This window comes from Drosophila montana, unplaced genomic scaffold (genome assembly GCF_035044405.1).
Source record: "Drosophila montana isolate Dmon_TW-CO22-7 unplaced genomic scaffold, ASM3504440v1 contig_402_1, whole genome shotgun sequence".
NCBI lineage: Eukaryota > Metazoa > Arthropoda > Insecta > Diptera > Drosophilidae > Drosophila > Drosophila montana.
In genome coordinates this window covers 3,877,780-4,140,000 of record NW_026998739.1, presented here as the reverse complement: position 1 = coordinate 4,140,000, position 262,221 = coordinate 3,877,780, and the positions used below count along the sequence as shown (strand labels likewise).

General features: G+C 39.3%; 25 protein-coding genes and 4 long non-coding RNA genes across 38 annotated transcripts in view; 9 read left to right on the top strand and 20 right to left on the bottom strand.

Moving 5' to 3' along the window:
- Window positions 1–3,771, bottom strand: part of LOC135439344 (uncharacterized) — a 71,450-nt gene extending 67,679 nt beyond the window's left edge. For both annotated transcript variants that reach the window (XR_010438040.1, XR_010438039.1), the window contains exon 1: window positions 3,692–3,771. This is a non-coding gene — a long non-coding RNA (uncharacterized LOC135439344). The remainder of the gene's footprint in view (window positions 1–3,691) is intronic.
- A 6,293-nt stretch (window positions 3,772–10,064) lies between these two features.
- Window positions 10,065–11,682, bottom strand: LOC135438947 (UDP-glycosyltransferase UGT5-like). Its single transcript, XM_064697507.1, has 2 exons — window positions 11,038–11,682; window positions 10,065–10,980 (listed from the first exon to the last, which is right to left on the bottom strand). Exons 1-2 carry the CDS (start codon window positions 11,637–11,639, stop codon window positions 10,065–10,067), a joined length of 1,518 nt encoding a protein of 505 aa, XP_064553577.1. The 5' UTR covers window positions 11,640–11,682.
- A 743-nt stretch (window positions 11,683–12,425) lies between these two features.
- LOC135438944 (UDP-glycosyltransferase UGT5-like) lies at window positions 12,426–14,100 on the bottom strand. Its single transcript, XM_064697505.1, has 2 exons — window positions 13,415–14,100; window positions 12,426–13,353 (listed from the first exon to the last, which is right to left on the bottom strand). Exons 1-2 carry the CDS (start codon window positions 14,098–14,100, stop codon window positions 12,426–12,428), a joined length of 1,614 nt encoding a protein of 537 aa, XP_064553575.1.
- An 875-nt stretch (window positions 14,101–14,975) lies between these two features.
- LOC135438943 (UDP-glucosyltransferase 2-like) lies at window positions 14,976–16,647 on the bottom strand. Its single transcript, XM_064697504.1, has 2 exons — window positions 15,961–16,647; window positions 14,976–15,903 (listed from the first exon to the last, which is right to left on the bottom strand). Exons 1-2 carry the CDS (start codon window positions 16,644–16,646, stop codon window positions 14,976–14,978), a joined length of 1,614 nt encoding a protein of 537 aa, XP_064553574.1. The 5' UTR covers window position 16,647.
- A 675-nt stretch (window positions 16,648–17,322) lies between these two features.
- LOC135439329 (UDP-glycosyltransferase UGT5-like) lies at window positions 17,323–19,006 on the top strand. The gene is made up of 2 exons (XM_064698046.1): window positions 17,323–18,031; window positions 18,091–19,006. The coding sequence occupies exons 1-2, from the start codon at window positions 17,337–17,339 to the stop codon at window positions 18,998–19,000; spliced, it is 1,605 nt and encodes a 534-aa protein (XP_064554116.1). The 5' UTR covers window positions 17,323–17,336; the 3' UTR covers window positions 19,001–19,006.
- A 37,184-nt stretch (window positions 19,007–56,190) lies between these two features.
- Window positions 56,191–56,676, bottom strand: LOC135438942 (uncharacterized). Its single transcript, XM_064697503.1, has one exon. The coding sequence runs from the start codon at window positions 56,674–56,676 to the stop codon at window positions 56,191–56,193; it is 486 nt and encodes a 161-aa protein (XP_064553573.1).
- A 10,855-nt stretch (window positions 56,677–67,531) lies between these two features.
- Ddr (discoidin domain-containing receptor 2) lies at window positions 67,532–208,521 on the top strand. Of its 2 annotated transcripts, XM_064698043.1 has the most exons (17): window positions 67,532–67,647; window positions 105,596–106,022; window positions 115,544–115,649; window positions 135,697–135,928; window positions 136,311–136,458; window positions 137,330–137,509; window positions 138,000–138,133; window positions 142,438–142,645; window positions 148,687–148,842; window positions 150,039–150,271; window positions 150,650–150,797; window positions 155,069–155,546; window positions 159,089–159,337; window positions 159,757–159,849; window positions 205,837–205,999; window positions 207,753–207,902; window positions 207,990–208,521. In XM_064698043.1, the coding sequence occupies exons 2-17, from the start codon at window positions 105,689–105,691 to the stop codon at window positions 208,152–208,154; spliced, it is 3,177 nt and encodes a 1,058-aa protein (XP_064554113.1). In that variant the 5' UTR covers window positions 67,532–67,647; window positions 105,596–105,688; the 3' UTR covers window positions 208,155–208,521. The 2 variants fall into 2 exon arrangements, with proteins under 2 accessions (XP_064554113.1, XP_064554114.1); XM_064698044.1 differs by lacking the exons at window positions 67,532–67,647; window positions 105,596–106,022; window positions 115,544–115,649; ... (2 more) ...; window positions 137,330–137,509; window positions 138,000–138,133 and adding an exon at window positions 142,118–142,301 and having other exon boundaries at window positions 207,990–208,519.
- On the bottom strand, window positions 70,495–71,438 carry LOC135439335 (arylalkylamine N-acetyltransferase-like 2). Its single transcript, XM_064698054.1, has one exon. The coding sequence runs from the start codon at window positions 71,302–71,304 to the stop codon at window positions 70,657–70,659; it is 648 nt and encodes a 215-aa protein (XP_064554124.1). The 5' UTR covers window positions 71,305–71,438; the 3' UTR covers window positions 70,495–70,656.
- Window positions 71,556–72,318, bottom strand: LOC135439330 (arylalkylamine N-acetyltransferase-like 2). The gene has a single exon (XM_064698047.1). The coding sequence runs from the start codon at window positions 72,283–72,285 to the stop codon at window positions 71,587–71,589; it is 699 nt and encodes a 232-aa protein (XP_064554117.1). The 5' UTR covers window positions 72,286–72,318; the 3' UTR covers window positions 71,556–71,586.
- On the bottom strand, window positions 72,632–73,382 carry LOC135439334 (arylalkylamine N-acetyltransferase-like 2). Its single transcript, XM_064698053.1, has one exon. The coding sequence runs from the start codon at window positions 73,338–73,340 to the stop codon at window positions 72,687–72,689; it is 654 nt and encodes a 217-aa protein (XP_064554123.1). The 5' UTR covers window positions 73,341–73,382; the 3' UTR covers window positions 72,632–72,686.
- LOC135439331 (arylalkylamine N-acetyltransferase-like 2) lies at window positions 74,884–75,702 on the bottom strand. The gene has a single exon (XM_064698049.1). It carries the CDS (start codon window positions 75,661–75,663, stop codon window positions 74,989–74,991), a length of 675 nt encoding a protein of 224 aa, XP_064554119.1. The 5' UTR covers window positions 75,664–75,702; the 3' UTR covers window positions 74,884–74,988.
- LOC135439333 (arylalkylamine N-acetyltransferase-like 2) lies at window positions 77,899–78,630 on the bottom strand. Its single transcript, XM_064698052.1, has one exon. It carries the CDS (start codon window positions 78,615–78,617, stop codon window positions 77,952–77,954), a length of 666 nt encoding a protein of 221 aa, XP_064554122.1. The 5' UTR covers window positions 78,618–78,630; the 3' UTR covers window positions 77,899–77,951.
- Window positions 79,830–80,688, bottom strand: LOC135439332 (arylalkylamine N-acetyltransferase-like 2). Of its 2 annotated transcripts, none has more exons than XM_064698050.1 (2): window positions 80,255–80,589; window positions 79,830–80,167 (listed from the first exon to the last, which is right to left on the bottom strand). In XM_064698050.1, exons 1-2 carry the CDS (start codon window positions 80,550–80,552, stop codon window positions 79,887–79,889), a joined length of 579 nt encoding a protein of 192 aa, XP_064554120.1. In that variant the 5' UTR covers window positions 80,553–80,589; the 3' UTR covers window positions 79,830–79,886. The 2 variants fall into 2 exon arrangements, with proteins under 2 accessions (XP_064554120.1, XP_064554121.1); XM_064698051.1 differs by having other exon boundaries at window positions 80,014–80,167; window positions 80,226–80,688.
- Window positions 83,763–213,975, bottom strand: LOC135439343 (uncharacterized). 3 transcript variants are annotated; one of them, XR_010438037.1, is made up of 6 exons: window positions 213,880–213,975; window positions 208,480–208,577; window positions 178,918–180,641; window positions 146,802–146,896; window positions 95,043–95,921; window positions 83,763–83,777 (listed from the first exon to the last, which is right to left on the bottom strand). It is a non-coding gene; the product is annotated as an uncharacterized LOC135439343 (long non-coding RNA). The 3 variants fall into 3 exon arrangements; XR_010438036.1 differs by lacking the exon at window positions 213,880–213,975 and adding an exon at window positions 211,756–211,892; XR_010438038.1 differs by lacking the exons at window positions 208,480–208,577; window positions 213,880–213,975 and adding an exon at window positions 195,438–195,596.
- LOC135438918 (uncharacterized) lies at window positions 90,854–92,123 on the bottom strand. Its single transcript, XM_064697478.1, has 2 exons — window positions 92,021–92,123; window positions 90,854–91,562 (listed from the first exon to the last, which is right to left on the bottom strand). The coding sequence occupies exons 1-2, from the start codon at window positions 92,121–92,123 to the stop codon at window positions 90,916–90,918; spliced, it is 750 nt and encodes a 249-aa protein (XP_064553548.1). The 3' UTR covers window positions 90,854–90,915.
- Window positions 156,434–156,859, bottom strand: LOC135439341 (uncharacterized). The gene is made up of 2 exons (XR_010438034.1): window positions 156,756–156,859; window positions 156,434–156,687 (listed from the first exon to the last, which is right to left on the bottom strand). It is a non-coding gene; the product is annotated as an uncharacterized LOC135439341 (long non-coding RNA).
- On the top strand, window positions 170,933–171,586 carry LOC135439336 (uncharacterized). Its single transcript, XM_064698055.1, has one exon. It carries the CDS (start codon window positions 170,979–170,981, stop codon window positions 171,546–171,548), a length of 570 nt encoding a protein of 189 aa, XP_064554125.1. The 5' UTR covers window positions 170,933–170,978; the 3' UTR covers window positions 171,549–171,586.
- LOC135439339 (uncharacterized) lies at window positions 175,250–175,620 on the bottom strand. The gene has a single exon (XM_064698059.1). It carries the CDS (start codon window positions 175,569–175,571, stop codon window positions 175,311–175,313), a length of 261 nt encoding a protein of 86 aa, XP_064554129.1. The 5' UTR covers window positions 175,572–175,620; the 3' UTR covers window positions 175,250–175,310.
- LOC135439338 (uncharacterized) lies at window positions 175,679–176,944 on the top strand. Its single transcript, XM_064698058.1, has 2 exons — window positions 175,679–176,006; window positions 176,732–176,944. The coding sequence occupies exons 1-2, from the start codon at window positions 175,762–175,764 to the stop codon at window positions 176,784–176,786; spliced, it is 300 nt and encodes a 99-aa protein (XP_064554128.1). The 5' UTR covers window positions 175,679–175,761; the 3' UTR covers window positions 176,787–176,944.
- Window positions 179,290–180,619, top strand: Grl43a (Gustatory receptor-like 43a). The gene is made up of 2 exons (XM_064698060.1): window positions 179,290–180,369; window positions 180,426–180,619. Exons 1-2 carry the CDS (start codon window positions 179,290–179,292, stop codon window positions 180,606–180,608), a joined length of 1,263 nt encoding a protein of 420 aa, XP_064554130.1. The 3' UTR covers window positions 180,609–180,619.
- On the bottom strand, window positions 192,088–192,734 carry LOC135439337 (uncharacterized). The gene has a single exon (XM_064698057.1). The coding sequence runs from the start codon at window positions 192,707–192,709 to the stop codon at window positions 192,140–192,142; it is 570 nt and encodes a 189-aa protein (XP_064554127.1). The 5' UTR covers window positions 192,710–192,734; the 3' UTR covers window positions 192,088–192,139.
- LOC135439342 (uncharacterized) lies at window positions 212,368–213,137 on the top strand. The gene is made up of 2 exons (XR_010438035.1): window positions 212,368–212,445; window positions 212,507–213,137. It is a non-coding gene; the product is annotated as an uncharacterized LOC135439342 (long non-coding RNA).
- Window positions 213,330–222,300, top strand: PDZ-GEF (PDZ domain-containing guanine nucleotide exchange factor). Of its 4 annotated transcripts, XM_064698038.1 has the most exons (9): window positions 213,345–213,453; window positions 213,512–213,693; window positions 214,978–215,107; window positions 215,197–215,445; window positions 215,531–219,281; window positions 219,665–219,814; window positions 220,198–220,713; window positions 221,279–221,393; window positions 221,458–222,300. In XM_064698038.1, the coding sequence occupies exons 3-8, from the start codon at window positions 215,078–215,080 to the stop codon at window positions 221,344–221,346; spliced, it is 4,764 nt and encodes a 1,587-aa protein (XP_064554108.1). In that variant the 5' UTR covers window positions 213,345–213,453; window positions 213,512–213,693; window positions 214,978–215,077; the 3' UTR covers window positions 221,347–221,393; window positions 221,458–222,300. The 4 variants fall into 4 exon arrangements, with proteins under 4 accessions (XP_064554109.1, XP_064554111.1, XP_064554112.1 ...); XM_064698039.1 differs by lacking the exon at window positions 213,512–213,693 and having other exon boundaries at window positions 213,330–213,453; XM_064698041.1 differs by having other exon boundaries at window positions 213,339–213,538.
- Window positions 222,301–223,334: 1,034 nt separating this feature from the next.
- Pez lies at window positions 223,335–229,077 on the bottom strand. Its single transcript, XM_064698037.1, has 7 exons — window positions 228,689–229,077; window positions 225,758–227,771; window positions 224,805–225,699; window positions 224,517–224,735; window positions 224,282–224,458; window positions 223,897–224,220; window positions 223,335–223,841 (listed from the first exon to the last, which is right to left on the bottom strand). Exons 1-7 carry the CDS (start codon window positions 228,771–228,773, stop codon window positions 223,713–223,715), a joined length of 3,843 nt encoding a protein of 1,280 aa, XP_064554107.1. The 5' UTR covers window positions 228,774–229,077; the 3' UTR covers window positions 223,335–223,712.
- Window positions 229,078–229,867: 790 nt separating this feature from the next.
- Window positions 229,868–238,290, top strand: LOC135439323 (NADPH--cytochrome P450 reductase). Of its 2 annotated transcripts, XM_064698034.1 has the most exons (6): window positions 229,868–230,023; window positions 234,707–234,911; window positions 234,982–235,324; window positions 236,362–236,486; window positions 236,551–237,804; window positions 237,870–238,290. In XM_064698034.1, exons 2-6 carry the CDS (start codon window positions 234,721–234,723, stop codon window positions 238,012–238,014), a joined length of 2,058 nt encoding a protein of 685 aa, XP_064554104.1. In that variant the 5' UTR covers window positions 229,868–230,023; window positions 234,707–234,720; the 3' UTR covers window positions 238,015–238,290. The 2 variants fall into 2 exon arrangements, with proteins under 2 accessions (XP_064554104.1, XP_064554105.1); XM_064698035.1 differs by lacking the exons at window positions 229,868–230,023; window positions 234,707–234,911; window positions 234,982–235,324 and adding an exon at window positions 236,064–236,294.
- Window positions 238,291–238,794: 504 nt separating this feature from the next.
- On the bottom strand, window positions 238,795–240,994 carry LOC135439324 (uncharacterized). Its single transcript, XM_064698036.1, has 3 exons — window positions 240,588–240,994; window positions 240,362–240,530; window positions 238,795–239,625 (listed from the first exon to the last, which is right to left on the bottom strand). Exons 1-3 carry the CDS (start codon window positions 240,965–240,967, stop codon window positions 238,906–238,908), a joined length of 1,269 nt encoding a protein of 422 aa, XP_064554106.1. The 5' UTR covers window positions 240,968–240,994; the 3' UTR covers window positions 238,795–238,905.
- A 1,335-nt stretch (window positions 240,995–242,329) lies between these two features.
- On the bottom strand, window positions 242,330–243,852 carry LOC135438999 (uncharacterized). The gene is made up of 3 exons (XM_064697573.1): window positions 243,463–243,852; window positions 242,887–243,361; window positions 242,330–242,827 (listed from the first exon to the last, which is right to left on the bottom strand). The coding sequence occupies exons 1-3, from the start codon at window positions 243,825–243,827 to the stop codon at window positions 242,414–242,416; spliced, it is 1,254 nt and encodes a 417-aa protein (XP_064553643.1). The 5' UTR covers window positions 243,828–243,852; the 3' UTR covers window positions 242,330–242,413.
- A 955-nt stretch (window positions 243,853–244,807) lies between these two features.
- LOC135439252 (uncharacterized) lies at window positions 244,808–246,478 on the bottom strand. Its single transcript, XM_064697942.1, has 3 exons — window positions 246,026–246,478; window positions 245,803–245,971; window positions 244,808–245,740 (listed from the first exon to the last, which is right to left on the bottom strand). The coding sequence occupies exons 1-3, from the start codon at window positions 246,397–246,399 to the stop codon at window positions 245,009–245,011; spliced, it is 1,275 nt and encodes a 424-aa protein (XP_064554012.1). The 5' UTR covers window positions 246,400–246,478; the 3' UTR covers window positions 244,808–245,008.
- Window positions 246,479–255,269: 8,791 nt separating this feature from the next.
- LOC135438941 (uncharacterized) lies at window positions 255,270–255,839 on the top strand. Its single transcript, XM_064697502.1, has one exon. It carries the CDS (start codon window positions 255,270–255,272, stop codon window positions 255,837–255,839), a length of 570 nt encoding a protein of 189 aa, XP_064553572.1.
- The last annotated feature ends 6,382 nt before the right edge of the window (window positions 255,840–262,221 follow it).

Genomic DNA, 262,221 nt, shown 5'->3' with positions numbered 1-262,221 from the left:
AATGGATTGAATCACATTTTGGTAAAGAGTCAGTGGGCGAGATGAAACCGTAGACTCCATTGAGTCTAAAGTATGCAGTTGCATCAGCGACGGGAAAAACAACAAATGACAACAAATGTAAAGCAAACAAAGGAGGGGAGTTGTCCAGGCAAACATTTCACAAGTGGATCGCCCCCCATGAAAACGCGACAAAGACCAAAGATTTAAAAGTCATATACAAAAGGCCGAAGACTAAATACCCTTCCAGATATATGACATAAATATTTCTGATGTGTTTCTAATGTGGATATGACACGATCTTATACAAAAAATTAGATCAGAGACATACGTGAAATTCTATTATATTCTATATGAACTCAGCTTTTGATACTGACCAATATATAAACATATATATATAGTTTCTTCACATGTTTGTTGACCAATTGATAATACCCTCTGAAAGGGTGTACAAAAAAAACGACCTTGTAAAATGTGAATGTCACTTTAGTCCAACTCTGGGATGTCGTTCTGCTTCGCCTTAACCACTTCCGTTTTGTTGTCCAAAAAACCGTGAGCATTGTTGTTGTTTCTACCGCCATGCTAATCCTGTAACTGAGCCCTCGAGGGTGCCCCTGTGGCCCCGGCACGCCTCAGTGACTTTCGCTGTCGCCAGCGCAGCCTCGGCGCCCTTGGCTGGGATTAATTCCACACATTAGCCGGAAATTGTATATATGCAGTATATGTATATGCCCGTGCCCTGCCTTGCCTGGCCAGTTGGTTATTCCGTGAATATGTTTTTTACTTATAAAGTGTGCCTAATGCCAGGAGCTAAGCCTGGAAATCTTCTCGAGCTAAGCTGACATGACCAATGGCGGCCACTTGTTAATTTCTCATACTAATTTTCGGTGGCAGCTCTTTGCGCTTGCTTTGCTTTGGTCTCATCATTTTTTAAGGGGTTTCCAGTTGCCCCTTTCATTAATCACACTGATCGCTTTTCGAGCACGCACTATTCGCCATCATTTTTTAGGATTTGGCGCGCATGTGGAATTTCCACACGCAGCTTCTCAAGGGAAATGCGACGCAGTTTCTCTCTCAGTTTTAGCCGAGTAATTGAAATTTGTGTGAGTGATAAATTCAGTTGTGGTGCGCCATGTTAAGCACATGATTAGCGCATTTTCCTCGCACAACCGACAGTTTTCCACACACACACACACACACACACATACACGCATACACACAGTTTTTTGGCCAGCCCGCTGTGCCGATACCCGCGGGAAATGGAGGTGTGGCACATTCGTGCCTGGCTTGCCAACAATGGCTTTTAATTATTTATTGCCTAATGACCTAATGACTTTTCTTTTGCCCAGCCTGAGAAGACCAAAACTCACTGTGATTGGCATATTGCTAGTCGACAGCAACAACTGAGGCCAGAGATAACCAAACTGAGCCAAAGTCACGAACAGCCAAATGAAAAATTTTTTTCTCATGGCTGGGAACTTATGGCTTTAGTCAAAATGATCGTTTTTCGAAAATTCTAATGCATTTGATTGTCAACCTGTCTCAACAAGAATCCCCCCATTGACTATGTGCCGAATTTGGACACAGGAAATAAATAGATATGCAAAAGCTTTAATCTTACTCAACTTATGCTTTATTGCTATGAATCGTTACTATCCGTCAGAGATTTCGTTACGGGTTTCCGTGCTCAGCAAGAACTGAAGGGGGAGACACTTAATATATTAGCTTTTCAAATATGTATTTCAAAGGTTCGACTTAACTCATTCTACAAACAATAAACACTTCAGTTTACAGTCCAGAGTACTTCTTATTATGGTTGACTTTATGGTTTCTATTTATTGTGCCAGAGTTCTATAGAGTTTTATATGTCAGACTCAGTAACTTTAAGCAGCTCTTAAATATCAGCTATAAAAAGAGTAGTATAAAAATAATATATTGCAAAACAAATAATTATTAGTTTAATACACTGATGGGAATCAAAAATTTGTAACATTACATTAAGCTTTAATTGCTACTTTATTTCTTTCTTTACTAGTAAAAGTTAGTTTCTTATTACTTATTTATACTCTTCTTAACTTTCTTGGTGATTTAATATTATAATTTGAAACGAATTCTGAATCCAGGCATTTAAATTCGTATTGCGTCTGGTCAGTTTAATGCACTTTACCTTTTTCGCAAACAATCTAATTGCCCTATAATCCCATTAGCACCTTTATTAGCTGTCCAGACTGTAATTCAGCTGGTAGCCCCAGAAGTCAATATTGCCACTCCTTCTGCCCAGCGCCCACAATCAACTCAATTTGCAAATTGTGGCCTGGCATGTGCCACACTTGAAAGTATTTTAAAACCATTTATTTCAAATGACCCACACGATGAAGACGACGACGAGGAGTTGGGCCGACAATTTTAAAACTCCGAACACGTAAAGGTAACCAAGGAACTTGGCCACGATTGCAACCTGGCCCGGGCCGTTGTTGGTGCCATAAAAAATTCATTTGACTTAAAAACTTTCCGAGAGACAAAAAACCAAAGCAAGCTGAGGCAAAAACTGAGCAGCAGTCGGCAGTCGAAATTGATATTAAGTCAGGTGGCGCGTGTCCATTACACGCATTGCGGCCAGAAAGCGAAAGCCTCATAGAATTCAGGTAGAATATAGATATATAGACAGACTGGGAGTAGAGAGAGAGAGAAAGGGAGTCCAAACTGACAGTTTTGAGGCACGCACATCCCGTGCATGGCATAAACAAAACAATGCCCGCTCCTCAAACAAGAACTCAGCTCTCAACGCAGAGCAAATTTGCTTAGCCAGCGCGGAAATTGTGGCCTACTGGTGCTCTATTGTCTTATTGAACTCCGCCAAGAGTAGTAGGAAACGGAAGCGCGGCCCAGCCGCAGGCAGAAGCGCAACCCCCGCACTTCTTGCCAAGCCCCTCAGCCATGGTCAGCGGTCGGCGTTTTGTCAAGAGGCGCACGTGAACTATTAAAATCACTTAAGTGCAATTCATGTCACGTTCGCGGGGAGTCAGCCCAAAACTTACAAGCGATTGATATATGCGATGTCAGTCCTTGTATATGTGTGTTAAATTATCTGTGAGTGTATGTGTGTGTGTGTGAGATAAATGAACTGACAGAATGGCTGGCCAATTCTTGATCAACTTAAGGCCATTTACATAAATCCATTTCCCATTCTCTCTTGTCAACTTTTATGACGGCCAAGGTCATTTTTAATTCAATTTTTGGATTTGGGTGCACAGAAAATACGATTGAATAATAAACCAAGAGATTCCGGGCTCGAGTAGCACCCTACTGAATGAATGTAATATTTCTAGCCAAATGTTAACAAATGTTTAACAATAGGCTATATTTTAATAATAATACTAATATATTGTGAATGAGTTTCTTACTTATTTTAAAAAACGAGCTGAAGAACTATCTCTTTATCAGGTTGACTGAAGTGCATTAGCCCCTAAAAGTCATCTGTCTATTCGTTCCTTTCGCCAATCTATAATATTCCACTCCGTCTGTTTATATAAATATCAAGTATTTCCTTTCGCTCGTTTATTTATGTTTATCTCGCAACGTTCTAAGCTTGCGGCCAATAGTTTGACAGATCGAACGAAACTTTGTACATCTCATTTATCTTCTTTTTTTTTCCCCAAAGTTGAGAGTTGAAGTAAAATGAATCAGTACTCACATGTTAATAGTTCCGGCATAAAAGACATTTTTGATTCCACTAGATCACATTGTTTAAACAGCATTAACTGAGTTTTTCACTGTAATAAAAATACAAACAATTTTTAATAATTTAATGAATAAAAATATAGATGGTTTATATATACTATATTATACAAATTTCCAGCTTGCTTAAATTGTTTGCATCGTTTATATGGGATTTAAATTCGTGTCGGAGTTTTGATTAATTTACTAACCAAAAGCCACTCAATGCTTATATGTATTTGCGTTTTGTGGCTAAGCTTCCAGATTATTTGAATATTTAAATACATTTTGACGCTTGACGAGATTCCCATTCGCATTTTTAATGAAAAATGTGCAGGGATGCGTGTGCAGGGAATAAACAGCAAACAGTTGTATAACATATGGCAATGTTTTGTTGGCCAAAATAGATTTGATCTAAGCTGATTATTTGCATTGGCCAGCCAGGGTAAAGCATTTGACCCAATTCTGTCAAATAAGCAAACAAAATATTACTGTGAATTGGTTTTTGGACACAGTTGCATATGTTGATTAATTTTACGACTATTTGCGTACACCCCCAAAACAATTAATACGAAACCGCAGAGATCTTCTGTGTTTTTGCTCCATGCGACGTGTTGTCAATTAAATGCTGGAAAATTAAATGCCACAAGCCGCAGGTCTAATGAAAGCTGCAAAGAGGGGCACAAACGTTGTCCCACCATTTACAAGGCAGCCACTTGACAGGCTAAGCAACAACAACAAAAACAAAGACACAATTGCACTTCTTACCCTCTCCACATTTCCCTTACGCCTTATATATAGGGGTATCTCAGCTGCACTGATTAATTACAGGCAAATAAATTTTCCACCTCTCGCTGCTTCGCTCGTCCACACGCTTTTCATGTCATGTGTGGAAATGATAAAAATACTTAGCACTGTGTTAGCATATTTTTTTTAATACCCTGTATCCATAACTGAAGCATAAAGGGTATACAAATATTTTGATAAGATTTGTAGCACATGTAAAAGCGGACAATTCATAAAAGTAGGCACAGAAGGATTTTTATATATTCCCAAGAATGACAAATTCTTGGGAAGATCTTGGCATATACATTCTGTTTGAACCCAGAATTTCATGATAATGTGTGTGGAATGCTAATTACAGGAGTTGCTTATAATTGGGAGTGTGTTAGGGTTTTCGCATCCATTTATATAGTATCTTAAAGTCAGACACTCTCAACTATCTGAGTCTGATTGTGTTTTTTTTGGTTGTATTTGAAATTTATTTCTGCTTCTTTGCTTTTTTGGATTATTAATTACGCTGACACTTTGGGTCTGCGCTAATGAGCACCAAAATAGAATTTTTCCATAATTTGGCTTCTGTCTATAAGAATATCTTGGATTCGTATTTATGTTTCGTGGACAAGCGAGCCAAGCACCTCCCGTTTGCTCTGCTCCGCCCGCCCCCAACTGCACAATTTATGCAAATGATGCTCGTTGGGCAAACATAACCTCATTTTGCCTGGCCCAACTCCAATATAGAACGCTAGATGTCGCTGTTGTTTCTGCTGATGGTGCTTTTGCTGCTGCTGTTGCTGTAGATGCTGTTGGCCATTCGCCTGGCACTTACCTCTACAGTACACGTCCATGAAAAATGATTATAAGTGGGTCACAGGATATGCAAATGTTTCTTTTTCACGCTCAGCTTACGACAATGCCAGAATGGAGCGAACTGGAGCACAGCTGCTGTGCCGTCCGCCAGAGGGCGTTGCCATGGGCGGCAGGTGTTGGGCCACTCTTGAGTTATATATGTGGCCCGTCGACTGTACAACTACGTACTTGGCAGGACATTTTGCAAATGCAACTGAAAGTTTGCCAAGAAAATGGTGAAAGTTTTTTGCGCTTTCGTATTTTATATCCGCCAGCGACGCCAGTTGCAAGTTGGCAGTTGCAACTTTAATTTCCATAGAGGAGCCCAGCGGGCGCTGACACGCAACATGAACACCAATGTGAGCAAATGTGAGTGAACAGTTCAGCAATTGGCCAAGGACAACGAGAAAAAATAAAACAAGAAAAAGAGCAACAACAACGCCTAAAGTTACATTTGATTTAATTTTCTTTGTCAGTTTCAAGAACTTGCCGAAATCAAACGCACAACGCATGAAAACTAATCAAAATTGCGCTTGTCCTGGGACCAGAACTTCCCTTCCCACTTCCCCTCCACACATTGACCCCGTGTCTCAGCCAGGATGCTGCCGGCCATTTGCGCTTTTCTCGTTTGCTTCCTGACACATGCACATGTCCTGCGAACTGTCCCAGAGTGAAAGTTTATTTAGCTTTTTACCATGCCTTCGCAAGTCAAATGTTTAAAATGTGTCACTAGTTTTGTCATTTGCTTATTTATTTCTGTTATGTTTTTATATGCATTCAGTTTTTACTGAAAATGCAGAAATAAATATAATACAGATATCAGAAATGTGTGTGCATTTTGCTAAGGGACGAGGTCCAGAGCATTCTCACAACTGGACAAGCTTTGTGCTGCCTTTTGGACATTGAAATTGAAATAAAACTGCAGACAAATCCTTGGCTTGTGCATGAAATGCAAAATGAAAAGTTAACAATTGACAAAGAAATATGCATTTTTTACCCACAAATCAAATTAAATCCATAAAGAAGGCAAATATTAAAAGTATTTAAATAATCCATATTTTATGATTCTAGCAAAGCAAACTTGAGGAACATTTACTGATTAATAGAAAAAGAAAGGCATGATTTTACCATCTATAAGAGTATTTAATAAATTAATGTTTGGCAAATCAAATAAATGCAAACAAACATTTACAAAATACTTTACTTTATAAAAACAAAAATATTAGTCTTATTTTAAACATTTAAGAGCTTAAGCCAGATCCCGAGAACAAAAACTTAAAAGCTACGCAGCTCAACCACAGAGCACTGATGACCGAAAACCAAGACGTGCCCCAGTCCCGAGTTTTCCCGCAGCTCCAACACGGATTTTTGTTTGTTTTGTAGCGCTTCTTTAAGCTGCAAACATTTTGCTTAGTTTGGCAAAAACACGCAGCGACCATTTTTCATATTTTCATTTATAAATTTATTATAAAGCCAAAAGCAGCAGCAGCAGCAGTAGCAGCAGCAACAGCAGTGAGAGCAACAGCTACTCTTGGCTGTTGGATGGGCTTAATAGCAACAATTTTCCCCCCTGCCTCCGAAGAGACCAATGGCAGCCAATGCTGCCGCTTGCCACAACCCAACCCACTCTGGCAGTGCTCTGAGCTGCGGTTTAGAGCAACGGCTACTTTGGCATTTATTTTAAATTATAGTTCGCAGTAATAACTAATGCTCAGAGAGCAGTTGCTGTTGTTGGTTATTGCTGCTGCCAGTTGCTGTTTGTTGTTGTCGACTGCCATGTACAGAAATTATAGACATTTTGGTCTGGGGCTTGTGTGTAGTTTTTGGCCGTTTAATGACAGTATTTGCGAGCTATGCCAAAGTTCTATGGCAGCTTGACATGAGATTCTGGTCGGGTTCTGGGGGGAGGGCAGTTTCAATTAAATTTACTGCAAAATGAATGTGGGATTAAACACAGTTTGACAAGTCATCTGCATAATTATGAAAATTCCCCAGGAAACCAGTTGACATTTTTCAGCCACTAATTGAAAATTCCTCAAGTCAAGTTAAAGCTGTCAAGCAGCTGGCAAGTTTCTCGCCAATTTCCATGAACAACAATGCCAATCGAATGTGTTGTGAGAACGAATTTTCACCATCATCGGCAATCGGCCCCATTGGGGCCCACAGCATTTGTGCCCTAATGGCCAAACACGCCCACCCTCCAATAACCTCCAACCCGCCCACACGTCAGTAAATATGAATGAGTTCCAGTTAATGAAATATTGAAATATGAATAGACAAGCTCGCCTTCGTACACTCCAAAGCAATCATATGTCCATCAGGCAAAACTTTGCACAGTGCCTGCCAAAGCCAAAAGGAAACTTAATCAAGGAAAATGATTGGAAAGGACTCTCACATACCCTATACCCAATGCTGAAATGGGTACATAAAGCTAACAAGATTCAGTTGAATTTTTGCATTCATTTGGTTTGGAAATTACCTGGCTTATACGGGTTGTACATTTATATAAGTTGTCTAAAATATACCCTTCATATCTGCACAGATAGGCTATTTAGAAAAAAAATATAATGTAATCGAGAGGTAGGGGGAAATATAAAACCTTTACCGCGAAGGCACCCTCTCATCAGAAAAAAAAATAACCCGAAACAAACAAAAATTACAACGCTTAATTATGAAAAGTGTTTTTTTCCTTCAGTTCGTCGAGGAAAATGAGTAAAAATGTAGAAAGCACACGAAACGAGTTAATGAGCGAAATTATAATGAAGTTTTTCCTCACTGCGCTGTTCGACAAGCGCGAACCACCCTTATTGGACCTGGATGTGGGTCAGAGCTGGTTTGGGAGCTGCTTCTAATGGGGCTAATCAAATATTTGACATTTGTTTTGGGTGGAGCTGATGTTGAGCTGTTGTTGTCTAGTGTAAAACTCATTACAATCGCAGCTCGCAACGCAGCTCTCAATGTTAAGCAGGGCAGTCAGCCGTGCCGTATGCAGCGGAATATTTCATTAAATCGCTTAACATTGCAACAGTGCAACCCAAGCAACCAGCCTACAACCAACGACCAACATCAACAGCCACATTAACACTGACGGCAACAACAGCAGCAGAAAAAAAGACAAATGAAGAGTATGATGTGATATGAGTACAATAAGTAGGATTGGGCCAGCAGGAAAATTAAACTGCCTCTGCATAATTTTAACTAATAAATGGAAAAAATTATCATATAAATTTTTAACAAATATTTAAAGTTTTTTTTTATATCTGTTATCCGAGAATTTAGATAATTAAAAGACATTTACTTTAACTAACTTCGAATTTTGCAAGATTTACATTCGGTGTACTCTTTTAAATCTTAAAATAAATAATGAATTATTAATAAAATTGTGTAAAGAGTTTGTCTTTTTTTTCCACAAAAATTGATATTTGCGGATATCTGTTAAATTTTCAAGTGGTCTGCAAAATTTCTTAATAAATATTCCTAAAATACATGACAAACTAAGGCTTGAACTAAAATCTGGGTTCATGAAATTGGAAACTCGACTCACGAACCGAACTTAAGGCTAGCAAATGCAATTGTCATCATTTAATAGATGAATACACAAATATATCAAAGAGGCTTTAATTTCCATTGACTATCTAGTCAGTTTGCAGCACACTTTGATTTTTAAATAGATTTTTAATCTTTATTATATATTAAATAGCTCACGGGAAGAATAGCTTATGATATGCAAGCTGATAGTCGCGTACATCCTGCAGCTGCTTGTGTATTGACTTAGATTACGGGTACAACAACCTTCATGAATGTTCTTAATAGTCCGAATTGTAGATGCCAAGGGGTATTAAAGTGTGAACGCTTGCACACAAACGAGCAGAGGAAAATGAAAAAGACAAAAACGGAAGCGGAAATGTTTAATGCGGGTTTGGCAGCGCTGAGAACGATGCGTTGACGCGTCCTCGCTGACCGGCTGGTTGACCAGCGCCAAGCAGAGGCCGAGACCGAGACTGAGCCGGGTCCTGTCCATGTGAGTTACACGCTAACGAAAGCCGATAAATATTTATTTGCATGTGTGTGCGTGTGTGTGTAAATGTGCGCTTGTGTGTATGTTAATTAAGAATTTGCAGCAGGCTGGCAGACGATTAAATGTGTACGAAAATGTGCCGCCCAGCCCCCTGACCCTCCCGCCACCTGGAGTCCAGTACAATCGATGTGCTGGACACGCAGAGGATGACCATTAGTTCCGCTGGCCGGGGCAAGGGTTGGTAGCGATAATCGAATGAATTAATGGAACACGCAAATGAAATAAAAATCAGCAGTGCCAGCGATTCATTTGGATAAATCTCTTTACCCGGCAGCGAATACAAATAGCAGTGCACACTGGTTTTTTCGGTGCCAAAGCTCTATATCAGATCTATAGCTTAAATCAAGATAAAGAAAATGTTATCTGAAAAATATGTATAAATAAAAATCATGGCTATCAATGTTTTTTAACTCGTAGGAAAAAAGTAAAGTTCCATAAAAAAATAACTGACCCCATATACTTTATAGGTAAAAATATAGCACTGTCTTACAAAACGTCACAATTGCTGAAAGCTGTTCGAATCAAAACCGAAAACCTTGATTAAATTAAAAATATTAAAATATTGAATACAATTAAAATATTAGGCAATATTAACAATTAACTAGAGTCATAAAATTAAAACATTTTTATTATTAAAATAGTTTTATATATTCTTTAAGATTTTCACCTTCCTAATGTGTGCATTGCTTGCAAGTTTTCTGTACACAAACTTTACGATAAATTGGCAACTGAATATGATAAAAATCAAAATACTTGTCAAAAATGCATAAACATCTAAATTATTGGCTGCTATGAAGCCCATGTGAACCAGGGGACCTTGCAAATGAGGTGCTCCATGATGTCTCAGAACATACTCGGTCCAATAGAGCACGCTCTGACTCGCAGTCAATGGGCGATCGCGGAATAGCTTCGAAAAAGCTTTTACTTTTTGCGTATATTCGGGATTCTCGAGAACTTCTATAATTTTGTCATGAAAGGGTTGCTCCTCCAGGGTTAATAAGCTCATGCTTAGCCCAAACCCATCCTTTACCATTTTATCAGCATTGGCAGGCTGATCGCCAAACACAGGAAGCGAGAGCATGGGCTTTCCATGAAACTGAGACTCGTTGATGCCGCCTCTTCCTGCATGATTTATAAAGAGCCTGATCTTGGGATGTGCTAGAATATCATCCTGTGGTACCCATTCTGAGTATAGTATATTTTCTGATTTTCCAGGAATCTTATTTAGATCTTCCCATTTCCAAATAACTTTTTGCTTTAATTTGGACAGCACATTGAACATTTTTTTGACGGTGCTGGGCTTTAGGTGAGAACCCCTTACATTGGAGCCCAGGCACAAGAGAATGGCGCCGTCTTTAGCATCACTTAGAACATTTGCAAATTTTAAGGGCAACGGATCTGGCTTATCCTTAATTTGAATGCCTCCCACCTCTATGACTGCTGGAACGCTGGATCTGATAGGACCCTCGCTAAAGGAGTGAGAATTAAAGAGTACAAGCGAAACATTCTTGTTGAGGTCTGCATACGCCGGCATGCTGGGATCGTTGCCATAGAGTTCTCTGCGAAAATGGATGCTTTTTAACATATCATATTCCGAAATTGGATGTCCCGCTTACTTGTAGGCTTTTGCGTTATCGAGCTCAATGACATACGTGAATAATCGTAGTACATAGCTTACAATGAGGTTGTCCAATCGTTCCGAAAAAGTAGACGATCCTTTGGCTTGGACACTTCCTAGCATGCTCTCAAATATCTCCCATTGATACATTGAGGTAGCTATTACAACAGGCACTTTCAGCTTCTGAGCTATGCCTATCTGGAAATCGTTCAGAAAGTAACCGATCATAACCAGATCGAACTGATTATCCGTGTTCTCGTAGAGATCGATAACACGTCGATCTTTCATTACATTTCGGTTTTTCTCAAATGCAAATGACACTTGATCCCGCAAGCGAAATAAAGCTGAAATCATTTTGGAATTGTCTCTTTCAACCATGCTGGCTATGCTGGCATCCTGTGATAGCTGCTCCTCTTTGGTGAGTGGTATGTATATCAGATTTATGTTTTTGTGAGTAACGTGGGGATTCAGAGTTGTGATCACCGTCACATTGTGTCCATTCTCGGCCAGCACCTTGGCCATTGAAATTTCCACAATTAAATGCGAGGGAAAAGCGCAGCTGAAAACTGCGAGAATATTTGCACCGCGAGCACTGCTCATAAAAAGAACTCCGAGCAACGAGAAGAATAGAATCTGAGGCGACATGTTGACGGTTTGAGTGTTAAGCTAAGACTGATCAGTGATGGCTACTGGCTACTGATAATTTTCTATCTAATTTTCCCCCACCTTCAGGCCTTTGTAAGTTTTTCTAATGTAACGAGCTGCTATTTGTCTGCAATCAGTCGCTTTCAACTGAGGCAACAGTCCAAGAGATGAGTCCACATTCAAATCTAAACACGCTTTATCAGTAGGCGGTAATCTACGAAGTCCGTAAATGGACACAGTGTAAATAAATATGTTACAGAGTGTAAACCATAAATTTTGTAAGAACTTAAACTACATTTGAAAAAAACAATGATAAGAAAACAGTTGATTTTCAATAATATAATTCCGCATGTAAAATATCAGAGAGAAACATAATTAAATAGGATAATCTCTTATTTAAGTGTATTGAATGTTTATATTTGTTATTGGGGGATATTTTAATATGTGCCACCAAAATTAGGCATTTCAAATGAAGATTTAAATTAATTGCAGTCTGTTCCATAAATTGCAAATTATCAAAATACTTAGATTAAATTATCAAAGTCAATATAAACTTGCTAGAAAACAAAGAAATATACTTTCAAATAAGCCCGTTTCTGATAACCTTGAGACATATACATATATACATAACTGATAGGCGTTCATTTACCTAGCCAATCAGCTACATTAAAGAAAGTCAAATTGTTCACTTATTAAGTATTTTTTTAAAAGAAAGAATTATATATGGCAATCTTAGTTAATTTATTTAGTCTTTAGTTTCATGGCCTTTCCAACAATTTCTTTTCTGGTGGCCAATGCGTTAAGTTTTCTGTATACACTCTTTAATACTACTTTACTAATAATAAGAAAAACAATTAATAAACTTAATAGCAATGCATAAACATCCAAGTTATTGGCTGCTATGAAGCCCATGTGAACCAGGGGACTTTGCAGATGAGGTGCTCCATGATGTCTCAGAACATACTCGGTCCAATAGAGCACGCTCTGACGCGCAGTCAATGGGCGATCGCGGAATAGCTTCGAAAAAGCTTTTACTTTTTGCGTATATTCGGGATTCTCGAGAACTTCTATAATTTTGTCATGAAAAGGTTGCTCCTCCAGGGTTAACAAGCTCATGCTTTGGCCAAACCCATCCTTCACCATTTTTTCAGCATTGGCAGGCTGATCGCCAAACACAGGAAGCGAGAGCATGGGCTTTCCATGAAACTGAGACTCGGTAATGCCGCCTCTTCCTGCGTGATTTATAAAGAGCCTGATTTTGGGGTGCGCTAGAATATCATCCTGTGGTAACCATTTTGAGTATAGTATATTATCTGATTTGCCAGGAGTCTTATCCAGATTTTCCCATTTCCAAATGACTCTCTGTTTTAGTTTGGACAGCACATTGAACATCCTGGTGACTGTATCGGTCTGCAAAAAGGTTCCCTTTACATGTGAGCCCAGGCTTAGAAGGATAACACCATGTGTAGCATTCTCTATAAAATCTCCAATTTCTCTGGGCAAAGGCTCGGGCTTTTCCTTGATTTGTATTCCCCCTACATCTATGGCTCCCGGAAAACTGGGCCTAATGGGACCCTCACTAAGGGCATGAGAATTGAAGAATATAAGCGATACATTTTTGTTCAGATCCTCATATTTTGGCATGGTCGGATCGCTACCATAGAGCTCGCTGAAAAAATTATAAGGCTGTGAGCATTTCCTTAAAAAATTTCTCGTTAAGATCGACTTACTTGTAAGCTTCTGCATTATCTTTTTCCGTAAGGTACATATTCATCTTAAAGGCACTGAGTGACAGGTAATTGATTAATCTTTGTGCAAAAGTCATTATTCGACCCTTTTCGACGGAAATAAACATTGTTGGAACATAGGCTTGTTCGCCGATATCACCTAAGAAAACATCGAATATTCTTGATTGGAATAACGAGGTCGCTATCACAACAGGCACTTTGAGTTTCTGAGCTATGCCTAACTGGAAGCTGTTAAGGTAGTAACCGAGCATAACCAGATCAAACTTGTTATCCTTGTTCTTGTAGAGATCCTGCACACGGGGATCTTTCATCACATTACGGTTTTTGTTAAATAAAAACGACGCTTCTTTTCGCATGCGAAACGCAGTTACAAGCATGTTGGAATTGTCTCTCTCAATCATGCCGGCCAGGAGAGAGTCCCGTGCTTGCTGCTCCTCCTTGCTGAGTGGTATGTATATGAGGTTTATGTTTTTGTGAGTAACATGCGGCCTTAGAGTTGTGATCACCGTGACATTGTGTCCATTCTCGGCCAGTACCTTGGCCATTGACATTTCCACAATTAAATGCGAGGGAGCTGCACAGCTGAATACTGCGAGAATGTTTGCACTCCGAGAAACATTGATAAGAAGGGCAACGAGGAACAACCAGAATAAAGTCTTAGGAGACATGTTCGCGGTTTGAATATTCGGCATAAACTAATCTCTAAGCAGAACGGGCAATGCCTTTTATAATGGAAGCAGGCAGACAATTTGACAAATATGAAACATTCTTGAGTTAAAATTGACACTAAGATAAACTAGAGAGCAGGTAAAAGGCACACCGAAGATGAAATACCCTTGAAGACATATGTTTTTTGAGCTTGCGGATATGTGAAGAGAATTGTAAATCCCATAATGCCCATAAATTTAATGACGACTGATTCATCTAAAAGGCTATTTTAATGAAGTTTACTGATATTGGTTAGGAGCATAGTGAAACTAATTAATGCCAGCACTTGGTCCAGTCATCTATAACATATGATATAAGGATGTCAGTATTTTTTCGGACATAAGCAAAGTATCATCTTGATATCTATAATACAGAGAATTGATTGCATAGAAACAGATAGACAAAGAAACAGACATTTAGAAAGACACATGCTAAACAAAATATTATAAACATTATGTTGTCGGGGATATTCCCTTCTTTGCTCACTCATATCATGAGAAAATAAGAATATACCCAACGAGTATAAATAATTATAATTTCTTACTCATGTTAATTGCTTTGTTAATGATTTATATCTCAGTTAAGTGCAAAATGTCAATTTATTTAGATAACCAAATGGCTTCAGTTGCTTGTTAGCCAATATATATACTTTCAAATCAACCCGATTATGATAACCGTAAGTGCTTTATAGCTGATATGAGTTCATTCTACCCAGCCGATAATCTCCTTAAACAATAATCAAATCACGCGATTGTTCTCTTAACTGTTAACATCAATGTCAAATGACGAATGAAAAACGAAAATATAAGATTGAAAACATAACTTATTTATTGATTTACTTAGTCTTCAACTTCTTGGCCTTCCCAACATTTTTTTCTTTTTTTGTATTTCCTGTTAGCTTTCTGTAAAGACTTTTTATAACTACTTTGCTTATTAATAAAATAATAATTAGGAAACTAAATAACAGCGCATAAACATCCAAATTATTGGCTGCTATGAAGCTCATGTGAACTAGGGGACTTTGCAAATGAGGTGCTCCATGATGTCTCAGAACATACTCGGTCCAATAGAGCACGCTCTGACGCGCAGTCATTGGGCGATCGCGGAATAGCTTCGAAAACGCTTTCACCTTTTGGGTATATTCGGGATTCTCGAGAACTTCTATAATTTTGTCATGAAAAGGTTGCTCCTCCAGGGTTAATAAGCTCATGCTTAGACCAAACCCATCCTTCACCATTTTTTCAGCATTGGCAGGCTGATCGCCGAACACAGGAAGCGAGAGCATGGGCTTTCCATGAAACTGAGACTCGGTTATGCCGCCTCTTCCTGCATGATTTATAAAGAGCCTGATCTTTGGATGTGCTAGAATATCATCCTGTGGTAACCATTTTGAGTATAGTATATTATCTGATTTGCCAGGAGTCTTTTCCAGATTTTCCCATTTCCAAATGACTCTCTGTTTTAGTTTGGATAAAACATTGAACATGTTTTGGACTATGTCGGCCTTTAAAAAGGCTCCCTTTACATTGGAGCCCAGGCTCAGAAGGATAGCACCGTCTGTAGCATTCCGTAAAAAATTGTCAATTTCTTTGGGCAAGGGATCGGGCTTTTCCTTGATTTGTATTCCTCCTACTTCTATGGCACCTGGAAAACTAGGCCTAATGGGACCTTCACTGAGGGCATGAGAATTGAAGAATATTAGCGATACATTTTTGTTCAGATCCTCATATTTTGGCATGGCCGGATCGTTTCCATAGAGCTCGCTGGAAAAAAATGATCCCTTAGACACTCCCTTTAGAAATTTTGTTGAAGTCACTTACTTGTATGCCTCTAGATTATCTTTTTCCGTAAGATACATATAAGACTTAAAGGCACCGAGTGTAATTAAATTGGACAAGCGTTGTGCAAAAGTCATTGCGCGCCCTTTTTCGACGGAAACAGATACTGTTGGAACATAGGCTTGTGCTTGGATATTGCCTAACATGACGTCGAATATTTCCGATTGGAACATCGAGGTCGCTATTACAACAGGCACCTTTAGCTTTTGAGCTATGCCTAACTGAAAGCTGTTCAAGAAGTAACCGAGCATAACCAGATCGAACTTGTTATCTTTGTTCTCGTAAAGATCCTGGATACGGGGATCTTTCATTACATCGCGATTTTTATTAAATATTAACGACAATTCCTTCCGCATGCGAAAGATAGCCGTTATCATGTTGGAATTGTCTCTTTCAACCATGTTGGCCAGGCCAGAGTTCTGTAACTGCTGCTCCTCCTTGGTGAGTGGTATGTATATCAGGTTTATGTTTTTGTGAGAAACATGCGGCTTTATAGTTGTGATCACCGTCACATTGTGTCCATTCTCGGCCAGTACCTTGGCCATTGACATTTCCACAATTAAATGCGAGGGAACGGGGCAGCTGAATACCGCGAGAATATTTGCACTCTGAGAACCATTGATAAGAAGAGCACCAAGGAATGTCAATAACAATGTCTGGGGAGACATGTTGGCGGCTTGAATATTCGGCGAATACTGATTTTTAAAAAACTAAGGGATATGCCTTATATTATCACAGCTGATATGAATTATTTTTGATGGTCACAATGAAAATTTTAATTTTGAATACTGTTGAGTTAACAATGATATTCAAAATTGAGTGCCACGCTGATAATGCCAGCTACTATTTGCCGGTAGCAACTATTTTAAAACGACAGTCTGTTCGATAACTATGCGTAACTGATTAACAGAGTCTACGTATCGCTTATTATCTGTAGTTGTACTGATATATGTTTGCAAGCATTTTCCTAAAAACACAGCGGATTGATAGGGCTGCAAATGATATATATATGTATTTATATACTTATATAATGCTTAGATTAAATTAATACGTTAAGGTTGGGCAGTACAAAGCTGATTAAATGGCCAATACGCGTCTAAACATACGCCCCCCGTACAACCCTATACAATCAACGTTGAAAGATCAAACAGGCATAGGGTATTCAATAAAAGCACTGGATCATGACCTTACTCACTGCAAAAGCTGTTGCAGCTCATAATTTCACCACAAGATAATGCTGTTACGTTTGATCGTGCTATCAGGCAGGTTCGCGATAAGTGCGCCTTATCGATGCTGATTTAAAGAGCTGCGTTGGCCACATTGCCAAACAGTGTTTGTTCAACGATCGTTCCGGCAGCATGGCTTGTGCTACTAATCGCATTCTGCTACTCGCAATAGTTGGCGCTGTTTTTATCAGCGGCAGCCAAAGCGCCAATATACTGGGCGTTTTTACGAGTCTGAGTCCATCGCATTTGATTGTGCAAATGTCCATGGTCAAGGTGCTGGCGGAGAACGGGCACAATGTGACGGTGGTAACAATTCTGAAGCCGCCCGTTACCCACAAAGATATCAACGTGGTGCAGGTGCCGCTCTCCGACGAGGATCAACGTATGATGAGCGCAACTATCGGCAAAATGGTAGCCAGCGATAACAGCAACATGATCGTTTCTATGTTCCGGATTATGGGCCAAATGAAGTTAATGTTTGAAAAGATGAGAGATGCCATGTTGGACCAGCGAGTGAAGAACTTATACGAGAACAAAGACAACAAGTTCGATTTGGCTGTGATTGGCTACTTCATGAACAACTATCAGCTTGGCATTGCACATAAGCTGAAGGTGCCAGTGATATTAGCGGCCACTATGCCACCAAATCAATTGTTTAATAATATGCTGGGGAATCCTCAGTTGATCTCACATGTGCCGGCAATGCCTGGGGTTAATGTAAAAGGTCAGCCAATGACCTTTTTACAGCGATTAAAAAACTATATAACCACCTGCGCTATGGGAATTTTTATGTGGATTTTGGAAGACCATGATGCCAAAGATTACAAGTAAACAAGATTCCCAACCACACGAGCGACAAATATTTAAAATAATCATATATTTCCAGAAAGGTCTATGGCGATGATCCAAACATGCCCCCCTATGAAGATCTGACTAAGAACGTTTCGCTCGCATTCTTTAGTTCGCATGCCCCCAGCGAGGGTCCCATCAGACCCAATGTGCCGGCAATAGTAGAGGTTGGCGGCATTCAAATTAAAGATACACCAGACGAATTGCCAAAAAAAATTGCCGATTTCCTGAGCGATGCTAAAGATGGCGCCATTCTCCTCTGTCTTGGCTCCAATGTAAAGGGCGCTCACTTGAAACCCGACACAGTCCAGAACATGTTCAATGTTCTGTCCAAACTCAAGCTGAAGGTCATTTGGAAATGGGAAGATCTGGATAAGACACCTGGCAAATCAGATAATATACTCTATTCCAAGTGGCTGCCACAAGATGATATCCTAGCTCATCCCAAGATTAAGCTCTTTATAACTCACGCAGGTAAAGGCGGCATCACAGAGGCCCAGTATCATGGAAAGCCCATGCTGGCCCTGCCTGTGTTCGGCGATCAGCCTAACAATGCTGAAAAGATGGTCAAAGATGGGTTTGGACTCAGTTTGAGTCTAGCAACACTGGAGGAGCAGCCTTTCCATGAGAGTATTATGGAGGTCTTGAATAACCCTCAGTACTCACAGAAAGTACAGACCTTCTCTTCCCTTTATCGCGATCGACCAATCTCAGCCCATAAGAGTGTGCTCTATTGGACTGAGTATGTTCTGCGCTATAATGGTGCACCCCATTTGCAGAGTCCTCTGGTACACATGAATTACATATCAGCCAATAATTTGGATGTTTATGCGCTGTTAATAACTATCTTATTGGTATTTCTTTTCATAAGTAAAGTCATTTTTACTAAGTTATATAGAAAACTGTTCGGTAAGGCGCAGAAAACTAAAAAAATAAAAAAATCTTAAGCTTAAGACACCAAAAAATATATTTCTTATTTTATTTTAATTGCATCATGTATTTGGGCATTCAAATTTAAATATTTCAGCCTGTCTACACAAATGAAACACTGATAAAGCTGATAAATCGTTTTAAATACTCTAGATAATGTGTTATAGATAACACTAGTAGTTATCTGACCGAATAAAGCACTTGACTGATTGAGAACGTATATTTGAACATACCATGCTATAATTTTATAATGTTCAATTCTGAAATGAGTAGCAGCTTTTACGCTTGGGGGGAATATCATATTTAGAATATAAGCCCGTTCATAATCATATTCATAGCAAACTTTCGCTGTACTAGTCATATGATATATAGTATAAAGGTAATGGACCTTAAATACTTTCATATTTTCTGGCCAACTAGTGGAAACCAAAAGTCATTTTTCACTGCATCCTTTACTACCGAAGGGAAGGGGCTTACTGCTAAAATACTTGGCAACTTTATTACACAAATTCACAAAATACTTTTGCACGTCGCAATGTTGTTGTCTGGGCTTATATTTCCCATACACTTGAACAGTATAATTTGCAAAAAACTAGAAATTCTTCAAACTATCCAACGTGCGCACTGAAAACAAAATAACATTTTGCAATAAGCAAATTTCAATTGAAATAGCAAACGGAAAAGGCATGCTGAAAACCCTCAATTCCAAACGCCCCTCCTAACCGTGCGCCCAGCCCAACGTGGTCGATGGAACGTAGACGGTTTCGGTTTCTTTTTGTACAGAAATAAAAAAAAAAGAACAAACAGCAACGAACAAGTAAATTGAAAAGCATCCCAGAAATCTGTGCAATTGTTGCGTGTAGATGTGTTTGCACTTTTCTGCATGAAAATGCCAATTGTGGAGCAGAGCGCCGCCAATGAGGCGAGATACGAGAGCAAAGACTTTGGGTAAGCAGGGTGAGGATCCTCCAATAACATTTGCAGACAATACTATTGTGAAACGCGTGAATTATTTTGTAATTAATGCTGAAATTGTTTATTGGACTCCTCTTCGTTTAGCCACTCGTCCAATCACTTTTTTATTAACTGCCAGGTGAGAAGGCAAAAATTTCATTAGGTTCTTATCAAATATTTCGAGTGCACACATGCAAAAATATGTTTTAAAATATGAAAATACCATGTGCACTGGTTTTTCCATTTACCAACGAAATACTTTTAAAATGTTTATAAATGAAAATACGATTTACAGTTAGTTGGGCATTTTCATAGCTAGCAGCAAGTGGCTAACAAAAGTGGAAAAAGTATAGAAAAAGAACATTTTCAGCTTTGTTGGATGAAACCCCGCAAACAATTTCATATGATGGAATGTTATTTCCCTGAGAAAAATGAACGAAAACAATTAATTGAAAGAAGAGCTTATAGAAAGAAATAGTCGAATATTATTAATACCCTAACTGGGTATAATAAATGTTATAGTAAAACAATCTATTTAAACATTGGTCCTTTCCATATGGATAAAGAAAATGTTGGCTTAAAGAAAAAAAAAGATTAAAATGAATTTTATGATATATAAAGAATAATTTAAGTTTTTATCTTTGAATTGTATATCTTTTCACAAAATTATAAAACTCTATTAAAACCGTTTACAAACTTGATCAAGTTTATCAATATTTATTAATTATGCTAGATTTTTTAGAAAAACAGCAACTTCCCCCTTCACTCGAGTGTTTGCCTTCTGATATACTCTCTGATATTGATCAACCCTGCATTTATCCATTCGGAAATTCGTTTCTCATGCATATGTTTTCTAAATATTTATCTATCTTTAATTTACTTAATTGCATAATGCGCCGCTTCAGGATCACCTCATGCATATGAATTTCATTCAACTAATTTGTTTTGCAATCCTGTTTCTAACCCCCGAAAAAAACTAGTTTTTACCATTCCTGGCTGTTTACCCAAAAACTGTTCCCATTAATGTGTCGCTGTTGGCAGTTTGTTTAATTAAATGTGGAACAACACAATGCTGAGCAATGCTCACGATCCCGAGTTCCTTTGACAAACATTAAAAAGAAGAACGCATTTCCATTGAAAACCTTTTCAAGTGCTTAACATATCCAACAATACTAAAAAAACAAGAATCTCTGTCGAGTGGAATAGCAAAAACAAAAATGTATATAATACAAAAACTTGCCGCGTCATGGGCATTGTCAAATGAAAACATTTTACGCAGTAGTCGGCGCATAATTCATAAAGCCGCAGGGGATACGACGATCCCCGTACCACATACCACATACCACGCACCGTTCCCATTCTCTGCCCCTGCCCCAGGCAGTAGTTGTTCATGATGCGTGTGATATGCGTAACCTACCCTACAGCCCTAACCTCAAGTGGCAGTGGCAACTGATATGTCTCAATCAGGACACACAGGACAGGAGTACTCTCAACCCCGACCCCAGCCTGCCCGACAGCCTACTCTTGCTTCTTTCTCTGGCAATTTGCACTCCGCACGTGTCCCATGCAATTGCAATTACTTTCGGTTCAGCATTTTAACGATGGGAAAGTGCATTTTCGGTTTCCCGGCTTGAAACTTTTTCGCGCACTTTGCCCAAATTCAATTTCGATTATATATATTGCCCAGGAAGGTTGCGTGGGAAAATCGTTTGCTGCGGTTTGTCTGTCAAAAATTTATTTTCGATATTTTTTTTTTTTTCGTTAAAGATCATTTGGGCTTTTGTTATTGTGGGCGTGGCCGTGGCTCTGAATTTCACAATTTTAAATTACTTTCATGTGTTCTGTGGTGAATTATGGCAAAGAGACATGGGCGACGCGTGCTGCAGCTGCAGCGGCCAGCACTGGATTTCCCAATTTTTGCATTGTTTGGCAACGCTCTCCCGTTCTCCTACCCGCCAGCCCGCTAGTATTGCATTTCATTTGTTTTGCTTTTTGGGTTCCGTGTGCGGGGGCAAGGCGGGGGCAGAGCGATTGTAGGTAATTCAAATTTGTTGCTGCGTAAATTGAATTGCTGCGAAAGCGCATAAACATTCCAATCAATTTGTTGGCCAAATGAATTATGCAATGGAAATTTCATGAATTCCAGGTTTGGGCATGGGCCAAATTCATTTTATTGGTTGTGGTCATTGCCAGATCGCAACCAGTAACTATTTATTAGCAGAATAAATTTTTACCAGCATGCGCCTATTGCTGAGAATGTCAATTCTAGATGAACACACACAAAATGTTGAAGACATCAAATTATATTTATTAGGGGTCAGAAATCAAACTTATTTTTAAAGTAGATGAGGAGGCAAACAGGATGTTAAAACTATGTGTTATTATAATAATATCCAAACATTTGCAAAACCAAGGCTCGAGGCTTTCAATTGAAAAATATTTATTTAAATATTCGCATGCTAAAAATATTAAATAAATTTCGAGCACGTCGACAAGTTTGTAACCTGATTTGGTTAAACATTCGGGCGAGTGGACATTTAACACATATTAAAAAAAAAAGAATTTATTTGATTTAAGTGATTTCTGTGTAAGCTCACTTCGCTAAGCTTTGTTTGGACAAGAGTCGTATAATTAAACATTACTGCAATATTTGTTTATGCTATTTTGCCAACACTTTGCTGAATGGTTGTTTAAAATGCCTTTCCTCTTAGAGCGATTTAAAAACGCCTCTTTACAATAGTTGGCCGCAGAGAGGCCGAAAGCATAATAAAAACTGCACAAATCGGCGGGGCAAAAAGTGTTGGCCAAATAAAATCAATAATCCTTAAAAATACAATACTTTACGCATAAATAGCTTCCGTTTTTTAATATGCTGCCCGTCGAAACTCAGCAACAGCTACAATAAAACGTTTCGCTAGTGAAAATAAAAATAAAACAAAAAAAATAGATGTGACTGAAAAACGCGGGATTTACGAAAGGCGTTTTTTGTCGCGCGCATTGTCGGTTGAATGCGACAACCAATTTGTAATCAAAGTAATTTTAATGCAAATTTTATATGTTGCTGCACGTAGTTGCAGCTGGAGCCAATGTGGGCGTAGACATGCCCGGCCGGGCGCTGTCTGTAATACAAAAGCCGTAAACAAATACAAAAGTGACCCAACAACGTGAAAGGGTCGCGAAAAACCCGGTGCTTAAACCCGGCAACAGCCCCGACTCTGCGATACGCCACGGTTTGTTTATTTAAATGATTTTATGACTTTTCCAAAAACCAAATGGTGACAACTTGTGGCGCTAAAAGTTGAAAGTTTTGTGGCCAAACAAAATGAACATAAAAACCGGACCGTAAAAATGTATCCAACGAGAAGAAAAAAAACGGACACCAAATGGACTTAAAGCCGAAGTAGAAATTCACTAACTGCAAATGGAAATAGAACTATGTAACTATAGCGAAGCTCGAAATATTCCAGCCCAACTTATCCTATCGAAAGAAACCGATCATAGAGCAATATATATATAGTTTATACTATCAAAGGTGACTTCTGCTGCCGAAGCCAATCCAATTTATGGCCACTTTTTTCTCACGCGACAAGCTTAATGGCAATATGCATGTACCCGCTGTAGATTTTATAATAAACCAAAAAAAAAAAATTGGATACAAACGGCACCTGTGTTCAGGTGGTCTTGTGCAATGTTAGAAGCAGCTACAAAGGCGCCGTGGAAACTATAAAATGGACATTGGGAACAGAAAAAAAACCCAACCTGGTCCATAATTTGAGCCGACAAATTTTCAATGCTTTGGGTCGCATAAATTTTCCCATTGAGAGAACCCATCTTCGAAAAGGTCGCATTAGGCATCATTAGCCGGGAAAGAATTGCGGTTGCGGTAAGGTGCGGCCACTGACTCGGTAGTCGGTTGCCTCCGATAGGGGCCCACACACATGACACGGTCGGGCCGCAAGAGGATTTGGGTAGGGGAAACCGGCCAAAAGTCACTAAGAGAAACGAAAAGGAAAAAGTAAAAAGGACAAGCAGCGGTCTCAGGTAGCCTAGCGCTGTTTTTCTTGAGAAATTGCTTTGAAGTAATTATGTAATTGACTTTCGGTTAAGGACGAGCTGCTGCCGCGGGGCGCCATCATCAGCAGCAGGCCGAGGTAGGCCAATGGCAACAGGCAGCCGTGCATCCCGACGCCTGTCATTTTTCAAGCCATTGTCCTTTCTTATTCCTTGCGGCCGAACCTATTTACTACGCTGTGCTGCCCGTCAATTGTCAGCTTCCGTTTTCATTTGTTATTTGTGGCCTAGGCATTTTCGCTGGCTTTTCTTTTTATATGTGTGTTGCTCTGTTTTTTGTTTCTTATTTTCCATTTCGAGTACGTGGCATATGTCGCAGATTATGTCATTTTGGCGGCATTTTGATGGACAGCCGCCAAGGAGCCTAGCAAAGATCCTGGCTTCTCTCTTGCCAAGTGTCGGTTATCATCAATTTTGATGTGGGCCCCATTAGTAATTATTTAATGGTCCATTGCCTTGTCTTGCTAATAATGCTGCTAAGGCAGATGCTTTCAATGTGACTCCAAAGGCAAGGCACATAGAGAATTTCATGTCATTTGTCGCTAGCAAGGTGTCAAGACCGCAGTCACACAAATGGTTTCAGAAGTAATTATTGATAAAGGTTAGATACTGGAGTGTACATGAATTTTTGAAATGTAAAGGATTAAGTTCTTTGCAATAACAGATCACGTTCAGTTCTACAGATATCTTGGACTGCTGAGGACTCAAACGAAAGTACGACAACTCTTTTGTAATATTACTAAGATATTTGGACATATTAAGTATTTTGCGGATTTTTCAATCTATTGAAATTATCACTGAGTAAAAAACAGAATAAATACAATTGTCATACAAAAACAAGCTTATAGAATGGCATTCAAGAATTTACTGAGATTTTCAATTAAAAAAGTAAGTTTACGTAATACATATGTATGCCATTTATTTTTTTAGCAATGCTCTACTAAGTATATACCATATCGATTGAAAATATATTTTGTTAATAAATATACACGAAATTTTCATGTGGGTCAATTGCTTGTTCAATTTTTTTAGGTAGAAAATATTGCATTTAAAATTCATTGATTAAATGAATTTTATATTTTCAACTTAAAAACTCAACATTGTAAAATATTAAAAAATAAATAAAATGGCCCGCACCAAAAATGGACAAAAAATTCGTATTTTTTAAACAATTATTCGTATAATAGTTCAACATTTAATTTCAATAGGAAGTGACTTTGAAAAGTCGCCTACTTCGAACCTGCCTCGTCTCTGCTTTCCGTCCGGCAATCTAATCTCACGCCCTTGTCCCATTCAGAGAGACAAGTCCACAGCTTTAACATTTGAAAACTGTGCCCTCAGCTCGTTTGTAAGTCGATACTTTTTGCCTGACAGCAGCAACTGAATGAAATCGATTTAAAACTCATTTCGGTTGCATTTGCCAGTTGCCTCGATGTGGCATTTAAATTTAAATCAAAAGCGACAAATGTCAAAATGACAACAACAACAACAACGAAAAGGTGTGTATGTGTGTGTGTTGTTGTTGCTGTTCTTGTTGCTGCTTGAACTGTTATTTAATTATGCGCTAAGCTGTCAAGTGACATGGGTGCACTGCAGCTCCCCTGCCCCACTGCCAGCGCGACCCATGTAACTACAACTCTTGTTACATTCAAATGAGCTGGGCCAAGCAACTCTTCCAGCCCCGCCGAACTGTCGATTTACCCGAAAATCCGCTTGACATTGATGGCAGCCAAATTGACATAGAAATTTGTATGTTGCATTCCTGGGGTTAAGTACTTTGCTAGTTTTTTTTTTTTTTTTGTTTTCTATCGATTATTTTTGACAGTTTCTAATTGCTTGCCAAGCGATTTCCGCCGGCTGTCAAAATATTCCATGCAAAGTTGATGACCTGCAGTCCAACAGGAAAGTGGGGTGTGTGTGTTGTAGGCGAAAGTGGGATGGCCAAGACTGCACTTTTCCAGTGAGCTGATTTGCAATTAGGCCAGCCGAAATGAAATCAATGAAATCATTGCCTGGCCTCAGGCACTGTAGCTTAATTGAAAACGGCACAGGAGCAACTTTAAATGAACCAAGCATCCAAAAAACAAGAGTGAAATAAATAGGAGAAACATTTTTAGGCAGGGCATAACAAACTATGGATACTCTTTAAATATCAGCAAGATCGCAATTGCAACAAAAATGTGGAATAACTAATTCTCTCTTAATATGAATATACAATGGAAAGAAGTTTTCAATTGCATAACGATTTTCCTTAGCTCAGGAAATATTTAAATACTGTTATTTGTTTTAAAAATAAGTTAATAATCTTAACATGTATAATTTAATAATAGTATAATTTTTATATAAATAGCTATACTGAACTTAAATAAAAATTTTATTTTAATATGTGAATAACTTTTAATTTTATCTGCAAGCGTCAAGAGAAACTTGAATTACCCTCGAGAGTGCGACTAGTCGAAGAAGGAGTTTTCGGCAGACGCGAAAATGCAAAATTTTGCTTCATTTGTTTGGCAAGTTGAAGAAGTCGAAAGTTTCTAGTTTTGTATTTAAATTTTTTGTGCATTGTTTAAGAGCTCGAAGCTCTTGCCAAATTTGGGTTAAGTGAAAGTGCAATTTCAGCAAACAGAGCACCGAGTTTTTGGGGGTTGGCGGGTTTGGTTGCAGAGTGGTATAGAGTCTGGTGAATTGGCTTCAACGCCATTAAAATGCCAAGTTAACATGCCCACAACTAAAATGCCTAATGAGCCAATAAATTTGGTTAAAAACCCCAAAGAGCTCGGACATACACATGCAGCATGCACTGGGCCATAAAACAGTTCCAAGTAGCTACAACTCTTTGGCTGCTCTTTCAAGAGATTCTCATTTTTATGGCATGGCCCTAACAAATTCTGTTTTGGTTTTTAATTAAGGCGCAGCAGCAGCAAAACTTTTGGTATCGGTCCACACAGCAACGGCATTCACAGTCAGTTCCATTGATCTTTTGTTTGTGCTACGAGTTTTTTACGATGGCATCTGCCTAGATTTGTGCCTGCTGTTGATATATGATGATATAGGGCTTGGTCGCTAACATTTTAAGCATATCGCTGCCCCTCCGGCATCGGATGTTGATGCTACGGGGCGCTCAAAATCGTGTTTGTACATACTCAAGTTGTAAAAGTTAGTGGGGCGCTTAAATAATTCGATTTTTTATGAAGGTTCGAAAGTTTTAAAATGTGCCCATAATATTTATAAAGTTGAATTGTTATTGTACTTGAACATTCATCAATTTATAACTTTATACAGCACATAAATATTTCAAATTAATGACAGTATTGATTGCATAACTTGTTTTAATTTAATTTTAATTTTAATTGATTTCCTTAACATTTCCTATAAAAATTTTTATTTGTATAGCTATTGATGTTAGGAATAACATCTTATTTATTGGGCTTCCGTAAAAATCGGAATCTAAATAAAGTTTTCTTGAAAGTGTCAAGTCACCAAATTAAAATATTCTCGATAATTGTTAATTTTATAAACATTTCAAATTTTTGTGCGATATTTAACACAGTTGTATAGAGCTGATTTTCACACAATTCCTTCGAAAATATCCCAGCTATTTTGTAGGGATGGATAATAAAATCTGTAGCAAGCTTTTAGCCAACTGGCACATAAATAACTAATGGCTGACGAAAAACTTTTGCATGTTGGCCCCGGCTTGCCACAAAGCGAGCAGCAAAAGCCGCAAAAACAGTGCCCAGGTATCGAAAAGTAACAAGAAAACAGCTTTGTTTTTCACCCACGCCCAAGCTCAATTACACAACAGCGGGCAAGAGCAGAGCCCCAGCTGAAAGAGCTCCACGTAGCTTCAAGCACCCCAAAAGCCAATGCCATTGCCAGCAGTTGGACAAGTTGCTGTTTCTTTGATACTCAATAGCTAGGCAGCAGTTGTTGCTTTGTTGCAAATCATGCACAACAACAACAACTGGCAATCCGTGCAGGAGCCATGTGGACATTTTGGACACGCTCGTTTGGGTGATTTGCAGCTTAAGTCATGCACCGCCCGCCATGCAGAGGTGCCTCCTGTTCCCGCTTTTCCAGTTCAGTTATTTCCATTGCTGCACCAACTCCAACTCCAACTCCATCTTGGGGGCGCCACATGCAAAAATCAAATGTCAGGCATAACAAGTCACGTGATGGATGCGTTTCTCGTGTAGCTGGCGCCGCCGGGCGGCAATGCCAAATGAATGCATGCAACAACCAGAACAACAACAACAACGGCAACAACAATGTGAAGCCCTGGGGAATGTACACCTGCCCCCCAAAGAGTGTGCAATGAAATTGGCAGAAAGACTCGAAGAAAAGCTGTCAAAAAACCATTCTGGCACACTCTCTCTCTCTCTCTCTCTCGCTGTCTTTTTCTCCGTCCCTCTCGGTCTCTGTCATTGGCGTAATTGATTTTGGCGATAATTGATTTGATTTGGCAACGAGAGAAAACGCTGATTTTTCAGTGTGCGCTCATAAACGTGCCACATCAGCATCCAAGTGGGGACAATGCCATGCACCCATACTTGCAGCCAGCAACTTGCAGCATGCAACCAGAGCCCTCAATGGCATCGTTGTCGCTTTATGGTCGCCGGAGTTAACGGACTCAACCCCCCTATAGCTGAGGAGTTATGGCAGCGAGTGAAAATGAAAAGTCAGCCAGCAAATTGGGTCAGCGTCATGAAACTTGACACACAAAAGGGAAAAGGATGCATGCATAGCTCTGAATCTCAGAAATGCCAGCAATGGGGTGCTACAACGGGTGGCAGGAGGCAGGCAACTTTTACAGCTTGCCAATTTTTGCCATGTTGCCAAGTTGCAAGTTGCATCAATGACAGCAAATGCAGAATCTACCAGTTCTCTCTCACTCTCACTATCCCGAGCACACACTCGCTCTCTATCACTCTGTCTCTCTCTATCCCTTCATCTCCTTTTGTGCTCTGCTCTGTAATTGTTTTAAATTAATTTCTCAAATGCGAAACTTTTAATTGTTATCGAAACGAGAATTCAATGCGCATTGCTGCAGATAGAGCAAAGGCAAGGGTAAGAGACAGCTGGGGCGGGGCGGCAATAGGAGAAAATGGCCCGTCAGCTAATTGAAAACTTGAACTTTCCAAATGAATGGAACGATTGTAGTAAAAAGTCATAATTAGAAATCATTGCATAAGCTTGCAACCAAATTGTAATTGAAAAGAATTAAATACTATATTTTTGACGAAGGGATTAATATTTTGAAAAAGGATAATTTAAATAAAAGTATATTTTATCTAAGCATGTATTCTCATATAATGAATATTATATTCATTCTTTTATATTATCCAGAAAACTTGCGATTATTTTGTACACGAACTAAGCTAGCAATTGCCTTTTTCATTATCTTGTGCCCGGCTTTCATTTCCACTCGACTTGCCGAGGGCCCCGGCAATTCCGCACTTAAATCTTTCAACACTGTTGCATCTCTCTGTCAACTCCAGTTCCTCATTGCTAAGGCGATTCTCTGCTATGCAAACTTCAAAACTTCTGTCATGACCATAAGATTCGTTTCGATTACAAATCGCTAGACGTGACTGGCATTTCGACTTGGACTAGGAGCTCTGTACCAGCTGCCAGGGGACGGACGCGCTTCATTCGCTGCCACGGGCAGAAGAGCACAAAAACAAAAAAAAAAAACTGTGCTCGCATTTGAGATTTGCATTTCAATTTCAATTTCGCCGCGGCGACATTTTTAAATCGCGTGACCCGAGGTGCTTTAAGAGATTTCCAGGCTACTTTCACGTTCTGCAAATGATTTTCAATTATGTGCGAGGCAGTTTTCTCTGCTACCTCTCAATATTTGTCTAAATTTTGTAAATTCAATTAATTTGAGTAATATTTTCAAAAGTTAAATTTAAGTCGTAGTATAGAAGGTTGCACAAAAGTAAGGGAAATATTTGATTGATGCTACTTAGTTTAGATATTCATATAACAATTATGCCCGTTTAGCTAAGGCGAAAAACTCAGAAAATTGCATTTGATCTTACTCGCTTTGCTGTTTTTCGTTACCGACGCTTACAATTCCCAACAAGTTAAAGCTTCGGATAAGCTGAAGTAAGCAGCAATGTCTGCTGTGAATAGAATCGGAGGTACTTGAAATAGCTATAGCTGCTCAATTTAAGATTTGCTTGTCAACATTTTATCTTGTAGTTGTTTTTTTTATCCCCCAGTTGGACACCTTTTAATTGCCAACAATTGTTCTAAGCTGTCCACTTTTCGACAGTTCGTTAAGTGTTCCCCACTCTTGTGTTTCTTCGTTAAGTCCACCTTTCAGCTTATTAACTTCCACTGCGCTTCCCGTTTGCACTCAATTAAAATTGGCATAGAATTGTGAGCTTTACATTTCACGTGCTTCTTCTTGAAAACTTGACAGCCTTTGCAGCTATTGCTTTTTGCTTCTTATTCTCTAGTTTATTCTTCTTCTTCGTTTGCTTCTTGTGCTTTTATTCCGACTCCCTTCGCCTCTTCAGCCCACATTTGTTATACAATTTGTGCTTTATTCATCGCTCGCGGCTTGAGCCTAAAAATGGCTTCCTCTTTTAGAGGCCCAACAGAAGAACTTTTAGCTAATTTCATGGAATTGTTTGGGCCGCATGGCGTGAGGGGGTGTTCACGGTGTGGCGGGAGATTTGAATTGGGACTCGGGGACTAGGCACAAAACAGGACAGGCAGCAGCTGCAACTGCAACTTTTACACATTCTATGCAATTTTGCGTGGCTCACATTTCAACCTCCAGCTACAGCTTCAGCTACAGCTACAGCACCACAATCCACAAAAACCCACCCATCCACCCTCTACTCCTTCCCCTCCAGGGGACACCACTATCCGCTTTGCATTCATATTTAAAGCGCAGAGTGAGGACCGTTGCCCATTCAGCGCCGCTTTTGAAAACGTAAAATTTCTAATTTTATTTGCCCAGGCACTGTACAAAAGCATCCTGGCGTGCGCTTATTATCCTGTGCGTGCGCCGCGCTGCGCCCCCTGTGCCTACCCCATCTCCACCAGATCTGCCCAGCTGGGCATTGTTCGGCCCTGGACATGGGCCCGCTGCTGGGCATTGCTTTTAATGCCTATTAAGCCTAGCAATTAGTGAAGTATTGGTTTTTGAATGGGTGTGTGGGCAGAAGGATAGGTACTGGCCGGCATATAGTTTGATTTATAGTCGAGAGTTATTGGGAAAAATTGGTGGGATCGGCTCTTTAAAATGTTGCACACACTTGCCACATAATCGTAAAAAGAACGAAACTTACAACAGAACTGGTAAAAAGAGTCCAAAAGAAATTAACTATTGAAATATTCGAAATATTCAAAATAACACAATATTAATGTGTTTAATCTATATTAAGAATTATTTTTCAAAAATTTAAAACATTTGTAGCTTACCCTTTCATTTATTTTTCCTATTCAATCACGATTTTTATTAAATCAAGTACCCAACGCGTGGATGGCGGATAAAAATGCTGATTCTGTAATTAACAAAAAATATGAAGACAAAATAAATATGTCAAATATCATCGAGGTAAAATGCTTAATTATTATAAACACATTTTAATATTTAAAAAATTGCGAGAGTTTACAAAAAGAGTCTAAGCTTGTCTCATAAAAACATTCCAAAAAAAAAACAAAATATGCTAAAGTAATAAATTGCATAGAAAAGTAGAAATATAATTAGAAAATAGAGGTATAACTTTAAGATTTAATGTAAAAAAACAATCAAAACAAAAGCTAGTAAAGCATTTCTACAGATGATATAGCATTATAGCATATGAGGGATGATATTACAAACGTATTTTTTGTATACCAACTAGAAATAAAATACATTAAAAATAATAATAATAATATATTAATGATAACAATTTATTATTTTTCATTTTTTGATTTAGTCCCTTAAAAATTGTCGGCGTCCTTGGCTAGAGTAAAAAAAGTATCTGAGAGTTTCCATCTATACACAGTGAAAGTACAGCTGGGTCAAAAGGGCGAACGAACTGCCGCTGTGCTGTATCCATTGTTGTTGAAATTTAGGTGTTTCGCATGCAACAGAGGATCCACAAGAGGAGCGCCAAGCCACAGTGCTGTACACTCCCCACCAGTGCAGTCGGGCAAAGGTTTGAATCGTGGCATTTTTCGGGGCAGGGGCGTGGCGCTGCATCAAAGCGACCACAGCGAGGCAGGGAGGCAGGAACAGAGGCACGAAGCCACGCACGCTGCTTATTAAGTTTGTTTATTTTTTGATTAAGCGAATTTACGGGCCACACTGAAGCCCGGAACAAGTCGGAGCGAGAGCAGAAGCCGTAGCCACGTGCTCGCAGCTACGAAAACTGGATGTAAAGTATTTTTGAAAATAAATGGAAAAAAAATCATAACGGAGACCTGCACGCTTGAAAAATGATTTTTGGCAATTAGCAAGGCAGGCGGCCAAGCGGCGGGCGCATGAAAAAAAAATAATATTTTTTCTGCTTCCCATTTTGTAGGACACGCGCGTGGTTTATTATCCTGGGCTGGCTGCAACCTGAGGGATTCGTGTATACGGCGAATATATAATTCTGCGTTGCATATTTTCCACCCAGCTTTTCATATTTTTGCCGCGTGCTGGTGCGTGCGTCCACGCCCAGCACACCAGCAACGCCCACTTACCACCCGAGCTGCATAATAATGTTATTAAATTAAATATTTGCTTTAGGGTATAAAATTTCATAATTTAATTAATTTTTTACAACAGCTCAACGGCGACGTCTTGAAAAAATATTGAATTTTACGCTTGTTGTTTGATAAATGATTACCATGGCTGCGATTTGAGGGTTGGGCCGAAGGTCTTCCTCTTAGCAGGGGGAGGTGAGCAGCAGTTCTTATTGTTGTTTTTGTTGTGCTACCTTACGGGCTGTTCGGCCAGCCAACTACGCCAAGGAAAGCCAAAAAAAAAGTAAAGGAGCTGGTGGTGGAAATTAGAGCACAGCTGGGATTGACTTGCTGCCCGAGAAGCGTGTCACAGCAAATGCTAATGATGCACCGGCTAAAGGTCTCTAGCTTTATGACAACCCTTTAACCTCATGTTGCTCAAGCGAAATTGACTTTCGTTCTGAGTGTGGTTTCTTATAGGTGGGGATGTTCGAGTCTAAGCCTATGAGTTAAAGAAATTTTCTGAAATCTCCTCGAGATTTCAAAAGTACTTCAATATGAATCAGTACAGTTGACACGAGTTAAGCTTACTTTTAAATGCTTTACGCGAGCTGTGTGTTGGCAAAAGAGTTACCACAAGGCATTTATCGAATTAATGTGCCAGCATTACTCAAAACATAAATTCAATGCATGTTGTGATGCTTAAGAATTTGAATAATGGCAAATTGAATTAAGAAATCGCCTTGTTAAAAATATATTTAAGTTCTTAAACTTTAAAAATATTTTATTTGCCTCCTAAATATCAGAGAGAACTCTAATGAGCAAAAATTCCAAAATATATATATCATATATATATATCATTTTAAATTAATAAAAATATTTTTAAGACCTTTTGACCCTTTGACATCTTTAAATTAATAAAAATATTTGAAAGACATTTAATATTGACAGTCAAGCCCCTTGATAACTAACCCTTTGATATCTTCATGGAATCGTTAATGTATAATGTATGTATGTTGTATTTTTGATGACTTCGAATGATAGGCAATTTCAACTTTGGCTACAGGCTAACTTCCAGTCCAGCAGTGTCCTTCGCCAATTGACTTTTAACTGTCACATTGATTTCTTCATAATCGCAATAATTATGCCTTACACTTGGCAACCTCGAGGAGTGGTTCCTTGTGCTCCATAAAGGCACTAATTATAATTCAATCAGGCCCAGCTCATGCACCACAGCGCAGAGTTAAGAATATATCAGTCACTTAAATATTTATGTTTAAAACACCAACTGCAGGCAGTTCCCACAATCAAAGTGCAATTAACCGCTTGAGGGCTTTGCCGCCAAATGCATAGATTGGCAATTCCACACCGTTGCCCCCCATGAACCCGCTTAGGGGCGTGGCAATCAAAGTTGCGACTCAAAGAATCGACAAAACTTGACAGCAAAATTGGCATATGCGTTGAAAAATTTCCGGCTCGCAGGGTATGCGAGGCCAGACAGCTGGGCAGGCAAAGAGAGACCAACAGGCAGGCAGGCAATGCAGACAAGGATAACTAATAAAGGGGCAGATCTTGTGTGTGTGTCTGTGTGTTTTTGTAATCCTGCCAAAGTTGACACATTTTGGAACGTCAAACGGAAATTGGCTGCAGTCGCAGTCGGCGTTGGTTTCTTTATAGGATTTGCATGGTTTACATTGGCCCGGCATATTTACCGTTGGCATGAGCAGCACATGAGCAGCCAAAAGGTGCGTCGGCTTGCATCCAGCTCTGCCTACCTGCCTGCCTGCCTGTGTGACCGCCTGCCGATGTCCTAATTGGCTTGACTGCAGGATGGCTGCTAATTGCAAATGATTTGCATTTAGCTGTTAAATCAGCTACGCTTCGGTTTTTCGGTAGATGCAAACGACGAGGTGTATCTAAACAGATTTAAGCTATAAGCTGAGCCGTCAAGAATAGGTATTACTGAAGCCCTTAGATCTGAGCAGAACAGCAAAAGCGGATCAGCGGAGTGTGATCTTCAACGGATTACAGAAGGCGATTGAGCGTAGAGCTACAGCAAATGTAAAGAATGCAATCATTGTTATTGCTTGACAAGATGATGTCAGCAGTTGACAGCCTTTCATGCTGTTTGGGATTCTGTCACAGATTCTCAAAATACTTGAAATGGAGTTTCATGTGAGCTGCTGATAAACATATCTTACATGCCTAACAAGTTAATCATATCGACGGAAAGAGAAATACAGATGGGTAATTCTTATCTTTATCTGATCGGCCTGACTCCCTGAAGAGAAGCTTAATTTTGAAATGAAGTAACCTTTTGTGCTGACAGTGGATATTGAATAGAAAAGAAAATTACCGTAGAGTAAGGTAGAATATGTGTGGAAAATGGTTCTCTGACAGTTTTTATGTTATCATCCGATAAAGAGATACACAATGGAGGTACTACAGTTAAATGTGCAGCTATTGTTGTGGCAGGCGAAGAATTTGTGGAAATTATTCAGCCTTAAGAAGGAGCAGACGGGTAATATTTAATGTTCTTTATAGGATCGGGTGTTTTTATATAATTATATGTATTCCTTTTTTATTTTTGTCTCATTTGAAGTATTCCATATCATATTTTTACTACTTTTATTAATTATATCATTCAGTATTTATTTATATTATGTAAAGGTGCCAAATAAATAATGTGGATATTTTAATAAAAAGCTCCAATATCTTAAATAAACACTTATTAATCAGTTGATTGTTTTATATTCAAACTCTGATCTAAAATTCCGCAGATTAGAGGCTAACCCATTGAACTGCCGTTTCTGTTTAGCCATTGTATTGCCCCATCGGCTATTTTATCAACACTTCAATCAACGGACTTTAACAATTCAACACACAAATTAAGACACTAAAAAGCGATTTATAAACAACAACAACAACAACGACAAGAGAACAGCAAGTCAATGTCTGGCCCATTCCCTAGCCTGTTTAAATAATTTATTGGCGGTCTGTTTCCATTGTGCATGGGGCTGGCAAAGTGTTAAGTTCATAAATCAATTTAAAGAGTCTGATTATGCTTGGGAAAAATATGGTAAGTATAGCAACTAAGCTTCTTATACACAATACACATCTATATATACAAAAATAGGCAACTATTTATTAATGCATCTAGTTAAATATTTATGTAGCATTAAGAAAATTTACAACGCGCTGCAGCCCGAACAAAGGCAAATAAATCAATGTAATTTCTTGTTTTAATTGTGCGACAGGTTAAGTAGAGGGGGTTGGTTGTTTAAGCCGTGGAGGGGTCAAGGCATAGAACTGGCAACACGAAAAATGCATTAAGAAGCACCGCTCCGCATGTCCAATGTCGATGTTGCTAGATGTCATGCCATTTTACTCGTAATGCATATTTTAGTTGATGGCAGACAATTTTACAGCGCTTTATGTCAGCTGGCAGTTAACAAAGCAAACCAAATATGCAGGTAAATGAAATGTGGAAACAAAATACTCGTAATACTATATAGTCGTATATCCGTACGACTACCATCGTGGTTCCACAAAAAAATAATGAAAAAATATGTCAAAACAATGGCCAATGGTTGTCGTGCCTGTTTTTTGTACGAGTATGTGACAATGTGTGCGCTTCGGGGCATTTTTAAAAAAAATTTTCCTCGACACGAACTTTGTGGAACTTTAAGAGTGTTATGAAGTTGGTTGAGAACTGGGACTAAAACTGTCCAGAGACTCGAAAAATTAAAAATTTTTCAATTGTTTAGTTTGTAGTAATTTTAAATATTAAAAATAGTAGTAGAAATTACCCGGCTGCGCCCGTTACAAATAAATAATGGTAAAATTGCAAATGATGCCCAAAGGAAAATTCTGTTTAAATGTATTAACAAAGCCCAGCATTTCTGATCAAAATTAAAATATAATATAAATATAAATAAATCGAAACAAATCGATCCCAAAACTTCCTTTTTACCATTGAACCTTTCATTGGGATTTGAACTGGCGACAACAAGCTCTTTAGTTTGCCGCCTTGCAGCCACAATTTTACTTTACAATTAATATATATTTTAATTCATGTTTCCTAGTTTAGTAGAGCATTCAGCTATCGACTTGGCAAACTGAAAAATTTCATTCATTTTCATTTTCAGTGGCAGTTAGGATTCAGTTATTTTACCATCTTTTTTTCCGGTTCTCTATGCTCGAAAATTTATGACACACGCCAGCAATTTCTGTGCAACAAGAGCTAAAAAAATTTGTTGCTATCGTGTGGCAGCAGCAACAAGAACAACAACAACAACAACAACACGCGTAACTGCAACGTAGGAGAGTTCCTCCCTATATCGATATGTGGGCTTGCGGGGTGACGACTAGACACCGAGCATTATTAAAAGGTAAATATTGCCCAAGGAAAACAATAAAAAAAAACATCAAGAGAAGAAAACCCAAAAATCCAAAAATGTTCGACAACTGAACAATTTTTATGCGCTTTTTCATAGTTTTTCGCAGACGACGAATTTTGGATTTTTGTGAGATTTACGAGACAGTTGAGGGGCAGCACATAAATTCCAGTGAACCGTAGCACACACTCGCACACACACTTGCACACACACACTGATGTACACCCGATTGCATGCTGTTGTGGCATTCTCAAGTGCATTTAATTAGAGCGTCGTCGTCTTTCCTATGCCTTTGCTAGAGAGAGCTGAGTATGTTATTTTTTTTGTTCATGTTCTTTGTTTGGCATATTTTCTATGTCTCCAATTAAAATGAATGCGTTCATTGATCCGCCTTCGGGTTGGGGTGGGCGACGGGGTCGGAACCGAGTGCGGGTCCAAATGTTTGGGGCCGCTTTTGCTGCTGCTTCTGCTGTTGCTGCTGCTGTTGCTTATCGGGCGCTATAAATCTTGATACGCTGTCATGTTCTGTCTAATTAGCAATATGTCAATAAACTTAATTTAATTTTTCTTCTGTTCGCCTCGCTTCTGTGTGGCATGCGAGTGCCTGGGGGCGTGGCATTGCTGCCATTTGAGTGGGGGCATACTTTAAATCTTGCTCGTCGCTTTTGTTGTTGCTGCGGTTGCATTTATTGAATATTTGCAGTCAGCTCTGGCATTCACGTGGAATGCAATCTGTTCTTTTTCTGGTCAGCTTGGTCGAGTTGTTTGTTTTCGACTATTGTTTTATTTGATTTCATTTAAATTGTCGCTTTTATTTTTCGGTAAAATCAGCTCATTTCGATTTATTGTTTTGCATTGGATTTGGAATTGGAAGCCGAGGAGAGTGCAATAGATGCAAATGCATGTGGGCATGAGGGTACTTGTGTTTGTGTGACTCTATATGACATTTAAATGGAATGTACATGATCATGCGAGAAATGGAAATTTGATCAAGTGATTGTAAATTGGAAAATTAACATTTGTCATTTTAAGTAGCAGAAACAGTATCGATTACATAGGAAAATAACAACATTATTATTGCTTATAATGCACAGATCATAAAAGAAAATGCAGTATAAGTAGTTCGAAATATAAGATTTAAGAGCTTAAGTGGGCTGAAGTCAAGAGAATTTAACATAACCTACAACAAACAAATATTTATAGTTTTTTTTTGTGGTCGGCAAAGATAATTTCTTTTTTCAATATATATAATTTTACCCGTATTATTATAAGATTTTTTTATAATATTAATTTAAAATATTTATAAATATATTATAAACTAGCGGGTATAACCCGGCCTTGCCCGTGGCACGTATGTTATAAAATCAATGTTCTCAAAGAAATTAGAAATGATTTTGAAACAGATCGGACGGTAAACAAATAACTTTCATACAAACGTTTTCCGCCAATTTAGCACTGTTGCGAGTGGAATTTCCCAAATCGCTGAAACACGTATTCATTACATTCATATGTAGAGCTTTGAAAATAAGTTTGAAGCAAATCGGACACAATTTAAAACTTCGTACAAAAAATCTTTGAATCGCATTCCACCCGAAAAAGTTTGGATTCTGCAAAGAGTGTGAAACACGTCTCAAATGATTTTTCTTATAGATCTTTGGAAACGAATTTGAGGCGCGAAACGTCACCCACCAAATTTTTGACCTCCATTTCCACCAAGGAGGAACGGATTTTTCGAAAAGTGTGAAACACCCCTTAAATGAATTTGAACAAAGATCTTTGAAAATAAGTTTGGGGCCGATCGGATGGTAAACAAAAAACTTGCATACAACCGTTTTCCGCCAATTTACCACTGTTGCGGGTGGAATTTCCCGAAACCCCGTCTTAACGTGCACCTACATCACATAAGGTAGCTACAGTGAAAATTTCAGCTTCCTAGCTCTTACGGTTTGGGCTGTGCGTTGATCACCAATCAGTCAGTCAGTCAGTCAGTCAGTCAGTCAGGACAAATAGTTATATATATAGAGATAGATAAATACATTGATATATTTATATTAAAATATAAAACTTCTGCATAGACCACCGGAAGTATTCCAAAGTCGATAGCTAATAATTAAAACTTTGTTAACATATTGTCTGCATAATGCTAGGAAGAATATAATATAGCTCTCTACGTAAGAACTCGATAGTATAAACATAAAAAAAGCTTTATCATTTTGATCATATTAATTCAATATCGAATATGCCTTTCCAGAGAGAAGCTCGAATGTCAGCAACTCTAGTATTACAGACTATCTAAATCCATAGATTTTCATAAAATTTCCACAGAGCAAATTTAATTGAAATGCACATGAAACTAAGTAACAACTGCACATTATCCTGCTCACACTCTGATGCGCGGCTGAAATGGAAATCCGACAAACCTCCGAATGCCATCAAAATGCATCATCAAATTGCGGCAGTTTGCACCTTTTATATAATTTCCTTTAATCAATTATGTGTAACGGCAGCTACAACAATAAATGCAACAACAACATGAGAATCGACGGCAACTGAATGCAATAATAATGGCAAATTCAACAAATTTACGGCTCAAAATGCGCGTCGACTGTCAACATGTTGAAAATAAATTACAAAACATTATTAGCATAGCCAGCGGGGATGATCGATGGGCGGTGTCAGAGGGTGGGCGTGGCCACAGCCATGTCCAAATCAAATAAATTACCAAAAACAAGTTCTATGCGCCGAATTTGCGATAATCTATGCTGTGAGATGCCCTAGAAAAAAACATTTGATGGGGGATGGATTCAAATATTTAAATTGGAGATTGATAAACTTTATAAAAACATCAAAATAGCTAATAAATGTATTTCCTTCAAAGGCACAATTGCACAATTGATCAAATAATAAAAATATATCCCCCACTTTTATGCGTTAAAGGTAAAACAATAATATACCCAATGAATATCAATAATATAGGGTATAAAATTGGTCACACAAATTGCAATGTACAGACAGAACCGTAGTCGAGGAACAAATGTCATGTAATAAAATTTATTGTTTGGTTTGGGGTTTTTGGCGATATTGGCAGTTGCGAGATGGATCAATGTTTGACCTGGAGACAGCTTCCGTTTTCAAGCACATACACATACAAGCACATGTGTATACGCACATATATGAACACATATACACGGACTTACTTCTATTTAATTAAAGTCGATGTGAACGCATTAAAAGTGCCATGTTTAATCATTGTTTGATAATTTGTCAAGCCTCAGAGAATTGGTCGACCGTAAATGAAAATGAAAATTAATTGATAAACGCTGATAAATACGTTTAATTTGCAACCAAAAATCACATTAATTGCATTACACACAGCAAGCACACACACACACAGACATACTGAAGCGCAGATCAAAAGGCAAAAAACTCCACAGCTAATGGTCAACCAGAGCCGCATCAGGTCATGCGGAGAGGAGAGAGAGAGAGAGAGGGCGGGGAGGGCCTGGAGTAGGAGTGGCAGGACCAGCAGAACCAGCAAAACCATCAGACAACAGCGACAGCAACCACCAGTCACCACCAGCAGCACGACGAGTTCTCAGTTCCCCACACACACTCTCACATACACAGGTATCCTTCATATTGTGCACAATTAGTGACACAGCGAGACCCAAGTGGACAATTCCTGGCTACAGGGGACACACACTACAGATAACGCTGACTGCCAGGTACGAGTATTTGCCTCAGGTTATTGTTGCGCGTGTGTGTGAGAGTGTGCGTGTGTGTGGACTAACCCCTCATTGAATATCTCACATCACAGCCAGCACTCACATCATTTGGCTCTGCCATGTTCCATGTTGTTGTCAACAATATGCGAAATTAAAGCCAGCGACTCTCCCGGCGACGCCCGTCTCATTGTCCTGTCCGCGTGTATCCTCTGCACGTAGTTTGACGGTTTCGTCGATTGGCACACATCTGCGCAAATCAAATTAATGTTCACGCATGATTTGGATCTGTACGAAGGATCTTCTAGTGGGTGGCCGGTGCTTAGTTACGCCTCCAGCAGAGTGCAGAAAAATTAATTAAGCAGCTTGTTATGAGACGAACAACAAGGCTTAAGTAGGTAGAAGACAAATGAAACTGATGGATAACACAATACTGGAGTATAATCGTGGTTGCAAAGTGAAACGAGCTGTTAAATATATAAAATATTGAGCAGCGAATCGAAAACCTACAGCAGATTAACAAGAATCAGGTCCTGATGTGTCGAAAACTCTGCTGCATTGGCAGATGCATGACTCTTATATATTTAATTCGATCTGTGATTTCAAAGGGGTCAAATGCAATTCTTCTGTATGTCTTTTACATTAGTAGATTAGGTCTCTAAATAATGCGAAAACTAAACGAAATTATTTATTTCAATAATTCTATCCGATTCAAGGAAATATTATTTGGAAACAGCCAGAAAATCTGCATAAAAGCAATCTTGCTTAATTATTAAACTAAATAATATTAAAATAGTTAAAATCAATTTATATTATTCATAATATTTGCCAACATTTATCCATGTCTCTTCTACTTATATATTTTCCAAAAATAAAAATTTCGCAAAAATAACTTGGCTCTGGATCTCTAAGACAATAGTAGGGACAAAAGCCGCTTAAAGAGATTACACATGATGAATATTCTTCATATCGTCATAAATTAAGCTAAATAAGAAAACTATAATAATAATATATATTATATATTGATTGAGCTCATACTAAGCCAAACCTCTTTTTATATTCTAAACTCTTCCATAACATAACATTTGCTGCGCTTCTCTTAAATATTCTACCCCTTCGTTTAAATTGCTTGTGAGTCAAATATATGCGGAAATTATATATTTGAGCAAGTCGCAATAGTCAAAAAACCAAGAATAGCTCACATTTTCACTCGATACCAGTTAATTGCTCTTCTTTTTTTTTGATCGACCACACGCAACCTTCATAGATTGTGATAGATTCCCATAGTGTTAATCACTTTCTAATATCTTCACGAGATCAAATAGAGAGCAGCTGCTCAAATATTTCGATGTAAACAAGGCAATGTCAATATGGCCACTGTTTATAATGTCTTAGCTAATCGCTCACTAACAATATTTGGCAAAAACAGTTCGCAAACAGCTGCGTAAACCTGCCAAATCTCTCGCAGCTGAGCTGCTATATAAATTCATCAAATTGATTAAAGTTTATCATTCGATTGTTGCAATTACTTGAATTAAATTGGATTAAGATGAGCAGCAGGTTGATAATTCTGTGCTGTGCCCTTCTGGCAATACTTATGGCTTACCTGCCAATGGGCGAGGCAATCACCTGTGCCGAGAAGCCCGACAATGCAGATTGCGTTGACTGTACCGCTGAAATTAATTTAGATGATGCCGAATGCCTTGCCGATTACGAATACTACGTCGACGATGACGTTGATGATGTGGATACTATAACCCGACATCCACCCAGAAAGGGTCATCCAGGCAGAGGAGGCAGACGACCTGGCTGGAGGAGAGGCGGCAGGCGCGGTGGCAAACCGAAAACCATCTTGGGAAGCATCCTGCAGAAGAAAATGCGCATTATAAAGGGAATTCAGCAAGGCTAAATGAACTTCTTATTTTAAGGAATTTGAGTGTGTGCCATTAAAGAAAACCTAGTTAAAAAAAATTCGTATAATTTATCTTTAAATAATCTGGACTAGAAAAGTTAAGGGTTATTAAAAACTGTGTGCTTCTTGGGCCATTAACTATTTCGTAGACTCCAAAGATCAAGCAGAATTTTCTTATACATCAGAATTAGCAAATCTGAGAGATCAATGGGGAAATGTAAAGAACATACAAAATATTTTAAGCTGGTATATGATTTAGTAATCAAAACGTAAATAAATCTAAAGCAAGAGATAATGCTGAAAATTAATTAAGTTATTCAGCTGCTTAACTCAAAAGCTTTAGCTTTTAAAATAGTTAAGGTTTATAAATGGAAAATATCCCCCATTCTTAAAGCCTATCCATCCGTTGTATTGACAGTAATTATATATAAAAGAGATACGCTTCAATTGGGTATTGTAGGTAAAACCTTGGTACCCCTTCGACAACTCTGTTGAGCACACAAATGTTTTTGGAAATGTGTTCAATAATTTATGAAATTTAATTTGTGATTTCACTAATATGCTATCTGACAAATGGACAAACCCATCTGCAATTAGTGCAGTTGACAGCAAATGATTTCCCATTTATGTATACCTCGTATACACTGCAATCGTTGCCTGCCAGCAGCTGGTTTTGCCGGCAACCCTTTTTGCCTACTGTTTGATCGTCTCTCTGGCTGCGCCTTTTCCCCGGCGCACACATCTGCGCTTAATGCACTTTTGTCTAGCCGCGTGCGGTAGCCGTTTTCTAGCCAGAAAACCCAAACAAAGCGACGGAGAGCTGCACGGAGAATATAGCCTCGTAGTTATTGAGTCAGTTATCAATGGCGCCAACTGCTGCCCAGCCAGCCAGCCTGTTACCAACTGGCAAGCTTACTAATTTTAAGCACCAATCTCGCTGCACTTGCGCCCCAATCCAATGCCAATGCCATTGCCAAGCATTTTGCCAGTTTCTATTGCGTGTCGCGTCTGCCAAAGTCAGTTGTTGTTGCTGTTGTTCTTATTGCTGCTGGCTTTTCAGAGTCATTGCCAATATGTCGAGCTGCTGCTGCTGTTGCTGCTGCTGCTGCCAGTAAACTGCTGATAATTAATATTTTATGCACACGTCTGCGTTGATTTCTATCTTTATTGTTGTTTGTCTGCCACCGTCTCGTCCTGCTCCTGCTGCTGCTGCTGAATCCTGACTTTGGCTTTGTCGCTTCTTTTTTTTTGCTGCCGCCATTGTTTGCCCAATGGCAACGCCTTTCAATGGCTTTTCATTTGGAAAATGTCTGCACGATGTGCGGCTGCGGTTCATTACACTTTCTGTTTAGCCAGCAAAGGAATTGGCCCCACGCTCTGTGTGGGTTATTAAAAGTCTATTAAAAATTCACGTTCAATGCCTTCTCTTTTTTTTTTTTTTTTTTGCTCTATCGATGGCCCCCATATTTGCCATAAATTAAGTGGAAAATGTAGCCACACTTATTATTCTGCATTGTGTTTACGTTTAACGCTTTATGGTCTACTACGGATTTCGCATTATTTTACTTTTTTGTTTTTATCACACTCGGCAATTTGTTTGTCTTTGGGCTTTGCGAGGGTAAAATGTTTGCCAGCTTTTCAAGTTGCCACCGTTCGGGGCATGCCTTATCTGAACTCTGTGGGACTATTCAAGCCGGAAATACTTATGTGCCGCAGCCAGAAAGTACGTATCTTTGTGTAGTTTCAGTTTTCAATTTTCAATTTTCGATTTTTCAATTTTAATTTTATGTCACTCCATTTAAGCAGTCGCTCACCTCAACGGCTGACATTAGGCAGGTGTTTGGCCCATGGCTGAGATCTATGCTCCGGCACTCGGGTTCCAGCTATGTCATTTCCTTGTTGTACGACTGACTGAGGTGCGAGTATCTTGTATTGCAATGCACTTTTAATTTTCTTGACTTTTCCTTGTCAATGTACAGCCCGGGCGCTCCGGGAGGAGGTGGGTGAGATAAGTGTCATGTGTGTATTGGGTGTCTCTGTGAGTGCTGGCTGCCAGATTGATTGACAGCTCTGTGTTTGTGCACTGGGCAAGCAAAAATAATTTGAATACTGAACGGAAACGGGGCCACAGTTTTAAGCAGACAAGATTATCGACACACACACACACACACACTCACACACACATAGTTCAATAATTCCTTGTGACCAGTTCTTTTTTCAGCTTGCGAGTTTGTTCCAGTGTAGATTATAAGACCATTCAGCTTGATTGCAATTCATAATACCCAAATGTTTGCATGAGTGTAGTAGAAATATAAAAACCTTTCCATTTTGTATTTTCTGTTCGATAAAGTCTATTTGTATACTGATTATCCTATATTTATATATCTTTAGTATGTGTTTCAGGAGCGGGGGAGAAACAGACCACTTAAAACTAGCAATCGCGTATTTTATAGCCTGAATGCATTTACATTCTTCTGTATTCAACGTAACCTAATCAACATTCCTTTACATCAAAAGTGCATATTGCTCAGTACATATATCTTCTTTAACTATCTATTATTCCTAATTCGAATTGTAAACATATTCAAATATTATTATTATTCGTAGTCCTACTTTAATAATAATATACCTGTCTAAAAGAGTTCTGGCTCTCGAATATGTTTTACTTTTATGCCAAATATTTTACTTGTCAAATCATCTAGTACCCCAAAAGAATTTGTTAGTTTGAGTGATCAAGTCAAAATATATCTTTCAAAATTTAAGATCCCTGTTGGAATGCTGCACTCAGATTCTTTTGCCACACAGCTGCTCTATTAGGTCGTCATGCATCATTTGTAGTTGTTGCTATGTGGTTATTCCCTTTGGGGAAATCAAACATTATTCTTTGGATACATTTTCTTTTGCAGCCTCAGCTCCTTCCCCAGCGTCTGCCTCTCCTTAGCAAATGTCGTTTAATTGCGCTCGACTGTAAGCACGCATAGAGAGAGAGAGTGGAAAGGGAGACATAGCATGCGTGGAGTCAATTTTCCTAGGAAAAACCCAGAAGGCAATTGTTTAAATAGTTTACTTGGATACGCCTTATGTCTCCGTCTAGTTACTTATTGATAGCATCGAGTTGCTTGGACTTGGAACGCGGCTCGAATTCAAATAGCTGCATTAAATTTTAATTATATTTTTCTTTTTTCTGCTTTAGGGAGCTGACAAAACAAAGCCAAAGTTTCATATTTCATGGGCCAGAACACGCTGTTGTCCCTACGGAAAAACTGTTTGTGGAGTTTTTAATTGTTTTACTGCATTTCACATTAGTTGACAAATTGAACAATGAGTCGACAATTGGGCTGGAAAGGGTACAGTGGGTATAGTGGGAAGGCAGGGCGCGGCTGCGTGTGAAAATGATTGTTAATTGACGTTTTATTGATTCTTTGATCAATTTGTGTGCGCGAGGTTCGGGAACCGAGCCACATGTCGAGGGTTCGCCTGACAGTTCTGTGGAAAAACCACTCGAAGGCGACGCTACTGTCGGCTAATGTGAAATATGGCACCCAAAGTAACAAACAGAGCCAAGCGGCACTTGAGATCATGAATTTTTAATGGTACAGCGCCCGAGGTCCTGCCAGACAAGCAAGTCCTGGCACTCAGCCAAGCGGGCCCAGCGATAATAATGACAATGATTAGTGTTAAATGCGCCGCGTGCGCCATTTTCTAAACAAAAAAAAAAGAACAGAAAAGAAAAATATGTTTTCTTAATAGTTTTCAAGGCCCCACGGCGGGTCGTTTCACAAATGTCCTGGCGCCTATGTGCTCTCTTTGTTTTTGTCAACGCTGCATAATTAGACGCCCGCCCCCCGCCCACTCACTGTGTGTGTGTGTGTGAGTGTGTGATGGTGTGTGTGTAATGTGCTGTCGACATTCTGGGTTATTTATTTCGGGCCACGCACTGCGGTAAATTGTGGTGCTCTCGCCGCGACATCGCTGATAGGCACAGCCAAAGGACAAAGAAAGTTGGACACACTCTGAAGGATGGCGTGTGCTTCGCTGGCAATGGTAATGCTAATGGTAATGGGCCTGGGTCCGCTTATCAACTGTGTTTGTTTGGCACAACATGTGCCTTCAAGTTCATAAAATATGACACTAATGTCTACTGAGGTCCGTGAATATGTCATATGTAGATCGACAGATAACGGAATTACTCTTTCATTATTGTTTTTTTGTTGTTTCTTTGGGTCGAGCGATTAGTTTTAAGTGTTTTCTGTGGTGCGTATAATGTGTTCTCAAGTCTATCTATCTAGATTTCCCTATAAGATAGCATCTCTTGTTTGGCAAACAGTAGATCTTTGGCTCAGGAGATAAGGATAAACGGATTATTCTTTGACGCGCTGAAAATTTAACATGTGCTCTAAAAACTATTCGACACAACGGGGCTCAACAAACGAAAACTGAAAGATTTAACTAACTATATTAAACTATATTATGCAAGTCCGTTGACATCAAACATTTAATATAACATATAAAGGTGCTTTAATCGGCAATGCTCAACTAAGAGATACCATGAAACCAGCGCTGAGTTGCTCTTACAAATATTCAAGCTTCTCTCTATATATACACACAACAAACACATACAACATGCACGCTGCTTGTTAATAAAAACATATACAACAACATAAATAAATAAGAAGTGCACTCACGCTCTTGCCTCCTCTCTCTCGCTGTCACTCTCTTCCGCTCTTAGGCCAAAAAATCGCGCCATTTTTGCTACGTGAAAAAGCTCAGCAGCAAAAATTTGCTTGCACAAATGTTATCAATTGTTTAGGATATTTAGCTATACGCACGGAGTACGGCATTTTATTTACGGCTGTTTTAAATACACACACGGCACAAACTAATTACTTTTAACGCAAGTTAAAATAAATAATACTTTAAATACGATGTAATTCACACGCGCGGAGTTCATGTTCGATCAAAAAGGCAGACGCGCACAAACTAAATTGCCATATTTAGCGCAGCCTACGCTCTGTCGCATTACCCTTTCCCCGTCTGTCCACAACCGCAAAGCTCGCTCCTCTCGCTTTCGGCTGCATAAGAATTAACATAACGGAATTAAAAGCATCACTGCCCACGGCTCAATGGCAGTGTGCATTTAAATTACCTCTCTCGCTCTTACTATCTACTATGCTTGCGCTCTGAAAGTAGGAGCTCAAATATGTAACGGGATCAAAAGCAGCTGCGTCAACGTCGACAACCATTGAGTAATAAATATATGTATATATTAATGACGATGACGTATCGAGAAAAAGAGTTTTCTGCCTGAAACAAAGAATTGGCCACTTTATAAAAGCTCTCTGCCGGCATTGCGATTAGGTGTTGTTGCAATCAATGCATGCAGCACACGTGTATTTCCTTAAAATTTGGTCTTAAGAAAAATGAATATTTCACTTTTTGCACGCCTGCCCATATTCTCCCCCAAATTGAAAAACTAATCATGTTTAAATATAGATAGTTGTGCTCTGGTATATACAAACTTTTGAGTGCCATATTAATGGACAAAAGTGTGTGTGTTTTGTATAAATGAATCTATAAAGATCTGCATAGGCGTTCTGGAATTCATATTGGGCTATATATCCACAGTGCGAAGGTACGTAAATATTACATTGACTAAGGAGTACAGGGAATTTTGTAGCAGAGCACACTCTTACTTTCCTCCCCCTTACTTTCCTCCCTCTATTGTCAAGGCAATGTTATCTCTACTGTGTTTTACTTCACATTTAAAGAATTTTCTTAACCACAACTTTTTATGGGTTCTTCTGCTTTTGACTTTCTATCGCAAAGCAATCGCCTTTCGCTGCTTCAGCTGAACTTTGTTCCATTTACCCTCGACTGTTTATCAATTGACAGGCAAGGTCTGCCGTGCAGACCTCCATTCTGTGCAACTCCCGGCTGATATGTCCACTTCATTAAGTTGGCCACACAGCCAGGGCCACTTCAAAGCTCCAGTCCGAGCGAAAGCAAAACCCGTCCGTAACGACGGGCACTTTCCTGCTGACCAGGAGCTAGATTTCACTTTATTTCGAGAGGCCCGCACCTTGAGAACAAAAGGCCGCTTTGTGGATGGACCAGATGAACAACAACGGGCGCAAACCAATCAGCGGAACCCTTGACAAAGCACACAGCTCAACATACGCGAGGGGCGCGAGGTCAAAGGGTTGGGGGTTAACATACATACACGCAGTATTCACGATAATATTCCATCATAGCAACATTTTTCGGACAGTTAAGAAACCCGTTTTTATATTCTTTTCTTTTCCTTCGGCTACTCGATTTTTCCTACATCCCGTCGTTGGCAGCCCTCAAACGGATTGTCCGCTGCCGTCAGCCCCTGCTCCTTCTCCATCTCCTTCTCCATTGCCATTGCCATTGCTATTGCCACATTCAGTTCCAGTTCCATTTTCATTTTCCCTTCTCGATCGGCCTCAAGTGCAATTTTCAATCATGCAATTTTTTGCCCTGCATTTGCTGGCAATTGCAGCTGAGGCTCCGTTTTCCTCATTCTGCCCCGTGCCATATGTGCGTGCGTGTCTGTGTGTCTGTGTGTGTGTGTGTCATGTGCTTGTGCTGTCTGTGAGTGTGTGTTGCGCCCTTCGTCCTGGCCCTAGTGTGTGTGTGTGTGTCAGCCGCTGTCATTCATTCATGCGGCCGTCTGAAGGCTTTTCATTAAAAATCGTTTAATCCACGCTATCATTTTCCCGCTGCCTTTGCTTTCTCTTTTTTATCGCCCTCGTCCTGCTGCCTGACCCCGTGCCGTTTGCCAATTGCTCATTGGTGCAAACGTCATTTGATTGTCGTCATTGTTGCATTGACAACGACGCAGGCGACGTCAACAGCAGCAGCAGGAGCAGCAGCAGCAGCGGCAGTGGCAAAGTGAGGAGCTGCTGCAATAGCAGCCCGTCAGCCGGATGTTGGCTCTTCAATTTGTTTTTCATGTTTCATATCCTGTCACGCCCCCCTCACCGACTGCCTGCCCGCCGACCGCCTGACATGTGCTCTGCGGTTGTGTGCACGGCGCACTTGAAAGTTTTTTTTTACGCTCGGTAATTATTGGATTTGCCACGGTCCGCCTAATTATGGCGCAGCACGTGGGAGCCACAAAATGTGAGCAACAGCGAGAGCTAGAGAACAGGAGAGGGGGAGGGAGAGAGAGAGAGAGGGAGGGCGGCGAGAAAGCAGGCGGGAGAAAGTGTGCAAACCTTGTCCTTGCATTAGCGCATTGTTGAACCGTGAAAATAATGGCCTCGACCCGCCACTCCGCATTGCAGTTCAGCTGATACGAAAGCAGACGACGACACGCGGCCACTTGCGCAAGTTTTTTTTAATTTTTGGTTCTCAGAAGAAGTGAATCGGGGGAGCAGATCGAGGGGGAGCTAGGTAGGTGAAGAGCGGGCGTAAAGTTTGCTCTGAAATTGTGTGAGATCTCAAAGTGTCGATTAGTACTTGAGAGTATGATGGGAAAATTAAGAAACTGAACCAGCAAGAAGGTTCAAAGGCGAATTTGATAGATTTAGAAGAATTTAAGAGGATGAGCTGGTGTAAAGTTTGCTTAGAAAATGTGTGAGAACTCGTAGGGTGTCGATTAGTTCTTTAGAGTATGCTGAAGAATATTAAGAAACTGAACTGAATAAAGGTGAATTTGATAGATTTAAAGGAATATAAGAGGAAGAGGGGAAGAGATGGTGTAAAGTTTGTTCTGACTTTGTGAGAGTTCCAAGAGAATATGGTGGGAAAATAATGACTGAACCTGCGAATAGGTTCAGTGGTAAATTTAATAGATTTTTTAAGAATTTAAGAATGAGAGGAAGAGAGAGCGAGAGAGATAGAGAGAGAGAGAGAGAGAGAGAGAGAGAGAGAACGATCTTAGAGAGTGTTGATTATTACTTAAGAGTATGCTGGGAAAACTGAGAAACTGAACCCGCAAGAAGTTTCAAAGGCGAATTGAAATGAAATTTTAAGACAAATTTGGGAATATGTCATGATATTATCAGGAGATCATTTTGAAAGTAACTGAAAGTAAACTAGCTAACACCAGATAATTGTTGGGTTATTTTATATATATTTATACGATAACACAGAATTGCCAGAACTTGATTTAAGTAAATTAGAAATTGCAAGCCCATTAATAAGTAGGGAAGAGCCGTTGGGCAGTAAAGAATTCAGCAATAGTACTGAAAAGATCTTTGTCAGTCTTGGAATCAATAAAATATCCTAAATGAGACTGTAGAAGACTATCTATACCTCACGTGTTTGTGATGGGCGCAATCGCCAAACACACAAAACAAATAATGTAAAACTTTTGTTTTTTCGAATAGTTAGTTTTGTCATAAAGTATTATTAATATCTCAATGCTTTTACTCCCATTGCCAATTTCTATGATGTGTCTGCTATTTCGAAACCTACTCATTACCAAAGTGGTTTCATGGTGTTAACTCATTTAACCCACCAACAGGCCATGTTGCGATTGACATAATTTTGTGGCAAGCAAATGTTGCTCGTACTTTTCACCAGTATCATCAAAATTAACCCAAAAACAAGTGGACCAAGCAAAATGACAACAATGACAAAAAAACGATGCTTCATCATAGATGATATTAGCTTTTCTCAGTCCCTCTCTCTATGACTCTTTCCTTCTCTCCCCCGCTCTCACGAATATCAGAAACACCCGAACAATTAAAGTCATTACCCGGCTATCATGTTTATAGTTCGGCTCGCAGCCGCCGTCGAGCGAAACTCTAAGCTACGGCAAGGTCTCATGTGTCCGTTGTGTGTGTGTGTGTGTGTGTTTGTGTGTCGCCCAACTGTAAGCTGCCACAAAAACTTTGGAAAGCCCCAGCCGCGCTCCAAAGTGCCAGCCCGCCCGCAAATGCCGACCCCACCCCAAACGTTTAGCATACAATTAGCCCAAAAGGCAACGCACTGGAAGCCAGGCAAAAACTTCAGTGAAAATTATTAAAATTTCTCATGCTGGGTCGTTGCCCGAAAAGGGTTGACCATATGGAAATTAGCATATGATACCCATTTTGTGGGCCGGCCCTGCCGCTCTGCTCGTGCCCAAACCCAAGCTCAGGCTGCACACTTTAAGCTTAAAGTCGCTGCGAATTCGTGTCTAGTCATGTGGCACGAACTTTAGTGTGTATAAAACAAAAAAAAAAACAGGAAAATAGAAAAAGTCGACGAGTTATGATTTTCCATTTTCCACATTGAGTATTTTTCTATATATTCCTCTTTTTTTTTGTCTATTTTTCCGGCTGCTGTTCTTGCTTTTTTCTCAGCGTAAATTTTCCACCTTTTACACATTTTACTTCCATTTGATTAGATCGGCTTTTTAGGGCGACACGTGCGTCGCATGCAGGAGGCAACAGCGGCAACAACGCCTCGCATCCTGTTTTGTTTTCATGACTCCGCCTCTTGAATTGCGTTCGAAATACACTTTCAATTGAGGGCACCACAACATTGTTGTCGCATTTGTAATATGACGTTGTAGGAAAGTAGTATTCATAATGTTGTAGGATTACAACGGATCGCAACGGCTAAACTTAAACAAAATATCAATAATATATAAATTATTAATAACGAAGCTGCTTTGATAATATAAAAACTAAAAATGGCAGCCATACACTAGCTTAGGATTCGCAACAGGATCCTCAGAAGAAATCGAGAATATTTTGGACATATTTTATTTGATTATTGACTTTCATATTTATAGCATAAAACCCTGTGAACCCAAAAGACAAAAATATGCACTATTAGTTGAGTTTTTTGTTATAACTTTTTAGATACATTTTAAATATTATTTTATATCCTTTTTTTGTATTCGTATGATATGAATTAAGATTATTTTTCTTCGTAATTTAAGTTTTAATTTTCATATTTCTAGCATAACACCTTCTGATCTATAACAAGAGAAGAATGTATCATAAGTTGAGTTATTTGAATACCTAGTGTTTTATATAAATTTAAGTATTATTTAAATTTTTTTTTTTTAAATTAAATTTTTTTTTTTTTGTTTATTTATTATTTATTTTAAATTAATTTTAACTTTTTGCGTAATTTAATTTTTGATATTCATATTTCTAGCAGAGACCTGAACTTTATAGAGAGATAAATATATCATTAGTTGAGTTATTGAATATATTAATAGCTTTTTTTATAAATACTTTATATAATATTTTTGTACTTTTCCAGCTTGTATTGTGTTTATATTTCCATTCAAATTTGGTATTTTGCTATCCAAGTGTTTTGAAGCTATTTATAACTATTTTTGTACCAATTTAAAATATAATTATTAACTTTTCAGACTTTTTTATGTATTTATATTTTCATACATATATATTTTACTTTGTCATCCAAGTAAGCGTATCACAATGTCGGCTTGCCGCATGTAAAGTTTCATTGTGTTTTTTTTGAAATTCACTTTTTTATAGAAATTTGCACGCTCATCGTTTGAGAGTTTTAAGGCTTATCAGGCCAGGCAGCAACTTAGTCATAATCAACATCAAACAGGCTCTCAGTGTTGGCATCATGAGCAGCAGCTATTATTATCCGGTGTCCGCACTTTCAGCCCTGCCAGGACACTTCTGATCAATGTGCTTAAAATCGACGTGATGTTTGGCTCATCTCCTGCCGCTGTGCGAAAAGGATGTCATCAGCAGTTGCGAGTGCGTTGCAGCTGCGGCTTGTTGTGTGTTGATTAAAATTTGTTTGTCATTTCGATAAGGTACGACTTTTTAGTGTCGAGTTCCCGGCCCCGTGCCCTTCTCCCTGCCCGGCTCCCTGGCAGTTCAATAACCCAGCCCGGCCGCTGTGCTCTATCTGTATCCAGAGAGCCTGAATCTCAAATGAGGGGCTGAAAGTGCTCATCGTTTCAGTTTTTATGTCATGTTTAAATGTTTTTCTTTTCTTTTCTTTTCTTTTTTTTTAATTCTTTTCCTCTGCTTTGGCAAAATCTCTTGTACTAAACCACGGAGCTTTAATTTGGCATTTGCTTTTTATGCCTTGTTTCTACTTATTGACACCTTTGAAGGCAGCACAAAAATCAAAAAAATAAAAAGCCAGAGGGCGAAACACATCATTAGACAACACTTTGTGGGTGATTTTCAAAATTTGAGGGCTGCGTGAAAAATATTCGAATTGGGGTGCATTTAATTTTCAGCTTTTACAAATGGGGAGCTGCTATCCAGAAACCATTTATTTTGATTATAATGGGCAGCTGCTCTGCGAAGATTTTCGCTGAGTTACTTCAATTTAAATAAAGTTAATAAAAATATATGAAAGAACTTTGATTTAATCATGTTAAAATATTTAATATATATCGTATAATATATATTAATTCAGAGTGACAAAAATTAGCTTTTGAATAACACACTGCGGCTCAGACTTTAAAGCTTGAACTTAAATTAAGAAACATTTACAGACTAAATGTGAGTAAAAGGCATGCAAATCAAGCACATATCATTTACATAAGCCAGCTGCAAATTTTTCTTTCAATATTTGTAAGATTGACTTTTGAACGTCTCGCTTGACACACTTGAGTTTCTGTTAACCTGGCAAACATTACCGTCTTTTGTGTGTTGCCCCTCCATCAACGACATCAGCTTTTGGCAGGAATTCATTACAACTTGCTGTTGCTCGACTTTCGATATGCTTTATAATGTGTTCTGATTTTCTCTTATTATTTTCTTTATATTTTCCCGTCAAATATATATTTATTTTTATTTATATATATTTTTTTTAAGCTCATATTTATATTTTTGTTTTGTATGCTGCATATTTGTGAGTCTCGTCAAACGTTTAGCATATTCTCTTTGTGCTTTTACTGATTTTGCTTTAGCTTCTGCTGCGCATTTAATGGTGTGCCGTGTCCTGTCTTCTTGCTGGTGGTTGTTGCTTACATTGTTGTTGTTATTGTTGTTGTTGTTGTTGTGCTCATTTTAACTACAAACAGCACAGACAATCACAGTCGCAGGATAATACCAACAGCAAGACAACAGCAACAACAACAATGCTGCCAGCTTTGCTCCATTAACAAAAACAACAACAGGCAGCAGAAGCCTCGCATAATTCCATGTAGACTTTGGGCTAAAATGGTCTCAGGCATGACGCTACGCAGGGCCGGAGGGAGGGAGGGGAGCAGCCCCCTGCCCCACTCAGGTCTGGTTTATAATGCGCGCCGCTTCACTACGCTTATTATTTGTAGCATACTTATTGGGTGGGTGGCTTTTTAAATATGCATAAAGAAAAGCATAGCACACATCTCGGCGCTGTCTGCGGCCTGCGCGCGTGTGGTGCGGCAAGCTCTGGCTGGCTGGCTGGGTGGGTGGTTGGGTGGTTGGCAGGTTGCTTTGGGTGGCAGCACACATATTTGTCTGGGGCTTTGCATTATGCGCTGCGATGTCGTCTCCTCCGGTAGCTGCTGTTCTCTTTTGCGTGCTGTTTTCTTTTTGCCGCTTTCACCTGGCGGCGTCTTTTCTCTTGCCGCCGCTTTATTTAGCTTATTAAAATTTCACTTCATTTTTGCTTTTTATTTTATTTTTTTATTTATTTTTTTTTTTTATTTAGCTACGTGAAATTTATATGCCATGCAGCAGCGCCATACACTCGTAATTATGTCAATTTTTTCGACTTTGAACTGTGATTGCATTTTTCGACTTGACTCTCGGCAGATATTTGATGACTGATTGGGCCATTTAGCCAATTGGTCGTTGCGTGTGAATGGAGCACACTCGAAGGTATATTTCAATTATTTATCATTCTGGCTTGATTTTTTCATTTGAAATGAATGCCTGTGCTTTACATATATGCCTGATGTATTAACATAATTATACTTCCTTTGATTCTAGGGCTGCGAGTAAAACTTATAGCTTGGGGCAGAATTCACTACATTTTGCCTAATATCGTAATTTGTATCCTAAGTTAAGTTGTCTTATTATAGCTATAAATATTATATTATTCGCATTAAATCATATTTATGGTGTGATATTTATTAGTTATATTATAGTTAAATTAAAAAAATATATATAATTGATAAGATAATTAATATTATTTAATACTTAAAATACTATTAAGTCTATTCCATATCTAACTGAATGAAAATCACGATGAAATGTCACACATACATATTAAAGTGAGAGCTAGAAGTGTGTATGTGTGTTTGTGTATAAGGGAGATTAGAAGATATGGCCAGATATTGAGAGATTTTAAAGAACAATCTGATTGAAAGGGTTTCAAGATTTTGATTGGTCACATGCGAATCGCATAGAAGAGCGATCGCCATCGAATAAAATATTATAATTTCAAAATTCCTGATTCTGTAAAATGCAAACATTAAGAGGAGATCTTTATCAAAATAAATGTTGTTAATGTCACAACTAGAAAAAACACCACATTATTTCAATGATCCAGTTTATTTATTAATTATTATCGTGCTGATCTTTCTACCAACGACCGCCACGACCTCTGCCATCACGACCTCTGCCGCCACGCCTACCACCGCGCCTGCCTCCGTCCCTGTCACCACCCCAGCCGCCGCCCCAGCCACCGCGCCTGCCACCTCGGCCGCCACGGTGATGTCCACGATGATGTCCATGATGATGATGGCCTCTCTTTGTTGTTGCATCCGTGCTGTCTGCAACAGTGGTGCTGTCTGCCACAGTGGTGCTGTCTGCCACAGTGGTGCTGTCTGCCACAGTGGTGCTGTCTGCAACAGTGGTCGTAGCTGCCACAGTGGTCATGGCTGCCACAGTGGTGGTGTCTGCCACTGTGGTTAGGCATTCAGCATTATTTACATTGGCAGCTAGAGTGCAGTCAATGCAATTAGTATTGGTAGGGTCCGCTGCGCAGGTGACTGCTTCGCCCAATGGAAGATAGGCAACAAGAATTGCCAAAAGAGCGCAGCTCAGAATGATTGTCTGGTTCGTCATCTTCGCTGAAGTGTCTTCAATTCGTGAATGATACAATTCAGGCCAATTTCGGGCAAATTTATAGCAGCTCGAATTCTGGCAACGCCCCCAAAAATTAGTCTTGTTAAGTCTACACAGATGCTATCGATTTTTATTTGTCAAATACATGTTTATATTATGTATTAGCGATTTTGGCAGACGTCATAGAATTTACTTTGAATAACTGAAAGCTGTGACTTAGTGAATTTTATTATTTAATCAGTTGCCAGCACGAGGCATATGACGTTTTCTTATTTACTTTTACTCGGATTGATACAATCAAAAATTAATTCAAGTCCCACTGATAAAACAAATTAAATATATTAGGGAATGCCCTTTGCTATTTAAGCAGCTGCTTGATGAAAGTTTCAAATTCAATTAAATAAATGTTTTTGAATTTAACAAAACTTTTGGCCAATATGCGGATTAAAATAAAAGTAAATAATAGAAGATTTTTAATATAATATACCATCTAACTATATTATTATTTAAACAGCTGTTCTATGGACAACAACATTTTAAAAAGCCGAAAGGCTTGGCTAAGACTAAGCAGCATATAAAAAAATCACAAATACCATTAGAACCATAAGAAATACCATTTAAAATACTCCAGTCTGAATAGAGTTGATTGAAACCGAACTTTGCACGTGAGTCAACTTTTATTTTCGACAGACACAACATAATCCCATAATTTCTAGACACTTGCTCATTAAGAGTGCTCAAAAGACATGGAACTGCAAAGAGCTTACGGGCGAGCCGGGCAGATATCAATGAGCGGCAATCGAAGCGCCATCAAAGCCATAAAACGAACACAAACCAAAAAAAAAAAAAGAGGAAGATCGAAAGACATTGACTAATAACTTATTTATGAACCGAGTTTATTGTTATGACTATGACCCAGGCACAGAAACAGCCCCCGACCAACAAGAACAACAACAACAATAAATAAACACGCTAAACTTTTCAATATTGATAAACTTTTTCTGCACTTTTATGCACACGGCCAAAAAGAATATGAAAAAAAAGACAGTAAAAGAAAAAAAAAACAAAATGAAGTAGAAAAACAAACGGCAGCCGCTTCCGCTGGCCGCCATAGCACCGGAAATAGCTGCATGCAGACGCACACACATACACACACACACACACTGGCACACATGTAGAGACAAATGCCATTTACAATTTTTGTACATAAAGCCGCTTAAGCAGCACTCTGTGTGCCCCGCAGCTCCCCACCCGCTGCCCCGCCCAACGACATGTAATTTGTTTTTATGTCTGCCCATATACGTGAGATAACGCGAGGAGCTCAGTCTTTTTGCTTCCTCTTACTCTATACTTTTTTTTTGTATTCTTTTCTTCGTGCACACAACTTCGATTAACATTGGCAACACTCAAAGGGAGACTGTGCGGGTCGGAAGAGGGGGGGGGGGGGTCGCGGTGGGTTAGTGTCCAACCCAAACAACAAGTGGCAGACGACGCGACGCGACGCGGCGAACTGGGAATGGCCCTGGCCGTGAATTCCATATATAATTTTCGACGTGGCCTCCTGTCGCCTCCGTTTGGCATGGCGCAAAGTGAAAAATATCCTTGCCGCGTTGTGTTGCATTTGAAATTGTTCGCTAAAAAGCATCGGAACGTATTGAATTTTACACCCCGTACAGCGGGCGGGGCATGGGTAAAAGTTTTGAAAAACTGCCGAGCCGCAGTTGAGAGAGAGAGAGAGTTGAATTTTGGGTTTGGGTTTAAGTTTGGCCCTTGTTTGGGTTGAGTTGAGAGTTTGGATTGGGTTAAGTTGGGTTCAGCTTGGGGCTGCCAGTGGGCGGGGCTGACGAGTCGAGAGCAGCGAAGTTAGCGCATTTTGACATTAATGGAAGGTTCTACTCTCTTTTTTTTCTTGTATTTTGCAGCAGAGTCGGAAATACAATATATATTAATATTGGCAGACGTGTTTAGTTTTAAATGGCAGACTTCCAGCAACTTTTTTTTTGCAGGGGATTTAAGCGTCTGGCTGAGTACGCGTACAGACAGCGTAGCGTATTTATAACTTAGCTCTAGGAATGTGTCAAATTGTTTGCATAGCTGCAAAGAACTCGTTTTAATAAAGAGCGTCTATTTTATAAGCGTGCTGACTTCATGTATAACTAAAACAAACAGCATATTCATATATTTACACATATCTATTATTAACCCCGAAAGCTATTCGAATTGTCCATGCTTTAACTAGACTGCAAATTTAAGCTGCTGTTTGATAATATTTAAATTAAATTATTTAATATATAGCAAAAGATTGTCTCTTAAGTTAATCTAAATATTTAACTTAAATTCTTATTTTATGTATATTTTATTTTAATTGTAGGATATATTGAAATTGAATCAAAGACTTATTTTATTGCTTTAATATGATCAAAAGACTAATTTCCATATATTTTATATTTACAAATTTGGGTCAGTGGCTCATTCAAAGCATTCGCTTTATTGTTTATTCATTATGTAGACCTAGTCGAAGTTGCCGTTTTCTGGAATCATTGAACTCTTAAGTAGAGCCAAGTAATGTTCATTAATTAGAGGGGTTGTTGCTGAAAGAAAGAAACTTTTGGTAGCCACCCCGTGAAAAACTTGAAACCATTTAAAGAAACTTGAGTTTGCTTCACTTTCACTCAACGGGAATTTGTTTTATTTGATTTGATGGTCACATTGCGTGACAGTAATTACTAAATAAATGCAAACATCTGCAGCAGATCACACCGAACCAGAGACGCCCAGAGACGACACGACACGCCAAGGCAACGAAAGGGATGTATCTCAGGCTCAGTCAGGTTGAGGGTGGGGTTTGGGATTCACAATGGATTTTGGGATGTGCGTGCTGCATATATGTTGCTAGGGTGTTTGTGTATCTTTCTAGTTGCTGTTATTGTTGGTAATTCGAGTAGTTCTATGATGCATGCAGCTCTTGATGGATTGGCTTAGACTTGCAACCAGAAGGGGGCTGGCGGGAAGTGTGGCAGCGAAGTTGTGCAGGCAACAGACTCGTTTCGTTGTTTTTGCTGTATTCTATTACATGTGTAAGTTGCGCTTAAGTTTTCCAAGTGCCTTGTGACAAATTTGACAACAGCTGAGACCAATTGCTCAAAGTTCCGCACACACACACACACATGCGCACACTCACTCACACCTTGCCGCAGCCATGCATCGTTTCATCTATCAATCAAGCTATGGCAAAGGCAATCATAAAACTGCCATTAAGCCAGGCACAGCCGAAACTCTATCATAAATCTTGAACGTAATCTTTAAAAAACAGTTACGAGACTTCATATCAGCCCCCGTTCAGCCCCCCCCCCCCCCCCCCCCACCCCTTCAGGCCAGCTTACCGCACTGCCGCTGCATGTTTATGCCATTAACATATTGTTTACTTTACCCAAAAACCAAACACATTTTCCATTATCTGCATGTGCAGCAGCAGCTGCAGCCCCACTTTTCCCGTCCTCTTCTCATTGGTTTTGCAATTTATCAAATGTTTTTCGCTGGCGGAAACGGAAACCGCCGGAAGCTGCATAAAGCTACGTGTCATAATGGAGCGCATGCCGAGGCGGGGTCGGGGTATGCAACTAATGGCCGCTAATAACGCACCATAAAATATTAATAACAATGGACAAAAAAAAGAAGAAGAAAACTGACGGACATTACTTCCGCTTGACCAATGTCCAGGCAGGCTGGCAGGCTGGCTGCCAGGCTCCAAAATGAAGTGCCTTTCACTCACACACACACACACACACACACACACACACACACGCAAAGAAATCAACGCACAGCTGCCTGCCCCCAGCTCCACATCCATCAGATGCCACTCGGAGGCAAAGTTTGCACTTGAAACGCATTGAACTTGAGTGTGTTTGTGTGTGTGGAGTGTGGGGAGTGTGAGGTGTGTCTGAAGTGTGTGTGTTGGACATTTTGATTAGCTTTATGCCTGGACATATGCCGGAAATGGCAATATAGGCAACAAGAGCAAAAAGTAAAGCAAATTCAGAGCACTTGACTTTCAGATATCCTTTGGCATTCGATGTGTAGTAAGAACCGGAGCCAAAAAAAAGCTTTTGTTCCTGGTAAAACTTGATATTAAAGCATAATTATATATCAATTATTTTTTTTTTCATTTTTTAATACTTCCCCGAAAATAATTGCACATCAGCTTTTATTTTAATATTTAATACAAAAATGATGCAATTAGTATCGTTTTCCTGCAAACTAGATTTATCTCTGAACGCGAAGCTTGGTAAATCATTAATTATATTATTTATAATTAATGGAAACAAATGTGGTTTTCGTATAAATTTAAAAAAAGACTTTGGCCTGCGCTCGCATTTCTTTTTGCAATTGATTGAAACTTAAACTTATTTGAATATATTATTAAAAATATTTTACAACCATTTCAGTTATTTTTTTTTTTTTTGTAAAGAAATGTTTCGAACATAATATTTTAAATATGTGAATTATTTCTGTTTTAACTTTTTTATATCAATTTGTTTTTTTTTTATTGTTTGCTTTTGTTGTATATATGGGTTGGTTGAATACCTTAGTGATGGGAATGTTTTTAATTTACTGCACCAAAGTTTTTCTTATTTTGTATAGTAATATAGTAAGCGCTTTAAGTTCTTTTTACACAACGTTCTTCCTTCTTTTTTCAATCAACAATTAATTCTATATCGATAACTTATCATTGTGCTGGTCGATAAAACATTGAACCAGGTCTGGATGAACTTACAATATGAGTTACTATTAAATATATATATTTAATTATATTTTTAAATAAAATATTTAAGATACTCCCATAAGAAACTCCTCTTGACTGGACAAAACCGACCACACTGTCGCTGTCCGTTCAAGAGAGTTATTACTTATGCATACAACATGATTTTAGGTCTTAGCCATGGCTAACCTATACCTGGAAATGACTATACGAAGGCTTAAGTAACTCGCGCAGTCTTTAACCAATTGATACCCTGCTTTTCCAGGGTATTCGAGTGAGCATTTATGCAATGGGCAAGTTAACGACCCAAATTGAAATCACACTATTCGATTTATGAAAGGCATTCGATATGCAGCTGGTGCAGAGCAGGCGACAGGTGCCAGGCGCTGTACCTGGCGAGACGACTTACTGACCCAAACCCCCAACCTCACAGGTCTCGCGTCACAATTTGGCAAAAGAAAAAACAACAATAAATATCGCACACACTCGAACACACACATGCACACTCACAGCGAGAGAGACACGTTGCGCAGCAAATTGCTTAGCATACTTTACGGCTTCAATTGGCAATTGGCAGCCTTTGAATTTCGTTTCCCGGCACCATTTTTGCTCGACATGCCACTGGCAAGACGCTTGACATGCCGGGAAACGGGCACAGGGAGGCGGGAGGTGGTCGGGTGTGGCTGTCGAGTGAAGTGGTTACCCGAGCCATGAGCCCTGCGCCTGGCGCCTACCTGGCAGCTGACAACTTGGCAAAGCGTTTTTGTTGCTGCTGGTGGGATTTCCACCTGCTTTTTATTTTTGGGCGCAACTGGCATGTTGCGGCTGGTCGGATTTTAAGGTGCACAGCTTAGCGAGAGGCGCCTCTAAAGTTTTGTTTAAGAAGTTAAGATATAGTCGAGAAAAGTTAATGAAAAGCAGATAAGAAAATAAAGGCAAGACGCAGAGGATATATGTGAACAACATATAATTATTGAAAATCTAATTTAAAGTAATAGGAATAGCAATTACCCGGATTTGCTAGGCTCATATTAATACTGTTTGTGTATTATGCGCCAATTTCAGCAGATGCAAATTTATGTCTGCGATCTAAACCTCTTAAGCAATAGACAGGAACACATTAAAGCAAAAGGCTTTATATTCAAAAAGTGCATTTATTATATTTCTCAATTAAGACTTTGACATTTACTTGTCATCAGCTGAAAAGAGCTACACGATAAAGCGTTAAGAAAGATCCACAATTATGATATGAGCATAACTCTTAAAACAGCTGAAGTATCTCAAAGATCTTATCTGGAAAAGTGCACCGTCAACAGTTGTTTTAATTTTAAAATTAATTGCTTGAATTTGCCTATTCATTGCGGTCAGGTACTAGAAAAGGCGAGAAAGAACTGGGTTATCTTACCTCAAGCATCTGCAACTATAAGAAAACTATTTCTTTAAGTGTATCTAAATTTTAACCGTGAGCTATCAACGCTTTGATCGACCCTCGACATATGCTGACTGTCTTCAGGCTGTGTGGCAGCTGCCGTTTAACTTCCGCCTACAAGCCTCTCACACACACATACACGCACACACACAGAGACAAACATTGGAACTGCGTCAGTTTTGATTGAAAGATTGACGGCAATTTTTGCATAGTTTGACGATAAGTTTACCAGTTCGATTTGACCCCACCAGAAGCGGCAGCTGCAAATGTGGCTCATGTGCAGCGTGTTGAGAACTTTAAGAGTTGTTGAGCGCGTCTGTGGGACAAACACACAAACACACACACACACACACACACAGACACAGATGCACACTCAATCGAGCCTGAAAACAGCTTATGACAGGTTGCCTTATTATAACTGTCAGGGTTGTCAGGTTATTAGAAACCTTTTATGCCCGCACTCCGCCGAGAGCGTAGGTGCCCAATATCTTCATTAGGCTGCCGCGCGGGCCGTAAGCCATGAAATGTGCGCTTGTTCTCCTGCATGACTTTAAGCGCTTTTCTATTTGTTTTTCTTTCACTTTTTTTTTCGTTTATTCTTTCTCTATTTTGTGTTTTTTAAGGCCTCTGACAGGGCGACAGCTCAGGTGTAAAATAGTTTGCCACGTCAGTTGGCAGCGGCGTATTTTGTTTTTGGTTTTTTTGTCTATTTTCTATTTTCTATTTTCTTTGAGTTTTTTAGTTTCCCCGTTTGCCTTTGCTTTTGTTTTGTTTTGTTTTTTTTTGCCGCACTCCTATTGATTTTCCAACACTTTTCGCCTGGCGCATTTCTTCATAAATGTCAGAAAACCACTTTGATGTCTTGACTTTAAGGCTGCCTACACCCACACACACACACACCCGCACACACACATGCACATAGATGGACAGATATGAGCTCTTAGGAATTGTATTCCCTTTTTCCATATTCCGTTTTTGTTCTGGTCACATGTGCCACTTTGATGTGGTTCTGGTTGCGGCAGATTGTGTCGAGTCACGGCTTTTAATCCCCAGGCCAGGGTTCTTTCATTTTTTTGGATTCATTGTAGGTGTTGCCGACTGTATCTTGGGATTTGGGCATTTTTACAAATCACTTCGTCTAATTGTTTTGGGCAGCAAAAACAAAATGCAGCAATCAGACATTGCAAGAATCCCTGAACCGAAGGTCAGCCACGGCTGTCATGCCAAGGTCTTTTGCCCCCGCAACTTTTGCAATGCGTTTGCTATTTTCAACTCCGTCCAATTCAATGGCAGCTCATCAGACGGTCCACAGACAGTTGCCAAAATGAAAAAAAAAAAGTTAAAACAAATTATCTGCTAAGACACTGAGCAAAGAACTAATTTCAAATTCAAAACTCGTGTTATTTTTACAACAAGACTTAAAAGTTTGAGCCGACGAATATTTGCTGCGAATGAGGTACTTGTAGAAAGATATCGATGGGAATGTTGAGAGAATTTTGACTTTACAAAATATTTTAACTTTAATTGTTAATAAATACACAAGTTCTTACGACAAAATTCGCAAAACAAATTAAAGAAGTGTATACAAATTATATAAAAATAATATATTATAAATTTACTTTCAGCATTTGCAGCCTATTATTTAATCTAATTGTAATAAGGGTGATTAAAATTTATAGAATATCATTAGAAAAACTTTTACTCATTATATAAAAATAATATATTATAAATTTACTTTCAGCATTTACAGCCTATTATTTAATCTAATTGTAATAAGGGTGATTAAAATTTATAGAATAACATTAGAAAAACTTTTACTCATTTATTCAAGGGCATTTGACATATGATAATATTATGTTATCACACAGAGATCGTGCTCGCAAATCATCCAAAGTTTTCCCATTGAACAGTTGAACAAACATAATTGGAGCAGCGATAAGCGAGGCGAAGCGCAGAAGAAGTTCAAGCTGCGGCAATTGCCAAGAATAGCAACTGTCAGCACTCACACGCCCCCCCGTTGATGATGCCTCCCCTCTGCCAGCAACGTATCCAATATGATTTCATTATATTTAAACTTTTCATTGATAATATTTCGTTCTCGTTGTTATGTCAACAAATTGATATGCACTTTCTTGAGCTTATTTTTTATGATTTTGTTTTTTGTTTTTGTTTTTGTTTTTGAGTTTTTGTTTGCATTGAAAACAATTGGAAATATTTTGTGTTTGTCTTGGAATTTCGAGCTGGTAAGCTGTTGGCGCTGCAACTTTTGACAGCTTTTGATTGAATGTTTGGCAACGTCGTCGTCGCCCCGAAGGGGATTACCCGAATGTGTGCTACGTTCACTTATCTATTGTCAAACGGGTAGGGCACTCAGACACCCAGCTGGCCCTAATTGCTCGCATAGGTCTGCGACATAGACAGAGCGAGAGCGAGAGCGAGAGCCAGCGGAGCAGGTGTAAAGAGTTACTCAATATTCAGTGAGGAGGTGTTTGTTTCAGTGCATAAATTATTTGTGTGTGCTTGAAGATTTCTTAGAATACTGCGTAGAACTGCGATTTCAACAGCTGACGGCATTTTCGGGGAGTACTTTAACAAAAGAGAAACTAGACTGTGAAGAAAACTAGTTTTTCTACATTAAGATACAATTGATTGAAAGCAAAAACTAAATTTTTGGCCAGTTGATCTATTCTTTCTATAGAAAACAATAGATACAATTTCAAATATATGTACTAAATATTTAAATCCTTTAATAATGTATTGTTGCTATTCAATATTTGTTATTATATATAATCAGTATAAAATAAAATAAATAAATAATATTTATTCTAGTTTTTCTATTATATTTTTAATTTAATGTAATAACTAATAAATATAAAACAAAGGTATTTGGCCTCAACTCATATATACTACTATATAATATTTATTGTGTTTATTCTCTATTCTTTCTATAAAAAAAAAACAGTTTCAAACATTTGTATTATATAATATTTTTCATTTAATATAATCAGTATAAAATATAAAAGAAAAGTATTTGGCTTCAACTTATAAACAAAACGAACAAATATTTAATTAAATAAATATATAAAAGTTAATAAGCAACCTCACTATTAGCTGCAACAATAGATAAAATACTGATAAAAGTTATTAAAAGATATAAACAAAATGAATACTTAAAAAAACTTAATGGTTTAAAAAAAAGTCAAAAAAATATAAAAAAAAGAGGCGTAGACTTTGAAATGGTTTGATTTTAATAATATAAATTCAGAAATAAATTTATTTATATTTAATAACAATTGCCCAAAAATGCGAAAATATGTTTTAATTTAATGCTAAGCCCGGAAGCAGAACAGACGACCTCCGTCCACAACCACAAACGAAGAAGTCTCATCAACAGGCAGCTGGCCATATGTTATGAGCACACGCTCTTATCAAATGCTCTCTTAACGCGAACCAGTTGCCAGTCATGTGCCATGTGCCACAACGTTCCGTCTTATACGCAACGTTTTGGCATTTGAAACAGAGCAGCATAACAAGAGCGCAAAGAGCGCAGCGTGTGCGAGCTACTTTAAGAGAGCACAAACGCACTATAAGCTCTTCGCTGGGGGCACACTCAATTTGAAGTAAATACAATGTAACGTTAAGTTGTTTGTTTTTTGTGTGGGGGCGGGCAAATGTAATCAATAATATTAAATATTTAATATGCCAGGTAAGAAAATTGTGTAAAATGTGTGCAGAAAAATATGTGATGGGCTGTAGATGCTTAAAATATTTAAATGGATTTTATGATAATAAATTAATAATTTTAAAAAATGCATTTTGCATAATTATAACAAAAGGCAGAATTACCTGTGCAGCTGGCACTGGCACCTGCACTGCTCTGCCCCAGTTGGCATCCAACTAGGGAATGCGTTCCACATGCAACAACTTTGTTGCGCTCTTCGGCGGCTCTCTACAGCCTTCGTTGAGTTGCGCGCTGGTCCAAGCGGCACACACAGGTGCACGCGCTAGCGACTGCCTCGCTCTTTTTTTGGCTCGCACCTACACACACACACATAGACACACACGCACCCACACACAAATGTGAGTGTTACATGACATGCTCTTCTTTGGCTCCTCACACGCTCTCTTTCCTGCTCTTTCGCGGGCGCTCTGCTTTGGCAGCAGGAAACGTCGCAAGGAAATGGCAAAATGTTCAACGTCCATTCCCATTCGCATGTGTGCGAGCAACTGTTACTATATGGGTGTGCGTGTGCGTGTGTGTGTGCCTGTGGATAACATTGCGGCGCTCGTTGGGGCAGCGCCAGTTGTCGGCTAACGGTAGTCGTTGCGAAACTTTTGCTGGAGTAACGTGTCGCGCAATTGAAATTGGCGGCGTTTTCATCGTCCAGCGCCAGCGTCGTCTCCAATTCACGTACTCGCGAGTTTTTAAACGTGTTCGGTTGAGTGTCAGCGTGTGCGTCTGTGTGTGTGTGTGTGTGTGTGTGTGTGGGGGCTGCCAATTAGTGTGTTACATTTGTGCAACAGTCTCGTGTGCGTGTGCGCGTGTGCGTGCGTTCGTGTCCGTGTGTGTGTGCCCCATGCTGCACGTGTGTGCGTGGGGCGCCGCCGTCGCGAGAGCAACAAAAATGTATTAAAAAGTTTATGAAAAATACAAATGTTGAAGAGCTTAACTACTCCTAAAAAAAACATATATATATATATACATATAGTATACAGACTTTATACCGATATCTGCACATACATATATATTTAAATGAAGCCCCAATCGAGGAACCTTTCCTAGGTAAGCTTAACCCGAAAATACAAACTTGTAACGCGCTTTTAATTCACTTTGCCTGCCAGCCACATCCAACGTCTTCCTCTTATTTTGGGGGAGTCCCCAAGTTTTTGGAATTTTTTCGTATGTATTTTCTTCTTCTTTTTGTTTATTTATCCGCTCTGGCAGCCCCGAAAACTTTATCTAAATTCAATTTCGACCGGGCCGCTGAAATTGCCACCCAGAGAAATGAACCCGCAACCCACAACGCACGTTTATAGTCATTTAACTGAATTAGATAAGTTAAACGATGTCTAATGTCAATTTGATTATGTGAGAATAAAACTCGTGGGTGAGAGCGACTGTTCCCTTTTCAATTGAATTGATGTAAAGTGTAGCAAAAATTCGGATTAAATCTAAAATTAAATTGCGACAAATTTGAACTTAGCTCGGAGTCAGTTATTTAAGAGTTTCTGGTATAGTTTAAGACATTCTTAAAAAGCCAACTTTTAATCGATGTTTTAGTTTGCCTTCGCTCGTTCTCTTCTTACTATATCTATTGTGAGTAAAAGTCCTTTCCCTTCAAACTTAAACCGATTGCGAATTTTAAGCATTTCCGCGATTTGAGAGAAATAAATATCAAAGCTTTTTGGTAATCAGATGAACTATGTTTGGGGAATGGATACGTTTATTTTTGATTCCGAGATTTATGTTATTTTTGTTATTAGTGCTGGAAAACGGTCCATGATTTCCAATAATAATTTATACATTTTGATTTAAATGCTTCGATAAGTTCAGACTGGCTAAGATAGTTCGCAGACACTTTCATATAAGTAGATCTTTAAGTTTTGTGTTCATTGAGTTCAAAAATTAAGTTTAGAAGTTGAAAGTATTTTAAGCTATCGATAATATTAAATGGGTGTATATTATAGTTTTGTATAATTTATACTTATAGAGCACTTATATTTATATTTTAGAGAAGAGTTAATTTTCTATATTGCACTTTAATATATGAAATATAAATAAAAATTTGAATTGGACGATATTTGATATTTAATATATATTTATACTTTATGTAAGAGTATAGTTTCTATATTTTATCTAAGTATAATATCTAAAATAAAAAACTTTAAATATTACTATTAATATTTGAATTTGTATAATAAGCGTTACATATAATTTATACCAATATTATGCTAAAAATATTTATAGCGGTTGTTTATAAAATAAGAAAAAAGTGGACATACAATAAGAAAAATTAATTAGCACTAGCACGCTGACAATCAAAGGGAAGATCATTCAATTTGAGCTTTTAAAGTTATGGGCTGTAGCTAATCCGAATACCTCAAAACCTAATGAGCTCTATTCAGTAGCCATGGCTGAGTCTAGCCTTCGGATCATGCTAATTGATGGTTTAAAAACTTTGACAAATATGAGAAGACAAAATCGAATGAATAGCAAATTGAAAGAAAAAAAACTAGCTAGCTGTAAAATTTACAGTCCACAACTGTTGACCCAAGCAAATTAGCGTGAAAATTTCTACGAAAACGAAAAAGAAGTTGGCTATGAATATTAAAGGCCAAGTTGTGGCAAATACCAGATATACATAGTTAAGCGGGTTGCGTGGGAAAAAAAACAAGAGGAAAAAATGTGGCAAGGTCAGCAGCAGACGGCGACGGCGACGGCGACACGCCCAAAACTCACGTGAAGCGAAGCAAATGCAGTTGGTTTTAATTAAAAAGAGCAAAAGTGACTTTCGAAATGGCCAAGAGATAAAACTGCAATAACTATAAAGAGCAGTTTAAAATGGAATTGACGATCGACGGTTGGCCCGGGAGGTTGGCCCGAAATGGGCTGGCTCTAGGGTTGGGGACGCACACGCGTCAATTTGTTAAGCGGGTCACGTACTAGACAACCCCATTGGCCAACCCAAGTGCCACACAGGCCTCTTCCGTTCGCCGTCTGTCTGTGTGTGTCTGTGTATGTGTGTGTGTGAGTGTGCTGTCATCAACACGAAAATAAAAATCGAGAATTAAACTCGCTGAAAATGGCAACAGCTCTTGTTGCCCCAATCCCGTTGCCCCGCCTCTCCGCAAATCGATTTCAATAAAGTTGAATTTTTTATGTCGCTCGCCTGCTTTATGGACGAAGACTTTAAAGGCCGTGTCCACGCGTAAATGACGCAACAAATTAAATGTCAATAATTTAAAATAATTACCGAAAAAGTAAATAAGAGAAAAATGCTTAGCAACAAATCCCAAGGCCAAATGATTTTAAACCCAATTTTTATGGCTTTTTAATCTAATTAAATTGCCATAAAAAGCGAGTCTCACAACAAAAACTGCTGTGAGAATTAAATAAATAAAAGTAAACCTATGCACTTTAAAGTCGGCCATAAACAATTTGATAGGACAACAAAACGCACATACAGACTACAAAGTTGTCAACGGTCAAGACGAAGGGGTTGGCGGAGGGTAGGGGAGCTGTTACTGCGACTGCGACTGCGACTGCACTTTGTTATTGTCAAATGGGTTAATGAGTGCGTGCGTCTGACGTGAAAGGGTTGCCCTGAGAGCCGGGGCCCGGAATCGGGGGTGCGGCTAAACGGGATCGCAGCACTAATGACCTGCATTTTGCATGCGAGCAGCGAGCCGTTTAAATGGGAGTGCATATGTGATATCATCAAAGGGTTGCAGCGCATGTGGGTTGAGAAAGCAGCCAGCAAAATAAACGCATCTAATGCACATGCATAAAGGCTTGGGCATGCTCCATTTATGATATACAAATTCAACAGAAATCTCGGAGGTCAGAGTTCAATTAAACAAATCTGCAATTATTCCAATAAAAATCATCCATATAAAACAGAATATATAATTCTTTTTGCAATCTCATACAAATTGTTGTCTTTAATGTGAATCTGAAGATAGTTTCGCCTATCACTTCAAGTTATTTCCCCAACCAGAATTTATAGTTTCTTAAAGTAGTTTACATACTTAAGTTTATATGGTGGCCAGTAAATTTTTAAGAGCTCTTCGCCTACAATTTTATTGCCATTACACGCGCCTCGGTGTGTGGCGCTGGCGGTTGTATCACCACATTTCCGTGCTCATCCTTGTAATTCGCATATGCCTCGGACAGCACACATTCCATTCCTAGGGCGGCCATCACACGTGCCGAGTAGAGACTAGTGCAGGTGGCCACCAGCAGGGGCAGTCCCTTGGCGCGACCCACTTCCATCAGCGCGGTAACCAGACGGCGTCCCAGTCCTTGACGACGCACTGAGCCATCCACTGCCAGGATGCTCAGATAAAGGGTATCTAATGCGCCGTAATGCTCAAACAAGCGCGCTCTTCGCTCAATGTCGGACAGAAAGTAATGAGTATGTTCAATTAGACTCTTCGGCTTCTGCTCATTGACTTCAAGCCAATTCTGCTCCAGATCGCCGGGCTGCAATACACCAGCAAAAGCCACGCTCACAAAGCGATCACCCTCTAGGGCGACTAGGGAAGTGCCCTGCCGTATGAGCGACAGGCGATACTCCCTTCGCTTCGGATCGTCAAAGATCACCTGGTGATCTCCGGGCGTTTGCATGAGCGGCTCATGCCCGTAGAAATGGTCACGCAAAAAGAGTGTTGCCTCTTCAATATCATCCTCTCTCATGGCGCGCAGCTCGATAGTCATCATGTTGCAAACTGGTCAGTAACTAACTGAAGAAACATGCTGAACAGCAGTTGAGCTTTTCGAGTGGGCTTATCGCCAAAAAGCTGACGATGCGATAATGTCACATATATATATACTACATATATGTATTCACGAATTGACAAACTCAGGCGATAAAGAAATTTAACTGATAAGGTTACAAATAGTATTTACATCAGTCACGTTTTCAAAAATTTGTGAAATAAAATTAAAAATAAATAGTCTCAAAGAAAAGCTAAAATTAAAATTTAATTATATTTGCTATTACTAGAAAAATGTCTTATAAAGACCCGGATTATATGAGGGCATTTCCTGCAACTTAATGGCCATGACGCTCGCCTCTGTGTGTGGCGCGGGCGGCTGAATCACCACGTTGCCATCCTCATCCTTGAAGTCCGCATAGAGTTCCGAGTGCACGCACTCCATGCCCAGCGAGGCCATCAGACGCGTCGAGTAGGCACCAGTGCAGGTGGCCACCATCAGTGGAATTCCCCTGGTGCGGCCCAGCTCCATTAGGGTAACAACCAGACGGCGTGCGAGTCCCTGACGACGCATCGTCGAGTCCACGGCCAGAGTTTTCAGATATAGAGCATCCGTAACGTCGTAGTGCTCAAAGAACTGAGCGTGTTTCTTGATGTTGCACAGAAAATAATGTATGTGTTCGATTAGCAGCTTGGGCTTGCGCTCGTTGACCTCGCTCCAGTTCAGCTCCAGGTCGCTGGGATGCATTATACCGGCAAATGCCACGCCCACAATGCGACCGCCCTTGCTCTGGTCAACTGCAACCAACGAGGTGCCCTGCTGTATGAGCGAGAGGCGATACTTCCGCTTCTGGGGATCGTCGTAGATCAACGGATGTTCGCCGGGCGTCTGCATTAGGGGCTCATGGCCGTAAAAATGATCACGTATGAAGAGGCTGGCCTCATCGATATCTTCCAATTTCATTTCCCGCACGATCGTCGTCATGTCGCTAGCTCCGGGGACTAACTCAATGCAGTTGTAGGGTGACTTTACGGTTTTATGCGTATTTCGTAGGTGGCCCATTCAAGTGGGCTTATCGCGAAAATTCAATTAGTTGAACTTGAACTTAAGTTCACAAACTCTCAGACCTGAGCATTATCATGTGATTGCATCACGGCTTTGACAAGATAACGCACTGAACTGATAAGACAACACGATAGAAAATACTTCATGAGAGTACTAGACTAGAATTTACCCTGTAACTATGTGCTAAATGTATCTCAAGACTAAAATATAGGTTTTTTAATTTGTAAAGAATAATTTATAGGCTGCGATTGAAACTCATATGGAATATTGTATGATGTTTATTAATATCATATAGTTTGAGTATTTTTTCATTAGAATTCCTACAATTTTAATGCCATAACGCTCGCCTTTGTATGTGGTGCTTGCGGCTTGAACACCACATTACCATCATCATCTTTATAGTCGCAGTAGAGTTCGGAGTGTACACACTCCATGCCCAGAGAGGCCATGAGTTGCGTCGAGTAGAGGCCGGTGCAGGTTGCCACCAGCAGGGAATACCCCTTGGCTCGGCCCACTTCTATTAATGCAGTTACCAGGCGACGGCCCACGCCCTGACGACGGACTGCAGAATCCACGGCCAGAACTTTCAAATAGAGCACATCCGAAACTCCGTATTGCTTGAAAAACTGAGCGTTTCTCTTAATGTTGATCAGATAGTATTTCACATGTTCCATGAATTGCGTACGTTTCTTCCCATTCAATTCGTTCCAATTCTGTTCCAATTCTTTCCCATTCAGTACTCCAGTATATGCCACGCCCACAATTCGATCATCTTTACTCTGATCAACGGCAACCAACGAAGTGCCCTGTTGTATACACGATTCCTTATACGCTCTTTTATTAACATCAAGAATTAGATGTTGTTTTTCGGCATATGTCTCCAAGAGCGGTTCACCAGTGTAGAAATGTTCGTGTAGAAACCGGCTGGCCTCCTCAATATCAGCCGCTTTCATTTCCCGCACGATCGTCGACATCTCGCAAGTCTCAGAGCTTTACTGAAGGCAGCCGGAGAGCTTTGGATGGTTTTGTATCTTATCAAGTGTGAGCACTGCGGAACGGATGAGCTTCAAATAACTTGAACTTCAGCAACCCAAGAGCCAATTGCATGGAATGGCATTTGTATCCGGGTTGTGTGACTAACTGATTGACTGACTGACTGACTGACTAACTGACTGAGTGACTGACTGACTGACTGATTGAGTGACTGACTGACTGACTGACTGACTGATTGACTGACTGACTGACTGATTGAGTGACTGACTGACTGATTGACTGACTGACTGACTGACTGACTGACTGACTGACTGATTGATTGACTGACTGACTGACTGACTGACTAACTGACTAACTGACTAACTGACTAACTGACTGATTGATTGACTGACTAACTGACTGATTGATTGACTGACTGACTGACTGACTAACTGACTGACTGACTGACTGACTGACTGACTGACTGACTGACTGACTGACTGACTAACTGACTGCTTGATTGATTGCTTTACAAGGCACAGGCCTAAGCTGTCAAAGTATCGGCTTCTCTATCGATAGTATGGATGTTTTTGAGTAAAGAATTTTTCATAGATTAAGGCAGACACAGTTTTAATTTTGTATATCAGCAGCTTCTAGGTAGCTGAATTTTTCACAGTTTTTTTCCCATTTCAAACAACATATTGGCGATGTCTTCCAAGTAAACCCGCGTAATACTTGCCAGTATTTCTATACAATTCCACACATGGAATCATCTTTATTGTGCAAAGCTTTTTTGTTCTATATTATACAAGTTTATCAATTTCTTTTCATTTAGTAGTCCATTGCATTATGTTTTGAGCTCAGTTACACGACAAGCGTCAAGCGACGTTGTCATCGCTGCGTTTTCACTTTTTTACACTCTGCCTTAATTGTGTTTGTAATCCAATACAATGTGTTGGGCCATTAGGTATCTTAAAGATACAAATACGCTGACATTGACTTTGCTTCTATGGGGAACAATTACGACTTGGTCATAAAATGAGCTTGCACATTTGAAGCGGACGGTTTGAAAGCAACTGGGCTTAGTTCATCCAGAAAGTGTAATTAAAGTGTTAGTCATAAGATATTAAATTACCAGAAATTGCGTGGTTGAAAATTAAATGATAAAAAAGTCGGAATTGTGTAAAATATATATATTTAAAATATTTTGAATTAAACGTCTTTTGCTTATCTTCCGCCCGTGGCGGTGAGTTGTATGGATTCATTTTTAGGCTGAGAGTGGAAGTTTTAGACAACTGGACAAAAATTAAACTTTTGCTTATGCACCTCATTCACCTTCATTCAGTGCATCACAATAGAAATATCCTTGATTATTGAATTATTTTGATTAATTTGTACTATATATTAATTGGCTTGTGCTCTGCAATTAAACAGTCAACAAATTAAACACAGTGTTAATCTTGTTTTTACGTTTTCTGCCATTGAGTTCTCAGAAAAGCTGGCCTATCTTCTATCGAAAAATAGTCAAAGCAACAAATTGCCATGTTATTGAATAGATACAGCAACTGGTGGAAAAATTTATTTACAACTAGATAACAAATATTTTTTGCCTAATTTATTATCACTAAATGGTGCAAATATACTAGCTGCTTAGAGTTTGATGACCATAACACGTAAATGTGTGTGAGGTGCAGCTGGTTTGAACACAACTTGGCCACTGGCGTCCTTGTAATCTGCATAGGCTATCGAATATACGCACTCCATGCCCAAGGCTTCCTTCTGACGTGCCGAGTAGTAGCTGGAGCAGTAGGCTACCATGATGGGAAAGCCTTTGCTGCGACCAACTTCCATCAGAGCGGCAGCCAGACGTGAGCCCAGCCCCTTGCCACGCATTGAGGCATCCACATTGGTTATGTGGGAGTAGAGGATTTTGGAAACTCCGTAACGCTCGAAGAGATTGATTTCGATTTCGATTTTGGACAAGAAGACGGCAATGCGTCCCCAGGTATTTGGCTCCATAGCAGCGGCCTCCTTGCGATGCTTCTCCAAATCGCTGGGAAACTGAGCACCCGCCAGGACCAAGCCCACAATGCGTCCGCCATTGTTTTCATCCACAGCCAACAGGCAGGTGCCCTGCTCTATCATGGATATATGATACTCATCGTTCTCCTTCTCATAGCATTTCTGCACATCCTCTCCAGAAGACGCACAGAGCGGCTCTCCATTATAGAAATTACCCCCCATAAATATCTTCACTGGCTGGTAGTCCGCCACCGTCATGATGCGGATGAGGATGCCATCCTTTGAGTCCAGTTCCGTTGGCATGTTGTTTTTTCCGTATTCACTGTAGAACTGCAACACTTTCGGCCCAGCGTATCTATTTATATTAGATTTCTTATCGTTTAACTGTAGTATGCATGATAGGGTGCAAAAATAAAGTATACTATATAGTATGGCAATCGCCTTGTTTACGCTCTCTCTTTCGCACTTATCAGCCCCAAACAATATCGACACTTGAATTGACGTACACTTTAATATAACTCGAGTATCAACAAGTAAGAGGTTCAAGTCGGGAGCTCCCGACTAGGGGATACCCTGCTTAAATAGATATATTTAAAAAAATTAAAAATTAAACTAAAGATAAATTAAAAAAAAAAGTTTCCTTGGCAGGCTTCGAACTCGCAACTGTCCGCATTACTTGCTGCAGCCTCTACTCAACATCCACACCAATCATTGAGTCTTAATGAATAACAAGGAATTAAAATAGCAGCACAGAAAACAATGCAATCGCAATTGCAATGCTGTTTATAGAATTCAAGAAAGACGCGCATGAATGTGTGTGTACATGCATACAGAAATTTTTGGAATTTGCGCTTGCTGCCGCTGATACAAGGAATGCCAAATACGTTTTCTTTAATAATTTCTGTGTTTCTTAACCGATCTTGATGACATTTTCAACAGTACGTCTTTTTATGTTCTAGAATGTTTGTGTATTCTCAAAAAGTCAAATGTATTTAAATTGTGGCTTAAATTGGTGGGCAGCTTAAATTGGTTTATTTACTTGATTTATAGCTATGAGGTAGTCGCGGGGAGGTGGTGATAGCTATAAAATTAAAGAAACTTAATATATATATATTTTTCTAGAAGCTATTATTTAAAGGTTCCTTGCGTTCATACATACGGACGGACGGACGGACAGACGGACAGACGGACAGACAGACGGACATGGCTAGATCGACCCGGCTGTTGATGCTGACCAAGGATATATATACTTTATGGGGTCGAAGATGCAGCCTTCTGCCTGTTACATACATTTGCACAAATACATTATACCCTTTTTACCCATTTTCAATGGGTTCAGGGTATAAAATGTGTACAGCTCATCAATGGATTTCTAATTAATTTCAGTTGGAAACACTTTGAAACTATTTTCCTACATTTTATTTTTATTATTTCATTTATATTGACAACCAATTGTTGATGTCTTACAAGGTTTACGCGTCATCCTATTTAAATAAAATTTTACTTTATTTGAGCCTAATTATAACTGTTGTGATTATTATATGATTGTCTTATCTTGCGTATATGGCTTTACACCCGCATTTTATTATTGTTAGCTTTTTTATATGTTAGTCAGCTGGTTCGTTAACTCCTATATGATTCAATTTTATAATGTAATACTTTGTATGATCCGCAATGAAATAAAAAGGAAAGTACGAGATACCCCTTGCTAGGAAAGCTAGTAAGTACTTATGAATGAATTATTATTTATGGAAATAAAGTTTACCAAAAACGAACTAGTTTTTTTTAAAGATTCTTCGAATGGAATTAAAACTTTCCATAGCACCTACATAATATTGTATTAGAATCAGCAGATTACGGCATGATTTTTTTTTATGAACAGTTTATGATGTAGGAAATGTCCTCCTCCTAACAAAAAATTCATGATTTATTGTCGGAGTATTTTGGCAATTTTATGAGAGGTATGCAAAACAAGGCCATATAAGTGCTAATTATATCTAAGGGTATGATAACTATCTAATCATAACATAAAATAGTCTTAGCTAAAGAGACAAGTGCCGAAAAATAAAGAGTCTACTCATTGTTTCTGATCTCTTAAGCACTCACATAGTTCATAGAAAATTCTGTCTGGCTAGAAGCCACTTCTCTCTTTAAACGAATGTCTGCGTATCAGACCCCATGTGGATATATGCTCTTGATCATGCCCGTGTATTTGTATAAAAAAGCTGAAGACAACAAATCTGAAAATATGTCAAACTACACCATTCGCAATCTGAGCTAATAACATCTTCCGATATCTTTTTCTATATTCCTAATATCGATAAATATCGATTACGATAACACGGTTTTTTTTTCTATAATATACAAAACTTTTTGTATATGTTCACATATATAAGATAACGATTCATATTCTCTCCATAATTTAAAAAAAAAACGCCATGGCATAAACACACTTTTCTATGCAATTCTTAACCCCGAATATTTTTTAGGGATCGGACTGTAAGCACCAAATTAAATAGAAATAACTGGACAGATACATTTGCAAGTAAATATCAAATATTGCTTCATTTACATAATAACAACAGCACAATTTATAGTTTGATGACCATAAGACGTAAATGTGTGTGGGGTGCAACTGGTTTGAACACAACTTGGCCACTAGCGTCCTTGTAATCGGCATAGGCTATCGAGTATACGCATTCCATGCCCAAGGCTGCCATCTGGCGGGCCGAGTAGAAGCTAGTGCAGTGTGCTGCAATGAGGGAAAATCCCTTGCTGCGACCAACTTCCATCAGAGCGGCAGCCAAACGTGAGCCCAGCCCTTTGCCACGCATTGAGGCAACCACATGGGTTATATAGGAGTAGAGCAGCTCGGAAATTCCATAACGTTTGAAGAGATTGACTTCGGTATCGATTTTGGACAGAAACACAAGTATATCGTCCCATGTATTTGGCTCACTGGCAGCGGCCCTCTTACGCTCCTTTTCCTCATCGTCAGGGGTCCGAGCATGTGCCAGTACGTAGCCCACAATGCGTCCGCCGTTGTTCTCATCTACAGCCAACAAGCAGGTGCCCTGCTTAATTTTAGAAAGGTAAAACTCATCGTGGTATTCTTTGACCCATTCTTCTTCGTAAAGCTCACCGAGCGGCTCTCCTTTAAAGAAATTGCCCCTCATGAGGGTCTTCAGTGGCTGGTAGTCGGCCACCGTCATGATGCGGATGAGGATGCCATCCTTTGAGTCCAGTTCCGTTGGCATGTTGGGCTTTTGGTGATCACTTTAGAAATGCAAAAGCTTTCGGCCACCAGTGTTATTTATGTGATGTATGATCCGTCTGTTTTCTTATCATTATATATAGTATGCCTGATAGTGTGTATATGCTTATAGAGCAGATGGTGATGGTTTGATAGCTAGTTTTGATCGCAACGGCTGATAAGCTGCATGTCAAACCATATCATATAATAAAACATAAAGCTCTTGAAAACTCAACTCATGCTCTGCAAATTTAGCCTGGTAGGAAACAAGTAGAAACTGGTAGAAACAAGTGCCCGTGCCCTCTTTGAGCGCGTCAATCTCGGAAACTAAAGAAGCTGAAGACAACAAATCTGAAAATATGTCAAACTACACCATTCGCAGTCTGAGCTAATAACATCTTCCGATATCTTTTTCTGTTTTCTTTATATCGAAAAACATAGATTACGAAACATGATTTTTTAGGTTTTTTTCTATAATATACATAACTTTTTTTATATGTTCTCATATATAAGATAACGTTCATATGCTCTCCATAATTAAAAAAGAGAAAGAAGGGCTATCTTCGGCACGCCGAAGATTTAATACCCATGCAGACCCAACCTTTCCATAATGCTCATTGTGCTTTGCCCGTATCTAAGAAGAACAGGGAAAATAGTTAATGCCGATTATTGTTTAGATATCTTGAAAAACAAAGAAGTTTTCCATACAACAACTTAATTTTCGACCGATCGTTCCTATGGCAGCTATATGATATATTGGTCTGATAGGATTTTGCATATATATGAGGAGCATAGTAAAACTAATACATGCCGAGTTTGGTCAAGACATTTAAATAAACATAAAGATTTCATACAAGAACTTGCTTTTCGACCAATCGTTCCTATGGCAGCTATATGATATAGTGGTCCGATCCAGCTGGTTTTGACATATGTGCTGCGTGCAACAGAAAGAGGGACTTCTCATAAAAATAGCTTTAAGACTTAGAGACTAGTTCGCATAGAAACAGACAGACGGACATGGTTATAACGACTCGGCTGTTGATACTGATCAAGAATATATATGCGTAACACATTTCACAACAAAAATTATAATACCCTCTGAAAGGGTATAAAAAGGACCATGGCATAAACACACTTTTCTATGCAATTCCAAGCCCCGAATATTTTTTAGGGAGCCGACTATAATCACCAAATTGAATAGAAACAGCTAGGCAAATGCATTTGCAATTAAATATCAAATATTGCTTCATTTACATAATACCAATAACACAATTTAGAGTTTGATGACCATAACACGTAAATGTGTGTGGGGTGCAGCTGGTTTGAACACAACTTGGCCACTGGCGTCCTTGTAATCGGCATAGGCTATCGAGTATACGCATTCCATGCCCAAGGCTTTTTTCAGGCGGGCCGAGTAGAAGCTTGTGCAGTGTGCTGCCATCAGGGGAAAGTCCTTACTGCGGCCAACTTCCATCAGAGCGGCAGCCAGACGTGAGCCCAGCCCTTTGCCACGCATTGAGGCATCCACATGGGTTATGTGGGAGAGGAGCGGTTCTGTAATTCCATAACGCGTAAAAAGATTAACTTCGATATTGATTTTGGATAGAAATACAAGCATATCCCCCCAAGTATTTGGCTCACTGGCAGCGGCCTTCTTGCGATACTTTTCCACATCGTCAGGAGTCTGAGCATGTGCCAGTACGTAGCCCACAATGCGTCCGCCGTTGTTCTCATCTACAGCCAACAAGCAGGTGCCCTGCTTAATTTTAGAAAGGTAAAACTCATCGTGGTATTCTTTGACCCATTCTTCTTCGTAAAGCTCACCGAGCGGCTCTCCTTTAAAGAAATTGCCCCTCATGAGGGTCTTCAGTGGCTGGTAGTCGGCCACCGTCATGATGCGGATGAGGATGCCATCCTTTGAGTCCAGTTCCGTTGGCATGTTGGGCTTTTGGTGATCACTATAGAAATGCAAAAGCTTTCGGCCACCAGCGTTATTTATGTGATGTATGATCCGTCTGTTTTCTTATCATTATATATAGTATGCCTGATAGTGTGTATATGCTTATAGATCAGATGGTGATGGTTTGATAGCTTGTTTTGATGTCAACAAAGCTCTTGAAAGCTCAACTCATTTTTGCCTGGTAGGAAACAAATATATTCACGAATTTAATGTCTGTGCGGTGTTCATTCTCTTTTTCTGCACTCTGTACTCTCCCTCTCTTACAATGCAAACAAAAACCAAAAATTAGAAACGCTTTAAGCAGCCACAATAACAGAGAAACAGATAGCCAAAAAACAGAGAACTGTTAGGTGGGTGTGAGGCTGTCTGTTGGTCAGCTGGAATGCCAGCCAAATCCCAAACTGGGCAAAAACCAACATAATTTACATGTCTGCTGGATAAGTTCGACAGTGAGAAACGGAGCTGAGAGTTAAAGAGGGGGCGGCCAGACTGGACCTGGACCAGTCTGCACAGTGTCTGTACAACCTAAACAGTCTGTTGGCCATGTTATGCCAGACTAGTTACAGTTGTTGTTGCTTTTTGTTTTTGTTGCTGTTGCTGTTGCAGCTGTTGTTGCATGCTGCGTCGTCGTCGTAGTCAGGTGCTTAAAGTCGAGGCTCTTCAATTTGCCGGTAGCAAGTTTATCACAAAGTTAATCAGAAATTTTGAGTTTTGCATGCAGCTGATTAAAATAAATTGATGAGCGGTTTTAAATTAATTTTGATTAGTTGTTGCGTAGCAATTTTTGCCATTGTTCAAAATATGATATGCTAAAGCCGCGGCCATGAATACCTTTAGACGCCTCCGCATGCCACGCCCAGTTGCGGCGCACTGTTGCATACTTTTGGGTGGCATGAACGAGGCAAAAATTTCTGTTCAAATATTTGCCGAAGTGCATTTTTGATTTATGCTCGTGCAACGTGACCCAAATTTTTGCAGGTTTCACAACTAATTAAAAGTGAAAAGTTGACAACATTCTCCAGTTAAAATTTCTATATATTATATTTTTAACTACCCTCCACCCTCCGCACACACTAGTTGTTTTTATAGTCCTATGATTTATGGCGCACATTTGCTGAAAAAGTTGCGACCGCAGCAGAAATTAATGAAAATTCAATCAAAGTTCGCACCACGCAACAGAAGCAGCGGCCAACGGGCGGGGGTCACGAGCGGGTGTACAATAAAACTTGCAACATATGCCCTGCTGCGGCACAGCGACCTCGAAAGCCCGCCACTTGTGTTATTGTCTTGCTGACCCTAATGAAGATTAATTTAAAACAAGTGTGGCCTGGTGCTATGCCCTGCCTTTAGCTGCTGCTTCTTGTTATTTATTAAAAAAGTAAAGAATAAGAGAAATGAAAATTGAAAAAATAGCTCTGCTCTTGATGACGCACTAACGAAGACAAGGGCGACAAACGATCCCCTAATGTGACCGACTGACTAGCCCACTGATGAAGATGACAACAATGCCTTCGTGTTTGCTGTGGGCACACACAGCTTCAAAGAAGCAATTTAATCAAATCATCCTCAATGACTTAGATTTCTGGCGAGATATTAAAATGACAATGGAACCGATAGAATGCCACAGATATGACCCCAGGCCAGGGCTGCAAAACCAGGCAAAATAGACGTGGGCTTGGATTCAACTATCTTCTAGGCCCATAGTAAAATAAAATAAATATATATTGGAATTTGCGGGAGAGAGAGACAACAAACATACATAAATAAAGAGTTTCCAGACATCAACTTTATAAGTTAAATAAAAATAAAAATATATAAAAATATGGAAATAATTTAAATTATTTTTAGAATTCAATGTAACAAGTTGGCTTTAAATTTGTTATGCCCCAAAAGTGCATGCGTATTAAAAGACCATTTCCAGCTAATGAGAACCTGCCCTCAACTTTGAACTTTACTCAGTGGAACTAAATATACAATTTAGATTTAGGGAATGCCACGAACAACTGCTACTTGTGCCACTTGATTTCGATGATATCGTGTAGGTAATTAATTTATTAAACCATTTTCGAATGCGACGCTGGACGCATGCACCGCGGGGGTCGAGTACGATGCTCGCTTTCGAAATCTTTGGCTGCCTCCATTGTTTATCAGCGCATTGTAGATCTCAGCCAGGGGGTCCCGCTAATTTGTGCTAGGTTAATTAGTAAAGAAAACTCGCATCGAACAAGCCTATTGAAATCGGACAGAGACCCAAGCTGTTGCCAGTGTTCGGAGTGGGGGGGTGGACCCTCTAGCTCTGCTACGCTGCCTACACAATGTGTAACGCATTATTATAATTCCAGCTGCCTACCGACTAACTAAATTCAATTCAATTCAATTCGTTTATCTGATTTCCTTTCAAGTGGTCAGTAGCTGTGCCGACTCGCTCTTTTAAATTTTTTACTTCTCTTGCTTTTTGTATGAATATTTATATATACAAAAAAAGAAAAGAAAAATGTTGTGAGTCTGTGTGGGGCATTATTTATGTTTATTTTTTGTTTTCCTTGTTTTTTTCAATCAACATTTTTCCAGTTTGTTTATTTACTTTGCATTTTTTTAAGATTATTTTAAAATGTATCAAAGTGGCAAATTAATGTGATATGAGAAATGCTTTGCAAAATGTTATAAATAACATCAATATGGGCATTTACTATCTTAATTAATTCAATTAATCTAAATACTAAATGAAAAATTATAAACTATTTCCCATAAAAGCAGCCGAGTTACCCTAGAGCTGAATGTGGAAAATAACTCTTGTTTGTTTTCTTTTGTCAAATATATTTAAAAAGCAACTTTTAAATATACCCTAAGTTTTTTTCGCTGGAACTGTTTTCTAGGGAACTTGGTTAGTCGTCATTCGAGTAAAAATCGTAACATTTCCATAAATAGAATTTAAAGTACTTCAAATAAATTTGACTTACCCCAATTGTCTTTCACAGGGTTAATATTTTTTACTATTACTTTCCTTATGTTGAAATATGTCCGTGTCATTATATTATATTATGCATATTATAGAAGTCACCAATTCCTAAAAAATTCCAAAAAGAATCCACAAAACGAAAAAATTATAAGCCTGAAGAAAGCTTGGATTGTTAATTATTATTTTGTTATATATAATACATAATATAATATTCATATTTATGTATAATACATATTAATCATTAACTAATAAAATAATCATTAAAATGTAATAATAGTAAAAATCGATACTTAAAATAATATAATATACAAATTTATGTAAAAAAGAGGAATCGATTTTGAACAAAACTGGGCATATTAAAAGTAAAATAATTTAATTATTTAAAAAAGTTTGTTTTTTTTTATATAAAACATTTTTTTTATTTCTTTTCTTTTTTTTTCTGGCCAACGTAGTTGTATATTCTCAATTTACAATACTTATGTTTATCAACTTAATTTTTATAATTACGGTGTTCGAACTTTATTCATTCATAAATCGAAAATCCAACACATGTAAAAACAACAATCTGCATGTTGTTCCTTTTAAAACCGTTTTTTATGTTCTTCAAGAAGAAACCCAGACAAGAGGCACAATAATAAAACTGCGCAGTATCCACAGTTTATGGAGAGCTGCATATAAATTTGTAAATCGATTTTGAAAACTAACAAAACAAACTTGCCAAAATAAAGAAGTGGACAGTCGAAGGCAAACCCAAAAGATATTAATAAACAAAAATGATTTATGTGTCTGCAGTGGACGTCATGGATGGCAGAGGCCGAGCCAGACCGGCAATGGGACTATGGGAACTATCTGCTGTGCTCTGTGGTCAGTAACAAAACTGTAGCAGTTGTTGCCCAGCCGCCAGATGCCAGTTGCGAGTTGCCAGTTGTTATCTCTGGCCGTTAATCTAATCAATTGAGGCGAGCTTCAAGAACAACAACTGAACAGCCAGCACCCTCATAAACAGTGCTGAGCGGCGCCTGCGCAACAGGTATAATGCCAAAGAACGACTGTCAGGTATTTCAGCACTTGCTCGAAACTGCGGGCATGGGTCTGGGGTCTGGGCACTGGGATCTCAGTCTGTGGATTGGCAAACGTTGAGGCAACGTTTCGGGCGTGTGCATGACAAATGTTCTTTGATTTATTGACAGTTTTAAGTGGACGCAGCCAATGTGCGCCTTAACATTGTCAACATGGCTAGTTGGTCACGTTCCTGGGTCGGTACTTCATAGACCCGAGACCCATGCACAGGCACAGGCACACCACCTGCTGTGCGAATGCTGCAAACGTTTAAAAATAGCACACAAAATGCGCCATGGCACATCAAAGTGTAAAATGCGCCAAACATTATTCGATTTTTTTCCAGTTGTTTTTTATCTATATACATATATATATTTTTTGTTTCTTCTGATTTTCTTTTCTTTTTTTTTTTTGCCTGTAATCGGAGCAGCCTACAAAGCGCGGGTACCACCCAAATACATTGCTTCCGCAGTTGAGCCCCGATTCCATATATACATATATACATTTTTTTTTTGTTCGTCCCGCCCCGATTTCTGTTGCAGGTGTCGCCTGCATGCACACTTGACATAATGTTGTTGCCAGTTGGCGGCACATTTCATTTTGAGTTTGGAATTTATTGTGCGCCCTCGGTGATTTCTATATAATTTTATTGCCATTGTGTGGGCGAGCATTCGGTTATAGTTTCTTCGGTTTTTGGTTGAAAACTGTTTTTTTCCCCTCTTGTTTATGGTAATGTCATTGCAAACTGAAAGAGTTGCCGTTCGCGTATAAGCTTTATACTTATTATAGAACAAGTAAGTTTGTCTATTTATATTAATATCTGTTAGTATTGAAATTAGCTATACATGTATTACTATGTATTACTATTAATTGGATGAATTAATCGATCGAGATATTAATTAGTAAAATAATATCTGTCACCTATGTAAAAAGAAAAAAGTAAGGATATATTTGGCACGCCGAAAATTAAATTCCCTTGTAGACATTTCCCTTATGCAGATATGTGAGCATTGTGCAGCTCAAAAATGCTGAGTTTGTTGAAATATCTTTGAAAACAGAATATTTTGTCTTATAAGAACCTACTGATACACCGATCTTTCCTATATCAGCTATATGATATAGTGGTCCAATGCTGATAAGATTTAGTTTGGTCAAGTTATCTTAAATTCAAACAAGGTAAAAATGATTTTCTTATCGGAGACAACGTTTTGACTAATCGTTGTTAAGGCAGCTATATGATAAACAAAAAATTGTTTCATACAAAAACCTACTTTTAGACCGATTGTTCCTATGACAGCTATATGATATGACGGAGCTATGCAAAGTTCCAAGACGATTGATTTAAAACTGAGAGACTTGTTCGTATAGAAACAGACAGACGGACGTGGCTAGATCAAATCGTCTGTTGATGCTAACATAGAATATATATACTTTATGGGTTCGCAGATCTCTACTTCTATGCGTTAAACATTTCATGATAAAATTATAATACCCTTTATAATAATAAAACTAGGGTATAAAAACAAGTTATTTTAAAATATGCAATTTAAATTATAATAATACATTCTACTAAAATACAATCTGTAGAAGGTCAATTTCCATATAAAAAACTAGATTTAAAATCTAAACACCCACAAAATAATATAATTAAAACCTCTTCCACTCTTTACTACTTCCACCTATATAAGTTTATCATGTCTTCTATCAATCTATAAGCTCCAATATATTGTAAAAGAACTATAGAATGGCTTAAATCAGTTCCCATTGGTCTTTTTAATGGCAAAGTAAACCCCATAAAGTAAAAAAACACCATTCATATCTCAAACTGTAGCATTCAGCACTCAATCAACAATCTATCTGGCGCATCAATCAGGCAAATAGTGGAACGAAGCGAAATCACGGGCAAAAACGATAGAACAACAATAAAGCGAAAGCACTAAACAGAATCAACATAACCTCAATTTGCTTATAGTGGCATTAACTTGGCAAGCTAAATACAATATAATATGGCGACGTGCGGGCTTGGTCAGAAAGAGAGAGAGAGCGAGAGAATGCAAGGGGAAGAAGGGGAGCGAGACAGTAAGAAACTAATCAAGCTGAACTACAACAAGGACGTGGCACAACAACAAAACTTTGGACATAATAAATAGGAAAATAGAAAATTATGATGGAAAATTATGACTTAAGTTGGCGACGTCGTCGACGACGCTAACGTGAACGAAAGTCATTTGTAAAACAGACGACAACAACAACATTGCGGAAGCAACTGCTGGGTGCGGAGGGGGGGAGGGCGGCTTGCCCAAGTGTTTGCTATGGTCAGTTGTGGTCATTATGGCTGCAAAGTTTTTGGCGGGTCTCATATTAATAATAAATATTTATTCAACATTTTCCGAGTTCCCTCTGACAAGCACGCAGCCATTGAAAATGTGCGAAATTTAACTGGCACGCAACTTGTTCATATATCATCTGTTAGACAGTCGGGATGATCATCAAGATTGCGTAGACAATTAGAAAGATAGTACCGTAACGATCGGCTCCGTTTTAGTTTAACAGTTTGATTACTGAATGTATTCTTTGCCAAAAAGTGATAATATATTACATTTTCTTTACTTTAGTCGAAACATTTAGTACATAAAACAAGTTTACATAAAACAAATATGTTAATGTCTTATAAAAATGTTATTAAAAATGTCTATGTTAACTCTGAGGTAAGCGCCTAGAACTATTGAAGTTAAAATACAATAAATAATAATATTAAAAAATAAAACAAATACTTTTTACACTTGCAAGAGATTAAGTTTTCTTTAATCTTTTTATATATTTACTCATAATTTATATAGGAAAAATTATTTTCGCATTGTTAAATTCGATTCATTTTAAAAAAATTTGTATCGTCCTACTCCATGTTGTGAAAATGAGAAACTTTAAATGTGTAAATATATAAATACATGTTTTAATCATTGAAAGTTTTTTTATTAGTACAAAACTTTCAAAGTAATTATTAACACAAATGCAAAATGTGTAAGCATAATATAAACAGACAATTTATATTTTTAACTATTGTAAATATATGAATATATTTAACAGAAGCTAGGCATATGTAAGGCTTCACAAACTTTCAAAGCGATAATACGGAATGCTTATCATACTTTCTTTTTTTGTTTTTTTAACCAGTTAGATCTCATTCCCCCTTTGCTTTGTTAACTTTAAGCCTTCCCTGATCAGGGCAAAAAATAAAAATAAAACGAAACAAAAAATAGACAAAGTACAAGTCCCTATGTTATGCATATCCTGAACGAGAAGCTGGGCAGCTGCCCCTCGAACCAAAATCCGTACCCGTTGCCACCTCGCAATGGCAGAAATGGGATTTTCAAACATATCGCATATACAAAATGCAAACATGTCTGGCAAACACAAATCCCATAAATGTTTTGTGTGGTGCTGAGGTGCTCGGCTGGGTGGGTCTTTGGGGTAGTGATAAAAACTTGCAAAAAATATTTTCATATGTGAAAATGTGTAAAATGTAAAAGTTTCCAAAGTTTGGAGAGCGCGCGCGCAGTTTGCCTTTTTTGTTATTTCCTATTTCCACATTGTGTTTATATTTTGTGTGTGATTTTTTTTTCGCCGTTTTCTGTTTGCACTGTCTGAATGTCCCTACGTCCGTCTGTCTGTCTATCTTTCTATCTGTCGCTGTGTGAGCATCAGGTGCTGTGGCAAAAGAAATTACAACAAATCCATTTGTGAAATTGCAAACCGAGACAAACCACGACCACGACGACGACGACGACGGCCATGACGGCGGCGATGAGGACTGAGATGATGATGACGCCTCCACCAGCACCGGCAACGCTTATCCGGTTGCCTTTGATGCTCCACTATTTTCGTTGTTGTTTTTCTTTTTTTTGGTGTATATGTGCTAGCTGGTCTTTTGCCTGGCACTGACAGCACTTCGAGCAGCACTTTAAGAGCCGTAGACGACGTCGGTGCTAACCAATTACATGGCTGGCCAGTGCGCCAGGGCTCCTCCTGTCATTATGCACTCAAAAATCAAGATGGAAGGCACTCGCTGCCTGTCATTTGCCTGGGCAAACATTCATCTTACTAAAGTTGGCCAGTCGACTGGCCCAACCGAATGCCCCCAAAAAAGCCCAACCAAACCCAACCCAACAGTGCCACCGCCTCCTGCTTTCTTTCTGGCCTTGCCCAGCCAAGCACAGCGACGAGACATTCATCAATTTGTTAAGCGAAGCCGAGCAAAAAAGCGAAATTGAAACGAACATTTTTCGTGCTGCCGCTGCAGCTTGCATATAAATTTGCAAAAATAAGTGCAGCTTTGGAGCAGCGCCCGGCTTCCAGCAACTGGCAGCTATCTGCTCCTAGCAGCGCTAGCACCTAACCCTCACCCGCACCCGCACCCGCCAGGACAGCAAACTACACACGTCAAATTTCAAACAAGTTCGGCCGCCGCAGGACATGCAACAAACGACAGCAGGCAGCACCGAGCGACCGTGTCCGTGCTCGTATCCGTGTGCAGGGGCTGTAGGAAAAAAATAAAAAGGCTGCCAAAGGAGTTGCTAGACAGCTAGAATAGCTGGTTTCGAGCTTCTGGCTCCTGGCTGGCAGCAGGTGGGCTGCCATTTTTTGTGCTCCACTTTGTTTTTGTAAGCGCTCTGCTCGTATCTAAAGTTGCGATGCGAAGCGGCGCACCAGTGAAATGGGCAACTACTGAGCTGAGCTGCAGGAATTCGAGCCTTGCATTGCTTCGGAGCTTCTGCGTCCAATACTGCCTTTAGCAACTGCGACAGCCACAACTCGTGATTGTCTGGCTAAAAGTTTATGCCGTCTGCAAAATATGCCTCAGCTTTAATGCCCTTTTAACAAAGTCTACAAAGTTTTGTGCTTAACAGACGAACTACTGGGTAATATAATGTCTAATCTAATGTGAGCTTTATGCAAACAAAAAATAAGGTGAAAAAATAATAGTGAACACATTTTGGATTACTTGTGTATTACAATCTGGAAATCTCTTTTTCACATACAAAATAGTTATAGTACGGAAAAATATTCTCATTGACACATATTTACATATTCAAAGATATAGTTGACATTTATAAGATAGTCTGTATTTATATATATTCCGAAAATGGACTTAAGAATGTCCGCTTTGCCGCTATCGTTGCTTGAAGCTTATAATTCGCAACAAGTTAAAGCTTTGACAATGAGACACGACGTTTGTAAGAACATAGTCGAAAGCTATTGCTACGACAAGCTGAATATAGAAGCAGCTTCTATTTATATTATAGTTTTTGGAAATTACGCCTTGTTTAAATTATTAATTATTTAAGAAAAAGTCTACATTGGCATCGAAGCGAACAGCTTAATATTAGTTATTCAAGTTTAAAAATTTTAATTGAAGTCTAATAAAATTTTTATTTTCTTTGTATTTGAAAATATGGCTAGTTCGGTTCCCGGCCCGCACGGCTTGCCGCTCTTTTTGCCCATTTAACAAGTATAATCTTATATTGATACGTAGCCTTTTCATATATATATGAAATATGTTTTATTTAAACCGAAAAAAAAAAACCAATTGGCCTCTCAGACGTAACTTCATTGACTTTATTGTATTTATGATGGACTTATGCTGGCCGTTGGATATAGAAAAAAGACAAATACAAACTTGTGTTTTATGCACAACAATTTATAAAGCTAGCTTCGTCCTTTTTTTTGGCTCTGAAAGTTTTGAGCCTGAAACAATAAATGCAGCAGCTACGACTCGAAACGCACAACTTTTTGTTTCTCCAAGCCGCACCAGTGCGAAATGAGCCCAATGCTGTCCTATACCATTTCTTAGCTACCTGCTGTGGTTACCGTGTGGCTATATTTTGAATCAGAGGAAAATAAAGAGAGAGAAAGGTAGCTGCACACGTTAGTTTGGGGAATTGCAAATAAATATTTCAACTGCAGTTGCAGATTATTTTTGTGCTGCGACTGCTTGGAAACTAGAATGCGAATTCTCTCCAAATGTTGGCCAAAAAAAAAATAGAGAAAAATATATGTATGCATGGGGTACGTGGAACGGAGCAAACAAAGCCAAACTGCTGAGACAAGGAGAAACAGCGCTGGCAACGAGAAACAACTCAGCTTAGATTTCTCCGGGGAGCTATGATAAAGTGCACACCACGGCAAACGGCATAATGAAGACAAATAGAGGAGAGAGGAGTTGGGTTTTTGCTTTTTGGCTTGGATTTTGCCTTTTATAATTTCAATTTATTTGCCTTCGATTCTCAACTGCGGAAAACAAAAATCACTCGCCGCTTACTGGTCTCACTTTCGATTCTGATTGTAGTTCCTCAGGTAAATGCCGGCAGCAGCCTCCTGGAAGTGCCTGCGTCGCTTGTTCTGCAGCAGAAGCGAGAGCAAGTGCTTGGTGCTTAGGCCACGAGCTGCCTGCCGCTCCAGCAGCGCCAGCTCATCCTCGGCCAGATCCTCGTCACGCTCCTCAGCGCCATATTGGGCCAGTGGCGCTTGGGCAGCGGCCATTGCAGCTGCTGCTGCTGCTGTCTCCGACTCATTCTCCGCTGCATTGATCACATCCGTATCATCCTCCTGGACATTAAGACCCTGTAGTAGATCAATAATAGGAACGGCATTGCGACGCAAGCCACCATTTCTGCCGGTAGTAGTGCCCGCAGCTGGTGACGTAAGATTCTGCACATTATTCGGGTTGATGATGATAATCGAGGGTCCTCCACCTCCACCGAAATAGTCGTTGAGTCCAGGAATCTGGAAGGGTGGACGCTGTGGTGTCGGTGGGTACGGGTATGGATAGTAGTCGGGATAGTAGGGACGACGATGATTATGCCTGTCGGATTCATCCGAATTGGGTTGCTGCACAATGACGATCGGTTGTTGCGGTTTGTTTTCAGAGCGTCTGTTCCAAAGCAGTAGACGTGGCTGAATCGCAGAAAGTGCTGTTCAAGAAAGGAAAAGGATGAAGAAAGGCAATGGAAAGAAAAATTAATTTGTATAAAACACAACTGGAAGTACAACCAAAAAAAAATTCTTTTATCTAACCAATTAAAGTTGGAAATTGAAAGAAAATGTTGATCAACTTTTACGAACCATCTACCTAACGATATCATTTGAAACTGAATCCACAAACTTTTTAATCTTTAATTCTATTGTTTCTCAATATCTTTCTTTATTCTCTGGATTGATGATTATGTTTCTGGCTAGTAAATGGCGCTGAATAGTGCCCTATGTATTTAGGGGGCCAGGGTTCCAGTCTAAAGAGTCTCAATTGTACTCAAACGATCAGGTATTCAGGATCGACTTTTAGAAGTATATCCATACACGAATCCAATGTTGCTTTAATAATCCAGCTCTGTTTTCTGTTTAATCCCAGCCAGAGTTTGCTCCTTTAACTCACCAGCATTATGTCCAGAGGCTTCTCCGGAGCTGATGTGACTGGCAGCGTCGATGGCCATGCAGGCAGCTAGGAGCAAGAGACTTGAAAGAGAATGCTTAAACATCTTGGTAGCTTCAGTGGGTGATGATGACTGTGCTCCTAAAGACGATCACAAGGGGCTTATATAGCACCTGCGTGTGTAACTGTAACACGTAGAACCTCACACACACTGCCTGCTTTCTAAGTGTTTTCCCGTTTTAGTGCCATTTCGCTGTAATCGTTTCGCCCAGGCGTCAAGTGCTAATTCGATGGATGATCTATTGAGCCGAATGCTTGTTAATATTATCGCCTCGTAAATCAATTTCAAAGCAATGTCTGCTGCTGCTTTGTCTGTTTATTGCAATCGTAAAATGTTTCGGAACTGGACTGTCTCACAATACTTTTATTCTTTTAGCGCAACTCTTTGACCGAGCTTATGTTTATGTTTTGCATTTGGCCGCTTTCATGATCGATTTAGCATTAAGTTGATAGTGCGTGTGTGTGTGTGTATATGTGTGTCTGCCTCGGGCCAACAGCGGGCGCTAATTTGTTTAGTTTACGAGTAGATCAGATATTTATGGCCTGCAATTGTAGGCCGCCTGGATAATTTGCAGGCCGGCAAAAGGCCATTGGCCTTTAACGTCGCGCTGTGTACATTGAACTTGGGAAATTCTGTCTCGCATCTGAAGTTTTCGAAAGGTGCGTAAGATTGGCCCGCATGTGATTCTATTTAGACGCAAGAATGTTTCACCAAAGTTGAGGCTGCGGCCATTCCATGACACATGCCAAACATTAATTTGAAAGTGGCAGTTGAAATGGTGCTTTATATTTCGAAGTAGGGCGATTTTGTTTAACGATAGTTGAAGATGATTTTATTACCACTAAAAACATTTAGACTAGTGCAAATTGTTATAAATGTTGGGGCATATTATAAAAGAAAAGGCTTTTGATCAATTTTTATGTGCAAGTTCTACATACCTACACTTTTCTCTGAATTGCCATTGTCTATTCAAAAAGAAGAAATGGTTTTCGTTTATCCAATGTTTCACAAATTCCAAAATCATCGTCGCCAAATAGTTAATGGTTTGATATATATTTTGGCTATACTCTTACAGATATGTTACAAAGTCTTTTTATTTTGTTTAACAACCCAAACATTAGTTTGCAATCTCCTGCTGTGCGTCCCATATCAATTTTCTTGTACGTTGTCCCCATAATAAATCCATTTCCTTTCTTACGGCTGAGTAAATACTAACTTGGCAATGTAAAAGCTTCACCAACTAAAAAGTAAATGGCAAACAGCAAATAATATCAAACAATATCCGTTGCCATATACGACTAATAAAAGTGAAAGCCGACGTCATCCTTTGCAATCAGGGACCAGAGGCAACAATAAATCCTAGATACACATAAAAAAATAAAAAAAATACCGCCACACATGAGGTAAATATTATTTAAAAAACCAAAACACGTAGGCAACACAAAGTACAAATCGCACTCAATCAAAATCACCTCGAGACCACACCAAAGACACCAGCGAAAGCTTAAAAGATGAAATCCTCTGAAAGTTGGAAGGACTGGTACAAGGAGATCTCTCTCCCCCTCACTTCCTCTCTCTCTCTCTCCATATATAGCTCTGCCTTGGCCAGACTGCCAGCAGCAAAAAAAGTATAGCAACAATTGAAGCAAAGACAAATTCAACACAGAAAACTGTCATGTACGAGGATTTAACAGATTTAAATTCTATTTGGCAAACGCTGCAAGGACTGGGCGAGAGCACATCCTTTTGTTGGGTGGCCCGCACAGGGCACGCTCCGAGTGCTGTCGTTTAATATTGACCAAAGGCTTTCTCGCTCTCTCTGTCTGTCTCTCTCTCTCTCTCTCTCTTTTTTGCTACTGTTTTGGCAGTTTTGTGTGGGCTAATATGCTAGCCACGCCATGTGGCAGTGTTGTAGCTTTGTTGGGCTGCAGTTGCTTCATGCCAGGCCAGGCCAGCCACTTAGCCCACATTAAGAGGCGCCTCGTTGTAGCAGGCCATGTGCAAATATTTATCGATTGGCATGACAATCCAATTCGTTATGCTTAAAACTACGGGCGCCATGTGTCCAACTGCCTCACGAGGTGCCAATTCATACACACACACGCACACACATGTACACAGAGAAGGAGACGGGCTGAAGGAAGTGGCACAGAGCTTCCCTTTTTGGGATATTAAATGAAAAATCAGCACATCCAGCACCTGCCCAACCTGGCTTCGTCTCGTGCCTGGCCTATTTTGCATGTGTGCCAGCATTTTTACGCAAATTGGCAGTTAAGACAGATTGGCCCGACGACTGGACACAAGTGGGTGTGTGTGCTCAAAAACCTCATCTCAATTGGGGCTTTGCATTTGTTTTGGCAGCAACAGCAGCAGCAGCAGCAGCAACTTGGCTAACAAGTGTTTTTTGTGGTAGGCTTTGGCACTAACTGTGCTTTCAGTCTGGCTCTTAATTAAAGTTGTTGTGGCTACCGTCCAGAGCCGAACGTGTTAATCTGCTGAAAACTGCAGGCGGTCACTGGAGCTCTGAAGACACCACATTGGCAAGGACAAGATAAAAGTATATAAGGACTGATTTATAACACACAACAGCCCAAATAGCTGGCTTAAATGGAGGTTAAGCAATATTTCCAAATAGTCGAGTTCAATATGGGCGCTTTTTCGACCCACAACCAAAAAATAAAACCTCGATAAGGGAGGACTGACAAAATGGTCTGAGTCAATTGAGTAGCGTAGACGGCAAACTGAGTTGTTAGGAGTTCGAATCCCCGAGAAGACAAAAGACAGAATTTGCAAAGATCAACTCTGAATTTTATGTATTTTATAACACTTTAAACTTTGCCAATACTGGAATCAATTGTTTATGGTCAAAGTAACTGTTGAAATCTAAATACAAATTATCAAAATATTTTGGCGAGGATCTAAGTTATAATCAAACAATGTATTTAAAAAGCTGCATACACTCACCTTAAAATATGTAGGGCACATAGTGCATCCACAGTGGATATGATTGAATGAATAAATGTTAAACGTTTGCAGAAATGGATATGAGCATGCCATTGATAAAAGGCCTCCAAGTATGTGCTTTAAAATGATTTCTCCTCTTGCCAATGATACATTTGCGTCTCTGCAACTGCTGCTTGAGTGACATTTGCTGCCTCGATATGGCCAAGTCGCCTTGGAAAAGGGCATTTCCAGCCATTTCCGGCGCGTTGCGTGTGTGCGTCTGTGTTTTGTGTCGCGTTGCCATTAGGCATCCGCCGCTGGACAGCAGCAGAACAACGCCGGAGCCTCCAAGCAGCAGCAGCAGCAGGAGCAGCCGGAGAAGCTCTCAGCTGCCACTCAGCACAAATTTTCGGCAGCATGCTTTTCCGGTTTGCGAACGCAGCAGCGCGGCCGGCGATTCTTGCGCGCCGTTCAGCTTCCTGCTCCTCCAGGCCCAGCCCCCTCAGGATCACTCTAGTTCAATAAGGATTTCCGTTTCAATTCGTGCGCTGCGCCATTGTTGCTCTCAACTTCGCAGTCGCCATCGCAGTCGCCGTCGCCGTCGCAGTCGCTGCTTTTGCTGGCGTTGTCCATTTTCGTTTATCGAATTTTTCACTTTGACGACCTTTTGGGCAGAGGCTCGAGTTTTTACACTTTTAGCAACAATTTCCTTGGCCCGTTCGCCCGCTCGCCCTTGCCTTTTATTATTTATTTATTTTTGTGCTGATTTCATGCGTTTGCCTTGCGACTTTTCGGCTGCTTTTTGTGCTTGATTTGCTTTCCAATTTTCAATGTGTCACTTTATGAGCGGGACCATTAATCAAAAAACAAGAAAAAAGAAAACCCAAAGAAGAGGCGAACCTGAAAAGAGCGTCAAGAAATTATTGCTTAAATAAGCGTGTTTTCTTTTTATTATTTTTATATAGAAAAGGCAGACCTTGTGAATTGAAGCGACCACAAAAATGTTCTGAGTTGGCAATTCTGAAAAAGTTTTTCACCCCTGCCACGTTAGCGCGTTTCTTATTGATTTTGTTTTTCATGCGTCATTTGGCTGGCGTTTTGCATGCAGCACCCAAATTGCGACGCCTCAGTGGACTGAGACAGTCTTGAGTGCATAATTTATAGAGTTTAGCGCAATGAGCGCCACATTTAAAAAACAACAAATCAATTACAAGGAAGGCTGAGAACGCGCCGCTGTCAAAGACTGACTCAACATCTGCGGATGTGGGAGGGTATCTGTGACAAAGACATCAGGGAAGTTCAAGAAAAACCTTTAGTATGCGAAGTACGTTTTGTGGAAATGGTTTACATTAATTTGCATTATTTAAATTATCCATCTACTTAGAATTGCATTTATAACAGCAGCTATTACTCTTATATATGCCTCATTTCTGATAAGTAAGTTTACTTTATGATTCGTTTTTAGTTAAATAAGTTAAATATCAAACAATTTTTTTTAAGAAATTTATTTATATTTTTAATGCCGTAAGCAGCACGTTGCGCACTCATAAAAACTTGACTTTATATTATAAATAGAAAATACATCAATATTGATTGCTAATCAATTTTAGTCTTGTTACTACCTGTATATAAATAAAATAAAATAATATTATGAAACCTAATTTAAGTTTATATACTATACTATACTAAACTATAATCGTATTAGGCCCCTAAAATATATCAAATAATCTCTACATTTAATTAATCCCCCACTAAGCTTTTTAATGTACATATCTATCAAGAACTTCCCACGAACAATAAATCACATTTAGCAATCTAATTGTGCTATAACATGTTTATCTATAAAACCAAACTACCCACTCTGAATAAAACTCAGTTCAGCTGCCACTTTGTTAGTCGGGATCTTCAAAGACAAACGCATCTGGCAAGTGGCGAAAAAAAAATTAAAGAAATTTTAAAACAGCTCTTGTACAACATGTCGTATGCGGAATGGGGTGGAGCAAAGGCAAAAGCAAGACGAAGACCAAAGCCCAAAGCCCAAAGACAAAGACATTCCCGCTGTTGTCGCATTTCTTTTGCAAGTGTCAAGTGTCAACGGCAAAATGATTAGGTAGGCGTTTCCAACAACAACAGCAACTGGTACTCTTGGCTGGATTTGTGGGCGTGTTTCTTGTGTCTCTTGTGCGACTCTGCCCCGAAAAGCTATTAAACCACGGCCTGGCAGCAGCGACTGCCAGTCAGGATAGGCAAGCCAATGGCCCCCATTCTCCACGCTTCCTTCTTTTGGCACTGTCAACGCCAGCTGCGACTCGACTTCAAATTTCCCAGTTCGCAGTTCCCCAGGTCGCAACTCAAACTCCAACTGGGGCACCGACTACGGATACAGCTGCAAGTTGCAAGTTGCAAGCTGCAAGCTGCAACTTCCATTTAGTATTTTAGTTTATAGTGCAGTTTTGATTTCAAAATATTATGACGACTGTTAAAGTTATAACTTTACGGCGAACTCATTCAACTTGAAATTGAAATAATTTTTAGCACTCGCTTTGCTCTGTCTGGCATTCTGCTTTTTATACTTTTTATGTCTTCATCATTCATATTTATGCATTTTTATTTTAATTTCGCCTGGCACTTGGCTCTTCTAACTAGTCGCGACTCCACCCACTCCCACAAAGGTGCCATCGCCTCGCCCGCAGACAGGCGGCATCTTTTTCTAGCCCCATGTGCGTGGGGGGCGTGTGTGTTGTGCCTCCCGGCACACTCCCACCACAGTCACAGCCTGGAGCCATTTTGACAGCTCTTTGGTGAGTGGCTGCCAGTCTTCTGCCAGTCGTCCGGTGAATCGTTCACATTTATGACTGTTAGGGCCAAAGGTTTTTGTGTTTTATGAGCTGAAATTGTTGTGCAAAAAGCAAACGACATGGCACCAGAATCGTAATGCCAGCCCAGGTTGTTAAAAGTAAGCACAGCGAGCTCACAAATGGGTACGGAAAAAATGTTACATAAATATGTAAGCTTTATATAAGAAAAAACTGAAACGATAACTTCAGCTGCCCACGTTGTGAAAAATGTAACTAACAGTTATGATTTATTTTTAATAATTCAGATTCAATGCTCATAAAAAAGTAATCCGTATATGCAATATGAATATGTAGTGAGGCTCTCAAGATATTATGGAAGCAACAGATAAATATATATTGCAATCGTGCTTCAATATGTTTTATATTTCCCCAAAGCTTATACAAAAAGAGAAAGCAGGGAAAACTAGCATTTTTTCGGCCGTGCAGCCAGAATAAATGTATCTATAAAACTCTACTTCAAATGAAATCAATTCGCATATCTTTCGATATTTTAACTTTACCAACTTGCATTAGCCCTTTATCAATCTGCTGAGCGTTAACAGCTCACCATTCAAATGAACACTCCCTTGGACACATTTCGGACACTTTTTTGCAGGCATGGTCGCCGCATATTTCACGCCTAATCATCAACTGCAATTTCCACGGCCCCCACAACCTACGCAAAAAAAAAAGGCAAACACTTCACACTCGCTGGCACAGGGCGATTATTATACCCCAGGCCCAGCGTTGTTGAGGATGTGTACGATGAGGCTTCAGAGTTTGCCATTTACATGGCCATAAAATATAAGCCAGGCAGGGCGGCAAACGGAAAACTTTCGCTGGCAAAGCGAAAATTCCCAGAGCCATAATTTTTAACACAAAACGTCTCTGACGCCGCATAATTGCAGCGTAATTTTTGCGCAATTAATTTCAATGTCTGGCCACGGAGCCCTCTCTAAGCCATAACCTTAGCCAAGAAGTTAGCCAACGCGAACTGCAACAACAACAACAACAGCAAACTGCAACTGGCCAACAGACGCTTGCTTGGGGGAGTGAGCTATGTCCGGCAGACCCAAGCTAAGCCAATGGCGTTGAATTGTTTGCCATATTCGCATGTGACGATTTTTCTTTTTCTCTATGCATTTTTTTTTCTCCCCAAAACGACCTCTGCGACCCAGTCGCCTTGTGCGACTTTTGTATGCAATTAACAAAAAACACAATGCAAAAATTTGTGGGTACAACACTTTGCACTTTCCGTTGTACTCGAAGTCGTCCTAGTCGTCGTCGTCGTCATCGTCGTCTACAGCCTTGTCTGCTGCCTTTGACCATGAGATGCTCTTTTCAAAACATTTACAGTGGGGTATAATTCTTGGGTCAAACACATTTGCAACTCAAGTAGCTGACAGTACTCAGGAATTTAGTCCAGTATAATATAATTATTTGTCAATAACTATTAATTGCAAATTAAAGTATCGCTATTATTTACCTTTAAAAATGATATATATTATTCTCACAGTTTAATTTGTTCTATTCAATTATTGGAAGAAATTCATCTTGGGCCAGGGATCGACTTTATACATAAGAAACATGTATTCACATTGCACATTTCTAAAAATGATTATTGCAATATTTTTTTTGTTAATTGGGTTGAATTTTATCCCAAGGATAACCTAATGCTATAATATAATACTAATAATCTCATACTAAGCCAAGATTAATATAACTTTTCCTCCAACAAATTCTATTATTCAATATTCTTTTATTTTTTATAGAGCACTCAACTGTCGATGCATTTTTGCTACTTGTATTTCTAGTAGCTAGCTTTTAATTTTCATGTGGCAAAAAACTGCGTCCATTATACAAAAATATTTTTGCCAGTTCTTTGGTCGTCGTCACTTTGCAGCATTCCAATGATAAAGTGTTTTTTGTGTCGCTGCCGCCGTCGCCTGGCACGGAAAATATATATTAAAGAAAATGTTAAAAATTGCTAAAATGGTTTTTCTATTGTTCTGTGGCCGTTGCCTGCATTTTTTCAGACGCGCTGCAGTAAAAAATGCCAGGCAAAAAATTGTTTATTACATTTTTAGCTCTGCACAGAGGCGCACGGTAGAAAATTTATGCCCGACATTGAATGGTATGCAAGCCAGGGACCCAGGGGAGCTGCCCGGTGCTGCCGGGCCCGACCAAGGGCAGCTTTTGGCCCTGAAGCTGCGCTTTGGCTAAATTATGGCATATTTATTCGCTGGCAGGATGGCAGGATGGCATTGAACTTTGCTTGGATGTCATTTCAGCTGGTTAGGAACTGCGTGTCTTAAACCCATTGAGAATGTGACTTGCACAAAGTGTTTGCCATTGAGACAGCAACTAGGAAAGTGTTAAAAGCAAACTAAACAAGATTTAAAAGCTTAAACTTAGTATACATAACGACAAAAGGTGAGCTGCTTTTACAAAAACTTGTTAAACGTAGAAAACAAGGCAATTAAACCACTTGTCATGGGATGAAATACAAAAATAAAATAAAATAAATATTAAAAGGAATATGGTTAAGAATTGACAATTGCTTTACTTATGATGTGATCAGATGTCATCAGAATAAAAATGTGCCTCAAATAGGACTTGGATAATACTCAGACTCACTCGCATGCTACATTTAATATTAAATAAAATTTATTTTTAGCTACTTATAGCCGCAAAGTTCTAGTCTTGAAACTATTTAATAACTTTTTTTTGGTTCAATAATTTTTTTAATTAGGAAGTTATTTTTATTATGTTGTGGCCGCTTAAATAATACTATCACAATCTTGTCTAGAATTTACACCCATTTGTTTGCTCTCGTTTAGCACTTCTCTCCTCCTACTCCGGACGACGACTACTTAGTCTCGCTTGAGTTCCCACATAAAATATCCATAACATTAACCACAATTACGATGAAATTGTATACCCAAGGAAAATTGCAGCAAGCGAAAAATAAAATGCTTTTGTTGTAATTTTTTTTTTCTTTGCCGCCCACAAAGCCCAAATTAAAAAATGGTTAAAAAATATTTTTCTATTAATTTTCCAAGCTGTCCTTTTTTGCGCTGACGCTGGCGTTGGCGTCGTCAACATGTGTTGCATGTGGCAATTAAATGCCAGGCAACACACAACAGCAAAAAGAAAGCAAAAGCAGCAGCAACAGATACAAGCAAAGAGAAAGAACTGCTTTCTTTGGCAACCCGAAGATCAAATACCCTTTTAGACAAGTACTGCAATGAGAAAAGAAAAGCTCAGAATTTGTAGAGCTTGGTTTAGATATCTGGCAAATCAGCAAAGTTTTCTATGCATACACTTAAGTAACAGCCGATTGTTTCTATAGAGTTAAGGAATACAATATCATCGTCGCCAACTTTGTGAAGATATTTTGAAAAGCAAAAAAGTTTTTTGTACAGGAACTAAATCCGACCGTATGCGATACATGTACCATCTACAACATAAAATCAAATCGGCTGCTGATCAAGAATATATACTGCGTGGGGTCGCAGACATCACCTGCTATGTGTTACATATTTTATGAGAAAATAATAATACCCTGTTCTAGGGCAAAGAAACAACTTGAATTGCATCGTGGGGCTGCTGGTGCTGCCTGTTGGGCGCGTAATAATTTTTGGCGCAGAGTCTCGCGTCTTGGAGTGCAAATAAAATGCCGCTTTTTAGTGACTCAGTTGGCGGCAGTCGGCCGGCAGTTTGGAGAGTGCGAAAATAATATGGGCAGGCCGCAGGCAACGGTACTTCAGCGAGCAGCTGGCAAAGCCGGTGCGGGGAGCTAGACTGAAAGCAGTGTGGAGAAGTGCCGTGGAGCTTGGGGTTGTGGGACTCGGAGCCCAGGCATAGAAAACTAAATGAATGACATGCCAGGGCGTCTGCAATGTCTGTCTGCGAGAGTGCAGAGTGTAGCCGGGGCAAGGCAACGGTGCGGACTGGGAACGGGGCAACTTGCGGTCGAACGCCTGCCAGGGACCGTCTGCGGCGCTGGCTTCAATTAATTTTCGACTTGGTTATTGTTTGCGGGTGTTAATGGTGCACGTTATCAGCGGTGCAGCCGGGGGAGAAGCTGCAACTAAAGCCCTGGCCGGGTGGTGCAGTTAAGCTGCAGCTGCTTCGGGCAGTGGGCTATGTGGCGGCTGCTACTGTTGACGCTCCGCCGGCGACGGTTATTGTTAAATGTTTTGCTAGCATTTGTTGCCTGAATTATAATCTCTATGTATAAAGCTGTGAGTCCTGACTAACTGACTGATTGGCGATCAACGCGCAGCCCAAGTCGTAGCAGTTAGTGTTAGTGCATGTTAAAACAAGGTTATTGGACATTCCACCAGTGAGTGTGAAAAATTCATGGAAAGCGGATTAGTCAAAACTTTTTTGTTAAACATCCGATCGGCTTTAAATTCAATTTCAAGGATTGCTAAGGAATAGACGTGGCTGGAAGATTCATGTCTAAAATTGTAAAACACTAGCTAGCTAATAATAGAAATTTAATTAACTATGCATGAAGGAAATCAAGTGCATTTTCCTTTCCATCATTGCGCTGCATATTATTCAAATTTATGTCTGTCATAAACTTAGCACAAGGCAACTGGCTTAGATCTAAATGCTATAAAACTAAATTATTGCTATAATAAAATAATTTTAAAAGATCATATCTCATCTGAATCTTTCACACATTTTGCATATCTTGAAGAGGACACACCCCAGCCCCTCGCCCATCATCGCTAACCGAGTGCACTTTGCCAGTCATATGGCTACCAAGCTACGCGCTTCGACCTCTGTCAACTGCATGCTCTGACCCAATGTCCGCCTCCGATGCCTTCCCTGAACCTGCCCCATAGATCGCATCACGTTGAAAAGCGACGCCGCTTTTCACGCATCTGTTTTTTTTTTGTTGTTGCGCTTTCGTCACATAAAAAAATTTGCATTTGACTGCGGCTACCGAAGAAACGGTGCCAGTGCCAGTGCCAGTGCCAGTGCCAGCCCACAGACAGATAACCAACAACCCAATAGCGGTTCCCCAGCTGGCCCCCCTCACCTTTTCTACAAGTCAACAAAGTGGAGCCTTGGCGAAGCGACCAGCTGCTGTTTCATTGCAATTGCAACTACTGCGAACATGGAGCGCATTAAAAGGCCGACCCGTGGCCATAAAAACTATGCGACTCTCTGTGTTCAAGTGGCGGCTGGCAAATTTTATGCCTTTTATTTGGGACTATGCCGCCAACAACAACAACAACAACAACAACAACAACAACAACAGCAGCAGCAACAACAACGACACCAAGAGCGACAATAACAACAACGAGTGCGACAACAACAAGGCACATTTGCAACTTTGCTGCCACTTCCACTGTCAAGTTGGCGTAAAATTTTTCATTTCGCATATGAAAGGAAGTGTGGGCGCCAGTTTGGGGCCCCCAACATCACCCTGCTATGGGCTCCACTCTCGCAGCCACAGATACCATAACAGATACCCAGGCCACAGCCGCAAAACGGCCTCAACGTTTGTCGTTTAGTTTTCTTCTTTATTTGAATTTTTTTCTTAGCTTTGGTTTTCTTTTTGCATTTTATTAATTGCTTGAGTGAATTCGCGTCGGCATTTGCCGCTTGCCTGCAAAAAATTTCCTTTGTGTTTTCTCGCTTTTGATCTTTTTCGAGACACTTAAGCATAGACTTTGAATATGGCGAACATGGAAACTATCATGATAGAAATTAAAAAGTGCTTTTAATAGAGATTGCCCCGATATGAATGGTACTGAAATAATATGAGAGTGTGAATACTTTTACTCTACACTACTTTATAGTGAAGCCTAACGAGAAATGAGTCCTTATGAAGCATTTTCAATTGTAGTCCTAATTAAATAATTTACCATCCACTTATTATTATTTACATTTTAATAAAAATATAATTTTTCCAGCAAAGTAAAGTTACTTTATAACGAGTCCAAAAGGTTAAAGGAAAGCATTTTTATAAAATTAATTAATGAACAAATATATCAATTGCAAAATGTAATTTTAACTGTATTAAATATGCATTAAGCAGAAAAGTTTACGGAATTATATTTATTATTGGTTAACTGAAAAGTTACACTACACTCATGCAGCGTGTATAATAATTAATGTACGTCAAATTAAGTATGTAGTTTAGTTTAATTAATTACATACTAATAAAAGAAAGAAATTAAAATTGTCGAAATGCTAATAATTTCTATAAGCATAAGGCGAACAACTCCAAATGCAGGGTAAGAAGACCTCTTCAAATGGTTTCTTCATGTAATGAATCTAGGCGTTCTTCTTTTTTAAAGAATTAAATTCGACTCTCATGTTACGACCGTGGTCAAAAAGGCCAGAATTGTTTGGGGTTTCATCAAGCGATGATCAAAGGAGTTTGACGACCCATTTCATATCTCTGCTACGACCTATTCTAGAGTATGCCTCATGTATCTGGTCGCCACAATTTTCTATTCACCAATTGAATCTGTACCGAAACAATTCTTGTTGTTTGGCCTTCGTGGTTTCAGCTGGGATCCTTGTGTGCAGTTATCGTAATACTCCAGTAGACATCTGATGATTAATCTTCCTTCTTTAATTAATCGTAGAAATATGCTTGGTGTTATATTTATTCAACAGTTAATTACGGATAAAATTGACTCTTCTGGGTTGACTAGCCAACTAAGCTTCTCTGCGCCTACTAGACAAATACGTTTTTTCAACTTTTGTTCAACTAACTATGCCTTGCAATAACCGTTCCGAGTCCTCTGTGATGATTACAACAATCATTATAAAGTATTCTGCTCTGAGTGTTCTCTTCCTAGAGTCATCTACTTTAAACTATTAAGCAAGTAGATAGTAGATAGTCTTAGCCCATAGTCTTAGTGGGGTGGGATGCAGCCCATTGCATCGGGATTCGAACGAATGTTTTGAATATTTCAGAGATTGGCAGTAAATATAACTTTCCAAACCTATATCTAAGTACCTTAAGCCTCTCGCCCAATTAGTCCAACTTTGATTTAGGTTTTATATTTAATATGAATTGGCCTTTGATTTCTACAACTTTCACTGTTTTCTCCTGATGTCAACAGTTACAGTGCCTGCAATAAATTTGACTATCGCGTGTAGACTTTTGCCAACTTTAATTTTGGCTGCTTAAAACTTGGCACGGTCCTTCGTTGTTGCAGTCTTTGTTGTTGTTGTTGTTGTTTTTGTCGCATTTCCGGCTGCCTAAAGGGCAAACATCAGACTGATGCCATCGCATGTCCCCTTGCACGGGTCCCAGCATTTTCGTTGAGTTTTTCGCGCTGTTTATATTTTTGTATTTTGACACGTTTTGGCATATCGCTGAGCTGGGAGACAGAGTAGGGGCTTTAGGTCTGACATTTTACATAAATTTTGCTTGCTCAGAGCTCAGAAAATCGTGCCGAGGAACTGCGCAACGTTGGCAGCGACTGTTGCCAGCAACTGCCACATGACTTGCTGTCATGTGACAAAAACGCGACAGTTTGCAAGGTCACGTCACATTAATTTGCTGACAATGATGTATTTAGAGGGCGCAGTGGATGGTATAGAAACAGTGAGCCAGCTATTGGGCTGGCCTGCCTGTCTGTCTGACATTCTTAAAGGCACGCCAATTAAGTTGCAGCATTTAAAAAATGTCTCGACAATTATGCTACATTTTTAACAATTTTTCAACATTTTCTCTTGCATTTTCTGTAATTGCAGCGTGAAATGCGCGAAGCTTGGATAAAATCTCGGAACGTGTGAAATTCAACAAAAAATATATATATATAAAACAAGAACCAAACAAACGTCAAAATGCCTGCGATAAAATTACTGAAATTGAATTCGGCTCCTTCGGAGCGCGAACCGAAGCAACAACATTTGTCTATTGATTGGCCCGGCGAAATTGGAAGGGCCGCACTCCGTGGACGTCAGCTCGAGTACAACAGCTGCTGGCATTTTGCAACAAATTATTTAAAAAGTTATTGCCACATTCAGCGTCATGGTGTTAATAACAATAAAACTTTATGCTGGCTGACATTGACTTTGATTTTATTGAGCGGACCCAGTGCCACGGGCATTGCTGCAGAGGCAGCAACTGTGGGCAGCCCAGCTGGCTCAGCTGTGGGCGTGGCAGCATTGGAAATTGGTAAGTAAATGAGGTGCATTACAATGCCAAATTACCTGGCCAGAATGTCAATATGTCTTTGAAGTTCGATTTTTAAAAATTAATTCTTACTCCACCTCTAGAAAAAGGAGAGAAAATAAATTCAGTTTCCTTTTAGGAGAGACAGAGAGAGAGAGAGAGAGAGAGAAAATTTAAATTTTAATATGAGAAAAATTAATTAATTTTCTTTTAGAGGAAGAGAATAAGAGAATAAGGCATCGATTTTAATAAAATTTAAATATGTTAATATTAATATTTTATTCAGATTTTCGATTTGTATTAAATTTTAATATTAAAATATTTAAATTTTTTAAATTTAAATTCGTTTTATACAAGTACCAAATTATGTTTATTGTCCGCTTATGCAACTAATTATTAACTTCCTCAAGTTATGAATATCAAGAGAAATATAAAACATTACCCAAGATATATAATGTTCAAGCCACATAAAAATCCCAAATAATATAATCAAGTGGTCAAATAAATATTTTGACAGCTATAAAAATATAATATAAGTTAACTCCCAAGTTTTGACAGATACCCTCAAAAAATTATAGCAAAGTATTCACGAAAAATTCCCCTACTTCTGCTTTTCAACACATTACATATTGTATGTTAATATCATCATATCCTCTGCAAGGGCTCAACAGAAGAAACATTTTTATGAATGGCTATTATAAATGCAATAAATTCACAGTTGCACATTTCATGTTTTTGTTTTTTTAACTCAAGTATCATCATATCATACACAAAAAAAATATTTTTAAAAATTCATCTCTGACTCATTTTGTATTTTATATATGAAATCTAAAACGATTATTTCGTATTTGTTTATTAAATATTCATCACATATGCGCATTTTGTATATAGTATATGCAGCACGAAACTTCCACATTGATACACAATTTAACCGTTTTGACCAATTCCGATCCCCAGACCCCATTGACGCTTTTTCATGCCAGCTACCTTCTCTCACATGGCCGCTGAGCACAAATACCGTCTGTTCAGTTCCCATGACATAAAATTTATGCATTTTTATTTCGATAACACGCGCTCGCACACACAAAAAAACATTTTTTTTGTAAGGAAAAAAAACTTGTTCAAAATATAAAAAGGCACAAAAAGGTACAAAGAAATATTATGGAAAATATTTCGTGTATATGTAACAAAGCCAATTGGAAATGAATTTGTTGCCATACTTAGTTGGATGGACCAAAACTCAACAACACATTATATACATACATATAGAAAAAATATGAGATATGTTTATGCATACGAGGTACAAATTGTATTATGTATATTTTGTAACGCATGAATACACTAGGATGAAGTAGAGCTTGAGCTACGCCTCCCGGCAGAGTAGAAGAACCTAAATACCAAGTACAAACATCACCCCTATAGATCAGGCGACCCTCGTTCGGCTTCATTGCATGCAAAGCAATAGCTCGCCCGGACACACGACCATTTACCATTGCACTAAATACTATTAGTTGAGGTGGGGCAACTTAAGCCACAGTCCACAAATTTGCATTTGCATTCAGCAATCAACATAGAAATCAATCAACCGCAAAGGTATTGGGGGAGCACAGGACCGAAACAAGACAGAATCCAAACATCCTGACGCTCAAGTGTTTCCCAATAACCCAAACCGTAACTAATAACTGTTAAGCAGGAGCGGGAATAGAAGCGGGAGTGGGAGCGAAAGCGGCTGCAGGACCCGCTCAACCACAACCAATTACAGAAATTTACGCAAAGCGCCAGGATGCGCCGACGACGACGTCGTCATTAATAAACATGAGCCCGGTCCTAGGTCTAGGCCAGGCTCAAGGCGGTGCAAAAATGATGGGTAGCCGTTCGGCTAGGGCATAGGCACACGGTACCCGTATACAAATATATACATATATATATATATATATATGTGTGCCCACACATATTTAGCTAGGTGCTGAGTCGCTTCGACCAAATCGAAGCCGCAGCGGTGCTTTTGATAGATGACTCTGCCCGGACTGCCTGCCAACCTGCCTGCCTGCCTGCCTGCCTGCGTCTTGGTCTTAAACTTGGACGCTGCTCATTACCATTGCTGATTGGCTCCGTCGTGGCGGTGGCTCCCAATGCTCACGTGTGTGGTCGCGTCCATCACGGCCAGCTGGCGAAGCTCTGGCTTTGTTTCTGCACTCACACCACCCCACCCCCCTCGCACACAGCTGACTGTTATTGCTGCTGCTGTGCCATTCGTCTGCTGAGCATAACAAATTATCTTGTTGTGGGCCTCTGGCTCGTTAGCGAGCAACTTGTTTGCCAAAGCCAAAGATATAACCAATTAAGGATCATCGAAGTTAATATACACTCGGAAACTTGTATATAAATATCATATCATTTCAGAATTGGGTTAAACCACTAAACAATAGTTTAATCAAATGTGTTCACAGTTTGGGATGCTGTTTGCTGTTATAAATAATTGTAGTTTAATTTAACCTAATTTTCTTGAAATATTTTGTATATTATATATTTTTTTTAAACTCAGTCCCTGCTAGCTAAATATCACTTTTACACTTTACCAATTTCCTTCCTATATTAATCTTGAAATATTTCATATTTATTCCCATTGAGAATTTCGTACTTTAATCCGTTTTGGATACTCTTGTGCTAAATTTCAATAAAATATTAGTTCATTTGCTATTCAATCAATTTTAAGAGACAGAAAACACGCATAATAAAAAATTCGATTTCACATTAGATTTTCACGGCTCTTCTCACATATGTTCCTTTATAAATTTAAATAATATTAATAAAAATAATATTGACTTAGCATTTATCTAAATCTAAGACATATTTAATAATATTAGTACTATTATAAAACTATTCTCACAAAGCTAATATACCCCAAGCGAAGTGTATAACCGGGCCAGGTCAGTAGCAGGAAATGAATGAATCTGAATGAAAATCATGTTGTCGGTCGGTTGGTTATTCGGTCGGCTCTTCGGTTTACTTTGGTCTGTTTTGCTCGATTACGAATCGGTCGGTTGTTTGTGCAGCCAGTATTTATTTAAATGCGTAAATATCTGCATGTCTGACATATTTCATTTGACCGTAGGCGCGTTGAAATGTTGCTCGAATTGCTGCGCGGCGAGCAAATAAAAAATGACCGCAGCATTTAAACAGCATCTATATATACATATATATATATATATTATTTAAATTGATAACGTTGCCGTTGTCTTTTGAAATGCTTGTAGAGATTGGCATTGAAATCGTATGCCCCGTCGAAAAATGGTGCACGCACAAGATGTTGCACTCAATATCGATTGCCGCACCAAAGATTTATGTATGACAGTTAACAATACGAGGTCAAATTGTATATTGTCTTGAAGTCGCCAGGATCGTGCATACCTAAGATTCTTTAACAAGCAACTATTGGAGTTTGTTTTAAATATTTCTCTGTATACATTATCAGTAACATTTTAAGTATATACTAAAAATAACAGGGATATGCACAAGTTGACGGAACATTAAACTCTTGTGTAATATATTTATTTATTATTTAAAAACAGATTAATTTTAGATCTGACTGTTTATGTGTATTAAATACATTCTATATAATGTAAACAATTGCATCAAACGCTCAAATCTGACTAACATAATTATTTGATCAATTTCGCTTGCAAATCTTTATGAACACGTTAATATAAATGTTGTTTTAGCCACTTGCCAAAATCTTTTAAGTGTCTGTCACTTCAATGTCTCAGTTCAATCATTACCCACACACATGCTTTCAGGCCACATTTCCCATTAATATGGCTAACAATTTGGTGCACTGAAAACGCACCCAACTAACAGACAATTTGGCTGCTTAAAGCGCTCGAAAGCAATTTTCGAATTAATTGCTTGGCCAGCCCCGTAGCCCATTTACACAATATACAATATACAATATACACCCAGGCACTTTTACTTTCTAGCCTCAAATGGGCGACTTATAATAGCGCCAGCACACTATGAAAATCCCACACACGCCGTTGCAGCGGAATCTCTCAAAAACCACTTTCCGCGACTTGCAGAAAGAAAAAAACCTGATATGGATTGGCTTTAGATGTTGTCAGTTGTCGGTTGTCGGTTGTCGCTTGGCATCTCTGGCAGCAATACGATACGATACGACGGCCTAAAACAGTGGCCAAACGCGATAAACTAAACGCCAAGCGGCAAATGCTGAAATCCATGTAATTTGGCCCACTGGCCGCCAGCTTGCAGGCAGCACATAAAATATGTATGCATCTAAAATGCAGCCACCGACCAACAGCCAGCGCGACGGTGGCAATCAAAACTAAATGCAACACAAAGCCGCAACGGCAAAGAGCGCGGCGGGGGGCACTGGCGTTGCCGATGGTGACTTGTGGCTGCCACACTAGCTGCGTCTAACTTGTGGGGCACTGAGCGGAAATTATAGAGAAAATATGGACCAGTAAATAAAGAGCATACTCTAATGTGGAGTTCAGCTAAAATTCTAGTTACATGTAAGATATAAACAAATCATTCTTATTTGCGAGCTACTTCTGTACATGTTTAATCTTGCAGCTTTAAACTAAGCAATTTCTTTCTGAATTGCAGTGTTGAAAATCTTGGTAGCTTAAAAGCTTTTTCTTGATTTAAATAATACGCAATAATAAAATAATGCCCGAAGATAATAAAACAAACTAAGAATATAGAAATAATTTCTTCTATAACTACAAACTCTGTTTTAAAATTAAACTAAAGCTTAGCTAAGACTTTCAACTAACGCCATTGTAGCCCTAACACTTAAGCAAACGCTCAAAATTACGTAGACTGCATTTTTCGTTTGCCAAGCAAATAAGCCACTTCTCACTTAAGTTTAGTGCAGATTTTAAGTTAGTTAGTTGCTTGGCTACTGTGTGCAGCTGAATCCCTTGGGTGTTTTTAACGCTTTATATACTAAATAACATGACAGCCTTTTGAGATACATTTCATTTTACGTATTTAGATGCAGCGATAACACACATTTTGACAGCTCTGGCGTTCACGGCCTGCAGGCCTATGGCCATAGCTAATGTTGCTTCCAGGTTGCAGACCTGCAGCTGCATGCCGATAGCTGATGGCAGAGCGGCGATAAGAACCGAACCGAACTGAACCGAGCTGACATGCATGTCTGTGTGCGGAAAAAAATTAAATAACAATTAATAGCCTTAGCACCCACCAAACACAGACCCAGTCCCAATAGCAATCTCTCTTCCATTACTGGGCACTCGGCTGGCCACAAGAGGGAACAGATTTTGCATGGTCAGTCGATAAATTAAAAGGCTGTGCAAACGCGCGCTGATAACTTGGCGACGATTAGGAGACAAGGCACAGCGACATGGAACATGTTTTGCTTATGGTATAATTTTTCTTCTTGTTTCTCTTTTTTTACTTTGGGATTTATGTGCGCTGCGATAGAGCGTAAAAGTGAATGTTCGAAATGTGGTGACATGCATTTAAGATACTTTGCTTATAAATTATGTTAATTTATAGCCATATCTAGCCTGCGCCGTACAAAATGTTTTACATATATGTATGTGTCGGTATCTGTATCTGTATCTGTATCTATCGCCGATAGTTGCTGTTGTTTAATGTTGCGTGTTAGATGTTTGTCACGTCCACTTCCATTTCCACAGCTCGTTTTCGGTGTTGTGCTGTATTTTGGCTACCTACAATTAATCAGCACATTGCATCCGAGCCGGACCTTTTGTTTTGTGGCTTCAAACAACCGTTGCATCCGTTAGATACTATTGCTTATTGAAACCCAATTAAAATGCGTGCGTAAATTGCTTTACACGAATCTCTCGCTCACTTTCAGCCCTAACGAACCATAGCCAAAAGTTCTCTACTGCCACGGCCTGGGATTGTTGTGGGGTTCGCTGCTCATAAAGCACGCCTTGTTGCTTTTGTTGTTTATGAGCGCCGACAACAGATACGCGTCATTGAACGCGCTTCTCGCGCGGTGTCGGCGCTGTTTGCTCCCACTTTTCCACTGATGCCAGGCGCCCCAAACTTTTTGGCGCTTTTGAGACCCTCGACAGCTCAAACAAAAAGATATAGTACGTACAATTTTGCACAGTCGACAAATAAATACCCTGCTATATATTTGACCAAATAAAGCTTTTTTAAAGCGACATAAACTTAAAACAAATTGGTTTTTATGTTAAATAAAATGTTTTCATGTTAAAAAAAAAATATATATAGTAAAAATCCAAATATAATGTGCGACAACATGATGGAAAATCTTTCCAATAAAATAAACTTATACAGAACTTTAAAAATATAATATTAAATATTAAAATACAATTTTTTACTTTTACACATTACTTCAGAAGTTAAATATATTTACATATATGAAAATGATGAATACAAAAATAAATTTATTACGAAAAATAAATTATATAAAAGTTATAAATGTCAAATGGTTTTAAGTGACCTTTTAAGCAAAGTACTTCGTTCAGGTTTTATTTAATAATAGTTTTAATGAAATGAAAAATTATTTATTAAAATTAAAATTGTCAAGGGAAAATATAGATATTGAAGTTCTAATCGAATATATTAGTTTCTATGTCAATAAGGCATTCTCATATGTTGCCAAAGCACAAATATATTTCGCTTAATTGGGGAAATACTAATTGAGCTGAAATGCAAAAGCCAAACCCCATAGGAACAATGCTAATAAAGTCTTCGAGAATATGTATGTGTTTATATCTCGCACTCTGTGGCTACTATTAATATTCCCTTTCTCACTCTAGTCTATCCGAAATGTTTGCTTACAATCTGCCATGGATTATGGATGCCGAAAACCGATTTCATGAACCAACCAATCTTACAGACCTCTTGCCCGCATAACCGCTGGCACCATGCTTTGACTTGCATTGAACTGTAAAATTTGTGCAATTTTCAATTTCATAAAGTTGCGCGGTGTTTGTTTGTGTTGTTTTACGCTCGGGCTCAAAGAACTTTGAATTATGATTATCGCAAAAAACACACAAACACAAGCACACACACACACACGAACCGGGAGCATGCGGATGCCAGCTTGGACGCACTGCAGCGGACATACCCGGCCACGCACTCAAGTGCAGTTAATTAAATTTTGTGCAATTTATTTTGCGCAAAACTTTACCAGCAAAACAACAAGTTTAACAACAGCAACAACCACTGTTGTTTGCGCCGTGCGTTGTTTACTTTTCACTTTGTAGTTTTGCATTTTGCCGTCAGAGTTTTGCGAAATAGTTTTCCACATGCCACGAGAGGGGCAAGCGAGCAGCGCATCTACTCGTTGAATTCAATAGATCTAGCCCCCGAACCACCCAATGGGGCTCATTCATTGTTTATGCAGTAAATAAAACGTTTCTCCATTTCTAGCCCATTGCCATTGATTTGGCATAGTTTCCACAGCTTTGTAATCATCACTTCTGGGATGGGTGGAGCAGGGGGAAGGGAGTTACTTCTGTCATAATTGATTACCCACACATTATATAGAAAAGCTAGAGAACTGCGCGACCATCGATCAGACAACGGGAAACATTTCTCCCAACATAGTTTTTCTTCAACTTATTTTTCAATAATTAAAAATAATTTATGAGCAGCAATATGTCAGGGCGTAATGTAAATATTACCAACTGTAAGTTGTGGCCTCGCCTCTGGTAGGCGGTTCTTAGGGGGTCTTCTTCTTGAATGATTGCAACAATTTACGGGCACTGGCAAAGTTTTGCTGTCTGTGGATAATTAAGCAATTGCGTTTTGGCTAAATGAGTTTTTAGTGCAGTGCGTCGATGATGGGCTGGGTAAAAGCCAGAACATGCCCAAGAACTAGCGGGCCCATAAGTTCTTTCCCAGTAGATAAACACGGGGGAGTAGTTCGATAGGTTTTTGAGAAGATAATTACAGAAGTAGGAATAGCGATGGGATTAGAAAGCAAAATAGGGAAAATATTAAATACCAGTGTTAATGGGAGGACGACTAAAGATATGAAGCAGGAAAAAACCATAGTCCTTATTAATAACGAACTGTCTATACTTTAAGATATATTTGATAACAAAATTATTAATATTTATTATGTGTTTTAGAATAGAAACAGAAACATGCATATTTTTAGAAAGAGCCCATAAACTGGTCTATTTTAAACGAATTTTTACTAGTTGCTAGTCCTATTTATATTTGTGTAAAGAAAAGGTTAATCAGCATAAGAAAAGTAACTCCGATAGCTTCCCACAGTCCTAAAATTATTAGTTTTGATAATTCAAAACTAAAACAAATTTTAAGGAAATATACGATTAAATTAAAAAAAAAAACGAACGCTGTGACTCTTAAATCTCTGGATTTATTAGGCTTGAAGTACCTTATAAGGACCTAAGATCTTTTGCACCAGGCTTTATAAACAATGATAAACTTTACTAACCACCCAACTATTGAAAGCGGTTGAAAATTGCCAGCACCCAGTGAAAGAGCAAGACCTAGACCAAAATGGGACGAAGGCACGACCAAAAGTTAAAAGCGCTGCTAACAGTGTTGCAAGTAAAATGAAACTACGACGACAAGATGTAAAAGTATCTATAACTGCAGATGGTGCGATAGGGCTGTCAAGTGGGTATGCTCACTGGGTGCTCGCTGAGTGCTCGGACGCGGAGAATGTGCGCCGCCGCTGACCTTTGTCTAGTTTCCTGCTTTGGCTCAGCTGGCTTTGACTTATGGTGCTTAAGCGTTGACTGATTGCATCTAATTATTCACTGAATGATAATATTGTTGATATTTTTGTCTGCCTGGCTGGAGCTGCCAAGAACAACAGTTGATGATGCTGATGACGGCGTCTCAACGACCTATTCATGACCCTTTCGCGGTCTCCTGGGGGCCGCTGGCCGCTTGAGTGGAATTTCATTTGAAGCGTCAGCTGCTGCTGCTGCTGCTGCTGCTGCTGCTTCTGCTGCTGCTGCTGCTTCTGCTGCTGCTGCTCTATTCGACAAGTGGAGCCTGAATGATAATTGCGCTTTTCATGCAGTCTCACAGATTGATGGTAAATGGAAATTGAGTCTGCCGATTGTATCTTCTTTTCTCTCTGGCCATCTTGGCTCGTTATTTGATTTGCTTTGTTTCTCGTTTAATTAATTTATGCGTTTCGCCTGACAGGTGAGAAATTCTGTTGCATAGCATTTTTGATTTGTTTTAATATCATTTCTGAATCAAGCTTTTCCCTTTGGCCCCAACATTTATGCTTATTATGTATAATATTTACACATATTTCATTTTAATTGGGTGCCATTTTTCAAGTGCCAGTTGCCTGAATTTGTGGGCGTGTTGGTGTGGAAATTTTAGCCTCGCTCGTTATGCAATGCGCTGCAGGCCAAAGCGCATCACATTATTAATTAACATAAGCAATATGGGCGAGCGAGAGAGAGAGAGTACGCTAAATTAATGGAGCTACCTTTGCTGATACCGAAACGAACTGATATCCAAATTATAATAATTTTCAGGCACCTGCAAACAGGCTTTGGGCATGGAATCTGGCGCCATTGCGGACTTTCAAATTACGGCTAGTTCGGCTCATGATATGGGAAATGTGGGCCCACAACATGCCAGGTACGTCCAATTAAAATTAAATTAAAAACAAATAAGATCCAAAGTTTAGCGTTCATGATATCAGAAAAAGAATTTAAAACAAAAAAAAAATAAACTAAATATAAATATGTCACATAACTTTTATCCGACAAACCAGTAAAAATTAAGCATCAACAAAGCCTAACTTGATGTTCGTTAGGCAAATGAAAATCGCAGAGAAGGGCGGTAAATGGAAATCGCAAGGAAGGGAAGGAAGAAGAGAAAATGGTAAGAAGAGGAAGGCAATTATTAAAAGAGTAATTGTGGTATAGGGATACATAACTGACAAAAAATTATTTAAATATTTCATCAAAATATTTGTAAATATTGCTTAAGCCCATGAAGCTCGCAAGAAGAAATGTGATATTTAAGAGAAGTCAGTAAGATAATATTTAACCTGATATTATATTTGTTGTGTAAGTAGAATTATGCTAATATGGAATGAAAATTCATGAAAAACAGTAAATAAAACGTATACAGGTCTAGTAACAAGTAACAAGTACCTTTTTATGCTCAGAAGCGCTTAAGTTAAAAAGGAAATGACTCGAATTGTAGGCTATACAGATTATATTTCTTAAACTATAGGCCACATATGTTGTAACTGATATGAATACATATACATATGCCTACAAGAAAAGGCAAAAAGGATTTTAATTACGTCAGACGACTTCATGACTTTGTATTAACCTTATCCCTGCCCTTAGGTAATACATTATTTAAGCCATCAACAGCCACAGCAACAAAACACACATGCCATTTATGTTAACTCAAAATGATAAACAAGGAACATGCATTAAAATCTGTCACATAAAAACGGTTACATTGATGATCGAAGGGCGGGGCCGAAGGCGGCTCGGTATTTCTGTATCCTGTGTACATGGAAATTATTATGAATTATTTTATGGCGTGTTTAAATGCCTTTATGTCATTTCTGCCAAAAACAAGGCAAACACACAAATGACATAAATTAAAATACGCACACAGAAACACAACAAACACACACACACACACAAACACACACTCACACACCCGCGAAGATACTTATGTAAATTATGGAAAATAATGATACAACTTATGACCGCTTTATATTTTGCTGACATTTATTTGCCTGTTGTGAAGTCGGCCAAAAGCATTTTCTGATTTATCTTCTGGGCACACATGACAAATTCGCGACGCACTTAAATAAAAATGAAATACTTTGGTAATTATTTAGAATGGCCAGAGCTGACCCCAAGCTCTGAGATCATGAATATATAATGCATAATACTGTTGCCCGTAATAAACTCCACCCACACATACATTTCAGAATAAACATTTTTATGACACACTAAAATCATTTACACAATGTGCCACAAAAACAAACAACTTTGGATGGACACCACAGAATAAAAACCCAAACAAGCCCACAAAATGTCAAGCTTAATAACTTGCGAAAGTTTCTCTCAGCCGGAAAGAAAACAAGCTATAAAATAGAATTTAGATACGAAGTTTCGGTTCCCATTGCTTAATGAATGTCCTTTAAGAGAAAATGAATAATAGAAATCGTTTTAGGAAATGCATATATCAATTGCATAGGCAGTTATATTTTTGTACAGCGATAAATTGAAGTGGTTGAGTAGTTCCTTTGGAACAATAAGGAGATCCGAGCCTAACTGCAGCATTAAAGTAGGAAAACTTTTGGAAAATTAGAAGAGCTCAAAGTTAAAGCCTTTCAAATTACGGGTAATTTCATCTAATTTCTTTTGAATGACAGCACAAAAAGAATCCAAAAATCATTTTTATAACTGATGCTCCATACTACCAAGTACATATGACCTCAAAGGTCAGTCAGTTATAAGGGGAAATAACTGTCCAAATGACCTGCAGAGACGACAAACAAAGATGTAAGCAAAATTGCGACATAACCAAAACAAAAGTAACAACAAAATGTTTGAGTGAAGTAACAAAAATATTGATTATAATGTCAATGTCGCCTAGGAGAAAGAGGGGCGTGGGGAAGGCTGGTAGCACTTGGGCGGGGGGAACTGTAAAAGTGGAACAGCAGGCAAATCGAGCCGAGGCAAAGCGCATAAAAATAAAAGAAAAGCAATAAAATTATGCAAAGTCAACAGAAAAACGACCAGCGACAGGCGACAGGCGACGACGATGCCAACAACATTAAGATTGTGGCAGAGGCAGAAGAAGAGAATGCGGCTCGGTGCCCTGGTACGTGTTGACTGCGAGGTTTCCCCAGCTGTACCCATGCCAAAAAGAACGAGAGAGACAGAGGGTCTACGGTGCGCTAACAAATGTTTGGTACTAAAAATGTCACACATGGCGTTTTGCATGTGGCGCCCGCCCTATGTGAGGGCAAAGGGAGTGCGAAGTACGACGGGGAAACGTAGCTGACTCGGGAATGTGCGTGCTCAGGCCTAATGATGCCCGCTGTTGGTTCGGTGGGGCCAGCGGGTAGCTGAACGGGCAGTTTTACGTTAAACATGCGCCAAAGTCATATGAATTTTATTACAAATGCAAAGGTTGCCACGCAGTCAGGCACTGAGAAGCGCCGAGAGAGGCGCAAGAAAACACTCAACGTGTATGATAAATGAAGGCGCGCTGCTTATTGAAGGGTTAAAGCAACAATTTTCAGTACCTTAAAAGCCAAGTCTTAAGATTTACGGGCCGCATTTGGGCCACTTGCCAAGGATACACAACAAGGCAACTTATTAGCGTAGCCTAGTTTCCAACCATAAGGAACCGAAAAATAAAACAAAAGGCGGGCGCACATTGCAAATGATTCCACAGAAGCATTCTTTATGAGCCTTACGTGACCAGAAACTCTTTGCCCATTTTAGCTGTACCTTTTCCTTCGGCGGATTTGCAGTTGCTTTGAGCTAATAAACTTCATAGCTGCATAGTTTTTCACTTTCGAGCAGTAAAGAAATTGACTTGATTTGTGTGGTAGCGCCGGAAAATTTGGTGTGAGTTTTTCGGCTGGGAAATGACAATGTGAGCGCCGCGTGTCAGCAACATGAAAAGTCCATATTCATGCGTGAATTTTGATGGATGTCGCCTAATGAAAATATGCGACGCTTTTGCTGTCATACCAATAGCCCCTCTTTCTCTACATCTCTCTCTCTCTCTCTCCGTATAACAAATATACTATTTCTCTCTGTTTCACGCTCTGCAGAGCTTGAGGGCGTATGTGTTTGGCATAAATTTTTGACAGTTGAGTTATTTTCGACAGCCTGCCGTGGGACTATATCTCTCTCTTTTACTCGCTCGACCTCTATGTCTTTCTCTATGCGGTTGGCTCACGTTTTGGTCGCCTGAATGTAGGCTACACATAAATTTGTTTCGTTGCTTTTGATGTTTTGGCCTTTGAGGCAGTTGCCTTGATAATTGAAGCAATTTAAGAAATGGTCTAATGGAGCTTCAATACACTCATGTCGCTGAAATATGGATGGAAGGTTGGCATGCCAGAAAACTGTGTCAAATATTGAGAATGGCATAGAGAGGCACAAGCTTAAGTTAACGGAAGAACCGTAAAGTAACAATTAGGCTAAAGACGTAAATTACAATTTTCATATCTATTATACTAAAAGAGAAAATATATAATAAATTATTAATATTTAAAATGGTTTTAGAAGTAAATGGGAAAAAACTAAGAAGTTATTGAAATTTATGCGAATAAACTCTGATTCCATCCATATTATAAGTGAAGTACTGACCTAATAAAATAAAATGTTTGGGGATAGTATATATACAAAATTATGCACTTATTTTTATAGCTTCAATAGATTTCATGCACTTTCTCATAGCATTATCGTTCCTTGAACTCAAAACTAGGAAAAATACTTCCCGCTTCCCCTTTGTTGATTATTTTCAGGCAGCATTCAAGCGGCACTGATTAATAAAGTTAAATGACTTATAAGTCCATTAAGCAAACTTCTTCATTCTTGCGTAAAGCAAAAATGCCAAAGAAATTAGCGAACCAAGGCAGAAAAAAACCCGAAAAACTTTTCACGTCTGCAGCTGATGGAAATACTTACACATAACATAACAAACGAGAAAACCAGAACGGGAAACAATTGCAAACATTTTACCAATACACAGCCAAAAGGGCAGCTAAACAATCGAGCTGGCAAAAAGAAAGAAAAAAAAAAAAGAATGAAGTGAACTACGTAAAATCTTATGGCAGCTTAGCATGCAATAAGCAGAAATCAATTGACCCATTTGGTTTATGTACTGGAAACAAAGGGCGGGCGACCCAACTCTGAATGCCGTCACATGGTAAATGCAAAGGCGAGAACGTTGGCTGCCTGATTCGTATTGTTTTCACATTATATTGACAGCATCGAATCAAAATCAACGCATTTTCTATTGTCGCTGCTGTCGTCGATTGCTGACTGTGAGAATTGAAAGCTGCATTTCATATGCCCCAACGCACAAAACCACAAGGAACAACTTTTCTGCACAAAACTTACAACGTTTTGCAATCAATGGAACTCCGATTGCGGTTAGAGTGCGTTCGCTGGGGGTGGGGCAGGGTTAAGGGTCGAAGCCCCCAAACGTTATGGGGTAATGTCAAAGTCAATGTGAATGCGACCAAATGTCAATGTCGGCTCAAGATAATAGCTGCAACAGTCTCTCTCTCTCTTTCGCTCTATCTCTATCTCCACTCTGTCTCTCTCGCAGTCAAATCAAACTGTCTCAGGGCGGTCCACGATGCGTATGGGAAATGCTGGCTGGCAACTTTTTTTTTTTCATTTTCTAGTTAAAATGTCTAGTTGATAACGTGCCAAATTCATTTCTTGCAACTAGCTGAGCATTGTGTGCAACTTTAAGGTCAACGTTAACATTGGGCAGACAGCGACCGTCGGTTAATTTTTGTCCGTTCAACAGAAGTGTCCTCATAATAAACGAAGTATGGTAGTGGCCGAATTTATAATAGTTTGAACAAAAAACCAAGAGGGGTGTTCACCTTATCCATTAGGAGAGTGTTTACTGTATTTAGCAGTAATCTCGAATTGTCATATTTTCCATCTGAACTTTAAACTGTTAACACATTTGTCATGCTAAGCAAAAATGCATTCAGACAACACAACTTTCGCACAGAGATAAGACTAAGCTGCTCTTAGCTACCTAATCGAATCGTGTACAGATAAGCCACATATACATATATAAACTATTCTTGTTCACGCATGAACACGTTTTCACCGAGGCGCTTAAGATTGTAAAGTGACCTGCTGGTGATAATGCATCGACAGCAGATCTAAAATTATATTCTCTGCTAGTATATAAGGACTAGGATTTGTAAAAATAAATCAGTATCTATCAAGAACTTAGTCTGAACAGAAGTTCAATTCTAGCGGTTCTCAAAGACACATTTTGCAATAATAGAGCGATCGAGCAATCGATCGTTGCAGATTTTGAATCGAAATGCCGCCGAGTTATATGTCGAATCGTTCTGCGGTCAACAACAATCAACGAACTTTGTTTGCAATTAGCATCATTCTATTTGGATTACGAATTGAAATAGGCATAAGAAGAGGAATATATTTTAAATTTAATTTGCCGCAGTAAATAAATATTAAATTGAAAACCCTAGTAAAATGATGTCGAAACTGGAATCTGGATTGTACCTTAAATATACAAAAATGATTTGTATCGCATTGGACACAAAAATAAGTAAAATAATTTAAGTAAAATACATAAAAATAATGATTATAATAAATTTTTTTTTACTCATCTAATAAAATTCCTAACGAAGTTTTTTTCTTTTAAAGAGCATATGATTAAATCATCAGGGTATCTGAAAAAGCCAGACAAAGAAGCTGACGATTAGCTTAACTTACGATTGATAATGTACATATATACATATATTGAAGGAAAAAGAATCTTTTAAATTAAAAAAAAAGTTTAAATATAAGTTTGGAATTAGCCGACACAGTACATGTATTTAGATTATCAGCCTAAAAAAGAAACCCTGAGTAATTATTATAAAACAATATAATAACAATAATAATAAAATATAATAACATTTTACACCCATATTTAATAGTAATTAATATGAAGAACATTTCAAGGTATGAAGTCAAAAAACCCAGCAAAGTTATGCGAAATGTGAATTTCATATTTGAAGGTATGCAAATAATGTTGAGCACAATGAAACTATTTAATATCTGACAGCGTCTGTCAATGATTTCAACTGCTTCCCCAGCTCTGTTTTGTTGTAGTTGCCTGTCAGTCATTTGTAAATTTGAAATAATATAGTTTTGAAATTCTAGTGTTGCATTTAGACATCTGCTTCGCTCTGAGCTGTTGGTGGTTAATATTACGAATGAAGATACGAATATGGAATGTGCAGCAGGGGCCATTGTTAGTTTTGTGCTTGTATTGTATTGCCCGTAATCTATGATATCTTGGCCACAAATTGGAAACAGCTTACAGTTCGCATTTCACGTTACGAACATTTCGCCTTGGTGGGGTGGAGCAAACCCCGCTTCATCCCTTAATTGCCGCATTAGATGCTGCATTTGCTTGTGTTAGAAGTCAGACTCGTTGCCACGCCACATTATGCTGCAATAACAACAAGCAACCTGTGCTTTTGCTTTGGGCCCAACCACGTTAGACTCGAATTCGCAGGCTCCATTGTTGCTCACACTTTTTGGGCTTGTCTGCGGCTGTCGCACACTTAATCGTTGCCTGTCTCTCTGTCTGTGGCATTGATTTTCATAAATATACTTTTTCTCTCTGTATCACGCTCTGGAAAGCTTAAGAGCGTATGAGTTTGGAGTTATTTTCGACAGCCTGCCGTGGGACTATATCTCTCTCTTTTACTCGCTCCACACATCTATTTCATTCTCTATGCGGTTGCCTCACGTTTTGGCCTGCATAGCTCCTGCCTGGCGTTATGGAATACAAGTATACTAAAAATTCCGTCTTGCGAAAATCTAGGCGTTACAAGCAAGTAGGCTCCGCAAGCTGTTTGGTGCTCCTGGTTCAAGCGAACTTTCCGATTTGGAAAGAGACCTAGGAGTGCACAAAGTCAGGGATGTTATAAATATACAGGCTGCGAACTATATTATGCGGCTTAGAAATCATCCAAATCGTCTGGCTAGGTGCCATTCGTTGCCACAACAAAATATTGTATGAGACCTTATATCTGTGGAAAGTGTACTCAAAATCACCCAACAGCTCAATGCAAAGAATCTTTGGTTGATAAGCTCTTCTGTGTGCAATGTGTTCAAGGCTAAAACGCAACAACGAAAGCCTAAAGTAAGCACCACTGTAGGATTGAAGAGTAATATCAGTAGCAAAAAAGACCGCCAGCAATATATTCCTCCAGCAGTAGTACGTGGAAATATTTATCGGTTACAATATTTGAATTAAGAGAATACAAATAGGAACTCTGCCACCAAATACCTACAAGCCTCCCGAAAATAAATGGTCTGCACAATGGTCCCCCCCAATGTCAATGTCGGCTCATGTCGGCTCTTTCTCTCTCGCTCTATCTCTATCCCAATCCCCCTCTCTCTCTGTCTCTTGCAGTCAAATGGTACTGTCTCAGGGCGATCCACGCTGTGTATGATCTGTTATTGAATGTTATTAATAACAAAGATTACAAAATAACATAAAAGTATAACAAATAAATATAATAGAAAAATATTTAAGTTGTATTATCATGAAAAATAATACATATCTACAACTGAAAATGTCACCTGAATGTAAATCTGTGACTTTTCTAATGTCCAGATAATGTTATTAGTCTGAAGACAGATATACAGTGAAAACTCTCTTGGGCAGACAGCCACCGTCGACTGATTTTTTTTTCCGCTCAAGAGGGGTTTCCCCTAATAAACGAAGTATGGTAGTGGCCAAAATTTATAATAGTTGAAAAAACATTCGCCCAAAAGGCACCACCTTATAGAGTTTTTACTGTATTTAGTAGTAATCTCGAACTGAAATACTTTTGGAAATGTAAACACTTGTCATTCTAAGCAACGACGGACTCGCATAGGCAAACTTTTACACAGAGATAAGACTCAGCTGCTGTTAACCTAACAGAATCGTGTACAGAAAAGCCATATATATATAAACGAGTCCAGCGGTATATAAAGACACAATTTGCTATAACAGAGATCAAGCAATCGATCATTGTACATTTTGAATCGAAATGTCGCCGAGAAATAGTTCGCGTCGTTCTGACGTCAAAAAATATCCACAATATATTTTTGGATTTTACTTCAATCTATTTGGCATACGAGTGGAAATAGGTCTAAAAGAAAATTTAGCTATTTTATTAAATGTGGAATAGTATTCTGATATTAAATTGAAAACCTAGTAAAATGATGTGGAAACTGAATGAAAAATGACTTCGATTAAACCTTCAATATACAGAAATGATGTCGCATTGGAAAAATCAACATATTTGTCATATTTAAAATGAAGTAAAATACTTTAAGTAAAACAGATAAAAAAATAATAATGGTAATAATAATATGTTAATCGACTGATACCTCAACTTTGCCAGCGACGAATTCTATAAAATCAAAAAAAAAATTTAAAATTAAGCTTGGATTCAGCCAACACAGTACACGTATTTAGTTTATCAGCCAAAATGAAAATCCTAACTATTGTAAATAAAAGTAAAAACACTCTGCACGTAAAATTGTACACCTATATTTAATTGCACTTATTATAATGAACTATATTTCAAGTTATGAAATAAAAAAAACCCCTGCAAAGTTATAGCGAAATGTGATTTTTGTATTTGAAGGCATGCAAATAATTTTGAGCACAATAAAACTATTTCCTAAATGACAGCGTCTGGTACTAGTTTCAACTGCTTCCCCAGCTCTGGTTTGTTGTAGTTGCCTGTCAGTCATTTGTAAATTTGAAATAATATAGGCTTTGAAATTCTAGTGTTGCATTTAGACATCTGCTTCGCTCTGAGCTGTTGGTGGTTAATTACGAATGAAGATACGAATATGGAATCTGCAGCAGGGGCCATTGTTAGTTTTGTGCTTGTATTGTATTGCCCGTAATCTATGATATGTTGGCCACAAATTGGAAACAGCTTACAGTTCGCATTTCACGTTACGAACATTTCGCCTTGGTGGGGTGGAGCAAACCCCGCTTCATCCCTTAATTGCCGCATTAGATGCTGCATTTGCTTGTGTTAGAAGTCAGACTCGTTGCCACGCCACATTATGCTACAACAACAACAACAAGCAACCTGTGCTTTGGCTTTGGGCCCAACCACGTTAGACTCGAATTCGCAGGCTCCATTGTTGCTCACACTTTTTGGGCTTGTCTGCGGCTTTCGCTCACTTAATCGTTGCCTGTCTCCCTGTCTGTGGCATTGATTTTCGCTTTTAGCGTAGTCTACTTTTAGGCGCACGCGGCCGGAATCCAGAGCCAGGGCAAAGGCACGGCCACAGGCACTGATTACGGCAGCCAGCTGCCAGTTGTTGTTGTTGTTGGCCACTGAAGCAATTGTTGTTAACGCGTTTTCCATTTTATTGCATTAATGTTTGATTTGGTTTTGCTTGAACCAATGCCCTCACAACCCCACCATTGCCAGCGCTCCACGCACTTCTTAATGTGAGTCCGATTGAATTGATTGCTGTGTATAGCAGCATGTATCCGTATCTTATGCTGTGTGTGGGTCTGTGTGTGTGGGTGTATCTGTATCTCTATGTTGTTCTTGCTGCTAGTTCTTTTGCCACTTGTCCGCACTGAATTTCGATTTCGACTTGGCTTCGTTTCGCTCCAGCTGTCAGCAGTATCAAACTTGTGCCCCTCACTCCATTCGCCGCTTCACGCACTTCACATGCTGCGTAATGTGTTAATGTGCTTTTTATGTTACAAATGAGTCAATTTTTATGATTTAATGTTACCCAACGGCTCGTCCAATTCCAATTTTGACAACGGTTTGGCATTTTTCTTACATTGATTACCCCCGAAAGCGGCAAAAGCATAAATTTGCTTTGCTTATTGAATTATTTATAACATTTTATTGAATTCCTTCATTGCCACGCATTATTTCTCGCAACTTTGGCATTGATTTGGGTTACAGGCCTCCAAAAATTTATAGTCCCTGCTGCAATTTCAAAATAAATAAAATAAAAAAAAATAAAAACATTTTCTTTCTGCCTCACTTAATTGAGGCAAACAACTTGGTGCAAAAATTTTCTTCGCTTCGAGCAAGTTAACTTAAGCCGTATTCAAGGCAACCGACAGTGCTAAGCAAAATTCCTGCCGTCATGGGGGAAAACATGTTTTATTAATTTCATTTATTAAAAAAATACACACACCGTAGGTTATCTTCATTAGATTTTGTCAAGCTACGCGCCGTTGTGCTGCTTGGAATGCCGGCGTTCATACACTTGGGCAAACAAATACTTTCAGCTTGGGCGTGTACCGGAAAATTCCAGGGAAATTACAACGTCAAGTAAAAGCAGCAAAGGTGTGAGCTGTGAAGCTGTTATACCCGGAAATATTGTAGCTAAAGAGCTGAAGCAAAGGTTTAAATGCAGAGAAAATTTATTATATCTAAGAAAGTGTCTGAAAATAAAAATATGAGAGTTGCCAGAACAGAGGAAATAGTTGAGCAGTTATGTAGTTAAACAAAAAATATAATTAAAAAAAAAACAATAACCTAATTATTAAGCCAATCAACTCAATGAACAGATTACTAACAAGTTTGTTAAACTATTTTTTATTGTAATTAACAACGGTTGCTAAGGATTGAATAGACCTAATTGACCTGGTATTCAATTTTTAAGTATAGAGCCCACCGACATTGTGATTAAAATAGTTTTTAATAATTAATATATAATAGTATAGTATTTGGGGTAGACTTCAGCTTCTGCCACGCACACCCTTTCTTTCACAATGCTCCATCAAAGTTTGCACAACAAATAGCTATGCGAAACAACTAAACAGCTCGGCCCCGGCCCTAGCCACATCCTCCCTCCAACCGTCAACAGGTCAACACAATTGAGACGCTTTCAGGCAGCAAATTGTGCGGCGCGCATGCGTAACAAGAAGCGGCAGCAACATTGCTGGGAGCATTGGCAATGCCAGTTAAATTTAAATACGCCGAGCAAATACCGTGGAAATGTTTGCTGCGGTAATTGAAAGATAAACAGTCGAGGCAACGCCGACAACAAGTTGACAACTGGCCAGAAGACTAGAAGACTGCGCATGTGCAGCCGACAACAATGCGACCGAGTCGACCCGGGACAACTCAATCGAGTGTGAGGGCTGGGCACAGTCGGAGATCTCAGGCTTGGCCTCGGCGCTATTTGCCTACGCATAACTATGGAGTTGACTATTTGCTTAAAACGTTTTAACTGCGACAACTGCGACTGCAACTGCAACTTTGGCGCAGAGTGAAGATACAAAAAGACATTTACAGCTTCTTGTCTATTGTTGTTTGATCAAGAATGACATTGGGACCGGGGCCAAGAGACCCCAGCTAACTATATGCATATTTGGGCAGCTGTTGCCGTATTCAGTAGATTAAATACGGTAAGCAAGTAGAATGCAAGATTAGAAAAGCCATGCGAATAGGCAACAGTTGGTAGAAACTCTTTTCTAAATATGTCGTAAAATGTTTGGGGTTATATTAATAAAGGCATGGGGATTGGGCGAGGCGGGCCGGAAGCCGGCAAGCCGGGTTATCAAGGTTAAGTCAAGCTCTTTAACTATGTAAAGTAGATTTTCTTTATTTAATATATATAAACTAAGAATGTCATGAGGGTATTTCTAAGTTCAAAAGATATCTGTTATATAACTGTAATTAGTTAAATTGCAGAAATTTCGGCTTATTCGATATTATAAGGAAAAATTCCCTAAACTTCGACTTTTTCCAAAAACCCTCAGTTAAAGATTTGGCACTGCATTCCTTTTAAAATTGTAGTTGAGAACAATGGAAAATGCATCAAGATCGTATTGTAGTTAGTTGGTTAAAATGCTTTCATCACTTGCGCAGTCACCATTTTGAATATATGACAAGCCATTAAGACAAAAGTCAGTCGCGACCCAGTGAAGGCGTGACCTCAAAGGCGGCGTGCAACCGCATTCTATTCGGAGCGGAACTGCGGAGGGCACGTCCTATAAAAGATGACTTTGTCACAGTTATTGCGGCCTGGCAATAATGACTTGAGAAAGCTGCAACAACAAACATGACAGGCCGCAGCCAAAGAAACTGCAGGCGCAAAGAAAGAAAAACAGCTGCCAAAAGCAAAGTAAATGGAAAATGGAAAATGACATGCGGCGGGGACAAGTTTTACTTGGGTTCGTTTTCCAACAGGCCGCAAAAATATAAAAGCATACAATTCAAATGCCGGCAACACTTTACTAAAAGCCAAGCAGACAACAGCAAGGCGAGAGGTTGAAGGCAGCTGCTGGTAAAGAAAAAAAAAAATGGGAAAAACTGCAAAAGAGTTTTGCATTTTGTGTGCCATTGTGTCAAGTGGAAATTGCACGGAGGCGAAGACGACGACGACGATGGCGAAAACCTAGAAAAATGGCAAACACGCCGGAGCGATGACAACGGAAAAGATGACAATAAAAATGGCGGCTAAGGCTTAGGCGAAACAACAACAACAACAACAAAAGAACAACAGCAGCAGCAACGTCAACGGCTTAAAGTTCAATGGAAAATATGAAAAGCAAAATGGCGACAGCAGCTTCTAAAATGTCAGAGACGTGCAAGGAGGAGGTGGCAGCCATTAGCGTTTTATGGCACAGCCCAAGAAATCGATAAAAAAGACGCACATGTGTTTGTTATGCTTGATGTTGTTGCTGTTGTTGTTGCTGTTGTTGTTCCTGTTGTTGTTCCTGTTGTCCGTTCGCTTCGTGTGCAATTTGCGCTGTACAAGGGTTAACGCCTGACTCTGCCTTAGTCTCAGCCAGAGTTTGCCTTTTTGTTTTTAGTGTAATCATAAAAGCATAACACAAAAGCCATTATGCTATAGGCCCAGACCAGGCAAAGGCCAGAAAATATGACTGAAGCAGACTCTAATGTGGGCTATATACGTGACATGTAAATATGGAGAAAGCTCGGGGAGAGTGAGAGAAATGACATGAGACCGAGAAAATGTTACCTATGGCACATGCAGTTTTTAAAGTCTTACGAACTAAACCATGAAACAGGAATTGCAGCTTTAGCTTATATTGTGATGTGTGCAAAAGGGATATAAGGATATCAAGAAATCTTTAAAAGAACAACAAAAAATATTCGACAACTGCCAAACAGCTATGTATTCTACATTGCTTAAGGTATTTATTCTATGTGGATTCATGTAATTAGGGTCTAAGAAGGAGAAAGAACCCTTACCCTTCTTTTATATTCGAGCAAAATTTTATGTATATTTGTAAAAAAATTATGTGTAAAGCCGTATTAACTATTCTATAACTTTCTCGAAAAATATAGAAGACAGTTATTTGCGACCTATTAAGACTGTGCCATGCCTGGTTTAAATTGTCCCGTGCGTGTTTAAAAAAGTAAGTTAAAGTTTCGTGAAATGCCATGCCGTGAAAACACAGCTCGCGCCCATCTCCAATCAGAACCTCAATGTCAATCTATTTGGGTGCTATAATAATATCAAGGTACCATGCTTAGGTACGTGGCAACAACCAATTAAAGACATCTGACGCTCATTTTGGGGCTAAAAATTAATTTGTTAAAGGATTGCGCTGAAGAATTTCTAGCTTAAGTCTTGCCACCAAAGCGGGCGTCAAACTTTTCAAGCTTAGCAAAATATTTTGGTAAAAAGTGTCAAAAAAAAAAAAAAATAACATAAAATTTAATTAAAAACTCAGCGAATTGGCGTTGCTGCTGTTGTCGCTGTCAGGCGCTAGGAGGCGCTGCTGTGCACTGAGCCGAGCTGAGCGGTAGAAACAAAAGCGGCAGCTATTGTTTTGCTACAGGATGGAGAGGGGCGAAAAGGGTGGCCTTTACAAACGAGGACGGCGACGTCTTTATGACAATCGTAAAAAATAATTTTTAGTAGCTTACAAGCCGTTGGCAGGAGGCAGTTGGAGATGGCAAGGCAGAAGTAAAAGCCCGCTGCCTTGGCATTTTAATTGCATCAAGTGTCATTAAAAACGTTGAAAGAAAAATTGGAAATTAAATGAAAAATAAATATGTGTGGGAGCGGGGAGAAGCGAGCACAAGCGAAGCAAGAGTTGGATATGGGGCAACCCTTAAGCAGCTCACACACACACACACACACACACACACACACACACACACACACACACACACTCGCGCGCGCACACACTCACATCTGAAATTGAAAACGCAAATATTTGGTCGTCACCTGTGTTTTTCTTACACTTCTCACAATTTGCACAGCTGCATTGAGATTGTTAAGGAAGCAACAGAAAGAGAAAGAGAGGGAGGGAGGGAGAGCGCAACCCTTCTGGTTTTGCTACTTATTAGACAAGCCCCAAAGCATGTTGGGGACACTCCAACATATGTGGCTGTACATTCCGAGTAGTAAGCCGCTTAAGTTTTGTCTCGGACCCCCACAAGGCAAAAGTTAAGTTGCCCAACCAAACGAACTTCATTCAGTGTAAATCAGCTTAACTTTTTGCGTCATAAACTGTAGCATATTTTGTGAAACCCATCTTATGTGTGTGCCGCAATCCTTAAAGACTGGCCATCCGCCCTCCCAAAAAAAAGAGAAACAGAAATCTAGACAACCTCATTAAAAATAGGAAAACAGCTAGCAAACAAGCTGAAAACGAACTTGATAAAGACTCTGTTTCATATACATATACCGACAAAAAAGGATACGCAAATTCAAAGCCAAAGGATATAGAAAAAAAAGAGAAAAAAAACACACACACACACATATATACATCAGCCTAGAGGCAAAATCTTGTCGGTAAAAGGGTCGCCCTAGTCTGTGAGAGTTTGCATTGTGCTTAGCACAACAAACCAATTGGGCATTTAAGCTACAGGATACTTCCTCTATATGCAAATTCGATTTTGCATAGACCAAAGCGCACAATAAATATGCGCCAAAGGACGAGAAATGTATTGTACAAGAGCATTTAAATAAATAATGGACCCAAATGTTTGCTGCATTGTAATGAAGTCCATGGACAAATTAACAGAGTGGATTCCGATATTCGCATGAAAACATAGACACAATTTGCATATAAGACGAAGGTTTTCAAAAACAACTTTTTAAAGTGACAAAAGGAAAGCCCCGAAAATGTTTCAAAAAGGGAGACCTGATGAAAATATTAAATGAAAAATTGGTTGCGTGTGTATAAATATACTATAATAGCGTTATGGCAGACATATATGTACATATTCAATTTATAAATTTAAAAAAGTGATTTGTGTAAGAGTCTATATCCATTTTTAATATGCTAAAATAATACAAAATAATATTTAAATCTCATTTACCAAATGGTTGTCCAATACTTTTTGCTGTTTTGACTTTTCGTTGCCAACTTTTTATGATATTGCTTCTAATTTCGTGTTGTATAATATTTTATTGCATTATGTGAATTGAAAAGTTTGACTAACTTTTGCAAATATTACCAACATATACTAACAATTTAAGAGCAGCTGGTTTCTGTGCCGCCACCCACGGCCAATGCACCGCTGTTACGTGCCATATGAGGCATCGAGCCACATATTCGTGCATATATTTTCATAATTATCTAAATAAATGTGTGTAAGGCCACAACATGCAAGTGAAAGCGACATGAATTTATATTAAAAACGAGCAGAACTTTACCATAGTTCCCGGCACCTAGTAGCCCATAAATGTATCTGTGAGATACGTACGTATGTGTGTGTATCTGTTGGTTGACTCTAATTTCAGCCACGTTTACAGCCATTCCAGCCATGGCTTGGGCGCATAAAGTAACACAAGACCTAGTTAGAGTTCCCAGCCAACTAAATGTGCCCCCTCTCTGTGTGTATGTGTGTGAGCGTGTGCATGTGTGTGTGTGTGTGTGAGTGCAAATGCAACATAACGTGCACTTAGTTGTGTTGGTTTTGTGGTTGGGGGGCACCTTGTAGCTATGTTGTGTGCTGCAGTTATGCGATAGCTGCATCCTTTTATGGCATATTTTAGTAGCTTTGCCCAAATAAAAGTGGCGCTAGGTGCCATTTCCTGCTGCTGACCATAACGCGCCAAACTATGCATAGGATAGCATATACACACACACACACAGACACACACAGAGGAAAAACGCCGCAAAGAATGCAACAATTTGCTGTAAAGCGAAACCTCAGCTCCTCAGCTAGGAGCGCTTCGTAGGAAAAGCAAGTGAAAATATTTCTATGCCAACATAAAATTTTCGCACGGCATATTTCGGACTCGTTTTTGCCTTGCATACTTTTATGCGCCGTCCTGCCCTAGGGAAAGGAAATAAGTAAAATAAAAAGGAAGAAAAGTTTCGGGTGTTGTATGCCCCGGCAGTACAAGTATCCAAGTATATCTGCCTCGTTAGTCGTAAATGAGGAGGCGTCGCATCGCTTAAAACGAAGCTAATGAAAGCCTTTAGCCTGAATGCGATGCAAAATGATGCTGCCTCAAGACGAGTGTAAAGCATACTTATTGGGGCTGCATAACAAGCACAGCACATCTTTTGGGGCTGCATTGTGTAAGTGGAGCACGCTTTTAGGCAGCATTCAACCATTTCAGCCGAAGAAGACATGCCCCGGCTCTCCCGGTGCTCACACTTCTCGCCATGCCCATTATTTGCCCAATTTGAATGCGCATCGAGAAAACATTTGCAGCCTTGTCATGCAAATGATGCTAAAGTGCCATCCCAGGTGACCCATATGTTAACGATAATAAACAGCCCCAGCCGTGAGAGGTTGATGCGAAAGAGTGGAGACTGAAGAGCTAGGCTTAACGACTAAGAAATACCCTATAACATTTGCGTAAAATCAACAAGATATATTTCAAAAATCGAAAATCATATATTTAAAAATGATAGACAATTACAAATTTAATTAGATTACAATTTTTGCATAAATATATTTCCATAAACTTATACGCGGTTATATATTCTGTGTCAAATTGAATGCCAATTTTAAGATACCCTCTGCCAAGCACATAGAGTTTGCTAGCAAACAAAATGTAAAAGTCAACGGCAAATGTCAAGCCCACACAGTCGCAGAGCGCAGGCCACACAATTCATTGGATTTATGACAACAAAATTGATATTAATGTAGAAAAGTCGGTGCACACTTGCAAATAGGTAAACCACCGAACAGCGCCGGAGGGGTGGTGGCTGTGCCAAGGGGGGCAATATGGAAGCTTGGCTAGCAGTCAACTTGGTGGCTTTCGCTGCCTATTTTGCATATGAGATCCTTTCCCTTGGCCCTCAGCCTGCTGTCTCGTGTTGTAAACCGCGATTAACGTAAATAGCGGAAAAAATGGCGCACAGTAGCAGCAAAAAAAATATGGCACAGATAGACAGAGACACACACATGGGTGTAAAAAACTGGCAGCGAATGTTACCGTAGCAGCAAAAAAAAAAACAGATTGTGCCACAACAGCAAAGCCCGAGCCAGAGCCGGAGCCAGAGCCAGAAGATAATGTAGGTCATGGCGGGATATGGGCGAGCTGACTCCAGTGGAGATACCCTCTCTGCCAAGTACCCCTCAGCTTCCACCTCACCCCCCACCAGGCTGGTAACGCTATGCGTTAGGATAAAGTGTTCATATGTTTGTATGGCGCTTGCCATGCGGAAAATTTGTAGCAATTTCCACAGAACGTGGCAACTGCTGATGCGGCCGCTGTTGATGTTGATGTTGATGTTGCTGTTACCGCTGCCTCTACTGCAACAGCAGGAGCAGTAGTTAATTAGCAGTTGATGTGCTATTTTTTATTAGATTGCCGATTAGCTGCTGATGGGCTGCGGTAGTAACAATAAAGTGGAAGGCAAATTGAACTATGGGAAAGATAAGTAGATATAGGCTTACTTTGGAAATAACAATGTCCACTCACATATAGTTCATCTATTTACTATATAATTTTACTTACAATTAAATCTAAATAAGAATATACAAAGTCCACAGTTGTATTTTTTAATAGAAAGCAACATTAATGCAGATTCGTACAGATGTTTGCGTCTGATTAAAGTAAACTTAAGGCTATAAGTTGTCCAAAAAGCTCTGACATAATATCAATAACAGCTTCAAAGTTTGTATAAATATTGAACAAATAATCCTGAAGGAGATTTGCCACATTCAGTTAATCGTAAGCAATGTGTTTTGCATAAACGTTTCTTTTAGAGAACTTTCACTTCAGTTTTAAAACAACTTAAAGTGGGGCAAAAATAAAACAAGCAACATGTTGGACAAACAAATATTCATGAAACAATCCCATAAACATTTTCCCTTGCTGGATATCTCTTTGTTTATTTCTTTATGCTGTTCTGTCTATAGAAAACTGTGCAAATTGTTTAAATGACTTTGCATGAGTCAATAACTTGCATGATTTACTGCACTTTGGCCTCCCTTCGCAGCGCGCTCTCTATTCTAATACAAAGCCAACTACTAACTAGATAAAATATGAATATGAACAAATAGCGTATGTCAGACATACACATATACACACAATCTATGTGTGTGTGTGTTTGTAAAGAAATTGTCGCAATGCAGTTGCAGTTTTTGAGTTTGGCGAAAAAGTTGGCGTTTGAGTTTCGAGTCGAGTTGAGTTGAGTTGAGTTCTCCGTTTTCCCAGGGCCAAAAGTTGTTGCGCAGCAGCGCGGCGTGTGGTTAACTTTTTTTTTCGACTGCCTTACGCCAGTTTGAAAATTGAAAGTGAAAACTGCCAAACTGCCGCAGCTGTTGTGGAAATAATTCATAAATTGAGCGCGAATGTTGCGGCAAAATTGCAAAAATAAAATAAATAAAGTTGCAAAGTCATTCAGAGCGAATGTTGATTAGGTATGCAAATTGACGCCTTGACACATAAAAAATGACATTGAACTAATATTGGCACATTAAGCAAACTGCTTAAAAGGAGGATATATTTATGAACTGAAAAGTATAAAAAGAATTAAACAACAAAATGTTATGATAATTTATAAAGACTTCGTATTTTCCCTTATATTCGTTTTTCACTTGTAGAAGTGATTTGTACAAAACCGATGACATTCAAATTATAGAATTTTGAGTCAGATCGATCTAGTAAATCTTAAATCTCTGTCTTTAAATATTATTCCTGACCAACGGATATGGCTCTTATTCGTTTGACTCTTAACCAAGTCGCGCTTTACCAGCTTTTATTCATATAATTTTTAACTTGTAAATAAATTCTTTTAAGCTGCACTTTCAAGTGGGCGCAACACAAAAGCTTTGCACACAATTGCCAATCAGTGTGTTTTTCACAAAAGGATCATACTTATTGGTGTCCACGCACATTTAACGACATTTAATTACAAGCAGCACATGCACACTCGACATGCAGCTCAATTACACGTGCATTCGGCAAAAAAGCCAATTTTAAATTTAATTAAATAATTAACGCCAATGCAAATGGCTGTAAAAAACATATGCCAAAAAAAAAAGAAAAAAAAAAACAGAATCCCGTTAACAGCAAACATGGAAAAAGTATCAGAAACGCCCGACAATAAACATGCATTCTGCGTTGCAAGCCAAGTGGGCGTGGTCATGCGTTGAGTCAATCAATGCAAATTCAAATTAATTATTGATCAATATGGTTTATAATCAACGAAAAAAAAAAGTTAACATTGAGCACAGCAAAAGTGAGGACACTTGTATAAATTACAATAAATATTTAGTCATTAAAATTAACAAGTGACATTCCTGCCAAATGAAAAAGCTATATTAAATAGAAACAAATGGACGTGAAGGTTTAATTTGCAGTTGTCATTTATATAATATAATAAAATAAATCTGCAGTCAACGAGTCAAGTTATTTAAATAAAAATATAAAAATATATTATTATATTCGCCATCATGACAAAATTCTCATTTAATATATCAGAAATGTAAATATTTGATGATAAATTTTCTTTTTTACAGACTCAAGGTGGATAACAATGGAGGTGCCTGGTGTCCCAAGCATATGGTCTCACGTGGCCTCACAGAATATCTGCAAATTGATCTGCTGCAGGTGCATTTGGTCAGCGCCATACGCACACAGGGTCGCTTTGGCAAAGGTCAGGGCCAGGAATATACAGAGGCCTATGTGCTCGAATATTGGAGGCCGGGCTTTGAGAAATGGCTGCGTTGGAAGAATACCCAGGGCAAAGAGGTGAGTGCCAAGCCTCTATGTCTATCTCTCTCTCTGCATTCACACATTAATCACGAACGGGCCGGGCCGGCGATAAGCATCGCAATAACCGCAAGCCACGAACAGATACATAATGTATCTACATCTTTAGGCTGTGAAATTTACGTGCGAATTATCGCGAGGTGAGCAAGAATTGCGTAGGTGTCCCTCGATTGTGCTGGCCCAGGCTGTGCCCGAAACGGTTCCATCGATTTATTGTGTGCAGGCTAAGAAAATCAATTTGAACGCTTTTGTTTTTGTTTTGCTTTTTTTTGTTTCGGCCAAAGAGCTCGAATTCCCCCACCTACACGCGGCACACAGCTGGCGCATTAATAACGTTTTTGGTTTTGGTTACATCTTGCAGATACTTCCTGGCAATATAAACACCTACAGCGAGGTGGAGAACGTGCTGCAGCCCAGCATCTTTGCGTCCAAGGTGCGCATCTATCCCTACAGTCAATACGATCGCACCGTTTGCCTGCGCGCCGAGATCGTTGGCTGTGCCTGGCAAGGTAAGTGGTCCATAGCCATAGCCATGAATTATAGCAAACATTGCGTGCCCCCCCCCCTCCCCCCCCCCCTCGCCTACCACACACACCAAGCATTACGGTCGCACTTGTTCATGCCCTGCGGCCGACAAACAGCTAAAGTATCTTTTACCAGCAGTTAAGTTATCTTAAGACAAATCGAAGCTGTCATACCCTAGCATATATATATATATATATATTTTAAAGATCTCGTGATAATAAATGGATTCTTATTGAAGCTATTTGCTTATATCTGATAAAGACAAGATAAACAGACTTTTGCAAACTATTCAATCTTTTAATCTTTAATTTAAGTTCAATGAAAAAGCTTGTGATAATCGGGAAATTGTTTACAGGTTTTTTTAACTGTTATTTATCAATTCTTATACATGTTCATTATAATCGAACAAATCGTATAACAAAATCGTAGGACCCCAACCATCGTCGGTGTATGAAAAAGTATCTGTAAGCATGCAATCAAGCGTGCGACCGGTTTTGATGACTTTGTTTTGCATTTGCGAGCGACCCCAAGCTAAAAGTTAGTTAGTTTCTTTTATTGTTTTATTAAAGGTCTCGCTTGGGGCTCAGTAGTGGGCCCATTGCATGCCGCATATTTAATTTACAGTTTTTAAGCGAATTTATTGCTTTTTTAGTCGAATTTTTATGTAATTTAAACATGTGCGAGTGCTTGTACATAAAATAGGATTATAATTATGAGTAGCTGCTGCACATGACCCAAAGACTCAAAATATGACGCTGCAAATCGCCTTAAATTGCCGTTTTGATACACATATAAGCCACAATCCGTTGCCTTGCACTAACAACTCGCATCTGTGAACTATCTTGACTCTTGCAGAGGGCATTGTCGCCTACAGCATTCCGAAGGGTGTGCAGCGCGGCATGGAAATCGATCTATCCGATAAAACCTACGATGGGCACGAGGAGGGCGATCGTTTTGTGAATGGACTGGGCCAGCTGGTAGATGGACAGCGCGGCAAGGATAACTTTCGCATGGATATCAACGGCTTTGGTAAAGGTAAAATAATACTGTACTGATTTCTTAACGTCAAAGACGTTTAAGACGCGGGCGTGCATGGTCTCTTTATGGTAGTCCATTTGCTTGTCACATAAAATACTTCAGTCTAGACTATTTTAGTCTTTGCTCTGCCTTACATGTTTTAGCTGCACATAAATGTCTCTTAATATTGCGTTAAACTGGCCCAAGAGTCATTTGATATCATATGTAATGGAGATTACAGTGCACTTGAGCTTTAAGTTGTTTAATGTGGTATGTGGTCCAGTGACAGAGAGAGGTGTGCCAAGCAGTGGACAAATTCGCAGTAAAATTATATCAAATATATTCAAAACAGACAATATTTGCGTGTGAGAGTTAATATGAGTATTCCAGTAGATAATGAAAACTTTAAGTTGTTAATAAATAGAAAATATTATAAATGGAGAAACTCAATTCATAGCCCATAAATATATCTTTCAATAAGCCGTGAACTAATTTTCTTCCCATTTAGGTTATGAATGGGTTGGCTGGCGTAATGATACTCTATCCGGTCGTCCCGTGGAAATCACCTTTGAATTTGAAACTGTACGCAATTTCAGTGCTGTGATTATCCACACGAACAACATGTTCTCCAAGGATGTGCAGGTAAGTAAAAACTACCATTATATACACATACATTACACTGCTACAGCCCACACTTGGTAAAAGATACCCCATAACTGTCAACTGCAACTGCATTTCATCACATTTTCATTGTTAATGCCTGAAGTGCATATAAGACAACACGATACTGTCATTTGCGGACAGATAAATTGGCTCTTTAAAAATAAAATACAACAACAGCAACGCCAAATTATATAAACAACAACAGTGTGCTGCGCCTTTTGTTTGGAAATCGTAAAAAATCAACAGCCGTTGCGAGGTCCACGGTCCGCAACCGCTCCATGGCCCCACTCACAGTTCCCGGGCCAGACAAACTGGCGGCGGCAAACTGAGCAAATAAATGCTAAACAGTTCTGACAACAAACACAGTGCGGTAATAAAATAAAATTGTCAGAGACAGGGGCAGCTATAGGTAGAGGTAGAGAGCGAGTGCGAGAGAGAAGGAGAAAAAAATACGAATGATTTTTATAAACAAACCAAACACGAAATCGAACCTAAACAAACCCCAATTGATATAAACGGAACGCACCGCCCACCCTGCTACCCCACCGAACCCAAAACCGACTCAGGTGGCACTTGAAATCGGGTAGAGAGGTACTCGTACTATATACATATATGGCAAGGCATTATAGAGTCAATTTCCTTACTTACTCGTTGTCTTTATCGAAAGTAAACAATGCGAGTGAGTGCCCAGCCACATACGAATACGAATCATTTAATGATTGGGCGCAGTTTTGTTTTGCTTACCCCCTTCCCCAGCATATCGAAAGGAACATAGGAGCATGGGGGCTCTGATAGCAGGCTACAACATAATCTGGCCCATAAAAAACAGAACACAACAGAACAGAATTTTTTTTTTTTCTGTTGTTCAAGTCCATTGACCCAAATTATGGTGGCAATGTGTTAAATGCTAGATTGAGATAGCTATGCGCTCTTGTTGACTGATAAGAGAACTACAAAATTGTTGAAAGGTGCAGCTGGGCTGCGGCTGCTGGCCAGAAAAACCCGCTGCACTATCTTTAATTAAAGCCTACCTGAGTATAACTGCATATGAGTATGATTGCATTTGATCAGACCCTCTCTCATAAATTTCTTGTAGATTTCTTCGTCTGACAGTTTTGAGTATCGTACGACAGTTTAATAATTTTGATATGCGCCCTGTTTGATCTTATCGTTGTTATATTTCGAGTAACATAAACCACACATTTCCACTGCCGTTCCATATGCTTGTCAAATTTGTGTCAAATTAATCTTGACTTTTCTTTTTGGAAGCGTGCGGGCGATAGAGGTGAGCTGGGGCAGACAGATAACTGTGGGTCCACTCTGCTATATTGTTATAATTATGCAGTTTTATTTGTACCTTTAATTATTGATAAAAAGTACATGTTTATGTTACATGCATACAGCTAAGGTACAATAAATGCCAGAGTGTGTAGATTTGTGTCAGAGCATATGATTTTTGTTACAATTTTCCAGGGCTTAACGTCATAAATAAATCTGGGTCACAAAAGGTGAAATACTACACCTTATAGTCGTACAAGAGAAAACATATTTAAAATCATTTTGCTTTTTTAATTTTCGAATCATACAAATTTTTTGATCATTTTCTCTCCCATTTAATGGATTTTTTTTGCGCAAACTCTTAAACATGCATATACATTGCAGACAATAATGTTTTTTCCACGTATCGAAATTAAATTCAATAAAATATTATCAAAATTATTAAAAATATAGCATAAATTAAACGAGATTGGCAAAGTTCAGATGAAAATATATAAAATTAATCGCTTGTATGTCAGATATTTAATATAGTCATCAAATGTAAGTCAAATAGTTCGATTCCTTTATGAATATAATTATTATACATATTGTTATATATGTATTATTAAATTATAGCATATAGTTGAAAACTGTTTAGTTAACTTTATTAGCTATCCATATAGCCTGGTATTTTAAAATAATAATAATTAATATAATAATATTATAATAAATTTTGTTAAAATCTACTTTTTATTAAAGAAAGTCTTTACTATTAGTTGATTAAACCCCTTGCAATATGTAAACCATTTAAGACCAGCGGCAAGGCTTTCATATTTTACAGAACAACTTTTATGATTTACCTCCACAATAAACCAAACTTTTTACTACATTCTAACTATAAAATCGCATAGGTATAAAATCTTGAGTATTCTTACAAGCAAGGCATAACTTGTATTAATCAAGAATTCTGTATGTTTCTATCCATTTGGATAACTACTTATCTACATTTAATTATGATTTCTTGAATGGTTCTGATGACTCTCAACTTCACTGCTTATGCCCAAATTTATGATGCTTTTTAAATATACGAGTAATTTCCACATGCTTTTCGATTTAAGAAGGAAACCAGCTCAATCAGAAGTTGGAGATGCCACTCTAGATAGCTGGTCTGAAGATTTCTGTGTTTCTACACAAATCTGCTGACGTAATTAACCACAAAGTATGCAGCCAATTGGCAGCAGATTCAAGCGGCACATAAAATTTCAATTACCACAAATTTTCTTGGGGCTTTGATTTGTTGCCGCCATTTGTACGTGAAGTGAAGAACTGGGGGGCGAGGCTGGAGGCTGAAATCACAGTCAGCACCAGAGTCGAGTCTCTGGGGTGGCAGCAGCCTACCTGGTCAATGCGGTCGACTCGTTGGCCGACTTGGCCATTGACCATTCGCTTTATGGTTGCCCATAATTTACACAGAATCAACGACGACGTCCTCGTCTTTGGCTCAGTCGCTATAATTCTCATTTTTATGATTTTTCATTACCATTTGCTTGGCCAGCGCCATTCGGAATGCCCCATAAGTCATAAAATTACTTAGAGCGGCTTTGGGGGCCAGCAGCTCTGGACCCGAACTCGGACCCGGACCCGGACCCGGACACGCTGCCATGGGACACTTTGCGGTCGTGCAATAAATACTCAAAATGCCATTTGTGATGCATTGATAAGCCCAAAATTATGCTAATTGCGTTTTAATTATGACACGCGTGTGGCTGCTGCACCTTTCACCGCACCTGCGCCTCAACTGACAACCCACTCTAGCGCTCCGCACTCAACACTCAGCACCCAGCTCCAGTCCAAGTCCAAGTCGAACTCCGAGTCATTACATGTCAGATGTTCGATAAGCCTCTTGAGCTCTTGTGTTGTCGGTTAGCGTCTGCTTGTTTGACTTTGTCTTTAGCATTTCTAATGAGCGGCAACGTTACCCCAACCACCTCTTCCTCTCTCCTTCTCTCTATCAACTCCTTGTGTACTCTTTAAAATGCGTGCCCAGATTTATAGCCCCGATTAAGTCATTGTCGTGGGGGTCAACATCTACGTGTGGTCCTATTAATTAGTCTTGGGAGGGCAGGCTTAGACTCATCAGATTGTTTGTCTCTATAAGTGGCTGACTTCCGTTAGCTGCTGCTGCGTTTGTGGAGGGCAGGGCTGGGAAAGTTTGTTGAAAAGCACTTTGACAGGTGGGCTTTGGAAAAGGATCTGACGTTTAGCTAGTGTATGAGGAAAATAACTTTCTTCACTTCGGATTATGAGTGGCATGTAGCTGATGCGCATATGGGACAAAAATAACAGAGAAAATTAAGAAAACTTCTTATTCTTTGGCGGTTTTCTAATACATTATATGTAATTGTTGTCAACCATATTTATCCCACACAACTATTCATAAGAGTTAGAAAAAAAAAACAACGATTGTAAGAGCATTTCCCATAAAAAAATAAAGTTTATAAGCTTTACAAATAATTATTAGCCACCAAGCCCATGATTTCTATTGTTATTCAATGCATTCAGCGTAGAAACAAAGTCCAAGCAACACCTCTTAACGTCAACGACAACTCATTAGCCATGCTCAGCCCAATTGGCAATGGGAAAGACAACACTTACACATCCGGCTGGCCCCAAAAACAAAGTAACCAACCAAAAGTATATGTTGTATTTATATATACACGATTTTTTTCTCAGTTGTGTTTTTTTTTACGAGGCACTTCCGTGGCGCGTCCATAACTGAACCTTGGACTGTCGCTTGACCAAAACTGTCGGCGGGGGCTAACAAATATGAGAATACAATTCGCGGGCAAAGAAAATGAAGAACAAGCGCGTCGTAAAAAATAAAATGAATGTGATTACTTTAATTATTATGCCAGTCACACACACACACACACACACACACATGGACACATTCAGGTGTCCAACTGTTACTCATCTTTGTTTACTCCCTCTCAATCTCACTTTTTCTCTCTTTCTCGCACTTGCAGGTGTTTGTGCACGCCAAAGTTTTCTTCAGCATTGGCGGACGCCAGTTTGTTGGGGAGCCGGTTCAGTTCTCCTACATGCCCGACCAAGTGCTGGATCATGCACGCGACGTGACAATCAAATTACATCATCGCCTGGGGCGTTATCTGCAGTTGCATTTGTATTTCGCCGCCCGCTGGATGATGCTCAGCGAGATTACGTTTATATCAGGTGAGAGAGAGAGAGAGAATGCGAGCCCAAGTCTCCCAACTGCCAACGCAACATGCCCGCTGGGCCAAAAACTGTTGCAGCAAAAATTATTTTATTAAAAAATGTAACACGAGCACGCGAAAACGTAAAAGTTGCAAGAAATAAAAAGAAGGAACAGCGTTCTTTGGCACGCCGAAGATTAAATACCCTTTTGGGCATATAGTTTGGTGAAAATATCTTCAAAAACAGAAGAGTTGTCTATATCAAAACTTATTTTTCAACCAATTTTTCCTACAAAGCAGTCCGATGTAGGACAGAATAGGCCAGGAATTCTCACAAACTATAAGCATGGCATATATTCACATTGTTCAAAATGTCATAAGAAAAAACCAAAGCTCTTACAATAAGTTTGTTTTTGTCCGATTGTTCGAAGTGCAGCTATATATTATAATTTAGCAGACAGACACGCATTTACGAACATGATTATATAGACTAGCTTTCCTACTGATCAAGTATATAAATTCTTTATGGGCTCGTAGCTGCCTCTTTCAGTGCGTTACAAATTGCATGACAAAGTGATCAAACCCGCTTTATTTATAGGGCATAAAAAGGGTTAACTAGGTTGCCACCTTCCTTGCTGGCCACATGGTGCGCCACTTGCAATAAATGCGAATGCATTCGTTGTCAACGCCAGCGAACGGCGAAGGGGCAAGGTGGCAGACAAGGTGGAGGGAGGGTAGTTGATGTGCCTCTGTTGTTTGTAGTTTAAATTAATTTTTTATGCTCGTTCTCGTTGACTTGTTAGTGGATTTAAAGCGTTGATAACGCGACAGGTTGAACCAAGTAATTTAGTTAGTTATTATCGAGTTTACGAGCACAATACAAGTGGCCAGTTAGAGAAGGCTGTTAAGTCAGCTAGTTGGCATTATTATCAGTTGGTGCATACATTTGTATTTCTTTAAGTTGGTGAATACGAAATCTTTGCATTTCGCTTTGGTTGTCCACGAAATAAATTGTATTAGATAAGTTATAATAGTTGTCAAAGAAAACTATTATGTATAAAAACTTAAATATGTGAGAAGGCAAAACGTATATTTCAATTGGGTCTTACATAAAAATGTTGTCAGATTTTTTACTGGCATTCAATTTGGTACCAAATTTAATATCAATAGGTCGATGCCTGGTAACTTATTTACATATTTTTTTGGTCTCTCATATAAAATAATTTATTCAATCAGTCAGAAAAAATCAAATTTACAGCTGTTAAAACATGGTCTATCAAAAGCTAGCCCCAAAGCAATGACTGATATTGATTAGTCGAGACCTATGGCGTAACTTCAAGTAATTTTTCATTCCACAATTTGATTTACAGCACTTTTATGGCTTAAACAGTGCAAACAGCAAAACATTTGAAGTCTCTGTTTAGCTGGCCAACTGTTTAATTTTCACTTACTGCACACCTGGCTGAAAATATGAGGCAGACAGGCTGTGGTTGGGGAATGATGGGAAAACTCTCTTAAATACTCACACGGCTTGTTTAGAGCAATTGCTGCAACATACAACGAATAAACCAAGCAGTAAACATAATTTACCCAGGCAAACTAGAAAACTCAGGGCGCCCAACGGTAGCGGCTCTTCAAACATAAACTGCAACTGCAACTGCAATGGCAACAACAAGAACAACAACAACAACGACAACAACTTTGAGCAATTGAAAATTCCACTGACACTAAAAATTCGTTGCGCATTTCATTAAAACCCCTGGCAAACGACTCGAACTGGAGCGGCTCGACTCTGCACTCGACTCCGATCCGCTCCGCTCTACTCCCCTCCACTCTGCTCGACTCGACTCGAATCCGACGCGACTCTGTGTCGATGGTGCAAAATATATTACCAACTGAGAGGCAGGCTATGAACCAATTTTTACTTAACTCACATCGCTACTAAGCCAGCTGGGAGCTTTGTACAAGTGTGTGTGTGTGTGTGTGTGTGCTGTGTGCAATTGTGCATAGAGTGATACAAAGCAGGCTGACTGAGGGAGAAAGAGTGGACAGGCGGGAGGGGAAACGTAACTGGGTACCGAGTCAGCCATTGTAACAAGCATAGGAAACGGAAGCCCACATATACTGCGACAAAAGCAAAGACAGAGACAGGCAAGCGAGGCAGAAAGAGAGACAGCAAGAGAGAGAGAGAGAGAGGGAGAGAGGGAGAGGGCTTCAGCTTAGAGGGCAGAAACAGCAGCCCTGGCATATGCTCGACTACAAGCAGAAGCAAAGCACAAGGATATTGTGAAAATTAAATGAGTTGCATTACTTTTGTGCATTTGAAATTTGCAACTCAATGAGCACACGGAGCACAGAGCCATGGGTACTACCCAAGGAGAGGAGCGGCTGGTTGGCAATGGCAGCGGGGCAACATCGTGCCTTCCTGCCTCTAGCTTCCTCTTTTTACACGTTGCATAATAAAGAGCTGCACTGCTTTTCGAATGTTCTATGCCGCATAAGGTATGCTAACTATACTGCCGAGTTGGCAATATATAGATAAAGCTACACAGAGTATGGACTCGATTCGATTAATTACAAACATTCTTGCTGTTCATATTGAAGATCAATAATATAGAAAATTAAAACCCCAAATCGATATAAATATCTGAAATTTAATTGCCTTTTGGTTAACGCAGCTTTATTTGTAAAATGTATGCGTTTTTTAAAAGAAAATCCATGAAGTTTGTTTACTAAATCATAAGACGAATACAAACTACTTTTGAATATCGATATCGAGAAAGTTTTAAAATTAAAACACTTTCATAAGCAACTATTACAGTTGTGTAATTCTTGTCTTAAATGCATTCATTTTTATTTTCCATTTAATGAATATTATGTAATATTCTTTTCTGCCCATATTGATTGACTAAAATTTTCTACTTTATTAAATATTTATTTACGTTACGTTTTATGTCCGAGCTTATAAGCACAATCATACCTTATGATTAACCTACTGTAAAGGGAATTTAATCATCGACTTTTGCCTCATTTGTGATTCTCTTTTGTTGGCTTTGCCATTGGCACTGGCTGTGTCTTGGTTCCTCTTGCTTATAGATTTGTTTTCCATTTTTTTGTTTTCCCATTTGTAGATTTCTTTTTGAAACCTTTTTATTTTTTATTTTTTGAAATGGAGCGTATTTAAGCTTTGCAAGTGCTTTGCCTTATAAATCAATAACATTGCAATATATTTAGCATGTTGGCGCCCCCGCGTACTCCAGATTGCACGACGACCCCTTTTGTTTGTTGTTTTTGTGTTTGTGTTTTGCTTGGATTTTTATTTTGATGCATTCTGTTCAGTCAGTCAGTCAGTCAGATATTCATTCACTCAGGCAGACAGGCAGACAGACATTTAGTCGGTGATTCAGTCAAGCAATCGCTGCATACAAATTCATTTCAATAACTTCGCTGTTGCTGCGCTTTAAATCCTTCTGCAATTTCCCTCGCTTAATCCTTTCTAATTGAAAATCGTTTTGAATTCGAGATCTGAGAGTGCTTTTTGAGTGTGTTTGTGGGTGTGCGGGTGTGTGAGGGTGCGATGGTGTGTGTGTGTGTGGGTGTGTGGGTTTGTGGGTATGTGTGTGTGTGGGTGTGTGCGTGTCATATAGCACTGAATGGTAATGCGAATAACTGCGTGTAGTAGTTGGTGCTAGATGAATTGCATCAGCATCTGATGCAGTTGATTTGCTGCATTGTAGGTAGCCTGCCTTCTTCTGACTGGCCTTGAGCGCATTCGAGCGAATTGCAACAATGTGAATCATTTTCATGCACTTGGAATTTCGGCTCGTAATTTGCTTAATGGTTGAGTTGAAGTGCCAAAGCCAAAGTGCATTGATATTGAAAGCATTAAATTGCCGAGTGCATAATGCAATCAATGCGTACGGCAGGAAGAAAAGGAAGGAAACTGAGACAGCCAAACAATGCGATGTTAATGGAGGTCACGTGCACATTCCAACTGATTATAATATATTCCTTGTACGGCCAAATGAATATACATACATATATAGCTAAGTATATGAAAAGTCACTGAGAATTTATGCAGGCGGAAATTAAACATAAATCTGCATCAGAATTTCGTTTGTTGTTCGAACAGGACAGCATCTTATATATACGAAATGTATTGAAAGTGAACTCACCATATTTGTTAAGCTACTTATTATTTGTTGAGCACTTTGTAGATTTGTTGCCAAAAATTGTTTAAAAATGTTAATAGTTTTCATCTCAAATATATCTGAAAGTAAGATATACAATTTATGAATGACAGGCAATTATGTATCTAAAATTAAATTGAATTTTACAATTAGTCTTAAAGAGAGCTGCTTCTACGAAATATTAATTAATAGATATGTATATTAAATGTTCTACAAGTCCGCAAAGACTTTTTCTTGTCTTTCAAAATATCCTTGTTTATATATAAGATTAAAAAATAATAATTTCTTGTTAGCGTAGGATAATGTTTATCGGACACCTCTATGTAATTTAATATAAATAGGCTAGCCGCGCGATGAGAAAGCGGCAACTACAGAGCACCTGTTCGTTCTATTTCCTAGATTTCCTTTGCTAGGAACCTATTTCCTTTTGGATCTATCAAGTTTCATCCAAGCTTGGGCATCACTACCATGTGTGCCATTCCTCCTTCTATTTTTTGGGCTCACAATGGGCCATTTACGATCCAAATAAGTCAAGGGTCTAGCGTATTAAGTATATGAACTACTTGCATATTGCACAGAAAATGATTTCTTCCTGTTTTTAATTTATTTTCTATATATTTTATATAATACATGCTCAAGCGTCCAGACCCAGCTTTAAAATAACTTCCGCAAAGCTAATCCGTGGCCGTTTTATCGATCTGTGTTTTTATCAAATCTCTGACTCTCCGCATGCACCTCTTGATATTTCAAGTGGAGATATTAACATTTTCTATCTGGCAGCGCTAACGAATTAACATATTTTGGGTTCGTTAAGGTTCACAGAACATATGACACGGCTTTTGGGAGTCTGTCGGCCCCCACACAATTCCCAATGCTACTTTTGCTGCGGCGGACGAACTTTGATGCCACAAGCATTGCCCAAACCAACAACCAACAGAATGGCAAAATTTTTGTTGCCGTCGCTATTTGCATGGCAAATTCAAACACACGAAAGTAAACAAAAAACTTTTGTAGCAACAAAAAACTTGACGCCAAAGAAAATAGACGACACGCGGCGGCGGCAACAACAACAATTCCAAAATAACAAATACAACAACAACAATAACAATAACAGTAACAACAATAGCAGGCAAACAAGTTCAAAATCAATGCCAAGAGCTGTAAAAATTTGCATTTCCCTCAACGCTATTTCAGCCATTTTTCGAAATTTCCTGCAAAATGCTCGTCTTTTTGTTTTTAAATATCGAGCGGAGTTCAACAAACGCCCGCGGCGGAAATGCATTTGGAAATTGTGCTCCGTACCAGGATAACCATACTGGCTAACAAAACAAAGTCAGCACCAGTCCGCTGGGTAAACAGCAAAGGGCAGAGTGTGGGCGCGGTCGGTGCTAGCTGTGTTGTTATTGACGACTGTCTGGGTTGGATGATGGCGTTTTCGTTGCTTCTGTTTATTGTCTGGCTGCGCGAAAGGTCAACAGCAAATACTGCACACGCTTCAACGCCTGTTCCGCTAGTGTTTTGGGCGTGACCGGCACCTAAAAGTATGCAACACTAATTGGCACTCAACGAGACGCTCTACTCAGCGTCAGCGTTGACACCAGACTGTGTAACAGCTCATTTATCATAATAATCGCGATTCTGCCTTATTCCCTCTCGCTAATTGCTCACTGAGACCCATTAGCTCGGCTAGCTTATCAAGACGGGCAGCTGTCAGGCAACAGTTTGCCACCCACAGCTCACAGCTCGTTTGCTGCAATCTTTATGCAGCCTATTTCCTATTTCGTTGGCGAATCTCTCAACGCATTCTAACCCACATTTTAGAGCTCCTCTCACTCTTCTCTCTCTCTCTCTCTGTTTGTCTTGTTTGCAGTGCCCGTAGTGGGCAATTTCACAGATGAGGAGCTGCTCAATGTACCGCCTACAAATGGCGCCGGTGTGCCAAATACATCCGAATATCCGCTGCAACGCGATGAGGTGGGTCGAGCTGTCAGCAGCGGTGGCGAGAGGAGTCAACATACCACCCAAGGTAAGTGCAATGCGAATAGAGATCAACTGATTATACCAAAATTTACGAAATATGCCAGTGACTGGTTTACTAACTAGTTGCTGACGTAAATTATTTTCAAAATCACTTTTAAACCGAATTAGATTTGAATATTTTAAGTTTTTCTTTGATTATTAGTTAAAGTTTAAAATTTAAAATGCTGCCCGCAGCAGAAACATTCAATTATTTTTTTGATCAATGCGTCCACATAAATTATATGTATTGTTTAATTGTATTGTTATTGTCTTAATATAATTTTTAGCGCTGTTATAGATTTAATAAAATATTACCAAAGTCCTTTGGTAACTAACTATCAAATTAAAAATGAATTTATCAGGAAAGTAAGAATATATTCGGTTCGCCGACGATTAAATTCCCTTGTAGACATTCCACGTTTGCAGATATGGAATAGTGCAGGAAAATGCTATATTTGTTGAAATATCTTTGAAAACAGCAGGTCCTACTATTCCACCGATCTTACCTATAGCATATAGTGGTCCGATGTTGATAAGATTTTGTTTATATATCAGGATCATAATGAAACTAATAAATTCAGAGCTTGGTCAAGTTATCTTAATATAAAAAAAGGTTTCCATATCAGAACCAACTTTTCGAAAGAACGTTTCTATTTCATATTGCAAATATTACTATAAGAATAGACCAGAGTGTTAAGTCTGTTTAAATAAAAGTTGATCAGCCCAGTAAAAAGTATTTGAATTAACAGTATTATTGTTCATTTTTCTGTCTGTGGTGTATATTGTTCAATTAAAGCACCACAAACTAGCCAGCATCGACAGTTTTTGAAATACAAAATATACCGCTTAATAATGTTGTACATCGACCCAAAAGTGCTGGAGTGAGATCCTTAATTACTCGGTCTCAGCATTTACAATGAGTTAACAAACAAAAGAGTGTTGGGGGCAATTGAAAGCCCGACAATAAGCTACACCACGCCTCAAATATTTTTATGGATGTTTTCCACAAATAATCTTTATCCCAACCGACACAAGAAAATGCACAAAAACAGCAAAAAACTTTTTCATTAAATACGTATTTTGCAAAGCGTTGCACTTTTTTTTTCTCATTAACTTTTAGTTGCTCAGCAGAGTTGTAACTGCCAGCTTGTTGTTTCATATCACATCATGCAGCTCTCTTTTGCTCTTCGCTTTTGCTTGCAGTTATCTCGCCGAAGCCCATTGACCATCAGGAGCCGGAAACAAGTTTCGTTGGCGTCATAATCACAGTGCTGGCAACAATTATACTCTTCCTTGTCGTTATTATCCTCTTGATAATAGCTCGCAATAAGCGCGGACGCGGACGTGGCAATGTTTTGGATGCATTTCAGCATAACTTCAATCCGGACACACTCGGCGGCGTCGATAAGCGACTCAATGGCAACGGCGTCTTAAAGGTGGGTAAAATGGATATCTGTACGAATACCAAGCGGCGTTTAGTTTGGCCACTAACCGGCTGACATGAAAAGTGCATAAGCTGTTGTCGCCCTGTGGGCAGTCACCACCCAAAATGCATGTCAAACATCACGAACCAAAAAAAAAAAAAAAGCGGGGGGAAGAGCAACACAAAAAAAATTAAAAATTGCTGCTGCAAACGCACAAAGGTTTTACGGGTGAGCCCGGGCTCCATATGCAGAAATCATGATTAAAAGCTGTACTGTAGTGGCTGCCAAAGCTCAACAAAAAGAGCTAGGCGTCAATTTTTTTACACTGTCCTATATGTACTAGGTTTTAATTTTTTATTTTCTTTGTTTTCTTTCACCTTTCGCCCTCAGGTGGTCACAACAATGGATGACAATGAGTCGTCCATTGACAAGAACAGTCTGTACCATGAGCCCTTCAATGTGAACATGTACACAAGCGCGGCCAGTGCCTGCTCCATGAATGACCTGCAGCGTCAGCATGTAACTCCGGACTATACAGGTGAGTTCACGCAAAGGGGCAAGAGGTCCCGGCTTCCAGTTGCACCACGATGGGCTGTTGCTGCTGCTGCTGGTGCCATGGGCCATAAACAGCGCTCACAGCATGGCTCAAGCTTTATCTTCCGCTCCCGCTCCTGGTTCTACTCCTGCTGCTGCTGGTGTCGCAGCTGATGAGTTTGATGTTTTGCGTCCTGCCTGTGACAGGACATGCAAATGTTGCTGCAATGTTGCAAGCAACAACAAAAAAGCAACAAACAAAAAAATGAAGAGAAATGCGAGTACGAAGCAATGCTTAATTTAGCGCACAACATGAAAGTCCAGTGTGATGGACTCTGCCAGCGGTGCTGAAGTAGCAGCCGGAACAAGAGCAGCAACAATCAAAAAAGAGAGAAAAAAAGTACGCGCGTTGTTCGCGCCGCAGGACATAATTTTGAATTGCTTAGTCGCCAGACCGACAAAACTGATCCCCCAAAAAATAGGGTATGCAACGGGGCATATGAACTTGGTAACACTTTGGGAGAGCATTCAGTGATTGGATTGTCTTTCGATTGTCTCATCAGATAATATTTTTGATGAATAAATATTATGAAACTATTTAAAAGTGTAGGCTTACTAACTTGTCTTGATTTAAATACTTTAATTCTTGTAACTAAAACTATTTTTTACACAACTATTTTCATATTAATAATATTCACTTTTAATTTTTTATGAACTTTAATTATTTAAACATTTTAATTAAATTATTTTTATAATAAGTCTAATTTAAGAGGAGGGTTTTCATGAAAAGCATTCGCAAATGTTTGTTTGAAATTTATATCACAACAAATACTTAAAATTATTAAGGGAATTTCGAAATATATCAAAAATTGATCGATTTTTTTATTTTTATTTTAACTTTGAGGAATATCACAAAATACCTCAAACCTTTCAAGAATCAACTCATGGAAAGTTACTGAAAATAGAAACGCACTTGAGGCAAAACTTAATTCCAACTAATATCTTAGTCAAAAGACATACGCATGCATTAAATGTAAACGGGCTTTTGACTTCCTAATCGGCTTACGACCATTCTTTATGCCTTCTTCCGGCACATAGTCAATAATAAAACAGAGGACTCCTTTCAATGCACCTTCAGCTAGCTAGTTAAATCCTTAACAGAACTAATCCAAGCGAATGTCTTGTGCAGAGTAACTAAATGTCATCGTGTCCGGCATAGGTTACTTTTCATGTATTCGTCGAGTAACATGTGCACTGTTTAATTGCCAAACATGGAACGTGGAGCTTTCGGTTTGGGGTTAGAAGAAGTTGAGCTACATAATTTGTAATGAATTCTAATGTCTTGTGTCCGTCGCCTAAAGGCATGCTACACATTTTTGCGGCCCTTGCGTTTATCTCGGAGAGACACGAAGCATGGCACATAAAATCGACAACATGCTGGACAGGACACAGGCACATTGTTTGCACACATTCCTGGCCCATCACTAGCATCATCATTATCATCATCATAGCCATTGTCATCATCATCAGCAACGTTTATGGCACGCCTTTCATGCGCTAGAGTCATTTGCCAAAAAGTTTTGTGATGTTGCCTTTGGGTGCATTTTATAACTGGGCACCAAATATTTGTCATTGTCCCCCATACGCCCCACTTAATGCTCTATTCCGTTAGTATCTTTGTCTGTCTGTTGCCATAATAATTTAATTTAGCTCAAATAAATTATAACTTTAGCCATGTTAGAGCTTCTCCCATTTACGCTTTAACTTCAGCCCAATTCCCAACCTATTCCCATTTCCAGCACTCGTCACAGTCTCGCGCGTACCGCACGCTTCAAATTGAGTCCTTCAAACTTCGTTGGAAAACTTCTGCCAGCAACAACTACTCGCACACTACTCCACGCACACAAGCACACACACACTCCAATTAAAGTCCATTTTTGAAGTCAACTGCCAATTTGCACTCGCAAAGCTCCCCCACATCAAAATCACGGCGAAAAACTTCACATAATAACATTGCATGCAAATAAACATGGCAATAAGCGTGAGCCCAAGCACGAAATTCGTTTAAAAGCGGGTCGCAATTTGCACAGCTCTACAGAAGACAATCGAATACTTAACTTAAAGACCTATAAATGGAATATAGAATAGGCTGGAGAAAATAAAGTTTTTTTTAATATTTGTTCACTTTAATAATTAAAACTAAGAATATTCTTTAGTTGAATTTAGTGATGTAATGTGAGTGATGTAAAGCGATGTAAAGTTCAAGAAATATCGGCGTAAGATTTTATATATATAAAATTTTAAATTCAATTAAAAGTTTTAAATTATATATACATGACATGACATTTTAGGACGCCCAACATATTAAATAACAAAATAAGGAACTAGTTTTAAGTTTAATTCTGCTCAAAGTAGGCTGTACAAAGCTTTTTTCCAACATGAGACATCAATTTTAAATTGTTTATGGACTAAACTATTTATTTAGTGTAAATTCGACAATGCTCCAATTGACGTAGAGTATTAGAGATTTCTGCAATATCAAGTAAGGCCACAAAACTTCAGTGCAACTTTAAGACTGAGGCACTGATTGCTTAAGAACATAGATATAAACACACGCATATACACACACACAAACACACATGCACAGTGCACATTCCGGCAGCTTGCATACGAATTTTGCACAGTCGTCGAAAAGTTTTGTCATTAACGTTGGTTGGCTGTCTCTTAGTCTGTCTCTATATTTCTCTTGCTCTAGCTGTCTCTTTCTCACTGTTATTTTATGTTTTCCCACTACGAATGCAAAAATGACAGGCAACAGTAAGGCCGAAAAACAGACTGACAATGAGCCGCACACAAACTAAATAATGTTATTACAACAACAATAAAATTAAAACTTGTCTCGGATAGAGGATAGTTGATAAGAGTGTGCGCAAGCGAGACAGCACAACGCCAAGTTGCAATTAATTTCATTTAGTTTTTTGCCACACGCCATTTTGTCTTGCCCCCGGGCTGCCTCTCTCCCTCTCTCTCTCCCTCGCACTCACTCACTTTTTCTTTTCTATGTGCAATGAGAGTTGACTAAATGGGAAAAGTTTGAAGTTGAAGGCACAAAAGTCCTGGACAAGACAAATGAAAACGAGAGACAAAAGCGCCCAGTTGCCAGAAGGAGATGGCATTACATTTAGCTGGGGATTGCCAGAAAGGCAGACAAAATACTCTGCGCAGAGTTGCATTCGGTCTGCCCTCTAGTTTCAATTTATGAGTGGCCCAGGTTACGCCTGCTGTCTTCATATGCTTCAAGCAGCAGACAACTGGCAAGCTGCAAAATAAATGTCCTTTTACAACACTCAACTTTAGGTCATGTGTTTGGCAGAACTGTTTTACCTAAAATTAACTATGTTTTTATAAAATCAACTAGTAAAGGGAAATGAAAACTCCTTTAAGAAACAGAAATTTTTTTAAAATAATTCTAGATTCTTTATAATTATAATTTCAAAAAGTAGCTTTATTAAGAAAAGTCTTTTCTGTTTAGATTACAAATGGAGCTAATTTGTTTTCACAGATTCCTAGCTGATTCGGTTGTGGATAGTGCGTAGATTAGTCAAGTAATCTGTACGACAGGGGAACAGTTATATAAAAATATAAATTATATGTACTTGGGGCAACATATAATATAACAACTATATTGCAGACATACATATTAAGTAGTAAATATTATCCATAAATTTAAATTTAATAATTTTATTTTTAAAGATATTCAACAATATAAAATATCAAATCTCTGTATTATGTGCTTCAATTAATCATTCGCCGTTGCCCGGCTCAATCTATAAAAGTTTAGATTAAGCCGAGTTATTAGCCCTTAATTTTCTTCAGTTCTACGAGTTCTTTGTTCTTCAATTTCAATTTAGTTAACAATCTTTTATTTTCTAACAATTTTCCCTTTTTATTGCCCCGCTAGATTTAAGCTAAATGAATTTAAAAGCGACTTGCAACTTGCGTCGCACATTCATTTACGACTTGTGTAGTAGAGTGTAAATTTCACTAGAATTTCTGTAAAATGTTGTGGCATCTTTTGTATAATTCGTTGGCCCGACAAAACTTTTGCCTGGCACGTAAAATGGCGCTTAAAAGTTTATTGTTTTCGGTGAGGTGCAGTTGTACAGCCCTGTTTTATGGTCAAAAATTAACACTCTCTGAACTCTAAACCATCCTTTGCTGACTCTTTCTAACTCTTTCTCTCTCTCTCTCTCTCTTTCTGTCTCCTCTGCACAGATGTGCCGGACATTGTGTGCCAGGACTATGCGGTGCCTCACATGCAGCAGCTGCTGCCCAATGCCGCTGGCACCGGCACCGCCCGCAGCTCACTGAACGCATCCATCGTTGCGGCTCCAGTTGTTTCGGCGGCAGCTGCAGCAGCTGTGGCAGTGGCAGTACCACCCGTGCCACCGCCACCAGAGAAATATTACGCAGCTACACCAATTTGCAGCAAGCCAGTGACGGGGCCGCCGGGCTCTCAGAGCAGCGGCTCGTTGAGTATGAGCTCCTCAAATACGGCAGCGACCACGCCCACGCCAACAGGCGGCAAACCACATCATTACAATTTGGATATGAGCGCTAATTTCGCCGACATCAACGAGGAGCAGGCCAATTGCCAAGTGCAGGAGTTTCCGCGCCAGTCGCTGGTCATCGTCGAGAAGCTCGGCTCTGGCGTATTTGGTGAACTGCATTTGTGCGAAACAAATGTGTTGAAGTAAGTACTGCAACCAACACGGCCCAACCCTAGCTTACCCTGTCCTACCTTATCCTAACCCACCCAACTCCGCCGCACCATACACTTAACCAAGTTGTTGTGTCTGCTGCAAGCGGCCGAAAAACATTCGGAAAATGTAACTAAAATTCACAGCACAACAGAAAATGAGCTGCATTAGGCTTACAGGCTATTTTCCGACTACACTTCACAATGGGGGCTGCTGTTCCGAGTATCCCACTTCAACACATTTTGTGAAATTTCTCAAACACGGTAGCTTTATGTACACTAGCAGATTAGGATTGTAACTATGAGCCCAAAGAACATTTTTGAGTGGAAGGGAGAGCGAGTGCGTCTGCAGTTCTCAAATTCAAATGGATACACATACAGAAAGCTTCGATAGCATCCACAAAGAGCACAAATAAGTCCCATAATGATTTTAATAGAAATATATTTTTCGATAATTAAAACGTTAAGCTGGCGTTCCTAATAAACTCTATTGAAATATCATTTAATTAGCAAACCTAATTGATTTCAAATGCTTTAAATTAATTCCGCAATATAAATCAAAACAACTGCATTCAAGCGTAACCCAGAGGTAATGAATATTAATTATAATAAACTTAAGCAAAATGTGCATGGATAACAAACACAGCGCTTGGATAATACCTTTAGTGAGGGTATAAAGCATTCGTGGAGTTTTATCAAATAAATAAAGTTAACACGTAATGAACTAATAGGAATCATAAACTATCATGACACTGTGTAAGGTTTCTGTCAAATGTTTTACATAACGCCAAATTGCTTCCCTACGAAAAAGAAATGATTGCCCTATTTATAAAAAAAAGGGTATATTTACCACTGAACCTGTCGCTAACGATGTCAGATAGTTAGAAAGCATAATCAAAAATTCTTTAATCAAATGGTTTGATGAAAAAGGATAAAGCAAAGCGAAATCAAGGCTGTGAGATAGTTCGATCTGCAGTTCCCACATTCAAATTGAAATTTAACCCAATGAATAGCAGTCTCTCATTGCTAAGCCACACTTTGCACTTGCTTTTTATTATGATATATGTACATCTGAATTGTAAATTAAAATATACACAATTATTCCCCTTTCTCCCAATTGCATCCAAAATTACCACTGCGAAGAAAAGAGCGATGCAAAGTTAGAATAAATCAAATATATATACATATGAACAGGCATTTTACCATGGAGGTCTCTTTTTTCTGAACACTTCAAATACGAAAATTGCACAAATAAGCCCGATAATGAACTTCATTTTAATAGAATAGTTGTACTTAATAAGTTTAACTAGTGTTTCTTATATACTGTCTATTAAAATTAGCAAAACAAATTGATTTAAAAGGGTTCAAATTACTTTCGCAATATAACGCAAAATATCTACAAGCGTATCCCAGCGGTGATAAATATTAATTACATTAAACACGCTTGCAAACATACATACACATATATGGTTACAGAAACACGGCGCCTAGAAAATACCTTTAGTAAGGGTCCATAAGAACAACAAAAATGCCGTATATAGCAAAAATACTCCGCACAAAATGTACAGAAATTATAACCAATCATGACATTTTTGAAGAGCCTTGTGAAACTTTTCCATCAAATGCAACATATATTTTGACATATCGCCAAATTGCTTCCTTACGAAAAAAAAAATGATTGCCCAATTTATATAAAGGACATAGATACCAGTGAACCTGTCGCTAACGTTGTCAGATAGTTAGAAAGCAAAATCAAAACTTCGTATAACAATAGTTGACAATAAGAAAAACCGCAATACTTTAATAACACACACACTCACACTCACGCACACATATCACATAGATAGAGGACATCAAATGGTTAGATGAAAAGGCATAAAGCAAAGCGAAACCGATATGAGGCTGCGAGATGGACCGACTCCATCTGCTGCAGGTAGTAGTTGCAGGTAGCAGATTGCAGGTTGCAGGCTTGCGGGATATAATGCCACGTCTGCGGTAACAACAACAACAACAACAACAACAACAACAATAGCAGCAACAGCAGCTCATGCTGGCCACAAAAAAGCTTATCAGAAATTCCATTATGAAAAGTTTAACCAAAAAAGGCAACAACAACAACAGCAATAGCAATGTCAACAAGAGCACTGGCTCTGCAGTAACAGGACCAAAAATATCAGACGTAGTCGAGACGATTCGGGCGGCGAATACGTCCATTGTATATGGTTTGTTGGCAGCGGGCGACGACGACGGGGATTGTGGATGCTGCGTTCCCTTTGATTTCATTTTTGCCATTTAATTGAAGCTTTTTATTGCACATTATACATATATAAGCATATAGGGCGTGGCCATGCATTGGCTACAACATTCTCTATATGCTGCAGTGAAATGTTTTCATTTTCGCAGACAGCACGGCGTATGCGTAACGCGTGTGTGAGTGTGTGAGTTTGATTTTCCACTTGCATGTCTATTATAATTTTCATCTGTGGTCTAGGACAATAAAGTCCATCTGTTGTCTGATAACTGTCTATCCAGCTGTCTATTAATATTTTATCAGACGGCCACGCCCCACATGAGAGGCCAGCAGGCAGGCAGGCAGGCAGGCAGGCGGACGACCTCATTCGATGCCGGCCACTTGAAGTTTTAGCACAGAACAGACGCTCCGGGCAATTCAGTTGCGAACGTGTGCGTGTGTGTGTTAATTATTTTGCATACAGCTGCCGAGAACCTGCAGCCAGGGGTCATCTTTACTGCTGCTGTTGCTTTTTCTGCCACTGCAGTGCAATATTACGTATACGTAATACGTTTTGTGGCTTTCTAACCGCAAAACTATTAAAGCAAGCAGGCAAATCAAATTGTTACGAAACGTAGCAAAATTGCCAGGACGACCATTGACAGCAATCGACGCAGCAGCAGCAGCAGCGCCAGGACATGAAACAGGACATTGTTGAGCTGCTCTAATTGATTTTTGCGCTAGAGCTCAATTGTCATGGGCATACGTATTTCAATTGATATAGACTGTGGCATTGTGATGGAAAAGTGGGGCGCAACAGCGGAACCTGTGACTGAATAGCCCGAGCAGCAGTTGAGCTTTTTGCGGTTTACATATAAGTTACCTACGAAAAGGGAACAGTTATTAATAGTTCAAGTATCGCATATACATCTATATTGACCGGCTTGGTCCACTAAGCTTCACATACTATGGATATTTTATATAATTTTATGAATACATTCGCATTCATAGTAATTCAGAACTATTTTACATTAAAGATTTGATACGAATCGAAAACTTATACAGGCATTCGGAAGTTCTAAGAAAAAAAGCCCAAATAAATCGATCCTTGGAAAAAAAGATCTATGTTGTTATGAACTTTAGTGGAATTGTAGACAAATATAATAAACTGCTTTTAAGATCTGTATTAGAATTTCACGAATATAAACAACCTACTTTCAAAATTACTTTCTCTCTTAAATCTAAACGCGGTTACTTAACTTTAATCCGACAACTCATATTATCTTTTTTCATATATCACTAACAGCGCCACCCTTGTCGCAGTTGCCACACTTCGTCCTGGTGCAAGCGATCATCTGAGAAAGGAATTTCGCAGCAAGGCTAAGCAGTTGGCGCGTCTCAGCGATGCGAATGTGGCTCGCTTGGTGGGCGCCTGCCTGCGGGACGAGCCCATATGTATTGTGCAGGACTATTCGAATTGTCTGGGTGACTTGAATCAATTTCTGCAGGAGCATGTGGCTGAAACAAGCGGACTGATGGCCAACAAGAGTCTGAGGTAGGTGATGAAAAAGAGGCAGAGAGAGAGAGAGAGAGAGAGAGAGAGAGATATACTTGTGCTTTGGCGCTTAACTGAATAACACTCTAATGTGCTGTCTCTTTTGGTTTTTGGCTGCGTTTTTGCGTGCGTTTTTATCATGTTTCCGTTACCGACGCCATTTGCCGACGCTACACTTCCGGTCTCGTGTTCAATGATTACGCCGATCCACCACCGAACAACCACCAACAACATGCGCAAACGGATGTAAAAACTTCGTTAACTTTGCTGCTGCTGCCGCTGCTATCGTCATCGTTGTCGTTGTCGTCCTTACCACACGCGAAAACTTTTCAAATTCTCATTTGACGTTGGCATCCTCCTCCGCCCGGCATCCGTTTCGTGCCCCACCATGCCCCACCCAACCATGCAACGCCTTGTAGCTATGGCTGCTTAGTCTACATTGCCACACAAATTGCATCGGGCATGAAGCATTTGGAGCAAATGAATTTCGTACATCGGGATCTGGCAACAAGGTAAGTACTTGAGATAAGAACACCTTACACCACTGTTAGCTGCCCCTCGGTTTGAATTTTTGTCGCATCATTGCAGCAAATTGAACTTAAAGTTAACATGTTGAAAGTTATTCTTTTTTTTTTGTCCATTTTGTGGTGCGTGCTTAAAAAACTTTTTCAACTTGCGCTTGCGAGGCAAGAGAATATAAGAAAAGGTATTTTACAAATTGCATGCTTTTTAATTTCAACGTGAAATAATGAAATGGTCGACAACAAATACTGTTTGAGTATTTTTGAAATATTTTAAAAATGTAAAAGCTCGTGAAAACTAAAAAGACGAAGAGGTAAAGTTAAATTAAAATTGTTGCTAATAACTATTTGAAAAAAGTCATATATATGTGTGTATATTTTTGGGCACAATCCTGAAAGATTCTTCTTTGGAAATGGAACTTCCACCTAATAGAATTAAGGTATTAAAGCACTCTCGTTACGTTATGTACCTTTATTATTATCAAAATTGTCTTAGAATATGAGAAGCTCTGAAAACTGAGAACAAATTGTGTTTTGAGGCGCACTTTGCATTGCCAATTTCAGCTGCGTTCTCAGGTTACTTTAATGAAATTATGTGTCGCCCCGCACAAATGAAATCAACTAATATTATCACATTATTACCAACCAGAAATTTGCTGGCAAGTAGTGGAAAGTGAATAAAAGCTATAAATAAGATGGTAATTCAATATATCGAAGAGCTACCGAACGCTGCTGTCTACACATTTGCGCATAAAATGTAATCAATTAAAATTAATTTGCTAATGAAAATGTCAACAAGGAGAGCAGCAGCAGCAGCAATAGCAATCAACACGACAGCAACAATAACAGGAGCTACAACAATGGCCATGGCAACACTTGACGACATTCTCGTCGTTTATGGGCGAATTTTTTGCTTTTAGCTTATATAAATGAATGATAGACACTGTTGTTATAGCAGCCAACCGCTCGACCCCACATCCAGGGCTGACGTCGTTGTCGTTGTCATTGTCGTTGTCGTCATAACAAATCAATAGACTTGTGGAGCATGTAACATGCTATGGCATGGCCATATTTCTTCAATGTCTTTGAAATCCAATAAGAGTTTTTTGCTATTTTTGGGCACGCAATTGTCAAACACAATCTTCTGTCACGCCCAGCCCGCACCGTCACACAAATAATGACTTCCATTGCATAACAATGCAATCCAATAATAATCATAAAAAACAAGAAAGAAAAAGCGAATATTGTCGATATAGGTAAGCAACATATCATTTGACAGCAATTGGCCATGGCGGCTAACGTGTGCCATGAGTTATCTATTTTCTGCTTTTTTTTTTACGTTTGGCCATGTTCAAAAATTTGTTTTTGAGCAACCCGAATGAATGGCTGGCAATAAATTTTTAGACATGACAATGCGACGTTTGCGCAATAAGACCGCAAATATTGTGCATGCAAGTCTCCTCGGAATATTTATGCTGGTCCTGTAGTAGCAGCAGTGCATATTAAGCATACGCCACGTAACATCAGTTTATAGCCCAATTGTTTTAGTACACTCTACCATGCAGCTACAGGAATATCTCTTTTCCATTTTTAAATTGCCTAACCAAATCCCAGACATGTTAACTGACCCGTTGTCTAGCAATTTGAGTTTCTTACAGCTTCAATTAGTATGACAAAGCCAAAGAGCTTAGTCCTGTCAGCAAGGACATCAACTAAAGCACTTGTGAGCAGCACACAATGTTCTTGGTTTTGGTTAGCTTAACATATTTGCCATAAAAATTAACTAAGATTTCAGCCTGAATTCACTTAAATAAGATTTCTGCTACATTTGCTCAGCCAAACAAAAGGCCCAAGCCCAAATATAAACACACACACACACACACCCGCATGCACAGTGTATTTTTAGCATTGTTTGATTTGCCATTTTACCTAGCGCATTGACAACGAGACAGGGACAGCTACTCAGAAAGCAGCAGCAAATATTAGCTCCAAAAACCACACAAAAATGGCAAGTGATGAAAAAAAAAAAAGCTGCAGTATGATATTTGCACTGCGAAACAAGAGACTAAGGACTAGAAAAAATAGATACGAGTATTATAGACTATAGACAAGGCAGCTAAATCAACATGAATTGAGAGAAAGAAAGCCATAGCACAATTAATTGTTGTTAACTTTCAATATGAAAAAAAAAATATAGCAAATTTAATAAATCATTAAATTAAGAATGAACTCTAGCCCGCAGTCTGTAGAAATTCGAAAGCTAACAGCATAAAATAATTGGCATGCATTTAGATAAATGTTCCATATTTATACTTATATTGAGGAAAGGAAAGATAAACCTATATTCATATTAAAAATGTTAATATTCAATCAAATAATTTTCCATATTGAAAACCTGTAGATATATATTATTAGATCTTAATAACATTTATATTCAAATTTAGATTAGATTACTTGTTATTGGAGCAAAAATATTTGCTTCAGATTTAAATTCTTGTTCAGAGCATCTGTTAAAATGCTAAAATACTTCTCAACAGCCACCCACAACAAACTGTCTCATGCCGCTGTGTCTCCTATATTAGTTAAAATTTCACAACAATTTCAGCCGCCTGCCCGCACAACTGTAAAGTAGTTCTGGCCACAAGCCAAATTTGCACAAATTTTCCATCACCCCCCTACCCTCCCTCCCACCCACCACACTCAATGTGCACGCTTTGGGCTGTGGAGAAGTTGTCACAGTTGGCACTGGGAGGCATACAAATTGTTGGCCAATGTTGAGGACTCTCAGACTCGTGCCACGGCCACTATTAAAATTTTATACTTAACTAATGTGCTGTTGGTTGGGATTTTACTTCTGGTCGGATGCCAATGGCAAACAGCTGACGTTCAGAAAATTCTCAGCAGTGCCACAAAAGAGAAAATTCAGTAAATAAGTGTACACAGTGGCATGCAGCATACAGGCGAACATGTGTTTAGTCAACAGGATGCGGAATTGTCTTGGGGTCGGTGTTTGTGCAGTTACAACCATTTCTGTTTTTTTTTTTTTGACCACGCCCACGTAGGAAACGGGTTTATTGCTGTTGTAAATATTGTAAAATGTTTTGCGAGCACCACCAAAAAGAAAACAAACTAAATGCAACAAAAATGTAATTCATTTCACCCACACCAGCTAAGCCTGCAGTTTAGTTGATGTCGGCAAAATGCTAAAATCCTCTCAGCTTCTGCGGTTGGTTTTGTCTGGCAACTGGACCAGCGAGTGGCCATGTATCATTGATTTCAGAGTTTTTGTTCAAATGTTGCTGAGTTAGTTCGCCGAGCTCTGTGTTTTATAATTTAAGTGCTTGTTCTTAACCACAATTTCAGTTCGTTGTCTTTCAAATGTCTGCAGTCAGACTTTTCAATCAGTATGTGGTGTAGCAGAAAAGCCGGCGGAGATATTGCGGTTTCAAAGAAATACTGTGCTTACATTAAAAATGGCATTATTTTATACCTTAATGGAAATTTAAGAATATAGACAAAAATATAGCATAAAATTGAAATATTTGGGTCAACGAAATAATCTATTTGAACTATATTTATCAATGCAATGGCAAATATTTTATGAATTAATTTAATAATTAATTTTTAACTCAGCTTAAACAAACAAAACATAAACAAATTGATTTCGTTTTAAGGCATCAAGTTCTGTAAAGTAACTTGGCAAAATGTTTATTTCATCCTAAAGTGAACTTTATTTTCAACTAGTTGAGTTTATCTTTTAGAAAATGTTGAATGCATGAGGAAAAGTTTAACATATTTTTGTTTATTTTAATCTTAAATATATTTAAATTCCTTAAAACCATTTCCGAGTGTCTTACTTTGATTTATATTAAAATATGCTTGTTAGCTTAATCAATCTATTGCATTCTTCTTACTTAGTTTTACATCGATTAGGCTCTTTTGTCCATTATCTTTTACACAAGTTCTTTGAGTCTTTTCCACCAATACATCACTTTACAATCATTTCCAATCAATTACACAATTAACCTTCGAGTATCTGTAAGTAATGTTGCTTTGCTATAGGCAGTGAAAAGGGCTTGTATACTCGTAAACTATAAATGATTTAAATGGGACGACGTTGTCGTTATGGCAACACTTTTATCAACATTTCCTGCCAGCAAGGCGAGAGAAAACCCATGTGAAGGAAGTTGAGAACCACAGGATATGAAAATAAAACAAGCAGCTGCTGCTGCTGCTGCTGCTACTGCAGCAAGCAACAGAATCCTTGGCCAAAAAGTGCAATGCATTTCGGCCTTTAAATAGTTTTGCCTACTTTCGAGCTGCAAAGCAGCCGGCAGCAGCAACAGCAGTTGCACCAGCACCAGCAAAAACAATGTGCCCTCTTTTGCTCGCTCTCTTGCTCCGCTGAAAGTTTACACTGTGCAAATATGCAGAACACACCAGCACACACGCACACAAACACACAGACACACTTATAGAGGCACCCATCCATTTCCTTTCACCCTACTCGACTGGTGCATATTGTATAACGACGCATTTTTTCCGCTTTTGCCGCTGCTACAAAACTCTTATCAGCGCCATTTCCCTTTTGGCCAAGAGTGGGCGTCATGTGGGCTGGGCGTGCACCCAGAAATTGTTTCAAAATAGTTTGCAAGTGGTAAAGAAGATGATGAAAAAAATCCCCTTACAAATACACACACACACACACACATACACACACTTGAATGAAAGCCCCAAAGATATGAAATTTTGCGCCGAGTGTTGACTGAAGGGCGCACAAGTGGGCGTGCCCCGTCTGTGTTGTCATTTATTGCCATTGCTGTGCGTAGTTTTCATGTAATTTTCAAGTATTTTTTCAACACCAAAAAACTGTGCAACTAGCAAAACTTCTTGCCATACCCTGTACAAATTCAAAAAGTGAGCTAGCTATGTGAATCAAGACTATTTGATCGATTTTGATTTATATTTTTAATTGTATTATTTTATTAGAATTTGCAGACAATTTGTAATTGAAGGATGTCGAAGGGTAAAGCTTTTTCAATCTTTCAATCAGTTTTTACTAAGCTACAGAATTTTTTGCTAACAACCCAATAATCTACTCCAAAAAATATATAAAAATTAACATTATCATTAAAATTTAATTTTATTTAATTTTATATATATCATTATTTAACGACTTAGGCAGCCACCTAAGATTCCGTTAAGAGATATCTTTTAGTTTGCCATTTCTCATGGTACATGCCGCAATGCACCAAACTTTTGTCATTCGCCCACACAGCACATAAGTGTGTGGGTGTGTGTGTGTGTCTGTCGTGTGCATGTGTATATATTGTAAGTATATATGTGTGTGTGTGTGTGTGCATAACCCATCGTTGTTCGCTGTGTCTGGCCCCATAGCGCACATCAGCTAAGTAAATAACATTTTTCGCACTCTTAGTCACGTTCCTAATCATTTTTATTTGGTAACTGTTCGGAAAATGTTTGCACACCAGCAGCAGCAGCAGCAGCAGTAGCAGTAGCAGTAACAGTAGCAGTCTACAGTAAGTATACTCTCTCACACACACACACACATACATAGACAGAGGCACACTAGTTGGTACACACACATATAGAATATTTGTTGAAATGAGCTTTGGCACTAATATCGTTTATTAGCTTGGCACTTGAGTGTTTAAATGCTGAAAAATTGTTCGTGATAGTCCTTGGCAGGACAACGACGGACGTGCAGCATGGGTTGAGGAGGCCAACAGACACGCCGAATGTCCTCGCCATCGTTGAGTTTAATTTGAAATTAGTTGAACAGTTGTCGGTTTTGCGTTTTGTGCCAACCAAGCATTTTGTGTGTGTGTCCAAATACTTGGCAGCCATTGAGAGAGGGTATATGCGATTACAGGGAGGCACGTTAGATTGCTGAGAATGTTGTAATAGGTCGCGGGCTCAATTGTTGTAATGGAAAGGCCACCCAAATAATCGTGTGGCTAACCAGTGATAGCACAAAATGTAAGCAAGGTCAGTTTTAGGAAAGAGATGGCACCAGAAAAAGAACTGCACATTAAGTTTGTACTTGACTGGATACTAAATGATAATAATTGCAAATCGCTGATGGATTTGAACCGGCGACCCTTTGCTGGTAAGCCCTTAAGGGTCGATATAACGAAGCGCAGTCTTTTCAGATAGATTTATTTCGATTGAAATGATATTGTATTGTATGTGCTCAAATATGTTATCTTCCAACATTTACACATAAGCACCTTGTTATACTCAATTTCTCCATGAATAAATATGCGATAAGTTTGAAAAAAAAAAAAGAATTAAACCGTGTACAAACTAGATATAAAAATAACTCATATCATAGAGTGCAACCACAAAAACCGCCATTTCCATTACGTTATGTGGAAATCAAGTGCTCACTTGTGTAGTTGCATCGATTGTTGAACTTGACAACTTTTGCATTAAAAGCTAAAACCTGGCAGCTATCCAAAACTAAACCCGCTAAGAGCTGCACCTGCATGTGGTCACACAGCACACACACACACTTACACATTTATATGCAGAATGTATATGTGGGCGTGGCTGACTGTGGCATTGCGATTGCTGGCGCTGCTGCTGCTGTTGCTGCTGCTGTTTGCATATTGTTATTAATTTTCATTTTGAATGGCATGTTGACAGTCACTTTGACACTGACAGCTTTGCTAAAAAGTATCAGCCAAGTGCCAGAGAGATGGAGAGAGGCAGCAGCAGGAATATATGTTGATCCTGCTGAGAGCTAAAAGCTGCTACGACCACTCGGCGTCAAAAGGTTTATAATTTCAAAACAGCCAACTCTGATGTGGCACGTCAACAATGTGCAGCAGGTGTAAATCTCGCACGCACAGAGATACACACCAACACACACACACACACAGAGTATCTGTCTCTGTGTGTGTTTGTATTTGCAAGTTTGCTAAGCCAAGTTTAACTTTTGGCCAGAATAGAGCAGCAACTGCCGCTTGCTGTTGCACAACTGATAAGCGAATAGTAGAACGGGCTCCAACCACAATTTCAAGTCTGCATCTTTGAATCTGTCAGTTAATGATATTTTTTTATTTAAAACTCTTTGCTGAGGGGGGCCTGCTGGCGAGGGCGCCATTCAGTTTTCTGTTTGGCTTAGCTCAAGTGACGTTTTTCCTTGGCTCGTTGCAGCCCCTTGAGCTTTCGCTTTTTGCTTTCTTAATTACACCACTCGAAAAATGGCTCGAAAGTGCAGCAGTGCCCAACAAAATTGCAGACACGCAAATAACCGCAGCCCCCGAGGTGCTTCGCAATGCTAAAATAACAGTAGAAACAGAAGTGGTAAGCCGAAGGAGCCTAACTTACAGGGAAATGCTGTATAGAAGAAATAGAAAACAAGCACTTATATAAAGAAAAACTTCTAAGTTTTTCAATGAATATAAAAATATATATGAAAATATTCAAGAACTTTATAGGACCTTAAGCATATGGAATTTAATTTGTTGTATACGTTACATACTTGTAGCTACATTCAAGCTACCCAATAAGCATGTATAGGCAACAGCACAGCGCTAGCCTTGGAATTTCGAATGCAGCCTTTCTGCACTCGTGTTGCATGACATAAAACCTTGGATAACTCAGCGTATGCGCAATATTTGGTTTTTACGTATACCATATTTATGTTCCACTTACTTTGCGTGTCGTGTTTAAATAGGGGCGTACTGTGGTCGCTCGGAAATTTGAGCTTACAGAATTTAGATGAAATATTCAAATCGACATTTTCAATGAATTTTTTGCTTTTTTTTTGAGAATTCAATATTGTTAGTATTTCTCTGCTCTTATTTAAATTAAAATATTCAATTACATTTTATTTCAATTTATTGTACCAAAATCTTCAATGCATATAACTAAAATCTAAACCAGATGAAATGCAACTGAATATTATAAATATAATATTATAACTACTAACTTTTCGTGGATATTCCTCATAAACAACCAGCATGTTCTTTCATTTCTGTAGCAACACATTCCACATTTTGTTGAGAAAAAAAAAACCAAAAACAACGAGTTTGTGTGTGTGCTATAAATATAATTCATTGACCATGTTGTGTTTGTTGTTGTCGCTGGTGTCCTTTTTGGGGCAAGGAACTCGGGTGCCATGTCCGTTATTGTTGTTTTTGTTGTTGTTGGCCCGCATTTCGACACCTTTTTCGCACATAAATTTTAATAACACATTCCAGAAACGCAGTGCATGTAAATTGCACCCACACGATACGCTCACATAACCATGTGTATGTATATATGTATGTGTGTTGCTGTGAGTGTGTAAGTATATATTTTGTATGTGCAAAACACACAAAACAATTCCCAAATGTCGCGACACGTAACGCTGAAAAACGCTGCTGCCGCTGCTGCTGCAATTGGCAAACAAGTCAAGGTGGTAAATAGCAAATGGAACACAGAAAAGTTGGTAGGGTATTCGTAGAATCAGGTAGGTTTGAAGGCAGCTGGTAGGAGGTGTATCCAACTGGGACGACCTACATGTCGCTCATTTTGTGTCAACTGCGCAACGTAAATTGCCAAAAGGGCAGCCAAGAACAACAAGGGCAACAACATGATGCAACAACAAAGTCGGGCCCGTTGACAAGTTAAAAAGTTGTGCGGGCATACAAAAAAAAAAAAAAAGCTGAAACAGCAACAGCAGCAGCAGCAGTAGCAACAGCAACAGTCAATAAACTATAAAATATGTAATGTTTGAATATTTTTTCAACGAAAATATTTTATGCATGCAGGTGAATTGATTCAACGAGCTGCCAACGAACCAGCCAAACAGTCAAGCGCTGGCATTCAGTCAGCCAACCAAATGGCAACCAACAGCGTTGCACCCAAAGGAAATTAGCTTGACAGGAAATTCCACACAACATTGCTGCGACGAGGCCGCGAAACCACCAAAGACCACCCAACATACCCAACATACCCAAGCAGCACCATGTGCCCAATGCATCGCCCAAAACTCTGGCTGCCACAATGCACGTTGACATTTTCGCTCATGCCGATTTTCATATTACATTTGGTTGAGCTTAAATGACAAATGTGGTTGGTAAGCCGACGTCTGGGGCCTGCCTCCCACCGCCCGTGGGGACCACCCCTATGCATCCTTGGTCTGCCTCTGGGCTGCTCCTACTGTGCAGATCGTTGCCGGCTTGCACTGAAGTTGAGGCATTTTCGGTTTGCGGTATTATTGCCAAATGACAGCCCAACTGACTGACTGAATGACTGCCTGAATGACTCTATATTTGAGTTCCTGGGTGTGAGTCGTTGTGTGTGTGTGTGCGTGTGTGATTGAGTGTATGCGCCTCTGTCTGGTCGCGTTGGCTTTGTGATTCTGATGGATTGTGTTGGTAGTGGCAGCAATGCGGCGACAACGGCTCTCATGTTGTTGAATGACTCGACTTTTTTGCTCATATGTAGATAAAAGGAAATGTATAAAACAGCAACAAGGGGGAAAAACCGTCGAATGCTCTTGGTTGCTAAGAAACAAATTAAGTTAAGTTAAGTCGAAAAGTTTACAAATAAGAACAATCAACACGAAAATACAAATCAGAAGGTCTTTAAATATCAAAGAGCAGAATATGTATACATCACTTTAAGCTGAGGATCAACAACTCATGACGCTGCGTGGCTTAGTATCTGCTTTGCTTATTTAACTATTCGATGGATCCATCTCACAATCAAGCGAATATTTATTATATTTATGTCACACACTTACTTAGAATATGGCCTGAAGAAATTGTGTATTGTGTCAACGACAGCGCAGTTAAGATCACTCTCAAGAAGTAGTCAAAGGCGAATTCACGATCACAGGTGTTATTGAAAATGATCCCATTAAGAAATGGGCCCAGTTTTGGATGATGTTAAATTCGTTTTCCAAACCCAACCCATTGTGGAGCACCTTAAGTGTGTAATCGTGTGTATAGGCCTTACGTACATATTCAATATTTAAAATAACGATTTGTTGCTGAAGAGTTGTTAGAGTAAACACACAACAGGTACAGTTCACTGTGATAAATCATGCCAAAAAAGAAGAGCTCGTTAACCAGATGCGTGTTCAATTTACGATCTTTCCGTGAATGCAAACACCTCGTCAGAAAGTTTTGTCACAAAAACACATATCCACACGGAAAGCACCAGGATCACATAATCCACCGCATTGTGCACTAGAAATAGACACTTAACCGTCACAACTAACTTGGAGCTGATATGTTGATACTGCATCTCTTCCATTCGGCTATGCAGATTATTGTAGCGCAGCTTGAAAAAATGACTTCCTCGTGCGATGCCATAGAGAAGCCAGGCACTACACTGGAAAAAACGGCGATAGACGAGCAATCTGATGACCTGAGTATTCCCCATGACGGCAATTGAACAAATGAAAGCCGGCCATGATGAGTATCTGGTTAGTTTCTTCGAGTTTTTGTTATCTATGTGCTGGCCATTAGCAGTCGAATTAATCGAAATGACCTAGGCAATTGACATTCTAGTTCCTCCACGCACATGACATTTTGTAGAGGTCAAAATTAATCGACAGAGGAAGTGGCCTGTTTACGAAATCAATATTGAGCGAAACAGAAGTAAACTGCTTCCGAAATAAAGGTATTTTTATATCATTGCGTTCGTATATTGCAAAATATGTATTAGTACCAAAGGTGTCTCGAGAACTGATGATCTTCAAAGATTAATTTATATTAGCATAAGTGTATGACTTAGTCACCATTTAAATGTGATTGGCTGACTATGCTTGTAAAGTTCTAACTTTTTCCCTCTTGACAACACTCAAGACTTATCACACAAACATTGCTAATATAACTAATATAACATTACTAAATTAGACATTCTGAAGAAACGATTAGTCAAGTGTCATTCAATATATTACGATTAAAAAGACTAATTTTGGCATATCTTATCAACATTTAGTTCAAAGGGTTAACCCCCCGTTTCCCCTATGATTTATAAGTCTCGCGCTTATCAGCCAGTGATTCCCTCAAACAACCATCAGAAGCATATATAAACACCAAACCTCTTCGCAATCAACACATCAGTCTTTGATCAGTTACCGGACAGTTAAAACAATGTACTCCCCGACGAAACTTATTGCTTGTACGCTGATTTTTGCCCAGCTACTGGGCACCATTTATTGCGGAGTGTACGATAATACGGATCGCTGGGTCCTCTCCGATAAGACGCAGAATTTCCCCGAAAATGCAGTTCTTGGCGGCATCGATTCATACGGTTATGATAACTACGTGGGACGTGTCGTGTATACAACCTCGATTCTGCCAGCCCGTGTTAGAGCCGAAACTGGATACACTACGTATAACACCGACACACTCGCCAATCAGGCGACCTCCTACGAGTTGCTGGTCGCCAATGAGACCGTTAGCTATCATTGGGTGCGTAGTTACGATGGCTTCAGGGAAAGGAATGCTGTTTCTGTGGGCACAAGCACCCTGAACGATCGCGTTTATGTCTGCCGCGCCAGAACTGATGGCGGTATTTTTATTGGCACCCTGTATCTTGCGCAAAAGATGTGTTTTATCAGGTACGAGAATTTCCCTATGAGACAGATCAGCAAATACGAGGTACTGGTCCGACAAGTTACACCGGCAGCGTGGGCACCATTCAGCAATCAAATTAATTGATAAGATTGCCAGTTTAAATACAAACGAACATTTTTAAATATATTGTTTTATTAATAAACCGAGCTGAATCAGAACACGAAATATGCAGTACTTAATCCCAGGGGCTTATATTTACTATCAAGGCGAGTGTCTATATTACTCAAGATAGCTTTAAATCTCAAAAGTTTGAAGAGACACACTCCAAAGTTTATGTTTAGTTAAAAACTTGATAAATATAGTGTATAGAGTATAAGGGTAAGCGGGAATAGTTTAAATTTTTTGAAGAAAAAAAAGGTATAAATTGTTATACATATATATGGCTGTTTTTCTTCCAGTTCTAAGTAGATTAAAGATAAATATTTTTGGGTTTTCCAAGACTGTATTTTCAAAACTATATATAAGATAACGAGCTCTTTTGAAAAATAATAATTTTCTAGAGTAGATTTCAGTAGACCAGCGATTTCTTTAGAGGGTAGGGTAGACGTTGCTATTAAGCTACCATTCGTTTTGGTGGGAGCACAAAGGCGCCTTTTGGCATCAGAAACAACCCCTGTGCATTTGCACATTACAACAATAACAACAATTACAACGACAAAGAACATTGAGATGCCTATCGAAGCCTATAAATAAATTTACCATAGCCAAGTCAAAAGCAATACACACAAAAAGTAACAAACGCGAAAATATTTGAAAATTAATGCATGCATATACAGGCGTACATATAAATAAATAAACGGAAAAACACGCATACGCAGTGTATGACGACAACGAAAGATAAAGGACTGAGGAAAAGCAATAAAAACCGTCAAGTTGGCAACATTGACGACATCGAGCAGGACGAGTATAACGCTTTACGACTATAGACGATGTCAACAAACAGCGCAAATACTGGCACACAGTTAAGCCTGCACCTGCGGCCTAAAAGTATGCAATAAAAAGACAGCCGCCTTTCGTCGTTGCTATTGCTTTGTCGCCGCTTTGCATTAGTCCTGCGAAAAGGACTTGGCTGCGTTTCTTTTGATGCCCAACATAGCTGGTTTACAGAAGGTATATCGAACTTGGCAAAACCACTGAATAAAATTAGTTTTAACAGTTTTTTACCAGCAGCTACTTTGTGACTTGCAATTGCATTCTCTTCCACAAAGAGTATAGATAAGGCTATGTTTGTTTTGGTTTAAATATAGTTAATTAAAATATTCTCCCGAATCAGCTAATATATGCCTTTAAGTACTTATGTCGCTCATTGTAGGGTATTTAGGTAGTCTATCACAATTTGCGTTTACAATTCTGACTGTGTTTGCAATGCGCTTTTAATTTGACCGCGTCTGGCGGCAACGTTCACGATGACGACGACTTTGGCGTCCTTTCCTTTGCCAGCGCAGCGGCGCAGAAACTTAATTTTCCCACTGTAGCTGTTGTTGATGTTGTTTTCGTTGTTGTTGTTGTTGTTGACTTGCGTTTTTGCATTGCAGTGCAAAGTTTGCTAGTTGCTAAAACTTTAGCCATTTGTTGTTTTTGCAACAATTTCCAGAACGAGGCTATTTGTTGCTTCGCTGGGCCAGACGACGGCAAAATCAACGAAAATGTCGCCCAAAACCAATCATTTCCTTTATTCTCAGACCATCGCCTGCCGACGACATAGACTCCGCTTCCTACCCCTCCACTAGCAACTTCTATACTATCTCTCAGCGGATGTCTTACTAAGAGGGCAACATTTTAATATACTTGTGGATGCCATTGGCTCACTGCCATTTACAGCGTCCCATGCTCTGTGTCACGCAATTTTGTTACTAAAATAAATTTTATTTCGCTCGGTTTTTGGTTTCTCGGCGTCGTTTTTCATTTCATCGAGTGCGCCCCTGTTTATGAACTGTTCGCCCTTAAATTGTCTTTATGCCAGGGGCCAACTGCATGCCACTTAGACGTTGTCCTTTGACCCAGCCTCTGCTCTTGGCTGGCTTACTCTTTCGCCCTCTCATTTTCTTTTCTGCCGTTCATTTTTTTTTGCTTTTTGCTAATATTTTGCGTTTTGGCAAAATGAGCGAACAGAGCGCCGAAATTTTTGCTTAAATTTAGTTTTGTGTTGTCGGGGTAGGGGCTCCTTTGGTCCGTTGACTGCATACTTTGCCGTCGTTTCCTGAGGGAAATTAAAATGTGCTTAGAGAGTAATTTGAGAACATTTGGCTACTGCGTTTTTGTGCCCTGTACAACAGAGGTACACAAAGGGTATTCAAAGCAGCGCACTGCAAAACTAAGGATTTTTGTTTATCATCGTGTTTTTTTTTCTTATCGTATTAATAATATTGAGCGCTCTCTGGTCAACTTCTTCGCGGTAACTTCTAATTTATAAATTATTATAATTTAAATTAATGTAATTAAGTAAAAATAATAATAATAATAAAGAGAACGTATTATATATTATAAAATTAATTATAATATAAAAAAAATGTTAATAATAACAATAATAATAATAATTATTATAGTAATAGTAATAATAATAATAATTATTATTATAGTAATAATTTTAATAATAATAATAATAATTATAATAATTATAATAATAATAATAATAATAATAATAATAATAATAATAATAATAATAATAAAAATAATAATTATAATAATAATAATAATAATAATAATAATAATAATAATAGAATATTATTGTAATATTAATAATACTAATTTTTATTATTGTTATAGTATTTTCGCTTTGTAGTTTTATATTTTAAGTCTCAAATTATACTCGAACTAGCTAGGTAATGATTACAAATCATAAATACCAATACTTTAATTGCTAGTGCAGAATTTACAAATAACTAACTAATATATTGGCATACAATTCATCTAATTCATCTATTCACAAAACAATTATGCGTACATATTTTAATACACATACAGATAACATGTACCTTTTCACTGTTATCATTAGTATTCTCTTAATAAAAATAGTTTCATAGAGTAGTATGCGTCGAAATGTAGTCCATAGCGTAGTCAGCCAATTTAAATAAATGCTTTTTACCTCAATTCAATCGCGAAAGGGTTAAAATCCATAAGATTTTTATACCCTGATCCCATTAAAAATTGGTAAAAAGGGTATTATATATTTATGCAAATGTATTTAACAGTCAGAAGGAAGCATCTCCGACCCCATAAAGTATATATATTCTTGATCAGCATCAATAGCCGAATCGATCTAGCCTTGTCCGTCTGTCTGTTCATCCGTCCGTCCGTCCGTCCGTCCGTATGTATGAAGGCAAGGATATCAGAACCTATAAAAGCTAGACACTGAAATTATAACTGTAGGTGCTCCTAGTGCCCGCGCAGATCGAGTTTGTTTCCGATATTCGATAACTTGCCCCGTTTCCAAGTAATCGATAAAAGTGTTCAGGGTATCTTCTAGTCGGGAGCTCCCGACTAGAACCTCTTACTTGTTTTGCATTATTTTCTGTATGACATCCACCGTTGTCTCTATTTGTGCATGTCAAATAACATTTCAGTGACTTTTGCAATTTTTCGAGGTTTATGTTTTACAAGTGCACACATTGAGCAAACGGCAAAGGGAAATATCAAACGATTGACGTATACACGATTCGCGCTGATTTGTCAGACATATCAATGCTAATGAAGTCCTCGAAGGGAGTCAAGCATGCTCCAAAGTTCGTTGAGCTTATGAGTACTTATCGAAAGTAATCTGAGGAAATTGCATACAATTTTGCGACTTTCTTAAATTTAACACGAAGGTTTATTCAAATTTTGTGAAATGATAAATATCAGCGTGGATTATTCTTTCTTCTTCTTGACATTAGTTAAGTCGCCCTCACCACCCGGTTTCATTTGTGGTTTCTGCTCGTAGCACTCGGGACGACAGCACTTATACCACAAGACGGATACGATGCCCATGAGAAGCCCAAACAATACGCCAATTACACAAATGCCAGCCAAAAACGCTGAATAGTGCACTTCATTTAGCAAATAGGCCAAAAAATCTATTACGGGTTGCGCAACGTAATAGCAAACAATTTCAATAGGATTTAACATCATTTTTTTTCAGTTCTGGTACACATAGAATTAAAGAATGAATAAGTTTAAATCGAAGGCTTTGTGATCTCAAATGTTTTTGATAACATTCCATATGTTTGTTGTTTCTATTCAAAAAATTAACATCAATTTGTAAATTTCTCATTTCAACAAAAGTATTAAAAATTCCTTGAAACAAATTCTCCGTACAATCATGGAGTTTCAAGAGTATTTGCACAAGCAATTGACCATATTCAACTATCATTTACACTCCGATTATGGGCTGCTTATCAAAACAGCAACTTGCATAGCCTTTGGTGCGATCTGTGGCTGGATTATGGGTCTTGTCACTTGGTTGCTATATAAGATAGCCAAATGGCAGAAAGTACTGCCCGTCAATTTCTATCACTATCAGGATGATGATTTGGATTTGGAATTGGAATTGGATACTGATATCGGGTATAACATGCAGATGCATGACAATGACATTGATATATCTATAAGCCCATTATTGGCAAGGCAGCGCCATTGAGAGAACCGCTTGTCATTGATCTATTGAGTGTGTGTGTGTGTGTGTGTGTGGCTGAAGTTTAAGGCTTGTGCAAAACATCAAATGCACTTGCACAGCCTCCAATCGCTCTTAGACTGTCTCGAGTGGCAACAGACTTGAAGTTTAATACAGTAGCAGAAAAATTTGCCGCAATGTCATTAGCAGATTTGTATGCCATCGATGTTGCAACGCTTTAAATTCAATTACTTATACGCCATGCATAACACCCACAGCCACATGAAAGATGCTCGACTCTTGGCATGTGTGTTTGCTTTGAACATGGCCACAGGCTCGAAATATTTAATAAACCATATCTTTTATTTCTTGCCTCCAACACATTTTGTGCTAAATTTTATAAAATTCTTCGTTTTTTTTTTGGTCTGTGTGTTGCCTGCTGTTGATTTTGCACAAATAGCCGGCAGCTATTTTTCCACAAATTCTATATAATTTATATATTGGCTGTCTTTTGCCGTGGCTGCTGTGTAGACACTGAAGGTCATGACTTGATTTGATATTAGCCTTAAAGCTTGCTTTAGTTTTGTTGGCTTTTTTTTGCCAGTGATTGGTTGTTGCCAATGGCACTAAAAAGCTTATTCTTTATGAATTCCAAATTTTAACGCGCATCTCTTTGCAGAAAATTCAAACAAGAAAAGCTCAAGAGAAGAAAACAATATGGCCCATTGGTCTAGAAATAAATGCAATCTCTATTTAAGGAAAGCGAGGCTTAAATGCACGCGGCGTTAAAAGGCTTTTTGTTCAAGCTAAATAGCTAAATTAATTTAATTACTGCATTTGGAATAATCGCCCCAAATAATTAATAATGTATTAAATGACTTCAATCATGAAATTTTTGAATTATTGAGAGTAGTAAAAATATATTTGTTAATGCAATCAACAAATAATTAAAAACGTTTTTGGCAATTTTCGATTTAAAAATTGCTTCGTTTTTTCTGCTTGGAGAAATCTAAACACAAACTTCTTTAAATTGCCTTCTTTTCCATAAAACAAAAGGAAAAAAGTAGAGTTCACTTTTCATTCATTGTTCTAGCCCCAGTTATTAGCCTACTTTGAACATTTTGGCAACGTCGCATGTTCCATTGTTATTTAAAGACCATTGTCTATGCAAGTACTTGAGAAATACTTACAACATTTCAGAAACAGACTCAGCAGGAGCACAGTAAAGACTTAGGAGAGCTGCGACTACCACAACCCCAATTTTTGAAGGCGAGTTATAATTGCAAAAATGTTACAATGCAGTGGGAGGGGCAGCCATATTGCGGTAAGAATGAAAGAGAATCTAAAACTGAATAAATGCCATGACAAAGGGGTGGGTTGGCTCTGGAGCATTTAATCACCAAACCAACCCCACAGACAACCGCGTAATTCATTCAGTGGGTGCCGTTGAATTCAGAGCTTAAGCCTCCTGCGTTTTCCATTCCCCTCTTGAAGGGGGTTGCTGGCAATCCAAATGCGCTTAGGGTGTCATAACTGCAATCGCGTCGCGCCGTCGTCCACGGGACACAAAGCAGCTGTCAGCGGGGCACATTTACAAAATGCAACTCCCGAAAAACTTGCCATGCGCTTTCCCAGATGCTGCATAAACGGGGCCGGGCGAATGGAAATACGACTTAATTGATACATAAATAACAAGTTACACTTTAAGAAAGGGAATTGCTCGACTATAGACATAAACCGTTTTTGGTTAAGGCACAAAGGATCAAAATATAAAAGATATCGACATATAGGGAGTGCTACATATAGGGAGTATTTAATACTTTGCATTTGGGAGTAGCATTTAAGGAATTTAAAATCAATATTTAATATATTGAATTTGATTTAAGATATATTATTGGAAAATGTTTTTCAATTATTGATTGAGAAATATCTATCAGGGATGCACTTTTACTATAATTTATTAAAAGTATTTCAAGATTTAATAAAGCGCACGCCCACTCTCGAGTATTTTCTTGCTAAGCTATCTATGAAAAACCTTATACACCTCTTTTGAAATATTTTACAAGGTATTTAAGTGCCAAGCCGCGGCCAGACAGCCAAAACAGTCTAAGCCTTCGCCGGGATGAAGTGTGCAGGTTGTGCACGATTCATTAAGGTTTTTTATTTCATTGAAACATGAGCATTTTTCATATATGAATACGAGTGCGCCGTCATAGAAAAAGAATATATTTTATATATATATTTACGATTTTTCCGTGCCGTGCGTAATGAGGCAGACGGCTTAGACGGGATGGGATTGCATGGGTTCGAGTGGGTTGCTGTTGTTGTTGTTGTTGTCTAGGCAACGGCTCAGTGTACTTTATTTTGTATACGCAGCAGCAACGCGGCAACGTCAGAGTTGCATTTTCCGGCATTCACATTTCCATTGGGAAAAAATAGCACTGCCAAGTATTTTACACGGCTGGGAAGCTCGTCTCTGCCCGCCCGTTTGTGAACTCAGCCTCTCGTTTTGGTGCATTGAACCTTCCCTCACTTATATTTGTCTGTGTATGCGGTTCACTTGCTATGAGATTTTCGTTTTTGGGAAATACTTTAGAGGCAAACTGTGTGTGTAATTTGAGGCATTTTCGCTTTGTCGAAGGCAAACAAAATTGTTTAGTCAAAAAAACGAACGCAAAGGCTTTTGAGAGAGCAAACAAGATGAAGGAGCGAAATATCTGACAGGCTTTAAAATTTATCAGATAAAGAACAATTGAATATCATAGAATATCGTACGATATATATTTTTAAGATAAATAACGAATACAAATTTTTACTTCTCAATGCCAATTAAAACTTTCGATGTAATATAATTGATGCACTTACCACAGTTATAATGTTGCATTTGCTCTTGTCTATCTCCGTGTAAGCCTCTTTAGAAAATGTTCTCAATTGATCTGTATAACTTTATTTCCCACGCTGTTGTTAATTTTGGTTATTGTCTGAGTTGTTTTATATGCCTCGCCTTTCGTTCTCGAAATATGCTAAGTAATATGTATTATTATTGCTGAGGCTTGAACTCATCTCTTCCACACAATATTGATTTTTTTCTTTCTTGCACCAGAGAATAATTGTGCGCCAATTGCCTAGGTCATTTCGATTAATTCGCCCGTTAATGGTCAACACATAAATAACAAAAACTCGAACAAACCAGCCTGATACACATCATGACCGGCTTTCATTTGTTCAATTGCCGTCATGTGGAATAGCCAGGACATCAGGTTGCTGCGTGGCGGGCTTGCTCAGGCAGTCTATCGCCGTTTTTTCCAGTGTAGTGCCTGGCTGCTCTATGGCATCGCACGGGGATGTCATTTTTTCAAGCTGCGCTACAATAAACAACATAAGCGAATGGAGGAGATGCAGTATCATCGTATCATCTCCAAGTTAGTTGTGACGGTTAAGTGTTTGGTTTTTCTTCGCGATGCGGTGGATTATATGGTACTTGGGTTCGTCGTTTGGATACATTTATTTAAAGTGGAAGACAGCGGGGGACAGAACTTTTTGATCGGCATAGTCATGCAAGGCCTAACCATGTATGTACTGCGTCGTGTAACGATCTTTTTACATTCGCAGGAAGATCGCAAATTGATAATGCATGTGGTCAACGAGATCTTCTTCATAACACGCACCATTGAGAGCAAGTTTGGTATGATTTATCACTGTGAGCTGTGCCTGTTGTGTGTTTACTTTTTCAAGCAGTATTTGTTGTACGTTATGCTGGACTCTATGTGGCACAAGCCCTACTTTCTCTGGATAAACTTTTTCTATTGGGTACTAATGGAGTATTGTAGCCTTGGCTATTTCATCTATCAGTTGATTTTGCTCAATTGGTATCGCAACTTTAGCTTCTTCTTGCAACGCTTCATCGAATATCATGGGAGTCAAAGTTTTATATCTGGTCGTTACCATCGCCGTCTGTTGTGTCTTTTCAAAATACATTTACGTATCAACAATTTGCATCAACATATCAAAAAGAAGGTCGCCTGGCTGCCCTCGGCCATCTACTTAGCAATTTTTACGAGCATTTTTAACATGACGTTGATGATTGAGTGCATAGTCTATGCTGCGGATGAAATTGAGAACAAAGTGTATATCATGTCGGATGGCTGCCTAGGCCCGGCTGTAATACCAATGCTCAACGTATTTATTATTGGCTTGTGCACTGATCGATTACGCAGCGAAGAGCTGACTCTACAGCAACAGATTGTACTCATAAATATTTTATATGTCCGTAAGGCCTTCCCACACGATCATACACTCAAGGTGCTCAACAACGAGGTGAGTTGGGGCATTCAATTGACTCTGATGAGTGTCATCTTTTCGATTGCTTACAGCACACTTCTTTGATTGTGCATCAAAAATTGGAGCCGTTGCTTAATGTGATCATTTTGGATACCACCTGTGATCGTGAATTTGCCTTTGACTACTTCTTGACAGTGATTGTAACTGCGCTGTCCTTTGTACAATACACAGTTTCAACAGGTCGCATTCTTGATGAGTGTGTGACCCACAAGTAGGCGATTCTCATAAAGTGGATGTATTAATAAAATCTGAAAGAAAGTAAATTGTTGTACATAAAATTGTGTGTGCTTTTGTTCTATACTTATATATATAAAGAAAACGTGGCATGTGCTCTCAAAATTAAATTAGTTAACATTGAATGAAAAATATTGTCTTAAGAACTAAAGCTTATTTTAATATAATAAAATTAATGAATAATCAAGAATAATTTAAGAAATTAAATATAAGTTCTCACGTACTCATTTTTTCACTTCTCTATTTGATAAGCTCGTTTCATACAGCTTATCAAAAACTTAGTGAGCGGCAAAAGAATTTATAAATTTTCACTCTATAACAGCAACAGTTCAAACATTCAACAGTCACGTACCAATTCGACACACAATGTTTTCCAAAAGTAAAAAAAGACTATGCAAAACATTCAGTTTTTGATACATTTTGCTGGTACATTTAAATTTATTTTTACACCCTCCAGCGAATGTGTGCTGTTCACACACAGACACACACACACACACCCTCAGCACACCCGCCAGACGATAAAATAATAATCGATTTGACTTTGGTTTGAGTATTATTTTTTTTTTTTTTTTGCCCTCTTTCGGTTAAAAAGCCCACAACTCATCTGAGCCGCCGCACAAAATGTAAAAAATGGAGCTCTGGCACTTCCTGCTGGGAATCGATTTTTGTACATTTCCCCAAACTGCGATGCTACCAAAATTTATGCGAATTTGAATTTGATATGGTTAAACTGTTTGCCTAGGCAACGTCAGCCATGCAAATGGTTTGATAAGAGCAGCATGAGGTGGGCAATGGGGCCGGCTGTGCTGAGGGGCGTGTTGTAGGCTGTCATTGTGCCTAGCTTTGTCGCTTTTTAGTGTAAAATTAATTTGCTATAATTCATCAATGGACCCAGGCAAAGGATTATTTTGCATAAAAAATTGTGGCACTTGTCGATTTTGCATAGTCTGCTATTTGGGCATGGCAGCAGCAGCTGTTAGGCAAGAACTTGGGCCCGATATGAAGCTAAAGAGTATGAGGAGAAGGTGGCCCAATGCCATTCGGTGTGTGTAACTGACGCACTTTGTGTAATTTATGGCTGCACATTTATTTTATTGAGTTTAATGTGGGCGCAGTTGTTGCCAGCGCCTTTCGAAGGTGAAAGGTTGGGTCCACGGGGATAAGAGCTGCGCCGGCAGCTTGAAGGATGGGAACTGGTGGCCCATTGGCGCTTTGTTATGCCTGACTGAGCGCAGTGGCAAATGTATTACGTTTGAGCAGGGATGAATGGTATTCGAAGATGCCACAAACACGGTTCATAAAATGAATCAGCGCTTCACAGACATTGGAATATTAAATTCCAATAAATATTGAGTGCCTAAAATATTAAAACTTGTTTGTAATGAGAACGTACAACTCAACAGAAGAAGAATCTGTGCTGAATATAATCAATCAATCGAGTCTCTATATTAATGGTTTATTTTAAAATCAATTAAGACTTTCATAATTAAATTTTAAGAAATAATATAAATTATCGTCTATTTTTTGGATATCTTAGAGGGAAAGCAATAAGAATTTGAAATCTAGGCGCAGAATTTCAGAAATTTTCATGGCATATGCCATAAGGTATTTTACTTCATTGCCTACAAATAATATACCTAAGGCTGAGCATTAAATTGTATAATGCCAATTAAATGAAATATGTTTTGTGTAAGCCGATTTCTATGACAAACAGGCAAACAAATTAAATCGTTTGGCCCAGAAACTTTACAAAACTCGAAACATAGACACAAACACCGCTGCTTGCTCTTTGTGTATGTGTGTGTGTTTGTCTGTGATGTTGCCCAACAACTAATTAAGTATTCAAAAACGTTTTGGCATAAAGTTTAAATTGTCTGTGGACATGGGCCTGATGGCCGTACACTTTGTGTACGACTAGCTACGAAAATCCAATAATAAAGCCAAAGCTGCCGTCGACGACGGCGACGCTTGACGCTCATAAATTATAGCAAATTATTAAGCAAGGAGTCAAAAAAGTTTGCACCGCACGCGCCAAAACGAAACTTGCAAGTACATTGCGTATACGTAATGCTGGACCATGTCGCCTTGTGCTGCGGCGAATGATTTATTTTTATTATTATTGGCGGTGAATTTTAAATCAAAAAGCGCACAAATGCTGTTGCCCAAATTGCGAGGGAGTCGCCCCCAACAAAAACCAAAAGGACAAAAAGAGCAAGGGAAAAAATGTATGCTACAGTTTTGTGAGTTGCCTTCGGTGGCAGCTGCTTTTGTCATTATTAATAACTGTTAATTATTCACCATTATAACTATGCTTGAGAGCACGTTCTTGTTTGTCGTCTGCCCCAGTCACACACCTACCACCCCTCCATCACCGACTATTACCATTCAGAATTCTCTATGTACTTTGGCGCTCAAGTAAATTCTCTTTTCATATTGTTTGGCATCATATTTTATGTGCTTCTTAGTTAACGCCTGTTCGTCTCGCCTCATTTTCTCCCGCTATTTCGCTCTCTCCCTCTCTTTGTCTCTCTTCTTGGCCCTGTCTGTCTCTCTATTGGCCATATTTACATATTATTAAAAAGTTTTTCAAGCTCAGACGACAACAACGACGACCAGGAAACTTTTCTATTTTGCCTTGGCTAAAAGTTATTGAAAATTCATGAATAATTGACATTTATTGCAGTTGGCACAAGTGATGGTCGATAATGGACGACCGAACGCCCACTCTAAAGTAGGCGTGCCATCTGAGATTTTCTCAGTGCGTGCGCTTGTATGTGTATGTCTGTGTGTGTGTGTGTGTGTGTCCGTTGCCCATTTATAGACATAAATATTAAAGTAGCTTACGTACTTAATTGTAAATTATGTATTCAATTAGTTATGCCAGGCTGCCCAAACTGAAAATATGGTCCACATTGATAGACGAAGGCTGCAGTGAGACGAAGCGAATGCACTGAAAGAGATAGCTAGCTATAGAATATTCAATCAAATTTGTGGGCCTAAATTACAGTTCATATGCAAAGTTTGCAACCGGTTATTGTTTGCGATGTTCTTAATAATTTCTGCCAGCATATATTTATATTTAGTATTATTTTCGATTAGACCAATCGACTACCTAATTATAATTCCCTAAATAAACATACTACGCCTTAGACTAATTTTCGCACATTATGAAATAGTTTCAGAAATACCAGATAACCCCATAACATTTAGTCAAACTGTTGCTACTATGTAAAATACATTTTAAATTATATTATTATGTTTTACAAATACATTCTTTCTTGAATGCTGCAAAGGTAAATGAAATCAAGGATTACAGTCAAATATATATAAAGAAATAAATCGTAGTTTGACCTGATTTTTCGAATGTTATTTAGACATTATTAATTGACAATTTATTATGAAAACATTTACAACAAAATTTTATTGTATTTGAAATTTGATATCAATAATAGGTAAAATGCAAATTATTAAATGAAATAAATATTGCTCGTTTAAAAAAAAGGCAACAAATATAATTACAGCATTAAATTTATTCAACAAATGGCCAAACGACAAAAATTATTTTATTTTTTTTTTTTTACTTAGCTTTGTTTTAATTTTCCTGTTATTATAAGAACAAATTAAATTAAATTTATTAGAAAATTTACAATACTACTTAGTCTACTATTAAGTCTAATATAAAATTAAAAAGGTTACGGTGACTATATATATCGATCTGGGAGATCGATTGGATGAGACCTCCGCAATCTCCTCCGCGTTCGGACTCCTCCAATTCGATGCCTCTTTAGAAGGCGCCTAGCCAGTCGATTTGGATGGTTTCCCAGACGCGTTATGTAGATTGCAGTCTGTTTGTTTATGACGTCCCCGACCTTGGGCACTCCTAGGTCTTTTTCCAAATCGGAAGTTCGCATATACCAGGGGGCACCAGACAGATAACGGAGCGTTTTTGCTTGAAACACCCTGATTTTCGTAAGGCGCGATTTTGCAGCAATACCGTAAACTTGAATACCATATCGCCAGGCAGGAGCTAGGCAGGTTTTGTATATGTTTACTTTGTTTTTTAAAGATAGCGCATTTCTACTGTTGAGCAGCCATCTGAATTTGCCTAATCTGCTTTTCAGGGCTCCTGTGATACTTGAGATGTGTTTACTAAAGGTTAAACGCCTGTCTAAGTGCACCCCTAAGTATTTGTAGCTGTTGTGGTGCGTCAATAATTGATCGGGCAGGAAGACTCCAGGACATATTTTTATTTTATTTTATTTTCCCATTAGCAATAAAAACGCAAAACTAAAGATTATTTCTTAAACAATCAGATTTTTGTTTCTCTGCAATCAAAATGCCAAATATGTCAAGTTCGCAAACAAACAATTATATAAACTGTTCGGCAAATAGTTAAAATAAGTCAAGATATCAGCCAAGCCAAAAATCAATTTGATGCGAATATTTAAAGAACTGTTTGAGGCTAGAGTTTCGCATTGCAGTTGATGGCATTGCAGTTTTTGATTAAATGTGGCCCGCAGCTAGTTTACAGAATAACCGAGATATGACTAAAGCCTCCCACTCTGCAGTGCTTCACATTATGAAAATGTGGCAGACTTTCCTGGGCCACGTCCCGCCCTCTTTGCCCGTGAGTTGACTGCCTAAATATATTTTGCCATAAAATAACACCAGAGGGCGCTGTCAGTAGCATACGCTCAGCATATCCGTTTTTGTTTTAGTTACAACTAACTGCATATGGATATACTATTCGAGTGTGCGTGTGTGTGTGTGTGTTGCTGGTATGCATATGGTATGGCATACGTATATATACATATATATATCAAAACATTTATGTAGGAGTATGTAAACCGCATATGCTGACGGTTTTGAGAGCCGGCGCTACGCATTTCCAGGCATTTGCATTCAAATGCATTTAATTAAATCAACTAGAACCAACAGGAAAATGCAGCAGCATCAGCAACGAGCTCAGCTCAACCCAACATATGACCTTTTCTCACACACACACATACTCAGACACCCCAGGCGCTCAATATGAGCCTCATAACATTTAAAACAAAATTTATTTTGTGCAAATTTTGCCAGGTTCGTTAGTTTTAATTGTGTTTAGTTTTCATTTTCAGTGCCAGTTCGCACAGTGGCAAAAATAAGACAAATATCCAGCAAAAATCTGAACAAATACAAAGATACCAAAAATCAGATATTATATGGAGAAGCTACAATTATTTGTAAATGTGAAAACTGGTTAACTATTGCACTCTAAGCCAGAAACTTTACTTAATTTCATAATATTATCTATCGCTTTAATTAAAAATTATTGAAATATTAAATATTCGCTCCTTAAAAGGAGATTTTGGATCTCTACGATTTCAGAGAACGTGAATAGTTAGCTTTTAAATTTAAATAAAAATATCTAAATATATTATAATTTTTTATGAGATCGTGAATAGTTAGCTTTTAAATTTAAATAAAAATATCTAAATATATTATAATATTTTATGCATATATTTCTACCAGTGTACTTGGCCTTTGTTTGGCTTGACAACAATTTTTGCTATGCTTACAATTAACTTCTCGAAAAGTGTATTTTTTTTGTAGTCGACTGTTGATGCTTTTTCTGCCAATTTGACAGTTTTGGGATTGCGGTTTTTAAAAACAAGTGAGGCCATTAAATAAAACACAAGAGCAGCAAAAGCTGGATCGAGAGTGCTGTCGACCTGTCTGATTGCCTGCCTCGCTGCCTGCCTGCCTGGCAGCCCGGCCGACTATCCTGAGGCCAATCCCACTGTCAATTAGCAATTGGCTGAAACAGCGTACCCGCATCAAGCTGTCAAAAAGTTAAATGTGAAAAACTCATTCGTATCATTTATAATATTATCGCTAATTGAAGACAAGGCTGAAGGTAATGCCCAATGGCCTCAGATAAAAGCGCCATCTTTCCATGTTGCAGCTCAGAGCCCAGCCCTTCCCTGCCCCTGTCCCTGCCCCAATTCACAATTGAAATCAAATCAAGACTATAATGAACCAATGATAACTTGACCTAGGAAAAAAGGGGTATAAAACAGAACATTGTATTCAAGTTTATTAACACTCGAATGCATTTTCTTTGTGGCAATTTGTTTTTCTTCTTTACTGTTTCAGTTCCTCGAATAAACTTGACAGTGGGTTCCAACACAATGGGCTAAAGTTTTGAATTAATTTCATTTTTGTTCATATTGTATTCTTTTTTAAAAGGACATTCTGCACGAATAGACTGATTTATTTAGGCCTCGGACGGAATAGACAGAATTTATTTAAATAAATACCGAAATAATCTACAAGGGTTGATATGAAAAGTTTAAATGAATATTGGATTTAATATGTTCAGCAAGCAGTTAAATAAACATATTAACTATAGATTTTTTGCATGCACATAGGAGTATATTAGGGAATATTTATTTTAATGCAGAACTTTCTAAGCGCACCTCGTCTTGTTGTATCATTATTATCATCATACATGCGCCAACATTTTAGGAGCTTATTTAATTAATTGAAATGCCGTCTTGGCAGACTTTGCCCACGACGACTTAACATCAGACACTCTGCTTGGGAGAACTCTCGCTTCCCCACTTATAACATCCATTAGTGGGGACAGCGAGGCATAATTGTGCCAACATTTAGCATCATTATATTTGCGCATTATCTTTGATCTTAATAGTTTGCTTTGACAACGTTTTTACTTTTTGGGGCTAGCCCGCAAAGCATTTAATGTGATTAATTAATTTAAAGTCCCCAGGGATATGTAGGGGCGAAATCATCTGTTCTCACAATGTTAAAAGATACAACCGAACATTTCTACCCAATTCCTCTAATTGCCTTCAATCAAACGAGAACCTTTCATAAGTCGCGTTGACAATGACATTTGAAAAATGTGGGGGCAAAAAAAAGAAAAACAAAAGAAAACTAACGAAATTTTAATGCTGCCTACCGCAAGGCGCTTTTGAAAAATGAATGTGAAATTAAGAGCCTGAATGCTGCTGTCCCAGCTCAGGTGGGAGCTGGTGTGCAACCCTTTGATAACTGACACCAGGTAAGCGGTGGCGGTCGCCAGTTTTGATGGACACGCCGCACAGGTACAGTCCGGACAAAAGCCCAACTCACAGCCATTTATCAACACGACGAGGCGCCATTTTAACTTAATAAACAATAATCAGGCTGTAATTATATGATGGTAATGGCATAATGAGAGCCCAGACAATACGTCAACGTCCTTGTTTGGCTTGATAATTGAAAATGTTTGTAATTTTCGCCTGGCTTGCCTTTTTTGTTGTCTTGCTTTCCCTCAAACTTTGCACTTTTATCTGTTGCAAAACTTTTGTTGGCCTTTTTTTTCATTTTCCTTTTCCTTTTTTTTGCTGCTGCTATTTTTGTTGTTGTTTTTGTAGGTTGCTGCTGCCACAAAAGTTTTGCGACAGTTTAGGGATTAGCAGTCCCAAAGTAGGCAACGCAAAAAAAAAAAAAAAGAGAAAAGAAAAGTTTCGGGCCATGTACAAATTTAAGTGCTAAAAAATTTGCTGGATTATGCGGCAGTTGATAAAGTTGTTGCGCGGGGAATTAAATGTCAATGTTTAGACTTTGTTCTTATTGTTGCTTCAGAGTAATTCACTAATAGATTTCTCTACTAAATATTGGAATTCGAGGATGACACTAATGTTAAACTCAAGCAAACATACGTGGGTCAGGCAAACAAAACTTTTGATTATTACTGGCAGCCCACGCACGGAAAACTTAAGACAAATACAGCTGACGATGGCTGTGGCCTAAAGAGGGGTGAGGGGAGAGGTGGCTCGGCGGCTCTGCGGCCTATCAAGATAAATATTAGACGCATTTTACGCCCGCTCATTATTTTTAGCCCAGGCAAAGTTGAACTTTTAGCGCGAAACTAACCAAAAAGAAGCAACAAAATTTTTGGCAAACAGGGAAAGGTAACACACAAAGGAATGATTATCTTTACCACTAAGCACAGACTGGTTACATACTCTTTTAAGTCCGGGGCAAGTTAATTTTTTTAACAATTTTGAATGCCTGTTATCCGAAATCTTTTTACATATTCTTATTATTATTATTTGAATTAATTGAAATATATAAATAAATAAATTATTTTTTTCATTGTTGGTTAATTTTTACAAATAAATCAGGCTAATTTAATAGCATAAGTCTCTTGTTTTGATATTTTAATAAATTAAAAAAGAGTATTAATGAGCTTAACACTCTACTACTAAGAATACTTGATCTAGCAAGCAGAACTATATTAAATCTCATCATTCTGCTTATCAGGATTATCTAACGAAATGAATAAGTTATAAAATGTTGAAGGGTATGAGAAGTCGATGATTAAGAGAATCGGACGGAGGATGAAGTCCCAGCGCCGCTGACGTACAAATAATTTTCGGTACATGCCAGACATAAGCCCGAAGCTGTTGCTTTGCCAACGACTTCGAAGTTTAAACAGAGTACGAGGCAGGCAAATAGGGATATTATGGGCGGGTAGGTAGGGGGAAATGGCACTGAAACTTTTCACTAAGATGCTTGTACTTGTATGCGCTTCAGCTGGCCGCTTGCGCAATTTAACTAAAAGCTCAATCAATCATCTCACATAGACGGCGCCTCCATGGCAATGCTTAATTTCTGCTTTAGTTCCTGCCGCGCAGCTGGCGATGCCTTTGTCAATGTTGTCATAGAGTTTCGTTTCGGCCAAGGACCGTTTCGCCTGAAGAAGTTGTAAGCCGCTTTTCAAGGCGCTTTTTGAAGTTTATCTGCTCGGCTGGCAGGTTGGCCAGCCAGGCAAAAACCCCATGGCGCTACCTGGCCAAAATGTGTGCTCGGCATGCATTTAGGCACCCGCTAGCAAACATATTTGTTCAGCTGCAAAAGGGTTGATTATTAGGCGCTGTGGCTAGCTCCATACCCCGAAAATTGTTGCGGCTAATGCGCCCAAAGGCGGCTTAACGATTAAGTCTGCAACGTGACAAGGCCTTAAAGTAATTGCTTGGAAATGAGCCCAGCTTTTCATGTACACGCTGTGCAATTAAAATGAAAAGCCTTTAAGTAGGCTACACAAAAGAAATATTTCGATCAAAAGGTGTGAGCGACCTCTACATGTCCTAGAAAAAGTAGAGGCATTATATATATACTGACAATTGCCAGCCATATTACGGACAGAAACTATAAAACGCCTGCATGAGCATGTTACATAGCTTTGGCCTCAGCAAATATGCCCAGTCCAGTATATACTATGGCTGGAGTTGAAAGCACAAAAAACTATGCTTTATAAACTTACAGCTCGAGGCTGATGCTAAGTCGCACTCTCAGTCCCAGACGACGACAATGATGATGATGAGCGACATAAAAAAAAACAGTAGAATGCAGGCAACGCAAACAAGAACAACAACAACGAGAACAATAAGAATAAGAATATAATTATGTCTGCTTTTTGCAATTATTTCAATTATAAACACAAGCTGTTGCATTTGGCAGTGTGCCACATCAACAACAACAATAACAACAGCAGCAACAACAAACAATATAAAGTTGCCGCCAGGCAAGAGGTGCAGCGGTGGGTGGCTTTGGGTGGGGCGGGCTGATGCTCGCATAAAAATCCCTTTGCACACTTTCCAGCTTGCAGCGTGCAACGTGCAGCAAGGGAGACGCTTGCATAAAATGAGCACATTAGCCTAAAAGCAGGCAGCATAAACTGTGCAAAACTCCGCCAGCGCTAGGAGCAGAAGGTGTTAGACTGAGCAAAGATATAAATAAAATATTATCGGTGTGCCGAAGACAAAATACCCTTGCAAACAAAAGGCAGATATGCAAAATTTAAAGAATACTTTGACAAATAGGTACTGGAAAATATTCATCCAACCGATCTCTCAAATCGGTTTATATAAACACCCTACGCTTGTACATTTTTTATGTTAGACTTTACAGTAGAATAAATTGTATTGTAGAATATTTACATTTAGAATATTATAAATTTAATTTAAGTTGTTCGCATAATGACAGTAAAAATGAAATAAAGCAAACAAAATGTAAAAAAAAATAACTGGGAATTATGGACAAATAGTGGGATTTGAACTTAAATGAATATATTCTATATATTAGAATATCTGAAACATCAACAAGTATTTCTATAAAGCAATACAAATTTCTACATTCAGTTTTATTTGGCAGCTATATATTATATATGATCAATTTGGCAGAGTTCATTGTTCACATCTACCGCTAGCAGTAAAAACTTGGATCCATGCAAAGCATCATCAAGATTGCTTTAATACTGATAGCTGAGTTCAACCAGGCACAAACAGTCGTGCGAATGAAATGAGGAAACCAAAATATATATATCCCTATGAATCGCAGTTGCTTCACGCTGTCTCACATATTAGCACAAATTTATAATACCCTTCTCACTCTATTTTTAATGGGTACTGAGAATAAACAAAAAGACGCCCCAGTGCATGCAGCAGTTTTTTATGTAACTGCCACTGCTGCTACTGCTGCTGCTGCTACTGCTGTTACTGCTGCAGCTTGTTGCATATGCATGCCTAGGCGCATTGCGTGAAGTCTGGACAGCACAAAAACAACAACAACAACATAATTACTATATAAACTGAACGAGCTTTTGCCTGACTTTTGACTGTGTGCCTGTGTCTCTGTCTCCGTTTCATTCGCCATCTCTTTCTGTTGTGTTTATATTATTTTTGGCATGTGCCGGGAATTGTTTTTGGCTCACGTTTGCAGCAGCAACAGCAAAAACAACTCGTGCTCATAATAAAACTTTTACTATGACAGTAAAATTTTAATGAAATCACTGCAAAACTACAAAACACTTGTACTACAAAACGTACCAAGGCATTCAGACCAGACCAGACCAGACCAGACCCGACCCAGACCCGACTAGACCTGGGAGTACCCAACAGAAATGTTGACTGGGGGACCAAGACTTACGAGTACAGTGCACTATTATTGTTGTTGCTTTTGTTGAGGGACGTGTAAAGTGCATCGCAGGCAATTGAAGACAGGAGGAAGTAGAAAAAAAAGAGCTTTGTTTGTTTATTGTCGCAATTTGTAACACATTTAAAATATTTATAAGGAGTAAAGGCAATGTGACTAAAATATATCATTAGATGGAAATGGTGGTATTGAGGATACAATGACGCTATTCAAATTAAATTGCCTTAAAAAATGGGTAAGACAGTTATAAAAGAGTAAAGTAGTATCGGGAGATACTCAGTATGAAGGGATAGCAAATGTAATATTTCGTCTTTTTACACAACTCAATGGAATATTGTTTCTTAAATGTCGAAACTTCCCCAAAATTTAAAGCTATATTTAATAGACTCATAATTTAAAAGTAAGCATTGATAACAAATATAAACCTTGGCATCGAACACCACATTTTTGTGTCTCGATTTAGCTCACTTTATAAATAAAACAATGTATTTATGTATGTTGGTTTGTTTTTAACTTTGCAATCTTATCAATTGATGTGATTGACGAATGGTGCCCACGCTGCCGGTGTAACTTCTCGGACCAGTACCTCGTATTTGCTGATCTGACTCATAGGGAAATTCTCGTACCGGATAAAACACACCTTTTGCGAGAGATACAGGGTGCCAATAAAAATACCGCCATCAGTTCTGGCGCGGCAGACGTAAACGCGTTCGCTCAGGGCGCTTGTGCCCACAGAAACAGCATTCCTTTCCCTGAAGCCATCATAACTACGCACCCAATGATAGCTGACGGTCTCATTGGCAACCAGCAACTCATAGGAGGTCGCCTGATTGGCGAGTGTGTCGGTGTTATAGGTAGTGTATCCAGTTTCGGACCTAACACGGGCTGGCAGAATCGAGCTTGCATACAGGACGCGTCCCACGTAGTTTTCGTAGCCGTATGAATCGATGCCGCCAAGAACTGCATTTTCGGGGAAATTCTGCGTCTTATCGGAGAGGACCCAGCGATCCGTATTGTCGTACACTCCGCAATAAATGGTGCCCAGTAGCTGGGCAAAAATCAGCGTACAAGCAATAAGTTTCGTCGGGGAATACATTGTTTTAACTGTCCGGTAACTGATCAAAGACTGATGTGTTGATTGTAAATAGGTTTGTTTAAATACTCTTTTGATGGTAGTTTGTGGGAATCACTTGCTGATAAGCGAGGGGTAACCCTTTGAACTCAATATTGATAAGATATGCCAAATTTAGTATTTGAAGTATTAATACTTTAATGATTCTAATCGTATCTTGAGAATCTCAAATTTGTTGTCACCCAATCACACTAAAACTGTGGTGATATATTTATTTATATTTTAGTGTTCTAAGAAGATCAGTAATCTAATTAAATACGGTAAGGCTTAAAGTTTTAAGTATTTGCCTTTAAAATTCACAAGTTTTGGTAAATCGGACGCAATCATAACTATACACATTGATTTCTCAGCGACAACATATAAGCCTGAGAGCCCTTTACGCCTTCTGTACACCCTTTTATTGTGTGCCAGGCATGCCTTACGTACAGCTTGTACATCTCTCATATAAATCAAATGAGCAGGCGAGGCTCTGCGACGCCCACCTCAAAAAATATATAAATCAAATCACAGCCATAAACCTAACCCAACAAACAAAAAGCTACAAAAGAAAATTGCCGCCCAAATGATAACCCAAAAAAAAAAGATCCGAAAAAAGGAAACGCTTGAATTAATTTGCATTATTAAATCGTTCGCATAAATCGCAGAGCAGCAGCAACAAATACAATAATGGAATAACAAAAAAATATATACAATACGATAATTAAAACATCCCCAAGGAGCTTGGAACTAATTGCCGCAGCCCTTTGGCAGTCGGCAGCGAGTGTTATAAATAAATAAATGAAAACCAAACCGAACCGAACCGAACTGAACCAAAGTCAACGCCATGCATAAATTAAAAGCAAGTGTGGCGCTAGCGCCCTTATTTATGCTTTAAAATTTTATATTAATAACGAACCGCATGAAAATTGGCTCAGAGACAAACTGAGGCAGCGACAAGAGAGATCGAGAGAAAGCGAGAAGAGGAGAATGAGAGAAATTTGTTGCAAACGCACTAATTCAATAATTTATGCACATTTTTTAACACATGAACGCATTTGGGCAACTGCAAGGATTCCCGAATCCTTTTTCTGACAGTTTTAATTAAAATTAAGTAAACGGCAATACAAATTGGTCAATTTGTATATACCCTGTAATTATGATGATTTTCAATCTACATTTTACTCGAAGTTCTTTAACGAAATGTGATTTATTGTTACGTAAATAAATAAATTAAACTAAAAGGAAAAGAATTTAATAGAAAATAAAATGGATATTGCATTAAAAACTCCTAACAGTAATTCCTTCAAGAGTCTATATAACATAATATCCAATATTAACAACATTTTAAATAAAATATATAAGATATCCAAACTTTATCAAATCCTATTTTAAAAAATTATTTGGCCGTCTACTATCGAATTTTTCGATTTCAAAGTTGTTCAAGAAGATTAAAGCTAAAAATAAGTATGCCCCTACTGATTTCTTTACAAGTTGTATACGCTCTTTAACCACATTACAGGGTATATAAATAAAATTCAATCCAGGGCACAGGAAGCATATTGAGAGAGGCACTTTTGGCTTGGCATGCGTTTCAAATTGAGCGGATTAAGTTTAATTACAATTTTTCGCTGATGGTGGGTGGAACAGCAACACACACACACATACACACACACGCGACACACACACGACAAACGCAGGGAAACTATATGCAGGACCTCCTTTGTGCAATGCATTTGTAAGGGTTGTTCCTTTGTCTGGCTCATAAATGAAAAGTAAACCTTTATGCAACACTGCGGGATGCAATGCAATGCAGACCGAGACCAAAAGCAGAACCGCATTCAAAGCCAACCCCCCCAAAGCAACCCCCGGAGCCAAGTACACACGCACACACACTCATACACTCACACAGAAACGGGCGAGCATATCTGTTGAAAATTCGTTACGCACACGTGTTCAATGTTATCCTGTCGCCCACTGCAGCTCCTGTTGCGCTCAGTGCTTATAATTGGATTTAGTTGTCGTTAAGTTTGGACTGCTGCTTATTGTTTTCCGCCGCTCGTGCATATGTTTGTTGTCATTATTGGCACCCAAAGACGAAAAGGCGACGACGCCGGCAATCTTCTCCAGCTTCTGCAGCGTGTGCCAGTATGTGGTTTCTAATGGCTGTCATAGCCCTAACGCATGGCCTTTGGGGTTGCGAGACATTAACCATTGAAATTACAGGCTCCATAAAGAAAACTGATTACTTGACAGACATTGGCGACGTGTCAACAGGGTTTCACTGATCCAGGGCATTGGCAAGGTTAATTAAATTCAATGTTGAATTTTAATGTGTGTATCAAGCTCATAATGAATATGATTGTGTTGATGCCAAGGGAATGACGCCCAGTCTTGATTTATAGCCAAAAATAAACGTAAATAAGTAGAAATATAGAAGTTGAGTCTGGGGATAGCAAATAAATGTACGAGAGCCAACTGGAGCTTATAATTGAAATAACAATTTGAATTGATGCAAATGTTGTTTTGACTCAACTCGAAGACGTTTATATGTTAATTTAATTATTGTAAAACAAGTTACAATACGGGCGAATACACAATGAAGGTGTATCAATTAGTTGTATATTAATCCAAAAATTAATATCATTGGAAAGGAAATATTAAATTAAAATAAATTATATAGGTAAAATTTTCATATTCCAAATTAATTCTATACCTGTGTATATATAATAACGATTGTCTCCAATATTAAATTGAAGTCAACCTCGGTAAAGTTTCCTTCGCCATAATTATTTGTAAAATTGGGAATAAATAAATCCATGTCACTAATCACGTACAGCTACATTGCTAAAATTTAACAAGACTGCCGCAACTACATTGCTATTCTGTCGATTCATGCAGCTTTTCTGCATTAAAGTTAATATTTTGATAGCCCGTTTCTAATGGCTTATATCACCTTATAGCTGACACTTCTGGACACGGAACGCATCGAATTATTTACAGAGTAATTACGTTTAATGCTTTTCCCTATACTAAAGTGTGGCGTCTCTGCGGGGTCTTTCGCTGGCCACATGCTCCTCTAATTACTTTCGAAAATTGTGATCAATCACACGATATATATGTACGTGTTTTATATATATATATACATATATATATAAATGCACCCACGCAGCCACACAGACCCTGCATAATGACCAACCCGGCATAGCGACTCGGGCAAACACCTCAGAGCCAAAGCCAGAAGCCAATAGCATGGCTAAAAGCATTTCTGCCTTAATCGTTTCATGTCGCGCGACAAGTTAACCCCCCCTTACACACACACACATATATATATATATACGAGTACAGAATGCTGGGGTAAATGGTTCGGTGGAGCTATGGCTGGTGACACAGCTATAGCAACCAATACAGCTTTGGGCCGTGGTCAGCTGTGCGTCAGATTTGTGTAGATTAGCTGAACAGTTGGGTCTGGTTTGCCTGGCAGGCGCTCTTAGTAATAATTGCAAACCAATGACAGGGAAATTCAATTCAAAGGCTGCCAGGCGACACCAAGGCAACAACAGCAACAACAGCAACATCAATAACAATATCAACAACATGAAGGCAGCTTGAAATTTCAATTGGATCGATTTGCGATTGACAAAAAGCGTGCCCGATATTTAGGTGGCGGGGGGCAACTCCACGGGATTTGCGTTTAAATGACCAACGCAATTATGGCCAAGCATAATTATAGCTGAATGTGTGCGTGTGTATGTGCCATTGTTTGTGTGGCTGTGTGTGTGTGTGTGTGTATTGCCGTGCCTGTGCCATTCTGTGTTGTATTGGAAAATTTAATTGATTTAATCAAACAATGACAAAGATTAATGCGGTTTATTACCATGGACGTAGTTGGTGAGGGGTTTATAGCTTAATGCAAGTTTGGTATAATTATCAAATTAAATATTTATAAAATTAACGAGTTCAAGCATATTTAAGATAGATAAAGGTTTTTTCATCTTTTTTTAAGCTGGCAAATTATTACGATAAATATATAAAATTGTGCTTAATAAATAAATATTGTAATTAGCGCAAGCGGCTTAAATGTTAAGAGTGTATAAAAATGTATTAAATTACATAAATAAATAGAAAAACATGAACAATTTAGGAAAAAATAACATTATTCTCAACATATAAACATAAATAAATCTGAAATCAGTTTTATCCCGGACCATTATTAATGTATATACATTGATTTGTAATTCATCCATTTATGAATATATCTGGCCATCTAACCAAGGGTTGGTCCCTTTGCATTTTAAATACATAAGAGACAAATCTTTTCACCTAAAATCACTTTTATATTATTTACCTAACTCTCCCCTTTTCTATTGTCTGTACGTTGCCCCACTGATAATTTGCTTGTTTATCTTGCATTTTTGTCGCGCTCAATGTGTGTGTTTGCTTTGTGTAAAAGAGATCATTGTTTATGAATGCAAAACTATAAATATGCAAAATATCTATCTATATATATATATATATATTGGCATGTGTGTGTATGCGTGTGTATTCAATAGCTGCATATTTACAAGCAATAATATATTAAATGGTAATTGTTTATGGCATATTATGGCCATTATGGTGTATGCCTTCATTTATTTTAATATGCCTTCAATCAACACACACGAACAGGACAACACGCACACACACACACTCGCTCTCTCGCACACGGGCACACACATACATCTAAAAATTTCAATCAATTGTCATTTGCATAAAATCAACATTAAAACGGCGGCGTCCTCCAACCTCAAACAAATCCAACAAAAAATAAAAATATATTTCAACCTAGCGAAATTTTAATTAAAAATCAGCTTGCAACAATGGAAAACAACAACAACAACAACATCAACAAAATTGCCGAGAAACATGCAAAAATTGTTTTTGGAAAAGTGGAAAAGTGAAAGTCACTAAATTTGAAAAACAAAAATTGCTGCGCGCGCAGAGAGAAACTGTAATAAATTTCAAGTCAAGATCCCAGAGAAAAATACGAAAAAAAATAAAAATAAAAAAAGCGCATAAATTAAACATAAAACGTTGCCAAGTGCAACGCTGTTCAGAATTGGAGTTTACGGTAGTTAGTTAGTTTTACAGCAGGTGGCTGGGGGGCGTGGAAGGGGGCCTGGCGGGCACTTAGCTTAGACGCACAGTCACCCGCGGGCCTCAGGCATTGCAGTGAAAGTAGTTAAAGTGAAAGCCCTCGAATGCAGGGCGATTTGCATAAATGCAAATTTATAGCGAATTGTGCGAGAGTCACCGTTAAGAACCCTGGCACATCACTCAAACTGACGTCGACGCACTAATGAAGCAACAAAATGGGCGTGGCAGTAGCTAGAAAAAAATGAACGCGTTGCTTTTAAACAGCGTGCACTGATTTGATATAACGCCCACCCTATAAAGGTAATGGCTTAGCAGTCCAAAGGCATAAAAAGCATATAAGCAAACAACTGAAATTTATGCGTATTTTGTGAACATACACGATTTACATTTAATGCTTTACATGTAAAAGCTTTTTGCATATTAACAATAAATATATTAACATTTTTTTATAACATAATTTTTTGCTTTCGAGATAGCTAAGTTTTCTATAAGCTCAAATCCATACAAAATACTCTTTCGATTAGCAAAAACTTAATCATTTATTTTGCTAACAATTAAAACAAACATTTTAGCAAGCAAAGAAATACGTCAAGAAATCTAACAAACTTTCAAAAGAAATCTGACAAATAATAGTTCTGACAGCTATTTCGTTGAAGTGGAAACAAACCCTTTGCTCGAGAAAAACCAAGATAGATATCTAGCATTGTGATTTTTTTGTTCGCTAAGTTCAAGAATAATCAAATCCGAAAAGTATGCTACATAAGCTTAGCCTATAAGACACGTCTATATTGTCTTAGAATTCTCAACTAGTTTTAGCGCAGACCTTTCCTGGGCTTAAGAAAAAAAACGAAATAAGAAAAGATTATTAGCTCTCAGCTATCGAATAACTTAAGATATAAATATATAATTCTAGAAAGCATTGTTCAATAGAAGGTATACTAAGGGGTCTACTAAGCCACCAAAGTTACGATAGATTGTCGCAATAGTTAAATAAACAGATGTAGTTAACTTCGACCTTCCACATGTTCGGCCAGCTGGCAGCAGATGCATATTAAACAGTTACATCAGATTAAGAATGAATGTTTTGATTTACTTCAAATGTCATTTCCTATGCATAACACACTGAGCAAGTGTGTAATTATGTAATCTGCCAATCTATAGTCAAATTCCGTTTCTCCTTTTCACCTACATATATCCAATTTTACACTCACTCAACTCATTAGCCTTGCAAAGTCGAATCAAAAACTTTTTGACTTTTGTTGGCCAACTTTGATTCCATTTATGGGCCCCATTCGACAGACATCGAGTTGCATTTAAAGTCAATCAATACGTTTGGATATAGCAACTACTTCCGCCTGGGTGCACATTATTTCCTGCCCGGCGCAGCGAGTGTTTCGCAGTCAGAGTCTCCCCAAGTGTCCGCCAGTGTCATGACAACGTCAGCAGCATTTCCACGTTCAGCAACAGCAACAACAACAACAACAACTTCGCTTCATTTTATTTGCACGCATCGCGTTGTCATGGGTTAAATGCATATAGCCCCCGATCCCGCCCTATTTGACCTTTATTGGCAATGGCAGCCATTTGCTTCCACCTGATCACATTTCACACGGCTTGCTACAGACTCACCCTGCGTCCCTCCCCTATCTTCTTTTTCTCGCTGGTAACAATTTTTACATGCGTTGACATGTGAAATTGTTGCGCAAGTCTCCAGGCGATGTTTTGCTGCTGTTTCTGCTTGTCTTGTATTTGTTGCTGTTGTTGTTGTTGTTACACTGTTTGGGGAGGATGGTGTTGATGTTTTAATTAATGGCCATATGTCAACTGCATGCAAATAGGTTAAAAGGCTGCCAATTTCCGTGTAAATACAGCCAAACAGCACTCGAATAGCTATTGTGGTTAAATTGTGGCTATCTGAGAGGTTGATCTGGTCATTAAAGCGGAGTTACATATGTTTAGGTAAATCACTTTCCAAAAATGTAAACCACAAAGATCCTTAAGCCGTATATGAACTCATGAGAATCTCATAGAAGAGCGATATTGAACAGAGAGAGAGAGATATTGCGAGTGAGTGGGAGAGCGGTAGTTACTCCCCCAATTTTTCACTAAGCCGTTCTCTCCTTACACTCTCCCACTCTAACCATTATAAATATTGCTGATCTTTAAACTCAACTTAAAGTTAGACCTTTCCATTGAATTGGTTCAACATAACCCACACAACTGTTTTGCGTTTAGCTTTAAGCAAACTAAATCAAAGTTCAGACTGTTCAAGAAAAATCAATCATGCAATGCAAAAAAAAATCATAAATGCAAAATAGGGCCCAGTCGTGCCCTTTAACCATCGATGCTGGGGCATAACTCTTCACCGTAATCATTAGCATACATTACGGCTTGACCCTCAAGTGCTGTCCAAATGGCCTATTATGTGCTTGTAGCTGGTTGCTCCATTGGCTTCCCAACTCATTCTTTTTTCTTTTTTGTTGTGCTCCTTTTAGCCCCTTCGGCAGGCGCTAGCGGTTATATGTGCGTGTGTGACCAGAGCAAATGATAATAGTTGTTGGCTGCACACACACAATGGATGAGAGGCGGTAACATGGACTGATGCTGTCCCAGTGATAAAAAAAGCTCAGTTCAGCTTGTGTGCTGTATTGTATTGTTGTTATTTCGCTGGCGTCCTTCATTCATGGGTTCATTCATTCAAGCGTTTCAATTGAGTGGAAAGCTAAGGCTGCGCGCGGTCCACTCCAGTGCGGAACGCTGTCCCGTTTCCTCCATAAGCTTATAAGCTCATTTGGTCCCGAACAACCATGTATTTCCTTCTCATAGTTTCGTTTTGGTTTGGTTTGGTTTTTTTCAATTTAACATCCGTTTTTGTGGCTACAGCTTGTCTATTATGTTGATGATGTCCTTTGACAATATGTTCTAGCCTTCGCAACGACCAGTAATGGTTATGTCCAGAGTTTGGCGTTTGTCCGTTCTCGTACACTGCGCATTGATATCAAGGATTGTCGAGAGCTGGTGCTTCGGTTTTGTTTTTCAAACTGATTGCAGTTGCTTTGTGGCCTTGCTTTTTTTCTGTTGTATAATAAACAAACAATACAAAAGGGGCCGGGCACGCAACGAAAACTGTGTCAATGGATCATTTGAATAAGATTTTTAAATTGTGTTTTAAGGCAACTAACTTTGGTAAAAATAAAGCACAATATTTAATGTGTACAAGCGATTTAAATAAACCTTATATAGAGTCTCACAATGGAAGCTATCGTTAAAGTAATACACTCTTTTCTTGATTTCTCTGTAGTTGAATTATTAATATAATTGATAGTTATGATATATTTACCGGGGATTCGTACACGGATTAGAGTATATAATTGGATTGAAATTGGGTTCTATTCGCAAGAACTAATACGTTATGTTAGCACATGCTATTTAAATGATAAATAAAAAGAAGCACCTGTCCACAATGAAAATGGGAAAATATATAACTACTACAATGACCCATTTAAACCTAATGTCTCTTATTTGCTCTAGCTCAACCTCTGTATTAAGTTTTTCAATCGATTTCAAGCATATGCTCTGGGACAACGCCTAAAGGCATTTGACTTTATTGGTGGTTGATTGTGGGTTGCCCCACTCGGGACACCCTTTGACCTCAAGCACTCATCAGACTTGAGTTTAATTGTTTGTTTTCTTAGTTTATTGAACTGAGGCAGACGTTCTGACTGACAACTGGTCAGTGGGCACTTTAGTTGATGCACTTAATGTCCATGGCGTGTTTTTAATGGCCATCATTTTGTCTGGGACTTTAATTAACTCGCTTTAAGCCCAGTGGCCGGGCACATGGTGCTGTTTTTCTAATTTATAACCAACTGGCAAGACGCGTTGGCCGCCTTCGCGTCCAATGCCAAAGCAAATCCCAAAGTCGTTTATTTGTCCTTGCTGCCAGCCATTTTATTTATTTTGCTCGCATCGCGTCGCGTCTTCTGGCAAATACAGGCCAGTACGCTGCTACACAGCTATGTATGGTGTATCGTGGCCTGTGGACGGAGCGTGTGTGGTGTGGGGCGCTTTGCCCGGGCTCTGGGCAACTAAAAACCCATAACTATATGTTTTTCTGACACATTTTAAAAGTGCGCCGCAAGTCGCATGCAATTTATTGTTATTGCGTTTTGTACTCGTTATTCTCTTTTTTGCTCGCTGCTGTTATTTTTTCTCTCTTTTTTATTATCTCTCTGTTGCTTTTTTATTGTCGCAAATCCAAGGACATTTTGTTGTGCATTTGTGTTAACCTAATATGCTTGTAATTGCCAGCTAAAAACACAAAAAAAAAATAAAAACTGAACCAAAAACTGGAACAATATATGGTTAGTTGTTGTTGTTGTTGTTGCTGTTTCTGTTTCTGGCACACAGCTTGTTAGTGAAAGTTGCGAAAACAAGGACCCGAACTAGCCACTCTATTGTCCATTGTCGGCCATTTTGTTGTAAAAATAATATACTAGCCAAAAATTGGGTATATTTACTTTGGTTTTATCTTGGACAAAGCAAACAACTATATGAAGAAGTGTACAAACTTAATGTTTTGAAACTTTGATTCGACGCTTTAAGCCAAATTCTATAAAACGGTAAAAATAACAATATTATGTATGTTAAAAAAAATATATATATGATATATATATGAAATAAATAAAATAAAACTAAATTTCAAAAATAAATACAAATTTGTACACTTTTGTGCTTCTAAAATTTGTAACCAAATAACTTGTTGAAATAGTAATTGAATTTAAATTTAATTTTTTAATTTTTTTAAATTAATTTAGTTTATTTACATTTATTTCAATTTATGTGAATTTATTTTATTTATTTAAATTTTGAATTTCTGAATTTGTTTGCATAATTAGAAGCATAAATATTTAAAGTAAAGCAATTAGTTCTTGGCTTATCAAATTAACTTAAATACTTTTATGCAGAGTATATATTCGTCGTGCAATTGCACGTTTTAACAGTCTCCAATTTGTGTCTTGTTTTATTTTAGGAGCTCTTCCACCATTTGGTCGCTTAAATTTGTTGGTCAGCTTACAAATTTTTATGGCGCAGTTTAATTGACGCTGATTCTGCGCCAGTTTCCACATGGCACATAGCAGCGTTTTATTTTACGGAATAATTTTCTTAACCAAATTTATGGTCGAGAGCTGTATGTGTGTGTACATTTAATTGGGTTAATAGTGCGGGCTCTTGCATCTTTTTTTTTAAAGGGAATGGTCGCATTTTAATCATATTAAAGTCCGATATATACGTTTAACCACAATCCACTTTAAATAAAGACAGCTAATAGCAACATTCGGCATCAATCGGCCAATTTGAAGACAGCAAGCAGATACTTCTTATATATAAGACAGAGATAAGGATCTGGGGGCAGCTTCTGTTTTGAACCCTCGGCAAAACCTCGACACGTGTCAGTGTCGCTGTCAATAGATGTCAAGAGCATTGAAATGGAAATCCTAGCCCGTACATAAACTGCCTAGACAAGCCTACTTAACTAGTCACTCAACAAGCGACACTCGATCCATGTTGCAACTGCGTCATATTCCACATATATATCGCCCTCCTTTCTCCCCCGCATCGCATGTCAGCTGAAAATTAAACCTTTCACTCAACTCAAATTCAATTGTTGTTGGTTTTGGCAAAGCGCGTCTTCAAAATCGAAATCTATAACGCACGAAATCAGAAACTGTCCGCCAAAAGAGGGTGGTTCTAACTCCAGCTAACGTGTGTGTGGTGCGCTGGCTGTGGTGCGTTGTGGTTTGAGATTTGGGCTAAACGCATTACATGACGAGCGGCAACGAGACACGAGCTTGACGATGGCGCACTTGAGGCAGACATTTTATTTGTAATATGACAGCACTTCATATCCTTTTTCATTGATATTAAGAGGCAGGCGAACAACAGGAAATTATGCACGTCAGACCTGTCTGCTTATGTGTAATATCCATGCCCAGTTTTCTGTAAATGGATGTGGGCTGGTGTGGGCGCAGTTCACTTTTGCCCGATGGCCCTTCGTCAGTTATTTGGTTAGCCCCCCGTCATGTTTGTCAGGTTTTGCAGGGTCTTTGCATACTTGATTGCATTTCCGTTAATGAATTGTTGTTCTTGATGGTACAACAGATGTGCGATAGTCTCGATAACGATAACTGAATATATTGTTGATTCGATTTGAGATAAGTAAAGTTCTATAGGATTTCCAATATTCTAACATCGCTTGGTTACCGATGAGTTTATATGACCAATATTATATTTTTGGCAATCTTTTAATCGTTATGTTAATTTATTTTTCATCTAACTTTTCCTCTTTCAACTGCATTCTGTATATATTTCTGAATTTTCTCGATATTTGATTATATCGATATTCTTTTATTAGTAATTGATTTTATAATCTTAATCATTACCGAAACTACATTGTCATGATGTTGTTTCTCTTTCCAAGTCCAGTCCAAAACGAAAGGTATGAAAATTATTGTGCTCATTAAAATTCCCTTTATCACAATTTCAACATATTTTCTGTTTTTACTGACATTCCCAGTTGAACATTTGTCGCATTCTTCATCCATTCGCATATTTTCAACTTCTCAATTGTCCTCCAAGGTATGTCATCAGTCATAACCTCAACTGTCGTCGTATTTACTTAACTTTGGCACACTCCGTTTTGCTCAATATCAAATGTTGATTGTGTTCACCATTTCATGGTTTCATTTACGGCACTTCCCCTGCGCAGGCCAAACCCCAGGCCAACCCAATCTACACGCTCCTCCAACTTCACTCCGCTTATATTGTCATTTTCAGTCATGCTTCAACGTTTGTTGATCCCCCAGTTTTTGTTATACTGCCTGAGACTCATCTCTTTCTGCTTCCTGTTTGGATAGATGGGGTTGCGACTGAAACAATAATACAAAAATATAAAGCTTTCAACTGATGCTGCTGCTCCTGCTGTTGCCCTCGGGCACTCAGCACTCAGCGGACTGACCACTTGCCAGCTTCCAAACGTAACGTTAAATCTGTTTTGCACCGGCAATGCCCTCAAGCAAGAGAAAACAATAGCTATGAGCAAAACTGAATCGTAAATACCCTTTAAAGTCTTAGCAGGAGCTCATTTCTTTAAAGGTTTAATTAAGCTTTCATTTAAAAACAATATTACAATAATAAATGTAATATAGTTACCATAGTTAATCAATTTTAAATAAGCTTAATAATTTAAAATATTCTAAAAAAAAAAAAGTTTGACAACAAATAAGTTCGGAACAGTCGGAAAGATAGTTCAAACAATATAATCTAAGAATCGATATTTCAATATAGACATATATTCGTTAATAAACAAGGAACCACTTGTAAAGTATCTAAAGTGCGCAAAGCCAACTTTAAAGTCTAAACTTAATACTTTCTTAAAAGTCATACATTCGAATGCTTGTAAGAAAGAATATATGATTTAATTACATATTCCTCTTCAACATTTAAACATATATCCAAAGCCCTGCTTGTCCAGATATCTGCAGCTTAAATGTTGCAAACTCCTTGAACAAGTTGCAAATACCTTTTTAAATGCGGAAGCAACAACAATAACTACACATGCAACCCCTTCAAGTAAAGCACACAGCAGGCAATGGCAAAATGTCAGTGTGGGGGGGAGCGGAGCATATGACGGGGGAGTTTGTTTGACAGCGGCGCTCATTTGAAATGCATGCGACGACATGGCTGGGAATGGGCATGTGGTGGCACGAAAATGTGGAAACGACGACGACGAAGCAATCAGCTCGTGTCAGCAAGGAGCATATCCTGGCTGAGACTGACGCTGACTCTGGTTGCCTTTTTAGCCTGCGAAAGTTTTTGTTTATTTAATTTCTGGTATTTTTAATTGAATTTCCAATGCTGCCACCGATTTCTGATGCCAAATCTTCAGCTAAACTCTCGTTGTTTAATCTCTATTGCAGAAGTTGCATCATTGGACCCGAGCTGAGCGTCAAGGTCTGTTCAATTGGCACTGTGATAAACCGTTCGGCCTATGCGTCGGACTATTGCCAGCTGGAGGGCACCACGGGCCGACAGACGCAGCCAATGCCCATACGCTGGATGGCCTGGGAGAGTGTCCTGCTGGTAAGTTCAATCCTTCCTTCTTCAACCATGTTTCACAGTACAACAAATGCACCTTGTTCAGAATTTTTTCTTTGCTTTGCTCATTTACTGCATGAATTGTGCACTGTGGCACAAGTTTATAATTATATATTAATGAACAGTGTTCACTCTCTTTTCCCTCTGTCTTTTTGCCTCTAACCCCCGCCCTCAAACTCCCTCTGGTTTATTCCAAGGAGTTCCAAGAGTTAGGCAGTGGGGCAGCCGATCCTTCAAGCAGCTTGACAGCAAAATGAGTTGTAATTGTGTTAATTATTTTTAATTTGCTTTTTCTGCTGCCTCTTTAAGCTGGCGATTTATGTCAGTTACCTTTTCCGGTCTTGAAGTTCTGCGAGCCACATTATAATAAGTCTATTACGGCAGCATGAATAAGCAAAAAGCGCTTTTATTTTTAAAAGAACTTTTCATATTTTACTTTAGCCGGGCAATTTCAAAGAACTGCTAGTCTGCACACAAACGGTTAAGGTAGAGGAAATAAAGCTAATATAGTGTGTTTTAGAGAATAATTAATCGGCTTAGTTTACGATTTGGTTTGGCATTCCATAACTCTTTTATGCACATTAAAACAGGATCCGAAATATTGTATTATCCGACCTTAACATTTAGCAGTAAAAAGGCAAACAACATCAATCTATTTAGTTTTTTTCAAGAAATCTGAGAAGCGGTATGTGTTGATAAGGGCTGCAAATCAAGCCAAGCAGTTTGGCGACTCCTATATAGGCGAATTTGCTTTTTATGGGGATTTTATTCAATTAAGAACCGCCTTCAAGAATACGTCTATCCACCCAAGCAGACTTCAGACACTGAATAAGAAAGGACGAGACTTCAAGACATTTTTTATGCAATTGTCCAGCAAATTTACTTTTTGATAAGACCCCATTTAAATATCAAACTATAATTAATTATAACTATTCGTTTTCAACCTTTAATTGAATATGTCTAATAAAAGCTTTTACTAGGCATACAAAGTTTTCGTTTTAATTAACTGACATATCAGAGCTCTACGCTTATCTGAAAGGGGGAAGCAGAACTTTAATTTGCGCCAAAAATGGCATGGAGTACAAATTTTTTGTGGAATAAACAACTAAAAAGGAAAAAATTAAATGTAGAAAATAAAAAATAAAAACAAAAATACAACCGAAACGGAGGAAAATATTTTATAAATCCCAGTGCGAAAAACCGCACTAAATAAATTAATTAACTACATGAAAAACGGCGCAGACAGCCGCACAGACAAAAGGACATGTATGAAGTTTTCTGCGTGGAGTGGAAGGGGGGGATAAAATGGCAAGGATAAAACCCATGCCCACGCATATATAGCACTAGATCTAGACCATAAAGCGTGCTTGTTGTTGTTATAATTGTTGTTGTTTATGTATGTGTGTGTGTGTGTGTGTGTTTTAGACAGCGTTCTACAAGTAGCTTTCAGAGTTCTGGCATTGCCTTTGGGGCAAATGAACGGCAACAACAGTGGCAAAAGGGCAAAGGGCAAAGGGATGGCAAATGGGTATGAGATGCTCTTTGGTATTTATACATATGTTTATTAAAAAGCGCAAAAGTTGCCTTAAAGGATATGTATGCACATGAATGGCTTTTGTGCCACCGCAAAATCCTTAAGCCAAAAGCCATGCAAACAAAAATAAACGAAAGGCCTTTTGGCCATATCCGACGTTTTATATTAATACAAAATAAAAAAAAAAACACCATTTAATTGCAGGCCAAATTCAGCACCAAATCGGATGTTTGGTCCTTTGCCGTTACCCTTTGGGAGATATTGACATTCGCCCGAGAGCAGCCCTATGAGCACATGACAGATGCGAATGTTATTGAAAACATTGGACATATATATCAGGACGATAAAATGCATGTGAGTAGCAAAGCTAACTCTCGGCTTGAGTGCCATATATATGTACATATATATCCATCTATATTATATAAACATGTGTATTTGCAGGAACTGTTGCCAATGCCACTCAACTGTCCGCGCGAAATTTACGATCTCATGTGCGAATGCTGGCAACGCAACGAATCAAGTCGCCCCAATTTCCGGGAGATACATTTGTTTTTGCAGCGCAAGAATTTAGGTTTTAAGCCCGACACCCAAACACTGATGTATTAAAAATGTAAAAAAAAAGCAAAAAAAATATACACAGAAAATAAGAACTACACGCGTTTTTAGCAAACATTTAAAAAACATATATATCAAATATTATATGGTAAATTTAAATTGAAACTACACGACAAAAATAAATAAAATAAAACAATGCGAATTTAATGTATTTGAATGAAAAATGCATTTAAAATTAAATGATATGTAGGCAAAAATTCGGCTATTCGTATTTCAGAGTGCTCTAACCAAAAGATAACCAATGAAAACTCATATAGAGTCGAAGATTATGAATAATGTTCTAAAATACAAATTTTTATTAAAAGAAAAAACTTACCTGTTGAAATCCTCAATCTTTAACACATAAAATTTAAGTAATCCGTTTGTGTCATTAATATATGCAATTAAAAACATTCCGAAACTGTTCCAAATACTCTGAAAATGAATATGAATCGTTTATTAGACAGTTTTTTATTGAAATTGGATTTTTTGGCAATTTTGAAGTGAGATCAAAATAGAAAGAAGGAATTTTGGACTTAATCCTGGTAAAAACTTACTAATAATATACATTAATTCCTTAACCAACACTAATTCCAACATTAATTCCCTAACCAACACTGAAAAAACTTTACGTTTATTGGAAAATCTTTTAATAACTGAAATAACTAATCCCTGGCAAAAACGTACTGTCTAATAAACTTGTATTAATATTAATATCATTTCCAAACTGAAAAAGTTTAATCTATACATCTTAGTTGGAGTAAAATTATTCTTGTCTGAACCTCCATTCCAAACAATTTTTAATAGCATACATACGGGAGTCTAAGGGAGTTCATATAAGATTCAAATTATCTCAGACTTCTTAACAACTTGAGTTTGCAATCGAAGTCTAAACGAAAGCTGTTCACAATATGGAAAAAAAAACCTCTGATCAAATAGAAAAATGCACTTTTGGTTGGAGCACCATGCACTTTATCGTACTATAATATCTATAAGTGATTCATTGGTCAAACACAGGAGATGCTTAGAGTTAGCTTAGCTTTAAGGTCATTTTCAAGTCAATAGCTTAAGTTTTTTGCATTCTACATACGGAAAATAGTAATGTAAATATATATTTTAACCGATCATACACAATTGTTTCGACATATGATAGGAATAAGTATATGTAGTACTGTACGCGTATTCTATGAAATAGAATCTAAAATGTAAACATTGACATATGTGTGTACCTATCGCTCCTCCACCTGAACGCTCTCTATCTAATAATTTTGCTTTAAATGTATATACCTATAGAAAGAACTCTATATATTTATATAAACGTAGTTCTATGCGATCCCCTCCTCTCTATCAACTACAACTCAAAATTGAATTTTGATGGATGAACAAAATGAAGAAGAAAATCCAAAACCTGCGTATAATTTTGACAATAAATGTTTGAGCAACTGAATATTAGAAATTCAATTTATGCGAAATGCTTCTAGAACAGTCTACTAGAGAAGTATTCTATATAAAATCCATATGCTAAGCGTAAATATTCACAGCTAAGATCAAATTTTAATTTCAAGTCAAAGCTCGAACTTCGAATCATGACAAAGTCAATTAGACGCATATCAAAATATTTCTTTAATTCAGGCTTTAACATCATTTTATCTATCATAAATTTTGCTTTCTAAATCAATAAAAAACATTTTACTGTGCCTTTTCCTCGCTTTGATTTCTTATACCAACATTTAAATGGAAACTAAATTAATTGCTAATTTGGCAGTTTGTGTTTTATGAATAAGCTTTAAAGAGGTTTCGCTGTAGCAACAAAATACTTGAAAATATATACTTAAAACCATAGAAAAAAATATTTCGAGTTCGGCAGACCGAATCTCAAATGGCCTTCCAAGCGACTTAAAATTATCAAAATTGTTAAGGTAATGAATATCTTGGAGAGCGCATTTTGAAAACATTTGTAATTGTGCAATTGATTTAATTAAAAACTTATTTCGTAGAGAACTTCAATCATAAAAGCTGATTTTACATTGTAGACTTACATACTGCAATTAAAACTATTATTAAGCGAATGCATATTAAAAAAGGCTATCAAATATAAAAATAAAAAACAGTTTCAATTGCAACGAATCAAGACACAGTTAATTATATTCACAAATTAATTTCAAGGCATTAAAAAAAAAAATTAAATAAAAAGAAAGGATTTAAAAATGTAGAAAAACAAAGAAAAACGTTGAGCACAATCATGTTGAATAAAAGTTTTAAAATTTAAGTGCATTGAAAATGGCAAAAATGAAAAGCAGAAAATTGTAGAGAAATTACAAATATGTAGCTTAAGCCAAACTGCAGCTAATAACAAAAACATAATGACATACAAATCCTAAGTACACAAAATGCGAAAATAAAATGAAAATACAAATAAAAATTTCTTGTGAGCACATCTTTCGGGCGCTTTTCCCTGCTGCAAGGGTGGAAGAGCGGAGCATACAAAGCCAAATGGCAAAACTAAATGATACTTTGAGCCGCTGCGTGCAGGCCAAACAGCTGAGTCTTGGCTCTGAATACTTGGCCCCACAGAAACAGAGGCACCTGCTTGGCAGTGCGGGGGCCGTACTGCGGCGGCTACTGGCAAATTAAATAACATAAAATACAAATCCGCTGCAAATCCGAAGGCCAACTAGAATATAATAAACTTATTAATTCAAATTGCTCGACGGAACGCAGCCAGCAGCGACCTGCACTGACTTTGGCCCAGCAGCTAGCGGCCGGCTCATCTTTGTCGCATTGTTAAATCCTGAAAACATCTGTGACTCTCGGAGCTCAATTACAGACAGATTTTCCTGTCTGCCATGCCCAGCGCCTTTGGTTTTCCGGTTGCCGTTGCTAGTTGGAGGTGTACATTAAATAGGGATGAGCGCGTGAGCGCAGTGAAGTCACGTGATTCACGAACTTTGCTGTGAATTAACTATGCTTTAGGCTATTGTTTTCATTTATTATTTTTTTTTAGAAGTCTACATGTTAAAATTGGTAACTCTAGCTTTTAAGCTCTGTTAACACTTTGCCTGACGCGAATATAAACGAGTAACTGTTTTAAGTTTTTAGTCTCGAGCTTAATAGCTGCGAAAAAATTGCTCACATACAGACAGACATAAAGACGGACTTACAAATAAAGAATAGAAAATTATGAAAATAAAAGTACAAACAAATTGCAACCATGGAATTCAACGCGAGAGAGTCACAGTACAAGATACGAATGCCCATCTCTAACTCACACACGCCGATCCTAACGGAACTTACAGAGATTTTTATCACACCTTTTTTGCTCAGCTTCTTCAAATGCGCTCGGGCATTGTTATTGCTTGTTTGTGCTGCATGTGTGTGTGAGTGTGTGTGTGTTCCCCACTGAGCTTGGCAGGTTACGTAATTATTGTTGCGGTTCTGCAGCAGTTTGTGCGGAAATTAAGATTTGGTGTATTCGGCCGCTAATTGGAAAATATGGGCGCCGTAAAAATGCTGAGATAAAGTCTACAAGTGCTACTTTAATTTAAAGTAACATTTCCAATGCAATCGAAATCAATAAGTTATTATTTGAAGCAAGCCCTCGGGCTCAACTCACTTTTGCTGGCGTCTCACGGGGATGGAGCTGGGGGGACTGGGACTCGCATTGGCCGGGCTGCGCTGCCGCTTATTTGAGTTGGTTTTCTTTTAAGGCTTGCGAAAACAAAATCCCAGACGCAATCTTTGATTTTATTGTAAGCAAACGAAAACAAAGCACACGCAAAAAGAACAAATAGCATCAGTAACATCGCCGGCAGCAACAAATGCGCTCAGAGATTTTCGTTAGGTTAGAAAAGCAAAAACAACAACAAGCCAAAAGCCTCAAGGCGAACGAACGAAAGGAGGAAAGCGAAAGAGGCAAAAGTGTCTGCGGGAGCCCCATTGCAAATTGGCAAAGTGCGTAAAGCATTTTAAATAGGATGTGCATTCAAGCATATGTTTTAGTTTGATTAATACTGATACACTCACATATTTAAGTATGAACTTTCACTTTTTCGACACTAAACACAATTTAAATTAAAACTACACCACACACTAAAAATAAAAAAAATTGGCAACTCATCTTTTATTTTGGCGGGATCTGATAACTTTGCGAGTGCCATCGAAACAGATCAAAACCTATCGATTAAAACGATATTAGCCGCCTATCGATATTAGTTTTACATTGTTGACTTTATCAAAACATAAATGTTTAATTAAACACGAACAACAATAAAAGCAACATAATTTTACAGAAAATCAAACATTTGTAAGCTTTTACCATCTTGAGACACATGAAATTCAAATTTAATATGTTTAAAACCCATCAGGCTGGGATATACGGTGCAAGCCATAAAAATGCAGACGATGTCAGTGGGTAACGTTAAAGCCGTTGCACAGCCTGCTGCACACCTTGGGGACATGAAGTCATCAACTACGACGCCGCCACTCCTCTGGCCCCTTCCCTTACTACAACACTCCAGCGTAAACCGGCTCTGCCTGCTTTCTTGTGGGTGCTGATCAGGAAAAAATAGCCCACTGCACCTTAAGGATTTGCTTTTTATGTTTATTATTTTCTTTGCCCTGCCTGTATATCTGTGTTTGTGTGCGTGTGTGGAGTTGGCCACGTGGCTGGCACCCTTCGCCAATTCGACGCGCTAGTTTTACACCCTTGTGCCTCACCCCTTAAGAAACGCATAAGCTAGCCGCAAACGAAACATGTTGCGTTTTTTATGTGGCCTACTAGATCCCGGGGTTAGGGGTTGAGTTGGCTGCTGTCTTAGGTCATCAATAATGGCGCAAACATGCATTAAAGACGCTTGCTTTACATTAAGACGAACCGGCTTATTGAAATTGGTACACAACCTGAGCCCTTTTTCGCCCTTTTTATTATTACTGAGCGAGGGGTCTTGAGCTCTCTGGGGACTCACTACTTTCAATAAAAGTTGCTTGTATATTGTGGACCGTCTGTGTGGAGCAGACATCCTATTTTGCTAATATAAATAGACGGAGGTTGTATTTTTTGTGCACTGTCATTTTGAATGTAACTATGCCGCAACAGTTGACAGTGCTAACGCAATATAGAGACTGTTAACGCACGTCGCACTCTGTTAACACAAGTATCGACTTGCCACCACACCACAGTCAATCGAAATCTGCTGGGGCAACACTGGTGTGACGACGAGACCCATTGTGCATTTTTTCTAAATTAAAATGGCATATGCAAGCCAAAAGTTTGTTAAATAAAGTGCTATACGGTGTACGAAAGTGATTGCAGGTATGCTGCAAATAAATTAAAGAACAGAAACGGTGTTTTTCAAGCATCAACATAGCAGGTTTTCTGCATGAAAAACTATGCGCGTGTGAGTGAAATTCCAACAATGCGCAGGGAACAAGCTGGCTAAAATTTCTTTATGCAAAGCGTACGCAACAAAAAAGAAGCTAGCGATCAAGCAACGCGAAGGCCAGGAAAAAATTATACTTGGTTGTGTATGTGTGGCGGCGTATATAAAAACAAGTGCGTATAATTAGCGAGTGCAGCAACAAGCGTTGTACATACATACATATACATATAATTTTAAGACAGCCCACATCAAATCATTGAACTGTACAAGCACGCCCATATTTAGTGTATGTGTGAAACACCAGATTTGCTTGCGTGTATGAGTGCCAGTGTATGCGTTGGACAGTGTTTATTTATTACACTTTGATTTTGCAATAAGTTGCTCTTGTTGCTGTAATGGGCGCTTATCCAGCGAACGGAAGTCGTCGCCTACAATTTTCGTGTTTTCATTTTATTATAATACACATACACACACAAAAAAAAACAATCAAACAGTCACACATACATACACATGCATATATACCCACACGCTTTTACAGTTGCCGTCGGCGGCGGCGTCGGCGTCAGCAGCGCAGACTCAATTGCATGAGAATTTTTTTTATTTCTCTTCGTGTTTTTGTTTTACATTTTGTTTTGTGGTCGTCGGCGCGCAGCGTTGACTTAATTTATTGGCAGCATTGTTGCTGCTGCGCCTGCTGAAAATGAAAGTGTGTTAGTATGTATGTGTGCATGTATGTACTGCAAATTGCGAGCCCAGTTAAACAAAAGCAAAAAACAAACAAACAAACAAAATTAACCAATAAAATCTCACAGCCGTTTTTTCTATGAGATTTAAGAGATTTAATTTTTTGTTGCTTAATTAGGTGAATTTTGCTCAAAACAGAAAGCCTTTTGCAGTTTTGTAAGAGTTACAACTTAAAAAAAAAAGTAATAATATTTGAAAATATGCCTAGGTATTTGCACATGCGAAACGCTATAATTATTCTCTCTAAAACCATAATAAGGTCTGACTTGGAAGCTATTAATTTATTACTTTTTTTTTATATTTATAGTTCTATATAACTAGTTTACATTAATTAGTTTAGCTCAACTTTTTGCTGAGTTGACTAGAGCCTAGAGCAAAATATACTGGTGTCCACATAATACAGTGGTGTCTACACAAATGGGAAGACACACTTTTTTGTGCAAAAATTAATTTAATATTTATAATAATATATATATAAATTTTTTTTTTGGATAACATCAATTAAATTTGTATATAAACTAATAATAATTAATGTTTAAATGCTTTAAAAATAGCAAGTTCAATAATAGTGTATATTTTTAAATTAATTTCTATACTTTTTAATCACGTCAAATGCCAGCTTTGCTACGCCCCCGTGCCGTTTCCCCCTTAACGTAAAAAAAAATAGAAACATTTTTATACCGTAGTTAATTTTAATGCTTTTTTCTTTTCAGCTTAATCACAAGGTCTAAAGTTCAGCACATATCACCCAACTGATTGGCATGCCGTAGCTGCAGTAGCAGTAGCAGCAGCAGCAGCATTAGCAGCGCCTTAATGGATCCATATCATCATATCAGACATCATGTGAGTGTCATCTTGAATCTTGTATAGTGCATTGTATGTCTATTAAGAACTTCCTTTTGATCGTATGCTGTCTGCCTCTTTCCTTGCAGTATCCACCCACTAGCACAGCCAGCTCAACCGTGGTTGGCAGCGGCACCACCGGCTCAATAAATCGACCAGAATTGCATCAAAAATGCAATCGTGGCTCGCACTCGAGTGACACAAGTTCGGCGTACAGCGGCAGCGATACAATGGCCTCTGTCTATGGATCATCACTGGAGGCCGAGGAGATTGATCTCTCCGGCCTCGTTGAGTCTGTGGTGGACTCTGATGAGGAGGATCTTGCCGAGAGCATGGATGTGAGTTGGTCATATCGAACAAAATAGAATTATCTTCAAATGATTTTGTGTTTGCTTTTGCTAATATTGTGTCCTGTCGCCACAGAGCCTCAATGTGCGTGATGCCGTACGCGATTGTCTCGAGAAGGATCCGTCAGAGCGCAGCGAAGATGATGTGGAAATACTGCTGGAGTTCACGCAGGGCCTCAAGGCATTCACAAACATAACGCTGGCGGTGCGACGCGCCCTCTGCTCAGTGATGGTGTTCGCTGTGGTTGACAAGGCCGGCACAGTGGTCATGTCCGATGGCGAGGAGCTGGATTCCTGGTCTGTGCTAATCAATGGCGCCGTGGAAATCGAGCATGCGAATGGCACACGCGAAGAGCTCCAAATGGGCGATTCTTTTGGCATATTGCCCACGATGGATAAACTATATCATCGCGGCGTGATGCGCACCAAATGCGATGATTGTCAATTTGTGTGCATCACACAAACCGATTACTATCGCATTCAGCATCAGGGCGAGGAGAATACGCGCAGGCATGAGGATGAACAGGGACGCATTGTAATGGTCACCGAACTGCGCTCCATTGGCGGCAGCGGTGCGGAGAGCGCAACCACAACAGGCAGCGGCTCGGCAGCCACTGCTCATTTGAATACAAAGCGCGGTCATGTGGTTATCAGAGGCACACCTGAGCGACTGCTGCAACAGCTTGTCGAGGAGAACTCGATGACGGATCCGACATATGTGGAGGATTTCCTGCTAACGCATCGCATTTTCATACATAACCAGCAAGAGGTAACCAGAAAGCTATTACACTGGTTCGATCTGGAGCAACTGGATTCGCACAAAACCCAAGAGTTGCGGGATCGTGTTACCCGCGTCGTGCTGCTCTGGGTGAACAATCATTTCACAGATTTTGAGGCTGACCACGAAATGATGGAGTTCCTGGAGATCTTTGAGGCTGGCCTGGAAAGCAAAAAGCTGCTAAGTCAGCTCCGTTTACTGCACATCGCGTGTGCAGCCAAAGCGCGCATGCGCAGTTGCATTTTAACGCGCTCCTCACGCGACGAACCACTCAATTTCCAAATCATTGGCGGCTACGAGCTGCGCGGCGTGGCCGCTGCCACGGGCAATGCCTCGGTAGGCATTTACATATCGCACGTGGAGCCTGGTTCGAAGGCTCAGGATGTGGGCCTCAAGCGTGGCGATCAGATACACGAGGTTAATGGCCAATCGTTGGATCATGTGACCAGCAAGCGTGCACTGGAACTACTCACGGGCACCACGCATTTGAGCATTCAGGTGAAAAGCAATTTGCTGGGCTTCAAGGAAATTATGCAGGCACTGGAGCATGGCAGCGGCAGCAGCTCTGCAGGCGGTGGCATCAGCTCCACCGGCAGCGGCAACGGCAGCTTTAAAAGCTTGCGCAGTCCACGGCGCATTTGCGCCAACGATATTGCCAAGCTGCATGGACGCAGCGACAGCACCACCGAGGAGCTAACCAATCGTGCGCACATGGTGCGCCTTAGTTCCGTGGACATGCTACTGGATCAGCCGGACTGTGCGCCACCTCAGACGCCGCCGGTGAGTGCGGGCAGCGGCAATATGGCTTCTAATTTTATGCAACAGTTGCTGCAAAGCGTCAATTCAAATTCGGCCAAAAAGTGCAGCGCTGAGGACAGCAAACCAGGAGGCTTTATGACGCTGGCGCCCAAGCGGCGACTGCAGAAAGCCTTAGCCAAAATGAATCTACTCAACAAACAGCAGCAGCCGCACGTGGGCGGCAGCCTGAACGACAGCTCCGACACGCTGCTCAATGAGCCGCAGTCCAAGGCAAAGCTATCGGCCGCCAGTTCTGGCAGCAGCAGCTGCCATTCCACAAATGGTGTCTGCACTACCAGCGGGCGCCTTTATCAGTCGCAATCTAATCCGGATCTGAGCAGTCTCAATTATGACAATAGCGGCGATCCAAGCGCCACGCTGCAAGTCAACTATTTGCAGGCGCACTTGCATCGCCCCTCCGCTGCCAGCACGCTCACAAGCAGCTCAATGCTGCCGCCCGACTATCCGGAGCATGTGCTCAAGGTGTACAAATCGGATCAGACATGCAAATACGTGCTCATCTACAAGGAGACTACGGCGCACGAGGTGGTCATGTTGACGCTGCAAGAGTTTGGCATACACGATCCCAGCTCGAACTTCTCGCTGTGTGAGGTGAGCGTCGGGGAAGGCGGCATGGTAAAGCAGCGTCGTTTGCCGGATCAGCTGCAAAATCTGGCGGAGCGCATCAGCTTTGCGGCACGCTATTATCTCAAGCTAAACGACAGCACCGAGCCGCTGGTGCCGGACGAACTGGCCTTGGAGCTGGTGCGTGAGTCGGGTGTACATTTCCTACAGCTCAATGCCTACGAGCTGGCCATACAGTTGACGCTGCAAGATTTCGCCAACTTTCGCCAAATCGAGTCCACGGAATACATTGATGAGCTCTTCGAGCTGCAGTCCAAGTACGGTGTGCCCATGCTGAGCAAGTTCTCCGAGCTGGTGAATCGCGAAATGTTTTGGGTGGTCAGCGAAATCTGTGCCGAACACAATATCGTGCGTCGCATGAAGATCGTGAAGCAGTTCATCAAGATTGCGCGCCACTGCAAGGAGTGCCGCAATTTCAACTCCATGTTTGCCATCATTTCGGGTCTGGGCCATGGCGCCGTCTCGCGCCTGCGCCTCACCTGGGAGAAGCTGCCCTCGAAGTATCAGCGTTTGTTCAATGATCTGCAGGACCTGATGGATCCATCGCGCAATATGTCCAAATACAGGCAGCTGGTCTCCGCAGAGCTGCTCGCTCAGCATCCCATCATACCGTTCTATCCCATTGTCAAAAAGGATCTTACCTTCATACATCTGGGCAATGATACGCGGGTGGATGGTTTGATTAATTTCGAGAAACTGCGCATGCTGTCCAAGGAGGTGCGTCTATTGACGCACATGTGCAGCTCACCATATGATCTGTTGGCCATATTGGAGCTGAAGGGTCAAACGCCCTCCAATGCGCTCTTCTCGCTCAATCAGATGTCCGCCTCGCAGAGCAATGCAGCTGCCGGCACGGTAATTGCTGCCAACGCTGGACAGGCTACGATCAAGCGGCGCAAGAAATCGACGGCGGCTCCTAATCCCAAAAAAATGTTCGAAGAGGCGCAAATGGTGCGTCGCGTCAAGGCCTATTTGAACAGTCTCAAAATCCTAAGTGATGAGGATCTGCTGCATAGGCTCTCGCTCGAATGTGAGCCACCGCACGGCTCCACCTATTCGGGCAGCATTTCGCATGGCAACAGTTCGCATCGCAGCGCAGGCAGCGGCAGCATTGGTGGTGGCACCGGCGGCGGCACTGGCACCGGCAGCATCAATGCCGGCGGCGATCAGCTCAGCATTTATTCGCACACCAGCTCCAGTTCGGCGCCTAATTCATCGCTGTCGCTGCGCAAGCGACATCCCAGCTCCCCGACGCTCTCGACAACCAGCTCGACGAGCTCCACCAGCGATCATCAGCGTCAGCGCCAGCAGATGCACAATAATGGACCCAAATTTGGTACTGCCTCGCCGCAGGCGGTCAAAAAAATGCTCTCCCTGTCCGAATCCTCAAAGATACGCCCGCATCAGCCATTCGTGCCGCGTCATAGCTCCGCTCTGCCTGGCGTCATCCCGCCGCTGCATCATCTGCATGCAGCGCATGGCTTCAGCACGCCCGTCGTCAGTGGAGGAGCCGTCGTTGCAGCTGCTGCTGTCTCAGCGGGCGTGGCCAATGCACAATGTACGCCCAGTCCCAGTCCGTGTGCCCATCGACGCTTGGCATCTGGAGGTAAGCATAAGACAAATATCAATTACTTAATCCACGGCCGGGTGGATTAGCGTTCCGGGAAAGTGCTGGCAGATTAAAAAAATGGAAAATCCGTAATGCATTTACTGAGAGTTCTTAGGAAAAACAATCGACTGGTGCTTTTAAAAAGAAAATATAATAAAGTGGGATCTCAGTAGTTAAACCAAAAATGACGCTCATTAGAATGTGGTTAGGCTCAGAAATAATAGGAATCCATTTGGGTATTTTTTTCTGTAAAACAAAAACAACTTTTAATAGTTCATGTAATTAAATCTATCTCGTGAGCCCGCTTTTCCACATCTGTGAGACAGTTCGTACATCATTAATCAATCTATTAATTTTCTTCTATTTTTTCTATTTTTCAGGCAACATAATGCCGACACGTGCGATACACGAGCGTTCCCATTCGGATACGCCCGCCCCGCCGCCGCCTTTGCCCTCCGTGGATCTATCGCTGGAGAGCAGCAGTGTGACGACATTTCGTGACTTGCCGCTGCGAAAATCCGTGACTTCCGGTAAGTGAGACGCGTTAAGCTCTTTGATGTAAACTCGCCCACGTCATAAACTAAACGCTTAGCGCTGCCTACTAAAACCTAGGTTCCATTCTAGCTCATAGTTAATAATAGTGCTTAATTGTAGCTTAATTTTAGTTAGCCTCGCTAGTTGCGCCTAAGTACACCCCGCTCCATGCTTGCAATTTGGCCGATTTTTTATATATATATATACAATGGTGGTTGGTTATCGCTGCTTCGGCATTTGGTTGTTGGTCTCTCACATTGCTTTATACATACACACACACAAACACGCAAAAACACACCCACACACACCACACACAGACTGTGGCACACTTTTAGCTACTTTTACTCTACTCTCATCGCCACAAACAAACACCCAACAGGTTCAGTTTCATCGTGTGACAGCGGACACGGCTCCTACGCCCAGCAGCAGCAGCAGCCGCACCATCAACAACACCACTTGACATACCAACAGCAACAACAACAACAACAGCAGCAGCAGCAACAAATAGTACACAATGAACCGTCGCCGCCCGTTTACACGGCTGCGGATTGCCGCCTCTTGCAGCAAATTTCAAACAATGCCGTCACGCGGAACTTGAATAGTCCCTGCCAGAGCACCAGCACACCACCCAGCACACCCACACCACCACCACCAACACTACAGCAACAACAACAACAACTACTAGCACCACCACCGCCACCAACAGCTGCTTCCATACAGCCACCACAGCTTCCTGCACCGCCAGCGCCTTATTTGCATATGCGCAGCCACCAGCAACTGCAGCAAATACAACAGCAATTGGCCATGCCGCCACCACCGCCACCGGTCTACACCAGCAGCCTATACAGTCATCATCATAGCAATGCCACAAGCAGACACCTAAACCACATGCATGGTAAGTCGAGTCGAGTCGAGCCGAGCCGAGCCGAGCTGAGCTGAGCTGAGCAGGGACTGGAAACGCTGACCACCAAAGCAGCGGCAAATGCAACGCAAGAGCAACTGGGGCATGAGATTTAGGATACGATTCGATAGGATATATATAGAAGGCCTGGGTGAAGGACGTGCCGTGCGTCTATATATATATATCGCCCCCTCTCATTAGTGAAATTATTATTATGAGTATGTTAGTCAAATACGAGAGTCATTTATGTACTCACTCAACAAGTTTCTTACAAAAAAGCTGCGCTCATTTATCAGAATTTGCGAGCTATTAAAATAGTAAGAAATGGATAGGCAGATAAATGGATACATTATGTCAAAGCACTATTAAAAAACATAAACTGGGGCTCATTTGTAACTACATTAGATCAGATATATATAAAATAAGTAATATAAAAACGTCAAGAAGTTAACAAAAATTTATACATATCCGTAATACGTGATTTTCACATATATATATTTACTAAACTTGATCAAGCAATTTACTAAATTAATGTTCATTTAATATTGTTCTTCTGCAGGTGGTCCGCCAAATTTTATGGATAGCACCAAGTGTACCATATGCCCCATGCCACCCATGAATCAATAAAAATCAAACTGTGCTGTTTTAACTACTAAATGTTAATTTAATTAGTTGTGAGTACAATAACAATTCAATCCCAACTGTAAATACTAACTAATGGTACTCTTTATCTTGCAGCATATATAAATATATATACGCCAAAATTTGTTAATGGTTGTGGATTCCATGTCACCAGCAAGAAACACAAATTCACACATTACATGATATACACACACACACACGCATCTATACACAATTGTGGCACACCCATCGAAGAGATGTTGCCCCCCAAAAAAAACGCACACACAAACATGTGCGTATTCCATTTATAATTTCTATCCGTTAACGTTCGAATACCCAATTGTCACGTATTCTTAGATTAGAAGCCTAAAGTTTAGTTATGCTTTATGTTTTAAGTGGCTTATGATTAATTTTAATTTAGCACAATTCTTTGTAAACATTTTCCTCAAAAACTTACTCAAAAAACAAAAAAAAAGAATAAGGAATCATCCCCAAGTTGTTGCCTTCTCATCACGCATCAAAAGAAACGTCTGCAGGCAGACCAAACCAGCAGACCCAATCAAAAACATTTGCAATCAAAAAACTCTTTTGAAGACTTTCAGTCGGCATAAAAAACAAAAATAATAATAAATTTGCCCAGCACAACAGTAATAATAACTATATTAATAATAATAATGATAATAATGTAAAGAAAGAGACGCGGCCGACTCAATCTATTGTATTCCATTTATGTATACCTTAGCTCTATATATATATACATATATACAAGTTAGTTTTATCTATACATACACATACGTATACATATGCAAAGTAATGATAAAACCTTCGCTCCGATTCCAAATATTTAGTTTTTAAGCCGAGAGATTTTTTCGAATATTTTTCAAGCGTTGTATTTACTATTATTTACTCTACACATAAAAGACAAATGCAACTTATGTAAAAACAAAAAAACAAAACAAACAACCCAAGAACAAGAAAAGACAAACCTAGACAAGAAAAATGAAAGTACAAGCAAATCGAAACCAACCAGAAACAAGAACAAGTAAACAAAAACCTGAGACTTGAACATCCACATAATATACATGTAATAATAATATGAATAATTTTTTTGTAAACATATTCTTCTCGCACGTTAAGGACTCCAATATTTTTGTGTGTATGCGATTGCCTGTTATATACATAAATATACATAATATGAATATATATACATACATTGACTATATACAAGAAATCTCTACATATATATTTATATATATATATACAAACCTGAACAAAGTGCAGCCCAACTAGCTTAATTTTTGTGCAGCATCAATTTAAGTTTCGCTTCTACAAATTCAACAAAACAAAAAAAAAAAAAACAAATCAAAGCTCTAAATGTTTAATGTATACTTGTGCTCTTTTATGTTTAAGTTAAGATTAACCAAGAAAATTTTGCTTTTTATGGCTTAAAAGAAAATTAAATGTAAAGCAACGAATTCAATTAAAATTAAAGTAAAAATCTCATTAAATGTTACTGCGCTTAAACGCGAATTTGAATGCTCTTCTCTAAAGTTGGAAAGATCTTAAAGTGGTTCGAAAAGCACAAAAAAGCTACGTTTGATTATTTACAAATAGATGAAAGATATCGCTTCTGATATTTTTACCTAATTAAACTTTCACTTTTATTTACTCTTTCAATTTGTTCTAATCTTTTTAAATCACAGCAAATTTATCATTTGATGATTTCCAACTTTAGAAAAGAGCAAAAGCCTGAAGAAACCCAAAACAAACAAAAAATTGCGCAATAAATTAAAATGTAATATTAACTTGCTTCTAAATAAAATATTTACAAATCATTTTAATTAAAAACAACAACTTTATGTAATTCATTTAAGCTTCAAAATGCATGTGTATTATATATATGTCATATATATGTATAATATATTAAAAATTACATTGGAAAAACAGAAAAATAAATACATACAGTATTTAAAAACTAAAATGAAAACGCTGAATTTTTGATTAAAATTGTATAATTTTTATTGCTTTGCGTTGCGTTATGCATATCAATTGGTTCATTAAAAAGAATGTATAAATAATTTGGCTTTAAACCTAAGCACTATGATTAATACAAAATTGGTTTTGCATTGGGTGGAGCGCTTAAATTTTGGTAACAAATTCTGAATCTTAGGATCACAAAGTAATTTGACAATATGATCATAGTATGGTGGTTAGTAGCTGCTCCATATTGGAAAATCGTGGTACCTATTATTACATGAAAAATATGAAACCTAGTCTTTGTGGTTACCCAAAAGTTGTTCGTTTTCTTTTCTCTCTCGTTATTCATAAGGTTAGGCTTAAATGAGAAATACTATTAGAGCAAGTGATTCAGTTTAGATTAACCGCGTGCGCTTCAGATAGGTAATGAGCAGATTATATATAAACTTATATTGCGCTAACGATGGTATAATGCTGTCCCGCTGATGTCGCAGCTGTCCAATGACGCGCGGTATGTCCAAGTCCTGCAGGAGATAAAACATGAATTACTTCCCATTTATTTCTCAATTTATAGCTCACCTCATTGTGATCCAGCGTATAGAGCAATAGATCAGCTGTCAGTGTAACGCCCGAACGTCCGCCACCTTCCAGGCAGTGTATGAGCACCGGCGGATTTGTGTTGTGTCCCGGTGGCACCTCGTGCGTGGATGCCAATCTAACCGAATTGAGTTCCTCGAGAAAGTCGAGAAAGTGATTGACATCACGTGGACAATTCTGCTCCGCCCAGTCAGCGTATTGTAGATGCCACACGGATCGATAGCGACGCGATGGTGCATGATACAAACGCAATTTGCTGGTCGTGCAGCGATCTGTGGTTTGTGAGAATTCCTGATACACCTGGAACTGCAAGCAAAAACAAACTTGGTTAACTCTGGCCAGCTGCTGCAATTGCTGGGCTACTTACATGTCCAAACTCCATGCCCTCCTGACTGCTGCGCGGTATGTAGCTAATATCCTCCGTCAGCTGCACCACCAGGTAAACATCCGCCTCCCACACGCATTGCCAGAAGATGCGCATCGTTTGCGACTCCTGCGGTGATTGGGCTACAATATAAAATCGCTGCTTCGTGCCGACGGTGGCCTGCAAAAATAAAGCTTGAATAAGTAAAGATCTTATTAAACAAATTGAAAAAGCCCACCGATATATATGAGGCATTCACATAGCCATGGCGATTGTCCATGGATGGCGTCAGACGCACGCGGTTATCATCATATGGCAGAAAATTGGGATCATGATTCTTAAGTTCGTTCTCCTCCAGCAACGCACAGTCGTATTGCGCATGCTCACGTCTCTTCGGTATGCGCTCGAACTCCATAAAGAGCTGTGCATCCTGCAGTTTATCGTTTAATATCTGGCACTGCAAGATCAATTCAAATATCATGTTAATTTTTACAATTTTATCAACTGATTCATTCGCTAAGTTTACCAATTTATCCTTTGAATACTGCCCCGATATGGGCTGCGGCTTGCTAACACCCGTCGACCAACGATGCGGCAGATTGAGATCGTCCTGGGCCAGCTTCATTTTCGTTGCCAGCTTGGCATGCTGAGCGGCTGTGCTGGCCTTCTCTCTGCCGAGCGTGGCAGACTTTTGTTTATCGGGTGTTTTGCTGCGCGACAAAATGTTCCAACGCCGGCGACGCTTCACTTCCTTGCTAGCCGACGAGGAGCCGGTGGTATCCAGCGTGGAGTTGAACATGGAAGACGTGGACGCAGATGTATTGGCAGACAGATTCATGGCACTAAATTGCTGATGCAACAACGAGTCGCCCGCTGGCGATATCACATCGACCGTCGACTTGTTCAGGCTGGCCGACGAGCGATGCTGACGCGGCGGCGCCGTGGCACCAATTGCGGGCGCGGCGCTGGCAGCGCGTGCCGCACGCTGCGGTGCCTGTGGCTCCAGGAACTGCAGCTCCGTGCTGGCCGCACGATCGGCGCCGTATTTCTTAATATTCCTGGTAATCTCATCGTCCGCCTGAGCATTGACGGTCAGCGTAACCACATTGTTGTTGCTGTTGTTCTTATTGGAGTTGGCATGCCGTGCAGCGGGCACGGGCGCCACGCCCGGCGGCGCTGATTGTATGGAGGAGGCCCGTTGCCGCATGCCGTCTGCATTGGCATTGCCGCCGCCGCCGCTGCTGCCACCGCTGGCACGCTGCGGCACCGGCAGCGGCAGCGGCACATTCTCATAGATGGGCTCAATGGAGCCGTTCATGGCGCTGCGCTGCAATGGCGTCGGTGTCGTAGCCGCCGGCTGTGGACTGCTCGCCGGCGGTGGCGCCGAGCTGCGATAGCCGCTGGGCGGCAGAGTGGGTGAGCTGCAAGAGGAATGGCCAAATATTAACTGAATTGGATGAGAGAATGGTTTCGAATTACCTCTGAACAGCTGCTGCTGCGGCGGCGGCCTGACTCATCGCCGACTGACGCAGCTGGGACATAATAGACGGCTGCTCCTCGATCATGTTGAGGTTCTCGAAGGTGCCATGTGGCGGCAGATACGGCTGCGAGTGGCCCATGTGGCCAATGTACGGATACTGATGCAGCATTGTGGCGCCCGAGGATGTGGGCACATTGTTGCCATGGACACCGCCGGCAGCGCCGGCCAACGCCACAAACTGACCGCCGTTGAGCAGATTGCGATTGGACACCAGATCGGGCGATGAGCCGGACACATAATTGCGATAACCCTGCAGCGAACGCGGCGTGGCCACAGCCAAATCCGGCGTAGACGAGGAGCTCAGCCGGTTCACCGGATACGGCGGCGGCGCCTTGTGCCGCATCATGTGCATGCGCTGCGACAGCTCCAAATAGGCAGCCGGCTGCTGCTGCTGTTGCTGTGTCTGGTATAAATTGAGATGATGATGATGTGCATGCAATGCAGCCGCCGGCTGCGCGACATCCGGATAACGATGCGCCGCCGTCAAATGATGTCCAAACAGCAGGCTATCGCCATAGACAGCCGGATTGTGAACGTCGGGCTGGGAGCCCGCATAGTAGGCGGCCGCATTGCCGGGCGTCGCCAGCGCCAGGGCCACATTATGCAGATCGGCGGAGGGCGTGCGATATTTGAGCTGTACGGCCGTCTCGTAGTCCGGTGCGGGCCGATAGGTGGGCAGCATGGCCTTGAGGCGCTCCCGTTCGTGTGTCTCCGTGCTGCTGTTGTTGTTGTTGCTGCCGTTGTTGTTGTTGTTGTGATGCAACATGCTGTTGCTGCTGTGCAAATTGTTGTTGCTCAAATCCAAACAGCTGCTGCTCTGGCCCAGCAGCTGGCTGTGACTGGCGGCCAGCGAAATGTTCGACGAGAGCATCTGCTGCTGCTGCTGCTGTTGTTGTTGTTGTTGCTGCAACTGTTGCTGCTGCTGTTGTTGTTGTTGCAATTGCTGCTGCTGCTGCAACTGTTGCTGCTCCGCGGCCGCCACGTAATCATACTCCACATAGCCGACACTATCGCCACCCAGTGTGTGTCCATTGCTGCTCTCCATGTCGGCGCCGACGCTGCTGCCCAAGCTGGAGGGCGTATCCGTGTCTATGTAGCGCTTGAAGAACTTGTGCTGCATGATGCACAGCTTCCAGAAGTAGCGTGCTATGTCCGCCTCGCTGAAGATGAAGCTGCCGACAATGCTGCCGTCGCCGTCGAGCTTGTTCTGCTCGATTTTAATGGTGCGCTTGTCAATGGTCACCGTGTGGAACTCCTTCCAGGGGAAATACTGCCTGCCGTTGTCCGCATTCACAACCATCCCGTTGATGGCCAAGCCGAGCAGCAGATCGTTGCCCAGCGTATCCTTGGCCGGGAAGCGCTCCTCGCCATAGCCGTCCAGCTGCTGGCAGCATTGTATGTACATCTCCTCCGCCTGGCTCTGATTCAGATGCGCCAGGCCCGCATGCTGCTGCAGCACCTCCATGATGAGGCCGTCCAGCATGCTGTCGTCGTTGGCCAGGCCCTGCATATTACGCGGCAGCACCAGCGATTTCTTCAGATAATCCTTGGACTGCTTGTCGCCCTGATAGCTGTCATATTCCGCCTGGCGGCAGTAGAGCGCCAGCAGTATGGCCGTCCGTATGTCGCAGGCGATGCGCCCCTCGTAGATGTCGCTCTTCAGCTGGAGGAAGTAATAGAAGCGTGTCGCCTCATCGTTCAGATGCCGCACACCGGTCGTCACATAGTGGCGCACACGCAGATACATTTTATTGTCCGCTCCATATTTGACCAGCTGGCGACTGAGCGAACGCTCCAAGTCCAGCCATTTGTATTCGTCCTCCTTGTCCTTGACCAAATAGCGCAGACCAAAGAATTCCGGCTGCTGGATATACAGACGCTGGCACACATTGTCCAGGCACTCCTGGCCCTTGCTCTCCGAGCTGATGGTGCAGTCGACGGTGCTCGAGGTATCTGGCAAGTAAGAGATACACAAATATAACTATATAATGGATAAAACGTGCGCAGATAAACCCCGAAACCATAACGGCGGCAACAACAACGCTTGGCAACACAGCACGCGCAAATATGCTAATGTACACACAGATATTTTTTCGTTGTCTAATCGTTTTTTGTTTTTTTGGATTGCGTTTTTATTGAGCCACAACGGAAATCGTTGGGGTATCTTTTTGTTTACAGGGCGCGCACTGTTAGTTAGCAGAGCGCGCCTGCTGACATGACACTTGCCTAAAGTGGGGGATGCACGGATGGATTAATCTGATGCGTTAAATATATATTAATCACTTACTAGAACAGCCTAACATATGCTATATATAGAAATTTATTACAATTACATTTTTAGTCAATATAATCAAGTTGTGGCTTTAAGCACATGTCATTTTAGCACAAGGCAAATAACTGTCAACTGTTAACAGGCGGCGCCTGTTAACTGCTTTACAGTGGCGCAACAAGTCAAATAGAAAAAAATGCCGTATTTGTTGTTGCTATCGTTGATTTGTTTTGACAAAAAGCGAATTCCAAAAAACTGGTCATAACGAATGCCGTCGCCGTTGCTGTTGCCAAGATAAACGCACGGCTTATCTGCCGTTGTTGGCCTTATAAAAATAACACACACAATTATGTGTTTCCAATTAAAAACGCGAAAATGAGTAAATAAATCAACAAGTGTAAAAAGCCTGACGACAGCTGCGTTTCTTGTTGCTGTTAACGGCGACTCATAGACTCGTGCAATCGAAAACTTGTACACTTGTGAGGGGTGCCGTTGTTATTGATAGTCTTCTTCTTTCCCTTGTTCTTGTTGCTGTTGTTCTGATACGCCCCCACACGCGTATACGCACACACACACACACACACAATATACACACACTCACCTAGCAAATGATGCACATTTATAACAAATAAATTTTTGGACGTCACATTATATTGTCGACATTTTTTAAAGAATTTCAAAGGCATTTCCGTGCCGTTGTGTGTTTGGAGCTATACGCAAGACACGCTGCTGCTGTGGGCTTTGGCTGAGGTGTTGCTGTTGTTGGCCAGCAGGTACCAACGACATTTGCATGTAAATTACACAATTGGATTTTGTTGGTTGTTGATTTTTTCAAGCTGTTTGTCTACAGCTTGTAAGGCACTTTGAATCGAACACAGTCGTGTACACGTTAAGCATTAAAATTAAATAATTAAAACTTATTTAAAGTCGTTGCAAAAAATAAATAAAAAAGAGTTAACAGAAAAACTAAAACGAAAGAGTAGTTTGGTAGTGGTATCGAATATGCGAGTGAGTACAATGGCTAGCAGTTAGAGATGTGCGATATACCCCAACTTAACAGCGAGCTGTTAAGCTTGCGTGAGTATTATCCGTGTTAACCGTGAATAAAGTGCTAGCAAATCAATAAAGATGTACTACTGTTTTAAATAGATTAAATTTATTCTGCATAAATTATTAATTGACATTTATGAATAATTTCATTTAATAAGCATTTTCGTGAATATGTTAACAGCACACCTGTTACTTTAATTTTACTCTAACAGAATAGTTACTCCACAAGCATCAGCGTTTTGCTCGTTCTCTTAAGATCTGCATACTCGGCTTAGCTGAGTAAGTTTCGTTAAGTGTGCTCACTGAACGATTGTCCAGTGATGAACGGCTGCAGAACCACTTGAGTAACAATAACAACAGTATCGCATTGTTCAGGCTGCCGATCGGACGTAGTTTTTTGTCTATTACTGCAGCGAATTAAGCACCAACTGTTCATCAATTTATTTCATTACAATCAGTTTAACTTTAACCGCACACCGATACGGGCCTTCTCCACGAGCAACAGCTGGTCGAACACGTAGGCGCGTTATACAGGGATTAGCCAAATACGCACACATTTAGACGCGCCTATACTCAACTACATACATACATATGTGCATGTGTATGTGTAGGTGCGCTTCGCCGTTGTTGTTGTAACTGCTGATGCTGCAGCCGCTGTAGTCGTCGTCCGCGTCGTCGTGGCTTCCACTTTAACTAAATAAAACAAATTAAGCGCTCGCGCAACGTCAACGCTAACGTGTACAAAAAAAAAAAAACGAAGAGGAAACTCGAAATAAAAAAGTAGAAACCAACAGTCAAAAATCTGTAAAAAAAAAAAAAATCGGGAAGGCGCATGCACAAACGACTGAACGGGTAGACACACTCTGGAATTAACAACGCACAAAGTGTAAGTTCTACGCATTTCAGATACATACACACATATTTTTAATATCTTGAACCAATTGATCGTTTCGATTTCGTATGCGGCATTTGATGGTCAAGGTTACAGCAACAACAAGAGAGATCAATACATATGAAATACACACGCATGCATAACATGCGCGTGTGTGTTTATTTGTATGTACACACGGGCTGCGTGCCTGCCTACGTGTGTGCGAGCGAGACAAACTACTGTTACTGGCGAAGTGTAAAGTTCATTACCTGTTGCTGTTGTTGCTGTTTCTTTTGAGTCGGGCTTCCTTTTTTTTCATTTTGGTTTTTATAAAACAGGTTGCATGCTCGCTAAATTTGAGGTTACATTTGACAAGTCCGTCTCGCTTGCACTCCCATCGCTTTGCCTCATGCACGCGCTATCAGCAAATTAATTCAATAAATGTTCTCTTATTTCAAAATGAGTTTAGGCGCGCCTTCAAAAAAAAGCAGACTACAGAATTGGTTTTTTTTTGTTTTTCTTTTTTTTTTTCGTATCTGATGCAATCTGTCAGCTCTCTGTTGCTTGATTGACCTAAACTCCGTTTGTCGCTTTGTTGTTTTACTTCTCAGCTGTTTTTTGCCGTTCTTATCAGTTGCTACAGCTGACTTTCAATACCGTAATAGCTGTTCAATTGACATAGTTCGTTTCTTTAAATACCCTATCTCCTATTGGAGATATTGCAAAAACAAATCCAAAAAAAAAATCATTGAATATTCAAAAGTTTCTTGACTTTTTTTTTCAGTGTTTATACGAATTTTGAGTGAATGCCCGCGTATTTATAGCTTAAACTTTGCACGTTTCGCGTCATTGACCAAAGCAAAATAATAATAATATTAAAAAAAATTAGTAAAAATATTTGCCTTTGGCATTGAACCAAATAAAAGCGATTGGGTTTCTTTAGGGCAAGGTTGTCTTTAAACTAGGCTTCCCCTTAATTTATTGATCTACACTAGTCTCAATTCTAGCGAAACCCTTGAGTTTGCCCAGTTTTAAAATGGCAACGACTTTTCACAGCGATAACAGAAACTCAAACACACACACACACAAGCAAACAATAATTTTTGCTTATTCATGCTTACTATTTGGTTTACCGACTAACTATGCACGTTCACGCAATCTAAGCGCTCTTATTATTCACCCTGACTAACTAGCGCGATCGGGTCTATGAATCTAGGAGCAACCCTCGCAAACGGACTCCAAATATGCCTACTAGGCATTCGTTTGCAAAAGCCACACACACGTACCAAAATATTTCGCGTGATTTGCAAGGTTTTTGTGTTTTGACTGAAAGTATGGTTCGATTATAGAAATCTATCTGAATGTGCTTTGAAGTACAGCAGAAATAGCTGTCATATTGAACAAAATTATCAGAAAGTTTATAAATTAAATGTGTTAAAGATTTTTATATACATATGTATCCCTCTTAGAGGTGAGTCTGCGGCAGGAAATAATTTTAATATTACATCTGAAACTTATCCATTTGCTTTATGAGTGAGTTTAAAAAATATCTATTAATTCTTGTTATATATTTTTTATATGTATCCCTCCATTTCTTTTATTTTTGACTTTGAAAAATATCTATTACTTTTTTTTTTTTTTCATATATATGCTTAAAAACTTAATGTTCTCTACCTATTGTTGGCTGGCTTTTTTTCGTAGCTATCTAATCTTGCTGTTCACTTAAATGTTCTTTGTTTGTGAAGTATTAGACTTATTTTATTGTGCATTAAAACTTTATTGTGCTTGGATCACCATGATCTCAGGTACAAAAGTAATTCATGAGATATGATTTTAAATGAGATTTTATTTGGAGAAAGTGAGGATATCTTCGGCACGCCGAAGGTTTTATACTCTTGTAGACAATTTCCTTTTCCAGATATTTGAGCATTGTGCAGCTTAAAAATTCGGAGTTTGTTGAAAATATATTTGAAAACAGAAAATTTTGTCATTTAAAATCCGACTATTCCACTGATCTTTCCTATAACAGCGATATTATATAGTGATTCGATGGTAATAAGATTTTGCATATAATTGAGGATCATAATGGAACTAATAGATCCCGAGTTTGGTCGAGTTATCTTAATATAAAAAAAGTTTCCATATCGGAACAAACTTTCGACCGATCGTTCCTATGGAAGCTATATGATTTAGTGGTCCGATGTTGATAAGATTTTGCATATATGTAAGGGGCACAGTAAAATGTATAAATGCCGAATTTATATCTATATATATAAGATATCTTGATAAACAAAAAAGTTTTCCATACAAGTATTTAATTTTCTACCAATTTTTCTTATGATATATGATTAGTGATGCGAACCGGCCGGTTCTTCTTTTATGCGTTACACATTTAATGGCAAAATTATAATACTCTCTTCAAGGGTATAAAAGTTACTTTATTTCACTTTTAAGTAGTTGCTTTAATTGTAAGACATTTCTTTTAAGGAAAACCACTTAAATTAAATTTTCAAAATCATAAACATGTTAACTACATTTTAATTTGAAGAATTGGTTTGAAACCCACCACCTACATTTCATACAATATCCTATTAACTATTTAGTTAGTCCAAATTCCGAACCCGATGGCGTCCAATACCCTGCCAGTTCTGACCTACAAAAGTTGAGCAGGTTTTCCGCTTTTGCCACTTGTCGAAGTCGCCATCGTCGTCGTCGTCGTCGTCGTCGTCGTCTGTGATCGCATTTGTTTTATTTGCACCTCACTCAGTTGACCATTGAGCACCTTTCCTAATGGCAGCTCGTGGATGAGGCGGCATTACGGCTGGTTTTGATTTGCATACGCGTCGTTGTCGACTCTGGCAAATGTTTAATATTTATTTTTTTGCCTTTTGCTGACCACAGCAACAAGAACTAAATATTGCACGAGTATTTTCTATGCAAAAATACAAACGCTCGTAGACGAAACACATTAGACATTAAAAAACCTGCTCAAAATTCAAGGTGCAACCTCAACGTGTTTTTTATGATTGACTGTTCCCTTTTTCTGTTTTGTTTTTTATATACATATATTTCACTCAAAAAATGTCTGGGGCAGAGATCAACGTTTCAGATACAAATTGAGCAGCTGATAAGTATTTTTGCGTGTTTTTACTACGGCAAAAAATTCATTAAAAAAAAAGTATGTAACAAGTATTTAAAATAAATTTTTTGAATTTTCTAGCAATTTTTTTTTTGTAATAAATTAATATAATTGAGAACTTTCCGAGATTTTAAAAACTCTTCCAACAAGTAGAACTTTGGTATAATTTGGAAAACCCTCTCGAAATATTACGCCCCCCAGATTTATTTCGTGAGCTATTCAAGCAAAATTCAAAAATATTCAATAATGCTCAAAAAATAGAACACATTTTTAAATAATTTAAAGAGCCTAGAGTTTTATATGCAAGGCGCCAAATGCATTCTACTTCCTACAAGTTTACAAAGGTTTCATTCATTGTATAATTAATATATGCTATATTTGCAGCCAGAAACTTTTTTAATCACATTTTCCATTTGAGTTTCCTTATTTGATAAAAAATTATTCCAAACGGGTTATTAAATTTAATTTTATTGCAACTTACTGCAGGCTTTTATTTATTCGCTACTCTAAATACTCTTTAACAAGTTGTTAAAGAAAACCATGCGCATGTCAAATTTGAATTAGGTTGTAAAAATAGAAAAAGTACAAACCTAAGGTGATTGAGCTCTGGAGTCGAGCTACAGAACAATATCTGTGTGTACAAAGCCTACATATACATATGTATATGTAGATATGCCCGTCAGATACATATCGTGACGTAATGCATGCCGTCATGCTGTATGTGTATGTGCATGTGTGTGGGTAAACACAATGTAAACAAAAACGTAAATATAACTCGACATTTTGAAATAGAATTGAAGCCACATTCTTTTGTTTACGCCCAAGATTGGGTTGCCGAAAGTAAATGGATATTTTCGTCATTTCCAATGAAAACGCGCTCTAATCTCTCACGTAATTTTGAAGTGAGCCTCATTTATTGTTGCTGTGCAGCAAATAATCGCAAATGCTTTGTTTGATAAGCAGCGATGCGCTTTCGCATAAAACTGTTGGCGACAATGGCTACAACTGTTAGTTAACAGCGCGCTGCTAAAACGAACAGACCAAGGTGAGACGCGGGCAATGCGCGTTGAGTTAACCGTTAACTCGTTTCGCAGTTGTGAATCAATTAATTGAAATTATTAATTAGCGTAAAAGCAAGGGAGCGTCTGTCTCAATAGATAAATGGACAGGGCAACAACAATTTAAAGCGCATTTTATAGTGTCAATGTCAACGAGCGCGCGTGCGTTAGAGTGAGAGAGTCTCAATACGTAAGCACACGTTTACCGTTAGAACAAGTGCGGAAGCGCGTTTGCCGTTAGGCGCCTCAGTCGCATGCAAAATAGTTTCAAACTGTACTCGCATTAGAGAGTTCTATTCTAATTTGTGTGTTTGGTGTGTGCGTCTGTGTGTGTGTGCGGCATACGTGGCATACATTAGGTGCGTACTCAAAGTGCGATATGCAAAATTTTGTAGACCCCTCCGTTTTCCCTGCTACAGCTTACCCGCCGGCCCCACAAGCTGCTCGTGCCTGTGTAAAGTGTATGCAAAACTGAAACTAACATTTCCCCTCTGCTTCCAGTCAGACTTTAAACCATGGCCAGTGAGCAGCCACCGATTGATGGAGTAGCAGCAGCTGCCGCTGCCGCTGTCGCTGCCGGCGGCGACGAGCCATTTCTGGGCCTGCTGGATGTTGCGCTGCTCGCGGTGCTGATCGGCGGCGCGGCCTTTTACTTTTTGCGCAGCCGCAAGAAGGAGGAGGAGCCCGCGCGCAGCTACTCCATACAGTGAGTACCCACTAAAGAAAGTTCTTTGCAAGGCACAAGCAAATGACTTTCTAATCTTTCTAACCTGCAGGCCCACCACAGTGAGCACCACCACGGCGACGGATAATTCGTTTATCAAGAAACTGAAGACCTCCGGTCGCAGTCTGGTTGTCTTTTATGGCTCTCAGACGGGCACCGGCGAGGAATTCGCCGGACGTTTGGCCAAAGAAGGTATCAGGTATCGGCTCAAGGGCATGGTGGCCGATCCCGAGGAATGCGATATGGAGGAGCTGCTGCAGCTCAAGGATATTGAAAACTCATTGGCCGTCTTTTGTTTGGCTACCTACGGCGAGGGCGATCCCACCGATAACGCCATGGAGTTCTACGAGTGGATCACCAATGGCGACGTTGACCTAACGGGTCTAAATTATGCGGTAAGTGCATTATCACAGCACGCTTAATTATTCTGATAAGGCGTCTGTCTGCCTGGCTGTCCCTATCTAATCGCCGATTACATGAATCTCATGGCCGTCCAAATTGTTTTTCTTATCAAGCATTGGCATATGCAGATAGCTTAACTTATCTATTTACTATACTCTTGTACGAGCTGTGTTATAAGCATAACACTGTTTATTTGTATATAAATATTATATATAGATAGATTTTACTATTAGTATTGTTAGTGAAATTCATTTGTCGCTTACGTTGCGGGAAGTGAAATATGTCAACCACATCAAATTTGCACATTCGTGCTTGGAGAGCATTAATAATAGACTATCAAGACAATAATTGATATTTAAGAGAGAGCTAAAAGAGGGAGAGGGAGAAAGAGACTCAATTAAACAATATGTATTTTACTTAATACGATACTACTGTGCATATAAATTTTCTAATTTCTGGACACGTATTTAATTGGCAGAACAACATGAATTCCAAATATTAAGGAAAGCAATATTTTAATTAAAGTAACCGGTCTGCTTGTGACGTCACATTAGTTTAATGTTAAGTCTCTTTTACCTTGCGCTGGCCACTCTGTTAAGTGCGTAGCAGTTTCTGTCAGTCATGTTAGTTGGTCACACTGTCACGTAACAGCTGTTAGTAAAACGTGGACTCGCTCGCACAATTGTTGCGCAATTTTGTTTACGATTTGTGATGCGAGATAATTACAATAATTCATTATTGCTGAATGAAAACTATTGCCATGTGAAACATATGCGATTGCGGCTGCTGCGGAACACATAACTGGGCGGGAGCTAAATAATGTTAAACACGTTCGCCGGCGCCGGCAGCGCTTTTGCCCTTGGCACGCGTCGCTGTGAGTGGAAGGGGCGCACTTTGATCTGGCTATTAAATAATTTATATAATAAGGCTACAACACGCGTAGACAGACAAACCCAGCACGGGGTAATGGAGCATTCATTATGTGGTTAATTACGGTTGTAACAATTCGTATTGCTTGTATTCTCAACAGGTCTTCGGCCTAGGCAACAAAACCTACGAGCATTACAACAAAGTGGCCATCTATGTGGACAAGCGTCTAGAGGAGCTTGGCGCCAACCGCGTCTTCGAGCTGGGTCTGGGCGACGACGATGCCAAGTGAGTCTTTCATAAAGTCTAAAGGCAACTTCAATTTGTACTTACGTCTCAATTACCTTGCTAGCATTGAGGATGACTTCATCACGTGGAAGGATCGCTTCTGGCCTGCCGTCTGTGATCACTTTGGCATTGAGGGCAGCGGTGAGGAGGTGCTGATACGCCAGTATCGCTTGCTCGAACAGCCCGATGTGCAGCCGGATCGCATTTACACCGGCGAAATTGCGCGTCTGCATTCCATGCAAAATCAGCGGCCACCGTTTGATGCTAAAAATCCATTCCTGGCCCCAATACGCGTCAATCGTGAGCTGCACAAGGGCGGCGGTCGCTCGTGCATGCACATCGAACTGAGCATCGAGGGCTCCAAGATGCGCTACGATGCCGGCGATCATGTGGCCATGTATCCCATCAATGACAAGTCGCTCGTGGAGAAACTCGGTCAGTTGTGTAATGCCGACTTGGATACGGTGTTCTCGTTGATCAACACCGATACGGACAGCAGCAAGAAGCATCCATTCCCCTGTCCCACCACTTATCGCACCGCGCTGACGCACTATTTGGAAATAACTGCTATTCCGCGCACGCACATACTCAAGGAGCTGGCCGAATACTGCACTGATGAATCCGAGAAGCAGATGCTGCGCAGCATGGCCTCTCTGACGCCGGAGGGCAAGGAGAAGTATCAGAGCTGGATACAGGATGCCTGTCGCAATGTGGTGCATATACTGGAAGATATCAAGTCCTGTAAGCCGCCTCTAGATCATGTTTGTGAGCTGTTGCCACGCCTGCAGCCACGTTACTATTCCATTTCGTCGTCGGCCAAGCTACATCCAACTGATGTGCATGTAACAGCTGTCCTGGTCGAATATAAGACGCCTACGGGTCGTGTTAATAAGGGTGTGGCCACCACGTATCTGAAGCACAAACAGCCCAAGGATGGCGACGAGGAGGTCAAGGTACCGGTGTTCATACGCAAATCACAGTTCCGACTGCCCACCAAGCCGGAGACGCCTATCATTATGGTGGGTCCGGGCACCGGTTTGGCGCCCTTCCGTGGCTTCATCCAGGAGCGTCAGCATTTGCGCGATGAGGGCAAAACGGTGGGCGAGTCGGTGCTTTACTTTGGCTGCCGCAAGCGCAGCGAAGATTACATCTACGAGGCGGAGCTCGAGGAGTGGGTCAAAAAGGGTACGCTCACCCTGAAGGCGGCCTTCTCTCGCGACCAGGCGAAGAAGATTTATGTGCAGCACTTGCTGGAACAAGACGCGGATCTGATATGGGATGTGATTGGTGAAAAGAAGGGACACTTTTACATCTGCGGGTGAGTTTAAATGCCTCTACATCTCAGTCCAATCTCTTTAACATGCTCGCTTATTTTTCTTGTAGCGATGCCAAGAACATGGCCGTGGACGTTAGAAATATTCTAACGAAAATTCTGTCCACAAAGGGCAACATGAGTGAGGCGGATGCTGTCCAGTATCTGAAAAAGATGGAGGCCCAGAAACGCTACTCGGCCGATGTGTGGAGCTAATCGCCGCGCGAATAGCACTCGCCCACAGTCGCGGAACAAAGAAAGCAATGAAAACAAGAAAGAGAAACTAAAAGCCACACATTAACGTAAGCGAAAAGTCGTTGTAGTTAATTAAGCTATATGAATTAATTATATATGAAATTGGTTTGGGAACTTCAGCTGCGGTTCAACAAACAGCGTTCAAGTAACGTTTATGCCTAATTCTAGTGTTAAATTGATTGATTATATAAATATATATATATATATAAATGTATTTATATATAAAATGCCTTTTAATTGTTGTGCAAATCGATTTGATGATGATGTTAATTATGATAATGATGTTTGTAATTGTATTTTAAGTAGTTTTTGTATGTATGCAATTAATTGAAATGTTCTAACACCACATTTTCATTTAGTTTGTGTTCTTTTTATTGGTGATTTCATAAAACAAATGAAATAATTTGTGCAATCGTACAACAAAATAAAAATTGTATTTCATTTTCTATATGTAAACGAAAAATAAAAGTAAAAAAAATTGCACATGTCTGAGCTGACTAGCAAATAACTTTAATTGTTTGTATATAAGCCTGAAGCCATGTAACAGTGCATCTGGTAGTCGGATACTTTTTACATTTAGCTTCCCACATATAAAAAATATATGTTAGTTAAAATAAAATGTTAATGTTAACTTGTTTGCGTCATTAACATACTGCTCCTCATGTTCAGAGTATTCGGCCAGTCTGGCAACGCTGCATTGCAACGGTTAATGCGAAAGCAAAGCAACAAGTCAGTGAAAAGTGCGCGTAATTCTTTAAAAACTTTATTTTAATGTGTAAATATATGTGCAATATCCGTAAACTAAGCTAAAACACGTGTCCAGGTGAGTGCCCCACCTATTATTGTAAATAGTTAATCAAAAACTCCCGCTCGCTCGAAATGCGGCAAAGTGTAACGCAGCGTCTCCGCCAAGCGGGTGGACGCAAACATTTGTTCGGTTTTTTGCTTGGTAAAATCGGCGTCTGTGAAGTTCTCCAGGTTATTGTCAGACGTTTCGGCCTTGTCCTGGCTAACGGTGGGCAGTATGCCGTAATTGGCAAAAAAGCCATAGCTCTCGCGGCGATGCACCTCGGCCAGCAGCTGGTCGTAGCTGGGCACAGGCACGCCCAGGTCCAGATTGAGCAGCGTCTCCGACAGGCGATTGTGATAGATTTTCAGCAGCTGCGGCCGCTTGTGCTTCAGCACATCCAAACTGAGGCTGGTGTAGAAAAAGTAGTTCAGATCGATGCCCGGACTGCCCCAAATGCTCAGCTGAAAGTCTATGAAGATCACATCCTGCAGCTGCTGCGCTCCATTGTATTTGAACAGCATGTTGTTCACCCAAAGATCACCATGATTCAGCACTTTGATCTCCTTATCCACTGGCGCCTGGGCACGCACCAAGTTCGCGCGCTGCTGCTCCAAATATTTGCCTATCTTGCCCGCGATCCGCTCGAAGCCCGACCAGCTGTTGACCAGCTTGTGCAGCTGTTGTCCATTGCCGGCAAAGAAGCGCATCAGCAGGCCGTCGTCCTTGGCCAGGCCTTCCGGTGACAACATGCCATCGCCATAGGCTTCAAAAATTTCGGGATCCTGTAAAGTGAACATACATTTTGTTGTGCAATCAGAGAGAATTTTCGGTGTGCAACTTGTATGAACAATCCACATCCAATATATTCTCTTCTGCGTGTTAAAAGGATTCGATTCCATGTATACATATTCCTGATCCGTACCTGTCTGTCTGTCTGTCTTTTCCCATGCAAGCTATGCCCTTTGTCTTATAGTTGTCGTCTTAAAGAACTATATTAAGGCCACGAACTTTAAGTTCTTGAACAACATTGAGAACCTCATCAAGATATCTTAATCAAACTCAGCAATCAAGAGTTTGACTTATTTCTTAACATATCTGCATTTAAAATCGGGCTACTATATCATTTCTGTTTCATAGATAGAAAAAAGGCTTTCTTGGTTTTTCTTCTGATGATGTTGAATACACTTAATTGGATTTCAAGATAAATAACGATAAAAATTGAGCTACTCGTTTAACTAAATTAAAAGCTGTTTAAACACGACTAAAAGCATAAATAAAATGCGAAGTAGTTTAATTAATTGAATTCAGTTTAAATAAATTCAAAGCTGTTTAAACACGAATAAAAGCATAAATTTGAATGCGAAGTAGAAATAATATTACACAAACAAACAAAAATTGAAACAAAAAATGAAAATGTACTTAAATAGTTATCAATTGCTAAGTCTTTGCTTCCTTATCAACAAGTCTCGACTCGCTTTTTGTATTATCTGTAGAGGGTCTATTACATTTTTGACTTACCAGCGTTGCTAGCACCATTGAGGCGGCATGAAATTCGGCAAGTCGTTCCATAACCAGACGACAATGTGTCTCATCTAGGCCCGTTTCACGGGAGCCCATCACAAAGCCGAGTTGGCCAAGATCTTCAAAGACGAGCGTGCTCTGCGGCTGCTTCATGCACTGATAGAGTCTGAAAGCAGATCGGGTTAGCAAATCTGATTGCTGCGGCTAGACATAATTATCTCACTTGGGTCCGAAGCGTCGTTTGCATTGCGTAAGCAGTTCGAGGCGTGGCAGCAGCTCGTAGTACGTGATCTTCTCCTTCAAGTACATCTGCAAGTCCTCGAGGAACTCCACAGATTCAATGCGCGGTATGCTCTTCACAATCACTGCCAGTTGCTCCTCCTTCTGCGAAGCTTTACCATTTTGTTGCCTGTAATTCAATTTCACACGATAGATTTGACTGCAGTAGTTCTCGCCGGTGCTGCTGCCCATGCTGCAGTGAATCCCTGTCAGCTGTATACGGGATGTGCGCAGTGCCGTCTCCAACACCTCGGCGAAGAAGGGCACATCCAAATGCTTGGGCGGCGAGGCCAGCAGCTCCTGATCGTACACAATGCTGCACATGTTGTGATCTCAAGTGGTTTGAAAAGCTTGAACGAAGCGTCCGGCATTTTATACGCACAGCCACACAAAGCTGAGATTGTTGTTGATTTTAAATTAGCGTAATTAATATATATGTATATATATATATAAAATGTACTTACACATGCATATAATTTCACTTAATAGGCGACAATAGCGTCTAGTTGTCCAATATTTTAATATAAACAAACACGCGATTTTTTTACTGATTTTATATAAATTATATGTTTGTGTGGAAACCAGTTATCTAATTTTCACAAGTTTCTTCTGCTCTCTTTCAATAGCGTTACGTTGAATTGTTTGACAGTCTGACAGGCAGTCCGACACTCGGAAATTATCTTATCACGGCCCACCCACTTTTCAGATTGTGTCTATGATTATTTAATCATCGTTATCTATCTAACGTTCTACTAGTTTCTCAGGCGAGAGAATCGCCCAGCGACTCACCAGATCGAAACTTTATATTTCTCTCACGTCTCTCTATTTCCACTCCCGCTCTCAGCTTTAACTTTTGTCATATTTCTGTGTTTCACGATTTACTGATTAATGCGCAAAATCTCAGCTAATCTTATTTATTAATACTTTTAGACCTCAAGATTTTAGTTTTTGCTGTCACAATTTCATTTCACATTCACATTTTTATTTTCAAACAATTATTTAAATTTGTTTTTGCAATTATAAACAATTTTATAAATTTTAATGAAGCAATTTATGGCATAATTAGGCAGCCCGAATGACACTTTAATTTGTGTAGCAAATTATATTTTCAGTTCTATACGACGTATATTTCAAATGTGATTATTTTTTGTTTTTGGGCAATGAGAGGAAATGATCAAAAACGTGAAATATTCTCGGACTTGACAAATGTTGTGGCTGTAGTAATTATATATTCTCCATATCAACAATTTGATCATCTTTGGGTTTAAAAGTACATATTGTCGAATTTGGTGCCTCTAGTTCGTAAAATCTCTGACGCCGTTCTATAAATCATGTGACGTACATAAAAGGGACAGGCAGAGCGACAAACCTGATTATGATTATATTTACTTTTTGGGGTTGAAAATGCTTCCTTCTCCCTTTAGTATTTACTAGCGACACTTTGTTATACGCTTTATTGTAGTAGTTATCTTTTTACGGCTATAATTCCTGCATTTCTAGCTTGTATCTTATGATTATCATAATACCAATTAACAGCCATTCGCCCATTTGTTTGCCGTCGAAAAATGTCATATGATTCAAAAGCTATTCAGTCATGCAATACTAAAAGCCATAAAGAAATTGCACCATTTGTTCTAGGGCCTCAAATGCTTAATTTACAAAATAATAAAATAACAGTGTATTCAATTAGGGTGCAATCAAACATTATGCAATATTTATTCTGTATGAACCGTTAGTGCAGCAATGTGCAATTGCAATTTCTCATTGCCTTTAATCGAATAGTTGCAAGTCATCCAAACGCTTCAACGTGAACTTGAGACTCTCGAGCGTGCGTGCATTGCCTTCGAACATGAGCTGCACCTTTTGTCTGGCGAATTCCTCGTCATGAAAGTTCTTCAGCGAGTTGTCCTCCGAATCAATGCCAATCATGCTCATCAGCGGAAAAAAGCCAAAGGCCACAAAAAATCCATAGGCCTCCCGGGCCCGAATCTCAGCCATGACATCCTCGTGAGTGGGCAGCGGCTTGTCCCAGGGCAGCTGCCGCAGACAGCCCAACAGCGCCTCGTAGTATACATCTATGAGCTGCTGGCGCTGCGTCTTAAGCACACCCAGCTCCAGGCTGGTATTGAGAAAGTAATTGACATCAAAGCCCAGGCTGCCGTAGAAGCATAGCTGAAAGTCAATCTGCCAGAAACTTGCATATGTCAGACCATATTCTATGAATCTAGAGGCCAGGCACTTACAATCTTCGCTTGCTGCACCTTGTGGTGTTCATCGTACTTGAAGAATATATTGTTCACCCACAGATCTCCGTGGTTCATAACATTTAAATCTCCACGCAGTGGATAAACCGATTTTAACACACGCTCCGTGAAATGCTCATGATAGCGATAAAGTTTCCGTGTTATCGAACCAAATCCTTCGCAGTCATTGGTCAATGCCGCCAATTTAAGTAGTTGAGTGCCAAAAAGCAGCTTAAAAGGCTCCGATTTAATGGCATCCATGTGCAGCAGTCCAAACGGATAACGATCTATTATCGTTTGAGGCTCATGCTCGGCCATGACCATGGTCAATGCATGATATTGGGCCAACTTGCGCATCACCAGCCTCGCATGCTCTGCATCCAGGCCCAGCTGTCGGCACTTCAGCTGATAACCCTCACAGCAGAGATCCCCAAAGACAATGGTCTGCTCCGGCTGCGTAGTTGAATAGTAGTGCCTGAACAGGGATTCATTTGGAAATAATTTAGTCAGGAAATAATAGTTGGCTCACATTAGCGGTTGCTATTGGGGACTCGTTTCCTATTAACCTCCGCTCACCTGGCTCCCAGTGTCCAGGGCTCTTCGCCTGCATGCGCGCGCCACATCAGCGCCTCCAGCTTTGGCTTGATGTACAGATAGAATAAAGTCTCCTTGTTGTAGATATGGAGACGGGCCAATATGGCCTGCTTCTCGGCCGGCATCCACTTGACTATGAGCGAGGTCTCCAGCGTTTTTCGTTCCGCCGTCTGGTACCTGACTTGGGCCCGATAAATATTACTGCAGTAGTTCTCACCGCCACGGGTCAGATCCGTCAGCTGCACATCCAGCACTTTGAGATCCTGCTGTTGCAGGCCGTGCTCCAGGGTACGTCTAAAGAACTGTGGCGTTAGGTAAAGCGGCAGCGTCTCCGTTGTGCCCGACATTGTGTATGGCTATGAATCGGTTCGAAATCGTGACTGAACGTCTTATATGGAAAATCAAAGTCATAGCTGGTTGGGTCTCAATTGACCCCAATGGAACATCTTTGGGTGCATCTGTTTGCGACTTAATTGACTCAATAGAAATGCATTCCCAGTCTCGACTTTGGATTATCGGTGGCTGCTTTTGATGCACACTCTACATACTTGCTTTAGAGGATACGCAAAAACTTTCAATAATTTTAATTAAAATATAAATATGAGGAATTATATTAGATGTGAGAATAATAAGGATTACTGATACTTGAACCATCCATTTAAAATGATTGGTAACGTCTAAAATCTAACTTTGACTTTTAAATTATGTTGAAGTAGATTTTATAAACAAAAAAGTAATTCACGCTTTTTACGAGTGAGATCAGTGAGATTTTGATGTAAAAAAAGGAGGTCTGAAAACGCCTTTCATGAATTTACAGAACAATTTGTGAGAAATTTCAATGCATGCCTGTAAATTGTATAAAATTATATTCCCGTTTTTTCGATAATTGTTTGAAAACCTTGCTCCACTGTGCACTTACAAGCTATACAATGTAGTTTGGTTGTTTCTTTCGCTTATCAAACGATAAAAACTGTATATATTTAGAAATTGGTATAGCAACGACTTAAAGTAGAAATATTGAGCAGACACAAGTTTCATAATAGACCTGAGAGATTGAAGAGCGAGATTGTTTCCTAATGAGCGAGTTTCTGAAAGTCATTATGCGTTTAAAGAACGTACTTACAAAGTAATTTTTCATTTGGAAATAAAGATAATCAACTCCTACAGTTATCGTGCGCAATCAATGTACTCATTGTTTCCTGCCTAAAACAGTGCTTCTTTATTCATTTCTTTATCAGTTGCATAATCAAACCTCAATAACGCCAGCCCGAATTGTTTTGTTGTTTTTGTCTTGCTTTATCGCCACCCAATTAAAAAGTCCATTAGATTCATTCAAGAACCGCAGCTACGTTAGATCACTTTAATTGAACTCTGGTCTATAAAAAGCTAAATCAAGTATGACATAAGAATTAGCGTTCATCATGCAGCCGTAAAGCTATCCGTCTTTGTCATTGTGTGTGCCTCTTTTAGCCGTCCGTGTTTGCCATTCAGGTTGATGAACCCATAAGCCCATAAGAGGAGCTTCTGTCTAGTAATCGCCAAAGACACCCAGTTCCTCGGCGCGCTTCAGAGCCCATTTGTGATAATCGTTGAGAAACTTTTGCGAATAGATGGCTTCCATATGCTTTTGCTTAAAGCTCTCATCCTGCATATTCTCAATGCTATTGTCCTTTGACAGCTCGTGCGGCATGGTTATAACGGGCAGAAATGCGAATAAACCAAATAATCCATAAGCCTCACGGCTGCGCAGCTCCCAGAGTAGATCCTCATAGCTGGGTATTTTCTCAAAGCGTGCATACTCCAAGGCATCTCGGAATGCTTTGTAATACACTTTAATCAGCTCCTCTCGACGCTTCTGCAGCAGCTCCAATTTGACGCTCGTATTCAAAAAGAAGTTCAGATCGCAGCCAGGACTGCCATAGAAGCTAAGCTGAAAGTCCACGAATATGGCGCGTGTTGGCACCTCGGGCTGATCTTTGTTGTCGTAGGCATACATAAAGTTGTTGGTCCACAAATCGCCATGATTGAGCACCACATAACGATCATTCGGCTTCGGTTTGGCAGCCGAAATACAAACTTTAGTGAAATTATCCGAAAAACGTTGCAGTTGCTTGGTAATCTTCTCGTAACCAGGCCATTTGCCTGAGACTTGGATTAGGCCTTTAAGAAAGCCGCCAAACATGTTCTCAAAGGTAGGACTCTTTATTAAAGTCTCCTCACTCAGCATGCCGCGTTGGTATTGCTTAACGATTTCCGGATCCTGCATATAATACGGAATTGGTTATTTGTTTGAACTTGAACTTTACATTGTCCGTTTGTTACCTTTTTGGCCAGCACCATGGACGTAGCATGAAGCTTGCCCAGCTGTTTTAGGATCAGCGTGGAATGCGCCCAGTCCAAACAATTTTCGCGTGAGGCCAATTTGAATCCATCGACCTTTAGATCATCGAAGACAATCGTCTGCACGGGCGCCTTTACGGAATGGTAATATCTATAAAAAGTTTTCAATTAGCACTCGCTCGACACTTTTTCTCTAACAACTCACTTGGCACCAAATCTGTCGCCATTGGTAAGAATGTCTAAGCGTGGCAAGATATCTGTGTAGGTTTGCTTCTCCTTGATGAACACCCTGACATCCTCTAGAAACTTTGTTTCCTCTGTGATTGGAATAGTTTTCACAATCAGCGACAGCTGCTCACTTTTCGAAGACTCTTTGCCATCGTCCCATCGCGTAAATTTCACGAGCACTCGATAAATGGCCGAGCAGTAGTTGTCACCCGGATTGCTGCCCCATTCGAAATTGATCTCTTGCAAGGTTATTTTAGTTTCACGCAAGCCCTCCTCAATTGTTTCCACAAAGAATCCTTCGTTTAGATACTCTGGCACAGATATATTTTGCACATTCTTTATAATCACCATATTGCCGAATCGAAATATTTAGAGGGGATTTGCCACGCGACGTGTTAACTATCGGACTGCGACTGATTTTATTTTTGTTAGAGACCTGACATTATATACTGATTAGTTTGTCGGGCTATTTCGTGCTTTTAGTCGCGCTTTTTGCGACAATTTGGCTCTCACCAGTTTTGGTGTCATCGTGAATACCAACAATGCGATGGCAGTGCACGGTGGCGCAAAAGATAGTGTAAATTAAATGGTAAAAAAAAAAAATGTAATTAAATGAAATAGATAGAGCTGACAAATATTAAAAAAAATTTAGTATATTTAGCTTTTATTTACTTTATTAGCATATTTATCATTTCTGATTGATTTGTTTTTAATTTAAATTCATAATTCTGAACTCTACATTATTGCTAAATATTTTAAAATTTATATCAAAAGATATTTTATTGATATTAGCTGATTTAATACCTATTTAAATCTTTATTATTTATTAATTTATAAAGATGTTAAAAGAAAATAGGAAATGGCTTAAATTTCACACAGTTTTTATTTAATTTAGGACAAGGTGCTCTTAATGACGTCACAAACAGGTTGTCGGCTAGTTTGAGTGGATTATCAATTAAGATTTTGGCCTAGTCATTGTCTATTTACATACCCTTTCATTGGACGCTATAATTTTGTCGCAAAATTTGCCGACGCGTAATTTTAAACGATATAAACAAGCAGCACTGAGAGGCTATAAATTATATCTTAAGTCTACCTATCAGTTTTTATGTTAATTTGTTTTTACGTTAAGGCTGATAAAACTTGGTGCGAGTTGTACCATGCTTAGAAATTTATCATTTCTAGTAAACGAAGTTTTCTGTTTATATCTGAGTTGTTTTTAAGCAAAATCATAATTTGTTGTTTTATACAAATTTGTTTTGAAAGGGTATATATTATGTGGCATGCCGCAAATTGCACTTTCTTCTGGTTATTATTTTAAACAGAACAAAATGCGCGAGTGGGAACGCTTCACGGCTGGAGCACCGCCTGTCAATGGGTCAGCAAAGCATTCATAACTAGTTGTACCTATGTGATTAGCAGCTTCGTGATATTTACTATTCCACAAGTGTGTATAAATAAATATTTGCTCAGTGTGTACATATGTGATACGCATACCACGAACAATATTATAATTTTATTTTTGTGTTTGCCACGACGGGAGCGTTATACACGCTCAAAAACAAAGAGCATTAATATATTGGGTGTATATCGAAGCAAACGCGTCTCGTCGAACTATGCGTAGAGCAAGATAAACTTGTGGCTGGCTCGTGTTTGAGCACAAAAAATATCATCAGTTTCTTATCGCTTTATCTCTGTGACAAAGCAAAGTCATATTTGGTAATAAGGAATATCTTGATTGTTCCCGAGTGTGTTCCATTTGATATGTTTCTAGTGTTTGTCAAATTTTGCGATTGATTACGAGGTATATCAAGAGTACACAATCATTTTGAGGTGCAGCCGATACGCAATAGAGATTCAATCGATTGGGGAAATCCCAGATAATTTTTTTTACTGCAGCGGAATAATAAAACATGCGAATCGGATAATTGTTTGAAATAGATGACTCAATAGTCTTTAGACCCTGTCCTTTTATATAATATCAACGATGACTTTGTAAAATAAAAAATTACGTTTATCTTCTCAATGATTTTTATTATAAAATAAAATCCCAGCTTGTTCAGCTACTGCACAAACCTTGTGGGCCATTGGAGATACCAATGCTTATCAAATATCTCAGCGTAATGAATGACTAAAATCCTGTTTTATTTGTGATTAGGGTTTCTGACTTGGCTGGACAATTTCTGGTGCAATTCTTTGCTTAAGTTTGCCCAGGATATACCAGTATATTTTCACCCATCTGTCACAACAAATATGGTTTCTGCTTTCACCCTTATTACCTTGTTTTCGGAGTTTTGTTAGAATATGTGGTACTGTATGCCAAAATATGAATATTGGGAAATATTTAAAAGCCGGTGTATTTGAAAATATGTGTCTAATAAACGCAGGGTAATATTTGGTAAATGAGCTAAAAAAAAAGTTTAGTTTTAAAAATTTATGTAATTCTGGACTGACAAACATCATATTAATCGAGCAATTTGCGAGGCTTCTGTTTCTTTATCTACCATTCCGCATTGCTTATCAGACGGAATTCACTACGTCAGGTGTATTCAATAGTCGAGTCAAGTAGAAGACTTGCTACGTAGACGTTCAATTTAAGTGTATTCAAACGTTTTGCTTTGAGCACTTGCTTTTTTTATCTGACATCTATCTTATATTCATATGCAAGTCACTACTTTCATCTCATCTAACCAGAATCGCCCCTCTATGCGATTTTCATGATCTCAAGTAAGTGAGTTAGTTTTAAAAGATTTTTGGAAAATTTGTTTCTGTTTAAGGAAATCGATTTCTTTCGATTGGTCCTTAGAAAAGCTTTCAGAAAATCTTAGAAACTGGAAGAAAAACCTAGGGGGAAAACGTTTAATACCTATTGTTTATCCATTATATTCACATTCAAACAATTTGACTGTTCCGCAATATTCTGGTCTTCTCTCTTGCCTGTGTGAATGTGGGTTTCTATCGAGATGCTCTTGGCGTCATATTAAACGTATTTGAGGTGCTTTTGGAAAAAATAGGAAAAACAGAAACAACAACAGAGCAAGTTGTGAGTGGTTGGCCCTGCTTTTGAGCATTGCATTTTTTTTCCAGCTGTGCCTTACGATACGCATCACCAGTTGCTTTTTTGCCTCGGTCAGCCGGGCGGGGCTGGAGAGGGGCACATGAAAGGCCAGTTCGCCATGTTTGCTATGTTTGGCGCTTTGCCTTTGAGTTGCTAGCGGGCAAACGCACACACACACACACACACACACACACTCAAACCAACACACAACCACACACATTTCTGTGCATGTCACGTGTTTTTGCAGTTCATGACGGCTTAATTAAGTCGCATGTTAGTTTTTCTTTTTGTTTATTTTTTTCATGCTCGTTTGATGCTTCCCAGATTTTTGCAGTGCTGCGTCGAGCTTTTCGTTAGTTTTTCGTAGCATAAATTTTGCATTACACGTTAAACGAAATGCATTAATAAACAACAGCGTTTAAATGCGCGATTGCACACAAATTAGGGACGAAGCCACGGTTGTCTGGCCACGCCAGCAGCCATATCCATCCCCAGCCCCCAACCCTTAAGTTAACCCGTCGAAAAATCGACCACAGTAGAGACTGTCACACCGTCGCCCCCTTGGCGGCCTTTGAGCAGCGCTGATGTATGCGATTTTAATCGTACGCTCAGACACAAACACGATGCCCCAACGAATGCCCGAAAACCAAAATCCATGGTAACCCCCTGACGGGACAAAAGATAATAGGGTGCGATGCTTTTGGTGGATTGAGAGCTGCGCACTCCAAAAAGTAGACACAACAACCAAATTGGGCTGCAGACAGTGCTGAATAAATGACCATAATCAAACACTTTACGCCTGAAAGCATGCCGGGCATGCCATTCTCTTGCCGCTAAAGAAAGCAGCTGCCTAAGCTTCATGCGGCTAGGTTTTAGATTCAGTCGCCCTATCTGTGTGCATCAAAGTAGCTGTCGCCGGTGGCCAAATTTAATTAGTACCCTCCAATGGCGTCCCTAGTTAGGCACCAATTTCCAAAAGGTAGCTTCATTTTGCAATGTTACTTGTAACCAAAAGTCATCCTTTTCTTTATTACAATGTAACCGTAATGCAGTCCGAGCATTAAAAAAAACTTATGCCATGATTAATTTGTATAATTTTTGTATTTAAATCAACATCATATTGATTCACAATAAACCATGAAATGTAAGCAAAAAATTCTTTGCTTACTTATAAATAATATTGTTAATACTGCTTCCACTTGAAAAGCACATGAAAGCTCTAAGCTTCCTGAATTTATGCATATAGTGCGAAAAACAAAAAGCCTGAAAGCTTGAAGAGAAATCTAACTTTCCAGCTCACACTTAATTTGTGCTTTCGGCATTCGCACATTCTTAAAGCTTTCAGTCTCCAAAACAAAACGCAAGCATAATAGCTTAAAGCTTTATATAGCTTTTATATTTTACTTAAAGCTCGGCTAAATTAACGAAAACTTTATTTATATTCATAATTATTTCATTATTAACGAATACTTTATGTAAATTCATATTCATTTCATTATTAACGAAAGCTTGATGTATATTCATATTAATTTCATTCCTTATTTTTGTGATAAGTCCAGTTTTGCAGAGTATGCAGTTTTCGCTGTGTGTTAACTGTTTGAGATGCTCTTGTTGTTTGGCTACTGTTAAATTAAACTTCATTTGCTCGTAACGGCGGGGCTGCAGCACCCCCCCGCTGCCCGCTTTATGGCCACCCGCCTGCTGCCCTTTAATCACAGTTAGCGCAAATCAAACACAAACAAATGCCATCATCCTAGGCAATGGGCTCGTGTTTGGGATGCCTTGCAGCGGGAGGAGATGGGGGAGGTGGAGGCGGTTCAATGGTTTGGCGCTGGTTTTCATTTGTCTGTTAGCAGTTGGAAAAACTGTTGCATACCGTTGGGCGGCGGCGTTGGACTGTCGCATGCCTAGCATACTTTTTAGCTGCGTGGCCAAGCGCATGAATAATTGATTTCCATTGCCCAAATGCTGTGTCGCCTACGCTCTCGCTCACTCGTTAATCCACTGAACGGGTGTGTCTGTCTCTTTCTCTCAGCTGCTCACACCGCTGCCGTCTCGCATTCATTTGTCAGTTGTTTCCCCCGCACTCAGAAATGCGCTTCAGTTTATTTGTCTGTCTGTTTGCTTATTTGTTTGTTTGTTTGCTTGTTTGTTGGTTGGGTTGGTTGTTTATTTGTTTGTCGCTGTCGTCGCATGCAACATATTTTCGCTCGGCACTTGCATAATTCGCCACCCCTTCCACGCGCCTCTGCTACCCAAAAGTCGCATTGTTTTTTCAGCCAGTCGCTTATCAGTTTATTTTTGTTCATACCATTTGCGTGCTACTGTCGCTGATCCGTCGCTACCGAGCGTCCCCTCCGCCGGACATTTATATTGGCATATGTTTTGGTCTGGTCGCGTGTCCGGCTTTAATCCCAGCCAACGCATTACGTTGCCATGACTCGCACGGCCCGGCTTAACTTGAGGCCACACAATTTTTGCTCATTTATGGCTAGCATTTTTGTTTGTTCAAATCGCAGCTTATTTCCCATATATATGCTACTATATTATTATTATGGGTACCATTCGTGCTGTCCATTTAGCACTGTGATTATTTGTGCTTGAACTGTAATATAATTGCATTCAGCTCTTAGGTCTTGCCCCGCCTTAATGGAAATGTAATTTTTACTGATTGCTGACAGCCTTGTTAATAAGCAGTTGTCATGTTAATTTCTTGAATAAATAACAACTTTCCCATAGCTACCAAAAAGTTTATGCAATGACGCAGATTGAATTCTCACAGTAAAAATCTTAGACTACGTTTCTAAGTGCCTGAAATTATAATTCGTGCATGGCCTTAGCCTTTTTATGAACAAATGTGTGCTTTTTCAACTGACTTAGACCGGAACAACTGTCAGATATCCCCTATCCGGAAATCTTTTCTTCATAGCTTTTATTTCTTTATATTCTTTTTAAACAAAAAATATGAAAAATATGGCTTCTACTTTTGACAATTGCTTTCAATTTTACACACTTCTCTAACTAACAATCAGCTTTATTTTAACGTGCTGTATTCTAGAGTTTTTCGTTCTAAATTTCAATCTTGTTTCGCTGTTCCTGCCAGTGACAAGCAAGTTATCGGGACAGATTTGTTTGGTGCTTCGCATCAATGTCTGGACTAACCAACTCACCGGTTTGTTTGGCCGTGATATATGCGCGAACATTGGCTGTCTGTGCTCCTGGAGAGGAGAGCATGATGCCTGCGCCTGAACGACACGCTGGACGGCAATAAATGTCAGATGGCAATTAAGCCAAGGTGTGTATGAGAGGTACATGGAGCAACCCCCTCGGTTAAACAGGGGTAGCAAAAATATCCCAAATGACGTAGACATTTGGAGGGGTGTTTACATTTTACTGATTCCCCAAGCGTTCCAGTTGTCATTCCAGAGAGCGTTGGTATTTGTTCTCGCAAAAGTTTTCCATTTGTTTTGGGATATTTTTTGTTGCGCTTTGGCGGCAAATACTGTGGAGTTAGTCGGTCCATAGGAGTTTCTCATGGTTGCGGCTAGCACAAAACTCGAGACGTTGTCAGGAGCACGTATGCGTGTGAGTGTATGTGTGTGTGTGTGTGAGTGCTAGCTCGTTGCGGGTTGGGTAATGTGGCGAGTTGTGTGTGGCGCTGGCTTAATGGAAACTGAAACACCAGTTGATTGCCTGGCGGTGTTGCATTTCAGGTTGTCCTGCTGCCTGCCTTTTGACTGCGAGTATATTGCATGTGGTTTCTGTGGCAAGCACAAAAGAGTTAGAGAGGCGTCTGAGAGAGCTGCATTGGGCAGCTTGTTGCAAATGGTTTCTAGTTTCTTATGGCTAACAGTTGTGACAAGCCAATATTAATGTGTAACCCTATATGGGGGCAGTAGATGCAGCATTCCGTGGCAAAGCTTAGTGTAATACGCGTTGCGCGGCTTTGTTGTTTCTTTTTCCTACCCCTTGTTGTTGCCACATGTGGCGCGTGCGTGCGTGTCAGGCCCGCTCGGGGCCAAAATGTAATTAACATGCGATTTCCCTATTGCATTTCAAGGTGTCATAAATCAGCGCATTGTGAACATGACTGTCCAATGTTCTCAATTCCTTTGAGTTCAAAGAGTTGTGGTATTTATTTACGATGCAATCGGAAGGAGAATAATAAAATAAAGGTAGTTTTAAAAGAGAGAATATATATAACACTAATTTTCGATTGATGGAAGAATTTCCAAAAGTAAAATATTTCTAATGTACGCTATTCGGGAATGTACATACCAAAATTGCAGAGTCTAGTTCTTGTTATTACTGATATATGCTCAAGAACTCTTATCCGACAGTTATGCAGACAGACAAGGTCAAAATAATAATAAACCTTGAACATCCCTTTGTGGGCGTTGCGCGTCAAAAATGGAGAAGTTTATAATTAGCCAGGTTCATGCGATTGCCACAAATCTGATTTGGACAATACGCAGAAAAAGTGGCCTTAAATTCACACGGGCGGCATTTAAATTGAATTTCGTGCCCATGACAGGGGCAAACAAATACAAATAAACACAGAGAGAAACGCTTCCGTATGCTGCTTGCCATTTCCGTTTCCGGCATGACGCGTGCTTGTGTAATGTAAGCACTGATTTTGACTGTTCATTGTACGGAAAGCTTAGGTTGAAAAAAAAAAAAAACAACTATACCTAGATGGAATAAAAAATTTAAGGCTGACGCGAAAAAAAATAAGAAATAATAAAAGAAAAAATAGTCATCGCCAACTCGCCGAAGATAAGATACCCTTACACACAGATGATAACTATACCAAAGGTTTTTGTGTTTTCATAGACACCGATTTTTAAATTTTTATTTATATTAGGAGCATGAACAAGATTTAAATAAGTCTCGGCTTTGCTGTTCGTATGTATAGGGTCGGATATTTCTTTGTAATACCCTAAGCAAATGTAAACAAAAAAAGACGCCAATTCGCTTTGAAAATTAACGGGACTCCAACAGCGTCCATAGACTATAGTCTATTTAAGGCGGATAATCCCGGATTCCCTCATAGGCAACGCCCTCACTTAGCATAAGATCAAAGGCAACGAAGCATTAGTTCGTGTCATTTTGTCCTCTTGTTTTGCATAAATTAAATGGCCCAGACGTCAGTCAGCCTAATGTAACTGCCAAAAAAAAGTGTCTGGGCCACTTTAAGGCAGCTTAAAGTTGCACTGGTCGAAATGGCTTAGAGTCTTTATGGCATATTCATGTGGCTTTCTTGCCACAAAAGCCAACAAAGTGATAGAGCAAGAGAGAGAGGGAGGGAACGACCAGCTTGAGCCGTGTGTTGTGGTACGACTTATGGTTTTGACTTTTGCTTGACAGTTGACCCGCAACAATGGCTTCCACCTGCTCACCTGTCAACTGGCACCTGTTTTGTGTGAGTTTTTGAGCCATTTTCAGCATGCATCGCAGCACATTCAACAAATGTTTATGACACATTTTACACATGTGGTTGGGCACGAACAAAGGAACTTCTGGCAGTGGCTGCGTTGTCTTCAAACGATGCTCTTCCTTGAAAGTTTCAATGAATATTCATTACTCTGCTCAAGCACAACTAATTGTCTGACGATTTGACAATTGCTTTCGTCAAAATATCATCAAGTGTTGAGAAATTCTAAATTCCTTTAATCAAAATATCATCAAGTATTGATAAATTCCAAAATGCGTTACTTTGAACCTGGTTCAAATCCATTGTTTAAGCTTATTGTGATCGACATTTCCTCAATAAAGTGGACATTTAGAAAGAAAGAACGGATCTCATTGGGGTTTTCCATGCAGAAGAAACAGAAGAGAGGATACAAAAATACATATGTTATTTATATTTACAGATTCGAATCTGAATTTTCTCTTATCAAGTCATTACTAATAGTTCTTATCAATACCGTGAAACGTGCGACATTCTGATTTTTTTAAAATACATAAAAATTCAAACGTTTATTTTGGCATATCTAATCAATGGTCAGTTCAAAGGGTTACCCCTCGTTACACAAAGATTTATAACATTCGCGCTTATCAATAAGTGATTCCCTCAAACAACCAACAGAAGAATATATAAAAACACCAAACCTATCGACAATCAACACATCAGTCTGTGATCCGTTACCGGATAGTTAAAACAATGTATTCCCCGACGAAACTTATTGCTTGCACGCTGATTTTTGCCCAGCTACTGGGCACCATTTATTGCGGAATATACGATTATACGGATCGCTGGGTCCTCTCCGATAAGGCGCAGAACTTCCCCGAAAACGCTGTTCTAGGCGGCATTGATTCGTACGGTTATGATAACTACGTGGCACGCGTCCCATATGCAAACTCTATTGTGCCAGCCCGGGTAAGGTCCGAAACGGGATACACAACTTTTAACACCGACTCCGTAGCTAATCAGGCGATTTCCTACGAGTTGCTGGTCGCCAATGAGACCGTCAACTATTACTGGGTGCGCAGCTATGACGGCTTCAGGGAAAAGAATTCTGTTTCCGTGGGTACAAACGCCTTGAACGAACGCGTTTACGTCTGCCGCGCCAGAACTGATGGCGGCCTTTTCATTGGCACCCTGTATCTTGCGCAAAAGGTGTGTTTCATCCGGTACGAGAATTTCCCCATGAGAGAGATCAGTAAATACGAGGTACTGGTCCGAAAAGTTACGCCGGCAGCGTGGATGCCATTTGACAATCAAATTAACTGATAAATATCGAAATTTAAAATATAACGAGAAAGAAGATTTATCTTGAGAGCACCGAAGATTTACTACTCTTACAGGCAAAAAGCATTTCAGGGGTATATTTATATACTATTTCGAAATTTCTCCCTCAATGCGATGTGCGTATCTTGAGATAACGCTCTATTAAAACATTTTTAATGAACTGGAGATGGGAGAAAAGTTTTAATAAAAATTAACACCCAACTTGTTAAACAATGGCAGCGGGAAACGAACGAGTTTTCTGTTTTTGACTTTTATTTTGTGTGCAGATAGCACACTCGCTTTTTTTTCGCAGTAAGCTAACACAACTAATTAAAAGCACTTTGTAGACTTGCCGGCAGACACATTTATTAGTGAGACGCAGCTGCAAAGGCGTTTATAAGGCGGGGCGAGCTGCGAAAGTTGAGCCTTTTGGCAAATGCCGACCGCTAAAGATGTGGGCGCGGCTGTGGGCGTATAGAAACAAAAAACCGCAGCGCCAAACTTCATTAAAAATGCACACGGAAGCAGCTAAAAAGCCGCCAACTTCATTTGAATAAAGTTACGACAGAATCTCTTGCGTGTGTGCGTGTGTGTCATGTGTCTCGTGTGCTGGCTTTAATTTATGAAGTCATTAGATGCAATTTTCGAGCACCTGAGCAGCCGTATCGCAGGCTGGCAATTTGGCAACCGTTCAACACGGCTGCAGTTGTCCCAATGCCAAACATTTAACCGGCGACCCTAGAAAATCGAGGCCAGTCGGTTTGACAGCTGCCAGACGATTACATCCCGGCCTGGCCTGGCCTGGGTGGGCCAGGCCAAGGCAAACGTTTTCTAATTTTCCACGCCATTAAATCAGGGATTTCTAGCCAGACGCATGCGATTCCAACTGCCACTGGCATCGTGACATGCAATGTCGCAATGTCTGAAGGGCGGCCAAGTTGAAGCTGCAATTGCAACTTCGACTAGCGCTGTCCAAGGGCGAACTTGAGTCCCAAGCCAGCAACCAAAATAAATGTCAAACAAAATTGGTAGCAAGTTAAATGTTAAATAAGGTGGAATTGAGACTATACATTCTGTTAAAAATATAAAGGATTATACCTAAACAATTTATTTAGAATTTGTCTGTAAATAGTTGAGATTCCACAAAAGATCAAAATAAAATGTGTTCTAGTCGAAAGTGGGCGTTAAGGAATTACCTTAAGATCCTAGCGTCTTACCTGTTTACACAAATCCCATTTTAACTCTATAAACATAACCATTTCAAAGCATATTCCACCTTGAAGGAAGTTCATTGTTTAGCAATAAAAACTGCGTGTTGTACTCTTCCCAGTAACCACAACAAAAAAATAGAATTCCGCCTTGTCGGTAAAGTTTAAATTTATCGCACTCTGCGTTAGAGCAGCCAGGAGGAAAACTGACCTGGTCTTAGAGCGAGCGGGCGCATTCAAAAACCAAGAAACCAAATACAAAAAAAGATAATTTCGGAGCAAAGCATAAAGAGAAGCAAGTTTTCGTGAAGAGTTTTGCGCGCCGGGCAACAACGTGACAGGCAAAGAAAACTTGTGAAAAACAACTTTGAACACGTTTCAGTTACCTGCCACGCCTCCAAGCCCACAATGGCACGCCCGCTCATTATGTGACTGAAATGAATGCAATGCAATTAATTGTGAACAACGCATCCTGAAAGTATTTACGGCTTCGGCATCGGCATTGGCTTTGATTGCAGCATAAATTTAATTGAAAAACTTTTTTCCGAAGATCGAAATGCGTTTGCAATTACAGTCAGGTGTACACGCATATTGCCGTTGGCCTTGGCAGTTGCATCATCGATAAAAATGGCAACAATGTCAGCCTAATAGTTACAAACTGTGAACTGTTGCGAACTGTGAGCCACTAACTGGAGCTGGAGTTGCACCTGGATAACTTTACCTGCGCTTCTTACCAAAGTGCAATACAGCGTCGTCAACTTGAACTTTGTGTTTTGTAACGTGCTCCTGAACTTTGTTTGGCTCCCGGGAAGCGTTACTTTTGACTTGGTCATGTGTTTTGCAACGCAATGAGAGAGCTCAAAATATCGCTGAGATTTAAAAGAAAAAACCGCTCGCATTGATAAATGCTAAACAAGTATTTTAGGTAAATGGATAAAGTTCTTTGGTGTAGAAGAAATATATATAAATATTTTTCATATTTATAGTTAGACTTAAGGAAGTTAATGTCTTTATACCAAATAGTTTGATGCACTGAAAGCATTTCAGCATATATCTCAGAAGCTTAGATCATACAAGTTTCGTTGTTATAAAATTAGTTTTTTTTTCAGGCGAGTTGTTGCTGCTGTAATTGGTATGCCAGTGAGCGTAGTTGTTGTTGTTGTAGTTAAAAGTTAGACGATGGCGACGACGTCGTCTACAGGTGTAGCCTGCTGCCATATTATTTACAAGTGGCAGAAGGAGCAGCAGGGCAGCAGGGTGCAGCGCCTGGCTTTCACCCACGAGGCACCTATAATTTAGCGCTGTTTATTTGTAAATGTCTGTCGCGGCACGGGATCGAGTTGCAGGGTCGCAGTCCTTGTTCTCGTCACGCTTCATGTCAACAGCGGCAACTCCATTGTCTGCCCTGGGCTCCTGCTCCCTACTGCTGCTCCACAGCGCCTCAGCTGCTGCCCTGTTGTATTGGACTGTTCGTGGTGGTGGGGGGGTTAGACGAATACGTGTGTGTGTCACTGACATTAAGTGCAGTTGGTTGCTGGGCTGTTGGGTTGTCGGTTTGTCGATTCGCAGAAAAACGTTTTGCAATTTATTAACTGACATTTGAAGTGGTTGTTGCCACGGGGCAAGTGGCACGGTGGCAACCTGTGCTTCGGATAAGCAAAACCTATGACACTTATTACTGAAGCAGCTGTGCGGTGTGGTAAACAATATGAAACTCCATTGCATGCATATTTGATTAAGCTGCCTCTAGGTAGGCAATGATATTTGCAAGCCAAACTTTGCAGACAAACGCGCCCGCGGGCCCTGACACACACACACACCCATACACACACACACACCCATACACACACACACACTCGTGCCCATTCTAGCATAAGGGTTAAGGCCAACAACAATAATGCGTAAGTTTTTGGACCAAACAAAAGTTGCAAACGTTTCGAATTCGGGTTGAGAGCAAGCGTGCACAGACAAAATGGCCGGAAGCGGAAACTGTTTTGTACATTGGCAAATTTGATATGAAGGCGTGCGGAAGGGCAAAAGATAGGAAACTAAGCCTCGACAGGTAGACAGACATTTCTCAGTTCCGTGTGGTTATTAAACACATATTAAGTCGGCAGCTGGAAAAGGTTGACCATGCAAAAGAGCATAATAAAAAGCTTATTCAGTTAGAAAAAAAAAGGCAAGAGAACTTCACAAGTTTAGACGATTAGCAAAGGTTTAGGGCAAGGGACAGTTAGTGGTTCCTAATAGCTGTCTGTGAATCCACACAAATGTTGCTCGCTGGGTGGTGCCTAATTGTTTATTTATGAAGTGGGCAATCGAGGCACCTGGAAGTGTAGTAAGCCTCTGGCGTTGGCTGAAGCTTATGACTCGTGGAGGAGATTGGGGTTGAAAAAGTTCCCGACAGCCTAATAAAGTCTGTTCAATATTTGAGTATTCTTTAGAGTGATTGAAAAGTGTTAAATATGTCCGAGCTAGTATATAAGTAAATTAATAGTTATAACCTTGGACCAATGGATGCTCTCAAAGATTTATTAATCGTGTAATCGCTTGCTTGTTATAGTACAATTAAGCTGTAATCATTTCCTATTCTATTTATTGATAATTAAACTGCTTGTAACGTAGAGATGTCTTCTCTATGTTTGTGATTGAATGATTGAATAAGCTAGCAGTATTTGGTGGAATTTAACTTTTGATGTGATTTGATTAAAAAGAAATCAAGCTACAGATTGATTTTTTTATACACCACCATAAACATACAAAAAAAGCTATTGCTATGGAAATTTAACCTTCAGCCTAATAAGTAAATTGTTTCTAGTGCAGATTGAAATACTTGTGGTCTCTTTAACTGCCCTTTACATAGTTTTGACATGGCTTATAACTAAAATCCATGAAAATCAGCTTTAACCCGGGAGTCCCCAATAACCCGACCATAATCACCTGCCTATGTTTGCTATTAAAGCCACATAACATTACGCAAGTTAATGTGCCTGCCCCTCTGCGGAGCTCATTTCGGTCAATCTCAGGTGTCATATTCCAGATGTAATGATGTAGACTCACTCAAAAGCGACCCTTAAATGAGAGGGTGGCTTCATTCATTTGATATGCATAGCACAACCGAAAAAAAAGCAAAAACAAACATTCCGGCAAATGCCATTTAACACTTTAATGTGCACACGCGCACATATGTGTCTGGGTGTGTGTAAAAACTTCAATTAAAATGCCAGCGTAACAATGCTCAATGGAGATGACATCCACCCCCCAACTTCCGTATTTGGTTAGGCCCTTTTCCCTTTAGCATTTCATTTGCAATTTAATGCAAAATAGCCGTAAAGCCACAAAAAGGCCAAGCGGCCAAGTCTGGTAAAGCAGCGAAACAACCAAACAGTCGAAACGCTTGGCAATCCTCACAATAGCATAAAACGCAATTGAGCCCTTAACTGCCAACAACAAAATGGCTCTGCTGAGTGACGATGGCGCTGACAATTGTTTCCGCTTGCCCTAGAGAGAGAGAGAGATAGAGAAAGAGAATCGTTAAGAGAGAGATACAGAGACTAGCATACAGCGAGAAGGTAATTTTGTTCAAGCACATTCTAGTTATTATTTCTACCTGTAGCTTTCGAAGCCCTTTTCGTTTCTAAATTTAAGCTCCTGGGTATTTCATAATTTTTGAAAATTTAAGTAAGAATATTATCTGAAAATTCAAAGAATTGGTGTAACAATAAAAAGAATTAAGAAAATTGTTGAAGACTTCTTTAACTCAATTCTAAATAATTATTTAACAATATAAAGAGAATTTAAACCTAATTATGACCCACTTTTAAATGCTTAGGGTCTATTTGCTTTTAAATTTGAAGTGCTTCAGAAATATTGTAATAATTTTAATTATTATAAATAGCAGATAGATCTTCATCTAATTTAAAAGGGAAACCAAAAATTCGTTTTCATTGTTTTCCTTTGCATTTTGAACACGGCGAAAAAGATGCTATAAAAATTTACAGTCAAGTGATTTTGTAGCAATTTGCAGTTTGTTGGCATTATAAGAGCAGGTGAGTGGGGCAGAAAGCGGAGCCAAGTGGCGGTTGTATGGTGCCGGCCGCACTCGTAAATCCTCGGCAAATGTTTGCCAAGTGCGAGCCCAGGTCGTGCCAGGTCCGGGCCAGGTCCAGGCCAGGTCTTCCCGGCAGGTTTGTTGCTGCGGATCTGTCAGTAAATTCAATTTATTTAAAAGCTTGTCAACAATAAGTCAAATGAAATGCTCTGCTCAGCTGTAAATATGGCTGGCCCAGTAATAAAGCTGATTTATTTGCGCTGTTGAGATTTACAATTTACCATAATTGCCCAGCGTATGAAATTGTGTCTAAACTAAATACAACTGACAATAAATTGAAATGGAATAAAATGAAATGCTTGTGGTTATTGTGGCAATATATTCAAATATAGCTTGAAAGACCTTTGTTGGCAGCCCCCCTACACATTTTTTGGCATCTCCTGCTACAAAATGTTTATACAAATACATATATGTATACACAAATAGATGGGCATGCTGTTTTCTAATAGTAGTTCCGCTTGGCACAGTAAATAAATCTTGTCAATGTCGGTGTGGGATTGGGTAAGGCTATAGATAAGCCCAATACAGTCAGCACTACACAATGGACACAGCAATTGGCTGCAGGACAACCGGCTGCTGTTGCTGCTGCTGCTTCTGTACAGGACACATCAGTTCAACTTAAACGACTGCTAAAGTGCAACATAGTGCGGCAGGCCTAGGGCGGGGGGCAGCAGGGCAATGCCACATTTGGCAAACAATATTAAGTGTGTCTGTTTTTTAACATTTGAAGCACAAATAAAACAATGCAATGCTGGGGGCTACAAGCTGGGCGAGCATGCATACAATTATCAATAGCTGTCAGATAAGCGAGGGCGGTAAGAGATCTAAGTAGAAATCTGGCAAGCCAACTCTAACAACGATTATAATAATAATAATATATTTACTTAAAGTATTTTGACTGTTATTATTATTCTATTTTTTTATTTTAAAAATATTTATTAATATTTTTTTTTATTTATTTTCAGCTTTTATTGTGATTAAACTAAGAACCATTAAAACAAATACTGTGATGAGGGTTAATTTTTTATGTGAAAATTTATCTGGTAAGTTTGAAAACTTTTATAAT

Excerpts from the sequence above, each read along its gene's own strand:
- LOC135438947 (XM_064697507.1), bottom strand. The coding sequence starts at position 11,639 with ATGAGCAGTGCTCGCGGTGCAAATATTCTCGCAGTTTTCAGCTGCGCT. Across the intron at positions 10,981-11,037 it reads GATAACGCAAAAGCCTACAA|AGAACTCTATGGCAACGATC; the intron begins GTAAGCGGGACA and ends CCATTTTCGCAG.
- LOC135438944 (XM_064697505.1), bottom strand. The coding sequence starts at position 14,100 with ATGTCTCCTAAGACTTTATTCTGGTTGTTCCTCGTTGCCCTTCTTATC. Across the intron at positions 13,354-13,414 it reads GATAATGCAGAAGCTTACAA|CGAGCTCTATGGTAGCGATC; the intron begins GTAAGTCGATCT and ends TAATTTTTTCAG.
- LOC135438943 (XM_064697504.1), bottom strand. The coding sequence starts at position 16,646 with ATGTCTCCCCAGACATTGTTATTGACATTCCTTGGTGCTCTTCTTATC. Across the intron at positions 15,904-15,960 it reads GATAATCTAGAGGCATACAA|CGAGCTCTATGGAAACGATC; the intron begins GTAAGTGACTTC and ends ATTTTTTTCCAG.
- LOC135439329 (XM_064698046.1), top strand. The coding sequence starts at position 17,337 with ATGGCTTGTGCTACTAATCGCATTCTGCTACTCGCAATAGTTGGCGCT. Across the intron at positions 18,032-18,090 it reads CATGATGCCAAAGATTACAA|AAAGGTCTATGGCGATGATC; the intron begins GTAAACAAGATT and ends ATATATTTCCAG.
- LOC135438942 (XM_064697503.1), bottom strand. The coding sequence starts at position 56,676 with ATGACGAACCAGACAATCATTCTGAGCTGCGCTCTTTTGGCAATTCTT.
- LOC135439335 (XM_064698054.1), bottom strand. The coding sequence starts at position 71,304 with ATGATGACTATCGAGCTGCGCGCCATGAGAGAGGATGATATTGAAGAG.
- LOC135439330 (XM_064698047.1), bottom strand. The coding sequence starts at position 72,285 with ATGACGACGATCGTGCGGGAAATGAAATTGGAAGATATCGATGAGGCC.
- LOC135439334 (XM_064698053.1), bottom strand. The coding sequence starts at position 73,340 with ATGTCGACGATCGTGCGGGAAATGAAAGCGGCTGATATTGAGGAGGCC.
- LOC135439331 (XM_064698049.1), bottom strand. The coding sequence starts at position 75,663 with ATGCCAACGGAACTGGACTCAAAGGATGGCATCCTCATCCGCATCATG.
- LOC135439333 (XM_064698052.1), bottom strand. The coding sequence starts at position 78,617 with ATGCCAACGGAACTGGACTCAAAGGATGGCATCCTCATCCGCATCATG.
- LOC135439332 (XM_064698050.1), bottom strand. The coding sequence starts at position 80,552 with ATGCCAACGGAACTGGACTCAAAGGATGGCATCCTCATCCGCATCATG. Across the intron at positions 80,168-80,254 it reads TCGCAAGAAGGCCGCTGCCA|AACCGCTCCTCTCCCACATA; the intron begins GTGAGCCAAATA and ends ATGGAATTACAG.
- LOC135438918 (XM_064697478.1), bottom strand. The coding sequence starts at position 92,123 with ATGTTTAAGCATTCTCTTTCAAGTCTCTTGCTCCTAGCTGCCTGCATG. Across the intron at positions 91,563-92,020 it reads AGCCTCTGGACATAATGCTG|CACTTTCTGCGATTCAGCCA; the intron begins GTGAGTTAAAGG and ends TTTCTTGAACAG.
- Ddr (XM_064698043.1), top strand. The coding sequence starts at position 105,689 with ATGCCTGCGATAAAATTACTGAAATTGAATTCGGCTCCTTCGGAGCGC. Across the intron at positions 115,650-135,696 it reads GTGGGCCCACAACATGCCAG|ACTCAAGGTGGATAACAATG; the intron begins GTACGTCCAATT and ends TCTTTTTTACAG. Across the intron at positions 135,929-136,310 it reads AGAATACCCAGGGCAAAGAG|ATACTTCCTGGCAATATAAA; the intron begins GTGAGTGCCAAG and ends TACATCTTGCAG.
- LOC135439336 (XM_064698055.1), top strand. The coding sequence starts at position 170,979 with ATGTACTCCCCGACGAAACTTATTGCTTGTACGCTGATTTTTGCCCAG.
- LOC135439339 (XM_064698059.1), bottom strand. The coding sequence starts at position 175,571 with ATGATGTTAAATCCTATTGAAATTGTTTGCTATTACGTTGCGCAACCC.
- LOC135439338 (XM_064698058.1), top strand. The coding sequence starts at position 175,762 with ATGGAGTTTCAAGAGTATTTGCACAAGCAATTGACCATATTCAACTAT. Across the intron at positions 176,007-176,731 it reads GAATTGGATACTGATATCGG|AAAATTCAAACAAGAAAAGC; the intron begins GTATAACATGCA and ends ATCTCTTTGCAG.
- Grl43a (XM_064698060.1), top strand. The coding sequence starts at position 179,290 with ATGTGGAATAGCCAGGACATCAGGTTGCTGCGTGGCGGGCTTGCTCAG. Across the intron at positions 180,370-180,425 it reads TCAAGGTGCTCAACAACGAG|CACACTTCTTTGATTGTGCA; the intron begins GTGAGTTGGGGC and ends GATTGCTTACAG.
- LOC135439337 (XM_064698057.1), bottom strand. The coding sequence starts at position 192,709 with ATGTATTCCCCGACGAAACTTATTGCTTGTACGCTGATTTTTGCCCAG.
- PDZ-GEF (XM_064698039.1), top strand. The coding sequence starts at position 215,078 with ATGGATCCATATCATCATATCAGACATCAT. Across the intron at positions 219,282-219,664 it reads TCGACGCTTGGCATCTGGAG|GCAACATAATGCCGACACGT; the intron begins GTAAGCATAAGA and ends TCTATTTTTCAG. Across the intron at positions 220,714-221,278 it reads ACACCTAAACCACATGCATG|GTGGTCCGCCAAATTTTATG; the intron begins GTAAGTCGAGTC and ends GTTCTTCTGCAG.
- Pez (XM_064698037.1), bottom strand. The coding sequence starts at position 228,773 with ATGCCTTTGAAATTCTTTAAAAAATGTCGACAATATAATGTGACGTCC. Across the intron at positions 224,736-224,804 it reads AGTATTCAAAGGATAAATTG|TGCCAGATATTAAACGATAA; the intron begins GTAAACTTAGCG and ends TTGATCTTGCAG. Across the intron at positions 224,221-224,281 it reads AGGGCATGGAGTTTGGACAT|TTCCAGGTGTATCAGGAATT; the intron begins GTAAGTAGCCCA and ends TTTTGCTTGCAG.
- LOC135439323 (XM_064698034.1), top strand. The coding sequence starts at position 234,721 with ATGGCCAGTGAGCAGCCACCGATTGATGGAGTAGCAGCAGCTGCCGCT. Across the intron at positions 235,325-236,361 it reads TAACGGGTCTAAATTATGCG|GTCTTCGGCCTAGGCAACAA; the intron begins GTAAGTGCATTA and ends TATTCTCAACAG. Across the intron at positions 237,805-237,869 it reads GGACACTTTTACATCTGCGG|CGATGCCAAGAACATGGCCG; the intron begins GTGAGTTTAAAT and ends TTTTTCTTGTAG.
- LOC135439324 (XM_064698036.1), bottom strand. The coding sequence starts at position 240,967 with ATGTGCAGCATTGTGTACGATCAGGAGCTGCTGGCCTCGCCGCCCAAG. Across the intron at positions 240,531-240,587 it reads AAACGACGCTTCGGACCCAA|ACTCTATCAGTGCATGAAGC; the intron begins GTGAGATAATTA and ends ATCTGCTTTCAG. Across the intron at positions 239,626-240,361 it reads CAATGGTGCTAGCAACGCTG|GATCCCGAAATTTTTGAAGC; the intron begins GTAAGTCAAAAA and ends TTCACTTTACAG.
- LOC135438999 (XM_064697573.1), bottom strand. The coding sequence starts at position 243,827 with ATGTCGGGCACAACGGAGACGCTGCCGCTTTACCTAACGCCACAGTTC. Across the intron at positions 243,362-243,462 it reads CCCTGGACACTGGGAGCCAG|GCACTACTATTCAACTACGC; the intron begins GTGAGCGGAGGT and ends ATCCCTGTTCAG. Across the intron at positions 242,828-242,886 it reads AGGTGCAGCAAGCGAAGATT|ATTGACTTTCAGCTATGCTT; the intron begins GTAAGTGCCTGG and ends AGTTTCTGGCAG.
- LOC135439252 (XM_064697942.1), bottom strand. The coding sequence starts at position 246,399 with ATGGTGATTATAAAGAATGTGCAAAATATATCTGTGCCAGAGTATCTA. Across the intron at positions 245,972-246,025 it reads GGCGACAGATTTGGTGCCAA|ATATTACCATTCCGTAAAGG; the intron begins GTGAGTTGTTAG and ends AACTTTTTATAG. Across the intron at positions 245,741-245,802 it reads CCATGGTGCTGGCCAAAAAG|GATCCGGAAATCGTTAAGCA; the intron begins GTAACAAACGGA and ends TATTATATGCAG.
- LOC135438941 (XM_064697502.1), top strand. The coding sequence starts at position 255,270 with ATGTATTCCCCGACGAAACTTATTGCTTGCACGCTGATTTTTGCCCAG.